The 250,760-nt window shown below is 43.0% G+C and overlaps 2 protein-coding genes and 1 pseudogene across 3 annotated transcripts; 2 read left to right on the top strand and 1 right to left on the bottom strand.

The window, feature by feature from the left end:
- Positions 1-39,068: 39,068 nt before the first annotated feature.
- SLC49A3 (solute carrier family 49 member 3) lies at positions 39,069-64,058 on the top strand (the record flags this gene model as incomplete). Its single annotated transcript, XM_082337435.1, has 10 exons — positions 39,069-39,197; positions 48,252-48,410; positions 49,341-49,560; positions 55,295-55,371; positions 55,489-55,626; positions 56,720-56,836; positions 58,446-58,598; positions 61,070-61,227; positions 62,296-62,408; positions 63,861-64,058. 10 exons carry the CDS (start codon positions 39,069-39,071, stop codon positions 64,013-64,015), a joined length of 1,419 nt encoding a protein of 472 aa, XP_082193561.1. The 3' UTR covers positions 64,016-64,058.
- A 14,196-nt stretch (positions 64,059-78,254) lies between these two features.
- Positions 78,255-147,967, top strand: LOC309602238 (neuronal acetylcholine receptor subunit alpha-7-like; the record flags this gene model as incomplete). The annotated part of the gene is made up of 10 exons (XM_082335630.1): positions 78,255-78,333; positions 96,718-96,857; positions 113,597-113,641; positions 115,371-115,480; positions 117,888-117,967; positions 121,113-121,280; positions 123,298-123,492; positions 124,790-124,876; positions 142,226-142,335; positions 147,446-147,967. 10 exons carry the CDS (start codon positions 78,255-78,257, stop codon positions 147,965-147,967), a joined length of 1,536 nt encoding a protein of 511 aa, XP_082191756.1.
- Positions 147,968-149,348: 1,381 nt separating this feature from the next.
- On the bottom strand, positions 149,349-241,244 carry LOC309602553 (dynein axonemal heavy chain 6-like; annotated as a pseudogene). Its single transcript has 40 exons — positions 241,061-241,244; positions 238,693-238,860; positions 238,187-238,272; positions 227,833-227,929; positions 225,855-225,970; positions 225,719-225,756; positions 223,386-223,501; positions 222,404-222,527; positions 219,682-219,767; positions 218,946-219,274; positions 216,908-217,000; positions 214,572-214,720; positions 213,898-214,008; positions 213,059-213,084; positions 205,729-205,810; positions 203,637-203,761; positions 202,701-202,796; positions 201,809-201,980; positions 199,738-199,844; positions 192,144-192,360; positions 191,923-191,932; positions 191,296-191,531; positions 189,495-189,652; positions 188,730-188,773; positions 187,857-187,946; positions 181,734-181,926; positions 181,211-181,251; positions 180,159-180,338; positions 178,863-179,015; positions 177,204-177,398; positions 174,634-174,780; positions 173,125-173,331; positions 170,269-170,331; positions 169,109-169,245; positions 166,115-166,206; positions 162,223-162,353; positions 159,841-160,022; positions 157,425-157,603; positions 150,674-150,724; positions 149,349-149,395 (listed from the first exon to the last, which is right to left on the bottom strand). The product of its transcript is annotated as a dynein axonemal heavy chain 6-like (transcript).
- Positions 241,245-250,760: the final 9,516 nt, after the last annotated feature.

Genomic DNA, 250,760 nt, shown 5'->3' with positions numbered 1-250,760 from the left:
CAATGCCATTAAAGAGTGTGTTAGTCTATAAGTGATATTTCTGAAATATAAGCTTAGCCAGTAACTAGAGCATCTGAGATCGTAACTGAGTAGATATGAGTGCCCTGTCTGAACTGCAGCACTTGGTATTAGGAGAGAAGTGAAACTTTTTGTTAGCATTGCAGTCAGTGAGCTGTGATCAAACTACTGAGTTTCAGAGAATGACTTGGAGGGAACTAGAAACAGCATTTAAAGGATTCTTTCTGTTAGCTTTATATGCATTGGTCCTTACAGTTTTCACACAAACAAAAGCATAACGTGAACACAGGTAAATTGAGGCTCTAGCTTCTGGAAGCATGTATTTCCTAGCTAAAACAATTCATGGAAGAAAATCTATGTGAGACCTCTTGACAGGAAAAAAAAAAAACCCAAACATTTCAGGTAAAAGAAGTTCATTGTCTCCTTTAGGACTTCTAACAGTGAAAAGGTATTGGTCAGCAAGAGCACATTAATGGTAATGGTATAAACAGGGAAATGGCTAGAAACCCAACAAAATAGGATATTTTCATGAACGGTAGTAAAGCACAAAGTAGGCAAATACATGACAAAATTATTCTAGTTTAAGACTGACCATAATACAGTGTTTACAAACAGCAAAGTTGAGAACTAATATTTCCAGTGGTTTCTCAGTTCCTTTCCAGAGCAACAAAGCTATATCAATGCTCTAGGTCTGTGGACTAGACTGGTTTCATCTGAGGGTGCTGAGAGAGCCTACTGATACCATTGCAAGGCTACTCCCTCTCTGTTACCTTTACAAGATCATGGTAACCAAGGGAGTCCCCCAGGACTGGAGAATGGTAAATATTTCACCCATTTTTCAAAACAGCAATAAAGATAATTCAGGGAACTACAGCCTCACTTTGGTCCCTCAGAGAATCATGGAGCAAGTCCACCATACCATTTGTGAACACAGGAACGAAAAGAACATGTTTTATTGAAGGTAATCGGGGTGGACCAACCTGATAGTTTTCTATGATGAAATGACTGGTTTCGTAGATGCAAGGAATGTGGTGGTTGTTGTGTACTTTGGCTTTAGCAAGGCTTTTGATACAGTCTTCCACAATATTCTTGCCCCACATTAGGACATTATGGCCTGGATAGGTGAACTACTGGATGGGTGAAATATTGGCTGGATTGTTGGTCTGAAGGAGTACTGGTTAATGGGTCATATTCTTTTCACTGAGCAACCTGGTGTAGTGAAAGGTGTCTCTGGCCATGGCAAGGGGGTTGGAACCAGATCATCTTTAAGGTCCCTTCCAACCCAAACCATTCTGTGATTCTATGGTTCTGTCTGAAGGCTGGTGACAGCATGAAGTTCTTGAGTGGTTTTCCCTGGCACCTGTTTACTATCTTTGTCAATAACTTGGACACACAGAAATAAGTCTGTGGACACCAAACTGGGAGTGCAGTCTGTATGCCTGAGGACAGGGCTGTCATTAGGAGGGACCTAAATAGGCTGTAGGGATAAAATTCAACAAATACAAAGTCCTGCACCTGGAACAGACTTAACTTCCTGCAGTGGTACAGGTTGGGGCGTGACCAAGTAGCTGGAAAGCAGGTCTGTTGAAAACGCTTTGTGAATTCTTGGGGACAATAGACTAAATGTAAGTCACCAGTGTGCCCTGGCACTGATGAGAATTAACAGCATCTTGGGATGTACTAACAGGCCAGTGCATTGGGGGACGTGATTGTTCTTCTCTACCTGGTGCTTGTTAGAATGAGTCTGGCATAGTGCGTCCAGTTTTGGGTGCACCAATATGAGAAACGGACTGATAAACTTGATCAAGTCCAGCAAAGGTCACCAGGATGGTGGAGGGTCTGGAGAACATGTCCTCCAAGGAGAAGCTGAGGGAACTGGAGTAGTTCAGCCTGGAGAAGAGACGGCTTCGGGGAGACCTAATAGCAGCCTTCAACACTTACAAGGGGCTCACTTACAAAAAGTGGAGCCAGACTCATTAGTGAGGCAGATGGCAGGAGAATGAAAGACAGTGGTCATAACATGCATCAGGGGAGATTCTGATGAGACAGAAAGGAAAAAAGAAGATTTCTGTGAGGACGGTTAAACTTTGGAAGAGGTTTCGCAGAGAGGCTGTGCATTGTGCGTCTTTGGAGGTTTTCAAGTCTAGGCTGGACAAAGCCCTGCTTTAAGCAAGAGGTCATACTAGAGACCTCTGGATGTCCCTTCCCATCTAAATGTTCCTGTAATTCTGGGATTAACTGTCAAGCAGAGGAATCAAAATTGTCCAGGAAAATTTAGATTAACAGAAGAAGTATCTAAAATGGCTGAATCATCCTGGGAAGGCAGTGCAACTTTCTCAAACTGCTCAAGAACAATATTGCCTTATTAAATGATGTGTGAATAGGCTGATCTAGGTGACTAAACTTTGTCAGTGAACCGTTGGCTGCTTTTTTCGTGCTTCACCTTTCACCTTGGCTGCTACTAGCTCCCAACAGGCCCTCACCAATTACTGCCACTCTGAGTACAAATATTTACCTGTTAGCTGCAACTGAAAACTTGGAGCATTTCTAATCACCACCTTTCACACTCAGTCTTTCCCAGTCATGAATCTTCAGTAAGCACTGGATTCACTTAGATTTCTTCATTCAGGTTCAAATGGCAGGCAGCAAGCAAAACACTGTAGTAGTAACCAAAGATCTCAGAGCTAGGTTCCAAACATCTTGCAGCCTAAAACCAAAGAACCCAAACATTCACCAGCTTTTGTCTTGTAGATGAATGTACCATGCACTAATTATTTGAGTAACCTATTCTTATGGGAAGTATCTACAAGATTTGGGCATTAGCAGCACAAAATGATCACTTCAGAACACACACATTATACATACATTTATGTAAGTATACATATACATAGATATATATGTAAAATACTATATTTTGACATCTCATTTTTTACACCTTTTATACTATCAGGTTTCTTTTGTGGATATCTGCACACACTTGTACCACATTTCCCTCAAATTCATGTATGTTACAGCCTGCATTGTATTGTATTAGCCTGCACTGAACATTTGCATCAAGAGTATAAAACATTTCTGATCACCAACTTTTGCCAAGTTAGCATGCATTTAATTTAAATTTTCAGTTCCTGGAGATGCAACACACCTGTTCATGCAAGCATATCCAGATATATTTTACAAACTTCTAGATCATGTAGGTTTAGAGAAATGCTTAGACGATGTGACTGCTTCAAGTGTTTTAATAACAACAGAATTATATACAAGTACTGTTCTAGCATTAAGTCAATCATAATATTTTGGGAATGGAATAATGATTTTTAAAATGACCGGAGAAGTCTCTTAACAATAAAGAGATGGTACACAGCATTTTATGATAGTATTGCAGAATGGATGAGGTTGGAAGGGACCTTTGAAGATCACCCAGGACAGCCTCCCTGCTCAAAGAAGGGTCAGGTAGAACAGGCTGTCTTGCTTCCTCTATTTTTCACAAGATCAAACACTGCCATTGTAGGTTCTGCATGAACATCCTAATGACTGAATGATAACTTCATTCTTGCTAAGGAACCACTAGGAACCAATCTTCTGAATGTCACTTTTACCACAAGTAAATTCTGGCTTCAGAGATGTAGTCTATTAATCCTCTTATTTAAAAACAAAGACCTAGAGGACCTTTACAGGAGGAGATATGATTTAGCATTCCCTACGGACACAGCTGCATAGGCCACAGGCCAATCAACTGGAGAAACTGACTAAAGAACATCTGTTGCTTCTGCAATGAAACAGCTGAAGCAGATGAAAGTATGTTTTGTGTAGCCAGTGCACACCATGTCATGCAGCTCCAGATGGCTCAGTATGAAGAACTGTTTGCCTTTTTGATACTACCATTAAGTTCCCTTCATATGCTTTGCCAGCAATGCTAGCCTTAGAAGCTCACTTCCTCCCCCTTTCACCAGCCATTTCCTAGGAGAAGGAGGTAGGACCATGAAACCTCATTTGATCTACCAAGGAATATGATTAATGGTATCTGTACTGTATAAGCTTCTGACGGGTGAGTTGTGAAGACATGCAATGTCCGTCCTCTGAGGCTTTCAAATAGGTTTGACAACCTAGCCTTGCTTTGTTGGTCTGATTGTTAGAAAGTATTTCCCGGTTTCTAACCTTGCTCTTCCTGCTGTGATTTTAGTAGACAAAGCAGGTCATACCCTTTGTCTTTGCAAATACTTGTGACATATCTGATATAACCTCCAGTCAGTCTTCTCTTGACTAAGTAACACTTTTCCCTTCATTTTGCATCCTAGGATTTAGGCTTGCAGATTTTCCTGTTTCTTTGCCACAACTTTCCAGTTGTTATGTTATCTGCCCCAGTAGACCTTTCCTCCTCTTCAAAAGACCAGCCATTTCTTTCCAAGAGAGGTAAACACCTTGCCTTCCCTCAGGAAAGCGCCTTGAACAAGATCTGCTTTCACTGTTCAGATGCTTTGCTCTAATATGTGCAAACCCAGAGATGCAGTTTATTGACACAAACCTGACTTGGGACCCACACTCTCCCAGAAACACTGTGACAAACAGAAAAGTATAGTCTGTTATACAGGTCTTATGCTGGGGAGCTGTAAATGAGATGCAACTTCGAAGTTCACTGCCCCACAAATTCAGACATGTTCTGAAGTATTAATCAATGTTTTGTTATAAATTTACTTTAGTTTAAATGTAATCCATAACAATTTTTAACTCCGTAGCTGTTATGCAACCTCCTTCATCTGTAAGATACTTCTGTTTCTTTCAATAATCTTTAATCTTTGGGTTTTGAGGAGTTGATATCTTTCTCCCTGTTGTCCCTGCTATAGAATTGACAAGGCATGCTGTCTCAGCCTCTAGCTGAACAGTTTTATCCCTATTCTGATCTGCAGCATTTTTTTATGATTGAAGGATGCCATAAAGCGCAGAGAGATTTAAACTCAAGAGACTGGTGTTTAACAGTCATTCCTCAGTCATTCCAACCCACTCGAGCTCTTCAATCCTTACTGTTACTTGGCTTTCAAATTCCTTCATTTCCCATGGCAAAAAATCCCTGGCTTTGTCTCTAGTGTCAAACTCAAATAAATCAGGTTCATTAAGACCTCTAGTCAGATCCACTCAATTGTACAAGACAAACTGATTCAGCAACCATTTGGAAAAGATAAAATGCACTATTTTAGCCACTTAATGTAACTCTAGGCTTACAAATATTCCCACTGGTAACTGAAAGATTAAGAATTTTGGCAGAGCCTGTCAGCAACTGTTAACTAGCAATTAGAAACTTCTGGTTATGTATTCTTCCTCACCAGAAGACCTCTTAGTGCTTCAAAGATGAACATTAGATAGCAAAGTGGAAATAGAGAAGGATTTAGTGACTCAGGAAATCAGTATCTGTTTGTTACCGCTACTTACATAAACACAGCTTAGATCCCTTCAGGGGTTTATTTTTTAAACACAAAAAGCCTCAGCCATATCCCTACTGATAGATGATGAGATTTACACTGAGGGCAGAGAGTGCCATGGAGAAGCAAAACAAAAACCCACGTTCAGTTCCCAGGAGTTCTGCATCTGGGATGCTCCATCCTCAGAACTTGGAGCTTGCTTCAGTAAGAGGAAAGGTGTCAGCCACCTACTGTGTTTTGCAAGTCAGTGTGTTGTCCCTTCGACTGTCAGCTGTAGTTACTGCATTAAAGCTGCGGAAAAAGTTACCTTCCTGACTGCTGCAGTTCTTTTTGACCATCAGTTATCATTTGGCCGCTGACATACTAGACTACACACATACAGAACACTGGTGAGATTTTTGATTGCCTACACTTGTATAACCTTCGGCTGGGGCTGCACGGCTAGAAGGCGCGTCCCCTGGGTGGTGGATAGGGGATCCCTCTCTGGAGGGTGCACCGGATAAAATTGAAGAAGGTGCTGTGAACCAACGCAGCCTAAGGGAAGGCCACCCTGACAGAAAAACCACTGGCCCTCCAAGTCATGGGGGTTGGGCAGGAGGCCAACTACCTCCTCCTGGAAAAAAAAATAAAAAAAAGTTGCAGAAACGACGAGCATCAACTCGGAGATGGAGAAAATCAGGAATGAAGTGAGGAGGAGGAGATGGAACTGGATCGGTCATGTCTTGAGGAAAAAAACAACAGAAGACTGCACTGTGGCCCTTGGGACTCCAGAGCACGCAGCCGCAGACCGATCAAAGTGGAAGAACGATGTTCACGCCTTGTGTGCCTCCTGGCACTGATAGAATTCAGACCAGAGACACTTGTATAAACCACTAACATAACCACTTAAATTCCAGCAATTCAGTTTCAGATACACTCCCAGACAACCTGTACAAAATCAAAAGCAGAGATGGAAAATCAGAAGTAAATACTGGGAAGAGGGGCAGGCTACAGGAGGAAGTGTCGGACATTTGGAAAAAGGGCTCAAAAAATTTCCTCTTGAATTACCAGTATGTGCTGCTACTAAATTGCAGGGGTAAGGGTTTTTTAAACAGATAGGCTCCAGGCTATTAGAATGCAGTACATGATGTCCTTTCCCTTGGGGATTTTTTTCTTTTAATCGGAGTTGCATCTTTGATATGAAACTGAGGTGCAAGATGCAGTGATACCACAATGAAACTTGGCAGAATGCTACCTATTCATTGTGATGAGCCAAGGCACACTTTGCACAAGGCGTGCTTGGCTCACATCTCTTCAGGTTCCTGACTTCTTTTTCCAACAGGTTGCTGCGAGACCAGTGCATAAACCTGACAGGCTTAGAAACCATGTTAACCAAGTAGATTGTATGTATCCACTCTGCTCACATTTATCTGCTGCTGTGTTGTCCTATGTTTTGCAAGTCACAATGCTGGTTATAGGACAGTGGTCCACCTGCTACTCCAAGTAGTTTTCTGTGTATGATCAGTTCTGGCTCTGGTTCCCCCAAACGGAGAAAGTAGCCAGTCTCACTTGGATATTGGCCATCCACTGCTGACCAAAAACAGCCTATGGTAGAGCTTCGCTGATTTCCAGTATTTGCATTTTTTTTTCTGGGGTAAAAATCTGTCTTTCAGATTTTATTTGTTAAAGATTATCCAGGAAAAGAAAGAGGTTCATTTGTCTTCCAACTCAAGCATATCACCTTCATATATAGTTAAGATTTGGATTTTTTTCCACCATATGCATATTGTGATAGACAATATTGTGATAGACAATATTCCTCTACACAAAGTGTGCCATGTGCACTATATATTTATACAGTCAGGTACAGTTACCAGTCACTTCTTGTTCACTGTTCACTAACATTTCTATGGATCCTGATTGAAATTTCAGGTGTCGGTTCTTAAAAGAGTTGCATTATCTAAGAAGGGTATGAGTTAAGAGGTAAGAGGCATACTCAGATATCTAGTTCTCCCCTTTAAAATACTTGTTTCACAGAACGGAACACCATGAATTCTGATCAGGTCTCTCTTGAGAGAGCAGGTGGAGTGCAAACAGTCATGCAGTGTGTAATGTTTCACCAGGGTCACGTAGACGAGAGGACACCTCAGACAGTGCTCTTGAGCTGGAGTGAACAGTTACAAATGAAGGAGCAGGCAGTACTATCAGCCATAATGTCACCTGGGAATCTCCGGAGTGACTGAATACATGTCTTTTTTCGTTCAACAAAGTTCCTTCAATTCCATAAAACAACAAGAGAGGGAGGGAAGGAGAACAGGTCCACACAAGTGACTAACATGGGAGTGTTGATCCTGTCTGTTTGCATTTTGGGCTGGGCCACCCCTCAGGAGGCCTGATGAGCCTCTGGAACTGTCTGTAAAGCAAATGAGTGTCTTGGCTACATACAGTGAAGGAGGCAAGTACTAGTCAAGTACCTCAGTCAGTGAGAAGAGCCCATAGTCCTGAGATTGGAACTGATGCAGTGGGGTCAATGGCGGGGTATTATGGCACCCAGGAAAGGGACACTCAAAGACTACAGCTACAGATAAGCGTTTTATCTTGGGGTGAGATACCATGTTATGCTGATGCAAAAAAAAAAGTTAACCTATGACCTGTAAGTTAGCTATACAGTTTTTCTATATTTTTGGTACTAATGGTCAAGTATCATACTCAAAGAAAGAAATGAAAGAAAGTGCATGAGGATAAAGGTGTAGAAAATATGACCTAAGAGGAAAGACTAGTGGAGCATGGGTTTAGTCTAAATGCATTTGAGGGAGACACATCAAAGATAGCTGAATGTTTTGAGGTATTTGGGGGGATATTTTTCCAGCATCCAACTGTGAAGATGCAGAGAAGGTGTGTAGTCTCTATCCTAGAAGACTAAACAAGCATCTGCCAGGCTGACAACAAACATGCCTGTAAATCCAGTTGATCTTATGTTGGGGTGGGGGGCCTATTTTTTACTTCTAGGATTCTAGCTTCCAGTGCATCCTCCAGGAAACTGTCCTGTTTCAAAAGGGTCTTCATCAGGACTTCAACGTAAGTGAACCTAGTGTAATCACCAGTTGCTTCTATGTAGATTTCCGAGACAGGAACAGTTTAGCAATCTTATGGAACTATATTTTGTAGGGTGACAATAGCCCTCACTTCTGGGATTAAAGTAATTTCAGTGAACAATTCAAACCTGTTAGCCCACAGAGGTCATCTCTGACAGCTCCCAATCAAGTTCTCCCATCTTTTCCTGCATATACAGCAGCTATGTTTGATTCTTGCATCCTGATTTGCTTTTGCAAGCATCTAATTTTAGCTTCACATTTACTGTGATCAGGTCTCACTGGAATTTCCCTTGCTCTAGGGTGAATCACTGAACTGTAGAGGGATTAATGTGTACAGTGCCCATCTACTTTTCTTCTACAGTTTTTGTTTCTCTCTTTCTGAAGTCCCTCAGATTATATAATTCCAGTTATATCTTCTCACTACATTTTTGATCTGTTAGGTGGTTCTCCATTTCTAAAGACAAACTTGCTTCAGGTTTCTTTTAAAACACAACTTTAAAATCAAACCAGCCAATTTTCTTTTGTTACATTGGCTCAATCAGCACAAACCATTTGTGCTGCTTACTGTAAGAGTCTCACTAATAGAGGAGCTTTATCCCCAAGTTTCAATTAATATTCTCTACAATAACTAGAGATCTGTATCACCTATTGTCTTGTTGGCTGAAGTGGCCCATCCTTTCTTCCATAGGAAGAAACATATAGCCCATGCTGTGATCTCCAGGATGGCTGAGGATTCCTGTGGCCTTTGACAGACTCCTTTTTAGGCTTTTCCTGAGTTTCCTTACACCTTTACCCCTAAGCTTTCCATTTCTCTGCAAGGTTCCCTTATAGCATTTTGCACAATGGTATTACAAGAGACTTATAAATTGTCTTGGAAGTATCTGGATGATGTCCAGTATGCTATCAGAAAGCATTCTCCCTGGTAAGTGTACTCACCTGGTAACTCATCCACATGGAGTTGGACTTCTAGTCAGGAAAGACCACCACAAGATTTATAAATTTAGGATCAGCTTTCTTATGGCAGAAAAAAATATGGGGGCATCGTGATGATATGCTAAAGCTTGTCAGATCAATGTCAATAGTAGAAAAGTTTCTGCTGATGTACTAGAAAGCAGATGTTTCAAGATGCTGCTGCAGCCTTTGACGTGAAGCATGCTGTTGATCCAGGAATCGGGAGAGAGACAAGAGGGAGGAAAGAAAGCTCAGGAAGACCCATTTACTACCATGAAGACCTCAGGAATTCATATGTTCAACTTGTAATCATACCTATTTGTGAGACTGGCATATTCCTACTGCACCAGGCACAACAAACAGCCACCTCACTATGGAGAAATACTCATAGTCCATTATGAAAAGAGGTATGTTATGATTAGCTGCAACAGGTGGCTGGACTTGAGTGTGGCAAGAATAGGCTGCACCTGCAGGCATGGTGTCATGAAATGGAGCAGCTCTAGGTGGAGTGGACTGTAACTTCCTATTGTGACTCTGTCCACCAGGGTACAGGGATTCAGTGTGAGACCTTCCGTGCTAAATGACACAGAGGATACAGTCTGAGCCATCCCACACAATAGCTGGTTCTGCATCACATAGGTGATTCTTACAGCCTTTCTCAAAGCAGGAACTACTTACACCACCACCTAATTATCACAAAGCTCCCCAGGAGCATGTAAGACACTCAACTTTAGGCAGAGGCTCTCAGGACTGGAAAGGATTCAGATGTTTATATGTGAAGGGGAAACAGAATGTCTTAAACCAGTTTCATAGCAACCTGGACTTATCAAGAGCTGTACCCACACCTAGGAAGCACTTTCTATAATTTAATATCCAGTTAACTAATGTGGTCCAGTGAAAAATAACTCCACGTTCCCCCAGTGAAGACAAGGCACTTCAGTTTATTGTGAGTCAATTTCTTTCTGGTTGATGTTCGTGATCCTGTCTCAGAGGGGAACCAACGTGCCCTGCTTTTATGGTGTTTACTTGGAATAATTCATACTTAATACTTTACCCAGGAAGGAGGAAGACATGTAGCTTGGAGACAAAGAGAAATGTTTAACAGTGAGTATAAGTCCCCAAAGTAGCTATTTCTTTGGGATGGGATACTGATGTCTTGAAGCCAATATTTTTGTGGGATAGTTGTCGAAAGGTAGTCTTAGACATCTCAAGTCAAGGCAAATCTCTTGTAGATATTAACACTGGAAGTGTTTGGACTGTACCACTCTTTATTATCACAGAACATAGTCATAAATCTTTACCCGTTTCCTCCGCCTCCCCATCATCTGCTACTGTGTAGTATTTCTCCTTTTTCTTTAAGAAAAATATTACCTGAAAACACAGGGACAAGTGAGAGGTAATTAAGGATAAGGTCCAGCCATCCCATGAACATATTTGCAACATAAGGTCCTGCAGTTTGAGCCTTCCCTGAACGCTTGTGGACTCCAGGGACTTGGCAAGAAAGGCAGGAAGTAAGAGGAAATCTTCACCCCCAGCACAAGCAGGGAGAAATCTACACCATTTTTTTGCAGAGATGACATATCTGTCATGCTTGGGAGCATGGGTTAAGGTTCTCTGGTTGCCATGTCAAGTAGAGCCCTGCTGCCATGTACCCAACAGGGAAAGGACAATCTCTCCCAAGGAAACAGTAGATCAGCAATTGGGGCACACCCAAATCGAAATCTCAGTGTTTCCACAGATCTCTTATCATTCTGGCTGTACTACTACTTTTGTGCCTCCGCCTCTCAGCTAGATGAGGAGGAGGAAGAATGACTGATCTTTCATTCAGCCTGTCTGAAGAGACCACATTGGTCTCATCAAAGGTTTTCAAGCTTTTCTAAGGTACTACTAAGCCAGCATGAGGGAGAAGGCTGCAGTCTGTTGGGGCAGGATACTACTCTGAAATGGTTTGCATACCACTACTAGGACATGTAATTTGGGAACCCCTGAATTACAGAAAGGAGAGAGGGGGATTCTGGCTTCTAATATCTAACAATTAAATGGACAAATATGTTGCGTTCACCTTGAACCCTACCAGTCAAATCATCATCACTCTCTAGCATGCCATTTTTGTCCTATGCGACATTTTGAAAGTACTTCAATTTTTAGGACTCAGCAAGATTAAAAAAATACGGGCCACAGAGTCAGACCGTCCTTGGAATTGTGCAGGGTTGGTGGGCAGGTAAGCAGGAGTCGAGATTCCAGTGATACCTTCAAAACATTGCAAGGAATAATTGCGCCTTCTAAGAGGAAGAGTGGTTGGCCAGAGCATCAGAATTTTTTTTTTTTTCTGAGCTCAGGCAAGAGGTAGAAATCACACCAGCCTAACATTTCACAGACAAGAAAGTGGCTCCCAATTTTCTTGTAAGTCAGAATATGCTTCATTCTATAAAGAATGAGGGGAAAACAGCTGACTACCACAAGGGAAAACTATATATTGACCATCCCATCTACCACCTAATCCACCCATAAAACTAAACAAAAGTGAAGGATGAAAAGAGAATAAAAGTTGCTTTTGAAAGTATTCAATACAGTTACAGTAGTCTGATTTTCAAGCTGATACCATTTTACCTCCTTTTTATATCTGCCCAACTCTCTATTTAACAATATTAAATATAAATAGACATTTAAATACATAACAAAAAATAACACTTCTGTCTGTATCTAGGAGACAAAGCTGGCTCAAGGTTATGCATAATCATACAAAAGTTTTAAAAAACTGTTTTTTCTCCTAAGAAAGGGCTTTAATTGTACTAAACCTTTGTACCTACTCACAACCTATGGGAACAGTGCACATTGCCCACTTTCTGTACAGCTTCCTAGTTTAGGTCAGCACACTTAGTAACTGGAGACCAGATTCAAATGGGCATGTCAATTAGCCATCCCTGGTAAGGGGGAAATCACCTCTGGTGCAGAAGCAGGGTTGACAGCTGGAAGACAGGAGTGGCCACCTTTTCATCTCCATACATCCACAGCCAGACATCTCCATATTTGCCACCCCTTGCAAAATCTTGCCCTAGGCAGAACCATCTATGCTGTGTTCTTGCTCATGTCATCCCTGCAGGGAGATGTATTACTCGAGGCAACAAAAATCATTGTGGGTTTTATATTTAAATTATTAAGTAGTTGTACGTTTTCTGTCTGCACCACTGGAAAAATAAGGTCCCACACCCAAGTCACAGACAGGTTTCCTACAATCCACTCCCTGAACTCAAATAGGCAATATTATAAACCAGGCCAAGCACCTTGTTAAGTAATACACACCTTAAAACCAATGCCACACCTACTCTTCCTCAAGAAGCTTATTTCAAACATTCCTCTTGTCCTTTTTTCCTGGCTCTTCCCTGTTTTCCTCATGCTTAAATTCTGCTTTGGAGGAGGTTCGCACACCACTCTATGTTCTCATCAGGACATGTACAATGACTTGAAACCAAGGAAAATTTAGGTTTATTTAATACGTTGGTTGCAACCAGAGCTTCGGTAAGTTCTGCTTGCCACTGCACCAACATGCAGTATATCCAACAGTTCCTCAAGGATGCTTCAGCTTCATCCTCAAAAGCAGTTTTGCAGAGTCAGCACTTGCTGGTCTTTTTGAATGGGAGCACAATTGTCAGTGGACATGTTAGGTCACAGTTATCTGCCTCAACATAAAATGCTTTTGAAATATTCTTGGCCAGAGTACAAGCTGAAGTTTTTCAGCCTGTTGTCTTTTAAGGACAGCTGTGTTTCAATGAATACATTTCAGGTTGAAAGAACAGGTCTGCTTTTGTAAGTTTATGTGCTCCAAGACTCCAGACCAGGCCTCGTAGTTCTGCAAATAGAAAAGGGTTTGAGGAGAAAAGGATTATCTTTGGAGGCTGTAGGTGGGCCTCCCTCAGTTTCCTAGGGTTTATTACAAGGAATAGGAGGACAAGGAGACGAAGTAATTTGTAAGGCCTCAACTCTGAGTGAGATTTTAGATAATGTAAGAGAACAAAAAATGCTTCCCCAAATGGTACAGAGACCTAGGGCTGATCAGCAAGAAGCGTACCTGCTAATGCATGTCTCCCCAAACCTTCCAGCTACTGAAGAAATTCAGCCAGAAACATCCACTGCACACCACAGGCACCTTGGACAAGTTGCCATAACCACAAGACTTCCTGATAATTTATTACTGACTGTGGAGACAAGCATCAGTGTTTCCATTGACAGCTGTGAGGACTTCTCTGGGAAAATAACAAATTAGTAAGACCACAAAGGGACAGACCTAGCTAGAAGCCATGGGGGAAGGTTGAAGTCTAACAGAACCAGCTGCTAAACCAAGCAGAAGGTTGGGAGGGAATAGAAACCTTGTCCTAAATGAGTTCTGAGCCACTGGCAGGCTCCACTGACAAGCCCATGTTTCCAATGACAGATCTGAAAACTGGAGTTCTGGAAGCTTACATGGAAACTACAGCCTAAGAACAGACATTCAGTCTACTTAATAAGGTGGAAGATGGTCATATGGCCAAGAGATATGGAAAAGGCTCACAGCTTATTACATATCAAGGGCTTGGTAACTGCCAAATAAAATACAGAGGATTGTAGCAGAAACTTTTCTTCTCCTATAGGCAAGGAGAGATCTCCAAGTAATGTCTTTTCCAAACAAGACACAATTTCCCAGTTCTTCTCCACTGCATCAACCTTCCCTGCCTCCTCCAAAGGAGTCTCAGTTGTCACTTTTTCTGGTGTCAACATCATTTTGCCTGGAAAGATGCTATGAGGAGTCCTCCCTCCTCCCAGCAGGGCAAGTTAGTTTATGCACTGTTTCATTCTAGCATAGATCAGTCTTGATGCATTGCCTTATTTATGTCCTGCATTGGCCTGAAAGAACTATCCAAGCTAACATGTTTGTAGTACTCACTAGACGGGAGTTCAAAGCAGCAAGCTCATTTTCACGGATGAGCAAACCAAGTTTCTCTTTGCCTAGGAGAATTACTGCTCTTACTTCTAATGTGGATGTGCTATGATCACTATTTGCCCAGGAGGCTGAAGTAAAGCTAGGTCTGTTGCCTCACTGATGTTAAAGAACTCCTGAATATATATATGGTATGGGAAAGGCAGAAGGTCGTTAGCACTTTCATCCATTTCCCTGAGGTAAACCAGCCCAGTCATAACCAGAATGAGATTGTCTTCACAGAGTAGTGTCAGCTTGCCCATAATTGCTTTCTCCAGACAGAACAGTCAGCATCAAGCAGGATTGCCCATAGATATCACCCCCTGTAGCAGCCAGGAGAAGCTGCTGTGATGTCTTTTCCCTGTGCTTGGCTGCTAAAGGCACAATAGGGCAGCCACTACCCAGGGGAGCAGGAGGAAGCTAAACTATAGGTGTGAGCATGGGATTATAGTGAGTGGGGATAGTGTAGGGGAAGTTTGTTACATCAAAGAAGAGAGTGTGGATGCCAAGGTGAAGTTCAGTCCAGATTTCAGAAAGCAGCTTGTTGCTGGACGTGCTAGGGCAGAGAACTAACAGTGAGAGAGATGCTGATCTCGGACATAACCACAGTGTTAGAGTTGCAGTGCTGTGTCAGAATGGGACAGCGATGGAGTCCCACAAATCATCAGTCAATCAGTGAAGTACCAGAAAGTGCTGGGGACAAAGGAGAGAAGAGTGCTGAGGATAGTGTGGAGAACAGCTGTGCTGAAGAAAAAAAAACAGGATTGCAGAGGGCTGACAGTCCAGTTAAAGGAACTGGGCAAGGGAGGATGCCCAGTGAAGAGTGCTTTGTGGGTTTGACCTTAGCTGGCTGCCAGGCTTCCACACAGCTGCTGTCTTACTCTGCCTCACCATCAGGACAGGGTGAGAAAATAAGATGGAAAAGCTCATGGGTCGAGATAAGGGCAGAGAATTTGCTTGCCAGTTCACAGGCAAAACAGACTCAACTTGGTGAAAATTATATAAATGTATTGCAATTTAGAAATAGAGTAGGATGGTGAGAAAAAAAGACAAGTAAAACACTTTCCCCTCACCCTGCCCCTTCTTCTCAGGCTCAACTTCACTCCTTCACTCCCAACTCCTCTACCTCCTCTCAGCCCAGACAGGCAGGAGAATGGGGAATGGGGGTTGTGGTGAGCCCATAACGGTTCCTCTCTGCCGCTCCTTCCTCCGCACACTGTTCCCCTGCTGTAACCCATGGGATAAAGTCTTTCACAAACTTTTCTAATGTGGGTTCTCTCCATAGGGTACAGTCCTTCAGAAACAGACTGCTCCAGTGTGGGTCCCCCATGGGCCGCAGCTTCGGCCAGAAAACCTGCTCCTGCATGGGGTCCTCTCCACAGGCCACAGCTCCTGCCAGGAGCCTGCTCTGACATGGGCTCTCCACAGGCTCCAGCAGCTTCCTTCAGGGCATCTCCACCTGCTGTGATGTGGGGTCCTCCACAGGCTGCAGGGTGGATATCAGCTCCACCATAGTCCTCCTTGGGGTCACAGGGGACAACTTGCTCCACCACAGTCTTCTCCATGGGCTGCAGGGGAATCTCTGCTCCAGCATCTGGAGCACCTCCTCCCCTTCCTTCACTGACCTAGGTGTCTGCAGGGCTGTTTCTCACACTTTTTTTTTTTTTTCCTTTTCTTTTTTGCCTTTGTGGCATTTTTGCCTTTTCTTAAGTACTTCATCCCCAAGGTGTCACCATCTTGGCTGAGGGACTCAGCTGTGCACTGTGGTGGGTCTGGCACAGATCAGCCCTGGCCTCTCCTCACAAAGGCCCCCCTACAGCCCGTCTGCTGCAGAAACCTTGTCACATAAACCCAGTACAAGTGAAAAACTCTATAGGTTGAGTCTGGGTTTCTCCATGGGGAGATAAGGAGCACTTGCTAGCTAGAAAGAAGGGAGGGGATTATGTGGCAGTGGCACAAGGTTATGTGCCAAGACCTAAAGCCATCTGGCTTGTTGGATTTGGATTGTGTTTCCAAAGTGACAGTAGTGCATTGCTTTGTCTTTTACTTTCCAACCAAGGTACACTGCACTAAGGTACAGTTGAAGCTGTGAATTTACATCCGGTTTTGAAAGGACATTTCAGCATGTGAGCTGTCTTCTAAAAGCCAGCCACTATAAAGCCCAGGGATTTCTGGGTTTAGCTTTTCCAGATATCTTTTAAACAGCTTTAGTTAAGGAATTGCTAGGTTGGGGCAGTCAGCTAGCCTTTGTCCAGCTCTGTGTACAAAGCCCTGCAATACTTACAGGCTTATGACTAAGATAACTTTTTAACAGGAGTTTATACTGGAGAATCCTAAGACTTGGATAAAGTCTACTAACTGCCTCCTCTTAGTCCCCTTCACGCCTGCAGTATCTGTCCTGTTCTGTAACTGCACACTGGGGTGTAGAAGAACTATTATTTACATCAAAACCAGAAATAAATCAACTGTCTGAGTGGAAAAAATGCAAGTAATTCCTCTGGAGGTCTGTAATTGCATATCTAAAAACTCTTCTGTAGTGGCCACGAAGGTATGCAGGAGGAGAACCTGCCTCCTGCTGTCATACACTCACTGGGTGTAACAGGGGAAGTGAAGCCCTGGCTCCCGTACCCCTTCTTCCACCCAGGTTTAGTAAGAACTGCAACTCTTTCTCTCAAGAGGACTACAGTACTCTGGTGTCTCTTGACCCAGCCATCTGCTGTCACAAACCTTGCGACAACTAGACACTGAGGTTACTACTTTATTGACGAATTTTTTGGAGACTGGCAACAGAAAGCAAAGATTTGGGGAAGGCAGAGAAAAGACAGGGACTGTTTACATAAGCCATATTTTTTAGGAAAACGAGGATCAAAATGAGAAGACTACAGCTTACTGTAAGACATTCAGTTTATTTCAATCAGGCATTCCCATAAAGGAGCAAATCTGAATCATGGCTTTGTGGCACACATAGCAGTCACCCACTGATTAACAATCTCCCCCCAAGGTTAATGAGTCAGGCAAATCACCCACACATTATGAAAACTACAGATAAAATTTAGAAGTGCTGTCATTTTCCTTGAGGAAAAGGCAATGCTGATTAATGAATCTTAGTCTGATGAAGTCCTCAGTCATGAACAGGAACGTATTTATCCCTTCTGTGAACTCTGAAGATGAAGTTATTCACCAGTGACTAATGACTTGGGGTGTTTTGAAGAGGTGCAGTACAGGAACTATTGCATACTCACTCTGAAAGCCAGGCATCTGTTTTTTGTTTCTTAAATCCATAGCTTAAGTTCCTTTTGAAATATTTCAATCTTTAATATTTTTTTTATGAGAAGCAAAATTAAGTTAGCAACCTACTTCCATTCTTAAACCCCATTTTAGGTTCCCTAAAGTTTTTGGCTTGAATGAAAGAGTGCCATGTTTCTCTGAGAACAAAGAAGATTGCTTAGGCCACTTGAATAAAACTGCAAGCAGGTCTGAAGTACCAACCGTTGCACTAGCCTGCTTTGAAACCCCGGATTTTTCCCTAACATTTTTCTTCCTTCTTTGTACCTCAAAGGCACCATTTTGATCTTTTTAGTTAGTCCTCACTGTTAACCTGGGGGAAAAACAGGCTGACAGTAAAGGACTTTGGAGAAGGTGAGCAGTTAACGGGGCTAACACCAGTTTTATGGCTCCTTTAGCCAGCATTTTCTGAAATCAGGTTTAGCCACCAATGTCAGCCTAAGCAGGTTTTTGAATACAAAGTTTTGTACTTAAATCTATGCTTGAGACATTTAAATGAAATGTCCATTATATGTAAAGAGAGAGCCAAATCTTCACATTTACTTCCAGTCTACTAAGTGGGCAGTCTGCTCAATGGGCCGTTGCATGGACCGATGACAGTGTTGGGACCATCCAAGCACAGCACTACAGCTATTCTAGCCTCTGCATTTAGAGATGGGCCCCCCAGCAGATTCCTACAGGAGGACGTTTCGCTTTGGTGGGGTGTGGGTGAGGGTGGGAACAGGTCCCACTGTGGAGCCCAAATCTCTAACAAAGAGAATTCTGTTGAGTGCTGCTGGTTAGAATTGAATTGATTACTGAAGATAAATCTCTAATAGTTAATCTATACCCATTTATTTAAAGATTCAGCTTGGCTAATGTAACACTGGGTACGTCAAAGATTTGTTGCATGCTACAATACACAGTTCCCATATGGGTGCTTTTGTCTTTCCAGAGTTCAGTGTCATTATAGCATTCGCATACTGAGCAGCCACCCAGCACTTCATTAAAATAGCCTGTTTGGCCAATAATACCAGCTCAATTACCATATTATCTGAAATACATGTAATGCTCAACCATAGTTAAAAAAACATAGCAATAAAAAAATTCTGCAAGAGCTGAGAGACCTACACTTGTGTAAGTGGCCTCAAAAGTAATTCCTCCTCATTAGCCCCATATCTAACACCAGACAGACATTGAAAACCCTGAAACTCTCCTGAATACAAAACAGTGCATGATTCTCCTTTAAGGAGGAGAAATTATCTCGCTAAGATTTTTGACACATCCTGATTTGGTAGCATGTGTAGCCTTTGAGTGGTGAAACATGCAGGAGTTACTGTGCCCTGAAAATAGAGGAGCTGTGAAGAAACAGCTCTGCAGGGAACAGAGGGAAAGACAAAAGTTACTTCCATTTGACCTGATCTGATCCTTTTGGGTCCCTTGGGTTGTAACTCACACTCTGTGCAGGCAGAAAACATACATGGTTTGACTTCTTTTCCTGACTGTCTTTCCTTCATTAAAAATCTGCTTTTCAGCTCTGCTTATGGCCTTCCTAGAGGTGCTAAGAAATCCATTTCCACTGTAGGTTTCCAGAGTACTCTTCTGTCCATGGTCAGGATACAGCCTCTCAAGTTGTGCTTCCCTGTCTGGGACAGGACCCAGCCCAGAGCTGAGATGTCACAGCTCTTCCCCATGTTCTCTTCCTCCCACTCACCCCATGAGCCTCCAGCGAGTGGGTTTAAACACTGACAGGGTTCTTGTACGTAGCCACTCTCCCCCAGTATGTAATCCCCACTGACAGCACGGCTCCATCTGTGCTGCATTTGCAAGCACATGGGGGAGGATCTGCAGGCTGCAGAATTATTTCAGTGGCATACGACTTCCACAGGCTTTTGCAGCCCTGAGTAAGCACGAGTTTGAGGGCAGGGAAGGTGCTGTCCCACCTTTCTCTCCTCTGTGCTCCAAAGTTAGCCTCAGTATCAAGGAGCAACCTGCAAACACAGGATAAACTGAGATGTCAGGCTCCTACAAAGCAATGACAGTGATTAGTAGTGTGATCATGCCAAGACATTTGTGGGGTAGCTTACCGCAGTTCAGATTTAGAAAAGAAAGTTGAGAAATGCTTTTGAATGATGAGAAATGCATGGAAGACTCACAGTGACAGGGTATTTCTATGGTGACCAGTGCAGCATCATATTTAGTGGTAAGAGATGTTAATGGTGGAGTCCTGGCTCCTGAAGCAGCCAGATCTTTAGGGGAGCTGAGTACACTTTAGAAGGAGCAAGATGTTTCAAATGCGTAACAAAATAAAAATATAGACAGAAGGATTGTCCCAGACATGTAGAAATTTGGACCTTAAGTATGAGGGCTCTTAGATTCCCAAGTACAGGTCTGTGACTACAATACTGGGTTTTTTTCAGTATTTCTAGTGCCACAGGCAGAAAACAAGCAGAAACAATGGGCACATTTGTGAAGCTGGATACCAGAGGAATACAAAGGCTCTATTTTCAGCTTGTCATTAGGAAAACATCACATCTCATTTTTTTCAGCATACACATTGAGATTTTGTTACTAAGGAAGCCAAAGCAAATCATGGGAAACAAGGTTCAGACGCAGGCAATAGAAAATAATTCCAAAGTCCATATCTAGATATAAACCACACAGTATTTCTTAGAAGAGCTGTCTCTAAAGGGAAGCACATTATCCCTTAGCTCTGTGCTGATGTCCTCTGAAGAACCTTCCTGTTCTGAGAAAGCCAGGTTGATAGTATTGCCCTTTTTTGACAAAATTAAAGCATGTGCCCATGTTAGATTTCAGCTCTGTCCCTTTCCTTGCTAAGCTGTTTTGTCTCAAGTAACAGCTTCATAAACATCTTCTTGCACTACTTTTCTCCCTGGAGTAGACCATTAGCCCTTTCTACTTGCTTGTACCTGGTGCTGCTGCTACAGTTTCTGCCATCAACTGTTCTTACCCCTCTCCAGTAGCCAAGGCATCATCTAGATTTACTGACAGAGGCCCCAGACTCCCTTTCCTCCTGTAAGGCTTTCTTAAAGCTTCATACCTGGATGTATCCCACCTTATTTGCCTGGCATGACACATTAAAAGTCTCTTTTTTAAAAAACAAATAACTTCTGAAATCAGGATAAATTCAGGGATCACAGTTTGATGAAGAACAGGCAGTAGAAATATTTTTGGTGGCCTGAGGCCAGGGCACTTGTAACTAATACTACATCTTCAGGGCAGAGAAGCCTCACAGCAAATTATCTCCTCTTGCATATGGACACAGGTCCCCAGATGCAGTCAGGCTCAGTGGTGCTGATGCAAGAGGAAAGATCCCTAGGATCGGGTGGCACAGAAGCAAGTTTAGGCAGCTGAGTCTATTGCGGCAATAGAAAGCAGTGGCCTTGATTCTTCCCTGGGTTTGGGAGGGGAATTCTTGGGTCAAAAGTTGTTGCACACAAGATATTGATTTTTCCAGGAGGAAACAGCAAAGTGTGAATGACACAGAATAAGGTGTGTAGAATAGTTACTTAACACTGCAGTTCCTTAACACTGTGCCAGCCCTGCAGGAGAACGCCATTTAAAACTGTCCTCAAGGAATGCTGGAGTAGATGTGTTCCTTTCAACTGTCTTGTATCTAAAGTTCAGTCTTATTTACTTTGGCTTTATAAGAGGAAAAAAAGTGACAGTTTTAAGCTTGTCATCTATTTTGTGCCATGAGACCCCTTAAATAATTGCACTTATTCATTTTGGTTTTCATTACTGGCAGATGCTGCTGTGTGAAACAGTGATCCCAAGTCTTGCATAATAAAATGAAACCTGTTCCACTGCCTGTCTGGCTGGGACAGAGGGTTTTCTTGCCAAACAGAAAACAACGGAAAGCCTGCCTAACACTGCCACCTTGGGACATCTACACACACCATAGTAATTCTTAAATGTTGCTAGAAGTCTTTTACTTCACTTTTTGTAAGTACCTCTCAGAAACTACCCAGAGACTTGCCTTCATACAATGATCTAAAAGCTATCCATTTCCATTCAAACAAATTATTTTCAGGACTAAAAAATTTATCTAAAACTGACTTTAAAACTTCTCTCTCAAAAACACAGATTAAATTTTAGACATAAAAATGTCTAGAAATTATTTTAGATTCTGTAAATAAGCTATTGGATTTGGAGCTTGACTTCAAAGATGATCAGTTACAATTGCATTCTAAGTAGCTTAAGTAAGATCTAACTTTGAAAAACTAAAATCAACTGGTTTAGCAGACTAAACTCCGTGGTTCAAACTCAGCCCTACTGTAATCATTTTAGATAGGAGGTACTTCCAAACAGCCCTAGAGGAGGAGAAAACAAAACCAGTCCTTTCCTTTGAGTGGCAAGAGCTCATTGTTTCAAACCTGTTTCAGTTCCGATATCATGGGGAAGTGAGAAACCACATATAATTACTGTTTGCAAGATGTTTAACACTGGTCTGGGAGCCACTACCTGCCTTTAATTCAGAGTTTGCAGACCCTGTCTAATATAAACAATTGCAGCAATTACTTCCAGCTCACTCTCACATCTCACCTGGGCAGTGATGGCCCTGCTGGAGCAGGGGGGTTGGACCAGATGGCCTCCAGAGGTCCCTGCCAACCTCAGCCCTTCTGTGGTTCTGTAATTCTGTGATCCCCACCATGGCGATAAGGAGATGCTGTCAGCAGCCACCCTGAGACAGCCCTCCTCCCTGCGCAGGGCAGGGCCCTAGTCAAACCCCAGGTCAGGTCTCAGCTCCTTACTCCTTACTCTACTTACTGTAGAGCCCCTGCTTTATACCAGAGCCCAGCAAGAGCCTTACCAGCCACAATGGCAGGCTGAGGGGAAGAAGATACATTTCCTGCCAGGCTGAAGTCACTTGGTAGGAGCTGGCACTGAGAAGAAAGCTGAAGAGGGTATGAAAATGGCGAGGTGCTCACCTCAGCATGGTGTGCAGCGCTGTAGAGCAGAACTGCGCCAGCAAAGCTGAAGCCCCATGCATTCCCTGGCCTAGCTTGGGGGATCAAGGAGATCTCAAAGCTTAGAAGCCCAGAAAACACAGGCTCCCACCTAAGATGGGGTAGAAGTGTCTTTCAGGTGATGCAGGCTGCTTCTCTGGAGGCCTGTGCTGGTGATGAGGGTAGCTTTACATTGTTACAGAAGAAGAGAAATTATGCTTGGTGCTGAAGAAGCAGTTCTTGAGGAACTTGTTGCTTGCTGTTACTGCATATGGGAGGAAGCCCTTTGTACAGATTAAGTCTTCAGCTGGCCTCAGTGAAATAGCTATGGTCAGTACCTGGGACATGCTGGAGAGGCAAGGAAAATAAAAGTCCGCAGGCTCACAGGCAGCTTGATGCAAGGCCCAGAGCTGCACTGTCCTGGCAGGACAATTGACGGGAAGCACAAGTGCAGCCAGTGTGATAAACATGAGAAACCCTCCCAAACACTACGGGCTTTGGGAGCCCTGACTTTGGGAGCCCTGACTTGCCTTCGTAATAACATTTCCACACTCCGAACATCCTCCTGTACCCACCCACAGCGAACTACCAGCAGGAAAAACAGGCTGCAGATTAGAGGCAGAACATTCAGTTTGGTGCAGAAGGAGCTGACATGAGTCTCAGTTCATTTTCCATACCCCTTAGGACATCATTGTTAATGTAAACAAATACATTCCTGCTCTGAAGTTATTTTAAAGAGCAATTTTACAGGTTATATGCAGAAATGACCTGAACATGGCTGATGTAATTCATCATGTTCTTCAATGTTCTTGCAACAAAAAAGATCTTGTCATTCTGCTCTCTATGCAAACCCTCTTCAAAAGGACGCTTAAAAAAATACTAGCCTAACAAGTCATTCTTGCTGGACATAAATTGAACAAACATAATTCAGCTGCTGAGTCAGATTAAATAGAAGCAAGAGATGAAATTCCTGAACACAGAGTGATTTAAAGATGTGGGTAGGGCAACAATACATTGTCAAGTTTTATGCTAAGCATGAGTCTAGGTAAAAGACCTACAACAGAAAATATATTGGACAACGCAGATTCTGCTGTGAACGGGGATTGTGGTTTCCATACCCTATTGCAGTCCAGGTCTCTCTGCAATGAGATCCAGTTCTTGTGGCATTGAACGACTGTATGTGAATGTCAGATTTTCACTAAAAAGACCTCTTGAAATTGCAGAAGTAAAATTCCAGTCTTCTGGAAAGAATGTGGAAATCAAATGAGGGAACCCTAAAATCTTGGAGACCAGGTGGCAATGATAAAGTTCACATTTTATTTCTCTTAGATGAGTGATTTACCATCTGGGTAGCATTGGGGAAAACGCGGCAGAGTAGGGATTAGCTTTTCTTGATTAGTGAATGTTTAGGTCAGGCAAATGTAGGGCTGACCACTAGGTCAAAAGCCTGTTCATGTTTTACTGCATTGTCTGAAAAAGGATTTTATGAACCATGTTGTCATACCAGATGTGCTATTGTCTGAAAGTTACTCTTTTCCCAGTTTGCTCAGGACAGAGCAGAGTTTTACAATAGGCATTTTTCCACTTATGGTTCTTGCTCACTCGGCTGCCAGGCCTGTAAATTATCTTGTTAGAAGCCTTTTTTAGGAGGATTTGATGGAGGTAGGTACATTGGTGTACAAAAGGATTCATTATTTTGAAATGTGCTTTTGCTCCTCATTTTAAATACAAGCCAAACCTTTCAGCATGCTCTGCACAGAGGATGCAGCAGCAGATTTGGGAAGCTTTTCTCCCCACTTCTGAACCAGTAACCCTGCGGGAGGCTAGAGACCTTAGTTCCCAGTGTCTGCATGTATAGATGGAAAATACTCCAGCAAAGAGGGAGGCAACTTCCCATCAGAACCCTCTATGGCTTAATTAAAACCAATGCACCTGCATCAGATATTTTCATCTTGATAATTGGGCAGATTCCACCAAATATTTTTTCCAGACATTTAGCATCAGCAGCATATGACAAACAATGCTAAAATAGTGTTTCTTTTCACACTGATGCTATGGAAAAACTCCTACAATTTCATGCAAATTAGTTTTAGCCTAGCAGTTGCCCTCCAGTGTGCGAGGTATATATTTCCCTTGTTATTAGTGAGATTAGTTAAACTGTGGTATTTCTGATGTGCCTTAGAGCTACAGGTCAAAAGGGAATTTACTGCCAGTATGTGACTGAGTCTTATTCCACAGCTGTTGAACCACATTTCCAAGGCAAGCCATTAGTGCATTTGACCCTGGGATCCAGAACAATCCACAGCAGGAGGAAGCATCCAGAAGAAAGGCAAAGCATAGCCAACATCACACAGCATGAGAATCTTTGGTTTTAGCAGTGCTTGTTGTTCATGTCACATGCACGTTCTCAGCAAGGGTCAGTCCATGCTGTTGTATTTTATCCGCCTTCCCCTATTGGTGGGCTTTGTCATAATAGGTATCTCCATTCATGGTTTGTTCACTATTAACTTCAAAATAGTTACTCTAGTTTAAACATTGAACATTATCTAGCACATTTGCTCTTCAGTGAGATTATTCTACCTAGTCTTTTATTTCCCTGATTAGTTAATATGCTGTCACTTGAAATGGTGCTGTATCCACCCCTTATTCCATACCATATACGTCATGCCCAGGTCTTACACTTTCCAATACATTCCAATTAATCACCACCACTTTTCCAGTCTTTTGAGATAGATATAGATAGATATAGAGATATATAGATAGATACAGATACAGATACAGATACAGATACAGATACAGATACAGATACAGATATAGATACAGATATATAACAATCTTTCAGAGCAGGAAAGATGGTGTGTGGTGTTGGATTGTTGCTTGCTGAAGTAGTTTTGGTTCCATCACTGCACTTTGCTTGGTTTCCTCAAAGTTCATTCTTCATTAATTTGGGTGATTCTTACTGTATACTGTTGATATGGCACACAGTAGTCATTGAAGTGATGATATCCAGTATTATATAGCAATTAACATCATACAATTCAGTTAATTGGCTATTTTCACCCAAAACCAAATCCCCTTGAGGTACACATCGGACTTCCCCATCTTCCCGCATCACCTACCAAGTGCATCCCGGTCCTTGAGCAAAAGCAATCCCACGAATGGGTTTACCTCTGCCTGAGGCAGGAGTAACCCAGACTGTCTTCCCCATCATATTTTTTAGGTGCACTACAGGGACTTTATCCCCCTCTACAGTACGTAAAAGTCTTGATTGGGCAGGGCCAGTGTGATTGGCAGATCCCGTAGTGTTGACTAACGATGTGGCCTTTGCTAAACGTGTATCCCAGTGTTTGAATGTCCCACCACCCATTGCTCTCAGTGTAGTCTTTTAACAGTCCATTGTATCGTTCAATTTTCCCAGAGGCTGGTGCATGACAAGGGATGTGATATACCCACTCAATGCCATGCTCTTTGGCGCAGGAGTCTATGAGATTGTTTCGGAAATGAGTCCTGTTGTCTGACTCAGTTCTTTCTGGGGTGCCATGTCTCCATAGGACTTATTTTTCAAGGCCCAGGATAGTGTTCCGGGCGGTGGCATGGGGCACGGGGTATGTTTCCAGCCATTCGGTGGTTGCTCCCACCATTGTAAGCACATGGCGCTTGTCTTGGTGGGTTTGTGGGAGTGTGATATAATCAATCTGCCAGGCCTCCCCATATTTATATTTCAGCCACCATCCTCCATACCAGAGAGGCATGAACCACTCGGCTTGCGGATGACCTGCGCAATAGTGTCCATGGTCAAATCCACCCCTCGATCACAAGCCCATCTATATGTTACATCTCTTCCTTGATGGCCTGAGGTGTCATGGGCCCACTGAGCTAGAAATAATTCACCCTTGTGTTGCCAGTCCAGATCCACTTGAGCCACTTCAGTCTTAGCAGCCTGATCCACCTGCTCATTGTTTAGATGTTCTTCAGTGGCTCAACTCTTGGGTACGTGAGCATCTACGTGACTTACTTTTACAACCAGATTCTCTATCTGGGCAGCAATATCTTGCCACAATGCAGCAGCCCAAATGGGTTTACCTCTGCTCTGCCAGTTGCTTTGCTTCCGTTGCTGTAACCACCCCCACAGGGTATTTGTCGCCATCCATGAGTGAGGACAGAGATAGAGCATTGGCCACTTTTGTCATTCAGCAATGTCTAGAGCCAGCTGGATGGCTTTCACCTCTGCAAACTGACTCGATTCACCTTCTCCTTCAACAGTTTCTGCAACTTGTTGTACAGGACTCCATACAGCAGCTTTCCACCTCTGATGCTTCCCCACAAGATGACAGGACTCATCAGTGGACAGGGCATATTGCTTCTCATTTTCTGGTAGTTTTCTGTGTAGAGGGGACCCTCCCTTTGAACATCCAGCCCAGCACTGGCAGTCCGGGTGCCAGGAGGAGCTGTGCTTCAGTACCAACCACTTCTGAAGCGGCTCAAACCCCTTCATATGCTGCCAATATCTCTCTTTCAGTTTGAGTATAGCCAGCCTTGGATCCTCTGTATCCCCGACTCCAAAACTCCAAAACTCCAGGGATTGGAGGAGTTTTGGACTGGATTGCCAGAGGCTCCAGGTAGGGCTATTGTCCCTGGCTGCAGTGTAAAGCACATTTTTTACATCTCGTCCTGCCCGGACTGGCCCAAGAGCTACTGCATGAACTATCTCTTGCTTAGTTTGTTCAAAGGCTTGTTGTTGCTCAGGGCCCCATTCGAAATCGTTCTTCTTCCGGGTCACTTGATAGAGAGGACTTACGATGAGACTGTAATTTGGAATATGCATTCTCCAAAAACCCACAACACCCAAGAAAGCTTGTGTTTCCTTTTTGCTGGTTGGTGCAGACATGGCTGTGATTTTGTTGATTACATCCATTGGGATCTGACGACGTCCATCTTGCCATTTTATTCCTAAAAACTGGATGTCCTGTGCAGGTCCCTTGACCTTACTTTGGTTTATGGCAAAGCCAGCTTCCAGAAGGATTTGGACTATTTTCTTCCCTTTCTCAAAAACTTCTGCTGCTGTGTTGCCCCACACGATGGTGTCATCAATGTATTGCAGGTGTTCCGGAGCCCCACCCTGTTCCAGTGCAGTCTGGATCAGTCCATTGGAAATGGTGGGGCTGTGTTTCCATCCCTGGGGCAGTCAATTCCAGGTGTACTGAACGCCCCTCCAAGTGAAAGCAAACTGTGGCCTGCACTCTGCTGCCAAAGGGACTGAGAAAAACGCATTAGCCATGTCAATGGTGGCATACCACTTGGCTGCCTTTGACTCCAATTCATATTGAATGGGCTGGTGGAGGGGCTGGCACAGCCGCAGCGTCTGTCATTTTGTCATCAGATCCAGAGACCTTCTCTTCCCCTTGTGGGTTCTGGATAGTGTTGAATAGGACTCAGTAGGCATGGGCCAGGCCCCAGCACGTTGCACTGATTTGTGTCTCTCTGGAGTTACCAGGGTGACAACATACTTTTTCCAAATACTTTCCTAGTTTTTCAGGATTCTGCACTTGTGCACCATCTTTAACACGTACTGCAAAAACAAGAGCATGGTGCAAATCAGGTAGACTTAATACCGAGAACAGATGAATCAATATTACGACCAGCAACTGTTAACAGATACAAATTCCTTAATACACTCTGGTGAATGTGTTATTACCTCAAACCCTTCGTGCCCCACGTTGGGCACCAAAAAGGACTGTCGTGGTTTAACCCCAGCCAGCAACTAAGCACCACACAGCCACTCGCTCACTCCCCCCACCCCAGTGGGATGGGGGAGAGAATTGGAAGGGTGAAAGTCAGAAAATTCGTGGGTTGAGATAAGAACAGTTTAATAATTGAAGTAAAATGAAATAGTAGTAATAGTAATAATAATAATAATATAATAATAATAATAATATACAAAGCAAGTTATACATTATACAGTTGGCTCACCTCCTGCCGACCAATGCCCAGCACGTCCCCGAGTAGCAATCGCTGCCCCCCGGCCAACTCTCCCCAGTTTATATACTGAGCATGACGTCATACGGTATGGAATAGCCCCTTGGCCAGTCTGGGTCAGCTGTGCTGGCTGTGCCCCCTCCCAGCTTCTTGTGCACCTGGCAGAGCATGGGAAGCTGAGAAGTCCTTGACTGGTGTAAGCACTACTTAGCAACAACTAAACCATCAGTGTGCTATCAATCAACATTATTCTCATACTAAATCCAAAACACAGCACTATACCAGCTACTAGGAAGAAAAATCAACTCTATCCCAGCTGAAACCAGGACACACTATAATGTATGTCCTGAGCGCGTGTAAAGGCCATAATGACACTTAAATCTGAGTGACGTTTCTGCTGGAATAAAAAATGTGTTCAGGTCTGTCACTTAGAAGTTTTGCAGTCTATGCAGTCTATCAGGTTTTCTAAGTCAAAGGATTATTCCAGCTTCCAGTCTGAAGCCACAGGATGTTAAAAACCCATCATTTATACAGATGCTAATTACTCCCTAAAAGTATTTAAAATTATCTATCTGTAACAATTCTGATTTTAAAAATGTGTGCTATTAAGAACATTTAAATGGTGTAATTGCATTTTCAGCTATATTAGCATGCGTGACAGCATGGAATAGAAAACGAATCAGCCTCTGGGTGGTTAATTTCTGATGTGAGTTTAGCTCTACAGCATCAAGAGAAACTTCAGTGATTCTGCTGGGTCATAAAGGGAATTTTAAATTATAACAATTGGGATCTGTATAAAATAATTCTGCCTTCAGATCTGTTAATTAGGCATTGAAACAAGAACTGGGTATTTGCTCAAGGTGGGAAGCAACTGTGAAGTTCAGCATGAGAATACAAAAAAGGTCCTTTGTGAAATACGATCCTAGTCTAATAGATTTAAAGTACAACCTAACCTATATCCCACACATTTTCTTAGCAACTCTGTGATCCTGTGAACCAAGAATCATTAAGATTGAAAAAGGCACCAAGAAAATAGGCATGTTTTTTAACCAACTGCTTTTTACTGGTGTAATAAAAATCCAAACAAATTGCTCTTTCTACAGACACTGTATTTTCCATGGATTTCTGTCCAATATCCACTCTGCTACATTAATCTCTTCTTTTGGTCTCCCTCTAACATGTAGAGTGCCTCCCATGACTGTGAGCTTTTTTTGGTTCAGTGGACAGGGGGTCAAGAGGCAATGTGTGCTGTGGCTGGCTTGGAACAGCAGTCAGGGTGCTAACTGCCCAGCTACCCTTGCTTCTGAGATTTTGGGGAGTTGGCCAGAAGACAGGATACCTGACCTCCCCCTGCCTTCCCTTACACACAGTGCCGGTGGTCTGTCTTCCTAGATGCCAAGTTTTACACAATTTATAAGACATCAAAGTCATTGGGATTTCCACCCTTCCATCTAGCATGACTGAAGCTGGTCAGCAGGAATGAAATTTGTCAGAGAGGGACTAAGAAAATGGATGCATCCAGACAGCATGACTGCATAACTCCCTTTTCCAAAGCAAACTGTTCTAAAAAGGCTCAGGACAGCCCCTCATGCAAGAACATTAAAATGCTGAAGAAACCACTCCTTTAGCAATGAAAAAAAAAAAAAAAAATAAGCAGAGTGTAATCTGCAGTAAAACCTTACATGATAAAAAAAAATAAACCAAACCAAACCACTTGACAAAGGAACAGCCCATAGTCAGAAAGACAAAGCATGGAGTTTCAAGCTAAACAGAACTGTAGCTCCTTGTGCCTTACAGTAAGCACTGAAAAATACATGTGCCTCATGGGAATTAAGAAGGGGGGGGAGAATGAAGTTGTTGTAGTATTAAAAACAAACGGGGGGGGGGGGGGGGCAGGGAACAACAGGAGGAGACCCTGAATGATTGTTTCCTCTGAATAACTTTTCGTTAAGGAAATACTAAATCCAGAATAGGAAATTTTAATACAGCAAGAGTGTGCAAAGTTTGTAAAATGAAGTGCAGCTTTTCCCCAAAGACCTTCCTGTATTTCCTCTGTAAAATTTTTTCTTATAATTCTGTGGGGAAATAATATTAACTGTGTTCAATTTCATTCTGAAACAGTGCCTTAAGTAGTAGATTTGTGTCCCAAGTGTCCTATTTGGCCCCCTCTCTGCACAGCACTGGTACCAGTGGCGCACTCTGGTAGAGTATCAGTAAATGGCCACTCAAGAGTTACCCATTTAGATCACACATTTTTTAGGGTCTTCTAGTGCGGCATTAGGGAAACGGTGCTTCTTTCCCAAATACTTGCTAGCTCTCATTTTCAGTAGCGTTGAATATATGCACGACAAATATAGTCATTGCACCCTTTCTTATCCTTCTGGGCTGGTTTAGGGCCCAGTTGGTTCCTTTTATGATTACTGGTCATTTCTGGTCAACAGCTATTTCAGAATGAAAAGAAGGACTGAGACTACTCTTAAACAGGATAATTACTTCTGGACTTCTCTGAAGTTTTCACATGCCACTCCTGCAGCCACTATGTAATAAAAATATTGAGTTGCTCTTTTGCAATTACACAAACTGACAGCAGAAGGCCAGGAGTAAAGTAAACATGCATGCCTCCATGTGTTGCAGGGTGTGGGTGTGTGAACATACTGTGTGTCCTGCAGAGGGATTAAGCAGTCCCATGCTGGGTATTTCTGGCATGCAGAGATAGAGGCAAAACAGAAGAGAGGGAAATATGCTTATCGTCTTTTGCACGGAATTGTCTAAAATCCTCTGTCAGCCTATATACTCCTCACCCAGCCTATATATTGTAGCTGCTCTCTACATCTGCAAAGTGGTATAAAGCAGAAGGAATACATCAGTGAATCTGACTACAGAAAGGAAAAGAGAAAAAAAAAAAGGTTTTAAAAGGTTTTGAGAACTTCTCTGTAGCTATTAGCAATCACAAATGGTGACATTCTCTTTGGTGTTTTAAATAATGTTTGGGAAGGGAATTCCATTCCAGGTAAATGTTCAGCTGAAAGAGTATGAAACAGAGTATGCATCCAATCACAAATTGCACTAAAGAGAAATTGCAATCACCACAAAACAAGTCTTCCGAACACCAGAAATTCAACCAAGATGACCAAACAGGAGAGCAGGAGAGGCATGGATAAATCATCCAACCTTTTTTTTGTTTTGCAGAAAGAAGGAAAAGGAAAGAGGAGGTGGGGAGACAAAGAAAGAGAAAGGCACAACAGGGAGCCACTGTCCACAGGCATCACTGCTTTCTGGGAATATGAACAATGATGTGTTGTGATACATAATAATTATAATCATATGGCCCTTGCACAGCATCCCTGCAAAGCACATTTAACAAAGTCCCTTGTGTCCTTTACCTGGATAGCTCACTTCCAGCACCGAACATCTCTTCTCATCTTAATCTTGGCTGCAGTGTACCTGGACTAACAGCAGTTGCTTTCTGGGACCATCGGGCATCCGATATTGTTTACAGTATTTGGATCCTTACTCCATTCTTTAGCTCCCATATAACACATGCCTTTGTGCAGAGAACAAAGGATAAATCTGGGAGTGTTTTTGGGAAAAAGACTGTCTTTACTTGTCTAATTAGCACTGTGCCTGCAATACAGCAGCAGCTACTTGTGTGTTGAGGACATCTCTGATGTCTTTGGAACAGGACACCACCATTGTACTGGGGATCAATCAAAGATGACTCAATGTTGTACTAGTTAGATGTGGCTGTGCACTAGCATAGCAAGGAAGAGTGAGCAAGAATTGTGAAAATACGGTAATGCTAGAGGCCTGCCTGCTAATGTTTAAGAGGAAAATGTTTAAAAAAGCTTACAATAGGAGGAAAAAAAAAAAAAAAAGGAAAAAAATTAGGAGGGAGGAAGCTAGAAGAGCTTTGTGGTTAGAATGACCTAACAACAGTGATCCATGGTACAGAGCAAAATTGACTGTGTGGCAGGGAAGAGGCGTACTGCACCAGCGCCTGTTGCTGTCTATGTCATACCATCTCATGCCTTCTTGCCAGCTAAAGCCTCTCAGTGGGTTGGTGCTGCTCTAGCACGCATGGTGCGGCGCACGCGGCACGGCACAGCTGCTGCGGTGGGGCGGGGGTGGGTGCAGCTCGTCATGGGCAGAGTGGTGCAGGGGGAAACCGGCCTTCCCTGTGCTCAGGGGGACAAGGACCAGCCACCCAATGTGCAGGTGACGCTGCTAAGCCAGTGAGCCATGCTTGTCCTGGAGAAGAAGTATTGAACAAATAAGAACAAAGACACGGCTGCACCAGGAAAACTAATTGTTAAAATTTCCTTTTGCTTCAAAATGTAAATTGGACACCTACTTTGCTTGGATTTTGCACTCACTTACTTTAAATGGAGCATGAAATATGGTCAGATATAATGATTCCAAAATAGCTTCAGCTACTCATCTTTGCAAAGCCATGAAATGGATTATGTTTTCCATGGGGAAAATAAAATTAAATAAAATAAATAAATAAAATATGATTTTGATTTCTCTCCTTGAAAGATTCATCCTACAAAGCACTAGTCGTGCTGTCAGTGCACAAATGATTGATTTTTATGTAGACATGTCGATAGTTCTACTTGCTTGTCTTATGTGAGTGGGTAAGTTTGGTATAGACATGAATGGAAAAAACCTGGCTCAAGGATGACTAAATACCGAAATAAGAAAACACTTTAAAAATCAGGTAATGTTTTAAGTCTTTCATTGAGTTATCTTAGACTTCAGAAAAGATTGGCAGCACAGATAAAGCAATCAGGAGTGTGTTTTACTTCACGTTCATAGAGTCCGCAAGCAGAACTTCCTATGGCACATGTAATTTATTTTAGCCAGAAAAGTCGTATTGTTGGGTTGTGTCCACCCATTTGCAGGAATGGTTACAGATACAGAGACAAACCTGTAGTTTGCTGTGGGAAAAGGAACATCCTCACAAGGAGGAGCAAGCCAAAGTGTATACAAGTCTTTAAAACTGTATTCTGTAGAAAAATATTCAGAGATAAGACTGCATAATGGACTAGTCTTTCACGGGTGTTTAGAGTGGCAGAGGTGACTGTTAGCTCCCTGCACTTCTGTCAGCTGCTTGCAGTTCTCTGAGGGGTCATGTTGGTTTTCAAGGCTCACAACTGCCAGAGGTGGCAACAAGAGGAACCATTCCCAGGAACTGCCTCTCTGTGAAAAGATTCAGCCCCCAGACAACTGGTTTGCTACCCAGAGTGCTGGACATGCATTTTCCTGTCTCCTAAGACATTTTTCTTATTTGACTGGCCTGTTATTCTCTGTTTGGCCAAGCAAGCAACTAATCTTTATGTGTGGAGAAAAGTGTCTTGTTCAGCAGTCTGTAAACATGCCAGTGCAGTGACTTCTGCATTCCTGTTTCTTCTCCATACCTGCCAGTAACACAGAACTTGCATATACCATAGTCTGTTGCAGTCTGGGAGTTCCTTTGCGCTGGTTTGCCCTGTGCACTTAACAGTTGCTCTCTTTTTTTTTTTCTTTTTTTTTTAATGTATGATCTTCTGCTCCGTGAAGTGTTGTAGACTTGCATCATGACAGTCTTGGAAATGAAGATTTTACTGGTTTCTTTGAATTCACCTTTCAGTGTGCAGTGTGGAAATAAACAGCACACTGGCCTCCAGGTATACAGAATGAGTCTTCAGAGCCCTTTCTGCCACAAACCATACAAATACACACTTTAATTAGCATTAAAAGGTCCAGATTAACCAAAATCCAGGATTGCATGGGGAAGTCTCCTCATGCTTCTAATATCAGGCCAAGACACAGAACAGCAGTGGATGGTGGATCCATTTCTGTAACAACAGCACTTTTCACTATATTTCTGTGGAAATAAAATTAATCAAGGCTTGCTAATTTAAACATTAAAACATAAGAAACGCCAGAATAAAAATTGTTTGAGCAATCCTAATTCCACCTCCACCCCCATACACACACTCTGCACCTGATGAGCCTGCATGGTCTTTAATTACACTTTCAGGTACCGTTTTAACCTGGGCTCCTTAGATAGTAAGGAATGCACAAAACTAGTACATCTGCCTATTTTCTTCCTCTTCTTTTTTTTTTTTTTTTAATGTTAGCGAGTTTTAATGGAACTTGACAGAGGGACAGCCTTCTCAAAACCAGCAAAGTTCCTACAGTTCCATGAAAATCTATGGCTGAAGAGAGAGAAGGACCTGTTAGCACCCCAGCATAAAAAACCTGCAGTGTCAGCAGCAAGCAGCTAATCCATGCAGCGGGGGCTATTACTAATGCCCCAACCATGATGAAAGGTTGCAACTTAATCAGTGCTAGTAAATCCAAAGGTGCACCCCTAAGCTATCTGGCTTCTTAGTTCTGCAGCTCAGGACACATTGTTCCCTGCCTCTTTCAGTGCACAGCAGGGGAAGAAGGAGCCTTTCACTCTATCACTGCCTCCAGCAGGATGAGGTCTCTGAAGCTTCAACCAAGTGCAAGAACAGGCCATCCCAGTATTCAGGAAAAAAGGAGACATATCAGCAGACCAGCTTGGGTAAGTGGGGAATCATGGCAGAACTCCAATGCAAAAGAGCACACAGCAGGTGGAAGCAGGGATGGACTGCAAAGGAGGAATTTAGAAACATTGCCCAGGCCTGTAGGGATGGTGTCAGGAAAGCCAAAGCTCAGCTGCAGTTTCAACTTGCATGTCAAGGGTAACAAGAAGAGCTTCAACTGCTAAACTAGTGGTAAAAGGCTGAACAAGGAAAATGGCAGATGGTTACTGAACGGGCTGGGTGATTTAGTGAGAGTGGACACAGACAAACCTGAGGAACTCAATGCCTTCTTTACCTTAATCTTCACCAGCAAGGTCTCCCAGGCCTCAAGGCCTGGGATTCACAGAGGGGAAGGATGACCATTAGTGGGTGAATCAGGGATTGTTGAAGAAAACTTGACTCAAAGAAGTCCATGGAACGAGGATTGTATGCAAGGATGCCGAGAGTGCTGGCTGATACCACAGCAAGGCCACTTTTGATCATCTTTGAGAAGCCATGGATACTCCTGCCAACTGGAGAAATGTTGCACCTATATTCAAAAGGACAGCCCAGGCAACTGCAGGTTTTCCAGTCTCACTTCAATCCCTGGAAAAAACATGAACCAAGTTCTCTTGGATGATATTTCTGGACACATGAAGGAGAACTAGGCAATTGGGAATAATCAGCATGGGTTCACTGAGGATAAATCATACCCGGTGAACCTGCCTGATGATTGCGTTTTTTTGATAAAAGAATGGGATCTGTGGATGGGGGGACAGCAATGAATGTCATTTACCATGAGTTTAGCAACATTTTCAACACTGTCTGCCGCAGTGTTCTTGTATCTAAGTTAGGACATTATGGTCTGGACCAGGAGCCAACTGGATGGGTAAAGTACTGGTTGGGTTGGGTCAGAGGGTTGTGGTTAATGAGTTGTACCCTATCTGAAGGCTGTACTGCAGCATCTGTCCTAGGACCGGTCCAGCAGTAGAATGGGTTGCCCAGAGAGGGTGTGCAGGCTCCATCGCTGGAGGTTTTTGAGACCAGATTGAGCCCTAAGCAAACTGGTCTGACTTCATTGCTGACCCTGCTTTGAACAGGAGGTTGGACTAGAGACCTCCTGAGGTCTCCTCCAACCTGAATGATCCTATAATTCCTGCCATGAGTGCTCAATACTGGAAAGCTGCTTTGGATGCAGAATCCTCTCCCAACACTAAGTTGTTCCACACCCATTTTACAACCAGGGTACAGAGACCTCAACTACCCCATTGCTGAAAACCTTTCACATACCTACTGTCTCAGTGTTTCCCTCCCTGACAGAAAACAAACATGGGTGGTTTTTTGTTTGGTTTTTTTGTTGTTTGTTTGTTTTAATAGCAGGGACTGGTCAGTGTAACAAGTTGTGTAGCTGGGTCTCTTCAGTGTATATCACATATGCTCACACATCAGAGACCACAGGTACCTCAGTACAAGTACCTACAAAACAAGAAACTGCTTAACTGAGAGGCACCTGTGATGTCTGGCTTAAGCTGCCAGTTCCTGAAAACAAAAGCCAGGATGAAAAGAGGGTATAGGATGTGCTGGGGTACGGGGAAGAGAGGGTGACACTGAGGAGAAAGGGACTAATGGAGATGTATCAGGCAGAAGCGGAGCACCAGGAAAGAATGAGGAGGTGCAGGGCAGATGGGGCCATTCTCATTCAACACTAATCTTACCGCTGTCCTTGGTGTGGTGCCAGTAACAAGTGGTGCCCCTGTTCATGGGAGACATGGTACAGAGCAGAGGAATGAAGTTGCACAGAGCTGCTCTGCATGCTCTTAGCTCCATGCAGCCCCAGACTAGTCCTCGCAGGGTATGTACAGAAAGGCAATACACAGAGGAGAAGCATGAAGGGGAAAAAAATTACTTTTCTCTCAGATGTGACTTACACAAACTCCTCTGATTATTCTGGTCCAAACAGCAAAGCAGTTCACTCCTGCTGCAGTTGTCCTTTTCCCTTTCTGTGGCCTTGCTTGACACATACTTTCTGTTGTCTGCACCCAAGGTGACAGAGCTCTCAGAGACAGCATCTCCTTCACTGTCCAGCTACAACTCACTCCTGGACCCTATTTCAAGTAGAAAACAGCACACAACATCAAAAATAATGCAGAAAAGGGCTAAACAGGGCAGTCTTGATTCTGGTGTGTCCTACAAATATGTACAATTTGAGCTTTTCATGTATTTTACTGACAAAACGGACAGCAGGGAGCAGAAGCAGTAAAGGTATTTCACATAGGATCCTGGTTTCTGCCAGCATTATTTAGACTTCTTTGATGATAACACAGATTTTTGAGCTGAAAAATGAATGGACACAGTGGACAGATCACGTAGACGGAGCCTCAGAGAAGTTCATTTTCATACAGGGCTTGCCTGCCAACAGGAGAGACCTGGGAGAGGCAGGAATGTTGGTTCTCCTGGTGAGCACTGACCGCTGGGTGTTTCTGCCATCCTATACACCTGGGCTTCCTTCTAGCATGTTGATGTAAAAGTTTCTCCCCATATGTCAGCACTGATGAGTCAGGAGGGCAGTTAACTCATGCGCACAACCCAGGTCATCGTATGCCTCTTCAGAGCAGGGCGGAAGTTGCTGTGCATCAGCTTACAGCATACGAACAGCAGTGCTCTTTTGTCAGCAGCTCATAATCCAGGCAAACCTGGTCAGGCATTTGTAGACACAGGAACAGGTCAATCGTTAATATTACCTTAATAGTCCCACTTGCTATTACAAAATGTCAACCCCCAATTCCAGCTGAGGGAGACTGGACGGCACAATCTATCAGTCAGTAAAGCTTGCTCACCAGCAGCCCATGCTTCTCTCTACCCTGCAACAACAGGCTTGACTTGGGGTTGAAATGGTTTCTTCGTCCTCCTTTCTCTTTCTCTCTGCCCCTATATATGTCTCCTCCCGCACCTGGCATGGAAAATTTCAGCTAAAATGGTTCATAAGAGAATACTTGCATGCAGGATAACCCTACCTACTCTTCCAAATATGTCCTAAACATTTGAAATAAAGCCCTTCTCACAGTAAATGACCCCAGCCTCTGACTGAGAGGGTGTTGTGCTCTTAGCAGGTTGTTGTGAGGAATGGCAGAAGGGTTTCAAAGGGCTGAGCCAGAGGTGATGCGGTGGATGATAGTGCCTTGGAGCCATTTCTCGGCACTCCTGAGGCTGAGCAGTGGGGGTGTGGTGGGTGTGGGAGGGTGATCAAATCTCAGGGTTGGGATAAAGACATCCAGGCACTATCAATGTCCAACCAACCTGAAGTCACAGGTCTTGTTTGGGAGTGGCAGTGTGTTAGTGTGCTAGTGTGGTGTGTCTCTACATTGGGGAAAAAAGATACGGCTGTCTGCAGCATAATCAGTCACATAAAACCATAACCGAACTCCCACATCTCGTGGCTGATGGACCCCTGCGGATCTTAACATCCTCCCTTTATTCTCCTCTAGTCGTTTTTCCACTCCAGTAAGTGGTCACCCTCGGACAGGGCTGCTCCCGCAAGGCTTCTCCTTCCTACTGCCGCCAGCACCCCCAACGCTGAAGCTGCCGCTCCGGCGCTGCCCCGAGGAAAGAGCTCACTCTCAGGCTAACGCGGAGCTATCAGCCGGCGTTAGTGATGCTGTTGCGGTTGCGGTTGTTGCTTTAACGACACACGGGAAAAGAGAGGAGTTTCCTCCCCCGAGCACCGGGCTTTTCCCCTCTGCCACGCCCGACAGGGCAAACCTGACTTCCCGGGCACCGGCAGCTCCGGGCCGGGCCGGGCCGGGCGGGGCCGGGCGGCAGGCGGTGACTCGGCCGCGGCCGCCTCGGGGAGGCCGGCGAGCGCGGCGGGGCGGGGCCGAGCGGGGCGGGGCAGTGCCGTGCCGTGCCGTGCCGTGATGGAGGGTGGCGAGGGGACGATCCTGCTGGGGGAGCGCGGCCTGGGGCGGCTGGCCCCGTTCAAGACCTACCGGCGGCGGTGGTTTCTGCTGGCCGCCGTGTGCCTGCTGAACTGCTCCAATGCCATGGTGAGTGCGGCACCGGCCCGGCCGAGGCCCGCCGGCTTCCCCGCCGCCCCCGCGCCCCCGCCCCGCCGCAGCAGCGAGTGGAAAGGGCCGAGCGCGGCCCCGCGCCCGGGGTGGAAAGGGGCGGCTGCCGGCAGCCCCGAGGTGCCCGAGCAGCCGTGAGCGGAGGAGAAGGCGCAGAGCTGGCAGGGCAAACAGCCTTCTCTCCTGCCTGCCGCTGCCGGAGCTCTGGGGAGCAACTCTGGCTGCCGCTGCTGCCGAGAGAGGATGGGGTGACAGGGCTCACCTGAGCCAAAACCACCTCCCACCTCTTCCTAGAAGCAGCCAGGCAATCTTCAGGGCTCTGCCCCAGTGCCCTGTCTCAGATCCACCCCTCATCCTTGGAGCACCGGGACTCAGCCTGGCCGTGCCTTAGGGTCCGAATAATCGGCTTTTCCTTTTGAACGAACTTTCTTTGGTTGTGACTTCGGTCTGCACACCTCCCTTTCTGACCGGTGGGATCGGGGCCATAGAGGGGTGGTGATGAGGGAAGGGCAGGAAGGGGCGGGAGGGTGTGTGTGATCTAGAAGAGCACAGCAGGAAGGACCGTAGTGTTGAGCCAGACTGGGAGGGAGCAAAATGTGTTCTGGAGCACAGCTGAAATTGCTGCCGAGTCCACTTCGTAAGCCATGGGGAGGCATAGAAGGTATTCAGTGTCTGTGACGGTCACATTTTCAAACCTAAGAATAGGATAACAGTGTTGAAAGTCCTCAGATAGAGCTTTGCTGGCCTATGACAGCAGATTTGTGTGGTCAGAAAAAGGTGCAAGTAGGTTTGCTTTTGGGATCTGTTGTGCATACAGAACAGTATAGGAGTGATTCTGCACTAAACATACTGGTATGTGAGCTTCTTATTGCCTACAGGTACTTCATTCTGAAAGACCTGAAAAAATGGGATTCCAGATCGCATCCCACCTGTTGAACAGATTAAAACTAAGTTCAGTAATTATCAAGATAAACACGTAAAGTTTCCCCTTACCAAGTCCTACTATGCAAGATGGAAGCCCAAATCTTTGCTCACCAAGTCATTGAGGACATTGTTGATAATTATCAGACTGATGTAGAATTATTCACGTGCTTGAGGATTACCATGCTGTGAATGCAGGCTGCCTGGCAGCCAAGACCAGGCACTGCAACCTGCAAACATTTAAATGCTGGGAAGGAGGAGCAGGTATTCCATGATGCAAGAGTGCTGGAGTAGAGAAATGGAAAAATATAGTGAGAATTTGGCTGAATATGGACAACAAAAAATGAATGTGCCTTCCCAAAGGAAAATCTGTGTATCCTTTAAGAGTGTAAAAAAGTGTCCTGCAGAAAAGCAATGTGAAGCCCCAATGCTTCCTTGCAGTTAAATTGGCACAGCACAAGAACATTGTGTGTCAGTGTCCTAGAAACCAGGACAAGCAGGAAAAAAATCACCCTACTAGAAGTGGACAGTGATGGCATGGGTGAAGGAAGCTGTACAAAAACCCTTCCAGGATGTCTTGTCAGACTGACTTTGCTGCAACCTTAACAGTGAAACTGGAGGTTTACTTAAAAGGTCCTTTCAATGCATCTCCAAGTATAACTGTGTCCTGAGTCCTGTTGCTGAAAACTGTGTAGCCCTGAAAGATTGTACTGTTGTCTGTCTGCTTGGTATCTTGCCAACTTCCTGACTGCCCACAGTATTATTTTCCCACAGTATGAACTTAAGCCAGAACTTCACCACTTCAAAACTGGGTGCTTAATAAATATCCTAGGTGGAAATACTCTTTCTAAGCCACTGCAAAGGTCTGGAATGGCAAGTATGCTGACCTCTACAGTTGTAACCAAACATTTCCTGATGCTAAGGTTTCTCCTAAATATTCCTGATAAAAGTCACATTAAAATGGAGGGAGTGGTTGAAAGGCCATGAAATCAAGGTGGTTGGTTGCTGTTTAAAAGTTCCAGATGGAAAGACTAACTTACCAGTTATGTGGTGTGAAAATTGCCTTGCAAGTTGTGTCCTCAGTTCCTGTGCAGATCTTGCAAGCAGCATTTCTTTCTATATATTGCTGTGTCAGGCTATCTGCAAAAAATGCATATGGTGAGGACACGTGACTTTTGAATTGTCTGACTTGGAAAGAACAGATCACCTCGTGCTGGACCAAGCTTCCAGGACGATGCCTTGTATTCCCCAGTCTTATGCATGCACACGTGCAGCTTTCTGTTAGTGGCCTTCAGTGTCACTAACAGTGGCAGACAGGAGACAATCCTGAGAGGGAGAGACTGTCAGTGTCAGGAAGACAAGGTAGGAGCCACTTAACTGCGGGAAAGCACACTTGGTCATGCAGCAAGGGCAGGCTGAGAAAGAAGTATTACTTAGTTCGGTCTGTTTTAGGATTGAGCAAAGCCAGGCTGGACCATGTGATGATGAAAGGGGCACTCTTCCCTACTTCCTCCTGCTCCACATCAACATGTGAAATACCTTCTTTAACCAGAGCACAGTGAGGTAAATATGATAGAAGGGAGGCTTTTAGACCAACAATAAATGGCCCCTTACTTGAATCTCTATTGCTGACCTGAGTTTAAAAGCCTCTGTCTCTCCCTGCTGTACCAAGTGGGTACTATCTTACCAGCATTGGTTCTCATTTCCTAAATACAGCTATTCTGGCAATTCCTAGCTGACAATGTAGTGTAAGAAATCCTTGCATTATCTTAAGAAGGCTGTAAGTAGGCATCAGTATAATTCACTTGCTGCCTGAAGTCCTGGGCGAAGAGGCTGTTCTGACCACAGCTAAGCTTAGGTGATTGCTCCCCAGCTGTCTCTTGCAGCACTCCTGGTAAGGGGTGTTGTAACTATGGCTGCGGTTGCTCCCCAGATTTGTTTTGTCAAACTGATGCTGTGGTTTGAGTGTGTGAGTTGTCTAATCTGAACACTTAATGTTTAAGAGTATTCATGGTGTGCTGTCAGCTGCTGTGGCAGTAAACTGCTGAGGCAAATACCTCCTTCCTTGCTGCCTCCTTCCTGTCAAGCTGAACAGGTGGGAACTTTGTGTTTCACAGGACGAACTTTTTCTTGCCTTAGTGCTAGGGACAGAGAAATGCACAGAAGAGTGAAACCGAGAGTGTTTTCTGCCCTTGTCTGTGCTTGTCAGAGTGAGTAAGCTGGGGAGGAGGAGGGGCGCAGAGAGTTGGAGCTGACTCACACTTGGCCAGGAGGTTCCTGACTACCAGCCTGGAGGACTACCACCACTGCTTAGTGTACTTGGGAGAGGAAGGAGAGCTGCAGAAGTTGAGACTGGCATGCTCCAGGGCAGGGTGTGCACGCTCCTCACCCACACCTGTCTGCTCCAGCAGTGCCCCTGTAGATATGCATGCACGCACAGCTGCTGCTGCCTGGCTATTGTGTCCTGCTAGTCGTCCTGAGAGCTGTAGAGGCTAAACATGACATCTAGGCAGGGATCTGGCCTTTCTGAAGATCACACCTCTGTCCTTACTTCTTAGGCTGCTGTGTCAGCATGAGTGCCTTCAGTTGAGGCTGTTTGCTTCCAGACTGTGCAGCCCTTTTGACCTTGAAGATGAGAAGTCTGGTGTAAGGGCTTCATAGCCTGGTCCCAGGGATGGAGGAGGCAGCCTGTGTGTCTCAGAAAGACTGCTTACATCACCTTCAAAGCGGTGTTTGGGTGCATGGGAGAGAGCATGCTGAGACTGGGAGAGCTGCTGCAGGCAGTGCCTGACTGGGCATTGGCAAGCTATGCCTGTGCCTGTTACAAAGCAGAACGTCCTATTTCATGTAAGTCATCCCTTTTGGCTGCTCCTTTTTAAGCTGTACGTAAAATGTATTGCAGGGGCATTGCTACACTGTGCACATCTATACAGTATGCCAGACAGTGAAGAGCACTCTGTATGGCAGCCTTTGCTAGCTGATACCGCCATTGACATGGCAAAATGGATTAATTTCCACCCTCCCTGATTGCATTCACTTGCCATTCTGCAAATGATTTTGCTTTTCACTTTTAGAATCTTGATTTGTTGGTGAGGAGGGTAGACGTTGGTTAACAGCTTGCCTTTCATGAAAAACATTTTTGGTACTGCTTCTGGCAGGGCTGCACCTGGTTATACATGAGATGCATCAATATATGCATCACTTATTCAGAGCTCTTTGAGCTCCAAAAATCCTAGGGCTGTTTATTTATGCCGCCTTCTGCAGTTCACACCTATTGCTTACCAAAGTGTATAGTCTGTATAGAGTCCTGCCTTCAGGCATCACCTTGCTAACGTTGCAGACAGAGAATTGGTGACTCACAGCCCACCAGTAACCTCCTGCAGTAGTGGGAGAGAGGGCAAATGTTGGGCTCCCTTGGAATGGGTGGAGAGAAACTGGATCCTGCAGGTGAAATAGGTTCTGGAGAGTCTGTGTGGGAGTGAAAACAGTAAAGGCAATAGGGTAGAGGAACTGAACCTGGAGAAGATGGAGGTGGAAGGGGAATGAGAGCAGAAGGAAAACTAGAAGGTTTGGGCTGACTCTGGGAGGAAGAGAGCTGGATCCATGTCTGAGAATCAGTTAAGGGTTTACAAGGGTATCAGAAGGAGTGACAAAGAAGCTTAGAAATGGGGGCAGGATGAGAACAGCTGTAACCTGTTCTTGGTTACAGGCAGGCCTGTAATTAATGAGGAAGGGAGCAGGCAGTCTCTGGGAGTTGTGGGAGAAGAGAAAACAAAATGTTAGCTAGAAGAAAGTTAAAGTAAAGGGAGGGAGAGCTGAAAGTGGAGCCAGTACCAGTCAGGTGGTTTGAGTGCACTTGCTTTCCCTGGTGGTCCCACATGCTCCATTGTTAAAAGAGGTACGGAGGGGGCTCTCCTGTAATTAAGGATTAGGCTCTGGGTGGAAAACATTTCTGTCCTTTTCTTCTAGTGATGGGGAATGGCTACCCAATCAGCCAGCTGCATGCTGAAAGCAGTGGGAGCTGCAGCTGTACTCCAGTGCAAGCCAGAACAGGCTTATGGGTCTTCAGGGGACCTTCTGTCCTCTTAATTGGTTGCTGTGCCCACTGTGTAGAGCACAAGTTTTTATAGTGAAGAGTGTGTGCTGAGGTATAACTTGCTGCCAAGGCTAGCATGCCCTGGAGCTTTTGCTGTCTCTAAACTCAGAAATCACAGTGAGATGAACATGCTTCTAAGGCTTGTGCTCAGGAGAGGAGTGTGGGAATTACGATTCCTGCATTTGGAGAAGAAATGGTGTCTGTTATTACAGCAGCTATTTCAACATCCTGCTAGATGCATATCTGAAGGGACAGAAAAGTCTGTCCCAAGTGCTGAAGGATCAAATAGTATGGTCTACATGACTGACCATGGCCAATGATATTGGATTATACTACAGCAGGAGCTGTCATTTGAGAAAAAATAATGCAAAATCTGTGAGGTAATGCTGGGAAGTGAGTTTTACCAAGTATTAGGGGGTTGGGCTCACAAACCCACTGTGGTTCTTTGGTGTTCAAAGGCAAGAGTCTCTGTGCTTTAGTGGCTCTGTGTGGGCTTCTGTGTAAATGACCTAACTATGCCATGGCCCAGAGAGTGGACTCCTGCTGACCTCCAACGTCATCCACTCCAACTTATTAAGCAGCCCAGCTGTGTTCTGCTGTGCGGACTGCACCAGGTAGTTGTTGAGCAGTCAGGGTGTGGGACTCTGAGCTGGGTGCATTTGAAACCTCAGAGACAAGGCATTCCTGATCTGTGGGGTGCCAAGCTGGGAATTTTGTCAAAGTTTGCTAAAAGGTTTTGGTTAATTGTAGCCCTGACAGGGCTCAGAAGAGGTAAAAGTCATAGTGGGTGAGTGGAAATTTCTTGTCACCATTGCAAGTCAGGAAGAGATATTGACAAGGGACTGGACTCTGTCAGTTCTGCTGTTGTGACATCCATTGAGCTGCCTTAATTGGAGCGCATATGGACATGGACATAGCAGTGCAGTGTGCAACACAGACTCCCCTTGATGCCTTCTGCACCTCACACTGAGACTCTAGGTCTGTGTGGCTACACAGGCAATCGACCTGAGCGCAGCTTGACCAGACCACAAGGGTGTATTTCCACAAAGCGATGCTTGTGCAGGGACTCAACAAGTGTGTAGACAACCCTGCAAGGACAGAGGTGTCTGTTTCTCCTTCCTTTATCTGTCCCAGGAGCAACCAGCTTTTGGGGGCTGGCATCGTATAACCCTACACGTTATCTCTGTTCCTGCACAGATACTGTTTTTGGTGTGCCAAAGCTGAGTTATGACAATGACCCTTGGGGAGTGGAGGAGACAGGAACCTCTCTCAGTCTCTATTCTGCATCTTTAGAGGTTACAGGGCTTAGACCTCAGCAGGAAAGAACTGCATCATCCTCACCCTGTTCTGCCTGAGGGGATGTGTATCACGGCAGCCCCTGCATAAGTATCGGCCTTGGCAGTGCAGAGTTTCAGAAACAACATGTAGGATAAGCGCTCTAGCTCCCAGCAGAAGAACTTGCCAGCTACTGTGGATGAAGTCACTGTAGCTGGGAAAACCAAAAGCAGAAGGTGGCACACTCACTTGCTTAGCATTGCAATTTCCCTGTGTTGGCAAAACCCCACAGTGCCATCTCTTTGTCACTGCATTTGGCAGCCACTTTGACCACAGCTATGCCATGAGCGCTATTGCCCAGTTCTTAATTTCTCTGTTAGGGCAACACATGGTAAACAACCCCTGCCTGAATGAAGGCAGAAACATACTTTTTCTCTCCAGACCCATAAGGAAACCCACTTCCTATTTTGAAGAACAAAGTCAGGCTTGGACAGGCTGCAACTTCCTACCTTCTGTACTCTCAGACACATACGCTAGAACTGGAGCTCTTGCTCAGGATAGAATACAGGACAACCCAAATGCTTGGTTTTCAGCAAGGAATGGTTTTACTAGGTGTAATGGAAACATGCCAGAGTGCTTAATCCCAGCTTGCCTAGATATATACAGCCACTGAACACAAAATGCTGTGCTCTGGCTTGTGGCATCATTCCCCTAATGATGTAATGCATGGGTGAGTGTCTTGTGTGGAGGAACAGGAGGAAGAGAACATGTACCTGAAGCTGGTTGACAAAATGTATCATCGCTTTAATTACACTATTTCCTGGTACAGTGTTTCATCACCACCACCCCCATCTGGAAGAAAGTGAGGAACTGAGAATTGCTGTTGCTGGAAATACACAGCTGGGTTTTGTTTAGCAGCAGTTTAGCATCCCATAATCAAACTAATGCTCATGCCTTAGAGTGATGCTTGTAACATTTAAACAGTTGCACTAGCATTAAACATTTAACTTCCCACCCCAATCTGATGGAGGTCAGTTCTGGAAAAACAAAGGTGGGTGAAATTTCTTCCTGAGACAAGATGGTAACATCATTCCACTATAATGTATTATTTCAAGGAATTTTTAAAAAGCTCGTTTTATTAGAAGTCTGCTGCAAGTCTCCCAGTGACCTGGAATAGCCTCCTTGTTGTCTAACAAGAGCACAATTTTGTTCAGCACCCAGCATCTTCATCCATCTGATTGTAGAAACTGAGTAAACACCAAATCCACCCCCTGCCAGACCTTTGACTGATCCCACATGGGTGTGTCTGAGCCCAGCATGGTGATTTGAGCTTTGTGTTGAATGCAGGAGATTTGGCATGTCAGCTCCTTTCAGAGAGGAGGAAAGGGCTGATGCTAGGAGTCCTTGCTAGGACATTGATAATACATACAAAATGTCCCTGTTACTGCCATTTACTCATTGCATCCCTCCTAGGAGAAAAGCTTAGCTATACAATGATTTGCATGTGGCTATTCTCTAGCATGTAAGAAGTAAATAAGAACACTGGAAATAACAAGTAGCCAAGCGTAGGGACACACCTTCCTCTGAGGTTACCCAAGCCCTTTTTCAGTTACGCATTAATGCCACAGCTGATGGTGTCTGCAGCTTGCAGACTGTGAAGAGGAAGCTTATGATGGCAGAGAGGTGTACCTGGAAAGAGACAGTGGCTGGAGTTCTTTTGTAGGAAGCTATAGCTGAAGTTTTTGTTCACATTTCTGCAAACTCCATCATCTTGAGTATCCAGCTGCAAGATCATCTTCTCACAGTGGAGTAGCTTACGTCCACATGATTGAAACCTGTTCTCAGGTTAGGCCAGTCTTTTTGAAAAGCATCAGAGAGGGCATCTTCACAAAGAATCCACAGAAATATCCTTAAATTTGGGGAGTACCCTCATTTCTTTCTTGTGGGCATGATCTCAGAACCTGATTGGAGGATCAAAGCAGGCCTTGTCATTCCTGGAAGAAACCAGAAGCAGACAGCAACCTGATGAACCCAGTGCCTGAACCAAGGCTTAGGGAAATACTTTCAGCTATGGCACTTGGAAGGAAAAGGTGGATAGTTATTAAAGTACCTCTTGTGTTTCCCTCTTATGTCCTTTGATATATTGAATTATGCAAATTTCTAGGCCCTTTCTTAACCATAGAGTGTGTGTAGGACAGCATGGAATAATGTCTCTCTTGGCTGACACATAGCAAAGTTGTTTTTACCTCATCCAGGGGTTACCAATGCAACCATAAATACAAGGCTGAGCTTAAGAGGCTCTCAGCTGCAGAGAGGGATGGCAGCCTCTGTTTTGTTTATGCTAACACAGAAGGATTGCTTGTGGTTTACATCAGGTAAGTGCGTGCATCAGGGGCCAACATGTTCAACATGGGGACAAAAAAAGGTACTGACCCAGAGGTCACGTCAGCTGCTTCTGCCAGCTCCCAGCAGCAGGACTAGGGGATTGGGGATGAGGTACTGAAACAGATGGGGTGCTCTGGGCCAAGAGAATGGTGATATCAGTGGTAAAATAGTCCTAGCATGAGTAACTGCAGACACTGGGGGTTTGAATTTTTATTACCAGCCTTAACATCCTAATTTCAAGGAGAGACTAAGACAGTGAGCCCCTTCACAACTCAGCTAGACAGTCTGAGGGGATGCTGAATTTCTGTTCTGGTGGAGATGTTTATGCTTACCCATCTCTGCTCTTTACTCTGCAGCTGTGGTTGACATTTGCTCCTGTGGCTGATAAGACAGCTGCCTATTTCCACATTTCCCTGGAGATGGTCAACTGGCTCTCAATAGTGTACCTCCTCATCTCGATCCCATTTGGTCTGGTGGCAACGTGGGTTCTTGACAGCGTGGGGCTCAGATGTGCTGTGAGTTGAACTGTTCTGTTTCCCTGGGGGTGTTTCACCTATAGATAGCAGTAGCTGTGCAAAGTACTAACCTGCATACTATGAATGGGAGTCTTGCCAAATGCTGCAGAGGATGAGCATGATGAAAGGTCTGTCTTAGTTCAGTAATAGCTATCACATCATCTCTGAGCAGGGGAGCAGTGGGAAAAGTCAGAATAAAGGCATCCCTACTTGCCTTTTCCTGCTTCAGTTCTTGTCTTAGCCAACTGACAGGGACAGATGCTGCGAGCTGACTCTGTGAAAAGCTTGCTGTAATTTGCTAGGATTTGCTATGGAAAAGTGTTAGCACAGCTGTTTTGTTTGCAGGGCCAGTTTAAGGAGCAGCAGGGTAGGGTGCAAGCAAGGGACCCCTGTCAGCTCAGAGCTTGGTCTATGCTAAGCCAGCTTGGGATCTCTACACAGTCTTCCCAGAAGCAAGAGTGTTGTGGAATGTGGCACTGAAACACTAGCATGCTAGTGGTATAGAAGAGCATTTGCATGATCCATATGCTGGATGACTCACTGCCATGATCTTTGGATTGTCACAGCAAAATATGGGTGATGGTGCAAACTTGCAAACAGAGGGTAATTAGTGTACTTTGGATTTCTCATCAATTCCATGACAGCGTCTGCTGTCTTGCATAAGCTACATTGTGGTGTAGTTCTTGTGTGGGGCCAGGACAGCCACCTTCCTCCCTAAGTAGACAGGTAACTCATTCACTGTTGGATCAGAAGCATCTTGCAGTGGCCCAAAGGGGTGGGGGTGGTCTGCAAGCAACTTTCCATGCAGTGGTTACTAACACCCAGTGCCTCTTGTAGTGCATCTGAGACCCTGCTCATGCTACTCTGTTGCATTAAGTTCTGCCCTTCAGGCTTCAGCACACAACCTCTGGCTGTTTCTGCTTGCTGCAGGTGATCCTGAGTGCGTGGCTGAACATGACGGGTAGCATCATCCGGATGTTCAGTGTCCTGAAGTTCCTGAGCTTGGGTTCCCAGAGTTACTGGTACCTGTTTGTTGGGCAATGCCTTTGTGCACTGGCACAGCCCCTTATCATCTTTTCACCAACAAAACTGGCAGCACTGTGGTTTCCAGACCACCAGCGAGCGACAGCAAATATGATTGCATCAATGTGTAAGTGATAGCTGCAAAGTAATATTGCTGCCTCCTAGAACTTGCTGGCATTTGTTTGCCTTTCAGAGGCAGCAGGCGGAGGGAACCCTCTGTCCTACAGCCATTTGGCCCTGCAAATACAGCTCCTCCCAAGGGTGTCATAGCCATGTGCTATAAACCAGTGCCTTCAAGGCTCCACAAGACAGGCATGCATTTCCATGCTGGGGAGCAAGAAGTGGGCCTTAGCCACATCCAGGTGCAAAGTTCAAGGTAAGCCATGCAGGCTCCCAGCCTTCTTCCTCTCTGCCATGACGAGGTGATCATCTTTGCCTAAATATCATAGAGGTTGGGGACAGCCCTCAGTGTTACTAAATCTGAAGTCTGTAATGGCCTTAATTCTACAGCTTGTTAGGAAGGTGCCCAAATTGCATGTGGTGCCAGTGGTCACAATTGCCAAATTCTGTAATCAGATAGAGGTGAGGGGCTGCTGCAGCAATTTTGTCCACCAGTTTGTCCAGTAGCAAGGCTGAGCATGTATTCCCAATTGCTACATATGCACACACAGATAAAATATACTCAGCTGGCCACATAAACATGTTGGGATGCTAAATGCAGCAGGACTACCCACGCAGATACCATGTCTGCCTCGCAAAGTGCCTGGAAGCTGGGAAACTGGAGGGGAGACACCAGATACTCTTGCTCTGATCTCATTCCTCTCTTGGCTCCTTTGGGCCCTGCTAGAGACAGGATACTGCACTTGACAGACCTGTTTCCTCCCTCCACATGACATTTTCCCCAGCAGCCAGAAGAAATCTCTTCCTCCTTCCTCCAAGTACTTGAGAGGTACCCCAGAAACTGAGCTGGCTCACTGACTCTAGCTTGGAAATCTCACAGTACCTACACATCTAGGGGAGCCCCATCTGCCTTTCCCTCAAAATAGCCAACAGCTGCCTTCCCTCCCCACTGCCTTGGAGTCGTGGGGAAGGGATAGGTGTGGGGAAAAGGGCAGTATAGGACCACCCCTATACAGCTTTCCCAATGCTGCTGCAAACACAGAGCACAGGCACTGTTGTTTAGCAAGAATGGATTTATGGCGTCAGAACAAATAAATTCTTTTTGCACTGCCTGCCTTAGAATAGGGTGGACCTGATGGCTCACCTTGTTTCCTAGGGCTGAGATGGACCTTAACCTTCCCTGCTGGAGAAGGAGCTCTGTTGTCAATGTGGTGCAACACAAGTACTACCAGGGACCCCTGGGCATTCGGTCTTTTGCTGCCCTGAAGGCCCCCAGCCTGCAGACAGCTTCCTCTTTTTAAGGGAGAGAGCAGCCAGAGCAGCCAAAGAGCGTTTCTTTCACATAGTGTCCTCAGTCCTTACAGGACCAAATGGATCTAACTATGGGAAAGAATAAAACTGAAGAGCAAGGAACACTGGAAACCCAAGACCTGAAGCTGTTCAATCTGTGGCATGTTGAGATATCAGTGTGAGGACTGAATAGGCTGTGATTATTATCTGCTGCAACACCTGCATATTTCTGTGTATGGGCTTCCATTAATAATGTCTGGTTACACCCATTAATGTCTGCTGTACAAAATCAGGATTTCATTTCAAGAAAATTTAAATATTGCCTAGAAGGAGCATCTGCCACAGCCCCAGTCATTTACTCCAGTGGTTAATTACCTCACTGGCAAATGTCTACATGTTACTTCTCATCTTAATGCTCCTTATCCCCCAGCTATTTGGTCTTGTTGCACCTGTTTGTCAGGTAGTTATGGACAGAGTCACCTCTTCTCTCCTTTGTCTAGAAAGACTGAACAACTCCATCGCAGTCACTTTACAGGCACATTTCCCTTTGCCTCTTTCCACATGTCTCCATGTCTGCTTGTTGCTCACATGAGCTTTTTTGCTCAGCTTGCTCCAATTTATCAATACCCATTTTCTGTGTTAATGCCAGAGTGGCACTCAGCATTGCTGTACTGTCGATACCAGTGCTGCACACAGAAACTGGCTCTACAGCCTCCTGTCAGTATCCCCACAGCTCCTGTTAGTGCCTCTGGGTAGGCTTCCCTGTGCTTGCAGACAAAAACAGACCCTGCATCCAGGATCCTTCTGAGCAGCTGAAATAACTATGACTCAGCTGTGCTCTTGAGTATTTATCATATCTTTGTCCTCCCCATTACTTGTAGAGACTTACTCACAGAGAAGCAGTGCAGGGCCAAGAACTGATCCCCTGTGAAGACCATAAGAAATTCTCCTGTGTCAGGAGAAGAAAGACTTGTCTGAATCCACTGAAGTGGCCTCTGCTTCGTCCATGGCGTTCTTTGTTCACTGTGGTCTGTCAGCACGTCATTTTTTGCACTCTGTGGAGTTTTAGTGCATCAGCATCACTGTCCACAAAACACACAGGCCCAGTGTAGAATACTGCAAGCTAATCCACCAGGACCCCTGGACCATAATGTACAGTGGATTAACTCCAGTGATCTCCTTTCCATTCTTAGTCTAGGTTCATATAATTTCTCTTCCCAGGAAGATAAGGCAGCTGAAACCCTGTTATTAGTCAGATAGTCTCACTTAGTCTTTTCAAATTTAGCCCAATGCTCACATTTCCACCCCTTGCCCATACCTTCTGGAACTGCTTCAGCATGCCGATAGTTCATGGAAACTAGTTTCATGACAGTAGTTTTCAGGCAGTCCCCTACAATGCCCAGAAGCATTTTACCCCAATGGAGAAGCTTTAAACCATCTCCTTGGAGACTGTTGTTTAATTGTGTCCATGTACTTAGAAGCAGGTAACATTTCACCAGGATCATAAGCTAGAACTTTCCCAAGTACAGGACAGAAATGCTACGGTTGTTGTGTGGTATAGCTCTATTAATGATGCCTCAGCAAAATCATAGAACAGACAAGGTTGGAAGGCACCTTTTGGGATCTTCTTGTCCAACCCGCCGCTCAAGCAAGGTTGGCTACAGCAGGTTGGCCAGGGCCATGTCTAGTTAGGTTTTGACTGTCTCCCAGGATGGAGATATTGCAACTTATCTGAGCAACTTGTTTCAGTGTTCAACCACTGTCACAGTAAAAAAAGTTTATATTCAGACAGAGTTTCCTGTGTTACAGTTTGTGCCCATTGCCTCTTTTCCTGCCACTGGGCACCACTGAGAGAAGTCTGGTTCCCTCTTCTTTACAAACTCTGATCAAGGTTCTTTTCTCCAGGCTGAACAGTCCCAGCTCTCCCAGCCTCTTTCCATATGAGAGATGCTCTGGTCCCTTAATCATGTCTTTGGCCCTTGACTGGACTTGCTCCATGAACTGCGTATCTTTCTTCTATTGAGGAGCCCAGCACTGGACTCAGCACTCCAAATGTTTCTCACCAGGGCTGAGTAGAGGGGAAGGATCACCACCTTCCACCTGCTGGCAATGCTCTTCCTAATGCAGCCCAGCATGCTGGTGGCCTTCTTTATCATGAGTTTGTGTTGCTGGCTCATGGTCATGTTGGTGTCCACCAGGACACCTACCCCCCACACCAGGTCCTTCTCTGCAGAGCTGCCTTCCAGGTGGTCAGCCTCACTGTGTACTGGTGGATGGGGTTATTCCTCCCCAGGGGCAGGACTTCTCATTTCCTCTTGTTGAACTTCACAAGGTTCCCCTCTGCCCATTTCTGCAGCCTGTTGATGTTCCTCTGAACGGCAGCATAGTCATCTCTTCTATCAGCCACTCCTCCCAGTGTCAGATCGTCTGCAAACTGGCCGTGGGTGCACTCTGCCCTATCGTCCAAGTTTTTAATTAAGGTTAAACTGTATTGGCTTCAGTATCAGCCCCTGGGGTGCACCACTAGTCACTGACCTCCAGCTGGACTTCATGCCAGTGATGATAATCCTCTGGGCCCAGCTGTTCAGTTGACTTTCAGTTCATCTCGCTGTCCACTTATCTAGCCAGTACGTAGTCAGCTTGTGTGCAAGGGTGTTATGGGAGACAGTGTCAACAGCCTTAGTAAAGTTGAGATAAAATCCATCCACTGCTCTCCCCTCATCCACCCAGCCAGTCATCTCACTGTACAAAGCTATTAGGTTGGTTAAGCATTTCTCCTTTGCTGACTACTCCTGTTCACCTTGTTGACCTTCATGTGCCAGGAAATGGTGTCCAGAATTAGTTGTTCCATGACCTTCCCAGAGATCAATGTGAGACTGAAAGGCCTGGAGTTCCCTGGATTCTCCTTCTTGCCCTTTTTGAAGATGGCAATGACATTTGCTCTCTTCCAGCCCTCAGGAGCCTCTTGGAGTTGCCATGGCCTTTTAAAGATAACCAAGAATGGCCTTGCACTGAAAACAGCCTGCTCCCTCAGCACTCATTGGTGCATCCTATCAGTCCCATGGACTTGTGTATGTCTGGTCTATTTAATGTTCCCTAGCCTAGTTCTTGTCCACTGAGGGTAAATCTTCCTTGCTCCAGACTTTACCTCCGGTCTCAGGGCTGAAGGCCAGTCTTACCAGTAAGACTGAGGTGAAGAAGGCATTGAATATCTTGGCCTTTTCCATGTCCTTTTTCACTAAGTCTCCTGCCCCATCCAGTAGCAGGCCCACATTTTCCCTAACCTTCCTTTTGCTGCTAATGTACTTGTAGAAGCCATTCTTGTTGCCCTTGACATGTCTCACCAGACTCAATTCCAGGTTGGCTTTGGCTTTGGCTTTCCTAACCCTATCCCTGCACACTAGTAGAAAATCAACTTCACTTGTTTGACTGCAGAACATTGCCTTAAAGTTAAAAAATTGTCTCCTGCAATTTTGGACGTTCCCAAGCTGAGTCCCAGGAGTGCTGCTTCACATGGTGCTCAGCTCCAGCCCCATAACAATGCAACCCCCTACGCCAGTATAGACAAGTGTCCAAGATTCTCTTCTGCCATGTGATTTTTGTAGTTGGTAGCAGAGATCAACTTGTATGCCAGCTTGCGCTTTACTGAGGAAATGTATTAACTTGAAAGATGGCAGGAATGACCTAGTGTCACTTTGGAGAGCTGTCACAGGGCTTTCCTGCTTTTCATGCCCTTTTGGCAAAGAAGACCAACAGCATCCTGGTGACCATCAGGAAGAGCATTTGCCAGCTGCTTGAATGAGGTCCCCTGTCCACATCTGAAGAGCTGTGTCCAGTTCTAGGCTTCTCAGTACAAGAAGGACATGGGCAAATTAGTGTAAATCCAGTTAAGAGCCACTAAGACAATTAAGGGAATGGAGCATCTGTCATGCCAGCTGAGGCTGAGAGAGCTGGGACTGTTCACCCTCGAGAAGGCTCAGAGGGATCTTATCCGTATGTATACATGCCTAATGGCGTAGGGGGAGTAAAGAAGGGAAAGCACTTCTATTTGTTACTGCTGCTATGTAACATCAGGACAGATGACATGGATTCATCCATCTTCATTTTGTCCCTTCAGCTTAGCATTTACTGAGGCAGCCTTGTAAGGGTGAGGACACCATAATTCGTAGATGAAAACCAGTTTACAGGAGTTAGGGGTTGTAGGGAAATTGATTTAAAGAATGGACTGCATGGGCGTGAGGGAACAGATGTGACAATAGTAAGACCACACAGTCAACTTCTCCAAATGTTCCCCTCCTGTTTTCTCCCTATGTATGCTCTCCCTATGTATTCTGTCCTAACTCATTGCTCTGCTGCACACTGCAGCTCTGGTGCTGACTGGCAGTAGGGGTGGACACATGATTCTGACTGCTTGCATGAAAAAAGTGTCTCTCTGTTTTATTTCCTTCCAGCCAATCCCTTGGGTATTCTTATAGCAAACGTGCTGTCACCTGTACTAGTTCCTGAAGGAAGGCACATCCCATTGATGGTAAACAAAAACTGCTTTTACCAGCCAGCTCAGCTGATTGGGGTCCAGCGGATTTATTTATTGGGAGGCAGTGGAGCTGGAAAGACTGGTAACATGTCTTTACTTTGTGTTGTGTAGCTGGTTGTTTATGCCGTGCCAGCAGTAACAGCCTGTGCTCTAGCAACTCTGGGGATTCACGAGAAGGTTCCTCCAACGCCTCCTTCAGCCAGTGCCACCAACTCCACCTCTCAGCCATTCCTCACGGGGCTCAAAATGGTAAGTGCTGTAGCACAGAGAGAGACCAGTGCTGGAGTGAGGGATGCAGCCCTGCCAGACGGGGATATGCTGGGGAATCTGCTGACAAAGCGGACTCTAAACTCCACTACACCAAACCCACCATGGAAAGCCCCCTGAAGGAGACCAGGATCCCTTCCTTCCTCAGGGAGTGGAAGCTGCTTACAGCAAAGCAGTGCCTCTCTCGGTGTTGTGGTTTAAGCCCAGCCAGCAACTAAGCACCACACAGCCGCTCGCTCACTCCCCCCACCCCAGTGGGATGGGGGAGAGAATTGGAAGGGTGAAAGTCAGAAAACTCGTGGGTTGAGATAAGAACAGTTTAATAATTGAAGTAAAATGAAATAGAATAGTAGTAATAGTAATAGTAATGTACTACAATAATAATATACAAAGCAAGTGATGCACTATACAATTGCTCACCACCTGCCGACCGATGCCCAGCACGTCCCCGAGCAGTGATCGCTGCCCCCCCGGCGAGCTCTCCCCGGTTTATATACTGAGCATGATGTCACATGGTATGGAATAGCCCTTTGGCCAGTCTGGGTCAGCTGTCCTGGCTGTGACCCCTCCCAGCTTGTTGTGCACCAAGCAGAGCACGGGAAGCTGAGAAGTCCTTGACTAGTGTAAGCACTACTTAGCAGCAACTAAACCATCAGTGTGTTGTCAACATTATTCTCACACTAAATCCAAAACACAGCACTATACCAGCTACTAGGAAGAAAAATCAACGCTATCCCAGCTGAAACCAGGACACTGGACTAGCTCAAACAGGCACATATGGGCTCACACAACCTGAGCCTTCTCAGCAGATGTGGTAACAGGTAGGACAGCACATGGCAAAGTGAAGGAAGGATTTGGGCACTGAAGAGATCCTTCCTCTCTAAATGGTCCCCATTTTAACTTGTCCTTTGGCTGAACTGACAGGAGAGAGCCAAACTCCTCTAATGATCACAGGGCTGCCCTGTCAACATTTCCAACTAAGGGGTCAGAGCCACTGACCCTCAAGTCTACTGTCACAGCCAGGTCTTTTTTCCCCCTCCACTTGTTTAAATGATACGTTAACTTCTTTCTCTAGCTCCTGAGAAACAAGCCGTACATCATCCTGGCAGTGTGCTTTGGAGGAGGAATTGGGATGTTCACCTGCTTTTCAGCTCTGCTAGAACAGATCCTTTGTGAAAAGGGGTATTCAAATGTGAGTCTTCCTCCTTTCCTCCCCATTGTCAACATCATCTATGATACAATCAAAATGATTTTCCCTGATAAGGGACTCAAAGCAAAATGAAGACAGTTGAATACGCTGCACTGTCTCATATCTTATTTGCCCACATTATCTAATATAGATTAAGCAGTACATTAATCCAGAGCATAGTCAATATTTCAGTATAACGTATGATCTGCATTTTCATTACTGCCCATGGCCAGGCTCCCATTTGCAAATGAAAAACCTTTACTCCTCATACACTTTTTACGAAAAAAGAGTATTGTGTTTTTTCTACGCCACTCCAGAGCACTGCTGTCTACACAGCCTTCTGACAGCTTCCCAAGAGTAGGATGGGGCCCAGGCAGGCCCTAGAGTGAAGCTGAAGGCAGACTGATGGAAGCACCTTTTCCTCTTTGCACACTTAAGGGAGCCAGGGCAGCAGAGGAAGTTAAAGGTACTGTGATAGCTGTTTCCCCATCCTTCCCATGACACCGGCCAGGTGCTGCTTTTACAGTTGAGCACAATGTGTACACAGCTGGTTCCTCCTGCTCTCTCCCTGCAATAGCAAGGGGCTGCCCCAGCTCCTGTGTTTCCCCTCAAGCAGGCAGCACTCCAGTCCTGCTGCTTGTATCCTCATGGAGGTCCTCTTAAAACACCTCTCCAGCTATGTGTCTGGTCTCTGTCCACTCCCTGTCAACTCCCAGGTCTGATACCTGGCTCCATGCTCCATAGCCCGGTCACATTTGCACACCCAATGGGCTTTTAACTGGAAACCTTTTAAACTTTGCAGCCTTGCTTTCTGTGCATCATGATGCTTTTGTCTGTGTGTGACTGGCTTGCCCTGGCCCTTTAGCCCACAGAAGCTATTCCAGATATGCTTTCCTTCCAGTCTGCCCCTGAGGCTCCCAAAAATGTTTGCTCAAATTTGTTAAAGCTTCCCTGCTTTCAGGATTGGTGTCTGCATTTGAATTCTTATGGAGCTGAAGGAGCAGGACAAGCAAAGATAGTCACTGCAGGCAAGAGAGCATGTACCTTATCCTAACTACTGCTCACTGCCTCTCTAATTAGATATCCTTGCTACAGCCAGGCAATGCTGTGTCTCATCCAGCACGCTTTGGGGCTGCTAGCCTTGTACAAAGCATTCCGCCAGTGCAGGTTGCTGATAAGAAAAGGGCCAGGAGCATGATTATAAACAGGAGCAGATCCCAAGGCAGTTGGACCTGTTACCACTGGTGTGGACAAGGCACCTGATTGCCCTGGAGGAGCCAAGAACAGTCTCATGCCTGGGCTGGAGCATTTAATGCCAGGGAACTGCTGCTGCTCTGCACCCAGCCTCCATTGTCACGTCTGCAGAGACTTGTCATCCGCTGAGACCTTGGGAGTGCTGTGACCCTGCTGCCCACACACACTTGTAGCAGCGCTTGGGCTCCATTATTTGCTACTCAGAGCCCTGTGGAGGCCTCAGCTATTAAAACAGGCAGGGAAGCTTTTCCTGCCTCTCAGTAAGTGACCCACTAGCAGCAGGCACATGGGTCAGTGGCATTAAAACCTCTTTCCTAACTGCTATAGTTGCTCAGTTACTTGTTCTTCTGCCCTCCAGGAATTTGCTGGACTGAATGGTGCACTGTTTACAGTGTGTGGTTTGTTGGGTGCTTTCCTGCTAGGCCTGTATGTCGACCGGACAAGGAAGTTCATAGAGTCCACCAAGATTTGTTTCTGTCTGAGTGCACTTGCCAGCATCGTGTTCGCAGTGGTGAGTTCTCGCTTGCATTGCACCATACCTGTGGGCTTACCTGGCCTAGTTCTGTTGCCACCTGATAAATCATCAACCCAAACCAAGGTCATTTGATGTCATAGTATTTATTAAGCCATGTGTTATGCCTGGGCTAGGAATGTTTTAAAGAAAACCCCTTAAGTGAGGATTTCACAGTCACTATGGAGCCTGAGACAGACTGCTTCAGGATATAAATCAGTTGGCATAATCTTACTTCCTTACATTGGATCACCATGCTTGTTTACTGGCCTTGAGACCATTCTTTCCAAAAAGAAATTCAATTTCTAAATATCCATCTTACAAAAATGAACAAGAATGCCATAGTTTTCCCAACACTTGCCTTTAACAGCAGTGGCTGCTAGGAGTGTAAGATTAGCAGAAAGGACCTAGTTACGTGCCTAGTTCTGCAGTAGTTCCTCGAGGAGGACAAGACAAGGGAGATGCAGAAAACGGGGACGCTTAAATCCAGCCAGGAGAGGAATGCAGAACCTGGAGACTTTACACCCATGGAGCTGGAGTGCAAGTACTGCACTGAAGCAGAGTCATTGCCAATGGGAGCCATCACCCAGTACGAGGCACAGGACTCCTAGCAGACTGGTGTAGGTCTCTGCTTTCCCAACAGGCTTGGGCTATGCATTTCTTCTGTGTGTTGAAAAATCCAGACTTTTAATACAGTGTGATCACACCTCCTGCTGGGCCAAGATCCAAGTGACGTTAGCTCCACTTTGAAGGGACAGACAAATGCAATGCCTTTCTCAGTGCAGGACAAGGTGCCTAAAGCAGACCTTGCATTTCCCCTTTTAGTACTGTCGTGATTTAACCCCAGCCAGCAACTAAGCACCACACAGCCACTCGCTCACTCCCCCCTTGGTGGGATGGGGGAGAGAATCGGAAGGGTAAAAGGGAGAAAACTCATGGGCTGAGATAAGAACAGTTTAATAATTGAAGTAAAACAAAAATAGAACAGTTAAATAGGTAAAGCAAAAGCTGCGCACACAAACAAAGCAAAACAAGGAATTCATTCGCTGCTTCCCATGGGCAGGCAGGTGTTCTGCCATCCCCAGGAAAGCAGAGCTCCATCAAGTGTAATGGTTACTTGGGAAGACAAACACCATCACGCCCAACGTCCCCCCCTTCCTTCTTCTTCCCCCAGCTTATATACTGAGTATGACGCCATGTGGTATGGCATAGCCCCTTGGCCAGTCTGGGTCAGCCCCCCTGACTGTGCTCCCTCCCAGCTTCTTGTGCACCCCGCAGAGCAGGGAAAGCTGGAAAGTCCTTGACCAGTGTGAGCTCCACTTAGCAACTACTTAGCAACAGCTTAGCACTACTTTGCAAGAACCAAAGCATCAGTGTATCATCGACATTGTTCTCATCCTAAACCCAAAACACGGCCCCATATCGGCTACCAAGAAGAAAATTAACTCTATCCCAGCTGAAACCAGGACAAGTACTCTGTTGGGGGGATGCTCTGAGTACAAGTAAGCATGCCTGAGCTCAGGTAAAGCACAGAGTAGGCAAGAGGCTGTGTCAGGAGCAACAAACAAACCTTTCCCTCCTACCCTTCCCTCCATCCCTTTCATCCCATAGAGATGATCTACTAGTTCAGAGTAGTAAAACGAGAAACACCCATTCAAGTCTGCTTGATGGCTTGATGCTTTAAACTCGGATTCCAGACACACAGAGTTTTCCTCGACTTTACCAGTTTAGCTGGGCCAGGCCTGCTGCAGCCATACCAGGACAGACACCTCGTGTTCCTCTGTGGGAATTTATTACATGGTTAAGGAAGGAGGTACCAGCACCGTGCTGCAGAATTTATGCCCTTGACTTTACTAGCATTGGCTGGATAAGGCCATGCTCTTTCCTCCAGTTAGGGACAAGGCTGTTCTAGGCAGTAAACTAATCTCTAGGGTTTGTGAATGTTTCAGGTGTTTTTTTGTTGTTTGTTGTGGGGGGGGATTTTTTTGTGGTAAAACCCCAATGTTACAAACATGAGTCTGGCATCATAAGGAATATTTTCCTTATCAATGAGCTGCAGCAACCCATATGTATGAATTCTCATACGTAACTCAATGCAGATACCGCACCTGAAATGTTAGCTTGCATTGGGAGGAAGGTGTGTGTTTCACTTGGTGCTGCAGATACGCTGAGGACACTCCTGGTAAGTTACTGACCAGGAAGTCAAGTTAGAGTAATTCAACCACACCAATGCTTTTCAGGTAATTCTGCAGATCCTCTCTCCCCTTGCTTAAATTCAACAGATAGATAAATCTCCATCGTGTAGCCATTTGTTGACACTAGAGGGTTGGAAGTAAAAGATTTCAGGAACAGTTAGGGAAGGTAGTGGTGCAAACAGTGAGCCCTTGGGACTTCCTGCAGGTTATGGGTTCAGAGACTTGCTGCACAGCAGTGCTGATGCTGAGACTTTGGTGTTGCTTTTCTGCCTGCAGACTTCTCGGTTCAGACATCAGGCTGTCACACTGGCCATCACCAGCTCGCTCTTTGGTTTCTTCGGTTTTGCCATCTACCCTATTGCCATGGAGCTGGCTGTGGAGTGCTCCTACCCCGTGGGAGAAGGCACATCTACGGGCCTGATTTTTGTTGCAAGGTAAGCAAGCAGGCAGGTTAAATCCAACTGACAGCTGAGCTAGGGTTCAAACACACACACACACACACAGAGGTGTGAGTGCAGATAGTGAAGACATCAGTGCTAGCCATCCTGCTGAACTTCTCTCTGGTGTCCATGCACATGACCATGGCAAGGGGGGAGCTGGCTGGCTGAGCCAGAGAGCTGAAGAGCTAAAGGTTTTAAAGCAAGGAGGAGTATGTGGAATTGGTGCAAGAAAAGCAAGAAGGAAGATGAAGGTCTCCCTTGCTTGGAACAAAGTGGGATTTAACCATGCTCAGCATCACCTACCTTTGAAGCAGATGGGGGCTGTATACCTGAAGGGCACCCATTCCCACGGCAGTACAGGGACTTGTCAGGTATCAAGTGCTCTGCTGAGGGAGATGAGGCTCATCACTCACAGGGCAGCTAGTCACAACAGATGGGGCAGTGACAGTCCTTCCTGTGATCGATTTACATGCCTAGGGCTGGCACTGGACTGCAGCAGGAATCACTTGCTGGAGCTCTAAGCGGTGATATGCATGGCCTGGTGCCTTGTGTCTGTGTCAGGTGGAGCTGAAGCAGCAAGAAACATCAGTCAAAGAGGGGCAGTAGACACTGCCTTTGAAGGCTGTTGTCTCCCACTGGTTGTGGACTTTGTTGCTGCTGCCAGCCAGCTATGAATGAGGAGGAGGCTGAAGTCCTAGCCTGACTTCTTCCCATCCTCAACCTTGCAGTGAGAGGTATTTCCAAGTCTCTGCCCAGTGACTAAGCCTCAGCTCATTGACAGCTGTAGTTCAACACCTGCCTGCCTCCAGAGGGTGTATATAGTGGTCCTGCCATGCTGGCCCTGTGCCTAGGTGTGTGCTGAAAGGCTGACCTGGACACCCTGTGAGCCAAGGCCAGTTAACGAAGTGCCTGGGCCAGAGGAAGCCGGCAGTAGCTTTCTCTGCTGGAAGGACCCTGCTCCAGAAAGGGGCCTCAGTGTCTTCCTGCTGGGGAAGCTGGGCTTGTCTGCAGCACTGATGAACTGGGTAGGCACTGTGACTGAATGTTGGCTTCTCTCCACAGCCAGGTTGAAGGTGTGATTTTAATGATTCTGCTACAAGCCCTCACCGTGCGTGTTTCTGAGGATCCATACTCCACCTGTGCCCTTGACCAGGATGGAGCCCTGGACTGGACAAGTAAGTACGTCCTTGAGAAATGATGCTGGACACGGTTGCAGCCGGTTGCAGCCCACATACTCCCCACTCTCCTGCAGGTCTCACTGTGAGGGAGCCTGCAAGACTGATTCCTGTTGTAGCCTATCTCTTAGCCACCTTTCCCAACCTGACAGTGCATTCCTTGCTGCTCCTGCCAAACCAGGCCTGCAAGATTGAAATGGGAAGACCTCTAAGGTGCCATGAATGCTGCTGCTGGCTCTGGGTTAAAATTTCTCTTATGGCTACCCTGCAGAGACCTGAGCTTCACCAAGCTAGAAAGCAGTTCTGGGGGGAAGACACTGCTTTACAGTGTGGGAGGCCAAGACTACAAATGCATTGACTGAAAGCTACTTCCCTTGCTTCTGTGCACATAGCTGCCTGGGTTTGTAACATGCCAGTGCAGCTTTGTTCTGACTTATTCCACATTTCCCTTCCTTTCCTAGCTGGTCAGGAGAACAGACAGCAACTGAGATGAACAGGAGCACAAATGTATTTTCACTGCAGGCTAAACCCTAGTCTTGATCTCTCAGCTGGTTCATATTTATGTAATACTGACACCAAGTCCTAGGGACACAGCACTACACAAAGGCTGGCAAACACCTTTTAAATATATCCTGCTTGGCTGAGCAGAAACTCCCCAGAACAAGCCCCACTAGCTGGCAGGGAACAAGGCTTCCCAATAACTCCCCCCAAAACGCAATTTGACTGCTTCATGTCTGAAAGCCTCTAACTCTCCATCTCATCAGATCAGAGCTGGATCTCATAATTAGGTACCCATTCCTACTCATTTTGTGGTCTGATACATGCAGGGACATCTGTGGAGAAAGGCATGGAGGTGTTTATTTGAGACACTGCTGGGATGAGAATGTGACTACTTCCAGGCCTTGTTGCATAGCCTTTTAGCTTTACTTTTTTTTTAATTCAGAAAAGGTTCTTTCAACACAAATTTTGCTTTGGTTAAAGTTTATCCTTAGTGAACCTTTCCTACACGTTGCTCTCAGATGGTATAACAAGGAGCACTACCTGTGTTGACCTGTTCTCTTATGAAGCTCAAGTGTTTTGATTCAGTCTTTCTTGTAACTTTATTCACCACCCCCCAACACACAAATGTGTACACATACACAGCTACACAGACTCCCACAAACACACTATGTGCACCAGTGTAAGACCTCCAACTTGAGGGGTCATGCAGGACAAGAGTCCTGGAAACCTTCCATGTTTCACGCAAATCCTCTTCCTATGCCAGTGTTACGTGATACAAGGTTTGGCTGTTACCAAACTGGCATTGCCCCACTGTGAGCTGCACACTGTCCTCAAGGGTAGCCCATGGGAGGAGATTACCTAGGCTGTGCAGTTGCTGGGGAGCTGACCTCTAGATTTCTGCACCCATGGGAAGTTGTGAATTCACCATCTAAAAGTGTAACTTCCTTGCAGCTCCGGTCCTGGTGCTGGCTGGCCTCTGCAGTGCTATGGCTTGTTTCTACGTCATCTTCTTCCACACTGACTACAAGCGGCTCCATGCTGAGACAAACAGTGGTGATTTGGTCAAGGCAGAAGATACAGCAAGAGCAGATGTTCCTGAAGCCTAATCAGGCCAAAAAGGGGATGCCAAGGGCCCAGTAAGGGAAGGACTCAGGCCTGTGGGCAGGGACCATGACTGCAAATGCTCAGCTGGCCCACTGGGATATCTGGGTCCTGTTGCACAAGCAAGGGCTGGAGGAGAGTCACTGGTGCACCTTTGCTGTGCTTCCCTCAATCTTTTATTTATTTGTGAGTCCAAGCTGTAAGAAAGGCTGTGTTGCCAGAAACGTCAAAGTGGGACTGGACAACTATGTAGGTAACAGGGATTTTTAGCTGACTTGATTGAAGCTAAAGAAATGTTGCAGAGGAGAGGAGCACCATATTTCAGCCATGTACTTGGATGAGGGGTGAAGCTTTCAGAGGGGTGGAAGCAGTGCCTATCACAAACCTAGTGGAAAACTTCTGTTTAAGGACTGCGGTTCTTGTACAGCATAACAACTCTTCCACCCGACGGCTGGAGCTAATCGTGCCTCTTAGCTAAAGGGCAGCAGGAGGTAGAGCATCCTTCCATTGCAGCAGGGAAGTGCACGTATCTGATCTGCAATACAAGTCTGTTACAATGAGCCACTTTGTCCTCTCCTACAAACAGGAAAAGAAAAGCCCTGCCTGCAGTGCTGCCTGTAAAAGAAAATATCAATAAGCAGCAGTAGTTAAATACAGCAGTATTCCTCACCCTTCTGGTCCCCTGCCAGATGCTGAGACATTCAGGATAAGCTTGTTTTACTTGGGCTTCTGTTGTTTCTCTGCCGTTCCTGCAATTCCAGTAGTTTAAGTTTTCCACAAGACGACGAACCTGCTGGTGTAAGAGTAGGGTAGTGTACCCTCCCCAGGCCAAGTGATGCTCTGCCATACAGGAACACTAAGAGCTCACTTTTTGGGGAATGACATGGCAGTGCCTGGTGCGGTGGAAGTTGGCAGAACTGGCAAAGGTGACCACTTAAGAGAATGCAGGGACCTGTCATAAGTTTCTGCAGATGATAAGGGCTTTTTGGGGAAGACCAAGGAAGAAACAACATCAACAAGCACCTTCCAGTTCTGTCTGGAAAAAAAAAAAAAAGAGATAGATGGGACTTGGTGATGCTTCATACCATGCATCTGCAAGGAGATCCGAGTACCTGCTGATTAAGGGAACTTAATGCAAATTGGACCTGTGACTGGCTTTGTTCAGTCCAGCTACAGGATAGTCACAAAGCAAAGGATGCACTTTCCCCAAGGAACACTGTACAAAGGAGCTTATCTCAGTGCCTGAATTCTCTTCCCTATCAGCAACTGGAAATCTCTCCCTTTGTAAAACACCTAGCTGCATCCTTCTAGCGAGCCTGCTAGTTCCTATAGCTCCAGCCTTGCTCTCACCAGTGAGAACTGATGTTTGTCAAGAGGAGCAGGAAGGAAGTCTGAAACTGAGGTGAAACAACATCAGTTTGGACCTGTCAGAGGAATGAGATTAGCTGACTTTTGCAAAATTAGCGGGTCAGTTCTGCAGCCCTGGACCTAATACATCAAACAGATTAACACCAAATTTATGTGCCACTCCTGAGTCCTACTGTACTGGGAAGCAAGAAGCACTTGGTACTTTATAATTTTATATATATACAAATACTTACTTTTTTAATAAAGGGTGATTTAAGAAAAGATTAATCTTTTCTCACTATGTTAAACTTTAAAAAGTATTTTACAGATGCAAGTGTGCATCAGATCTGCCGTGTAGCAAAGGTCACAAATGAAAGGTCTCCATATTTGCCAGATGTGCATTAAGTTGTGCTCAAACTGATGATGTTCACAGTCATTAAAATGACATTGTCATTAAAATGACAGTGTGAAATTAGCTGTAGGTTAAACTACAGTTAGCTCTATTTTGAAGGACAGGTTAAAGTAGTGAGGAAACACTGCTAGCAAATGTCTCCAAAATCTGCCATTGCCCTTGTCAGAGAGTCTGTCTTGCACCAGGTAAGACACTCTTATCTTTATCCAAGCATATAGAGCTTTGAAAGGGGAGATTTTTCTCTCTACTAATGCATCAGACATAGGTGTGTGAAGCTAATTCTGAATTCCTAATATGTAGTGGAGCAGGTTGCTCCGCCACTGTACGGTTTGTTGTACCCTGGCAGCATGCCATAGAGGAATTATGGCACTGCTAACAGTGGGGCCAGGTAGCTCACACAAATACCTGCCTTGCACCATCAGCTGTTTCTGCTGGCTTAGCTAACTTCACGTTTTGTCTTTAGAACAAAAGAGGCTCAAATTTCTGTACTAGTCTGTAATTACCACCACAGCTGAAGTCAGCTTACTGCTGTACACATTTCTCCTCAAGGCTGCATAACCCATCTGTCTCTCACATTTAGATGTGTCTTTCTCTGGAAAGCCTATGGAAAGCATGAAGCTGAAATCTTAGCAGGACAGAGGGATTTTGATGTTAAGGCATGTGCCTGGTATGCTGGGGTGCGGGTCCACGTCCTCTCCCTCCCAAAGGAGTGGTCTGGCTGCCTTAACAAGCCTTCTGTGACCCCAGTAAACCTAGCAGAGGCCTCTACAATAGGTCTGTAGGGGGTCACTGGAAAACTGGTACTGCAGAAAACCTCCTGTAAAGTTGAATGGTCCTGGCTGAAGGTCAGCCAACTGCTCCCATCACAGCTGTGGATCCTCGAGAAGCCCCCTGACACAGGCAGGGATACGCAGAATGCCATCCTGTGCCATCCTGTGCACAGCTGGGGCCAAGACAACACTTCTGTTGCAAGAAAGGTTGTTCCTCTTGCACAGCAGCCAGTCTTAAGGCACCTGGAGCAGCTCAGTCCAAAGGCTTTCTGCAGGACACTATCACTGCCTGTCTCTAGAGCAACTCTGCTTGGTGAGATACCCCTACAGGCTTCCTGCAGCCCCTCAGAATAGCCAACTCCCTCTGCCCTCTTCGTGCAGCCTCCCCTGGGGACTGCATGAGGCTGGCAGAGGAAGATCAAGTTCACAGAGCCTGGGGGTGAGGTATGCTGCAGTCTGAAGACCAAGCAGTTCCTGCCTACTGTGTCCTGTACTGGCCAGACTTGGCTGTAAGTGCCAGGAAGGCAAAAGGGGCAGGGGCTTTACTGGAGAAAAGCAGCCCCAAGGATGCTCCTGTGAGTACAGCCACCTCATTAGAGACCTGTAGAGAGGCTCAGGTGAGATCCTTTGTGGAATTAGTTGTCAGTGTCCAGTACTCCCATGCTGCACCTCTCACAGGGGGCAGTGGACATATCAGCAAAGTCCGCATTGCTTCCACAGGTATTTGCACACCAGCACAGGAAGGCCTGCCTCTACAGGATTGGGTCACCCTGGCTGGAGTTAGGGTAGAGGTTGTCGACACTGTAACCCCTGCCAAAACCAAACAAAACTAACATTGGCGCTATCTTTGTAAGCAAGTAAAAGCAGACTTGTCATCAAAACGTTAAAAAAAAATCCCAGGAAACTTTAAGGCAGAAGATACCTTTTGTTTCTTCAAAAGAAAGAAAATGCTGTAGAAGAAAACCCAAATCTGTGTATAAACTGTATAGATATAAAAATATTGCAGTAATTGGAGCTGGCAGTGGAAGCAACATATCATGAAAAAAACAAATTATGACAATGGCTGGAGTAGCCATTCTGTCAGCTGTCATTGCCCCTTTTTGGGACCACTGTGTTCAAACACCTTTAGCCCGGAGCAAAGAGACTTGGGAAACAGGACAGATAGATACACGTTGAAAGTTGAAAGCAATTATACTTTGGGGCTACAGAAAACCTTCTTGCACCTCATGCCTTTCTGAGATAGAGATTTATTTACTTTCAAACCCCAGAGCCTCAAGACCCGTTGTCCACTTTTCACCTTCATCTACACCTCTCTTTGGATCAAGTTTGTCACAAGGACTTCATGACCTACTAGTGAAAGAAAATTGTAATGTAGCTTTCCAGAGCTCTGTGAGGCTGCAGCTCTTCAGAAGAGCATAAAGCAGCAGCTAGCATGTCCAAGTTCTGCTTGATACTCTGCAATCTTAAATAAAATAAACACCACAAGCAACTAGTACTTTAAAACTCCCCAGGGAATTTGTATCACATGTTTAAAACAAGTAGCCTTACTTGCAGCTGCAATGTGTTCATGTGTGTGCCTGCTTTGCAGGGAGCTCCCTCAATAATTTTGGCTCAAGTCAGATGGTGGTATAGGATGGAAGAAAATATATCCCAGAACCACATGTGGTACAAAATGGAAACAAAACTAGATTTCTTGGGAGGTTTTGTGGAAAGAGAGTCCAGAAGGATGGTAGGAAAAATATTAACTAGCTGAAACACCTATTATAGTACTTTCTGCCTGGATAAGTTTCCCTTATGTACACTCTCCGTGATCCTACTTCAGGAACTCTGGGCTTTATTAACATATGATGGATAGTACTGGCATTACTTAGTTTGCTGCATCATGTTCCTTTAATAGAAGAGAGTGATTTAATCAAGTGCATCCCCCCGGAGAAAGAGGGAATAACATAGCATGCCTGGAGGAAGAAACTGCAGAAACTTGACTCTGCTGCATCCTGTCCATTCTGCCTTATCTCTTAGTTTTAAAAAGTGACCTGCTCTAGTTTCTGCTCCCCCCAAAAAACCCAGCTCCTCCCTGGTCCCTGCTCAAAAGCTGCTCTTTTGAGCTAAAAGCCCCCTTGGTCTCTTTGGCATACTTCCTTGTAAGGAGAAATCTAGGCAGAACCACTTCCAATCACCAAAGTTCCACTTTAACCTTACTACTACTACCACCACCACCACCACTAATACTCCCCACTGTACCCCTCTTTCAAGATCTTTTCTCTTCCTTTTTGTTTTCTTCTTTCTTCTTTCTTCTTTCTTTTCTTCCTGTAGCCAGGCTGTTTCAATCACAGCCAAGGAACAATTGCTTTCGCATTGGCAAAAGCATGGTGTCCAGACCTATTGTTCCGGATGGCCCTGCTGTGAGAAGCAGGCTGGGCTGAAGATGCCCTGTCAGCAGCACATCTGTGATTCCACTTGCCTTCATGGGACTCAGTTGCAGAAAACAATTGTGTGGCTGACTCACTGTGAGTCTGTACGCCAAGTCCCCTCCAGTAACTCAAGTACCACGGGACCCAGACTTCTAAGATCTCTCTTTGCAGCTTGCAAATGATGCCAAGCAGTTTCAGCGGCTGACATGCCACATGTCCTGCAGAGTGTGTCTGGTTGCACCTGCCCCACCATCAGGTATGAAACTTTCTAGGGCGTCTTTAAATGGGTCAGAGTCTGGGCACTTTTGGGTCCAGCTGCGTCCTGCAAGAGTCCTTGCGTCTCACACCCTCCATGGCATCTCGCCATGCAGGCATCTGTAACACAGGGAGCTGTGTAACCAAAGCAAAGGTTTGAGTTACCCATGCATTATAAATGTGCTCATCAGGATATGATTAATACTAGCTTTTTTTTTTTTTTAAATGCATGTATAAGCATACTCAACTAGTGTAACGCAAACAGTATCCAAGAACCTTGTAACACTCTGAATGCATAGCCAGACACATTTTGTGGCTAAGTATGTGAACCATGTAATCAGCAAAGGGGCAAAGATGGGTGCAGATTCAGAAGGAAGGTTTTCAAGTAGATAAATGTTGCCAGAAGATAAGCACAAGGAACTGCAAATAAGAAACATCCTGAATACACAGTAGCAAAACCAAAATCAAGATAAACAGTGTGAGGAACTGAGGAGCCCTCCACCCCATTTTGGGAGAGAGGCAATAACATAAAAACATCAGGCATAATCGAGGAAAATCAGAAGAGGTAAGACAAGCTCATTTAAGTTCTGACCTCTCTCCTCAAAGAGCTTTTGAGCCTCATCACCTTCCCCTCTGTTACTAGAAGTCAGTCAGGACCGTAGCCACCCATGCTAAAGAGATGGCATCAGCTCCATGGTACTTGCAGTTTATTGAGCACAGAGCAGCAGACCCACAGGGTGGGAAATGAAGAGAGGATGAAGAATATCGTGTAAGAATGAATCATTAGCAAGAACTGTGTTGTTACGGAATAGCTCTTCCACTGCCCAACCGACAGATAAATACACACGTATTCAGGCGTCAGCCCTGGTTTGGGTTGATTGGTTGACTCCAAGCCTTCCTTCACAGGTCTCCACGCCTTCTCCCTTTGGAGGTCGCTGCAGGACACGTTCTCGGCACAGACTGGGAGCCCTGGCACTCGCCCGGCCATCTGCCGGCCTGCAGCACCGCCGGCTGAGGGCAGGGCGGGCAGTGCGCATGCGCTGGGCTGCGCGCGCAGCCCTGCGGCGAGGCAGTGCGCATGCGCGTGGGTATGCCCGCAGTACTGCGGCTGGCTGCGGGGTGGAAGTGCGCATGCGCTTGGGGCTGCACGCGGACCGAGGGCAAGAGGGGTAGTGCGCCTGCGCATAACTCCGCGTGCGCGCTGAGGGCGCTGTAGCCCTGCGCATGCGTGAGGCCGCTGCGGCGACCACGGGGCGGGAGCAGCGGGACGGGGGAAGGCCGGGGGGCGGCACGGAGAGAGGGGGAAACGTTGCCCCGGGGAGGGACTGCCCGGTGGGGAGCCGGCCGGAGTGACAGGGCGAGAGCCGTGGACCGGGGGAGAGGGGGATCGGGGAGGGTCGGAGGAGTGAGAAACACGGGCGGACTGAGGACACTGAGACCGAGAGTGGAAAGGAGGGACCGGGAGAGGAAAAGGGATAGTGAGACAGAAAGTGGGCTAAAGAGAATGAAATAGGGACAAGGAATGGAGGAGGGGATGGGGAGAGCGAAAGGGAGATGCTCTGTCTGCTGCCTGCCACAGTCCACAGGGCTTGGTTGGATGAGTACCTCCATCACCAGGAGGGCCTGCACTGCCACATGCACTGCCCGAGCCCATGCAGCACAGCTGCCTTGGCTACCCGTGGTGGGCAAGGAGTCCCCAGTCCCCACTCAATAGGCATTTTCCAGCTCCTGCACCTCCTCTTGCAGGTGGGGTAGTTCATGATGGAGCTCCTGGGAGAGAGAAGGGTCCCAGTCCATGTGGCCACTGCAGCCTTCCTCGAAAGCGTCCATGCCAGTGTACACCTCCCCATGCCCTTGGCCCCTTGGCATGGCCCTTCTTTGCTCCTCTTGCCCCCACGGATGCTCGTCCAGCTGGGGTGAGCACTATTTCTCCTGCAAAGCAATGGGCACACGGTGCAGGGTGGCTAGGCTGGGACGTGGGGACACCCAACATTCTCCAACCCTGGCACTGCACCCACTCACTACTTACTCCCCTGCTCCAGGGCTCAGGGACACCTGGTGGTGACTGACAAGGCACAGGGAAGTGATGGACCCTGGGACTGATGGCTTCCTCAGCCACACTGCTGGCTGAGGGTGCTGGGGTGCATGGCCCCAGCACTGACACCCTATCCCTGTCACTACCAGGATGCATCCACTTCACCCCTGTACCTCGTCCAGGTCTTTCAGCCTAGTGGCTCTCTCCTCCTTCACTGCCTGCAAGTGCTACTGCAGGAAAGGGAGGCAACTGGAGCACCAAGCAGGGCATGGGGGCAGTGGGGGAGAGAGGGGTGGCACTCCCGTGAGACCTGTGCCTGGGAGGAGGTCCTGGCATTTCACCTCATGCATCCCTTTGGGCACTGTGTCCCCTCTCCCAGCCACCTCTGCAGGCACTGGAGCACAGGCAGAAGGACTCCTGGGCACAACGGGGGTCCTTACCTCCAGCTGTAGCTGTGGCAGCAGCTCCTCCAGCCTCCAGACCTCCTGGTGCCTGCTCTGTTACTGCTGGGCCAGGTCGTGGCTCTGGGAGGAGGAGCCAGAGACAGGGGTGAGCTCCAGTCACTGCCCTGGCCATGGCACATGGGCTGAGGAGGGGACCTCAACCTCCCAGCTGAGGTCTGGTGTGGTGTCCCATGCCTCTTGCTTCTCTTCCTCCTGTGTGGAGAAAAGACAGCATGGGCTGAAATGCCAGAGCCTCAGCCCCTGGGGACAAGGGGCCACTACACACCCGCCTGACACTGCAAGAGCTCCTTACGTTTGTCGTACAGCTCTGCTCCATGTGCTGTTGGAACATGCAGAGCTCAAGCAGCAGCTCCACCACCACCTTGGCCACCCACTGGGGCCTCTGTTGCCTGCAGGAAGGGGGAGCCATGAGATCCCCAGTTCATGCAGACCCTTCTGCCACCATCTGCCTCCCTTTGCACCAGCACTGGGGCCACTCATCGCACGCTTCCCTAGCCTCCCCTGTCCAGGGGGGAGGGAAGCAGCAGCACTAGGATCACACCACCTGGCTCCCTGCTCCACCAGCCAGGTGTTCGCATCCTGCAGTGCTTTCCTGTCCTCCCCCAGCATCCCCAGCCTCACCAGCAAGGCCGCTTGGCTTGTCTGTGCATGCCCTGCTATGTCAGAGAGATTTCAGCACAGCCCTGCCGTCCACCTTCCTTGGAGAGGAGCTGAACCCAATGAGTAGACTGTGCCGCTTGACATGCGTGGGGAAGGGAAGCTTGGCGACATTACTGATGACCAGTGCACTGCAGAGCACATCCACACCAACCCTTGACACCTTTGCCAGACTTCTGAAAACCACTCATAACACACCGAAACCACTCCTGGGGAAAAACAGCCTTATGAAAATCAAAGGCTCTCCTGAAGATTCAAGACAGTTCCATGTCTTTTGCAGGGAATCAAAGCAGAGGGTCTTGTGCCTCTGCCCTTCCCTGGAGCCTGCAGTAGCTGACAAAAGCCAACAGCTGCACTTTGCCGTGCTGCCTTCAGTACAAGTGCTTTTTTCATCCTCCTTTCTCCTTGCTCAGCTGTTAAGTGTGACTGTGGCTGACTGTCCTTTACCTGTGTTAACTCAGCCTCAGGTGCTGGGGTTTGGCTTGGAAGTCAAGCCAATGCTGGAAGGGCTCACTGGGGAAACTCAGGAGCAAGCTTTGGGACAGGTGGTGAAAGAAGCACAGCTGGCCCACCTGCAGGCACACCCATCTGCAGAGGAGGGATGCCTAGTGCCGAGTTTGCTGAGGTGCACTGCTGTGAGCGGCAGCAGAAGTGACCCCCAGGAAAAGGAGGAACAAGTCACATAACTTCATGACGTCAGAGCACAGCCCAAACTTGTAGGTAGAGCTTTGATATGGACCTTCTGTATGAGCCCTAATCTGCAGTGGTCTATCCCAGTTTTTCACAGAGGGAGATGGCCGTGAAAGAAAATGTTTGCCTCACAGCTCTTTGGTGGAAACTCTTGGTTTCTATATTCATTTCATCTGCTTCTATAGGAGAGGAAGGCTGAGAAATGAACCTAGCCAGAGCTGAGGGGCAGGTATTCATCCTTCCTGTAGGATCTCAGCCAGAAGAACCTGGTTTTATCATCTCTTGGAAAGCGTTTTGCAGTGGCAGCACAGTTCAGATGAACAGGAGAGAGAAGGAGCAACACAGACTTGCACAATGAGCTCACTCTCACTGTTTCCGTCCTTGTCAGCAGCCTGTGAGCAGGGAACTGCACTGCCAGGCCCCTGCACTGATGACCAAGCCCATGTGAGGAATGAGCCTAACAAGGAGCCAGGCTCCAGCTTGGGAGTGCAGTCAGTTAAGTGTTCTGCCTTGTAGTGCCAGTGCCTTCTCATGATTTTCAAAGAAGAAAACTTGTTCGTGGTTTATCTTTAGTCCCCACCTGCCTGGCCTGCCAGGATCCCTGTGCTGAAGCTGGCCAACACTGCTCACAGCCCGACTCTGTGGCACCAGAACTGGCCCCCAGCTTCCTTCTCCCCAAGCGTGTGATAGAAAAAGTATCCATAGGTACCTGTCCACCACTGCATCCCAGGACAAGAGTCAGAAAGGATGATTCTTCAGTATGATTTTCTAGGCTCCAGAGTGTATATTTGGTAGTAAGACATGCTCGTTTCTGCCATGTGGCATGGTTAAATGGCTGTGAGACAAGCAACCCAGGGATTCACTTGTAGCCTAATTTTGGAACGCGATTAAGGGCTGAGGAGCGCAGAAAGCAGCTGGACTGCAAAGCCCTAGGATCCCAGCTGACTGTATTTGCAGGCTTAAAGTGGGAAAATGTAGCACCAGGTCTCCCGCCTGCAGGGAGCCGTAATGTAGTTGTATTTGCCATCCTCGTGAGACCAACCACCCCTTCAGCCAGCCCCCCTGTGAGTCAGTTTCAAAATGGGGCGTCCCAGCTCTGGGAAAGGAAAAGTGGTTTTCAGCCCTGTTGTGAGGAGCGGACAATCCTGTGCTGGAGGCACAGTGCAAAGACATATGGGATGAAAGGCTCAAAGCATGGGAACAGAGCTTTAGCAGTGGCTCCTGGTCACAAGATAAAGAAAACTATTAAAAGCTCTTTCTCTAAAAGAGTTTTGCTATACAGTCTTACTCAAAGCAGTATGTATGTGGGGAAGAAATGTATGTGGCCTTCCCAGGATGGAGGCACTGCGAGGCCTCGGGTCTCACATGGGACAATAGCAATGAATGGAACAGAACAGAATATCCCCATCGACTTAGCAACATGCAGCTGATACAACTGGTCCCTTACAATTTCAGTGTCCACAAATGGAAAGTTACAGTTCCCACAGTTGTGGTCCTCCAACTCAGAGGACCGGGCAGCCCAAGGTCTATCAGTAGTATTACTATCAGTGTTCATGCCATCACTCTGCAGACTCCCACCAGGGGATGCTGGACCCCATCCAGCTGGACCCCATCTGAGCTGGGGCCCAAGCACTACATCCACCCTGTCCCAAGGTGACCATCTCCTGTGGTGTCTCCGTGGGGGGTGAGGGGTGCAACCACCTTCGGCAAATGGACACCCAGAGCTTGGGGCTGGAGGCATTGGTTTGGTGGGTCAATAAGTAGGAGAAAATCCCTGAAAGCAAGCCACGTGCTGCCTTTGATCTCCTGTGGGAAGAAGCAGGGGAGCCAAGAGGGCTGGCCAGCAATGCTGGGGTGTGGGGAGAGCCTATGGGACATTGTCCTGCAGCCTCCAAGGGAGGCACAAGGAGTTATTGAAGGAATCCTCTTGCCACGTGTGCCTGGAGATGTGTGCCATGGCCAGAGTGACCTGACGGGGCCCTGGGAAGACCTCAGCCTCGATGACTGGTGTGAAACATCGATGCCAAGCACAAGGCAAGTGATGGGGGGATGGAAGGTGCAGTGGCATTGCAGTAACCCCAGAAGCATGTGCTGGGGCTGGATTGCTGCCAGGAGAAGCACCGCAGGTGAGGATGGCCCATTGTGATGTGCCTGCATGATGGATGGTGACATCACCGAGCGATGGATTGTGACCACGTGTTCCTCGCTGCTTATATCCAGGCACCGAATCTCACCCAGCCGGCTTGTGCCCACACTCCGGCTGAGCAAGTACGTGAGTTTTGGAGTGTTGTGCAAGGCTGTTGTGGGTGCTGAGGTTGTTCCCAGGGAGTTGTTGAGTGCAGCTCTTGGTGCCCAGCCCCAGAGCCATCAGAGGATTTTCCCTGGCCCTGCCAGCTTCAGCAGCTGGGGCACCCAGGCGGCGCGGTTGCAGCAGCAGAGGTGAGTTGTGCAGGGAGATCTCAGCCTGAGGAGCTGGGAGGGTTTCCTTCTTGAGGGACCTAGGCATTTCTTCCACCCCTTGTCAGGCCAGTCAACAACTGTGGCTTCTCTTCCCTTTCTAGCGCAACACCCGCTGCTGCAGTGGCAGTGAGAGGGAGTGGCTCGTCATCCCCAGCTCCCCCCAGCCCACTGCAGCACATGGAGAGCATGGCCACAGAGCTGGAGAACCACTGTCCCATGTGCCTGGACAGCTGAGAGGAGGCCAGCTATATGATGCCATGCCTCCACCAATTCTGTTACACCTGCATCCTGCGGTGGGCTGAGAGCAAGCCTGAGTGCCCCCTCTGCAAAAGCAGAGTGAGCTCCATCTTGCATTCGGTGTGGGGGACGACGACTTTGAGGAGCACGTCATCCCACCATCTGCAGCACCGTCAGTCATGTCCACCTGACAGAGGAGCTCCCAGACACCCAGCTGCCCACAGCCTCCATCACCTCGCAGCACCCTGGCCAGCAGCTGCTGGGCCACTGCCCTGGGCTCCAGTGGGCGGCTTCCATGCCTACATCTGGGCATCCCTCTTCCACGTCCACCCTGCTGTCCTCTATCTCCTGCCCTGGCTGCATCAGGAGCTGGGGCAGCTCTTTGAGGGTGCCCAGGAAGCAGCAGCAGTGCAGAGCCTCATCACATCCAGCCTGCGATACTTTGGCCTGGGTAAGGAGGCTCTGATCCAGCTGCGGCAGGCCTCCCGGGGCAGGCGCACGGGGAGCTTTGTCCACCAGCTGCTTGATGCCAACGTGTGCCAGTGCAGCGGGGAGGCCTGACATCAGATGGGCCTGGGGAACGGCCATGCTGCCAGGGGGTGGGAAGGCAGCTCCGCAGCTGCCCCTGGACCCACTGCCTCCCGAGGGGGGTCTCCTGCCCCCTGCCCAGCCCTTCGTGGGGGTCCCAGCAGCCCCCACTCTGCCCCTGTTCCCACCTGCTGGGAGCAAGAAGAGGCCGAGGTGGACCGAGAGGAGGCTGTGACTGGGCCCTCCACGTGCAGCTGGGGCAGCCAACCCTCCCCTGGGGGGCACCGACAAGCCCTGAAGAGGAGGACTGGCAGCTCTGAGGACCCTTCCCAGCCCCCCAGAAAGCCACCCCATCATCGATGACTCTGGGAGGCTGCCTCAGGGGCTGGCTAAACCAGGGCCAGGCCGCAGCTGGGGCACACACCAGCCCCTTGTGGTCCTGGCTCACCAGATCTAATTACCACCTAATAAAAGAAAATGAAAGCATGAAAACTGCAGAAAAAGTCTCAGTATTACTACCAATCCCATTGGCATTGCTATCCCCACCTGTGCTGCTTTCTCCCCCTTCTCCTGGTGCTATGGCCACCCTTTCTTTACATGTCTGCTGGGCCCCACGTCTGCTGGGGTCAGCCTGGTAGGAGAGGGGGTGCAGCAATGCAGCCCCTGGCTGGGAGGGGTGGGATGTTGATGCTGTTGGGTCCTTCTATGGGTCCTTCTGCATGTTCCAGGTACTATTTTGTTCCCCCAAAAAGCAAGTGCTGCCCAGCTCCAGGTCTGCTTCTCTGGTCCCAAGGCACATTTTTCTAGCCTGCGGGTCTCTAGGGCCAGCCTGTGCCCCACCACTGATCACCCCAGGCCTAGCCTCTTCCTCACTTCACTCTCTGCCCCCACATCCCGAGCTTTGCTCTCCTACCAGCCTGCTCTGCCCTGTGCAGCCTCGCTGTGGCGGCACCCAAATCCCTCCTGTGCAGAGTCCCAGCTTGGTGCTGCTCTCTGTGTCAACCTAGGGCTGTACCCTGCCAAGGCAGGAAAGCCAGGAAGTTCAGGAAGGGGAAGTGCAAAGTCCTGCACTTGTTTTCAGTGAAAGAGGAGTGTGTGAATGTGCAGAACAGACAAAAGAATAAAAAAAGGCCCAAATGATGAATGTCATTAAATGTATTCAAGTCTTTGCCTTGCCTTGCCTTGCCTCTGCCTGGCTGGTGAATAAGATGGAGTGGGGAGGCAGAGGAGCTATCCCAGGAGAGTCAGGGTGTGTGCAGAATTCCACAGTGGGGAGCCAGCAGCAGTGGGCAGTTGGGGAAGAGGACACTCAGAGGAGTTCCCTGCACTAGTGGAAGAGATCGCAGGAAGGGGTGCATCAAAAAGGGCAGGAGACTGGCTCATTTCATCTTCCCCAGCTTCTGCACTATTGAATCTCCCCAGTCACCTCTGCTGGGAGAAAGAGCAGGTGCATGGCAGAGGGACCATGCCACAGGTACTTGCTGCGAGTTGCACTGGCAGCTGAGAGAGAGCAGAGAGGGACACAAGCTCATTTTGCTGGGAAACAGCTCTAGAGGCACTCGAGTGCAAGCACTGGAAGCACTGCAGACATGCTGTCTCGAGTTAGGTACAATCTGTGGGGATGTGGAAAGCATCTCCCAAGCAGCATGCTCCCCCTCCTTGCTGTACAGTCACAGCTGTGTGCAGGGATTGCTAGCATTTGCTTCTGACCAAGAGAAGGCTCAGAGTGCCTGGGAATGTGAGTCCCAAGCAAAGTAACAAGCCCCTTTGTGTTTGGATTTACTGACCCAGCAGTGAGCTGATTTGGCTCCTGGGGACTGGAGAGACACACGAGCAAATACACTTCTCTCTCCTGGTGAGAAGCTGGTTTGATGCCTCATTACTGTAATTGCCAAATCCATCAGTCATTGCAGCCTGTCTCCAAGACTTCATCATCTTTCACCCTCTGCTCAGGAAGGATAGCCGGCCTATTTTGACAATGCTCACGGAAAAGTGCTTGCGATTTGTTTATTCTGGACTATGTCTCTGGGCATCCTTGTTCCTGTCTTTCTTTACAGGTAAGCTCATCTGTGGTTGTCGAGTTTTTTGTTTTGTTTTGTTTTTTTTAAACAGTAGTCACATCCTACCCCAACCCTATTTTCAGAAGGACTTGTATCTGTAGTTTAAACTTTGTTAGAGTCCAGTACTGGTCCTATTGACTTTTGTAATCAGTTTGAATAAGTCTGTGGATCTTAGAGTGCTGGGCACCTTATTTTAAGAAAGGAAAAGGTGTGGAGGTTTTTTAATGAAAAGGGAGCAATTTTCACTTTCAGAAATTAATTGAAATGATTGTGTTTCAAAAGGAATATGTTCTTGCTCTCCTTTAAAAATTTAACATATCCATGTTTTTGGGAATGAGAAATTATAACTCCAGGCTGGACAGGATGGCTGTGAGAACCCTGTAGGTGTGAGGGTGAAATGGTGTTGTTCTACAAAGAAAAATAATCAGAAGAAAATTCTTCACTGTTTACTTTCTATGCATTATTTGGGAAGATTTATAGCTGCATAAATACACATACATAAATTTACACATGCATAAATACACATACATAAATTTACTATTTCTGGTTTTGTTTTCTCTTCTAACTTTTAGTATGTTTAATAAGAGCCCTTCTAGACCGTGAGGGTTATAAGTTGGAAACATCTAATAATAATGGGCTTCTGTAGTCTAAGGTGCCACCTGTGACCAAGGTATCTTCTAAAGTTTCAGCATATTACAAACAAAAGTAGGAACTGTGTGATTCTTCCAAAACATGGAGGACTGCAAGGCTAACAATAAAGAATTTTTAAATGAGAACGGATGTTGAAATAGCCACAGTCCTGAAAGATGTTCACGATTCTACACAAAATGTGATTTTCTTGCTCCCTAACAGCTTGTTATATGACACATGCATGCTTGCAGCAACTCTAAATTCTAAAACTGAGTATTCCAGGTGTGAAGGACCATGCCATGTTACCCATAATTTCTGCATAGAGAAAGGATTCTCTTTTTAAAGCAAAGTGGTCTGCATATTTCAGAAGCACAGGGGCATGGAAAGCTTATGCATATGTGGCACTATTCATGCCACACAGATAATTCTTCGCTAGTTTATCTGAATCTGCAAAACATCCATGCATTTCGTTATTACAACTCCACATTTCAGCTGCCTAATGTAGCAATGGTATTGCAGAAAAATGTTTCCCCACCTTCCTAAATTAAGAACTTTGCTATCTTTGTTTGTAAGACATTTCTGTGCTACTTCAGGAGCTGAACTAACAAGCAGGTGATGGCAGCTAGTTATGATATGACTGACTTTGTGTGCAGTCCCATTTTGAGCAGTTGTGTATCATGTAAATACTGCCTTTTACATACTGAGTAATCACTAATTCATTGAGGGGGGATGCTTAGTTTCTCTGAACAGTACATGAAGACACAAACTGCTTTTATAAATAATTCAGAGGATTTTTTGTCAGGTGTTTTCACCAGCAATTTACAAGTATGTATTTTTGCAGACAATTGCTAAAGCAGAATGAAATGAACCTCTGATTAAGGTGGTCTGTATTTGACCTCGGCTTTGTGGATAGTTTTTCTTCTTTTTAAAGAAAAGAAAGGAAAAAAAGAAAAACCCTGGGAATTGTGCATTTGGGACAGAAGAGAAAAAAGTGATGATCTTAGCATGTTATCCGTAGCAGTCTTTTAAAAGTAAGTGCCAAATGAACTCCCTCAGGATTCCTCAGTGCACCCACATGAAAGTCACAGCAAGTCCATCATAACTAACATCCTTCTCATGTAGTGCTGAGTTGTTTCAACAGAATTCATAACAATTTCTCAACTACTGAAGACTCCTGCAGGGCTGTTTGACAGCAAAGTTGTGAAAAGGACTAGGTAAAAAACAAAGCAAAACATGAAGAACTCAGTCATTTTTTCCAGTCATCTCCACAACTTTTTACTTCGACTTGACTCTGCTTGCACTACTGCTAAGAGCCCTGATAGACATGCCATTCATGTTAGGCCATTGCAGCCCTCCTTCCTGAAAAGCTTGGAGGTAGTGATGCTTTCCTGGGACATGGGCCCTAGGGAAAATCAGGAAACTGGTCCTCAGCCTCCCTGGATCCCAGATGACAAGTCTTAGAGCCAGACATCCCTTCCAGGCCATGTACAATCCTTGAAGGAGCATCCAAAGGATCGAAGGACCCTGTAAGTCCTAGCAGCTACATAAAAACCTCAGGTGGAGGGACTTGAAAACCACTCCTGCTCCTTTCTTTGAGTGTGGCGCAGCCTGGGACCCAGGGTGCAGATGACCCTGCAAGGGAGCTCTCCTCAGGAACATGTCCCAGTGACCACATGGGCACCTAGCCTCTCTGAGGAGTGTTACCTTCAGCTCAGTGCACAGGCACGTGCTGGGTTTAAACGTTCAGGGAAGTTAAACATGTGCTTTGCTGGTCTCCAGTCAACCCATGTGCTCTAAATACTGTGCTTTTATGTCCTTTTTTTTAAGTGAGGCCAGTAAAGTGCCACACATGCCACACAGAACAGAGTCAGACCTCTTAGTTTCTTTGCTCTGTGCAGCCTGACATCAGGATCATATGCTGGCCCTGTGGCTTTGAAAAGCCCAACAAAGGCAAAGGTGAGATGAGGACAGAGCCCCTGCTCTGCAGTTTGGTGGGAATGTAAGTGCTCAGCAGTATGGGACAAACCCCATGGCAGGGGGTGCTGCAAGTGAGCTAAAAGCAGCTAACAGATGCAAATTATGAAGTAACTCAGCCTGACTTGGTGTACCCATCTGGTGCAAAACAGCTTTTCTTTGGCTCACTCACAATACAGAGTTGAATTCCTGCACTACACACATTTCATGCTTTCTCACAGGTTTGCTGATTTAAATGAGCTCTAGTGATCACATCAGAACACAACTGATGATCTTTAGGAGCAAATCCTCACAAAGATATTGTTCTTAGTTCACTTCCATGCAGCAGGTGCTATTTCTGCAGCAGCAGTACCATTGGCAAGACAGTCTCAAAAGACCAGATTCCACTGCCAAACTACAATTGCTTTAAAATGAGCTAGTTAGACTGAGGTGACATGAGTTTAGAGATCTGTGTAGCAGGAAGAGCCAAGGCTGGTACTTAAATGCCTATATATGGAGTGTAAACTTCGAGTCTCAGCTGGATAGCACTGATGGAACTGCAGTGAGCTGTCTCAGTCAAACTGGTTTACTCCAAAGAGACACTGTTGAATAGATGTGAGAAGTCCTGTGCCTTAATAAAGTACAATGTAACGTCATTGGTAATTTAGGTGGTTGGTGAAGGAGCTCTACCTTTAGATCTCATAAATGTTACCAGACTAGAACCAGGTGTTAAAGTCAGATAATTTAGAATTTCGTACTCGTAATTTGAGGTCTGAAGGTCACATTCACCTCAGTTCCCCACATTCTCTGTGTTGATGCTCTTAGTTGTATCACCCCACTGAGTGATACACAGTTTCAAAGATAACAATGCAGCTGACACAAGTTTAAAATAGAAAAGATACGAGAAAGACCTTTGCTTGTACAAGTAGGTCTTTTCTTCCATATTGGCTAAAAAGATGCCACACATGCACCTTGCAGAAATGGGAAATTACTGCCAGATCCCTGCCATTACTATAACATCTGGGAACGCAGACACCAGAGTCTGGTTGCTCTGGATTCTGAGGACATGGTAAGGCATCACATATGCATGGTGTCAGATGGAATTGAATGTACTCGTCACAGCACATGTCTGTTTAGAGGTGTCAGTGTGCTCTGTGGTCAAGAACACTAGTGCAGAAACGTGTCAACACATTTAAGACAGGCAGGCAGAGTCCTAGGCAAAACCCTGAGATGATTTCCTGTTAGTTACTGTCTGCTGCAGTAACTTGCTGTACATGTGTTGTGGTTTAACCCCAGCCAGCAACTAAGCACCACGCAGCCACTCGCTCACTCCCTTCTTGGTAGGATGGGGCAGAGAATCAGAAGGGTAAAAGGGAGAAAACTCATTGGTTGAGATAAGAACAGTTTAATAATTGAAGTAAAACAAAAATAGAACAGTTAAATAGGCAAAGCAAAAACTGTGCACGCAAACAAAGCAAAACAAGGAATTCATTCGCTGCTTCCCATGGGCAGGCAGGTGTTCTGCCATCCCCAGGAAAGCAGAGCTCCATCAAGTGTAATGGTTACTTGGGAAGACAAACACCATCACGCCCAGCGTCCCCCCCTTCCTTCTTCTTCCCCCAGCTTATATACTGAGCATGACGCCATGTGGTATGGCATAGCCCCTTGGCCAGTCTGGGTCAGCCCCCCTGACTGTGCTCCCTCCCAGCTTCTTGTGCACCCCACAGAGCAGGGAAAGCTGGAAAGTCCTTGACCAGTGTGAGCGCCACTTAGCAACAGCTTAGCACTACTTTGCAAGAACCAAAGCATCAGTGTATCATCGACATTGTTCTCATCCTAAACCCAAAACACAGCCCCATACTGGCTACCAAGAAGAAAATTAACTCTATCCCAGCTGAAACCAGGACAACATGCTTGCCTCTTAGAGATTGACTTTTCAGTTCAATGAACCAGCCTTCATGTTCAGTCACTAATCTTCTATGTACGTTCACTGGCACAGCTCTAAGGCTGCTCTCTAATACCATAGGCACAACTGCAACTGTGGAGGTGGCCCAAGCTTCTGAGAAGTTGCCAGGCTCCAGGAAAGTTGGAGGTATTTCCATGCACATTTGCTGATAGTGATCTGGCCTAAATCTTTTTGAGTTAACTCTCCTCAAATCTCACTAGAAAAAGTGGGAAGGTCCAGAAAAAGCACCTGGGCCCTGACATCATCAGCACCTATTGTTATATGCATCTATTGGTACAGCACTCTGCATGTAGGGAGGGGTTCAGAAGCAGATACAGTGCATGAGAAAGTAGCATCCATCTGGTCTTTGGGATGATGCCAGATGGTACCTTGGGAGCCTTCAGCCTTGCTCCAGTGCAGGGGGGCTTATGATGGTCTCAGAGCAGAAGTTCCCATTCCAGGCACAGGATTCATGTCCTAAAGGCAGCTCCAGACCTTTTTTCTCCCTCTGGTTTGTTCTCCTAAGATATGTGGAGGAGAACATGAGTTAGTGATGGTGGTAACGTATTGAATGATTTTGTCAGCAACTGTAAACTTTTCCAAACAGTGAAAGAGGTATTTTATGTATCTGTGGTGCAGTGAGACCAGTGAACAGCAGCATTCCTTCTCACATCTGCATGATGAAGTAACTCTTTCCAGAGTTTAAGAATGGGTTACATCAGTCACAAAACAGGAAATATTTCCATCTGAACATGATGGATGTGATTTTCAAGGGAATGTGTGTACCCAAATACCATTCAATTTCACTGTATGTCCTGAACAAAGGGTTAGTGCAGAATTTCATTTGTATGTTACAAGCAAGGAGGGAGATATAAAGTATCTCCAGCTCTAGGCTGTGATTAAAGTAGATCAAAACCCTTTGCATCACTCCTGACATGGTTATTCAAGGATGCTTACTGCTGAGAGATCCTGCATAATCTAATTAAGGAAGAGAGAAAATCTGCCTGAGACAGGTAGGGCTAGCACTGGCAGTCAGTAGCATCCATGGGAATGAAAAGGGTAGACAGGAGTTTATTGCTGTCTTGGGACGCACTCTGAGCAAATATGGCTTGAAGAAAGAGTTTTGCTTATCAAGTACTTTCTGCATTGAGGAAAGCAGCTGAGACCAGCACTAGATGATGTGTTTGGAAATAACAGTCTTCCCACCTGGGGCTTGCAATTAAGACAGTAAATTGCAATAGAAAGAGAACTTGTAGTCAGCATGACTAGGTACTTATGGATGTCAACAGTGAGGTGTGGGTGACTCTGTGCTGCCCTGCTATCAATTGGCTTTGCTCAGTTAGAGAAGCTGAGGTTATCAAAGCGCTGAAATGCATGTCTGCAATCCTTATCACCTTCCAGAAACGGATGTCTTCAGTACTTATTTCATTCCAGAATGTCGCACAGAAAGCCACAGTGCTCATTTCTGTTCTTAATGCAACATAGATTTGGACAGAAAAAAAGACTTAGAGGGAAGGGGAAGGCTTCATGAAATCTCATTTTTCATTGAGGACTCAAACAGCCTAAAGCCAGTTTGCAGATTGGGCTGACAAGACTATACATTGTGTTCCCTGAAGCTCAGCTGTGGCTATGTGGAAAAGAATCTCTGGTCACTTAGATGTCCACCATGCCAAGAGACAAAATTTAGTTGTAAATTGGAAAAGATATGTTTGTGGCAGCTGAGGTGATAGAGGATCTGATCTATACAGATTCATAGACTGGTAGAATAAATTGGCTGGAAGGGATCTCCAGAGGTTGCCCAGTCCAACCTCTCTTCTCAGAGCAGGGACAGCTCTATTAGGTTGCTTCTTGGGCAGTCAAGCTGGGAAGATCTCCAAGGATGGTGGTATCCCCTAAGCTCCCCTGATACCCTGTCAATGCCCCATGATGCAATTCGTATCTGATTAGTGCTCTCCCTGTGCACCTCCCAGAAGAGTCTGGCTCCTTCATCATAGAGCCCTTCCTCATGGCAGCTGAAGGCAGCTGAAAGAGCTCCCTCTTGCTTTCTCATCCCCAAGCTGATCAAAGGCATGTCTCTCCATCTCTCATCAGACATGCTGTGCTTCAGCAGCCTGTTGTGTCAGTGGACTCCACTTGACTCACTCCACAGGGTCAGTGTATGTCTTGTGCTGCCCTGGGGAGGCTTTATTAGGCACAGAGCTAACTTTGTGTCATGCAGTGAGTCTCACTGGTGTTGAATATAGGCTGGCTGTACAGGAAGATGCTGCTTAGTGTTTTCATCATCTCAGGAGTCAGTAGGTTTGGGAAAAAACAAGAAGTAGGAAATCATATAATGATGCAGAAAATGCCTTCCATAATTCTTACCCATCTTGTGCTCTTTTTGAAGAACTTCCTCATCCTGAGTCTGCAAAGTGACAGAGGAGGTCCTAACAAATAATGGAGTACATTCCCTTGAATATTTTGTCATTTTAGAAAAGTCATCATCAAAATGAAATCTAGCTTGAGCAGCTGTAACAATAGTAAGAGGAGATAAAAAAAGAAATAAGTAGTTGTTAGATGGCTTGCAGTTTCAAGTTTCAAGTGTTTTGTTTCAAGTGGCAAATGGGCAGCAACTCTGAACTGGACCCATTCTTGTTCAGGCTTCACACACAATTCATAAAAGGCAACTGGACAGCTTCACGAGCTCTAAGCAGAAGACTTGTCTTTCTAATATAGCCAAACATCCTGCAGTGTATTCTCTGCAGCAGTGTTTCATTCAAGGTCTAAGCCTTCTAATGTAGTCTCCAAAGACATTAGGGTCCCCAGTTTCCACTTAACTTATAATTCAAATTTGTTGGATTGATATCTCAGCCCAAGCACTTCAGCACTCCTGCCATCATCAGATCTCCTTACGCATTGCCTGACAATGACAACAAGAGGGCGGGATGATAGAGAAAGGATAGATTGAATGGGAACAGGTCTGTGGGTAAGGAGAGAAGACATCCTTCTCCAGAGAAGGCCTCTTCCCAAGTGGGCAAATCATTTCCCCTTTGTGTCAAAATGCTCTAGCAGACTCAGGAAGTCTGTATGCTGGGGAATACAAGAGGGCAGGCCAGACAGCACAGGGTCACTTTCTGCTTTTCAGGCTACTTTTGGTCTCTCTCAGAGACCAAGCATCCTGTATCTGCAGGCATTGCTACTGTATCGCAAGATGACAATCATACTCCACCTGGACATGTGGGGCACCAATTTTGTTTTAATTTTGCTTTGTTTGCAGTGACATAATTCGGGAGCATTAGATTGAAATTACCAAAGCTTTAAATCAATAGAGCAAAGTTAAGGCAAAATCAGGCTCCCCCGATCATCATTGTCTGGAAGTACCTCATTTTCACTGTTGTTCATTTCTGCTCTTAGTCAGGATCAGTGACAGTCAATGCAGGTTTGGCTGGCAGGGTGCAGCAATTTATTTCATATTTATTTCATATGTATTCATTCATATGTATTTCATATCCTCACTGATCCCAACAAAACCAGGACTCAAGGCCTGTACCTGAGGAAAAGACAATAGCATCTAGTATTCTGAAAACAGACAGATCAAGGCTAACCAATGCTCAACTGTCACTGAGACCTTGTGACATTCAGCCTCTGGGAAAAAAAAGAGCTGTAAACTTCATGCTTAGCCACTTTATATGCACATAAGCAAATCTGGGCTGAATCAGTCAAAACAAAGCACTTGCAATTTAAAGTGTCCGAGGTCAGATCTCCACAGACCTTGTTTGATTGGTCGTAAGTCTAATTTGCTCAGAGCCAGTCATTCACCTCATCAAGACAGTCTTAGGGTAGCTTTTGTCTTCAGTGTGAAATAAATTCTGACTCCCCACTGAGAATTTTCATGCCTCTATTTACAGCTCCCTTTGTCTTTGAAGACCTGGACCACCAAAGCCTCAGACTTCTTTCCCTTGGAAAAAATCCCTTGACAGCAGCCACTTCTGTTGCCAAAACCCCCAAACTATGACCAGCCAGCTAGCAGCACAGCATCTTTCGCATAGATCGGCAGCAAGTTTAGCCTGGCCTAGTGAAAGCTCAGCAGTGCTGCTTAAAACAGGGCTGTTTCATCTATAGATGTTTTATGTAAGTTTTGCTTCCCAAATGGGAAACTATTCCAGATTTGGGAAAATGTATCTTCATATTTCCCAGTTCAGGTACTAAGCACTGAAAAAGAGGACAAATAAGCAGCCATTCAAGATGCAGTCAAAATTTCCATCAGGGTAGCCCACATCCCTTTCACAGGGCTCTATCACCATGTTTCACATCATCCAGCATTTGAGTTTCTGATATTGGAAAGACAAGCTTGAAAGTTTCTCTGCATTCCCAGATCCGTGTTCACTTTGGACATTTGTGCCTTGCCTGTGCCCTGCAGCCAGTGCAGCTCTCATTTCGCTCACAGGCAACAGCTGAGGCTTGAGCGATGTGGGAAGAAAGCAGGAGGAGCTATCACTAGCCTTGCCCATTGCATCCTCGGTACCTTTGCTGCTTAGCATTGCTATGCAAGTACAGCTGGCAGGCTGGCAAGGCAAAGGGTCATTGTTCAGGAAACTGTCCATCTCTGGGATCATACCATTGCCACTGACCAGCACTGCAGAAGGAGAAGGGGAAAAAAAACCTGCAACATCTTTGGGCACACTGTGTGGTTCATTTCCACAATATTACTGTCTCTAACATTTCCACACCAACCTGTCCTCTGCATTGCCCAGAGAAGTTAAACAATATCACCACTGCTTCGGTAACAACACATTGAGGCAATAGTTTTGAGGCAAGATCCCTCCCTCACCTCTGAACTATGAAAAAAGGAACAAGCTTTGTCTGCCTAGTAAAGGCATGTCTGTAACTAAGGAATAGTGCTTGGGAGAGCTGTTTGGTTTTTTGTCTTTTCTTACTTCATGTCTTGGGGATAAAATGACTTATCTTTCTCTTCCTGCAAGGTTAACTTATTTTCCTTCTTTTCCAGGGTCCTGGTGACCCTGGTGTGTGCTTCTTTCTAATTATATTGTGACATTTTCAGGGTTGGAAGTGGAGCCTGTGTTGCACAGTAAACTGAAGATTTCATTGCAGCCTCTATCACTGGTATTATCTGCAGTGGGTTTAGGAAAAAAGGTGTTCCTACCTATCATCTTCTCAGCCCTAACCAGACTTGCCTATCTGTTTCCACAGAAATCATTATCACACCTCTCTGTTCACATATGGCTTTCTCAGATCTGAGCTCTCCACATGTGCCTGGCATGGCATTGAGTGGGCTTTTGATGGGGAGGTGCAAATTCCCTGTGACCCTTTGCAGAGCCGTCTATGAATGCTGTGCAGATTGCCATGGTTACCTCATTGACAGGACTTGGTTAGTGAAGTTCATAGTGCTTTCCCAAGAAGGGCTTTCCTTTGGCTTACTGGTTTGGGTGGTGAAACATATAGAGGTGAACGGATGTGACAAGCTGCTCTGCAAGCCAGTGGGAGCAGGGAGTCCAGAAATCCACTCTAGTACACTGATAACCATATCACCGGTATCCCACTTTTGTCATGTGATTTTGTTTCTTTCCATTGGCTTCCATTACTGCTCCTCCCCACAAATCCCAGGATGGCTGGTAAGAGTCACTTTGAGACAGCCACAGCTCTCTGTAACATGTCTAGCAAGGGGAGACCCCTCCTCACTACTGCTCCAACTCCCTCCTCCTGCACTCCCTCCACATCTAGTGTTGTAGTAATTACAGTTATATTGTATGGAGCTAATGTAAACTAGCATTACACTAAAAATGCATTTTTTTCCCTTTCTGCCTGTAGCCAGTTATGTTTCTGACCTGTAGCAATGAGTCAGTTTAGATAACTATTATACATTTGAGAGGTGTTCCACTGTTAATATCTTAATGTGTGTCTCTTCACCTTACACATGTATCTCAGCCTTTAAAAGATCTGCACCAATCCAGCACAGCCAAAAATATAATCCCATCCTTTCATTATGTAATGGCCTATATTCTCTTTTTAGCATGTTGTCATGTGCCTGAAGTCTTTGAGATGAAACCTTTCTTAGCGTACCCTTTAATACTCATCTCTGCTGGGATCTCTTTATCTGCTATGAAAGAACAGAAATGACCAATATCAGGAAGATTAGGTCCTTTTCGCCTCAGAAAACATGGCATTTCTCGCATTCCTCTGGGTATCTAATGAGTTTTGTGTGTAAGATGCAGAAACAATTTGCATAGCGAGAGCCAAAGATTAGAGTCAAAGATTACCCAGAAGGGAAGTAGATTAAAAAAAGATTTTAAAAGAGAGAAGTATTCAAATACACAACACACAAACACACAGACACAGACACAAACACAGACACAGACACACACAGGGTTGAGACAGCTGATGTGATTCCATTATTTCTTGTGCGAATACTCTTCCCTGAAGGTGTGTTGGTATGCATTTTAAATCAAAGGACATTGAAAGAAATAATGCATTTGCAGCCACAGATAAAAGCAACAATGCTGCACATAATAAAAGCAGATGGGACACATCTGTGTCTCTGCAGATTAAGTGACATATGTCAGTGACGTGCTTTACATTCTCAGAAATCTGCAAAATTTACAAAATAAGGTGGATGTTTTTTTATAGCTACCAAAGCATTAGAACATGCCACATTTTTGTAAGTGCTGTTACCATTCCAATTCTTTATCCTGATGAAATTGCCTGTGAAACAACCTGCTTTTTCTCTGATACTACTCCTGTTACTTCCCCCATAATTCATAATTGCATATAGTGTATGTGTGTGTGTGTGTATATGTCTTCCTCTGATCATTCTATTTGCATTCCCAAGGAAATAGCTAAAAATCCCTGTAAGAGTACAGTGATAAACTAAAAAGAAAATAAATAATAGAAGAGGAGCTATGGCAGAAGAGTCTGCAGGTTGTTAGGAAAATACTTGGAAGTTCTAGGATTTAGCTCTGATACCCATAGCTTTTCCTAATGACTTTTTGCTCTGTAAATATTCCAATTATAACAAGATTGTATACAATCATTACAAAACAAAGTATAGTAATAACTTTCAGTATAATGACACTGTTTTTCAAAAAAAGGCCAGAACTCCACTCAGTTTCTTTTAGGAAACAGTAAAACAAACAAACAAATGAAAACAGAGAGAATGCAGCAAGGTAACAATACAGAGAGAAAAAAATGACATAGATGCGGTGAAATACCCGCAGAAAGTACAAGGGGAGTGGATAAATACCACAACCACAATATCGCTGCAGTGTAGGACCTTGCATGAAGTAGCAGGGGACAAAATATTTAAAAGCAACAATGTGATGGACCAGGAATATGCTGTTGATTTTAACTTACTGTGCTCTGCAAAGAGGTTGTATATGCAGATGATTCTGGGAACTGGTTTTCAGAAGGGAAGGCAAAAAAGGCATGTTTTGTAATTGAGAGACATGTTAGCATGCATATGTGTAAATATAAAGTGATATGGGAAGAATATGATATTTGATCTGAAAACCATTTGTTCTTCAGGTACCAATAACTCCCATAATCTTGTATGAATAAAGTAATAACTTGCGTGTAAGGCTCAGGGCTCTGCCAAAAGAAATGAGCAACAGCTAGAAAACATTCAGCTAGCAGCTGGCCCAGCAAAATGTTCAAAGATTATGAAAATAAAACGAGAGAACACTGTGAACCAGAGGTGGAATGGTCAATAAAGAGAGGTACCATGGCTGAAAACCTCTTGGAAATCCACGTCCTTCCACCTACACTCTTGTTAATATTTCATTATTTATTCTTTACTGTGCACAGCAAGCCATTACATGGCCCACACCAGGCATGCTCAGTCAAGAAGCTGACCACTTTTGGAGCAAACCTGGTGAACTGGCAAGGGCTGGAGTCTTGCCTCGTAGCTCAGGGAGCTCTGCATGCAAAGCAGAGCAGGAGGATTGACCAGCGAAGACCAGACATGACAGCACAGCTCCTAGGAAAGGAGAGAGCATCTGCCTTCCTGGGGATGGCATATGGATAGTCTGGCCAGAGCTAGCTGCAATTTTGACAGACTGGGATACCAGACAACACTGAGCAGCCTCCAGCCCCAGCAAACACTTCTGCAGATCTGAACCCAAACCCACAGAAGAAACAAGGAGTATTATGGTGGCACAGTGGGGAGGACAGGATGACACTCAAGCATGGAAGTGGCAATCCATGTCCAGAGGATCCCACCCAGGCAGAGAACGTGAAAGAGGTTTGTTGTTAGGCCGCAGCTGTATGCCTAGAGCCTTATGTCTCCTCAACAGGCCAGGCAAAATTGTAAAGAAACAAACCAATGCAACCAGTGAAATCATATGCAGCACACAAGGAAGGAGGAAGGGCTTTGCCAGTTTTAGGCAGGTTTCTCTTGTTTCTTTTTCTTTTTCTTTTTCTTTTTCTTTTTCTTTTCCTTTTCCTTTTCCTTTTCCTTTTCCTTTTCCTTTTCCTTTTTCTCCCACTTCTTCTCTTGCTTTTTCTCTTTCTTGTTATTTTATGTTATTTATTTATTTATTTATTTATGTTTCTCTTTCTCTTTTCTTTCCCTACCCAGATGTTTGGATTATTTATTTAGTTTTTAGCTTTGCAGCCAGAGCAGATATCTGAGTTAGTTACACCAAGATCAGCATGTCTTAGATCACCATAAAACATGCAGGCCAATTGAGGAAGCTTTCCTTGCCATCACTGGCAATAGGACATAAGGAGTGCAGTCTGAGCTTGAGCTTGGGCATGCACAGCTGCTGACTTGGAGCTGACATCAGCCAGTACCGGCTTGATCTAATTTAATTGCAGTGTCTCAGAGAATTCAAACCCCTTTATAGATACCATGAAGGCTCACAGTCAGTATGAGACACCATCTATGCAAGCCTCATCAGAGGTGCCTCTTTCCCTCTAGCTATGAATCTACTTAGACCAAATACATGCATGCAGTTATTAACTTGCTTCTAGGCTTTCTCTGAGGAGGTGTCTGCATTTTTTTTTTTTTTTAATATACAGTTATCCCATGTTTCAGTCCTAGTCTGTTGGCCTAACCTGTCTGGGACATTGCAACATGTCTGTATTTAATAAAGAGGATGCAATCTCACATGCAGACCAGGAAAGACAGAGCTCAGACTGTAAGCTAACAGCAAGATGACTTGCTTTATTTCCTGCTGAAATAATGCAAGGCAAGCATGTTGTAGGGGAAAAAAAGGAGGCGAAGAACGTCTTTTCAGATACATTTCAGAAATAAGCCCATAAGGAGGCTGCCATCTTCTGTTTTCTTGCTACAGGTTCTTCCTTCACATCACAGTACTCTCTGATCCAGCACAGAGAATACCACCCTACCTGGGGAGTTTCCTGGTCTCAAGAGTAATGCATTTGGAGGGACCCACATTTTCTTGTATCTCCTGTTAGAGCAGGTGGTAGCATTCTGCAACAGAGAAATAGCTCCTAGGCAGGTTACCTTGCTGTGCAATTCCATCCTAGAAAGAAACATGAAATTCAACTATAGCGTGTATTCCCAAGACATTGGTAGCAGTTTATAGGTCATGTTGATCAATCAGTGGGCTTCTTGCAGACTTCTTTGCACAGGCAGAAGCATGGGAGGAGATTCTGAGAGCCATTTAAGGGTTGAATGTAGTCCATGAATACCTCTGTTGTCCATAGAGCTCTTTGCAAAACCACCAGGGAATTGGTTGCCTTGTGCCTCCCAATTGCCTGCAAACTACAGCAGCAGTTTAGGGAACCATTTCAGATTATTCAGAGAGTAAAGCTTGAGGGACAACCTAGTCCTTGATCTAGTAACTCAATGTCTCCTTTGTACTGAGGAGCCCAGAACTGGACCCAGCACTCCAGGTGTGTTTCACCAGTGTTGAGTAGAGAGGAAGGATCATCTCTCTTGACCTACTGGTGTGGCTCTGCCTGATGCAGCTGAGGATCCTTGGTGGCCTTTCCTACAAGGGTACATCATTGCTGATTTATGGTCAACTTGGTATCTGTAAGAACCCCCAGGGCTTTTCTGCCAGCCTGCTCTCCAGCCAGTGGGCCCCCAGCCTATCCTGGTGCCTGGGGTTACTCCTCAGTTGTACTTCCTTTCATGAGGAACTTCATGAGGTTCCTGTCAGCCATTTCTCCAGTTTTTCAAGGACGCTCTGAATGGCAGCAAAACCATGTGCTGTATCAGCCACTCCTCCCAGTTTTGTACCATCTGAAAATTGCTGAGGGTGCACTCTGTCCCATCATTCGTTATGATATTAAAGAGCATTGGCCCCAGTATCCACCCCTGGAGTACTCCCCCACTGGCTGGCCTTCAGCTGGACTTTGTGCTGCTAACTACAACTCTCTGAGCCTGACAGTTCAGCCACCTTACATCCACCTCACTGTTCACTTATCTAGCCTGTAAGGCATAGACAAATGTCTGTGAGGATGTTCTTGGAGATGGTGTCAAAAAGTCTTGCTAAACTTGAGATAAACATCATACACTGCTCTTCCCTCAAATTTTAATGAGATTGTATGTCTTCTTACTTCTTCAAAGATAATTCAGAAACATGGGGGGCACTGTCTCAGGCAGTGGGACATAAGAGGCTCTCTGTTGCTCAGATATCATTTATCTAGAAAGCGTCATGCCCTTTTCCATTTACTTGTACTTTCCTGTAACATGCATAGGCAAGTAAGTAAGTAAGTCTGGCATTGCTTTTGGGAGACTGACCTGGCAACATTAAATATTGACATCCAGCCTCCAGCCTAGTTTAAAAGATGAAAGAGTGCTACTGCTTTTGGTTAGATGTCTGTGACTGAGGGGTAGGCAGTGGTAAAGCTTATTCTACCGCTACTCCTGAGAGATCCAGGCTTTCCCATCACCAGCAAACACTCCAATTAGCAAACAGAGATGTAGTGTCACAATGCATTACCACAAGCATTAGAGAGGAAAAAAGCAGAAATCTCTCTGGAGTATGAAACATTAAGTATTTGAAGATTACAATTTAAAGAAAAAGTCTATGAAAATACAAGTCAGACTTGTCACCCACCTCAGTTCCTTCTCCAAAGCAGCTGTAGCAGAAAGATGGCAGTGTGATTAGACTAGCCACGTCTTTGTGGTACCAACAGCTGCCATGGCTGTTTGCCAGGACATCCCAAAGGCTCCACTGCTTCTGAAACTATGGAATTTTGCAAGCAAAACCATGCAGCGCACAAACATGTGGTTACCAATGCCAACTCAGCAGGCTAAGAATAGATCAGCTACGGCTATGTTAACAATTTCGGATACAAGAGGTCACAAAGTAATAGGATCATATTACAGAGGGGGTGGTTGAAGAAAGGATGGAAAACCAGGTATGAAATTGCAGTACTGGGCTACTTCAGCTCATGAAGTTTAACAGGGAAAGGGGCCTGGCTTCAGCATGGTTGGAGCACACAGTACAAAGACACTTTCCTGAAGCACACAGCTAAGGGTTATGCTCAGATCTCTCCAAGTCAGACCTCCCTTGGTGGGGCTGCTTTAATGCACCATGACAGCAATGGTACCAGGGCACTCTAGCAGCCCAGCCAACTTCCAGAGACTAGTGAAGGGCATTTTTCCCTTGTAAAAGCTGAGGCAGCCAGTTTAAAAAGAAGGTTAAAGGCAAATATTGCATAAGCACTCAAGATAAGAGCAATAACGCAGGCAGTCATTTCTTCCCTAAAGCACAGGAACATGGGGGCAGGTTGTGGCGTGGGCAGGTAAGAGAAAGGACAGCAAATTTGCTCAAATCTTTCCATAGAACAACGTGTAGTGATTTTCACTCGTTTCCTTTCCACAGAAGGATCTTACAAGGGAGTCAGGATCTGCTGAGGCATTGGAAAGCAAGTATTAAGGCCATAACAGAGGACCTACATCACATCACTGTTTGCACAGAAGCTTACTTAAGATGGTGAAGGAGAGATACTGTGGCCAGGGCTTGCCTTTGCTGATGGTGAAAACATAGCATCCAATACTGGCATGTCAGCAAGGGCTATCAGAGCAGCGCTTACAGCATCTGCTCTTCTGGATCCCCATGATCATATAATGTATTACACAAGAGCAGAGAGAGCCCATGAAGATGATGTGTTGGTGTAACTTACCAAAATAAACAAAAATACTCTTCCTCCTTGTTCACCAGGCACTGCCACACTGGAAAGCCACAAAGCTCCCTTTAGTATCAGGAAAACTGAAGAGAACATGAATTAAACTTGTAAACTGTTTATAAACTAAATTTATTATTAGCTTTAAAAGGCATGGCCGCTGTGTTGGAGAGCAGCTTTTTGCAGGCTTGCAAGGTTTGCTGAGCACAGTAAGAGTCTGGGGAAGGCAGAACTGGTTGTTATGATTTGTTTGCATTGTCAAAAATATATTCTTCATAAGCACTGTGAGAGGAGTCCTGATCTCAATGTGCAGAGCTCTGCTCAAGAGTTAAAAAAAGTCACACATAGAGACTGGGAGCTGCAGTGGATAAAAAATGCTTCAGTCCAAAGTAATAATAATTTAGAGTGCAGATTCCCTGCCAGGGATTGGATTTTTACAGTTCAGGGAATACACACTCATGCTGACAGGACTGGTTTGGCCTCAGAGAACATGGAGACCATGACCCTCACACTGTTAGATGCAGCTCTTAGGTAGAGCTCAGGCTGCCACTGGCCGGAGCACCAACACCTACACTGTTTTGGGGGACCCAAGCTCCTGGGCAGTGTGTCCTGGCAGAGTACTCACCTTCCCATGGGAAGAGACCCAAGCCATCACTGCTACCCTGCCCTATCCATGGTTGTTGCAAGGTCACGCAGGTTAGATGGATGCTCTTCACACCCACTCTAAACCTGGGGAACAGGGGCATCTTGCATTTCAAGCATAGACTGAAATTCCACTAGTCTTTAACATGCTCAGGTGTTTGCATGACAGCTTCTGTGTTGAGGCTGTTCCCAGTGGAAGCTGAGTTAAGCATGTAACACCAGAAATTCAATATAATTATACATACCTGTCAAATACTCTAGCCTTCATACCACCACCTCATTAGGTGTTAACAAAGTGTGCTGCCATCAGAAGGAAAAAAGGCGAGGGAAGTAACCCAAAGCCTGGAAAGACTGCCACACAAAACTGAAGAGGGTGTGAAGAAGGCTTGATACTGTTTCCTGACCACAGAAAATGGCCTGATATATCAGCTCCAAAAATAAGAATACCTGAAAATTTCTCACGATGACGGTGGTGAAACACGAATGGGTTGCCCAGAGAGGTGGTAGATGCCCCATCCTTGGAAACATTCAAGGACAGGCTGGATGGGGCTCTGAGCAACCTGATCTAGTTGAAGATGTCCCTGTCCATTGCAGGGGGGTTGGACTAGGTGACCATTAAAGGTCCCTTCCAACCCAAACCGTTCTATGATTCTATGATTCTGTTACTCATTCTGGGTAAACACACAATATGTCCAAGTAATACCAGTGCTGGCTTACAGCAGCCAGTCTCTAGGAAGTAAGAAAAAGCAAATAAAAGTGGTCTGACTGCCTTCCAGAAAGCTGTCTGGTGGTTTTAGAGCCACATCTCCACTGACCATCAGCAGGATGGACACCAAGGGAGGGGGACATTTACTCAGAGTCCCAAAGGCTGTTCAGTAGTTTCTGAGTGTTAGTAATGAGCTAGAGTGTTAGTAGTTAATTTTTTTTAAGAGCTCATCAATCACATACGCAGAAAAGCTGTGTCTGTCACACCCATGTGCAGAATTTTGGGGATTTCTTTGGGGAACTACTTTCAAATTGCAAACATATTAAGAGGGGTTTTTCAACAAAACAGAAAAACAATGGGGACAGTGTGACCAGCCCGAATGACAGATCCCTTCTTTCTTTTCCCCTAGTCTCTCAGCAGGGTGAAAGCCAGAGGCACTTGTACAGAGAACTGCTGAGAAACTACAATCGTCTTGAACGACCGGTAGTGAATGACTCCCAACCCCTTGTAGTCGAGCTCCAGCTTTCTTTGCTGCAGATAATTGATGTGGTAAGTTACTTGCTGTTGTTCTCCACGGCACCTGTTCAGCATAGCAAATCTGATGTCTCATGTAGGGACCATACTTTTCCTCTTAATCAGGCTTTCAGAGGTGAAAGCAGACTGTCTTTAGCTAAGCATCCTCCCTAAATGCTGACACTTTGGAGGAGTGAATATCCTCCTAAAAGCACAGCCATCTCTGATACAACATGAGCTGCAAGGAGATTAATTATATAGTTTTTTCCATTTGTTTTAAACAAAAAAAAAAAAAAAAGAATTCAATAAATTAGAAGCCATGTGTTACTACAAATTATTAATGATATATTCTTCTCAGAGCTATGTGGAATGCAATAACTGAAGACCATGTGCAGCATTCAAAGCTAGCATCACTGCACTTATGCTTTTTTATTAGACATTATAATGGCATTGGCTTCTTCTCCCATCATGTCTTTACCACACACTGCAGCTGAAGGAGCCTGCCCTGAGATGACGTTAGAAATAAACAAAAGCAAAACCTGGATGCACAGCCCTCTAATTATCTTGACTTCAACATGATTTTTCAGAATTGGAGATTTGACACATGGAAGATTTTAACATAATAATCCAAATCCCTTTTTTCATCATGAAGAGGATTCTGTATTATAAATCATGATATACAGAGATAATTTCTTTCATACACATGGAAAAAACAAGCCAGGAGAACAATTTTGACCACCTTCACCCTATCAACACATCAAACAGCTGAACATGTTAACGGTCCTTTCCTAATAGTCAGTATTATGGGCTGGTTTCCAGTACACCATCACTGTCATGGAGAGAACAAGGAAGAGAGAGAGATGTGCAAACCTCTGTGCAGATGCAAACCAATTTGCCAGAGGCCTCAAATATTTAAACTTTTTAAGCTCTCGCAATCTTTCTGAAAATGCGTAGTGCACCAGGTGCTCTTCCTGGAGGGGTAAGCAGGACTCTGAAAGTAAGTCTAGCCCTCCAGCATCATGCTGTACAAGTGGCAGGTCCAGCCAGTTGTGGTGTTACTGGAGGCAGGCAGCAGCCATTCAGGCAGTACCCTGCAGCTTTCTGTTTTGAAATGTTAGCAACTGCATTGAGCTGGAAGAGAGAGGAGATCGTACTCTCAACTAAAGTGACTCATTCACAGGCAGCAGCTCACAGTCCTCTTAATGAACAAAAGAACAGAGAAATCCTCCAGCTAATTTCAGGTAAATTTCAGCAAGCAATTCCAGATTTAGCAGAGAGGTCTTAGCTCCAAAGATCTTGCATCAGCCCTTCTTTTTCTGGTGGTATTTTCTTGCAGTAATATGAGGGTTGGGAGAAGTTAAGGGGACTTTTTAGCCCTAGGGCTGTGACTGTACATTTTCACAGTCAGGAGGAGTTACATAAAATCTTTTTTCAGTGAATGTGAAACCCATCCTTTCAGGAAATCAGTGTTTCTTTAAGCACTTTCTCTACATTATGTCAATTTCCATTACAAGACTTCAGTCTTCCCTTTTGATTGTCCACAATAGGAAAGAGGTAATCTAAATGGTCATACATACCAGAAACAAAGTTTTGCTTCCCTCCATCTCTGCATACACTACAGATGCTAGAAGTTAATCAGCTCAGAACATTAATGACTTGTCCCAGGCTTGTGGTCTTGCAAACTGTCTTCATGGTATTTTTAAAAAACATCCAGAGTCACCTGAAGTGTTTATATTGCATGGTGTAAAAAGGTGCCTGTATCCTCTGAGGAGAGACAGAAAATCCCTTGGAAGTCAAGTCCCTGTAGTAGAAGGGTCGCTGTGGCATCAACAAGTGGCTAAACCAACCAGCCTGAAAATCCGCAAAACACTGCTCCCATGGATCCCTAAATCGGGAAGCAATGCAGGAATATGCCAGCAGCAAGCAGGTCGTGAGCATGGACGCAGCCCCTGAGCCTCCACAGCTGGCTAGATAGTGTCTGGATGCTCCAGCTGCTGAAGAAATAGGTCTGTTTAAAAGGAGGGTTGTGATAGTCACAGTGATGGAAAGAGTAGCAGGCAAGGTACAAAGGAGAGGTAACATCTATTAGCTGACACACCACGAGGCAAACCAATCGGAAAGGCCGGGGGTTAGTAGACTCTGCCTCCTCAGCTGCCCTGCCTGGCACAAGGCAAAGCAACTGGTGCACAGTTGCTTCTTGCTCAGGGAAGGAGACAGACAGCATCTCAGTCTTGGCAATGGTGTATGCACTAACAAAACGCAAAGCTGCTCTTTCTGAGGACTTGTGTGTCCATCATGCTCCATTACCATAACAGACCAGGGTGCTAGGCAAGGTCCCAGCCTGAGGGGACTTTATGCACCATGCTCCCTGGGGAGGAAACAAGGACTCTGTGCTCAGGGGAGTTTGGTGTGCCAAGGCATACATCAGTACTGCTGGACACACTGTGATGCTTTGCAAATAGTCACTGCAACTGACGTGAGACAGTGGACCCTGGACTGGTTTCTCTGTGGGAGAAAACAAGGTAAAGAAGAGGAAAACAAGTCTCCTGTTTTTCTGTTGCATGGAAGGAAGAAGAGGTTTGCCACTGATACAGAAACTCGCTCCTTACCCTTGCCGAGACCTGGCATCACATCGAATGCACTCCTACCTGAGACAGGTTCCATGATGTGCCTCCATAAGTCTGTTTCCTACACATACGGTATTATAATGTAATTAAATCTAAATTTATCTTCTGCGGCCAGCCTGCTGAGAACAGCATTGATGACAATCTAGATTCACTTTGCTATATAGAGAGGAAAGACAGCTCTGAGGTCCCTGTAGTTTGCCAAATAGTAGTGACAAGTGATTTTACTTAAAATCTCACCTCCTCTTCTCACATCCATTCAAAGAAAATTTCAAAGCATGACTACCTTGGATTAGGTTTTCTGCTCCTACCAGCATGGATTTGCCTGCACAGGATCTGTGTGGTTTTTAGCGCCCAAAGCCAGCCATCATACTCAAAGCCGTGAAGAACATGTTCTCTGCTTGTCACAGCTGTGGTAGACAAATGAAAGTGAAGGACTTCTTGTCATTAGGGTTAGGACTTTTTCAAAAATTATATTAATTTACAACTACAGGCAAGACAGGCCTCTTACATACAGGAAACAATGAGCAGAAAGAGGGACAGTTACACCCCCTGTTTAGCAGCAGGGCTCAGTTCAGTTTGCCTTGTCCCCCATGTGTAAGGATAAGATCATGCTGAGCTGTCTCACGTGTATGCAGTTTCTGAGGGTCAGTTTTGCTTGGAGCCTGCCCTCCACCTTTCCCTGGCAGAAGCCAAGCACTCCCTGTGCATCAGCAGAGCATGTGGCTGGTAATCTCTCCCACAGAGCGCTGTCAGGCCTTGCCAAGTCCTGCCAGCCCAAGCAAGCGTAGACCACATCCAAGAGTACCTAGAACAAGAATTCTCTTCTTATTTTGTCTAAGAGCCCAGCCAGTTGGTCAGGCTAGAGCGATTAAGAAATGAGGCATGACATTTTTCACAGCAGAGGAAATGCAAGCATTTTTCCCTTGGCTCAATGTGATAGGAGACTGCTAAGTAGAAACCATTTATCATCATGAATGACGGTTTTCATTGCTCCTGTTGGCATTTGCAAGGGACCTTGTCTCTAGGGGTCTACATCCTTTATGTGGAAGCACTGGTGAGGTATTTAAAAAAAATACAGTCTTTATTTTCCAGCTTTTTTTCTGCTGTTTACCGTTATCTTTGGGTCAGTGCACCATACCACTGCAACAATAGCCTCACTGCACTTGGTGGTCCACAGGAAAAGCTTGTTTTCTTAGCTTTCTAGGCCGCATGTTTCCTCAAACTGCAAGTTTAAATGTAAAAAGACAAAAAGAAACCAAGCACTTAACCAGCAGAAGAGTATGAAGAAAAAAACAATGGCCAGACCAGAAATGTGTCCCACATTTTTAAGAAACCCTCTAAATGAAGAGCCTAATTTTAAGAGTGTTACAATGCTGCAGAGATAATAAATGCCTTAAAATCCCCTTCCAAAAGCAAACACACCTCTGAGGATTCCAGTAACTACTGCATTGTTGCCTTTCAGAGGCTGTACACGGCTAAGCACACTCATTAGCCTCATGCAGGAAGGAGGGCCTAGCCTCCACGTTGTCCCTAACAATGTTGTCTTGTGCAGAGCCACCCCAAGGCTTTCTGTGTATGGTGAAGTCCTGCAGTACTTTTCTCCTCCATGTTCACCCTTACAGCTGCCACTGACCCAGAAAACCACCCCAGCAGCTGACAGGTTGCCCGATTATGTAATGCCACATGGTTGTTCATGTGCTCTTGCGGAAATTTCCTTCTGTTTCAGAGGGCATAACAACCAGATAAAGGGACTGCGAGTGGCTAGTGGGGAGCCACAAAAATACTGAAAAAAATCCCAACCACCCATGAGTCTTTTTGCATTTCCCAAAGCCAAAAAATGCATCATTTTACTGTATTTTGGGCTACAAACACAAAACAAATCCTATATCTGGAATATTTTTAGTATGTACTGTTTTGATTTGATTGAACAGTGTGTAAAATGATTGTACATCCTAGGGACTGCAGGATCATCCCAAACCTGATCACATGCTTGCAAACTTAATACTGCAGATTTTGTTGCTGCAGTGTGTCAAAGCTCTTGACAGGTTTGGAACACAGCAAGATAAGATAACAGAAGAGCTTAGTGGGGCAACAAAGAACAAAGATTCAGTTTTTTCTCCTGAAAATTGAGTCTGTGCCTTGCTCTGCAGGGAAACCAAGGGAAAAGATCTGCACATACTTTCCCTCAGTGCTCAGATGCGGTCATTACCGCTATAAGCAGCATACTACCTTAGCAACACAGCAGTTTTTACCTTCTCTACCAGGAACTTACCAAACTGTTGGGGTCGAGCTTTAGCTTGCACTGGTTTTCCCTTAAATCAAAGACTGCAGCCCTGAAGGGCTTGGGCTTTTTTGATTTTGGGTTGGTTTGGGGTTTTCTTGAGGAAGTGTTTGGTGACAGATCAACTTCCAAATGCAGGCATTTCTTCACATCAGAGATGCCCTCATCAGCCGGCTCAGTTCCCGAGTGATCTGCTCCTCAATTAGCAGGATGCTTGAACTCAGTCCCCAAGAGCTGGTGTGCAACGAGCTCTTTGCTGGAGAGTTCTCCGTTTGAGTGACAATTGCCGAAGCTAGAGCCTGCCTGTCAGTGGACCTTGTGCCAGAAGTTGAAGCTGAAAAGGCAGGAGGAAGGTGATGCCCAGCCTTCTGTCTGACACAGAAGGAAGGTGATGCCCAGCCTTCTGTCTGACACAGCTCTCATACTGTCAGTTTCTTCACATAATCTCTGTCAGATCTGAATGCCTTTAGCAGCTGATTTCCTTGCTTTTAAGTGCTTTTGTTTCACAGGCTGCAAGGGGCCTTGTTAAACTCCACCAACTTGTGAAAACAGCTCTGTTTTCTCATCTGAAAATTATTATGCTTATTCATTCTGGCAAGCCTTAATGTAGCGCAGGCACTGTTTCCCCCTTTGTGAGGTGTGACTGGAGGCAAAAGATGCCACAGGGGTGTGAGGCAGTGGTCCTGCCAGTGGGGCAGAGGACAGTGGCAGCCAGCTGCTCTAGTCCTGGGTGCTGCCCCAGGGGCAAGCCAGGCCATCATCCTCCTAATCATCCAGTCCTCTAGGAAGGAGGCTTTCTAGGGCTGGTTCTGCAGGTGAATTGAATGGTGTCGTGGTTTAACCCCAGCCAGCAACTAAGCACCACGCAGCCACTCGCTCACTTCCCCCCAGTGGGATGGGGGAGAGAATCAGAAGGGCAAAAAGGAGAAAACTCATGGGTTGAGATAAGAACAGTTTAATAACTGAAGTAAAATAAATTAGAACAGTTAAATAGGCAAAGCAAAAACCGTGCACGCAAACAAAACAAAGCAAGGAATTCATTCACTACTTCCCATCGGCAGGCAGGTGTTCTGCCATCCCCAGGAAAGCAGGGCTCCATCAAGCGTAATGGTTACTTGGGAAGACAAACGCCATCATGCCCAATGTCCCCCCCTTCCTTCTTCTTCCCCCAGCTTATATACTGAGCATGATGTCATATGGTATGGAATAGCCCTTTGGCCAGTCTGGGTCAGCCCTCCCCCTGGCTGTGCCCCCTCCCAGCTTCTTGTGCTCCTGGCGGAGCAGGGGAAGCTGAAAAGTCCTTGACCAGTGTGAGCGCCACTTAGCACCTATTTAGAGACAGCTTAGCACTACTTAGCAGGAACCAAAGCATCAGTGTATCATCGACATTGTTCTCATCCTAAACCCAAAACACAGCCCCATACCGGCTACCAAGACGAAAATTAACTCTACCCCAGCTGAAACCAGGACAAATGGCCAGAAATTTCAAGGGTTAAATTTCTAGCTCTAATTCTCCTCTTCCTTCCTAAACTGACTTTACAGCAGCTAGGTCATCCCCTCCCACCTTTTATCCCTGCACCATCACATGTCCAAATCCCTGTGCTGGGTGTTACGTAGCAATCCCAGATCCACAGACCAGTGATTCAAGGAAACAAATATAAATATGCCAGTACACAAAAGCACCTGTTCACATATTATTTCCAATATAGTATGAGTGTTCACTAGATTAAACCATGATCCTGATAGTACATCCTGTACAAATCTTTTATGGATAGATAACTTCAACAATGTAAGCTTGACCACTCAAGACCGAAACACAGAGTATATGAAAGAGAGAAGTAACAAGGAAAGGATTATGAAGCAGGTATTCTGAATTTTATTTAATTACAAAGCATTGGTAAGTCCTAGAGAGAGAAACTGACTTTTTCAGCCCTTCTAGAGTAAAGTATGTTTCTTTTTCCTCTCCTAGTAATGCCTTTGCATTTATTTGTAGGCTTCCTGCATAGCCTTTGCAAGCTCTGTTGCTCCTTGTATAGACCTACTCTAGCAAACCACATATCATTCCAGAAAGTTTTTCTCCATCAGAAATTTCAGTCTCATCTTGCAAGAGCAAATTCAATGAAACCAAAGCAGTGACACTGATGCAAAATGGTGTAACTGAGAAGGAAAACAGACTGGACATCATTATAAAGGCTGAAAATCAGTAATTAGTGATCATGAACAGTAGTCATTACAATTCTAGCAGAAAAATTACAGAAAGGTTGCTAGACCAACAGATTCATTAAAGTTAAATCCCAAACTCTCTCCCTTTAGTCATAAAGCTCACTTACTGTGACCAATTTTGAACTCTGGGAAGAAAAATTAAATAAATGGCCTCTTCATTAGCATGGAAGGAGCTTGAAAAGTGGGAAAGCCAGGGCTAATTGAGCCATGAATTAGTATTTTGGCTGCCTTCTAAGTGCCAGGCATTATCAAAATGTCAGTCTCATGAAACCAATTAAACATGTGACGTGAGTTTGCTAGCACAATGAAGTTAGGCTCCATGGGTATTATGGCTTCCTGTCTAACACTACTTTGTGCACACACTTGCATGAAGCATTATGATGAAGCCTTAATTACCCAAATTTTACCTGCAGCTTTTTTTCATTGGTTTCTGCCTGGCTCAGGGCAAAGAGTGGAGGGGGCTCACTAAGTGAGCAGCAATTCAACAGTTTGTTTTCTATCGGCATGGTTCCCCAAGCTGTACTTGGTGGCTGTGGCTCTAACAAAAGAATGGCTGATTTCCTTCTGTGGTTTTCAGTGGTGGTCATCCAGCTTGGGCATTTCACAATAACTAACCAATTTTCTGTGTGCCTGGTGAAAAGGCTATACTACGCCATGTGAAGATGTGGAAATTTAGGTCTTGAGCCCATGGATATCGCTTAATCTTGGGTAACTAATCTGAAGCCATCAAGGATTTTTAAGACACTTTAGTACTTTTACAGTACTCCTCAAGGAGCAAAATTTATTTAAAGTGAGATTTTCCTGGTTCTTGAGAGCAGCCCTGAGGAGAAGGACTTGGGGGTGTTGGTTGATGAGAAACTCATCATGAACCAGCAATGTGCACCTGCAGCCCAGAAAGCCAACCATATTCTGGGCTGCATCAAAAGAAGCATGATCACCAGGTCGAAGGAGGTGATTCTTCCCCTCTATGCCGCTATGGTGAGACCCTACCTGGAGTACTGGAGTATCCAACTCTTGGGCCGCCAACATAAGAAGGACATGGACCTGTTAGAGTGAGTCCAGAGGAGGGCCATGAAGATGATCAGGGGGCTGGAGCACCTACCCTTTGAAGACAGGCTGAGAGAGTTGGGGTTGTTCAGCCTGGAGAAGGGGAGACCTTATAGCAGCCTTCCAGTACCTGAAGGGGGCCTACAAGAAAGCTGGAGAGGGACTTTTTACAAGGGCACATAGTGATAGGACAGGGGTAATGGATTTAAACTGAAAAAGGGTAGATTTAGATTAGATATAAGGAAGAAATTCTTCACTGTGAGGGTGGTGAGGCACTGGAACAGGTTGCCCAGAGGAGTTGTGGATGCCCAGTCCCTGGAAGTGTTCAAGGCCAGGTTGGATGGGGCTTTGAGCAACCTGATCTAGTGAAAGGTGTCTCTGTCCATGGCAGGAGGGTTGGAACCAGATGATCTTTAAAGTCCGTTCCAACCCAAACCATTCTATGATTCTATGATTATCACTCAGGAACTTACTAGCAGTGGCAGGGAAAGAAAGTCATCCTTTGGAGAAGCACTCAGCTGCTTGAAATGGAAAACGTTTTCCACATCTCCTTCCAGGAAAGGCAGCAGGGTCCCCACAAATCAGAGACTTCTCATGGCCATGCCTCACTGTTGCCAGGGGACTGTGGAAACTGGCATGGGGCAGGGGCACTGCAAACGGTCACATTTCTAAAGCCACCAGTTGCAATAAAGCAGTTAAACCAAAGCTGTTGGGGTGGCCTTGAACCTAGTATTTCTTAGTTTCTCAGTGTTTGGAAGGTTAGTATTTTAACACTGTGTTCTCTGAGTGTAACTCCTGAGAGACAGTGACTTCAGCTCCTCAATAAAAACCTTTCCCCCCATTTTCTGTCCCTGATCACAGACTTTAAAAACTCACTTGAGTTTTGGAACAGGCCTACATCCCCTTACTTTGATTTTTATTCCTGTATTTGCACGCTGCTGTGACAGCACAGCAAAGGCAGCCTTGCAGATAGCCTGAGTGTGAGTCTCTGATAAGTACTCAGGACTGGCCTATTTGGGACCTTTCTCAACCTTCCTCCCACTGCTTTCCCTGTGATTTCAAATGCTGAAAAAGGCAATGAATAATGAATAGCTTGGAATAATGATTCGTGTCTAGTCCTGTTTGTTGAAACACCTGCCGACTATGCACAAAACACACGGAGAGCTATTTCAGGGTGAGGTATCCACCCTGGAGAATATACAAACCACCTACATGCTATGTGTGGATGACTTGGGGTTTTAATGGAGGACTGACTGCTTTTGGATGGTGACATAACATCCTTTTCCCCAGGAACCAAGCATGTATGTCAGTTCGTCCAAGCAGTCAGAGAACAGCACTGGGCTGGAAAGCCATGTGAGGTGCTCTGACCCAGCTCCTGGGGTTTCCATGAGAAGCATCTGTGAAACAGTGGGACAAAGCTAGTGGCTTCACTCTCACCAGGACCGTGTAGCAGTGTGGGGACAGGGAGTCCCTGGAATGTGAAGGTCTTTGTTGAAGTGCTTGAGGACAAACAGTCTCAAAACCAGTGCTGGAGTCTATGATGTGACACACTTCACAGCAGTCCTGATCTTCAGGCACTGCTGAGAAGATGCATCTTGGAAAAATAAAATTAGCTTCCTAAGGCAGGTACCCACAGCTGAGAAGATGCATCTTGGAAAAATAAAATTAATTTCCTAAGGCAGGTACCCACAGCCCCAGGCTGTAGTTGAAGGTCGTGTCACATATGCAGGGCAAGAACAAGTCTGCCTTTTTTAACCGCAGTGGCAGTATGAATTGGAAAATGTGGGCAAAAAGGCAGGTAAGGCACAAATCTGCAAGGCCTGGCAGACTCTCAGTCACCAGTTGTGTGAGTGAGTGGGAGGGCTGCCTCCTCTGACCCCCTGGCTGGCAGAAGAAAATGGCATTTCTTCCCTTGTTCCTTCCTCCCGCTCTCACCTTTGGGGAATGCACAGGTTCAGTACTTCCTGCAGCTGCTTTTGCATCCAGGCCTTTGCGTTTAACATCCATACTAAAGCAACTGTTTGGTCTTTGACATATGGAGAGCCAAGGCCTTCACAAGGAACACCTTTCACAGACTTTGTTGGCCATAGATTATGTTTCCTGAGGAACACGGCTGGCCTCCCTGCATTTGCAGGCTGTTCTCACACAGCCCCTGTTTGAACATCATGCCCCTCCCAGTACAGGGTTCTCTTAAACTCTCCACTCTCACCACCAGTGATTGCACCTGGCTCCAGGGGTTTGCAAGGGGAGGTGTGTGATCTGACAGTGCCCAGACCCTGCAATGTATAAAGCTCCTGATACAAAAGCAAGGGGGCAAAGGGCTGCTGTAAGCAGCAGATAGGAGTGCAATGATACTCCCTCCAGAATGCTCTTCTAGGGAGAACACTGTGGGTAGTTAGAGGCTGTGGGACCAGGAAGCCTCATGCTGCTACCCAATGCAAAGACCAAAGGCAGATTGTGCTGCTTGCCCACAGTGAAGGGACACGTGCCTCTCCAAGACAGGAGAGGGACCAAAAAAGGCATGACCTCAAGGAGCAGCCAGTGGCAACAGAGGGGAATGTGGCTCAACCTTAGGTGAAAAACATTTACGAGACATCACCTCCAACCATTCATAGGAGAAAAGGCCTAAGCAACAAAATGAGAAAAGCAGGAGGGTGTGGGTATTCAGCTATGAGCTCTTAAGCATATCCTCCTTGGCCTGACAATGCTGGCCTGGCTGCATGTCCTTCCTGATGGGCAAAGAAATGCTCAGCAGGCATCGGTGGATGTTTGTTCATCCTTTGTTATTCCAGTGTATTTTTGTATCTCTCCCTAACCTTTCACCTTGACTCTGAGCCATCCCCCTCTGATTCCCATCTTCCTCCTGAGGATGCTTTTTAATGAGACCCCTGAAATATATAGGCTGTCCAGTGATGCTTATTCTGAATGTTGCCAAGGCAACCCGTGTTTTCCTCAAACTGTCTGGTTTTGTGGGACTTCAACCATACAATACATTTAAGCTGAATTTTGGATAATCAGCTGAAGGTTGTGGGCAGATAGGTATTTCAGCAATGGAAAGGACTGCCTGCTGCAGTCATAGACTGACTGTACAAGCATTTGAAAGCCTCATCAATTCCTTTTGATACTCTTGATCAAAATCCCATGCAGAGACCAATGCCTCTGCTACCAAAACTTTCCAAGTCTCCATGTCAGTGTCTGCCTGTCTCTTGACCATATCCCTCCTTGTATTCAGCACAAAAACGGTGTAACAAAAAAAAAAGAAAAAAAGAAAAAAAGAAAGAAATTAACCAAAGTAGCCACATATGACCTTTGGTGACCTCTGAGAGTTACCTGTTCAATTTGGGACTTTTCTGATCAGTGTCTTGCAATAAATCAATGGCTGATTCAACTCCCAGTTCTGTGGCTCTGTGGGAGGGCAAGGATTAATGATACCTGTCAGTCACCTGTTAACAAGTGTCTTGCTACAGACATGACATGTTACCATATGATGTGACTGCCGAACCAGGAAGGGCTTGGGTTTTTTTGTCCATGTGCTATGACCCAGGTAATGATGTGGCTGAGGGCAGTTTCATTTTATCTAGATGTTGGCCTGTCAAGGGAGAATCTACTGACAGGCAGTGGTGCAAAAGGCAGGCAGACTTACACACATTGTAAGCTTTGGTTTGAGAGCAGGGAAAAGAAAACCAAACTAAAACATTCACATGTTGCAGCGTGTGCACTGGAACAAACCAAACTAACTCTGTCACTCTCCATGGGTCAAAGGTGGCTGTAGGAATAAGCAGATATCCAGGGGAGAGGATTAACTGGGGTCAGGCTGGAGATAGAAAGGGGAAAAAGTGACCCAGATAAAGACAGGAAGGATTTAGAGGACAACTGTTGCAATAGCTAGTGACCACAGCATTAGTGTTCCCAGCATTTTTGAATACCAGAAGCAGACTAATTTGTCTGAGCCGAACATTTGCAGCCCAGGGGAACTGCCAGGGGAGTGCTGGAAATGCATCTCTGGGGGCTAGTCATCTCCAGCCTCACCTGGGATCTCAGCAGGGCCGCTTTGGTTGCTTTGCTGCAGGGAAAGCTGGGAGCTGAGAGTCTGCCAGACACAGAGGGAAGGTCATCTCCAAGGCTGACAGTGCCAAGTGAGGCAGCAGTCTTCCACAGGAAAAGCAGCATGATGGATTATTCAAGTTTTCTCCTGGGAGGAAAGGCATCCTCACAAGTAACCTTAAATTCCTCCGCACAAACCAATGACACACAGTGAGGGAAGAGCCTCCAGCACTTCCCAAGCTCAAGAATTAGCAAAGTAGTACTGGCCAGTGACGTCTTGGGACAGAGGAAGGCACACACACTCTCGTGGTTGTCTGTAAGTATCTTTGTAACAGACAAATATGGTTTCTCCTGTGCCCAGGTATCTTAGAGATGCACACAGTCCACAGGTCATGATGAAGACAGCAGGAGCTGTGATTCCTCCGCAGCTCTGGAAAGGTGAGGCAACCAGCCCACTCCAAAGGCCAAACTGTTTCCTTACAGTGTGCAAAGCTACATGGCTCAGTAAATCAACACACCTTCAAAGATGGAAAGTGCCATAAACACCTCTGCCCTTAAAAGCCTCTTGCTCTAACAGGGGATGGATTCAGACTCCAGACTCACACAGCCCTCACCTCCTGGGCAGCATACGCTCTTCCCCTGGCCAGCATCCTCAGGGTCCTTCTCTAGAAGGGGCTTAGCAAGAGAGCTACACCTGGACAAATGCCTGCCCAGTGTAAAATGAGCTTTGCTGCTCCTGCAAACCAGGCACTTCTGGCAAATTCAGATCTTGTTTAGAAAACTTTCTGTTCCATGCTGTGATAAGAAGGACCCATCAGGCTGCATCTGTTGTTCAGTGCTGAATACAGAAATAACATTTGCTGTGTTTTGCTGTCCATAAAGTCAAACAGCCTTTGAAAGCTCAGCAGCCTGAAGGCAAGGATGAGAATAGACTCTGAATGGGCATGAAAACATCCTGAAGTGACATTTTTTTTCCCCCGAAGGCTGAGAGACACATAAGCAGCCCAAAGCCCTGGTTAGATTTTGTGCTCTTACTGACTGGTGTTATCAAAAGGCAAGACAAGAAAGACCATGCAGGGCATGGTTACGCTGTAGATAAACCTATGAGAACGCTAACAGACACGCTTTCCTTTGCAAAACAAATCTGAGAAGCAGGACAAACATGGTGAGCACAGTAGCCCTGTGAAAAGGGGGCAAAGCATACCGAAGATAATAAATTTAATGCTATCTGAAATACATGGCTGATGAATTGCTTGGAATCAAAGCTGATTACTAAGGTCATTAGAATCTGACTTTGAACAAGGTGCTCACAGAGGCGTGACAGGGGAGCAGGTAAGGGCAACAGACTGTTTTGTGACATACAGAAGTCAGCCCTAGGTGTTTTCTTTTGCAGACATGGAATCTGTCAAGTATAAACTAACAATGTTGGGTAAAAGGGAGTTTCTTTGTAAATCCAGAGCCACACATAAAAGGCTCCTGACAGGAGGCACTTCCACATGCAGGAAACCCATAGGCCTTCCAGATCTATACTGAATTTAATGCATCCCTCTGTGGCTCTCAGGCAAACAGAAAGAGTCCTCTCCTCCCCCTCCCTATAGGGTGCAACGTAGGCGGGGAAAATCCTTCATTTTGCACAGGAAAGGAATTGCTTAAAACTGTTGCAGCCCATCTTTTCGGTCATAGTGTTCAGGCTTCTTTAGCAGTACTCAGAAAGACTTTGCAATGAGGACATGTGCAGCTTACAAGTATCATCAAGCAATTATTGATTGGCTAGCAACACAAAATATTGCTAGGATTTAATGAGCATCTCAGACAAGCATCATGCTCACCATCCCTAGAAGACACCTGGCCAGGAAGGCATCAGTCAGATGGGGAAGGGCTGGCCTCTGAGGATCCCTGGGACACAGCCTCTGTATTGCTGGGTTGCTTTCATTTCCCGGGTCAGTTGACACAGATAGCTCTGATGACCCCATCAATTACCAGCTCTTTTTTTTTTCAGCTTAGGATTTTATACCTTTCCAAGTTGATGCTTATCGCTTTGAATCCTTCTGCATCTAAAAAACATGTCTCAACAAGCTTAGTCCTGTGCGTGATTTTTCTTTTCTTATTTTTCTGCAGACTTTTTTACAATTGATTCAGCAATTGCAACCAAGGGGACAAAGGGAGTTGCAGATGGATGGGGCCTTTGGAGGCAGGTTGTGGTTTGCACAGAGAGGCACATATTTGCTGCCACGATTTGGGGAGCAGCAGAGAGTTGAAAGGGAAATGTATGAACAGTAAAATGCCAGCTGATGTAGCTTGAGGTGAGCAGACTGGTAGTTTTCCAAAGTGAGTATGGCAGTTTTGGCTTTGTTAGCCAATGAGTACTGCAAAAAATTAGCATAATTTAGGATCAGAGTGAACCAAAAAGCCCAGGCTACTTCACGACTGTGGTTTACCTTGTGGTTTTAGAGACCAGGCTTTTTGGATGTTGAATGCCAATGCAGAGTAGAAGTGTCATGGACTCAAGTGGAGCAGGAGAGGTGGTAGTGAGATAGAGATTTGTCACGGAGGACAATGGCAAGCAGATGCTAACTCATCTTCTACCTCAAGGACATTACCAGGCCTGCACGCCCAGGGTACTCTGTAGGGTTTAAATGCCTGCCAGCGCAGTCTGCAATTGCAACGTCTGCCACCCCAAACACTGCAGACAACCATATGCGCATGAACACACACAGAGACACATGAATAGGGAGTTCAGCCATCTGGAGGAGCTGGGCACTGGCACCAGTGGTTATCATCATGAGCCTGGGAAATAACTTGATCAGGAGAGAGCCTGGACCCATGGGTAGGCAGTGGAGATTCTCCTTAGAAATTTGCTAGGCCAACACATCATCTTGCATCTTGGTGAAGCTCCCTGTCTGGCTGTTCTTACAGCATACTTGCCATGAGTATTTGCATCTTGTTGGTGCCTCCATGTCCCCACACTTCTGCTTTGTACTGTAAGGTTTGATCACTGCAGTCCAGCAATGATGGGCTGCAGCTCATGCAGTTTGCTGCAGAGTTTCACAGTAGCTTTCTTTGATGCTAAAACATATCTCTGTCAGAGACCTCCTTATCTTCCTTGTAATGTAGCTAATCTCTGGTCTCTGCATGAGTTCTATGTTCTATGTCCTTGGCTATGGAAGAATGGGAAGAAAACAATCAAACAAAAATTTTGCCTCTAATTGAAGAGTAGTGTTTGAGGGGCCCAAATCATAGTTTATTTCAACTTAGCTATAGGAAGAGGAGTCAAGTCAGTGCACCATGGGGTGGCAATCTGGGACAAAACAAGTTGAAGGTATTTCCACTTTGCTGTGGACAAGTGAGTCACCTGGGCCAGGCTATAGCTGTGCCTTCCAACATGTGCCCAAGAGAGCTGAGCTGAATCAGAGGGGGAAACTGTTGCTTTCTGGTATGCTTCTTGGCCAAGAATGTGTTTTTCTTGGAGAGTGGCTGCATTGGTCAGGGCTGTCCCCAGCTACAGGATCAAAAGCAAGCTTCAGGATGCACCTCAGTCAAAGCTGGAGTGCTTTCTGGAGAGGTAAGTGTTGAACACAGATGATGCTCTGAGGGGAAAGAAACACCTCCCCATGGTGTGGAGGCAGCTGGGCATACAGTGAGCCAGCCCCTCTGAGTACCCCAGCCTCAGCTCCTGGGAAGTGCAGGGCATGCCTGCGGTAGTATTTGGAGCTGTGCCAGGCAAGCATGTGGATCTGGGTATCTGCACCACAGTAACTCTGCAGCCCTGCTTCTCTATCCCCACTGTGGCAGTAGCACTGCAGGGTCCTGCACTGCAGGTTAACTGCAGCAAGCTGGGCACCCTGTGACTCCCCAAAACACTTCGAGACCAGCTGGGTGAGGGCTTCTTTGTTTCTGTTGTGAGTAAGAGCTGCTTCCCCGTGGCCTCTGCATGCAGGTGTCTGAACCTACAGACTCCTGCTCTGTGCAGGCGCCACATGAGCTCCCTCTCAGGCAGCATTTGTGTCCTTTTGCTGTGTGCTAGCTTTTGTCCCAGGCCAGCCCTTCCCTCCCTTTCAGCCTGAGCTGCTACATAACATTGACACTCCAAAGGAACAGCACTTCCAGCACTGTTTTAACATTGTTTTGCAGTGGCAGCAAATACAACATAAAATCTCTCCAACTACTACATGCTGTGTGGTACTGGAAATCATCTTATTTTGACCAACTAGCTAGAAGGAAAAACTTGTGCTTTTGGTAAGCAGTCTGATTGTCCCCAGTAAAATAAGAGCGATTATCTATTATTTTCAATTCTGTTGTTGATCACTTATAATAAATGCAGGAGGTCTGTAGGTTTAAAAGATAGAAAAGAGCCATTATTATCTGGGCCATGTAAAGAAGTTCAGTAGTTTTGCACTGAGCTCACAATCTACTCCATAAAGTTTGTGTTTATTTCCCGCAAGAATCTGGGCTTTCTAAAAGAAACAGAAACTCTTCCACCTGTAATCAAACTGTACTTTGAGTCTCGTCCCTTTTTCTGTTCTCTTCCCTTTCCTTCCCCCTTTTGTTCAAAGGATGAGAAGAATCAGGTGTTGATCACAAATGCTTGGCTGCAGATGGTGAGTAACCTCTGTCAATAAAGAAAAAAAACCCCTTTCTAGTAGCAAACTACTGAATGTGATTTCTTAGCTGAAAAGCAAGATTGCTGTCTTTTAACTTGTCTATAATGTGAAACAAGCAGGCATTTTGAGTCCTTTGAAATTTCTCTAGTGCTCCTTTTAGCCTTGAAAATGAAATGCAGGAGACTACATTAATCCTTTGGGCAGACCTGCTGGCCTTTGGAGGGTGAAACCAACTGCGTTGTTAGGCCAGTGGATGTAGGGATCTACTAACAAAGAGCCCAAGGATATGGTCACACCGTAGCAGAAGGAGAGACTCTTCAAGGGGCTCAAGGCCTCATCCAAGGCCAGTGACAGGGACTTGTTGTGAAGGGGCCAGCCGCCCGGGCGCCCTGCACTCATGGCTTCTGGGCAAATCCACACCTCTGTCTGAAACAGGGAGTCAGGGGTGCCCCCGTGGAGGGCAGGGCACACAGATCCCTAGCACTTGCCCACAAACACAGAAGCGATGCAGCCACACTGGACTATGTGGAGACTGCTTGGCCTGGGTGGTGGGGTGGCCAGGGACTGCAAGGAGGCCCAAGCTGCAGTACTGCTGGCAGTGCCCAGACATGACAGTGGGAACATTGCCTTCCCTCATGCTTTACAGACCTCATCCATAAACGTTCCTCCTCCCTCTTCTGCAACCTGCTCCAGCTGAGGAGTAACCTCCACCAGTCATGCAGGATAAGCAAAACTGATCTTCACTGAGGGCATTGTGGGAGGCAGTTTCCTCTCAGGTCTGTTGCTGGCCGTCCATGGTGAGAGATATGGTCTTTTCTTGTGGTGCATAGACCAATCTCCTTAATGGCTTGTGCTCAGTAAAGATGCAGCTCTGGAGGAAAAAGCCTGCAGGAAACTTAAATGATTGAACTAACTCTGCTTTGACTTTAGCAGCCAAACACAATCTCATTTTAATGGGTGCAACTGAACAGGCTGTTTCTTCCTCAGCTACCTGCTGGGATTTGCAGCAGAAATTAGTTGGTTTTTATTGCAAAAACTAACCTGGACCAACCTATAAGACTACAGGATTGTTTGGACAGAGCCTGTGGGTGTCCTATCAGTGGTAGCACTGATAACTGTTTCCCTTGCAGCCCTCCCATAGAGCTTTGCTGTAAGTTTCAAGGTTCACAAAAGCTGTGCCTGCACCTTTCTTGAATTAACTGTTTGTGTTGGGGTGGAGGAGGGGGGATCAGAAACAACCCCTTGGGATATAAAGTTCACTTGCCTACCTCTCATAGCAAGGTGGTTATTAAAAGAATCACCCAACCTTTGTAACAGATTAAATTATTTCCATGAAAGAGGGACTCTCAGACTGTGGTCCACTTACCACTGACAATACCCAAGTCATTCAAACCACCTCAGCTCAGAACCAGCATGCCTCATGGGGGTGCGCCTACTGCCAGTGTTTCTGCCAACCCACCAGAAATGGTTTGAGATGCTTGGCTTCAGGCCACAAGGTAGGAGGGGTTAGACACTAAATTAAAATACAGCTCACACCATTCAGTTGTCACACTGTGGATTCCTCAGTATATATGCCAACATTACTTAATAATTAAAGCCAAGCATTAAGCTATTATCATACTACTGCTATGGCTACTGGCAAAATACATTTTGTTCCCATAATATTCCAAACAACTTAGAAGACTTTTACCAGCTCATATAATTTGATGTATGTATTTGCCAACAGTACTGGGTTGATGTTTACTTGTCTTGGGATCAGTATGAATACCCAGGGGTGCAGAACTTGCGATTTCCAGCTGACCAGATTTGGGTACCAGACATTCTTCTGTATAACAGGTAAGCAAGATGCGCAAAGGCCGGGGGGAACCTAGAACTAGAGTGTTAGATGCTGGAAATAGGCCATGCTTCACTGATATTCTGGGGCTTTTGCCATCTGGGGATTTGGCTCTTACTCTTGAAACAGTAAAAGCAAACAAGCGCCAACTAATAGATTTTTCTAATAGCCAATTTAAGTCTTCCTTGCAGATGTTCCGCAGATGTTTTGTTTACCTTTGCCCAGTGAATGCAGAGAGAAAACAATCCATATTCTCCTTATAATTACCATAGGTTTCCTGGTTATTATCATGTCTCTGCTATAGTGTTCCTGCCTGAAATAAAATAACAGATTTTCTTCTTGCTTTCCTCATCACTCATATTTTATAAATCTCTCCATCATTCCTCTTTCCCTGTGAACACTCTCTAATCTGTTTTTCCTCCTCCAGAGCTGAATCCAGCTTTCTAGCCAGCACTTCTGCATTGTTGAATGGAGTGGAAGCTCTCTATACAGATGTTTCCTTAACACTTTCCAGGAGGAGGAGATTTTGGTTTTACTGTAACATCTTAGTTTTGGACTTATTTTTGATCTGTCACAAACCTCAGATGTTGCACTTTGGCCTTGCTGTCTTACTAGATTTTCACTGATCTGTCTTTCTCTGACAGTTTTAAGCGTAATACTTTCTAATCATCCAGATTGAATTTCATTCTGTTGGTTTCCCCAGTTCACCACAATCCATTTTCCATTGCAAGCCCTCACAAAAAGATATCTGAGGGAGACTTGGAGTGACCTGGATTGTTTTTGTTTACTTTGGCTTTATTCCTCATGGTCTCTTTATTCCTTTTCAGTCTCTAAAAAGGAGGGATATAGCCTGATCCATATTACTGTAGTTTGTTTACAAGAACATGATGTGGCAAAGGCTTTCTGAAGTTCAGATGTATCACCTGCCTCCTCTTAGTTAGTCAGTAAGAAAATTAGATTGATTTGATGCAGTTGGCCCTTGACAAATCTGTGCCAGATGTTTTCACCTCCTTATCTTTGAAGTTAGGTTGATGTGTCTGTAATTTCACCTTTAAAAAAAAATAATCAGAGTTGTCTTTGATCTTCCCTAATTCACTGAGCCCTTCCCAGTTCTCCATGAGTTCTCACAGATAATTGTTAATGCTTCAGAGGGTATATTTCGAACAGTCCCTTCAGTTCTCAAGAGTAAATTTCATCAGCCCTGCCAACTGAAATCTGTCTTATCTACACTTCTTTAACCTGTTCCTCCCCTATTCTGCCCTGGACTCCTGCCACTGTGCAAGAATTAATTGTGGTGATCCACAGTTTGTGAAGAGTGAAGCACAGAGGGTGCAAGATACTGCAGCTCTCTACACCCTGTTGCTTCCTTTCCTTCCACAGCAAGTGGATCTACCTGGTCCTTGGTCTTTTCCCGTCTTTCCTTGCATTTATAAGAACCTTTCTTGATGCCTTTTATGTCTTTTGATAGCTATCACTCGTTCTGCACTTAGCCTTTTCAATTTTAACCCCTTTGTTATATGCTGGGGATGATACTGAGGATTGGTGACTCAGACATGAATAAAGAGCAGGTCACAGGAGGGACAGAGGGTCTGAATTTTCCACCTCTGGTTGTGATGCAGGGTGTCTAAGGTAGTCATGCAACATAGACCTGCACATAGCCATGACAGCCAGGGGAACCCTCCATAGTTAGTCTCTTCCCAAGAGACCCTCTGGAGCAAACCCCCAGGCCTGTTCCCTTGGGGAATTCTTATCCTTGCCTGACTCATTACTACCTTATTTTTCTCAGAATTGCTGGAATCCTAAACAAATTCTCTTTTGTTGGTCCCTTTCTGCTAGTTTCTGCTCTTAGAGTCTCAATGAATCTCCTCCTACAAGCCCCAAATCTAAAATGACTTCTTCCTAGTGCTTTCCTCCATTGCTTGAAGCAAACCTTTGGCCCTTCTGCATCGTAAGAGACTGCAGAACTGTTGCCTCAGGCCACCATTACTCTTTCTTACAAAAGATATCTGGGTAACAGATAACTTGATTTACGCTGTGAGCTGCCTGATTCTGACAGCAGCCCCAGAAAAGCCTCATCCTCCTGACTGGTCTTTCAGTACAACTACTGTGACACTTTTTCTCCGTTCACTTCTGCCTTTGCTCTGAGACATCCAACAGCTGTGCCTCACTTCTTTGAGGACATTGCAGCATGCAAGCAGCATGCCTGGGTGCAAGCCAGCAGTGTCTATGAGAAGCTGAGATACTGATCGAGGGTGGACTCTTCACCCAGGTGTAGGACATGAATTCAGACATTCTGTGCATTAAATTCAGCAAAAAGATTATTTTTATGTTGACAGTTACTACATCTTGACTCAAACATCAGCTTGCTTTTTCTTTGTTTTGTTTTGGTTTTTTTATACTGTGTTATAGTGCGGATGAAAGATTTGATGCGACATTTCACACAAATGTGCTGGTGAATTACTCTGGATCCTGCCAATATATTCCTCCAGGTAGGGTACAGAGAGAATTTGTTTGCTTAAGTCAATGTGTAACTTTGAATAACTACAAGCAGTTTTCCTTCATGAATGAAACCAAGGTGTTTAGAAGCAGTCTGTGGAAATTTTGCAAGCTGTTATGGGACAAACCCACTGAAATAATTTAGGTCTCTTACTAGTGGTGTATTTGCACTTCGAAAATGAATAAATCACTTTCCTGAGCAGTTTGCTTAGAACATTCAGAGGCCCAACTGAGGTGTTGTCTAAAGCAAGGTGGTGTGTACCCTCATATCACATTTCATGTGCAATCCAATTAGCTCTTTCTTGAGAGTGGAGAGGCATGTGACCACAGGAGACCCTGAGAGCAGCACTCCCTCTACAGTGAAGTCCTCCCTGCCAGGCTGAGGCTACAACTCCAGGTGAAAAGACAAACTGAGACTGGTCTCAGCCAGCCAAACCCTAGTCTCAGCCTGCTTTCCATCTGTATTGCCGATTCGGTCCCTGTAGGGCCCAACAGCCAGGACCTACCAGCAAATACACAGGCTATCCCCACAGTAACTCACTGTGGTGGACAACAAATACCCAGACTTTGTGTCACAGCTTCTGGCAGACTGACCCCAAGCATGTCCACAGGGCCCACCAGAGAACAAGTGGTTCTTCCTTGAAGACTGGTCCTCTGTTGGTCCCTACTCCTGAGACCCCTTAAAGCAGCCCTGTGGTTTCACTGGGACAGACCCGTGGGTACGGTTACTCTCCAGGGAGGAACATGAGACAGGAATAAAATTGGCATGTACCAGAGCAGAGCCTTCTCCATCCCTCCAGGTAGGGAGGTGATGCAGAGGGTGCCTATATGGGCAGATCTAGTGTCCTGCTCATCTCTTGGTGAGCTACAAACTCCATGGTGAAGAACTGGTTACTGTTGTGGTTTAACCCCAGCCGGCAACAAGCACCACGCAGCCGCTCACTCACTCCCCCCTGGTGGGATGGGGGAGAGAACTGGAAGAGTAAAAGTGAGAAAACTCATGGGTTGAGATAAAGACAGTTTAATGGGTAAAGCAAAAGCCGTGCACGCAAGCAAAGCAAAGCAAGGAATTCGTTCACTATTTCCCATCGGCAGGCAGGTGTTGAGCCATCCCCAGGAAAGCAGGGCTCCATCATGCATAACGGTTACTTGGGAAGACAAACACCATCATGCCGAACGTCCCCCTGCCTTTCCTTCTTTTTCCCGCAGCTTATATACTGAGCATGATGTCATATGGTATGGAATAGCCCCTTGGCCAGTCTGGGTCAGCTGTCCTGGCTACGCTCCCTCCCATCTTCTTGTGCACCTGGCAGAGTATGGGAAGCTGAAAAGTCCTTGACTAGTATAAACACTACTCAGTAACAACCAAAACATCAGTGTGTTATCAACATTATTCTCATCCTAAATCCAGAACACAGCACTATACCAGCTACTAAGAAGAAAATTAACTCTGTCCCAGCTGAAACCAGGACAGTTACTTAAGAACCCAAGGAAAGAGTAAAGAGAGAAAAAGTAATAATGGAAATCTGTTGTGTAAAGGATAGGAAATCCTTTGTTACAGGGATTTAACTGCTGAAAAACTACTTTGCAAAATTTTAGAAGGAAAAAGTTGATAATCGGCTTACTGATCAGCAACAAGGGCTCACAGAAGCAGCTAGATTAATGAAGACACTGGAAAACATGGAGGAGTGGAAAATACAGTGTTTCCAAAGCTTCATGAAAGTTTTATTTCCCATGACTCTGAGAGCAAGCTGTACTCACTGCTACTCTCCATTAGAGAAACAAGATAGGTGGAGGAGTAGAGAGAAAGGCCAAGAAGGCGACAGCTGTCCGCTGTTAAGGAAAGGAGCAGAGCCAAGATTCAGGAGATATTGGGAAAAAAACCCCCATGTAGCCGATCCAAAAATGACCATGATGGTGGGAGTCAGACCTCCCAGAACGTAAAGGGACAAATTAAGGGAATCCAGCCACCCCAGAGCAGCAGTGTTTGTGCAGGGACATTGTCTTGCACACATGGTTATGCCACAATGCCCTCAGCCTTTGCAGCAGCAGACAAAGACAATAATCAAGGATCTCTGTTTTGGGGATTTTATCTTCAAAAGGCAAGGCTCAAGCACTTACTGCAAAACATCAAACTCTGCTCAGTTAGCTGACTCAGAGCTAGGATTCACGTTATGTGGTGTTTTAGGGAGCACACAGAAACAATTACTGCAAATAAGTAGACTAAGTGCAGCGTTGGAGATAATTTTCCAATGAAGCAGAAGCTGCCTCTCTTTCACACAGTGCCTCTGAGCTGGCCAGCACACAGTGAACTGCTGAGGTAAGGTGAAGGCTGCAAAGCTGCAGGCCCATGGGTGTAAGGGTTTGCAGGGATGACCTCTATTCTTTGCCACCAGCTGCCAGTGATGCAGGCTGCACAGATCATCTTCCCCACTTTCCAGGCCCTCCATGCTGCCAGGCAGCTGGGGAAGTCCCACAGCCACAGCTGTGGCCCCAAGAAGAAAGTTTGGAACATCCATTAGTTGTTTTTTTCTTCTCTCAGCTGAATAACAAAACCAAGAAATAATTAGACTGCAACAATATACAAGTATTAATCTCCTAAACTGCTTAAAATGTCCCATGAAATAGTGATAGTGGACTAGACACATCCAGAGTAAGATTCAAGGCCCAGGTTAACATATAGGAAATAAAGGCCGGAACCGAGCAAGGTTTAGCATAACAATGTATTTTCAAGGGACTGTGGGTCTAATGCAGGGCCTGACAAGGAATGCCTTTCAAAGACCTTGTCACACTACTTCCAGCCACAGCGTATGGACATCTATGTACAGCACTGCCTGTGATTTACCGGGGCCAGCCAACACTAGGAGAAAGGCTGGGCTGCTCCTGGGTGGCCAGAGTGTCCTGGGCAACCTACATCAACGATGCAGGGAAAGAGAGAGGGATCTTCACTGGTGCTCCAGGAAAGGAGGTTATTCCATCATGGCAGCACCTTCCACCTGTGCTACTTCTTCGGTTACCCCATGACTACATCACACAGACTTTTGGAGAAGAAAGTTGCTCACTCATCAATTGGACAGATAAGGGTAGAGATGAATTGCACCCTGCACACACGTGATTCTGATTGATTTCTATCCACAGGCATTTTGAAGAGCACATGTTACATTGATGTCCGCTGGTTCCCCTTTGACATGCAGAAGTGTGATTTGAAGTTTGGCTCCTGGACTCACAGTGGCTGGTTGATTGATCTGCAGATGCTCGAGGCTGATATTTCCAACTACATCTCAAATGGAGAATGGGACTTAGTGGGTAAATTGGCTGGCCTAAAAATTTTCAGTAGTCTAGTTTTCAAAGGCAAACCCCAAATATATAGAAATGATCAATCCCACTGAGACTTGAAATACAGATATTAAAAGTTTCTATGTAAGAGGCAGCAAAAAAAGAAAAAAATCACAGATCAAAGACAACCTTTCAGCTGCATTCATTGAACTGTGTCTGAAAACACTGTGTTCTGAAGCAGTTGCCTGCAACTGAGTAAGTAAATGAAATCTACTGGTTCTGATGTATTTGTCAGTACTGAACTTGGATGTGTCTCATGTAGGTGAGCAGAACACTAATATCACATCTACTCTAACAGGTCAGCCAAAAATTGATTGGTATAAAAAACACTATTTCAGCAAAATTGGAATGAGCTTTTACAGACATGAATCTCTCTCACCCAGAAAACCATTGAAGTGTCTACCAGTTCATAATAACTGTAATTAACTGCAGTTCAGTATGTCTGCAGGTATATTCCATTCTGTGCTTTGGAGTATACCTGCATTTTTAAAAGAATCTATGCCCAGTACTATTTATTCAGAGTGAGCTCCTAGTGAGTTATTTTGAACCCATTTATGTAGGTGTAATTCAGAAGCAATGCTATGGAAATTGATAGAGCTTAGGCCACCCTAAGGAGACCCTGCAGAAGGGACATTTCATCTTCTAGTCTGGATATGTAAACAGGGAAATCACTGTCACTGACCAACTGCGTGCATTAGTTTTACCATTCAGAGCACCTGAGAAGTAATACAATAAGAAACATGATTGGTATTCAGTTTCATGAGAAGCTGAAGGACTCTCTAGGGAAGTCCAGCTAAAATCTGTCCATTTCAGATCACTCCTGACTTTCCAGTGCTCCTTTATAGTGGTTACTTCTGTCCAATAGCTTTGCATATCTGATTAAGAGACTGGCCTGTAGTTTATCTGTCTTCACCCTGACCAGGGGTGGACAAAACTGGCCCTTATCTAGCTCATATGACAAAAGTATTAAGTAACTCCTCAGGTAAGCCATGGCCATATCCTTTATGGAGACTTTGCCACACTCTTGCCAAAAATGTCACATCTTCTGTCATATACACAGAAACAAAAAAGAGGTGAGCTATGGTGGCATGAAAGATACAAGGTACTGAGTTCTTCCAGCTCCCCTAACATTTCCTGTGCTGCTGCAGTCCCTGCCATGCAGCATCTCAGACAGTCTATTGCAGCTGGGTCACGATGGCCAACCCTGCAGTACAGCTATATTGGTCAAATATGTCTGTTAACCCTCAGATATGACAGACTTTAAGCTTAACTTGAAACGTCTCTTGAAAATTAAGCCATATCCTTTTTGTTTTTCCTGACAAAACAAAGCAAATGTGTATAAGAGAATGACAGAAAAATAAGAACTGGTGGCACTTGTCACACAGAAAATCTGCTGCATGGCCTACTGAACATGGCCTCAACTGTTTGTCACCATTTCCTGGATGCAGGAAGGCAGAATGCACGTTTTACTGAGTTAATCTTTGGCAACTGCTTGCAAATCTTTCCTTGTTGAGGCTGGGATGCTCAGAACGGTTTTGATCTGGCCCAGATGAGCTTTCTTGGCTAAGCCAGGTTCTAATGACTCAGAAGGCATGAAAATAAACCCTAGAAAACACAGAAGGCGGACTAAGAACAGCAGACATCTTGCACTATTGCCTCAGACATTGCTGAAGACATTGACACACTAGGAGTTACCTTGGCTTATTTAACCCTGTAGTGATGTATTTCAGCTTTCAGACAACACTGAACAGAGGCACGTTGTCCTTTGTCCCTTTTAATCTATTCATCCATGTGTGCATCATTGGCCACAAGTCTTAGAAAATGTCTTTTGCCTGGTAACCTATTTGGGGGTGTCTTTTCTCCCTTACCAATTGCCACAGGACACTTCAAAGCACTCTTCAAAGCACAATGTGTGGGTAACCCCATTCCAAGGGGTTACCTGGGAGTCGTGCACCTCTCCCCACCGCTCTGATCTCCCTCTCTGTAGGTGTCCCAGTAAAGAGGAATGAGATGTACTATGAATGCTGTAAAGAACCATACCCAGATGTGACATACACCATCACCATGCGCCGACGCACCCTTTACTATGGCTTGAACCTACTCATTCCCTGTGTTCTCATATCTGGCTTGGCACTGCTTGTTTTCCTTTTGCCAGCCGATTCAGGGGAGAAGATTTCTTTAGGTAAGTGCTAAAGAATTCATTTATTTCATAAGCATTTCCTACAAAATGGAAAATAAATACCTCACAGTGCTTGATGAATGAAGATTTCCTTGGAGGAGCAATAGAAGAACTTGTTTGGTTGCAGAAACCAGGGTAACAGCTTTCTGTATAGCATTCACACATCCTATGCTAAACACTTTTAAAATCTTTTGGATTTTACCCTGGGATGAGGTAGAATTTGTCACTGGCACAGGCAGCAGTGATGGTACTCTGTCATCCCTGTTGTTCTGTTCTTTAAGTACATCTCAATGCATTTCACAGCTGATTAACTTTTTCAGGTAGGACATACTAAAACACAGAGTGAAGGATTGTGAGCAGCAGCAGCTGGGCAATGGATTTTTGCCTTCCAAGTTCAGATCCTGAAAAACCAAGCTATGAGTCCTCCATGAATGCAAAGCAGTGACAGCCAAGGAAGGGCTAAATGAGATTTACTGTTGTGTGTGTTGATAAAGACAGGAGGGGTGCTTCTAAGAGAAGACAGGGGAGAGCTGGAAATACACAAGACTGGCCCAGATGAGACCTTAAAAGTTAATTGTGCACAATTCCAATCAGGAAAAAGACCTTTAAATCATATGAAATGCCCTCAGTGTTAGTAGAACAATCAGGGATCTGGCCAGCCTGTCTTACACGAAGTAAAACACAGGCTATGGGGGATACAATTGCTGTCTATGAAAGACGGGATGGAGACAAGGAAAAAGAATTATTTGAGCTGAAGTACAACGTTGACACAGAAATAGGAAATAATGTTCATGCATTGACCTTGTGATTTCTCAGCACCAGGGCAGTTAGGTTTAGCGACAAGTCTTTCCGGACAGAACAAAAAGCTACTTTTAAAAAAGCTGCAGCTCTTTGGAGGGTGTTACATAATATGCAATAACCAAAAAGTAAACTTCATGTCTGTGCAAGTATCTCCTAGCCCTTAATAACCATCTGGGCTTTGTTTGCCCTATGTTTTGGAAAAGCAATGTAGTTTACCAGTTCTGCAAGCTTCAGTTCACTTGGCAGGAAAGATTTCTCCATTACTTTAAGAGGAGCAAGGCTTTGGGTGTAACTGAGAAAAGTGAAAAGACAGCAGAAAAAGTTGCATCCAAAAATGCTCTGACTTTGTGGATATTCTCATCTGCGCTGACAGACACGAAGTCATGGGTTTGGCTTAGCCGTAGGTCAGGACAAGGTTATATTTAACAGCAAAGACATCAGAGGAGCAGCTGCAGAGTTCATGTTCCTCATTCCTGCCCTCCATGTTCACTCCCTGCAGGTATCACTGTCCTGCTTTCCCTGACGGTATTCATGCTGCTTGTGGCTGAGATCATGCCTGCAACTTCTGACTCAGTCCCACTAATAGGTAAGTTGATTTTCTCTGCTCTGTGCACAATGTATGATGCTTCTCAAGAATTGTTCAAAGCCTATTTGAGGACTGACTCTTTCTGTTACTGTAGTTTTGCATTTCAGCAATGTCAGGAGTAAATTTCTGTCTGAGTTTTACTGTTTGCATGTATGAAAAGTGCCTACATGAGGGATACAAAAAGGCTCTGGAAATATCAGATAAGCTGGTAACTGCAAGGATTGAGGGGACACAGATTCAACACACAACGTGGAGGTTTGGGTAGACAAAGCACGAAGCCAACACCACTAGTGCACAGGCACGAGTGGGATACTGGAATAGTACTCAGCCCTTGCTCTGGATTCATAGAGTCTGTCTGTAAAGTCCCTTCAAAAGCTCTTTGGATGAAGCTGCGTGCACAGAGAGCTTTTGAAGGTCTCAGTGCTGCTGGCTAGAGAAAATTCATCTTTCTTCTTCTGCATCACCCACCCTCCCTGCTGCTATGCATCTCTTCCCTGCCTGCATCCTTCTCCTCTTCTTTCTACCGCAAGAGCAACTCAAGGTATGACAGACAAAATACAAATATATTGCTGGAAAATGTTTAACATGTGCTGAAAACTATGGGACAGATTATCATCTTTGGTATGTGGGCCAGACAGACATTGTTACATCCTCTGTTTTCATAAGACCATCCCTTTACCTTGATCTCATGGGGCCTCAGTTTCTCAGCTGTGAACTGGAGAAAGCGTTATTCCCTGATGTCATAGCAGGGTAGAAAAAATAAACCTGTTCTGGTTTACAAAATAAAGTATGAGCACCACAGGAAAACTCAGAACTTGTTTAATTATCATCTCCTGAGCTAAGGTCTATCTTTGTGTACAAATCATAACTAAAGTACACATTCCAGACAATAAAAATAAACAAAGTATTCAACAATATATATATGTGCTGATGGAAGGTGCACCTCACCATTGTATAATTAAAGTTATATCATGAATAGAACAAAAGAGCATTTACTCAGACAACCTCATTATCTCACTTCAAGGATTAAAGCTCAGACCTAACTGTCTGGTGGGGAAGGAGGGTGACTATGCAACAATAAGGGCAACAATGCCCGTAGACAAGAGTTTCTGAAAGCCTCCACATAACTTGGACATCTTATTGAAAGTGAGCAGGATTCTTGCCTCTGAGTCACACAGGAGCTTCCAAAAACTTAACAAAACCTCTCTCTGAACATATACCTAGGACTCCACAGAGGCAGATAAAATTTTAAGAGAAACTTTGTGTGTAGGGAGGAGACACAAGCCATCTTGGACCAGTCTTCACATAATTTTTCTTTGTGTAATACGTAACGAAAGCTGTTTGGAATTAGTAGAGGGATGCATTTGCCTATGCCCAGTCCACTAGCTTTAACCAGACCAGTTTCTACTGATACAGTCCCCTATCACAGAAGGTAAGATTTGTACCAAGAAAAGCTATGAGTAGTTATGTATTATTACAGATTTTGATGCTGTAATAACAAATTAATTTCTACTTATCACATCATAGCTAAGTGAACATCACATATCAGAAGAGGGTGAGGGGCCTCAAGTCCTCTTTCTCCAGGTGAATATTGGCTCAACTATTAGGCCGTCTCACATCTTTTCACCCTTTTTGGATCACAAAGTCAAGGAGATCATAAGGGAGTCTCTTCTCACAAATATGCCTTGTTGACAGCATGTATTGTTGCAAGTTTTTTCCTAAGGCCCAAATAATTCGAGCATATAAAATGTATTAGAAATGCACCTCTCAAAGTTGTCATGTCAGTCAAACACAGTCTGTTTCTTTCATCTGTTCATCAGACAAATTTTATATTGTGAAACACTGTAAAAGAATAATCCTTGCACATAGATGCTTTGCAACACCCTGGAGACTGACCTCAGGTATCCAGATGAGAGATGTCTAAAACAATCCTGTGGCTACTGTCATCTGATGCTTCCCTGTTACAGCCCAAAAGCAAACTGAACCTTGACATACTGGGGTGCACTCAGGCTGCATGCTCTGAAACTCAACCATCCCTGTGCAGTGGAAGCTCTTGTTTTATAGGATCACAAGATAGTTCAGGTTGGAGAGGACCTCAGGAAGTGGAAGACTGTGTTAAAAGCCTTGCTGAAGTTGATGTAAATGACATCTACTGCTCTCCCCTTGTCTGCAAATATTGTCATTTTATTATAAAAGGCAATGATGTTGGTCAGATATGATTTATCCTTGATAAATGCAGGTTAGCTGTTCCCAGTCCCAGCCTTCTCCCTCAAGTGTCCAGAAATGTTCCCCAAGGACTTGCTCCCCAATTTACCAAGGGACCAAAATCAGAATGGCAGGGCTGTAGTTCTCTGGATTGTCCTTTTGGACTTTTTTTAAGATGAGTGCAACATCTGTCATTCTCCAATTGTCAGGGATCTTGCCCCATCTACATGGCCTTGCAATGATACCCTTAGGGCTATTGGTTACACCTATATGGTCCCATGGCCTTGGGCAGGTTCAGATCTCACAATCAATCCCTGACTCCATCATCATCCACTGCTGGTTGTTTTCCTTGTCTTTGAACCACAGAGACATAGGAGACCTTGATGGTGAAAACTGTGGCAAAATACGCACTGTCTTGGCCTTATTTCTGTCCAGTCGCTAAATCATCCTCCCCATTCAGCAGCAAGCCCATGTTTTCCTTGTTCAGCTTTTTACTGTTTGTGTAGTGATAGAAACTCTTTCTGTTGCCCTTGACTCCCTTGGCAGTCTCAACTCCTGAGATTTAACATGCTAACACTGGCCCTAATGCCCAGGCAATGCTTCCAAATTTTCCTTTTGCAGCCTGTCCCTGTTTCCCGCATTCCCCCCTCTTCTGCACTAGAGCTCCACCATGAGTTCCGGCTTAGCTATGCTTATCTCCTGATGTGTTTGCTTATTTCTCTGAGTAATAGAAGGGACTTCTCTTCTACTTGGAGCCTACTGTACTTCAAGCCCATGCAGTTTTATTTCAGAGCTTCCTCCAGTGGGATTCCAGCTACTAGTTCCCTGAAAAATGAGAGGCCTGTTCACCTGAAGTCCAAGGTCTATACTCTTCTGTTCTCATTTCTCACTGCCTTGGCGGTCTTCAACTCCACTATTTCATAATAACTACAGCCTAGGCTGGCATTGATTATCATGTTCCCAACCAGTTCTTCCTTGCTAGTGAAGAGCAGAGCCAGCTGTTCACCACCTCTTGTTGGCCTGTCCTGTACTTGTATCAAGAAGTTATCACTGACATCCTTCAGAAATCCTCTTGACCACTTGCATTACACTGTGTTGCCTTTTCAGCAGACATCACGGAGGTCCAAGCCCCCTGTGACAACCAGGAGGCTTCCCTGAGTTCCTTTAACAAGGCCTCACCCCCATATGTGGATATGGGTGTTTGGGTGGTCTACAATTTACTCCAACCACAGCATCACTCTCATTGGCCTCTTCACTGAATGTGACCCACAAGCTGTCCAGCAGCTCTCATCCATCCCATAGAGGAGCTGCTCACATCCAAGTGGCTCCTTCACATAGAAGGCAACCCATGTTGTCTTTGCTGTCTGTTGCCCCTGAAGACCTTTCTGGTAGTGAGAGATGTCCCTCCACATCTCAGTTGTCCCAGCAATGTTATTGTTTCATGACCACGTGCAGAGTTCCAGTTGCTCCTGCATATTTCCCAGGCTTCATGCATTTGCTCACTCCGCAAGTGAGCCCCTCCACCACATGTGGGAGCAGAGATGCTCTGAAAATGTGACCCCATGCACTTAAAAATCTGCATTATATTCTTAGAGTTTGGGTTTTTAAAAACAACATGCATCCACACATACCTGGACCTGGATGAACACTCCCAGCCTTTACTAGTACAAAAACACTAGCGCCTAACATGCTGTACCTCTTTGTTTTCTCTGCCTTCTGACCTCAGCTTTAACTACTTAACTGTAATAACATGGGAAATTCTCAGAGCTGCTCTTTGGAGTGTCTTTGTTGAGGGAGCAAAGGAAAGCTGGTCTAATATGACACCAAGAAAAGAACTAGCTTCTGAGGTCTGGTATATTTGCAAAGTATGGAAATCATATCCCAGTTCTTCTTAGTTGAGGCCACTCTCCCTTGACCTCAACTTACATTTACAATAAATAAAGAACCTCTCAGCCTAAATAATCACAAGGAAGCAGGTAAGGCAAGACACTTGCTTTTTTTCTACCTCTCTGCTAAGTGGTTTCCTGCTTCCTTGGTATGTCCTCTGCATTCTCTGTTCATAAAGCTGCCCAGAGCAGAGACTCTCTTACTCCACATGTGCAATTCCCACACATGATGGACTTCCATTTCTATGTAGCCAGCTGACTGCTGTGTTAATATACCCTAAAAACAAGCCAAATTCTTTTCTGTAAAGAGCAAATGACAAAGCTTGGGCCTAGAAATCAGCAGCAGGCTGCTCAACAATTTTGAACAGGACCCTGCTTCTCGTCTACACTGCAGGGTGATGGGTAGAGCTTTCCTTTCCACAGTAAGCCAGCCCCCTTCTGTGCCAAGAAATGTTCCAGTTGGACAGACTGTGTCACTACATTTGCCCCCTGCTCTCACTCAGCTTTCTTGGAAGCTTGCATTCACATCAGTAACTAGCTACTCCTTGCCCAGCAGCGTGTCTGCTCCTGTCTTTCTCCAGGAAAGCCTCCCCTTTTGGGGGAATAAGATGTTTCCAAAAACCAGTTTTCAGCAGCATGCATACATGCAAAGCAAGGCACGGCAGTCTTTCAAAAGTTGAATCCTGCCCTTCTGCAAACTCTTCTGCGATGCCAAAGAAAGAAGTAGTCTGGGAACCAGCGCAAAGATGCCTCTGTTTCTGTTTAAAAAATTAACCACCCATAGCAGCAGAAACCAGCTCAGCCATTTGGATCAAAAACATTAAAGTCCCATGACATCTACAAACACAACAGTTTGGCCAGAATCCAACAGAAGGCAACCATATGAACAAGGCTTGTTTCATTACAGCTTCCTGGAGGTTCCTCCTGGCACTTAAAATCTCCAGAGTGTAGCTCCTAAAAGACTTTCAGACCATAACTATAGAGCACCGGCTATGTCCTAAACTTACCATTCCTATGGCTTAATCATTCCTCATAGGAAGTGTGTCTGGCTGCACTTGTGTTTTCACTTACTTTTAATTTCTCTCTTTAAAAATACTTTTATCAAGAGTCTATGTAAGTAGACAGCAGGAGTTGAGGAAAGGCTATACAGAAATGCAGAGAACTCCAGATGTGTTACATGCCTGAAATTACTGGTCTGAGTGCACTAATCACTGGGTAAAATCATAAAGCCTGTGTGATACAGCTCAGGTATATGATAACAATTTTTCTTTCTATGCAATTATGCACAGATTTTTCTCACACTATAAATGCCGGTAGTTCCATGGGGATTTCATGCACCTTCCTGCCCCTACCACGTAACACCATTGCACCTAGTCTAGCATGTTATGTAAGAAGGGATATCCAGGTCCCACTGTGTTGATTTCCTCGTTCAGTGACCAAATCAAAATTAAAGTTTTCAGCAGCATGCTGTTATTTCAATCAGAGCTTTTGTACAAGCTCATGTCCTGCCCATTGAAACTAAAGGCTTAGGTAATTCATCTGAGAACTACATTTGAGGCATTTAGATCTAAACTGGAAGGGCTTTTTTATTTCTGTAAAGACAATGTGATCCATGTAAATAGCACTGGATAATCAGATCTGGTTTTGGTAATGGTTTTGACTATCTCTGAAGAAAGGATGAGTTCCTTTCTTAGGCAATAGACATACGCCTGAATTCCTTTTTTTTAAAGAGCACTGTGCCTCCCTGTTTACAGTCTCCATATCCCTAACCTGTTTCATTAAACTATGTTTTCCATTTGAAAGCAACCTTGTAATTAAGGCTAGGAAATCATGCATTAAGAAGTCACTAAGGAACAAGTTCTCCTAAGTCAAGACAGACTCCTAACTGTAACTCTTCCCCTTCATGACTATCCTTTGACTAGAGCCTTCTTAAGATTACACAGTTGGTGGTCATGCTTACCCATATCCAGCTTACCTGATAAAGCAGTGACCAGAATCTCATTCATCTTACACTGCAGTAGGAATGTCTTCAAAAATCGGTGTCTCAGTATAAGCTGCTAGTGTGGACTCATAGACTTAAAAAAAAGTTCACCTCCTAATATAATGTTTAGTTACTACCAAAACCAGCCAGTTTTTCAGAAAGATAGATCAATCCACAGCCCATCTTAAAGTCAGACAGGACCAAAAGACATTGCTCTGGAAAACTGAGAGCAAACACAGTTATGAGCATAACCAGCACAGCTCCCTGACCCTTCTTTCTCCCTGCCTGCAATATCACCTCCAGGGGGGAAAACATTCAGGGCCACATGGCACTGAAAAATTTGTAGCTGTCCCCACTTCTCTCTCTCCCTCTGTGATCCCAGCTGCTTGCAGCACCAGATGTTTTGTTTTTAAGAAAACACCATTAAGCCCCCACCCCCTGTAAGCAGCAGGTTTACCTCTTCTTCCACCCTGCAGTGAGACACAGGCTGGGGGGTCCCTCCTCCACCCATGCACATCCACCTTGCACTCACCTCAGGTTTACTGTGCTGCAGTCCCACTGCTATGAGAACAGGGTGACACTGTGCAGAGACAGACCCTAAAATGCATACTTTGAAAACCCCACGTAGCTCTTTACTCTCATATTAGTCCAAAGCTACCGGAGTCTTTGAGTTCAGGCCCCAGGTGGCACAGAAAGTACAGTCACACAGAGAAACAGCTAGCAGCACCCACAGCAGGACGCTTTCAGCTTGAGACCGAAGCTGCAATAAGCTCCAAATTTGCTGCTCTTCCTCCACCCTAGCCAGTGCTCTGAGGAAGTATCATTTTCAAAGTACTTTGTCAAAACAGATAAGGCATGCTTCTGCCCAAAACCCAAATCTTGAAATGAAATGTTCAGACCCCTCAGGCCAGTCAGATGATTTGCTTCGCCCATAAACACTTTTTACACCTGGAAATTCAAGGCATCCCCTTGCGCAGGAGAAGTGCTTAATAATTTTGGTTGTTTTTCTGTGCCCAAATAACTCCAAAGTGCTGCAAATCATTATTTCCTTCCAACTCTCTCCAAAATAACACCATTGGTTTTGGATCAAGAATCTGTATTTTGCTCTAAAAGGAGTTTTATAGCAGGAAGTGTGGAACACCTGAAAGCTGGCATGTGCAGAGAGTGTTTGAAAGAGGAACGTGGGGCTCATGAATGTGAGACACTGTCAATTCCTATGATTAACATCCACGTGATGCTTGACACCTTGGCTAGACGTATCATACAGTGCACAATAAAAATTAAGTTATCTTCACCTCCAGATAACAAAACTGCATTTCTTTCTGTCTTCTTTTGCTGAGTTCCTCTGCTTGCTTCTTTAAAAACCACAACACTTACTTGCTGCTTAGGGCTCTACTATCATGACTTATTTTCAGCAGTGTCCCCTTCTTGCCACTCTTTATCATGCCTAATGTTATTTCAGTAAGAACGCACATTTTATGCTGTGAATAAATACGTTTGCAGCAGATACTTGGGGTGATTTCTTGCAGTTAGTCATACAGCAAACAACTCTGCAAATTACTAAGACAAGGAAGCAATGTGGTGCTTTGCCACCTCCTGGAGTTACAGATTGTTTTAAGTTATGAGCATAAGGCATTAGCGGTTCTAACTAGAGAGAGAAAATGAGATTAATCTCCTGTTACATTTTATGTCATCTGCCTGTATGTCCTCAGCTGCTGCCACTTCACTTTACTCTGTCTCTTTTTGATTTTGTGGAGTGCTTTTCCCGTCTCCCTTTCATGGTCCTCCCCAGTGCCTTGCTGGCACCAGGACCCTGCTCAGCCTGTCAGAAATTCTCATTCACAGCAGCTCTTACAGTTCCATGCCCCATGATCAACGGTGTTTTTTTCCAAAGCCAAGAGTCTTGGACACTTTATTAAAAAAAAGAGAACCGTTTTACTTTTCAAATACCCAGTTGTATTCTTCAAAAGGATGTGGGAGCAGAAGAGTTTGAAAACACTGTGAAAACTGCCCCTGTGCCCTCCATGAGTACCATAACCAAAAGGTAGACACAGGGTCCAATCCTGGAGTCTCTCACTCTTTTAAGACATTTCATGTTTATGAAGGACGAGCTGGACTGAGATGATGCTCTTTGCTTTCTGCTGTCAGTGAGAGCTAATGGACGGCACAAGGTGTTCCAGCTACAGCAAATCTTGACAACAGTGGTAGTTGTTTTCCTGCCTACATCCTCTTCTGTGTTTCTTTGCTGTCTCTGTACAACAGTAAATCAGCCAGCAAGGGAATCTCTCCTCTACCTTTTGGTTTCCCCGGTCTCTTGAGAAACTCTGCCATCACCAGTTGTAGACTGCAACAGCATCTGCCCAACTCCAGCCCTGGTCCCTGACATAGGAGAAAAGAATAAGGGTGGTTGGAAGCCCCTCTGGCTGGCGTTTGAGGTTTCCTACATCCTCCACAGGCTTCGGTTCGTTAACCTGGACCATTTCCAGAAGGAATCATAGAATCATACAATCATTAAGGTTGGAAAAGACCCTTAAGATCATTGAGTCCAACTGTTAACCTATCACTGCCAAGTCCACCACTAAACCATGTCCTCGAGCACCATGTCTACCCTTCTTTTAAATACCTCCAGGGACAGAGACTCAACCACTTCCCTGGGCAGCCTGTTCCAGTGCCTGACTACGCTTTCAGTGAAGAAATTTTTTCTAATATCCAATCTAGATTTCCCCTGGTGCAGCTTGAGGCCATTTCCTCTCATCCTATCGCTTGTTACTACAGAAAAGAGACCAACCCCCACCTCACTACAACCTCCTTTCAGGTAGTTGTAGAGAGCAATAAGGTCTCCCCTCAGCCTCCTCTTCTCCAGACTCAACAACCCCAGCTCCCTCAGCTGCTCCTCATAAGAATTGTTCTCTAGACCCTTCACCAACTTCATTGCCCTTCTTTGGACATGCTCTAGCACCTCAATGTCCTTCTTGTAGTGAGGGGCCCAAAACTGAACACAGTACTCGAGGTGCGGCCTCACCAGTGCCGAGTACAGGGGCACTCTCACCTCCCTGGTCCTGCTGGCCACGCTATTCCTGATACAAGCCAGGATGCCATTGGCCCTCTTGGCCACCTGGGTACACTGCTGGCTCATGTTCAGGCGGCTGTCAACCAACACCCCCAGGTCCTTTTCTGCCAGACAGCTCTCCAGCCACTCCTCCCCAAGCCTGTAGCGTTGCATGGGGTTGTTGTGACCCAAGTGCAGGACCCGGCACTGAGCCTTGTTGAATCTCATACAGTTGGCCCTGGCCCAACGATCCAGCCTGTCCAGGTCCCTCTGTAGGGCCTTCCTACCCTCCAGCAGATTGACACTGCCACCCAGCTTGGTGTCATCTGCAAACTTACTGAGGGTGCACTCAATCCCCTCATCCAGATCATCAATGAAGATATTGAACAGGACCGGCCCCAACACTGAGCCCTGGGGAACACCACTCGTGACCGGCCACCAACTGGATTTGACTCCATTCACCACCACTCTCTGGGCTCGGCCATCCAGCCGGTTTTTAACCCAGCGCAGAGTGCAATTATCCAAGCCGTGAGCAGCGAGCTTCTCCAGGAGAATGCTATGGGAGACAGTGTCAAAGGCCTTACTAAAGTCCAGGTAGACAACATCCACAGCCTTCCCCTCATCCTCTAAGCGGGTCACCTTGTCATAGAAGGAGACCAGGTTAGTGAAGCAGGACCTCCCTTTCATAAACCCATGCTGGCTGAGCCTGATCCCCCGGTTGTCCCACACATGCCGCATAATGGCACTCAAGATGATCTGCTCCATGACCTTCCCCGGCACTGAGGTCAGGCTGACAGACCTGTAGTTCTCCGGATCCTCCTTCCGACCATTTTGTAGAGAGGCGTCACATTTGCTGACTTCCAGTCATCTGGGACCTCCCCTGTTGACCAGGACTGCTGATAAATGATGAAGAGTGGCTTGGCAAGCTCCTCTGCCAGCTCCCTCAGCATCCTTGGGTGGATCCCATCTGGCCCCATGGACTTGTGAGCATTCAGGTGGAGAAGCAGGTCGGTGACTGACACCTCTTCGACAACCGCGGCTTCATTCTGCATCCTATCTCCATCTCCCAGCACAGGGGCCTGAAAACCCCGAGGATGACCACTCTGACTATTAAAGACTGAGACAAAGAAGGCATTAAGTACCTCAGCCTTCTCCTCATCCTTCGTGGCAATGTTTCCCTCTGCATCCCACAAAGGAGAGAGATTCTCCCTGGCTCTCCTTTTGTCACTGATATATTTGGAAAAACATTTTTTGTTATCTTTGATGGTGGTGGCCAGTTTAAGTTCTAGCTGGGCCTTCGCCTTTCTAATCTTCCCCCTGCATAACCTCACAAGATCCTTGTAGTCCTCCTGAGTCACCTGCCCCTTCTTCCAAAGGTGGTAAGCTCTCCTTTTTTTCTTGAGTTCCAGCCAAAGCTCTCTGTTCAGCCAGGCCGGTCTTCTCCCCCGCCTGCTCGACTTACGGCACATGGGGCCGGCCTGCTCCTGTGCCTTTGAGACTTCCTTCCTGAATAACATCCAGCCTTCCTGGACTCCTTTGCCCTTCAGGACTGCCTCCCAAGAGACTCTGTTAACCAGACTCCTAAACAATCCAAAGTCTGCCCTTCTAAAGTTCAGGGTAGTGGTTTTGCTGACCCCCTTCCTTACTTCTCCAAGAACTGAAAACTCTATCATTTCATGGTCACTGAGCCCAAGACAGCCTCCGACCACCACGTCACCCACCAGGCCCTCTCTGTTCATAAACAGCAGGTCCAGCGGGGCACCTCCCCTGGTTGGCTCGCTTACCAGCTGCGTCAGGAAGTTATCATCTCCCGCACACTCCAGGAACCTCCGAGACTGCTTTCTCTCTGCCGTGTTGTATTTCCAGCAGATACCTGGTAAGTTGAAGTCTCCCATGAGAACAAGGGCTAGAGATTGTGAGACTTCAGCCACCTGCTTGTAGAATACTTCGTCTGTTTCTTCATCCTGGTTGGGTGGTCTATAACAGACTCCCCCCACGATATCTGCCTTATTTGCCTTCCCCCTGATCTTCACCCATAAGCACTCAACCTTATCATTACTGTCGCTGAGTTCTAGACAGTCAAAACACTTTCTAACGTACAAGGCTACGCCACCACCTCTCTTTCCTTGCCTGTCCCTTCTAAAGAGCTTGTAGCCACCCATTGCAGCACTCCAGTTGTGTGAGTCATCCCACCATGTTTCCGTGATGGTGACCACATCATAGTCTTCCTGCCACACTGGCTTCCAGCTCCTCCTGTTTATTGCCCATGCTGTGTGCATTGGTGTAAATGCACTTCAGTTGGGCTATCGATCTCTTCTCCAACACAGGCATGCCACCACTAGGCTCGTCCCAAGCAAGCCTGGTTTTATCCCCTTCCCCCTGCGCATCTAGTTTAAAGCTCTCTCAATGAGGCCTGCTAGCTCTTGAGGCAAAATCCTTTTCCCCCTTTGTGACAGGTGAACCCCATCTGTCTCCAGCAGGCCTGGTGCCAATGTAAACTGCCCCATGATTGAAAAACCCAAAATTCCACCTCTGGCACCAGCCTCTGAGCCACGTGTTAATGAGATGGGTCTTCCTGTTCCTTGCCATATGCCTCCCGCCTACTGATGGGATGGAGGAAAACACTACCTGCGCTCCTGATCCTTCAAGTAATCACCCCAGTTCTCTAAAGTCCCTTTTGATCGTCTTTGTGCCACTCCTAGTGTGCTCCTAAGAGCAGTGAATATCTCATTCTGTGCGTGCTCTGGGACATTTCTCCCATTTTCTGAGAGTTCAGCAGAAGCACTCAGCACTGAATGACTGAAATGACCTGACTTAGCACAGCTCTAAACCAGTCCATCATTTCATATGCAAAACCTGATATTTCCTGCGAAGAAGGAATACAAACAGGAACACCAGTGGGAGGTATCCAGCTGGATCACGGCGAATACCTGAGCACCACACTCTCCTCCTTCCCCCACTATTTCACAGGAACAGCAAGACTGTAACTGGTCACAATGGAGAAATTCTGCCTATCCTATGATTAATTATGTTAACAAATATGGATAACATACTGCTTTCTCAGCCAGCATTCAGTGATAAAATCAACAAGGCAATCATCCATCATCTTGCTCCTCTTAGGGTTTCTGTTTTACTTACACTGCTCCTAACCAGTCCTTAAAGTTAATCCAGTTCCACTCAAGCAGCAGGTCTTCCAAAACATCTCTAAAATAATCCTAAGGTGCTTCTCTAACTTCATATAATGGCACAGAAGGTCCAAAAATGGTACTGGAAGCCCCGCAAGTTATGAATTGCAAGTCATTGCCAGCTTTTTGATATAGGCGATGTCAGAGGATACCTGCAAGAACAAAGAGCTGTTTTTTTTAAATTTAAAAGCTGATTTTTTAAAAAGACTTTCTGGGTATCTGTGGTTGTATTAGATCCACATTTGCTATGACAACAGCACCTGATCATCTTCTGGCAGTGCTGAGACAGAGGCTGACAACTCCCAGATGTTAAAACAGCTGTCCAGGTAGTGTGTTACATCATACTTCCTTTGGCAAAGAAAGGGAAGAAAATCAATTTTAGAAGTGCACGTCCTTCATACTACTTGAAAGAGATCAACTGAGCATCTGAAACAGCTTTTCCATTCACACACAATTGCTGAAGAAAGCAGCATGCAGGTCTGAAAACACATGAAGACCATCTAGCGGTGATGACTGCAGACCTCTGTATCCCTGTGGAATGTTGCTGTGTAAGTCAGGGGTATTGAGGGGCTCCAAACACAGGTCTTCTGGTCCCTTTTCCTGGCCTGTGGCAGCTGTCCAGGGCAGAGAGTGCAAATGAGCCAGTTCCCCTCCAGAAGGGGTCAGTTGCTTCCCAGCTGTGCCTCAGGGCAGCTGACATACAGCAACCAGGCGCCTGCTCTTTCAAATGCACTCCAGTCTGGGACTGCTGTTCCTGACACTGCCCATGTTGAAGTAATTTGTTAACACCTCCAAGGTGACCTATCCATACCAGGGACAATCTATTAACCAGGAGCTCTTAAGTAGGATACAGAGAGATGCTTAGTGAGAGTTGCTGAGCATTTCCCTTCTGCAGTTTAAATGAAAGGGGCTGAGTTTCTTTGTAAAATCAGATTTGAATTTACCGCTGCTAACAGGCACACATAGGGGTAGGACTTTGTGGGAGCATCATCTTCAAAACCCTAACTGCATAAGTGCTGTAGGCTTTAGGATGGACCCTAAAATACGGGTGAAAAAAGTCTGGTGGCTGGACTGTGGCTGCTGCTTCTTACTCCACTGCTTCTCTCATGTGCCACACCTCACAAAAGAGCATCCTATTTCTGTGTGCAGCAACATCAATGGAGGCCTAGGAATAGAGTTCACTAATTCAGGGCTGTGTGGGGCTAGGGTAGGGTGAGTGAAGACTGCAGTCTCGTGACTCCAAGGAAAGCATTATCTATGCATATTGTAGCTTGATCCTTTCAGCAGCTAGAGGTTCCTCTGCTCACAGGGCTGCTGTAGAAGGTTGAGTCATGGTCATATCAGAGGTGGTGCTAGAGGTGAAAAGGGACAACAGCCCCTGTAGCTTTCAACAAGAGATGGGTTTGATCTGGCTGGTGTGAGGGCTAAAGACTGCCAGCAACAGAGATGCCAAGCCAACAGACTGGAGGAGGTTTAAGCCATGCTGTTAGAGAGGTGCATGGGAGATAGCACGGGATTCTTTCCCACCAGCTCTCCTGACTGCTGCAGAAGGACCATGTTTTTCTGCTGCTGGGAAAAAGAAGATGTAGGATTAAACCCTGGAAGGAAAGACCAGGATATGCTGAGGGGTATGGATACCATTTCAGAGATGGCACCATTTTGCTTTGTGGACATACCAACACAGTTCTGGGGCCTTTCCTTCCCTTACGGATGAACCATCACTGAACCCAGCCCCAGGTCTTGGCCAGCCCTACCTGTGGCTCTTCCCCAATTCAGGGTCTGGATTGTAAGCACAGAGTTATGTTTTCAATCAGAGAGACCCATGGGCAGAAGATCTAGCAATTCCTTTGTGGACAACGGATATTAGGTCTGCCTTGTCTTGCCACAGTGTGGTGGGTTGACCCTGGCTGGAAGCCAGGTGTCCACCAAAGTCATTATATCACTCCCTCTCCTCAGCTGGACAGGGGAGAGAAAATATAATGAGAGGCTCCGTGGGTCGAGATAAGGACACGGAGAGATCATTCACCAGTTACCATCAAGGGCAAACCAGACTCAACTTGGGGAAATTAATTTAATTTATTACCAATCAAATCAGAGTAAGGTAATGAGAAAATAAAACTTAAATCTTAAAACACCTCCCCCCCCCGCCTTTCTTCCTGGGCTTAACTTTACTCCTGATTTCTCTCCCTCCTCCCTCCCAGTAGCGCAGGGGGATGGGGAATGGAGGTTGCAGTCAGTTCATCACATGTTGTTTCTGCTGCTCTTTCCTCCTCAGGGGAAGGACTCCTCACACTCTTCCCCTACTCCAGCATGGCGTCCCTCCCACAGGAGGCAGTCCTCCATGAACTTCTCCATTGTGAGTCCTTCCCACAGGCTGCAGTTCCTCACGAACTGCCCCAGCGTGGGTCCCTTCCACAGGGCGCAGTCCTTCAGGAGCAGACTGCTCCAGCGTGGGTCCCCCACGGGGTCACCAGTCCTGCCAGCAAACTTGCTCCAGCGTGCGCTCCTCTCTCCATGGGTCCACAGGTCCTGCCAGAAGCCTGCTCCAGCATGAGCTTCCCACGGGGTCACAGCCTCCTTCAGGCATCCACCTGCTTTGGTGTGGGGTCCTCCATGGGCTGAAGGTGGAGATCTGCTCCACCATAGACCTCCATGGGCTGAAGGGGATAGCCTGCCTCACCATGGTCTTCACCATGGGCTGCAGGGGAATCTGCTCCTGCGCCTGTAGCATCTCCTCCTCTTCCTCCTTCTTCATTGACCTTGGTGTCTGCAGAGTTGTTCCTCTCACATATTGTCACTCCTCTCTCTGGCTGGAGTTGCAGAGTTTTGGGGTTTTTTTCCCCCTTCTTGAATATCTTATCCCAGAGGCGCTACCACCATCGCTGATGGGCTCGGACTTGGCCAGCAGCGGGTCCATCTTGGAGGTGGTTGGCATTGGCTCTATTGGACATAGGGGAAGCTTCTAGCGGCTTTTCACAGAAGCCACCTCTGTAGCCCCCCACTACCAAAACCTTGCCAGGCAAAGCCAGTACACACAGGAAAGGAGGCAACAGCCTTCATCATATCTCCAGCTACAGATGTGAAAGGCTAACATGACAGGTGTGCCAGCCATTGCTACTTCCTTCCTCCCTTTTCACTGCTCATTCTTCAGGGCTGGCAAAATCCAGCCCTAGAGTAGGTCTGGGCTGCTCCGGGGCTTTGGGGCTTTCTCCCCCTGAAATGAATACAGCACCTGCACCTACCTAGGCTGCATAAGTCTACCTGCCAGTTCTCATTTCATAGATATCTTGTGTCATTTGATTGCCTGACACTGAAGGGTCAGGGCTGAAGTACCATGCCCTATTTCCTCCATCCTTACTTTCCAACTGAAAACTTCACTGTACCTTGAACAGAAGGCCGCTCCCCCCCCCCCCCCCCCCAGATGTAGGTCATGCACACCCAGCCATCTTCCTTGGCTATCACCAGGCAAAAACATAAAACATCTTTATGGGTCCACAGGTCCCTCAGTTCCTAGTCTGTTCCCAAGAGAACTGTTTTCCCTGTTTACTAGCAGTTTCCTGACCTCTGTTCCTGCATTTACAGCACAAAAAACTGAGTGCGAATTCCCCTGCTAATCATTTGCCGGGACTTTGAATCAGATAACACCAAGTTGTTTCCAAGCTCAGCCTGGTGACTAATTTTCCAAGGATCTGTGAAAAATCCTAGCCAAAGCCATTTTAAATGGACCACTTCAGGCCTTTGAAGTGTGGTGGCATCAAAATGCATAGAATTTATGGAAGTTATTTAGTGATTTATGGAAGTAATTAAACCAGGGATATCAACACTGCTGCGTTCCTGCTACATGGGGCATACTGGAATTAGATCAGCCAGCTTCCCTGAAATCCGAGTTCCTGGTTTGCTCTGCTTCTGCCTAGCTGTTGGCTCTGGTCTCTCATGAGTATGTGCAACAAAGACCTTTCAATTCACCTCACCCTCAGGACTAGTCTTCTAATCCAGCTGCATAATTAATTTTGCTACAGAAAGCCATGCCTGCCTCTTGAAGCAATTGCAGTGTTGGTTTCAGGAAGGCCCAAGAACCTCATTATTATAAACAAGCTTTTTGCTGCTGAGGCAGTGGGAAGTGGTATTAAGAAATGGAGCTGGAACAAAACTTGCCTTGGAGCCTGTATTGAATTATTGACTTTTCTTGCAAGCTGCAGGAGAGAGGGCTGGAGATGGGAGGAGGCTGCAGTCTGGGGCAGTTGTGTGCTTTCACACATTGGCCCATCGTATCAGCCAACGGTAATGCTCCCTGGTATTTTGGCACAGCAGCCTTCAAAGGTCATTAGCCCTGTGGGTAATTCATCTTTACGCTCCAGTGCATCAGCCTCACTCCTGGCATGAGGAAGCTGTACTGCCACTTAGGAGATACGGTTTCAAGTCTCAGTTCTGGCATTCAAGACCTTGATTTCTTTCCTGCATGGCAGGCTTAAATTTAGCACACAGCAAGGGTGTAGCATGCTTTCATAAGAACCAAAATAAGCTGTCTTGAGGGCTGAGGGGGGTGCTGAAAAAATACGCCTAGCCCCTTGTAAGCAGTGGCGGGGCAAGGGAGGGGATCTGATGATACTTCCCGAGGGGGTTCTAATGACACCATAAGGACAGCATTTCCCTCCAGCACCTCTGCTGGTACTGCAGGATGGCCCAGGGCTGGGGATGCTGGTGTTCAGGAGGTCTGGTCATCTCAGCTCCTCGCTGTCCTGGCAGCAGGCAGGGAGCAGCAGGTCCTTAGCAGGGGGCCTTGCATTCCTCTCTGGGAACAAAACCTAAGCAGTTTATGCCTTTCACTGGTTCTAGTCCTTCCCTCATTGGAGAGGAGGGAGCTGAGCAGATACACTGAAAACCCCAAAGGCCTCAAATGCTCCAGTGTGGAAGACCAGAGAAGAGTATGTGTGGATGTGACTCAGCGCTTCTCAAATGTAAATCTCGGGGCATGGCCAAGGAATATTATTTGCCTTTTGTTTGTTTTTTCCCCTCCTAAGCAAGTCCTCCTTTTACTTGCAGCTCAGTATTTCGCTAGCATCATGGTCATCGTTGGTCTGTCTGTGGTGGTAACCGTGCTGGTTCTGCAGTTTCACCATCATGACCCACAAGCAGGAAAGATGCCCAAATGGGTAAGCAGCTTTGGTGGTAAATATTCAACAGCTTACTGAAAGAAAAAAATTAATCTAAAAGCTATAGTACACTAGTTATAGATGAGGGGCAGAAGTTGTTCTCTGTTAATCTGGAGAGTCAGTTACAGACAGTATGTGTGACACTTTTGCTATTGGAGGGGAAGAACAAAATACTAAATTTGATTTTTCATTAAAAAACAGTATCTGCTATTTGGGTTTTCTATTTAAACTTACAAAGGGGTGGTTGAGTCATGGCAGAGTAATCTTGCTCAGTACCCGCTTTGGAAGTGCTAACCCAGTGGGCAACACTTTCAGTTTCTTGTCCAGCAGTCACCAGTACTGATAAAATGTGACATTTCAAAACAAACACTTACCCATCTCTGCTGGGCAGTTTGCCTGCTTTGTTCCCTTACAGAGGTTCGTGACAGAGCTGTAATCTCCCAAAACAAAGATAGGAGGTGAAGCCAATTTGCTTCTGTCTTGCAGCTGTTCCAGTTATGAGCTGGCTCCCTTAGTTGCTGGAAGATCAGGAATCCCAATACCTCAGTGTAGTGAGGGTGTTAAACACTGAACCCAACTGTGCTTCTCACAGCTTGGAGCTCACTGCTACTGCACCAACCACAGAAACAGAAAGGCAAAGCTTTTGGGCTCAGTCTGACTGTACGGAGGAGATCTCTGGCTTGGAAATCTCTCTTCTGCTGAAGCGACATCCACTTGTCTGTGTGGAAAAACAATTTTGTCTGCTGTCATCTGATCAATCCTCAGAGCATTACCATGTGGACCCTCTTTACAGCAGCAGACTCTGTTAGCCCAGTGAGGTCTGGCACCACTGCCAGCTGGCTTTCAGGAAGAATCCTTTAGATTTTCAAGTTAAAAGAGAATGATGCTTATTTTTCTCTCTCCTTTTCCTAAGAACAGATTTTAGAATAAGCAAGTTATGCTTTGTATTTACAAAAAGAAAAGGAATGAAAGCAGAAGCAGATACAAATAGTCACAGTTAACTATCTACCCATCCTGGTTTCACAGAAATCTGGTTGTACAGCATCCTCTCTGGTATGTCATTAACCACATTTGTCATGCTAGACAATTATCATGACATGATGTTAAATGTGACATCATTACCAATGTCAGCCTGCATACAGAACAACTTTGTAATTTAGCCTTTCTAAAAATAAACTGCAGCATCAATGCAAATAATAATAATAAAAAGCCCAGTAGCAATTAAGCATACTAACAATTATTTCTTAAAGTGCTTTATCATTTAAAATCTTACTTTCAAGACAGCAGAGCATGTGAATTCTGGATGAACCTGCATGTAAGCAAGACCTGAGGGCACAAATCTGTGTAAACATGCTTCAGATGTCTACATGAACAGGGTATGCAGCAGCATAACAGACCCCATGGACAATTTTATTGTTTCGTCTGCTTTTCAAGGAGCCTAGACACAATGGCTTATGTTAAATCTGCTCACAGGCCTTGTAAGTCACCTCTTGCTCTCTACCAGTCTCTTGCTCTCTTAGCTGGAAACACAGCATGCAATGAATTCTCACTCTTGAGGAACCTTGTTCAATGGTCTGACAGCTGAACTGGCATACATTAAAAAATGACATCAGGAAGCAAAGACTGTGGAAAGCTTTGCTGGGAAGCACAGATGATAGACTGTGAAAGCTGTAGACCAGGCAAGCTGGCAGATCTCAAGAGAAAAAAGGTGAATACCAAGCATTTAGGGAAGAGGCTGACCCCACAAAAGTGGGCATTTATTCTCTGCAAGGCATGGGAAAGGCTCAGTCATTAGGTTTCATGGCAAAGTCTCATTATTATTTTTTTTCCTGTCCACCTATGTCAGGTGTTTCTTACAGAGACACTCTGAAAGGGTTTTGCTCAATAAAAACCAAGAATCTAAGATAGCCATCTGCAGAAAGAAAGAAATTGCTTACCTGAATTTTGTTCTCTGCAATTCCAGTCCAAGCAGATACCCCTACCATCTACTTCCCACACCCTCCTCATCCTGGCAGAGCCAGGCATCAGTTTATTGCAAAGCTCTAACCCTGATTAATCGTTACAGGATTGTTCTCACCGCCTGCTTAAATGGAATTAGTTGCTGGAGTAAGTTGCAGGGGAAGGCATTGGGCTTGTGTGAAAGCAGCTCCAGACGTAGAAGATTTAACTGACTTCATTGCCCAAACACCCACTTTCTAAACTATTTACAGTTGAGGAGCTTCTTTTCCCTGTCTGTTTCTCAAGGGCTCTGTGCTTGGCGTTTGAACCAGAAGAGGGAGATGTGCATGTTACCATTTATCCTCTCTGCAGGTGCTCACTTCTTCCCTTGCTCCACTGCTGAGAATTGTGCCTTCCTTTCCAATTGTGCCTCCTTTTTCCAAGAGAGGAGTTTAAATCTGAGGTGTTCAGTCAGGGCATTTGTTGGCTACTCAATTGAAAAGTGAGAGCTGCTGGCTACTTGACAATTTTGATAATTGTCTGCTGAGCTAGCATGGAAAAGAGCACTAAAGAAGGTCCAGCTAAGGAGCAGTTTGGGAGTGGATAACATCAGGCATGGGTTACAGTTCCATCAACCTACCTCTGCTGACACCCAGGACTGTTTCATAGGCAAGAGATATGAAGAGACCAAGCACAGAGAGAAGAAAGGGTTTTGTGGGAAAAAGTAAGAGCATGCTAGCTCTTTGCTGTGCCTACATCAGGTTTGTCAGGTTTCAGGCTTTTCTTTTGATATGTTTTAAACCTGGACATGCACAGATTTGCTCAGGTGCTGATGCCCCTTATCAGGAGAGCTTTAATTGGAGACTCTCCCTTCTGGACTAGGCCAGGCAGGTGACTGTGATGGGATCTAGCAGTACAGCTGTATTATGGTTAGGAGAGGACCTTGGTGGAGAGGGTCATGGCAGGGTTAGGCTGTTGACTTCTGAGAGCAACTGTACTTGTGTCCTTCCTTCACAGAAACCCAGATATGATAATGCAGGTGAGAACATAGATTCATACCATCATGCCTGGGATGTTTTCCAACAACCCCTATGCTGCAACTGTCTCCTGAATTAATTAGTATGACAAGAACAGATTGGTGCCTGAGTGTCTGTGTTTTCAAGGAAATAGGGCATTTGGAAGTTCAAGCAAATTAAAAGCTGTGTTGCTGTCTACTGTGTATTTATTTTTCTATGGGAAATGGGTTTGGCTGTATTTATAAATGTAATTTCCCTAAGGAGTAAACACTTTGTCTTGAAAGACAAAGTAGCATTCCTGTAGAATAGAGCTTTTTCACCTCATTTCTCCTTCCAGACTTAAGGAAAACATATTAACATTTTCTAATAAGAAAGTTTGCCTGGTTTAGTATTTTGGAATTTCATAGTACTGGAGAATTAATTTCTCTCTCTCCTTTGCTACTGACACTGTTGAAATACTGCTAGCAATTAAGACCTTTATTTTGTTCCGTGATGTTCCATTTTGTGTCCATAAGCAGTCAGAGGACATTGTAATTAAGTAAGTTCAATTAAATCCAGGATTGATTTTTTAGGCTGCTACATTATAGTTTTCTATTTGTCTGTGGTGACCATAGAGGAAATAATGAAATATTTAAAGACCCCAATGAAAGCAGAATAATATGAATCACAGGAAAATAGTCTTTCAGGATGAAGAATAAAAGATCTATTAGTGGGAGAGAAGCAGCAAGGCTCACAGAAAATACCATGGGACTGTGACCCAGAAGAGCTTTCACTGCAGAATTTAAAAATTGTGTAACCATCTTCCACTGATCATTGTTTTTGACTTTTACTATTATTATTCCCACCTGTGGTAATTAATGCCTCCTCCTTTCTGAAATTATGCTTGCCATTACAGCAGCAACTCAAAGTGCTAGCTGTAATTTCCCCATCCTTGCACCTGTACTGTGCAAACACAGGAGACAACTCATCCTGCATCTAAAACAACCCTGGAGGCAAAGTGTGGTCCTGAGTCAAACATGGCCAAAGTCGCTGGAGCAGGATCACACGCAGCGTTGTAGGTCAAGGCTGAGAAGTGGAACCAGAGGTCACTTCTTTTCTCTCCTGGACATCAGATTATTTGGCTTGCAACCAGAACGATAAAGTCATTAAAGAAGCTACCTATCTTCCTGGAGGAACTGTCACAAGCACATTGCAAATGTCCATTTTGTATACATAATACCTGAAGGACTTCAGAATTACAAGATTTTACTGATTTAGTTTGCTGCCCTTCACACAAGATATTACTGATTTCACAGCCTTTTTACTGCCTTTCACAGCAATGTTAACAATAGGAATCGTAGCAGGCTCAGGTTTCAGACAACACATCTGAAGATCAATTAATTGGGAAAAAATGTTGGATGCACTCTCTAGAGTTAGGTCATTTGATGACCTTGACAAGAAACATATGGGGCACAATCTGCCATGTGCAGGTTAGAGCACTCTTGCGATGCACCAGAGCAGTTGTATACCAGAGCACAGGGAAATGACAGCAGTTAATAGTAGCATTCAGATTTTGAACTGCTCAATTTAATTGATTTACTATTATTCTTTGAAAAAAGGCCGGCTGTATTATGTGGCTGAACTCTTCAAAGGATTATTAAAATGTCTTTAAAAACGACAACAACGACAACAACCAAGGCTGTTTATTTAGATTTAAACAATAGAGATGGGGGTGGGGAATGTGCTAAAACCAGCTGTTAGTCTGTTGTATAGGCTGACCCCTCAAATATTTAAGTGTATCTCTTTCCATACTATCTGAGAAATGGTTGAAAACCGTGCAACCAATTTTGTGCTATCTGCCCAGTTACAGAGATCTGGGATTGTCGAAGGTAGGACTTCAAGAATCATTTTGTAACGTAAAATTTTATGTCTCTTTTGGTTTATAAACTAAATGGGCATTGAACACATCTATGTTCAAGACATCCAAAAAAAGGTCATTCTTGGGAAGAAGCCAGACCCAAAAAAACCCGTTAGAAAATGGGTAGCTGGAGAACACAGGAAGCAGTCAGTCTTTCTGAAGTACTGTACAGACTAACTATAATCGCCATGAAATATTTAAAAAACTTTTAAAATGCACAAAAATTCCCTTTATTTCTATTATGATCACTCTCTTTCAGGTCCGTGTCATCCTGCTGAATTGGTGTGCTTGGTTTTTACGAATGAAAAAACACGGGGAAAATACAAAGCCCCTCTCTTGCAAATATAGCTATCCCAAGCACCATCTAAGTGTAAACAGCATGGAGATGAATGTCCTACCTGGGCACCCATCCAGCAATGGCAACACGATCTATAGCTACCGTGCAATGGAAAATCTGTGCTGTCCCCAGAAGAATGATCTGGGTAGCAAGAGCGGAAAGATTACTTGCTCCTTACCAGAAGATATTGAGCTTGTTCAAAAGAAAGCTTTGATGGATACTATTCCAGTGATTGTGAAGATCCTGGAGGAAGTTCAGTTCATAGCAATGCGCTTCAGGAAACAAGATGAGGGTGAAGAGATCTGCAGTGAGTGGAAGTTTGCAGCTGCTGTCATAGACAGATTATGCCTGGTTGCATTTACGCTTTTTGCCATCATTTGCACATTTACAATACTCATGTCTGCTCCAAATTTTATAGAAGCTGTTTCAAAGGATTTTGCATAAGGATTTCAAAGATGAGCACAATAATTTAAAAGTGAATATTGCCAGTAATTTTACTAGATAATTTAACTCAAATAGAGAAGTGTACTTATATGTGCTAACATACACAGAAGGGGATGAAAATAATTTCAGGAGGTAACTATTCCTGATGTTAGTGATTGTAGTTACTGAATAGTAAACATATTAAGCTCTGTTGCTTATTTCATAGACTAGTTCCATGTGTAATTATGTTATGATCTGTGACAAATGATAGACAAGAATTCAAATCTACAATATATATGTTACAAGTTAACACTAGTATCAATGTGTTACTATGAATTTGTGAAGTTTTAGATATTATTAATAATTTAAATGATCATAGATGACTATAAGCTTTACAGCATTTTGTTGTTTTCAATATATTTGTGTTTTATCATTTTTGCTTAGTGTGGCTGTGACATTCACTTCTCAGATTTGACAGACTTATCTCTACAGTCTTATATTATATTTATATTTATTATATTGTATTGACGAAAATAAACTATCATCATGTTAGCTCTTACTAGTGCAGTGACTTCAATGTTTTCTCAGTAAATATGTTAACAGAATGTATTTTTCCCAGAATATTAGTTCTTTTTTTTTTTTTAAAATTAGGAAATGTTGGTTGTGAGGTTGGAAAAAAGAATTTATTCTCTGTGCTGACAATCATAGATATCATTAACGGTGCCTTCTTAGCTCTACCACTGCTTAACTATTGCTGTCATCTTGAAATTCCACTTAACTTGAAATATCTCTTGGGATATGGTTGCCAACCTAATACTGACTAACTCTGTGTAATTAGGGCAAAAATCTTGGCTCTGCATAATCTGTAGGAAATTTGCCACTGATTTCATTGGGCTCAGATTTCGTATTTAGTCCACACCACTGAAGAAGTATTTTTTGAAAATTCTATTAGTATAGTCCCATTTCCAACTTGGTCGGTGTGACTCTGTTAAAAAGAGTGTGTAAAAGACTAATTTTATTTTGCTAAATTTTAATGTAGCAAAGTTTATTATCAATTTTCTGTCCATAAGTGCTCTAATGTCTATATATTAACAAAAAATAATCCCTATATACTAATAAAAAATAATCCAATTATGCCACTTTCCTGGAAGATAAGGACAAAAAGCACTATTCTCAATAGCAGCTTCTTTCCATTCACTACTGTGGGTGGGAATGACACCACTGTTCGTGTGATTTTATTTTCCCTACTGCTCACAGCAGAGCTACAGAAGGACATAGTCTGATGTAAACACCTTCTCTCTTTGGGCTAACACAGCACTTTTCTCAGTGTTCACTAAAAGAAAACAACAACCTATTATCTTCTCTGGCTGACTTCCAACTTCCTGTTCTTCCTGTGTTAGTGTCAAAAATCAACATTTGCCATATCTGCATGACGGGATCCTTCCTTCACTGTTGGAGAGAAAGAAGCGGATCATGGCACGATTACTCAACAGAAAGTATTTATTTCCATCTAAAAGGTGATGGTGAAGCTGGTAGTTCTACAGACTGAAGGAATGTGCAACTATTTCTTTTAGGATAAGGTGCTTGAGCTTTTCTGCTGTTGCTCTTCATCAGGTGGTGATGGCTCCCTTTAAGTGGAGGCTTCACTGTCATGTTACATCTGTAGCTGTAAGCTTAGATCATCACACCAATGGATTCATCACACTGCTTGGAGTTATGTTCAAACAAGCACCTAAAAGCTATTGGAGGTCCTGACTACAGTGACCTGTTCTGTATTTCACTTAGCTTTTGCACTTGTTGTGGTTACTTCAGTTCTGGGGGCAGCTCAAAGGGGTACAATGGCTTATAGTAAAAGCCTCTATGGAAAGTTCAACCCATATTTCAGAGAAATCTTGTTTTCCTTCATAGGAGCATTAGTGCTCTAAGTAGCTCTTTTGGAGCCTGCAGGAGACAACTCCCATGACCTCTGCTTCTTACTCCTGACTGTTTTGTTGCTTCTACTTACAAAATTGGCCTTGCTGAGGTACAGAATGCAATTCAAGAGGGGTTTGCCTAATAGAAACATCTAACCAAACAGCAGAACTGGTCCAGGGTTTGGGGTTAGTGATAGGCTCTGCTCTTGGACACCAGCTGAAATGCTCATTGTAATTTATTGCTTTAGTTATGGGGACAACTGATAAATAAAAAGTCTAAATATCCAATTACTTCTGCAGCTTGTGATGCAGAATGCTAAATGACCTTTAGAACAGTTGCTCAAGGACCACGAATATTTTTGCTTGAAAATCTCCATTTTTGAAAGTAATCTCCAGTGACAGGATAGAAAGATAAAAGCTAATGTTAAAGCACACAGTCACAATAATTTAGCATCCTAATGCAAAGCATGCTTCTTTGTATGAAACACAGAGTTGTTGTATAAGAGTATTTTTAACTGGATCTATACATCTTAGGATCAGAAGGATGGAAACTATCTGAAAACAGCAGCAGAAAATTAATTTCAATCACTTTTTTATTTTATAAAATCCAGTGCAAATAAAGAATTCCATTTATAGATTACTACCTTATACTGTTAGATTGCCAAGGCTGGGTTGTCTCTTATAGAAATGTCCTAGAACTCAAATTGTATTAGTAGTATGCAGTTTACAAATCCTTACACTGGACTGAAACTGCTTGCTGCTTACTTTTTCAGATGAGAAATTAAGGCAGATCCTTTTAATATCCAATTGTTACTTGGCCTTTTGGAAGGTAATAACATTGTTACCACAATATTTGGAGAATGACCTAGTGTAAAATGGCACAGAAAAATGACTGTTGTACATAAAGAGCATTGCAGAATAAAGTGCAAATGCATTTAAGATTTTCCTGAGGATCACAGTACATTTAGAAAGGTTGATACATCATCTGTACATACTGATTCACAGCTCTTCAGGGCATCAGTAGTTAGTGTCACAGAGTATCTGTCAAGGTATTACATAATTCTAAAAGACGGAAAAATTCCCAAATTGACTACAAAGTGTAAATGGCAACAAGAAACTAAACCATAACATCTTCTACAAAATCCAGACACTTAAACATTACATGAAGAGTGGTGGTCTTACCCTCCCCCAGTAACAGGGGAACATGATAGTAAAGGTCCTTGTGCACTTTCTTTTGCTGAGGAGTACTTTATTTCCCAGAAGACATGGTAGATTTCTGGTATGGAGGTATTCAGCATAAGAAGATGAGAATCTGCCCTGATTTATTCATCAAATATAAAGAACTGTAGATATGACCAAACATAATTTTTACTTTTACTCATGGGTTACCAGTTCTTTTGAAGAGTCTTAACTATCTTGACTCAAATACCTAGATATACCTGAAAGAATTTGTTTTCCATTCTTGTTAGAATATTTTAGTTATTTTAGCCATTTAGCTATTTTATCTGCCACCATAAGAAGTATGGCTGTATAAGTTCCAACAGTTAATATCAAGTATCTATTTACTACAGGAAAGATACATAGTTCTTTCAATCAACATTAACTTTTTAGTAGTGACTATAATAAAGAAGTAGAGGATCAGGAGCTAAAACCATTTTCTTATTCTAAATTACCATGTGATAAGAGGATGGTATAAATCTGAAGAATGTTAATGAAGAACAGGACTAATCTGGGATTTTAGACAAGAGTGTCATAGAATCATAGCATATACTGAGTTGGAAGGGACCCAAAAGGATCGTCGAGTCCAACTCCTGTGCCTGCATAGGACAACCCCAAAATTCACACCATTATGTCTGAGGGCGTTGTCCAACTGCTTCTTCAATGTTGTCAGGCTTGGCACCATGACTACCTCCTGGGGGAGCTTGTTCCAATGCTCCACTACCCTTTGGGTGAAGAACCTTTTCCTAACGTCCAACCTAAAATGCCCCTGGCGTATCTTCCTGCCATTCCCTTGGGTCCTATCGGTGGTCATCAGGGAGAAGAGATCAGTACCTGCCCCTCCTCCTTCACTCGTGAGGAAGCTGTAGACTGCAGTGAGGTCTCCCCTCAGTCTCCTCTTCTCCAAGCTGATCAGACCAAGTGACTCCAGCCGCTTCCCCTCTAAACCCTTTACCATCTTTGTGGCTCTCCTCTGGACACAGTAGCTTCGTATCCTTTTTGTACTGTGACGCCCAAAACTGCACACAGTACTCAAGATGAGGCCGCACTAGTGCAGAGTAGAGTGGGACAACCACCTCCCTTGACCAGCTAGCAATACAGTGCTTGATGCACCCCAGGACACAGTTGGCCCTCCTGGCTGCCAGGGCACACTGTTGGCTCATGTTCAACTTGCCATTGATCAGAACCCCCAGATCCCTCTCCACGGGGCTGCTCTCCAGCCTCTCATTCTCCAGTCTGTACGTGCATCGAGGGTTGCCATGTCCCAGGTGCAAAATCTGGCACTTGCCCTTGTTTAACATCATGTGGTTGGTGATTGCCCAGCTCTCTAATTTGTCCAGGTCTCTCTGCAGGGCCTCTCTGCCCTTGAGAGTGTCAATGGCTGCTCCCAGTTTTGTGTCATTGGCAAACTTTGGTAACAAACCATCCAGTCCTGCATCCAAGTCGTTTATGAAGATATTGAAGAGCACTGGCCCCAAGACGGATCCCTGTGGAACCCCACTAGTGAGTGGTTGCCAGCCCGATGTAACCCCGTTTACTATAACCCTTTGAGCCAACCCATCAGCCAATTGCACAGCCATTGCACGATGTGCTTATCCAGCTGTATGCTGGACATTTTGTCCAGGAGGATTCTGTGAGAGACAGTATCAAAGGCTTTACTGAAGTCCAAAAAGATTACATCGACTGGCTTCCCTTGGTCAACTAGGTGGGTAATATTGTCATAGAAGGAAATCAAGTTTGTCAAGCAGGACTTTACCCTCGTGAATCCGTGCTGGCTGGGACCAATGACTGCGTTGTCTTTCAGGTGCTTCTCAATAACTCCCAGAATAATCTTCTGCATGATTTTGCTAGGCACAGAGGTGAGACTGACAGGCGTGTAGTTACCAGGGCCATCCCTGTTGCCCTTCTTGAAGACTGGGACAATGTTTGCCAACTGAGACCTTGCCAGATTCCCAAGAGCATTGAAAAATCATTGAGAGAGGTCTTGCTATGACATCAGCCCACTCTTTCAGTACCCTTGGATGAATCCCGTCGGGCCCCATTGACTTATAAGGATCCAGCTGGAGCAGCAAATCCCACACAAGTTCGGGGTTGGTTGGGAGTTTGTTGTTCTGGCAGTCATGGTTCTCTAGCCCAGTGTTGAAGACCGAGGCGAAGAAAGCATTAAACATCTCTGTTTTGTCTATATCCCTGTTCGTGAGGTGACTGTGCTTGTCAAGTAATGGGCCAATGTTATTTCTCACCTGCCTTTTGCTATTTATATATTTTAAAAAGCCATTTTTATTGTTCTTCACAGTACTGGCCAGCTTCAGCTCCAGTTGTGCTTTGGCCACGCGTATTTTCTCCCTACAGTGGCGAACGGCATCTCTGTAGTCCTCCCATGTCACCTGGCCTTGCTTCCACTGCTCATACATTTTCTTTTTTTTGTCTTAGTTCTAGCATAAGATCCCTTCTCAGCCAGGCTGGCCTTCTACCTCGCCTGGTTGACTTCTGACATTTTGGAATTGCCTGTTCCTGTGCTCTTAGGAGGTGGTACTTAAAAGTGACGAGCACTAATAGGCCTCAGCACCTTCCAAAGCTTTTTCCCATGGGACCTTACTAAGTAGTTGCCTGAGCAGCCTGAAGTCAGCCCTCCTCATACCCAGAGTTGAGGTCCTGCTGGCAGTTTTCCTCCTGTTACCATGGATTTCAAACTTGACTGCTTCATGTTCACTGTGGCCAAGGCAGCCACCAATTGCCACATCACCCACAAGACCCTCTCTGTTAGTAAGCAGCAAGTTGAGGAAGTTGTGTCAAGTACTCTGAAATCCCCATAGAAATAAACAGAAGTGAAACCAGTTGAAATCCCTTTCCTTTTGTGAGGCTCTTCTTGGCAGAATTTGGAAGAAAAATTTGACACTGTAAAAAAATTGGTGAGAGTACATCTGGGTTAAAAGGTTGGGCTGAGTGGAGATAATTCAGCTGGAAGAATACCTTTTCTTGGAATTTTGTATCCAGTTTGGAATTGGAAGGAAAACAAGGGTTTCTCATTCTTTTTTTCTCTTGATGACATGTAGAATAAGAGAGAAAGGACACAAAATCTATGAAACTCCAAATTTCAATATAGTAAGAAAGCATGTGCTCAGAAAGTTGGCTCCCTTTCCTTCTTGTTGAATGAACTGGAAGCTACTAAGGGTCTACTTGCACAGGTTTGCACAGACAAGAGTAGAAGTGTCCCTTGGGCTTATATTTGACACCACAGCTGATAAAGCTAGACTCCATCACAACTGCTTTCCATCACCATTTAAGATGGTCTTCAGATCTCTAACTCCAACTCCTTATCAAGTCTGTTGAAGCACACAAATCTTTCACACAATCTTTCTCCTGTTCCAGTATGGGAGCAAGAGCAGCTGTGTCTCAAGTGCTTTTAACAGGTGCTTAATCTTAAACCTCCAATAACAGAGAATTCAGTTTCCCTAACGGATCTTTGACATATTTTATCACTGCTTGTTAATGTCTAGCATATAAATGAATCTACTAGATTCATTCATTTAAAAAAAACCCTTTCATATGAGAAGGTGAAATTTCAGGATTGTTAGCTGACTCAGTATCAGTAAAAAAAATTCTTTATGGTGATAATCATGATTATTATTAGTAATCAAAGCCCTAACAATCACCCATCGTGACACGATTATTTTAATATTGGCAAGATCTTGATCATGTCACAGTTATGATTATTTTGGAAGAAAGTTTCCTAGTGCTTCAACACATAGCCAATTTCTTTTGTGAACAGAAACCTCTGAGTTGTTATGCAGGCTGTCAGCACCTTGCCCCTCTAGATTTTCATTTAATGTAAGAAAATGGTGAAGACTTTCCCAAGTAAAACATAGTTTTGACACAGTCCAGATGGACTTGTCTGACTAAAGGAAAAAAATTGGCAAGACAAGTTTTTGAACAAAAATAAATGCAAATACAGTTAGAATGTAGAAAACAGACAGAATACTAGGAATAAAATGCGGTCATTCTGATGCTAAACTCTAAAAAGAGCTATTATTGCAGAAAAGAGAACTTTAAAAGATTAGCATCTTCAGGATGCATGCTTATCTCATACAAGCATTATATCTTCCCATCTAGATTTCAGACCAAGGACAGGAATACGGCAGTGTGGTTTTAGGAGTATCTATTTCCTTATATAGAAAATTATTTTTGTTGAAATAATTTGCGTGGTTATACAACATCCAAAAAGTGAATGTATACACAACACAGTACAGTGAGATGTCCACTGGGTTCTAATAAAAATAAACTTTAAGATCATATTTGTGACATTCTTGGCTTTTAGACATTGCATTCCAAAATATTCAAGGCACAACCATTATTTACATTCAATGATAGAACATATTTAACAAGGGGAAGGTATACTTAGGAATCCCAATATCCTTTAAATGTTTGCATCCCTCAAGGTTACAGCTGTATATTCAGCTATTTTTTTCAAGAATTGTATCTTTTAAAAAGCCAACAAATAACACTTTTTTTTCTCAGAAATTTCATGTAAAAAAAAAAAAGCATAAGAAGGGCTTTTTTCATAAAAAAGCATGAAAAGCAAAAGTAAAAAAAAGTAAAAAAAGGTTATCTTGTAATGTTTTGCGAAACCACTGAAAAAAAAAAGTAGGATTGAGGGTATTTCAGGTACTGATTTCTGAAATCTATAAAGTACAGTTATAGAACACACTGATGTAACCTTAATTCTGCCCCCATGCCGCAAGTCCTGAAAGCAACTTTAACATCGCTCCCATCCTTTTGCGTTCTACCTGTCCTAATGTTCAAAACTGAACACTATACTAAAAATATACCGTATTTCTACACGTTCGTCCATACAAATGCACTTCAGTCCAACATGATGCAGTAAATTCTGAATTTCACTTATGGCTCACCTTGTTGCTGACAAGACCCATGTACGTCTCCCGGTACAGCTCACATAGGAGAGGTCTTTAATGGAGAGGATGGGGGTCTCACATATACTTTTGCCTTTTATCACATGCTTGGTACTTGAAAAAATTCATGCGGTCACAGATTACTTTGTATCCCATTAGTTCTGTTAAGCTATTGGGATTAATTTCTTCACTATTTCATGTAGCTATACTACCAGTGAATGCAGTTACTATACTTACAAATAATTCTTGTTAACGATCACCAACACTAAAGCAGCACTGATAAGGTTTACTATATCTTAATTGTGTTCTTCCCTGATTTTATGCATTTGAGTTTCATTAAACCCAGAATTACAGGAAAAGCATACAGCCCCAGTCCCTTCACCAACTTTTGTTCCTGGATTATATGCTTACGTCGTGGTTTAACCCCAGCTAGCAACTAAGCACCACACAGCCGCTCACTCACTCCCCCACCGGTGGGATGGGGGAGAGAATCGGAAGGGCCAAAGGGGAAAACTCGTGGGTTGAGATAAGAACAGTTTAATAACTAAAGTAAAATAAAAATAGAACAGTAGTAATAGTAATAATAACAATAATAATAATAATAAAAACAAGCAATGATAGTACAATAGTAATACAAAGCAAGCGATACATTGTACAATTGCTCACCACCCGCGGACCAATGCTCAGTGCGTCCCCCAAGCAGCGATCGTTGCCCCTCCCCCGGCCAACTCCCCCCCCCCCCCCCCCCCCCGCTCATATACTGAGCATGACGTCATGTGGTATGGAATAGCCCTTGGGCCAGTCTGGGTCAGCCCTCCTGGCTGTGCCCCCTCCCATCTTCTTGTGCACCCGGCAGAGCATGGGAAGCTGAAAAGTCCTTGACCAGTGTGAGCGCCACTTACTTAGCAACTACTTAGCACTACTTCTCAAGAACCAAAGCATCAGTGTATCATCGACATTGTTCTCATCCTAAACCCAAAACACAGCCCCATACCGGCTACCAAGAAGAAAATTAACTCTATCCTAGCTGAAACCAGGACAGCTTAGAATAAATAATTTCAGGGAAAACAGATCTTGAAACGAAACTGTCTGCATCCTTCCCAGTGCTTCTGAAAAGCTTAATGAGTAGTCAGCTGATCTAAACCGGACACTCCCAGTATTTTGGGCTCCTTAGAACAATGCACAGCAGTGACGTCTGTCACAATGCTCAGAGGCATAACACCAGGAAAACAGCTAAGCTGTTTTGAGAGAGAGGTCTAGTACATGCATTTCTCACAAATAAAGAAAATTTCATTTGGAAACGTTTATAACATGGTTTTCATTCAACATCCTAGCAAAGGTTTAGATTTGATCTTTTGTGCATTCAAAATGTTCATTTTACAGCTCAAACAACTGAAGGTTTTGAACAGAAAAATGGTATTTCAAAGAAATGTTTACTTGTCATTGACAGTGTACCTGCTCTGGCCCCAGTTACAGAGTGCTGAATGGTAGTTGTGGACTGGCTTCATAGTTCCTCTGCAGTTCAAAATAGATCACTGGTAACAACTGATTTATTTGCCTAGGCATAGCATCTCCTGTAACCATTTCTTCATCATCCCAAGGATTTGCAGTCAAAACTATCCCATGAACCAATAACCATATTCAGGACATGGCCACTGATGAGAACATGAAAAAGTGAAAACAATGAGTAAAATGTCACAGACCCAAAAAAAAAAACCAAAAAACAACCACCAAACCAAAACTACTCAGCCTAAAATACTGAAGTTCATTAAGGAAGAGAAAAGGTCAAAGCCACAGAAATCCTACAAAATTTACCAAAATTATTCTAAATTTCATTTTAGTTAGAAATAATTCTGATGAAAACCTTTCCCTAGTTTTCATGAGCTCTAAAGAAGACATATGATCTGGAGTTAAGAATTTGTTTTTAATTGATTAGCACCATGAGTTTTATTTTATTAAGAAAAATTACTCCTTGATCACTCTGGTAAAAAATGTCAAAAGTACATCCAAAACCTGCAGATGCCTATTTTTCCTGATAAAAGGCTCTTCTTAATTTCTATGCAAAAAGCCAAGATATTTCATTTTAGAATCAATAGAAGAATGGTGCAGAATGGCCTTTACATCTCTGGAGAGTCTGTCAGGCCATGAGGACTATCCAAAATGGCAGGTGCTGACTCCCTCTTTCCTCTTAGCTAGGGGCAATGAAAAGGAGGTGTCCTGTGAGAAGAATAATAGAGACAACTAGCACCCAAGACCCACAACTCTGTGTCAAACAAATGTGTTTCCATATAGGGAGTTGGGGTTTTTTCTTTTTTTCTTTTTCACCTATCAAATTCCTTATGGAAAAGAAAAACCTGAGAACTAGAAAGACCTTGGGTGACCTTTTTTGATCCAAGACTATAAAACCTGAGTATTTTAATTAGTTCATGTTAGTTGCAAAGTTTAACATTGTGTACTTAAATTGTACTTGCTAAACTTAGAAGTTCATGGCTAAGTTCAACCCATCTGAAGCACTTTTAAAATAGCTATAGTGGGGTGGATAGGGACAGACCCTTCTAGCCCAGTATTTAACTTCTAAGAGGACCAATAATGTCTATGATCTGACTATGCCTTCCTAAATTGAAATTTGTTTCTATAACTTTGCAACTAATAGTCCTTAATGAATTAACAGGACACACAGTATGTGTTGAGAAGTATTGAGGATATAAAACATGTTTATGGCTAATGTGAACAGTTCTGCATATGACCAGAGTATTTTTATAACGCATTTTGTCAGCACTCTGAATCCTAAGATACTTAGACTTCACAAGGAAGTCAGAGATGAGGCAGAAAGTTTTTCACCGGTTCTGAAAGCTTCCAGTTTTATAATTATGTGCAATCAAATGCTGAACTCTCATTGCAAAAGCATGCCAAATCTTACATAACACAGGCACACAATAATAAGCAGAAGGAAGTGGAAGTGACAAAAGGGAAATTTCTACGTTAGTTATAGGGTGGATAAGATCCTGAAGAGGAGAAGTTGAGGTTTTAGGACTGTGTAGCATGCATAATCTCAAGCACTTGCCCAGCTCCAAACCCAACATTTGAAATGCCCTGTTTGTCAAAGTCCTTTGGGTATTCTTTGAAGATGTATCCACTGCATACTACCACTCTAGCAAATCTCTCTGCTAAATTCCTACTGCTGCTGAATTTAAAAAGAATGTGCTCTGGGATTAAGTGACCCAGCATACTCCAGCATAAACAGATGTAACATCACCAGAAAAGACTGCCAGAGTTTCAGGTTCTCAGCAGGGGATATTTGAAAGGCAAGTAGTGTTTGTAGTAATAAGGAGGACAGCTAGAGACTTAGGTCTCTAATTATCTTCAAGTAGCATCAGTGTAAAGTGGAATGCTGCTGCCAGAAACCTGCTAGACCACATGCCTGGGAAAGTGCCATTAAACACATGCTGTTCAAGGAGGAAAGGAAAACAGTAGCCCCAGACAGATCAGACAGATGAAGGGAATGACTGGATCTCACAGATTGGTGCAGTGCAATGACCTGGAAGGCTCAGGCTGTGGAGGTGCTGACCACCACATGTGCCATAAGGGCTTTAGCACGTTCTTCCCACTGCCCAGATGTCTTTGCCTTGAAGAACAGCAGCAGACTGAAACCAAGTGCCCAGAAACAGACTTGACTAATGTAATGGTCATAACAAATAGGAGACTTTTCAGTGGGTGCTCTGTGTGAATTTTACATTTTAATTCCAAATTACCTTTACCACAGCAAATTCGGGCCAGCCTCTTCTTTCACATCTCTGAGAAGCTCCCATAGTTAAAGCTGAGAGAGATCAAGTTCAGCATGAAATTCCTGTACCATCTAGAAAGACTATCCTGAGGACAAGATCTTGTACCCAGCTTCCTAAAGGCTTCAGAGGGTATGCTGCGTTGGCCCACAGAGCAGGAACCTGCTTGTTTAGAAAACTACTGTAGATGTTTTCTGTCTCTTCCGACATAACCACAAAACCAGCAATAGCTTTTTTGATGGTTTTCAAAGAGCTGTAAAAACAAGATTTAAAAATATTGTCACAGACTCAGAAGTGGACCACTTCTCACTTATTTGTAACTATGTTTTTGAAATGGTTGCCTATACAGGGTAAGAATAGCATGCTTTTTATGCAAAAACAGTCTCAACTTTTGATATTTGGGTATTTGTAGGGAGGATGTCCATAGCAAGAAGCAGCCAGATTTACACCGTGGATAACTAAAATTGCCAAGTGAAGATCTGGGCTTTAGGAAAACTAAGGGCTGATGATAAGCATCTGCAAAGCACTGAAGATTCCTGTGAACTTGGCAGAGTTCAGTAGTAAAGAGAGGGGGACACCTATTTGTAAAGCGAAATGTCTTTTACACAGTTCCTGGGGATGCATGTCGGGGCCTGTAGCTCATCTGCACATAAAGAAAGACTAACTGATCTTCCAAAACTGGATGAGAAAAAATCACGCTGTCCATGCTTTTCTTCCATGGCTGTTAAAAGATGGAAGCATTAGGCACTGTGGATGATTAGACAGCAACAACTTTGTCATTTTAGACAGGTTTTGATGTAAAAATACTATATAGTGGCTTTTATCATTACTTTTATTATGGATTTTGAGCTTCCTTCCCATGGACACATCAAAAGACCCTGACTTTTATCTCATTGACCAACCACCACAAAATAGTTCTAGCTTTTTGTAGCTCAGTGATGATGTTTTCTACCACATATTAGTAGTCTTCTTGACAAGATGACAAAGGGTTTTGCTCTCAGACAGACTATGTAGTTCCTCTCAGTTGAGATATGTTTTGCCAGAGGGTGCAACTGATGGAATTCCCAAACAGACAAAGGTGACAAGCGAAACAGGAGATTTGGTCAGTGGCAGAACCAGCTGTTCAGGGTTCAGTGTTCATCACGGGCAGCATCTTGCCATACTATTCACTGCTTTTAAAGGGCAGAGGGCAAATAAGTTATTACATCTTCCCAGAAGTGCAACATATTAACTCCCTTACAGTAAGAACAATGCACGGTAAATTCAGTTTGTTAAGCACATACTTTCCAGATTTCCTCAGTTTCCTTAATCAGAAAAGCCTCCTTGCATTTGAGAAAATGGTTCTTAGAAAAGGGAAGTGCATGAAAAATGTGATTAACTTAGGTACAACCCTTTCTCTAGCTGAGCTCTTCCCACCTCTTCTGTTTTCCAGAAGCTACTCTTCGATGGGCCCACCAGCTGTATGGGAAGAGAGAAGGGGGAACGGACTCCTGGAGCCAGAGCAATCACTGGGCATTTTATGGTATAATAGTAAAAGTCTCAGTGCTGGATTAAGGCAAGCCAGTGGGATAATTCCCACTGAATTCAGTGGGACTGGATGCTGGCAAATGCCAGGCCTCTTCAATACATCAGTGTAAACTGAAGCAGGCAAAACATTTCACCAGCATAGTTCTGGCTGCCAGGTGAGCTGTGAGATTTATGTATTTTAAGGGATGCGAGTGTTAAAATTTTCTTTTAGAAAATAATGCTTTCTAAGTTGTGATCTGTTGCTGACTATGTATTCCCCATTGTGCCTGCAAGAGCAGCAGGTCAGCAGGAACCAGTGCAATGGTTTATACTACCCACCTGTTTTGACGGTTCTGTCTAGCCAGATACACTGCTTACAGCACTGGCCAGCATGGGGCACATTGAAAGAGGCTGTCAACACTATCATGTGTCCCAGCAGTACATTTTTAATCATCATTCTCAACACTGATTAGTGCTTAGAGGTCTTGCTTCTTGAAGCATTTGAATTGCTATTCCCAAATATTTATGCTGTGTAGCACTTGTTTATATTTAGCAAAAGAACACTTTTCTTAAAAAAAAAAATCTGTCTGGATTAATCTTATGTGCTTTATACTCACTAGTCAAAATACCTTTGTGGAGATGTTGAAAAGTGCAAATTCGTTGCTCAATGATGCTTTATGCAACAACTTCCATGGTTTAACCATGAATTACGATCAGGGTTTTTTTCCCTTTTTAGCATTCAAAGTACAGAAAATTTTCATAAGTATTAGAAGCTTTAACCTTTTATATGTTATATGCATATTTACTATTTCATTAAGTAAGACTGGCAACGCCACAAGTACACTTTTGTTAGAACTGAGTTTATTAAAGAGTGAACCAATTTTTACTCTGTTTAACCAACAATCTCTATCATATAGAAAAGCAGCACTAAGAAGAATAAAAGTGACACTGTCATACCAGGAAGTTTGGACAAGATGGTATCAGCAAGCACTTGAACAATTTCATCACTGCTTTTTCCTGATCCTTGTGCTGTTTTTCATGGCTTCAACTCAAGGATTATTGTAATTTAAGTATTTATCTCTTTAGAGGAGAGACAACAGAAAAAAGGAATCCTTCAGACCATTTTCCAGCAGAAGCCTTATCTTGTCTTTTCTTCCTTTTTCTTTGGTCATAAGAAATACTTCCACGGAATATTCAGGATTATGATCTTATTTACATGGCTCACTCCAAAATTTAGTTCTGCTGTTCTGCACCAACTTTCTACCTGCTCTGCTATTTAGTAAAAGAATAGCTACACAGCAAAAACATATTTCCTAAATATAATTCCAGGAATTATATAGAATATATTTTTGAATTCTGCACAGCATCCATTCCATTGAATTGTAGACTATGAATACTATTTAAATTCAAGGTAGATGCTTAAAATTAGATTAAAGTGTTTATTTATACTTTATGCTGATCATTCTAAAGACAATTTTCACTGTTTCCTACGTAAAGAAGCTTATTCTTCTCAGTATGTTTCTAATTTTGCCATTAAACTCCTTATGAATATTCCTGTATGAAACTTTAAACATAAGGAAATGAGTTAAAATTTTAATGGTTTTACTTAATTATCTTAGTACTCGATGTTATTAAATCCTTGTTTCAAGCCCAGAGGAACAAAGTTTATTAAATATTGTGTTCTTTATCTTCCTTATTTTCTAGAGGGAGGCATCTCCTTTATTTTGCTATTATTTTTATTTTTCAGCTTATTGCTATAGAAGTCTAGTTTTTATAATTAATATGATATTACAGACACAAACTGGAGCTTTTTTTCATGAACAGAGAGCTATGATGCAAGTAAATTGATTTGGTTCAAAAAATGCTTCTAAAAGTTGAAGTTGATACCATCATCACAAAAGGACTGAGATGTGTTTTGTTGCCTGATGGATTTAGAATAGAAATCTGAAGAATTAGAAATCTTGTAGAAACTGGCAGATAAATGGTAAAAGTATGATTTACAAATCAGGTTTTTCAGAATGATATAGGGAGTATTAACATACATGTATTTTTAAACTCGTGGGTTGTCATTATTGAAGACACAGAAGCACTCAGAGAAAACAATCAAAATTAGTTTCTTATGTGCTTGGCTGTCTACAATCAATCTGAAGACCTTTTAAATTAAATAGAACAGGTATAGGAAGAAGGTATCATCATCTATTTATAGCAGTTGAATCCAAAATAATATTATATGCTTAAAACCACTCAGAAGGTATCATCATCTATTCTGATGAGCGGAAGCAAAGATAAAAAGAGATCAAATGCCTTACCCAGGGTATCTGTGGCACAACCAAGAATTGTACAAAATCACTGCACTTCTACTGCAAAACCTTAAGCATCAACTAACATTTTTTTTCCTTCTTGTTTATCACAGAATCATAGAATGCTTTGGGATGGAAGGGACCTTTAAAGGTCGTCTAGTCCAACCCCCCTGCAATGGACAGGGACATCTTCAACTAGATCAGGTTGCTCAGAGCCCCAACCAGCCTGTCCTTGAATGTTTCCAAGGATGGGGCATCTACCACCTCTCTGGGCAACCAGTTCCAGTGTTTCACCACCTTCATCATGAAAAATTTTTTCCTTATGTTTAGTCTAAATCTACCCTCCTTTAGTTTAAAAACATTACCCCTTGTCCTGTCACTATTGGGCCTGCTAAAAAGTCTGTCCCCATCTTTCTTGTAGGCCCCCTTTAAGCATTGAAAGGCTGCAATAAGGTCTCCCCACAGCCTTCTCTTCTCCAGGCTGAACAACCCCAACTCTTTCAGCCTTTCCTCATAGCAGAGGTGTTCCATCCTTCTGGTCATTTTTGTGGCCCTTCTCCGGACCCGCTCCAACAGGTCCATGTCCTTCCTGTACTGAGGACCCCAGAGCTGGACACAGTACTCCAGGTGAGGTCTCACCAGAGCAGAGTAGAGGGGCAGAATCACCTCCCTCGACCTGCTGGCCATGCTTTTTTTGATGCAGCCCAGGATACGGTTAGCTTTCTGGGCTGCGAGACCACATTACTGGCTCATGACCAGCTTTTCATGTATCAGTACCCCCAACTCATTCTCTTCAGGGCTGGTCTCAATCCCTTCATCCACCAGCCTGTATTGATACCGGGGATTGCCCCAACTGAGGTTCAGGACCTTGCACATGGCCTTGTTGAACCTCATGAGGTTCACACAGGCCCACTTCTCAAGCTTGTCCAGGTCCCTCCGGATAGCATCCCGTCCCTCAGGCGTGTCAACTGCACCACTCAGCTTGGTGTCATCTGCAAACTTGCTGAGGGTGCACTCAATCCCGCTGTCTATGTCATTGATGAAGACATTAAGTAGCACTGGCCCCAGTACAGACCCCTGAGGGACACCACTTGTCTACTGATCTCCATCTGGACATTGAGCCATTGACCACTACCCTCTGGATGCGACCATCCAGCCAGTTTGCTATCCATCAAACAGTCCGCCCATCAAATCCATATCCTTCCAATTTAGAGAGGAGGATATTGTGGGGGACTATGTCAAAGGCCTTACAGAAGTCCAGATAGATGACATCCATAGCTCTTCCCTTGTCCACTGATGCAGTCACTCTATCATAGAAGGCCACTGGGTTGGTCAGGCAGGACGCACCGTTGGTGAAGCCGTGCTGGTTGTCTCGACTCACCTCCCTGTCCTCCATGTGCCTTAGCATAGCTTCTAGGAGGATCTGTTCTATGATCTTCCCAGGCACAGAGGTGAGGCTGACAGGTTGGTAGTTCCCAGGGTCCTCCTTTTTAGCCTTTTTAAAAATGGGTGCAATGTTTCCCTTTTTCTTGTCCCCAGGGACTTCACTTGACTGCCATGACTTTTCGAATATCACGGAGAGTGTCTTGGCAACTACATCAGCCAGTTCCCTCAGGACTCTGGGCTGCATCTCATCGGGACCCATAGACTTATGTACATTCAGGTTCCTCAGGTGGTCGTGAACCTGATCTTCTCTTACAGTGGGAGGACCTCTGCCCCCCTGATCCCCATCAAATGGCCCATTGACTTGGGAGGTATGAAGGACAGAGGTTGCCAGTGAAGACTGAGGCAAAGAAGTTGTTGAGTACCTCAGCCTTCTCCTTGTCTGTTGTTACCAGCTTGCCGCTTCTGCTCATCAGAGGCGGTACGTTTTCTTCAACCTTCCTTTTCTGGTTGGCGTACCTGTAGAAGCCCTTATTATTATTCTTTGCATCCCTCCCTCTTTGCATGCCTCCCCCTTTGCATGCCTCCCCCTTTGCATCCATTAGTTTGTATTGAAAGTCTCAAACTTCTTTATCCTGAGTGTTTTTAAGCATATAATATTATTTTGGTTCAACTGCTATAAATGTCCTGCTTAAGCAGATTTTAAAGGATTACTGGGGTCCCCCTAGGAAAAATGAATAGGATTTAACAAATATAATATTGAGAACTTGGATCAGAACAGCTTCTTAGTATTCCTTTGAAGTGTTCCTTTGTGAAATCAGAAAGTATAAAACCACTAGCCCATGAAAGTGATTGATTCCTGCAAAACCATGGATAGCATGTATGTTAGTACATAATACACAATGTATAAATAATACAAAGTAATTAATTAAAACATGAGTTAATAGGAAATGTGTGGAAGAGAACATCCAAGAATCCTGTGTTAGATAGATACCTACGTGAGAGAAGCCAGATTTAATGAGCAGCACAGCCATTCCTCCTTATTATTTCTGCTTAACAAACTGTGATTGTTAAATCAAATTTGCCCTTTAAACTACAAAGTATAATTCATTTAACATAATTAGCTTAGAAATGTATTTAAGAAAAACCTTCAAACCTGAAACACTAAATTGGCATTCCCATGCATTCTGAATTCCCATGATTTCTTGATCAACAGTCAGAGGAATGTTTCAATGTATTCTTTAAAATCTTGGAAAGTGCCATCCACATGAGCAAAATACATACCCGTTGAAGAAATGACAAACATATTAAAATATTTTCTTGTGACTTAGGTAAAAATGAAGTATCAGGCTATACATATAACATATTATCAATATAAACCAAGGATTGTCTTTAAAGTGTCTGAAGATTACACATAATTCACCATAAGAAAATATCTGTAGGAAGACACTTGCAACTGCACATGGATGGCAAACTTTTTCCTAGGCAGTGACAGATCTTCAGATATCCTCAAATTAACATAAGCAGTATTTAAAAAAAAAATAAAAGTTGCACATTCGCATGTAATATATTAACATGCATTAGCATTTCAGGAAAAAGATTTTGAGACAGAATATTTTCTCCTTCTTTTTACACTTTGGAACAGAAAACCAAATTGTTGCTTGAGAGAACAATGTAAAAATAATAGCTGGATGCAAGATGTGGCTTGTGATACCATTTACATAAAACAAATCACAGAGAAAATAAAAAGAACAATACAGCTTTCCAAAGCCTGACTGCTGAGCTAAAAGCCTGACAAGAATCAGCTTATATATCTTGATCGTTCATCTGCCTTACCTTCCAGATCAGCTGAATTATTCTGAAGCATGAGTAAGGAAGTTTGGGGCACCTGTCCAAGTACTGTGAAACATGGATCTGAAACTGCTCCATCCCAGACATCCTGGATAACTCCATCTCTCATTGCTCATTTTCCCCCTTTTGCTCTATCCTCCCGTAACTCAAGCTGCTGTCCAGAACACAACCTGTTGTGCCAGAACAACTGAATGTGTTATAATTACAGCCTGTGATATCAAAGAAAAAAATAACCCATACTAGTTCATCAAACAGTAATATCTAGTGGATCAGTAACGGTCACACAAGTACCTGGGCCACCCCTGTAGCAGGCACTCCTCTTACCAGGCATTGTCATGGGATGGGTAGAGATCTGCTGGCAGGAAGCAGTACACCTGCTCCAAAACAAAACTGTCGTGGTTTAACCCCAGCCAGCAACTAGGTACCACACAGCCGCTTGTTCATTCCCCCCCAACTGGTGGGATGGTGGACAGAATCGGAAGGGTAAAAGGGAGAAAACTCGTGGGTTGAGATAAGAACAGTTTAACAACTGATGTAAAATAAAATAGAATAGTAGTAATAGTAGTAATAATAATAACAATAGTAATAAAACCAAATAATAATAATAATACACAAAGCAAGTGATATACTGTACAATTGCTCACTACCCACGACTGATGCCCAGCATGTCCACGAGCAGCGATCGCTCTCCCCCGGCCAACTCCCCCAGTTTATATACTGAGCATGACGTCATATGGTATGGAATAGCCCTTTGGCCAGTTTGGGTTAGCTGTCCTGGCTGTGCCCCCTCACTGCTTCTTGTGCACCTGGCAGAGCATGGGAAGCTGAAAAGTCCTTGACTAGTGTAAGCACTACTTAGCTGCTACTAAACAACTTACCAGCAACTTAGCACTGCTTAGCACCACTACTTTTAGCACTATTTATCAACAACTAAAACATCACTGTATATTATCAACATTATTCTCATCCTAAATCCAAAACACAGCACTATACCAGCTACTAGGAAGAAAATTAACTCTGTCCCAGCTGAAACCAGGACAAGTCATAGCCTTCATGATCCACAAGTCCTGTTCTTGTGTTCTAGGCATGTATTTCACATACAGAAAGTCAATAATGTGCAGTGACTGCAACTCCGTTCTAGGTAGTAGCATCCACCTCAGCCACCTGCTGAATGTGGTGTTATATACCATGTCAGTGCTTTGTGGGGCTCTGATGCTTTAGAGGGTATCATCTCCCTCTGAAGCTGGCCAAGCCAAAGAATGGATGCATTGAATGAATGCACTGGCAGTAGGATTCAGAGAATTCTCAAACTTTGTAGGAATATGTAATCTTTATAGTTGTGCTAAATCCAACAGGATCTCTAAGGATGGAAAAGGATGTGTAATATACAATAATCTCTTTAGTATCCATACAGCCTGAAGATCTGTTAACTTTTTTCCTTATTTTCACATCAGGTTCACTCTGATCTGGAATGTTGCTGTGTAAAACCATCAGTGAAGTATCATACCTGCTGCATACCCTTTCAGGTAGTCTCAGAATGCGGCCTGAAATGGAGGGTTTTGTCCCCATTCCTGACCCCAGCTGTCATTCTGGAATACTCTGCCTTGACTATGGAGGACAATATGAAGTTTGGCACTCTGTCATACATACCAACTGTTCTGCAAACAACATACAGGTACCATAAAAGAACTAGAAATCCCAGGATCTGTAGTGTTTTAATACTAAAAATTAAATCCCACAGCGCAAATGAGGCAGATGATCCACCTGCTGTCACTGAAGGGGGGGGGGGGTGTGTGCTATTTATTCCTCTTCTACTCTCTGACATGAAGAAAGAATTAAGTAAAACAACTAGGTCAGGGGTTTTTTTTAATTTGCAGATTATACTTTATAAAATAATGCTCAAAGAATCTACAAGCAAGATTCATAATAGAAGATTACTAATTAACACCAAGCTTGAGTCAAGAGTGCCTCCTTGCAACTCTGCCTACTGATTAGAAAGCTTTGCATGTGGGAATGGAGGGACACCACCAATATCATTCACCATAGAAAATAACATTTTTTTCCATAGATATGTATAAAGACTCAAACTGAATTTTAGCATGTTGCTTAGATGCACGGAGTGAACTTGATCCTAGTTGAAGACTATTGTCTCTGTATATCACATAAAACAGACATGAAAATACACAATCATTCACAGTCATGGAGCATAAATATAATAATACTCAAGACTGAAGGAATTCTTCTACTCAGATTTTCAGTCAACTGAAAAATTTTCATCCTTTCTTTGAAATTTATTTACCTGATTCTGTACGTTTGTAGTCATCTTTCAACGTGTCAGCAAAAAAATCTCTTTAAGACTGTACGAAGACACCTCTGATCCTAGGTATCAGTACCTTGCCCTCCTGAGGTAATTTCAGCTACAGTATTGACAGATTTCTACTGAACATTAAAATACACAAACAAATAATATTTTATATTTCCAAATCTCCTATTTTCTAGAATCTAGAAGAGATTCTTTTTTTGTTTTGTTTTGTCATGTACATAGAAGTGGAAGGGCTTTCATATCCTAATCAGTTCCTTTCAGTTGTTAAAGTATAAACCAGTACTAGTAGTACTAGAAAATATCTATGTCAAACAGTAAAAGTCATGTAAATATTGAATTTTCAATATCATGCATAAGAAATTGCATACCTGATTTGGCTACGGTCATTGCTGCAGCTGCATATGTGTACTGTTTACCCTTTCTTTGCCTCATTATGCATGTGGATGAACAACTAATTTTGCCCATCTACTTGCACAAGTGCCCAGTTTCTTATGTAAACAGAATCGATGCACGTGCCAAACAAATACATGTTCTCACTTTTTTCACTTGCAACCTCAAACTCTGGTCCTTAGTGTGATCATCAACATTCTTGAACTATTTTTGTCTTAATTTCAGATAATGAATATATAAAAAAAGGTTTTCAAATGCTATGCAGAAATACTAGTTTCCTAGCAAGAGATAAATAAAATTTAGTAGATGTACAAACCTTCTAAAACTGATGTTACATCATCACTGTTTAATTACATACGTGTACATGAACAGACTCTGTCGATGACATCAAAAAGACATCAACATTTAGCTTGCCAAATTAAAAGCAGAAACATTTTCAAGGCAACAGGAAAAATGAAGACAGGTATTATTATGTGCTCTGACTTTTATCTCAAAGGGCAAATATCTGTGACATGGTAAACAAGAAGTAACAGTTAATAAAGAAGTGAATATGAGAAGGTTAAAAGAATATTATAGCTCCTAAATTTGATAGAATTAATCTGTTTTCAAGGCCAATGCTAGAAGCAGAATGAAAACTAAGCCAAGACATACTTATATGGTTTGAAGTGAATGAATATGCAGGTGCTTTGCAGAGTTTGTCTTCAAGGGCTGAATCATCTGCTTCTTAGAATTTAATTCTGTGTTACCTTGTGGTTTAGCTTTTCCACGCATTTTTTTCTGGCACTAGTACCTTTTCCATTTTTCAGAGTCTGGCAATTAACAAAAAAACAGATTAACAGGGTTGATATTCTCATAGATGTATCATCTCTTTGAAATCCTTGGGTAATGCTTAGGAACAAAAGCTATCCTTTTTCTCTAGACTAGTTTAGGAGTTAGGACTACAAAACTCCAAAATAGCATGGTTAGCTAGTCATATTTCAAAAGGGAAAGGAATAGACTAAAAAGAAACAAAAAAAGTGCTAAATTTTAAGATTTGAACTGAGGAGACAATTCACTCTGCACAAAAATTATCATTAGAAGAATCAAATATTCATGCGTATACCCTCTCTAAGATTGTCAAACAGAGATTGTAATGTTGATGTCAAAATAAAATCAGTCATCTGTAAACAAGTGTTTAGTATTTGATGGTGAATGAACAAATCTTTTGCAATCATATTGGGCTACAGTTTGCAAATCAAAAAGGATTTTTCTTAGGAGGGATGTTTGAAAGCACTTGTTTTCATTTCAGCAAATATGAGTCTTAATCTTCAGCTTTGCAAAAACGTTCAGAACAATATGCCCGAGGTTTTTTTTATTTCTTAGTGTATAGAGAAGGTAACATAAAATATGTAAGATGGGACAGAAATAGAACTTTAACTGTCATACTTAGGTATCTATCTTTTAGAGTATTTGCTTTATGAAAAAAAGCAATTTCAGTTCAATGGAAATACAGACAAATTACAGGTCTTTTGGTAAATACAATGTTATATAAAAGGGTATAAAACACAATAAAGTAGATTTGGAGAAAACACTTTCATATGTCAACAGAAATCCAGGAGACATATTTGAATAGAAGAACTGCCTCATCAGATAAGCATGCATTGCCCTAAATCTTTGCAGCTATTTTTGTCTGTTATAGTAAATTCCTTTATATCACATCCCATCCTCCTCTTATCATCACAAGTTGCCAAATTTGTTTCCTGTGTTTCAATCAATGCAAAGTAAAATCTGCCAATCACTTCTAGTCAGGATTGTAAAAAGATTTTTTCACAACTAAAAATTAATTAATTAAAATTATAGTTAATTAAAAATATAATTAATCTAGAATCTGCAAAAATTGAGGGAAGTATCCACAACAGTGATACTTCACTTCTGTGCCATAGTGACTATGAGATCGACATAGTGATTCATGGCAGATTCAGGACTCTATGAATTATAGAAAACTTTTCACAACTAGAAAAAAATGCTGCTGCAGCGAGGATTTAGTACTATATTTGGCATTTTAGAAGTTAACAAATATTTCTTAGTAGTCAATTTCAAAGGACTATTTCTTTCATTGTTAAAGAAGTGCTTGAAAACTTTTATTTCAATATACAAAACTTTATCTCAGTATAAAACAATGTATAAAATTATGTCAAAGGAAATACAGCAGTAGCTAAAAATGTAGTCTGCAGTGAGTTTTATACCTGACAAAGGAGAAAAAGTCCTTTTACACGCTCATCAAAGCAACATAGTGAATAAAAAAGAAAGCACAAAACATTATTTGTATTAAGAAAAATGCCATGTTCTGCAAACTAATGATGAATTGATTAATTACATTTGGAGGAATAATTTTGAAAGTATGTTAAATAATGGCCTGGTCAGCCATGGGGGGAAAAAAACTTCAGGCATGCAAACAAGCATACTGCATTTCATTGCAAATGCAATGAAGGTATGAAGTCAAGCAATTGTGGGTTGTTCCTGTTGCAGAGGGTGAGGGTGTCCTGCTGCTATCTGCTCTGCAAAGACATGAAAATTCTGCTATATGGTGCTCTTTCAGTGAAAGCAAGAAGGAGGTAATCAGCTGGGTGATGGGTGACACACTTGGTGGACAAGATAACATTAGAGTTCAAACAGGACAGTAGTATGGACTGTGACTGAAAACTGTGAGCTATGAAAGCTCCTTATTGTAAGAAAGAAAAGACACTGCATTTCATGTTAGAAGATAAAAACTGGAAATTCGCTTTTCATCTTGGAAAAGCGATGGACAGGGTATATCTGAAGAAATGCTATCTGTTAATGTGAGAAATTTAACTTTTTTATATACTTACTTTTGGATAGGAGACTTCAAGAAGAGTACCTACGAGTTGACAGGCAGCATGTAAGAGGCTTGAACTGTTCTGTGTATGAGGATTCTATGTCTACATTGACTGGAAGTCTTCAGGTTAGAAAGTTCTTTGTCTTCCTGAGGATGGACAGGTTTAAAAAATCAAAAGCTTTGAATGATATTAAGAATATTTCAAAGCCGCACAACCTTTGCTGATTTATCTATGACTCTGAGATCAGTAATGATCACAACCCCTAGACTTCACTCGCTACGTCCTTCATTTCACTGTGTTCTTCAGTTTTAGAGAGTAGGTGGAATTTAGCTCAACTAATTTTAGCCTTCAGAAAGCAAGGTGCCTTCTGTTAGCCAGCTATCTTGAATTGTCACTAGTCAATGGAGTGAGAACGGCACCTCACTGAGGTCATAATCTGATAATAAACCAGGAAAAGTATCTAAAACAGATGGAATAAACACGTAAAACGGATGGAATAATGTTGTGCCTACAGAGTACTTGTCTTTCCCCCTTCCCCTCCCTCTCCCTCCTCTTACAATGGATCCTAGAGGCACAACTCAAAGACTAGACCTCTAACTTCATGCCACAGTTAAGTGAAAAAATCCAGCCTGTCAGTAACTAACACTCACACTATCCTTAGTTTGCCATGACAAGCTGTGTTTGGAAGACAAAAAAGTCTTTGGCTTCTGCCAGTGCTTTACAGCTTCAGCTGGCAGCCAGTTGGCCATGTAGATTCTGGGTCACGTTGCGTAACACATAGCCTGCAGAATCCTTCTTTTCTGAGAAATGCCAGAAGCAGACAGACACGGACACCACTGTGCAAATGCTGTACTTGTTATCTAAGTGAGGGCATCCCATGGCATCTCCCCACCTTGACAATAAATGTAAAGTATCCTTGTCATTGAATTCACACCAGATGTTCCAAACAAGAGCTGCAAACTTCTTCCTCTCCTTCTATATTTAATGTAAAATGTAGTAAGTTATTCTGTGGATTTGTTTTCATGCAATTCTAAAAACATATAATGACCGAGGCATATATCATACCTTGTCCCCTAAGGCAGAAAGAGGTATATCTGGTGATCTCTTTATGTGCTTTGGCTGAAAACACTAATGCTCAGAAAAATTCCTCTGAATTAAAACTACATTTAGTCTTGAAAAAGCTGAAGCTAACAGTTCCGCACTAGCAAAATTGCTTAAATGGGCCGTTGAACTCTGGAACCCCCCAATCTCTACCTGAATATTGGTCACTTGGATTGAATTCTGAGATAAGTTTTCATGATTCTCAATAATGTTTTTTTCTTACAATTTCTAATCATCCTTGTTGGAAATTTTCTGTACACCTATATGATACTTTTTTCAAATAGAGTCTTAAAGATTTTTTTCCTAGGTGAAGTGAATGCAAATGATGATGTAAGCATTTATCAAAACTGACAGCAGCAACTTTCTCAAGAAAACATTAAAAAAAATTTAGAAAGAAAACAGATTTTTGCTTCCAGCTTCTAAAGCCTTCAGTGCACAGTGAGATAAGCAATGGGAAATGTTTTGAAAAAAGGATTTAAGCTGAAACGAAGGGCTTTTTAGTATCTATTTTCTGTCTTAAAACACATATTTTAGTCTGGAAAGCTTTCATTGCATCACTGAAGAAATACAATTTTATAACTATGAGAATTAATAGGAGAGAAATTCCTGCCAGTTTAGGATGAATCTTAGTAAAATCACATTGGTTCTTTTGCAAGTAAACTCCTGCTGGCTTTAGTGGAAATTGGTATAAATAGTGACTTGCTGCAAAATCAGTAAAGGAACATTAATGGTATTCTTATTTAAGTATGCTTCCAACAATCAGGATGAAAATAGACTAATTATGGAAGCATATATAGCCATGTGTCCACTCATGATCTGTGAGCTTGAACTTCAAAACTTTGGTTATTCATTGAACTGCTTGGAAAAACAGAGATGTCTTCTTCATTACATGTTTCCTTCCTTTGTACTGTATATTTAAAAGTTAGCTTTAAGTTGTAACAAGTTTTGCATGGATCTTGCTGCTGAATCATAATTAATCCAGTGAGAAGCTTCACAGTAATAAAATAAATACAGTACTGATTCCTTTAAACTAGTCAGTATACAAACTTTGCAGAAAATGCTATTATGATTGTGAAACACTCCTTAAAGAAATATTTTAAATGTGTAAGACAGGCAGAACAACTGTTTTTTATAACTGCATCTTCCTATGTGCTCCAGTACCATCAGACATACCTGGATAAAAGCATGAAAAAAACAAATGCCAAAAATTATTTCTCTCTATGTTTTGCCAAGGGTATTTTCTTCAAAAAATGTACCTTTCATTTCTGTGAATGCTCATCTGATGTCTGCATGAAGTCCTTTTGTGGGTTCATTGGTTATCTTAATTAAAAGATAAAACACTGGCTATATATTTAAATTTGCTTTCTGTTTTTCACTGCAGTGCTGTGAAGTTAACAGATGGGCTCTAGCAACATGTAAACTATATTTTCTGCAGGGAATAGATTCATCTACAATAGGTTTTAGTGTTTAGTCAGATGAACATGCTGATTATATAACAAGCAAAATTAAAAATTTGTGAAATTTGAATATGAAGAAGAAGAGGTTTGGATCAGGAAACAAGTAAAATAATTAGTCTTGCAGAAATGGGTATAACCATGCAATAAATTAGCTGAAAGTTGACTGAGTATATCCTATTGTAATTTAACTCTTCTGTTAACTATTATAATATCCCATTTTTGGGTGGTGGTTCGACAGATGTTTCTGCTACCTGGCAGAAAGAATGGCCAGCCAGGAGAAGCTAGCATCTTGATTAAAAAGATACAGATTACAAAGATAAGCAAGTGCAGTAAATATGAAGAGAGAGTATAAAATCAGAGAGATCATATAGTATTTGTTCCTCATAATATTCTTTGAGGCACCCATGATGGCTTTTGTTGTCCTAAGCCAGAGGTGGTTTCTTTGCTTTTTAGATTTCATATAGTAGTTGTAAATGGATGTTTTTCCCTGGAAATATGCCCAATTCCTTTTTGAAACCATGTAAACTCTCAACCTTCACAATGTTTTCAGCCAGAACACCACTGAACTTTTTTTTTTTTTTTTTTTTTTTCCCCTAATTTGCTAGCTGCTGGCTTAATTTGATGTCCATACTCCATTTTCTGGGGAAAAGTATTCCTCATTTCAACTGCTCTGCTATTTCTCTTCTAATTCCCCTGATTTTCTCACCATAGAGCTCTGTTACTTCTTTCTCATCCCCCTCTTTTCCAGGACGAAGGTCTGACTCCAGTGTGCAATGCAGAGTAAATTTTATGAGTGTTCATACTAATTACAATTTCATATTCAGTCACTTTTAAAACAGTACAAGCTCTGGGATTTGCCATTTTGAAAAACACAGACCACATTTTTGGGCTTGAGTGTTGAAATCAGTTTCTCAGTCTCATATTTAGACCTAAAATGAAAGTGGCTCAGTTTTCTGAAGAGCTAAGCACCATCAAATCAGTAAGTCCAGTAAGGCTGTAGTGGCCAAAGGCAAGGCATCATTAGGCATTTAATGGTTGTGTATGAATTTAGGCATATTGTTCAAAAATTATTACTGTTCTTAGAAATGTAAAGAAGTACATGGCATACATAAACTGGGGTAGAAGTATACATCCACACTTACACTAGGCAGATGAAACCTCAGCTTCTTCTAAGTCAACAGTAAAGCTCATCAATTGTTACACGACTAAGATTTTGTGCACAGGTAATGTAGAATTAAGTATTTTAACAAAATAAAGGTGTGCTTAGAAGAGATTCGTATTTCAAAGGGGCCGACAGGAATTCTTCTTCAAATAAGCCTAAAGAATTAATTTCCTAAATATCACTAAAATATTTCGATATTTGATATGGTATCTGAAAATACCTGCCCGACAGCATGTGCAATGAAACACTGTAATCGACACCATTCTGAATATCCTTGCTCTTCATCAAACTGCTGAAAAGTTCCTACTGGGTCAGAGCTTGTGCTCAAGACAAGCACTAGCACAGCTGAGGCAGATGTGTCTTCATATAGAGGTCCAAGTCCAGTCTGGGTATTCTCTATGAATTGTTTTCCAAGATTTTCTATGACAAACTCAGGAAGTGTAAAAGCTACCAGAGGAAACAATGATGCAGCAGTATGTAAACATAGAAAAGCTGAGAGAAAAGAATTGTGTCTTAGTAGCAAATCCACTGCTTCTTGTACAATACTTGGCAAAATCAGATGTGTCCCATTCTTTCATCATGAATCAAATAATAAAAATTCAAGAATGAAAAGAAAAATCAGTCATCTAGGGTACTAATCTGAAATATCTAGAAACAACATATATCCACAAACAGAAGAAAGAGCTTTCTGCAAGCTACTAATTCTAATAATATTATCTTTACACTATAAACACTTCAAGAAACTGAGGTCAGCTTCTGGAAGCTGGAACTGTTCCTTAACACAGGGTTGAACTACAAAAGAGCAGTCTTTCCAAGGAGTTTCACTGAAGCCACAATTCCCGCTGCATTCATAAGAAAAGACTAAATGGCACTGGTGGTATTTACATCTGCAAAAAGTCCAATTGTTCCTCTGTGCAGGAAGTACAGGTAGGAACCATCCTGCTGATCTATGTTCCGCCTTAACAGCTATGAAGCTACAACCTAGTCTGGCTCTACCTTACACCCAGCTTGAATTGGCTTGTAGAGGGCCCATGTCCTCACTGTTTCAGAACTGCTATTTCATGATTCCTCTCACAGACATTTATTGGAGTTTTGGAGCAGGTGGAATTCGAGGGGAACCATACCTTTTCTGCCATAAAGAACTTTATCACAATTGATTTCTGAAACTTGGTCAGTCTGAAGTCTTGGGAAGCTTTTATCACATTTTCAGTTTTTTCTTCTTCATGTTGCTCCATATGAAATGGTTCCAGATCATAGGGTCCCCAAGTTTCTGGATTAACATGAATTTCAAGGTACTGTTCATATGAAACTACCATTATCTGTGCCATGAATTTGTAATCCATGCCATATCAATAATCCAGCATATCTAGGTAATATTTATGATGCAAATATAAGAAACACAATTTTTGTGCTTTTTAAGATAAAATCTCTTTGAACTTTCTCACAGTGAGACATATATTTTATTACATTCACTTGGGAACACACTAAGATAGATTAAGGGATAAAACAATAATCAGAAGCCACTTATTTCATAAAAATCAGTATCTAAGTGTTTACCCAGCTCTCAGTAGGGGGTTTGGATGAGGTAATCTCTAGAGGTCTCTTCCAGCCTCAGGCATTTTGTGATAACAAACAGATCCTTCTACTGAGATTATGAAGGAGTGCTTGAAAGAGTGAGCTGACTGTAAATGCTTCAAATAATATTACTGGAACGGATAACCTGCTCCACTGATTTAAGGAAGACATGAATGATACTGTCATCTGATTGACACCCTTACCCAGCTTACTGCTGGAGAAAGTTTTGTGTGTGTGGAGAGAATACTACAGCATGCCTCATCAAACCAGGGCACAAACACTGATATGGCCTGAGTTTGGGAGAAGGAACAGGAAAGTGTGGGAAGAAGGGAGGAAGGGACAAGTGCTCCCCATACTCTTCCATATTGCTTCTGTGGAGGCAGAAGAGGAGTCTCAGACTATCCTATCAAAGCAAGAGTCTTTCACCCAGGTAGGGAAACACAGAGAAATGACCTTTAGGAAACCAGCTAGACAGAGATGGCCACTGCGTATGAAACTGTTAAAAGTAGATTGAATGAAATGAGGCAGTGTCAGTATAAAAAAAATATCTACTTTAAAACAATGGATTGGCGAGCACAAAAGGATCTTTCCAATCTAAAATCTAGTTTCTTTTTTTACCTAATTTAATGAAGATAGGTCTACAAATCCTGTCCTTTTGAATTCCATTGGATGTGCTTCATCTCAGTCATAGAACATAAATCACATGGTGTCTTCAAGCCATGGCACATCTAGTTTAACAAGGCGTTGCTCATGAGTAGAGAGAATAATCAGTAGAAATAAAATTAAGACAAGACAAAGAAAAATTTAGGAAGTGTATGATTTTCAATAGGCAAAATACAAGTGCTGTAAACCAAACAGCATTATAAATAACATCCTATTTCAAAAAGGTATTTAAATATATTCTTAAATTAACTGCTTAGCTGAAGATACCATTTAAATGTATCTTTAAACACATTTAAGTTCCACTCACGTGTTGAAGTGCTAATCTGAGTATACTTTCCTGGACTCAGGCCAGCAAATATCTTAAAATCACACATGCCTTAGAAGATACCATATCTTGGAAAATATTGTGGTTCTACAGATCAATATTTTTAAGTCTAAACTCCAGAAAACTATCTTTCTCCCCTATCTAGAATTACCACTATGAACCTCAAATATGTAATCTCTGACAACTGTCTTTGACCCAAGCCTATTGCAGGGTACCTTACCCAAGCCATCAGGCCCCTTGAGGTAGAACTCCATTCCGCATCTCTAAATTCTTCTCTCTGCCACAGGGTTTCACAGTACAGCATAAAGCTAGACAGGAGTTTGTGTTACTCAGAAAGGCCTCGAGAAACATTGATGTATATCGCAGAGAGAGTCTGAGTATTACCAAATGCTGCTCCAGATTACCATTCTTTTCAAAAGTCTTAGTAGTTTTACTTAATAGCTGAAAGAAGAACAGATTGGTTATAGATGAGCTCATTAACTTAACATTAATTATAGTAGAGTCCTGGACTAATTCACTAGACTCTCTGGAACCATTATTCTTACTTGGTTCCATATGCTGGATTACGGTTTAAACTAAAGATCTCATAGGTCCTCACAACTTCTCACTAGTGACTCCCTTACTTTTTCTCTAGAAGTAGCAGTGTATTAGATGCCAAACTCATGTAACAAGATCACTAGGGAGGCAAGATGACAAGGAAATTAACTTATTTTAATATAGGGACAGATGCAAGGTTACGTATCCTTATTTTTGTTTTGATAGGGAAAAATCACTACCCCACTGGAGAGAAACAAAGTGAAATATTGGGGAAAACAGGAGCAGAAGAACGTGGTCCCTTCTACAGAGTTCTTGTGTGACCTCAGAGAAAGTTGATTTAGTCAAATATTGCTTGATATTTGGCTTAAATTCATCCACCTCACAGTAAAAATGACCTGATTTTAAAAGCTCATGAATATTAATCAGGCATGGCGATAGATGGTGTAAGGAACTTGCAGAATTTCTGTCAGTGAAGACTGCTAATAACAGCTTAAGCAAATGCCTGTTGGGAAAGATCTAGGCATCTCTAGCCCTGCTTTGGAACAGGAGATGTGCACTCAAGGTCCAAGAGCATTTTCTAAGATTTATTTAAGTATCTTGACCTTAAAAAGTAATTCACACACACACACATATACACACATATATATATATGCTTTGGAAATGAGCATTTATCTGTCACCTAAAGCAAGGCTCAATACAGAATCTGCACTTGGAGTAAAGCATGAATATTTTTATAACTTAAATGATTTTTATTAATTTCTTATGATATAATTACAAATAGAACAGTCTACATTTCAGGGTAAATTCAAAAGATCCATACTAATCCCATTTTTTGAGAAACACTTCTAACTTTTTTCCTACAAATATTCTAATTTGTAAGTGTGGAATTTTTAGTGCAATTTAGTAAGATACTATTTTAGGGCATTTTAAGTATGGGTAATGCAAAATGCTATTTTCTTAAAAGATATGTTAAACTAACCTGCTTAAAATACTTCAAAGAAAACTGATACATGGGATCTGTCTCTGGCAGGCTTGCAATTACAAAGTACATGACAGATCCTTGAGTGGTGATAGCCCAGTATTTCTCATGAGCAGCACTTATTTTCTGTTACATTGCTTCTGCCTCTTGCAGCCTTGCAGTAATGGCACCTGATGTAACCTAAAAGTACATTTTTCACAGCATTTTTGCAGTGCAACTAGGAACTGAATACTGGGGACAATGGAGAAAACTTTTTCCTCTCAAGGCTCCGGGTGGTTACAGGGACAGCTCCTCTGGGCATAACTCTCTGGTGGTATGTAAATGTTATCTCATGCTGAAGGAGACCTGACTCTACTTCAAATGCTGTCTAGCTCTTCTGTTTGCCACAGGCTGAAGCTCAAGACCAAGGGATATTTCTGTCTTGGATACTACGCACTTTTAGTACAGAATAACCATATAAACTTAAAAACAAGAGGACTCTGTAGCATTTTGTGACTTCAGAGACACACAAGTTAATCCCAAGAAAAGGGAGTAGTTAGTATTTATTCTACAAGCACTATGCCAGCAGATCATGAAAACTGAGTCTGACTTTCTGATGAAAATTCTGACTAGAAGACAGGAAAATATATAATATGTTCAGAATGTTTTAAAAATACTCAGTTGATGACTGTTACTCAAGCAAAGCAACCTCTCAGCTCTGTTTTCTGAGTGGTGTACAGACCTCAAAGTTCGTTTTAACTGCAGAGGGGCATCATAAATTCTCAAAATGTCAGTTAAATTATGCCAGATTATACCAGCTGAGGAATGCCTTCTATGGAGAAATCTACACAAAACTATCTGCAAATATGAGTGATCTTCTGAGAACGGGAAAGGTACTTAACTCCTTAGGGCTCCCTTAGTTATGTGGAGGCTACACACAAGCTGCTTCCTTTCTCGGTTGGAATGACTTTAGAGTGCAGAGCTCAGTCTATTAGGAGGTCAGCGTAAAAGTTCTATAGCAAACAGCCACCTATATATCATAAATATCACAAAAATGTCATGTTTGCTCTTACTTTGCCAAAAGCCCCATTGGACCAATAAAATAAAGCTAATGCTGAAAAAGCATGGCAAGAATAAAATTTATTGAGCCTAAAAAGGTACAAAATAAACATTGCCATTAATACAAATAAAGAAATAATGTGAAATTACAAGTCAGATAAACTGGCTATACGGAAAGTTTTCATTTTTGAATGGGCTTTAGAAAATTAATAGCTTTTTTCTGTTCTGAGGAGGAGCTGTCTTACTGCATCTCATAAGCTACTGTAGCCACTGACAAATATTGGTTTTAGTAACAAACATATCAGCATAATATTTAAAACCTTAAATGTGAAGATTTGGAAACATCCATAAAATACACTCTAAGGAAGCACTGTGTGCAACTCATGTCAATTTTCAAAGACAGTTTTATTCTAATTAGTGGTATTAACAGGCCACCTTTTGAAAAGCTGGATGATACTTCCTCTGCAGAAATAATTCTATCCAGGAGAAAAATGAAACTAAAAATCAGCACATCAATCATTTATTCTGATTTCTGACCAGGAACTGCGAGCATGTCTCCTGCATTTGATTCCCACAGTGGGTTGGTGAGTTCTTCATTGTCCAGGATGTTTCCCTGAGAAACAGAAAACTTTCAGAGAATTTTGTCTTCAATGGCCTTGATTTTTGTATTTTTTTTGTCAGCATTGGTGCATGCAATGATTTGAGTTCTTTGATCTTCAAGCTCCAGTTCCTATAGATGCACAACATCACTAGGGTAGATTTTAATTTCTGTTTGTTGCTTTGTCACTTGTGTTCGTTGCCTTCCTTTTCTTCAGTTCAGGGCTCCAGCAATTCTCACTCTTTCCCACAAAAACTAAATCAGATTCTTTTCTGTTTATGCACCTCTTAAGTGTCACAGAGGGATCACAGTAGGGAGTCTCTCACCAGCATCACTTGCTACTTCATCCTGGTGCTGTTGCAAGGCTCAAGCTCAGCCTAGTTGAGGCTTCATTTGACAGAGCCGTCAGCCCTTGACAGCTGCAAAAGCATTGCACGTACTCCATATTAGCAAACCTGCAGATGAAGCAGAAGCCACCCTCCTGATGCCAGAATTCATAAACTTCCATCCTTCCACAGACTCTACCTGTGCTGCATTCAGTACACTTTTAGGTTCAGGGTCTTGAAGCTGCAGAGTCTTGGAGAAGACCTGTTCAATCTCTTTCTTATAATCTCTGATGCTGCACAGTCTGTTGACCTCCTCCTGCAGCTTCTTTATTTGGCAACACTATTTCTCAACAAGGGCACACCTCCTGCGGTGTAGGAACTGTTCTCCCACAGCCCCAGCCTCAGCAAGAGGCCCTAGGCTCTCGTGGAATGCAACATCCACCCTCCAGAGCTCTGACTGGGTCAATGGCTCAGGTGCTACAGGGACAGTTACTCCAACAGCTGTTGGGGACTATGCTCTGTGGTGCAGCAACACCATTGCTGAGGATACGTGTGCTTTTCTAAGCCAAGTTGCTGACCCCCCTTTTGTGCAGTCTGCTGTGCAAACTGCTGTGTTTGTTGGCTGCCTTGCAACAGTTCTTCTGTTAGTTGGCCTCTCTCACGCATCATTTGTAAAAAGTACATTGACAATATCCTGGCAAGCGTCAATTCTGTGAACTACAACCTTCATATGCATACAAAATGTGCTAAAAATGACACACATCAACAATAAAATTAAAAACAATTAAAATTTCATTTAAAACATCAGAAATACACAGCATTAAGAATCATCCATAGCAATGGCATAGGAACAACCTATATGCAACATTTCTCAAAGTTAAGAAGTGATTTATGGACAACAGTTAGGCATAAATGTGCTGTAACATCTTCATGTAGAACTGACTTCAAAGAGTAAACCTCATAATGCAAACTGCTTTACAGTAGACTTTTATTTTCTGAGTAAAACAAATTCAATGTAATAAACAGGGAATGAGAAAACACCAAGCTCTGGTACTCATTTGTTAAAACTACCTAATCAAACATTAATAGACTGGTTGACTTAGAACTTTTTGCATGTTTCCCAAAGAGCAGAAATTATTATTTTGAAATTTTATTATATTTCAGCAAATTTATTTTCATTTATTTTGCTGAGCAGACTTTCTCCCCTGGCATTAGATATACAGATAACTTAAAGTAGTTGGCTCATCCCAGGCTAGGACTTAATTCCATTCTCATTTCTGAATTTGAAAACACAGCCTTTGTTACAAATGGCATGTCTTCATTAAAAAGTTAGCAATTACAAAGAGAAATTCCTCTGAGTACACAAATTATTTCTTTCTGATTTAAAGTTGTCAGTTCAGGAGACTGCATCTACATATGGGAACTACCAGAAAAGGACAAAAAAAGGTGTGGCCATTTGTTACAAGTGAAAAGCAGGTGTGGATCCCTCCAGGACAAGGCACAACACTTGGCAAATGCAAGCTTTGGCTTTAATGAAAGCGTAGTGTTACCACAGTGGGAGCCCTGGGACACCAATGCTAATCAAATGGGGACCTGATGCAGTGGAGCCCTGCTCAGGAGTGAAGCTCAAGGGAAAACATGCAGGGGTGAATGATAAAACTTGTGCTGATTAACATGTCATACATATGCAATGTCCTGTTTTGCTCATTAGCAAACTCACTGTTGTAGTGCAGGTGCTGTTGTCTGAATTCCAACATCTGCAGCTGGTTGCCATCATTGACACCTGTGCAAAAGTAGGTGCAGATGGGGAGGGGAGCAAACTATCTCAGGTTACCATAACAACGAGATAAAGCATGCTTGGGACTCTACATACTTGGATGGGATGTGAAGAAGCGAACTGTCCCAGGTTACCGTAACAAGAAGATAATGTGCTCGGCACTCTATGTACTCGGACAGGGGAGGTGAACTATCCTGGGTTACTGTTAACGAAGTCTTCTTGCACCCTACATCATTTATGGTGCTTTAGGAGTCTCTGGAGAATACTTTACATTTTTGATCCCAACAGTGTTTTGGGAGGAAGTGCTTTTCCACTCTACCACTACCACAACACCAGTTGCAAGGTGAGCATTGGGATGCTCATTCATATGTTGTCAATCTTAGTGCAGAGAGGATTTTTTTTTTTTTTTTTTCTTGCTAACTTCTGTGGTACAGGGCGAGGTCACACAGTAGACAGCCAAAAGTTCAGTCACAAAACTGTTTTCATCTCTCCTCAAGGAAGCAGGTGAGAACAAAGTGTTGAAAAAGCAGTTTCTTAGCTGTGGTTTGGAAAAAAGAAACTAGAAATTGGATGTGATTCGTGTCCTCCTGATGCCACCTGCTGGGTAGGCAGTGAAAGAGTGTGAGTTCGCTGCAGCCTGTCCAACAGATAATGCCAGGGTAGGGACCATCACGTACTGTTTCTCTCCAGGTACATCAGTTCACTCACTGCTTCTTCCAAAAGTTTGTCTTTCATTGACTTTCATAACTCTGGCTTCTGTAGTTTCTCTTTCTCTGCCTCTTTGTCCTCCTCAGAAGGTTTCAAGAGGTTTTGTCACCTTTTTCTCTCTTTCTAGTCTTGTCTCTCCGTCAGCAACATAAAATCAAACAGCACTGCTGTGCTGTCTTAAAATTAATCTCCTTCTTCCAAGCCAGTTTCCAGAATCACAGTCTTAAGCTCTGGCATTTTCTCATGGTTGCCTCATCATTTGTTTGACAAAGCAGCAGTCTTTGGGTTTTCTTCCCCAGTCTCTCCTCCCTGCTACTTCCTTTGCTGCTTCCCATTGATCAGGCCCTTAATCTGTATTTTCACTTCAATATCAGACCTTTCTGTAGATGCGTATCTTATAAGGTATGTTTAAGTCTTCCAGATTGTTTATCCTTACCATCTCTAAAAGAAAGCATTTTCTTTCTACCCACACATTGAGTTTCTCGTCCTCTGGTATCTCACTGTTCTTTTCATGAACTTGATGAATATTATCTCTGAAGACAGCAAAGGAAATTAATGTGGCATTCCTGTGCAAAATCAGATAGAATTATGAAGAAAAGGTGACAATAGAACTTTTAAAAGAAATAATATGTTTTCTGAATTTTTCAAAACCACCTTGTCCTACTAACAAAATTTCCCGTGCTTATTTCCCACCCATATCAAATTTCAAATGGAATATAATTTCCTGAAGGGAAAATAGAACAAAACAAAAAGATATTACTGAGTCGTGGTTATGTCTGTTTTTCTTACATAAAATAATTTTTTTACTCTTGCTGTGCTTTTTAAATGTCAAAGGTTTTTGCCTGCTTTTTTGAAACAGCTTCATTTAATTGTGCTTTTTGTTTCAGTCTGGTACATCTGAAAAGAGTAACACAGTTAAGATGAAGAAAATTTTATGGGGTGATTGTGGAATTATATATAAGAGAAACTATCAATTGCAACATATTATTAAAAATTTAAATACAAGAACAGTAATAAAACCCCACTGGACAAAAAAATCTTCTAGGAAAACAGGTAAACCCAAATGAATCAAATTCTCAAGAACACACAGAAAGCTAGAATTACTAAGATTAATTATCTTTAAGACATTTTTAGATTCTTTGGGTTTTATCTAACCATTTGCTTTCATAGAAAACAGAAGAGTCATCACTAAAGTCAGGGAAATGAGCATATTGCCACAATACTAAAAATTACAATTATTAAAATGAGACTTTTTTATCAAAAGAGTACATTAATTGCATCACTTCTCTGTTAAGCGTCCTCAGATGATAATGCCTCTTCCTGCCTCCATAAAATCTACAGTTTTTATCTTATGCTTTGGAATCTTTGACTTTCTTTATATTGTCTACACTTTCCTATTTGCAGACTCAGATCATTCAAATCATCTAACAGATCTAATCTGAAAAGAGAACTGGTTTGAAAGGAGTTCCACTGGACCATGATTGCCAAAGCTAACACGCTATGATAGTGGACACGCTAAATGATGCAGTTCATTCTTCAAATGGACAGAAAAGAAATGGGCATTTGAACACTCCTTTTGGAATTATTTGTGCTTATGAACTTATTAGCCTAAGGCAAATCTTGTGCTCTTCTGCACATCTGCAGAACTCCTAGCTTAATGTATTTTTCCATTAATTTTGAAGACCATTTAGATGGAACCTGGCAGAGAGGGGGAAGATAGTGTTTCAGAGCTCATTGGTTGAATGCACATACCATTCCACTTCTAGGGCGTGCAATTTGATCCTAAGACAATTTATATTAGGTGGGTTTTGGAATTGATAAAATGAAAAACTTACATCATAGAATTTTGTTCAGTGTGAGTAATTTCACCGTGTTTGTTGAGGTACTTTTGTCACTCACCTAATATTTTAAAAGTTCAGACCTGAAAATTCAGCTGATATTAATCTCCACAGTTGAATTCCGATCACTGAACCTCTCCATCAGGTTACAAATCTAAAGATCAGGGCTCACTTGAGTTTTAGAAACTCTCAATACCCAGTGACAGGAGTTCAGCTTTTGACAAAATAAGTCAATTGGGCTTGTTTATACATACAACTCACCTGATTTGGGGATTAATGATCAAGAGAACATCATCCCTGAGTAACAAGGATCCTGTTTCCTGTAGATACATTTTCACAGGGCAATCTCTCTGCTGGAGATCTCTCAATGTGTTTATCAAATTGAAATACAGACTTACTGGAACCTCTACATTTTGGCATTTCTTGATACAGCAGTCTGTCAGCTGAAAAATATTAGCTGTTAAACAAGATGTCCAGGTACTCCTTAGAGAGATTTGTAACAATAAAAAGTTGAGTATGCGTACATAGTGACTGAAAACTATTGCCATTGGAAGACCATGAACTGGATTAGAAAATTACAAGCTTCACCTCATTTCAGAGAAGATACCTGTCTGAGACTGTATTATTAAGAACTAGTAGCAGGCTGAGGAACATTGGGTAGATGGGTAGGACTGCTTAGTGGTGTACTCGGTCTGGCTAGGATGGAGTTAATTTTCTTTATAGCAGCCCATATGATGCTGTTTTGGATTGGTGACTAAACCAGTGTCGATAATACACCAGTGTTTTGGCTATTGCTGAGAAGTGATTGCACAGTGTCCAGGTTGTTGTTGGTTTTGTTTGTTTTTGTTTTTTTTTTCCCCTACGCTGCCCCCACAGCAAGCAGGCTCGGAGAATTGGGAATGGACACAGCCAGGACAGCTGACTCCATCTGACAAAAGGGATATCCCATACCATATGACCTCATGCTCAGCAATAAAAGCTGGGAGAAAGAAGAAGAAAGCGGGGAATGTTTGTGGTTATTGCATTTGTCTTCCCAAGTAACCATTGTGTGTACTGAGATGCTGCTTTCCAGGAAAGTGTCTAAACATCTGCCGGACAATGGGAAGCAGTGAATAAATTCTTTGTTTTGCTTTGCTTGTGTGCACACTTTTGCTTCACCTACTAGACTGCTTTTAGTTTGACCTATGATTTTTCAGCTTTTGCTCTTTCAATTCTCTCCCTTATCCCACTGAAAGTTGGGAAGTGAGTGAGCAGCCATGTGGGGCTTAGCTGCTGGCTGGCATCAGCCCACCACAAGTAGATATAATAATTCATTTTAAATGGGTACAAACTGATCTTGGATACTTCCCACAAGAACATTCTAGAAAGAAAGAAGAGGAAGATTATTTTACTCACAAGCTTCCTCTATAGCACTGTAAAAGCTCCATAATAGGCCACATAAGTGGCTGCTCTGAACACATTGCCTGTGGTATTTGAAATCTCAACTTCGAAATTCTTGATAGTCTCCTCACATCAAACCCATCCACCTCCAGCACAGCTATAAGCTCTCCAGCTCAGGTTAGGTAAGCTTGAGTGAGAGCCATTATTCTTGGCAACCAATTGAAAAATACAAGGTTTGGATTATTTTTGGAGAGAGGTTTTTTTCCCCACTAGCAGTTTTATACATTTACCTCCTGTTGTATTCCCTGTTTGCTCTAATATTTATTCCCAATCTCATTAGTAGGTTAGTGAAGGGCACTGTTGACTGGCAGTTTTTCCTCACTTGTTATGGACAAGCAGAGGCAGACTTGAGCCGATATGTACATTTCTCTCTTCTTCACATTCCTAGCAGTTCCTTTCAGCCCCTAATATACAACGACATTTGCTGAGGGGATCCAGAAAAAGCTGCAAAACCGTTGGCTGTTGGATTTCTCAAATGCAGTAGTGTATATTAAAAAAAGGCTAAGGGCCAGTAAAGCACCCACACCAGTGAAGTCCTGGTGTCATGCATGCAGGTATTTTACTGTTGACTAGATATTCCATGTATCATAAGACTGCCTGACACAAAGCTCTTATAGCCTTATGTGAGCATGGACAGCTAGGTCTATGCTGGCAGTAGGAAAATGAAAGATTCAGTTCTCTGGCTTAAAGAAAAAAAAATCACCAAGGCTTTCGTTCTCTCCAAGACTTTTCTCATACTGGCCATGGAATGCTTTTTTCTGATCCTCCACTTGTCTCAGCTTCATCTGTTTATCTTAAAGGGTAGGCACTATAGCATTAAGTTCAGCCTGAGATGGCAGAGCAAACATTTGGGATGAGATATCCAAGACTGTTGGCTTGGTACTTAGAAGCTGTTAACAGGAGTGAGAGATCACATACGCAAACAGTAGATTAGGAGCCTACTGCTAAGTAAAATAAATCTGCCCTCAGTCAAATGGCTATAATGCTTCTGCCCTGTCTCTAAAACAGTGTTCTCATAATCACAGATGTCTTTTCTCACGCTTGTATTTGTCAAGCTTCTTTTTTCAATAGCTTACTGAAATCTGACATAGAGGTAAGGGAAGAAGTCTCTTCTGGACAACAGATGTTCAGAAATTCATCTTGAGATCATTTGTGTCCATGCAACCTGGAAACACTGGCTCACAGTATCACTGCAGATACATGGGTGGATCACTGTCGTGATTCTGTCTCAATAATAAAGATCCATGGCCCTTCATGCAGGTTCTTACTCTGTACAAATGGGATACATAAGGCTTAGAACCAGAATTAGCTTTTCCAGCTGGAGAAGTCAGCAGCACAGGAATCAAGCCCGGGGTATGGAGGAAAAGTGGAGGTGAGAATGGCTGTATTTGACTGTGACCTGCTTCAGTAAAGAATGACAGATTTGTATTTGCTCATGCAAGCTTGAGTAAATACTATCTTAGCCTCAAATGTGACCATGCCACTAAATTACATAACTAAATGTAATAACTCAGCTTTTCATGACTAAAAAGAAGTCATGGAAGAAATAAATCATGTGTAAGATAAATTGAGTACCTGTGCAGCATTAAATTTTTGTCTCTTCCATTCAACTTCTTTCAGTATCTGTCAGAAAAAAATCCATTGCTCTCCCATGTACACATGGACCTGCATGCTTTTGAAACTCTACTTTTTCAGGTGCAAAATCTGGATTTGCAGCTTTTGACAATATTTGAGGCTTTACATTTTCTTTATCCTATTCCAAAAGCTTTCTAAGAAAATAAGCATATCCAAGAAGTTAGATAAGAGGCTTAAGAGATGAAATTTAAAAAACAGTGATATAGAATTAGAAAACAATGTTTTAACTAACAAAAACTTGCATATTTTGAGTGATTTCATGTATAGTGCTTTGAAGTGATTTACCACAACAAGTGCTTCATAAAGACAACGGGCCTTTTTAAAAAAAAAAAAAAAAAAATTACTGTAGATGATATAATCTAAATATGTTAAAATTGGCTTTCTGCTTTAGGGCACCTGAAAGCTGAGGAACAGCCCTTGTCCTGAGGAGAATGAAGGATACCATATACAGAAAGACAGCAGATGTGCAAGCAGGGAAAGAGTTCAGAGATTACTGCTTCATAAAAGCATGAACCGAAGTACAGTCATCACCTCTCTAGTTTTAATTAATCAATGCAGATGTTTCAAAGGAAACTTCCAAAATTGCTTCTTCACTAGCACAAAGCACCTTATGGGTTTCTGATACTGAAATTTCAGGCAAGTCACAACAGGTCTGAACTCTCAAGACAGTCTGCTAACCAAAGACCTGGACTTTTGTTTTAATTCCCAGAAATTTCATTAATGTATAATCATGCTTGCCACAGAGTAGAAAATAAAAAAACTCCTTTTTTATACTGAAAGTTATGGAGTTAGCCCTTCTTGCAAGTTCATAAAGACATTTTAAAAAATGAATAGGTTTATGTGAAAACAAAAGACCATCCTAGTAACACTGGCCAAATCGTGAGAAATCGCTAACACAATAAACCGTGTGAACAAGTAACTCAGTCTTAAATACCAGAGTTTATGTATCTAAAAATACTTGGAGTATGTAGTTGATGAACAGGTAAACTAAAAAAATATAGGAAGCTTCAAGAAACAAAAACCCCACTGCTACACATATTTTAGAAAGGGTCTTTTATTCTCCATGGTTTCTGTTGTTTTGTAAAATGTGTATTGTTTACCATATCATCAATTAAAAGTTATGCCTGCCCTTTGGTTTTTAATGACAGTTTCCTGACAGAAAAGGTTTTCTTATCTTTCAGATGCTGGTTGTAACTTTTTCATAGGACATTATGTCAGTAGAGCCCCAAATAACTGCAAGAAAGTGGAGCTGAGTGCACACAGATCAAAGTGTAAGACTATTTGAAAATGTTATGTATGGAAATTCATCAAAACATGACAAACCAAAATTTAACAAACAACAATACATGTCATACCCATTTAATTTTTTGGGGTTGCTCTATCTTCTTGTTCTTATTTAGTCCTACAAATTAGAGAGGAAGCTAAGCCACAAAGTTGGCAGCTTGTTCTGAATGTCTGTGAAGTTCAGAAAGCCTGCATATCTGAGTGAGGCCAGTTAGATGTGCTACATATAAATACTGAATTTCTTTTAAGTTCAACGGTATTCGTCACAGGGATTTTGATCCAGGAACATCCACTCACAAATGAATGTAGCATAGTAAAAAAACATCTTTCATTTAAAATGGCTAGTGGGTATTTTGCTTGAGGAAAAATAAATATAGGATGAGTAGTATCTTTGCTAAGAAAGGTGTGGATAGACACAAGCTGCATACTAAATGTAAAGGTGACTGGCCAATAGGAAAGACACGAAAGCAATAAGAAATGTTGAACAGCTTACTTGTCATTTAAAAGAATACAAATAGCTTACATTACCATCATGACAAGAACTGGAGGTTTCATAAAAACTCCAATTTCAGAAATACATGGTTTCTCTAAGGAGTCAAAAGCCTTATTTACAACCTCTAAAGCTGGGAGAACTTCATCCAGGTTTCTCTGAGCATCTTTAGCTATTTCTTGAGTCTCTTCTGCTTTCACTTTAGCAATAGCTTCATCTTCCTGAACAACACAACAAACCTGAAATTAAATGTACAGTCAAGAAATATAAGAAATTTATTAGTGAAAATACTTCAGAAACTTCAGATTTTTTCCAGCTGCTGGTCCCAAATATGTTGAAATTTATTTTTGTAAACTTAGCAGCTACATCAGTTGCATGGTATGTAATAATTTCTGATTTCTGTAATAGCCTGCTATTGTAAAGCTCAGATTAATTTACTGAAGTTTTAATTGGCAAATGGACTTCATAATATATTTATTTTAGTATTCATTCTGTTAAGTGTTTTATCATGACTGATACTAGACATATCTTCATGTGAGGTTCAAAAAGACAAAATTGGATTAATTTGGAATTAGAACTCTCATTTGGAACTAGAACTTCTGCTCTAGCATTGTACTTTGAGTTTTACACCATAACACAACTATAACAGGAAAAAAAGGAATAGTATTTTTTAACATTTATTTGCTGATGGAGAAAAAGATATGTCACATAACTATGAAACTGTTGTTGTCATAATTGTTGATTTATTATTTATGGGTAATCTTTTCAAACTGCAGCAAAGGAATTGAAAAACAGTACAAAAACTGGAGAGAAAGCAAACAGATAATTACATTCAGAAAAATTACACTTACAAAAAAAAACTTGATAAGTAAAGCTTGATTAATTCTAGATATGAAGTGGATGTTGTATAATATTGTAGTCGGAGTTCTGTATAAAATCAAACTGCCATTTCAGTCACACTCATATGGATATCCATATTATAAATAGTTTCTCTTTCATATAATCACTGCCAAGATCAATATTCACCAAAAATGTCCTTGATACAGAAAGAAGTGCTTCTCTTGGTGACTGCAGAGAGGAGAAATTATCTCAAGAGCAGATCTTCTCATGTGCATAAGCTCAAGGAATATTTGGGTATCATGAAAGGTCCTAAAGAGGGCAAAATTCAGAATGCAAAATGCTACTGTTGGAGAAAAACTTTCTGTTTTTTGAGACATTCTTATTAATCAGCTTGCAAGAAATTAACAAGTCAAAAATATGATGTGCTACATAATCCTGGCTGACGTCTTGGGACCAAATATTTATTTATTCTGTTATTTACACAAGCATGTACATATAATTGATGTTGTTTGCTATTTGGACACCACAAACATTGCTGGATCACAGTTACCACAAATCAACAAGAACCAATCCATTGCACAGCGGACCTCAAGGGATGGAAATATTTGACATTGTGCATGAAAAGTTCTCTTCTGTAGGACTCATACACAGAATAAACAAACTGGATTAAGAAAGAATTGAAATATCTGTTCAAAGCAAGCAGAAATAGTCAAAATATGGTGGCAATAATAAGATCATCTACTCAGATGAAATCTTGTCCAGCTGATATTATACTGCAAGGAGTAGTAGAATGTTGGCTCATTGTTTAACAAGCTGTTTTTCATTGTCAGCATTTATAATTAGCCTTAGAAGCCACAGGTAAATGAATAGTTTTTAAAAATCTATATTGCTAAATTCACAAAAAACGTGCAGAGTAAACTCTGAGCAGACAGTATTTGATCATGATTTTTCATGTCCAGAAGATAATTGTCACCACTTGTTGACAGACAAAGACAGGAATGACAAGTAAGGTAGTTCCATAGTTCTATCATATTAAAAAATAATAGATGAAAAGAAAACATCAGCTGCACACTTTGCATCATGACTGAGATAGCCATGGCAAGTTTCTTCTAATCTTGTATGCTTGGTAGAATGTCATAACCATGAAACGTACAGTTGACCACCTCTGAGAGAATACTCATCTCCTTCCAAACTTCAGTGAGCACAGATTTCTTAATAACTCAATTTTCTCTTCTCTGAGTGGTTATTTAGACATAGCAAAACGATTTATATGATTTCAATGCAGGATAAACAAAATCTTTCATCTCCACCACAAATGTGCCATTTCAAAAATGACCTTGGTTCTCAATCTGTATCAATAACTCATTCAATAAAAATAAATTAAATGAAGAATCCTGTCTGTCCCAAGTATTTTTAAAGAAAGCTGTGAAAAGTACTTCTGGAATGAACTATTCTTGTATAATGTTATGCCTTATAATAATAACATGCATTCACATTGAAATACTTGGAGCAGTATCAGGGAGGACCACACATCAGAAGCAGAAACTCATCTTTTTGCACAAACTCAGGAACTGGTTTAACAACTTTCTTATTAAAAAAGACATTCGCACAGACTATATACTTTAATGACCTAACAGAGTTTTAATTAACAGTGACCATAATTCTGACATTTCTATATGTGTTTGTTGGTGTATTCACAATATATATTAAGAGCATAATGTAGTTGATGGTTTATGCTCTAGCTTCACTTGTTAAAATCCCAGTTTAAAACCCAGTTTAAATCCCCAGTTCTCTGGGTCCTGGATTTAAAGATGTTTGATTTCATAGTGTGCCACAACAAAAAAGGAAAGGCATTCTACAACATCCCATCTGGCTTATATCAGCTATTTCTCACAGGACAGGATGAGTCTTCCTCTGGAATGTATTTTTTCCCTTGACTGATTATAAGATGGTAATATAGAGGGGAGGCAGGTATTTCTTATCTGGACACCTAACTTTAGATGAAGTGAATCTCACCAAAATGCCTGATGTGTAGTCTGGCTTACAGCCACAGTCTGCCCACACTCAGAAATTGTTACCAAAAGGAAATAATTAATAATTGGCTCCTATATGGAAAAAAAAAAGATTACAGGTTATATTTCCGAAAGTATTACAATGAAAAACCTCAACTGTAGAAAAAGAACAAGTGTATGGTTCCATTTCCGTTACTCTTGGAACTGTAATGTATTAAATCAAGTAGCAATATGCATTTCATCTTCATCAGCCTGTGCCACTGGTTGCATGACACAGAGTTTATATGCAGAGGTTGTCAGCCTCAGTGCACAAAGTGATCTCATTTAAACATTTTGAAATGTTTAAATGTTTGAATTAGCAGAGGGAATTCATACGTGTCTACTGCATTTCAGTGCGTTGCTGTGGTATTTTTTAATTTGTAGTATAAGCTATAAAGTTCCCACTGTGAACGAAAGCCTCACAAAATAGGAAATGGAAAGTTTATATTGAGGCTTTCGACCAGCCTAGTCCCTTGAACATTAAATGAGAGAACAGTTTGTGACATACTTACACGATGCTTCTGCTCTTAGTCTGAGGGTTTGACTAGTTTTTTGGTTTAAGCATGGGAAGAAAGGTTTTAAACATGAAGACCAACAAACTTGGTAATGAGGTCCTCATTCTTCCTCCAAACATTTTCCTGACATTTACAGCCCCGGAAGAGGAAACAAACAAACATGTTCATAGGAAGATTGCATACCTAATCTGGTTTATCAAAGTAAAAGATATTTCTGTGCTAAATAATGATGTAGGAGCTTAATTCCACACAAAAGGGTGACATGAATCAAGCTTGTCTAATCATTTTGGTCTCCTTCCATGTGACATTTCCTAATATATCTGCTTGTACAGGTCAGTTTCCTTTAAAGAAAAGTACTTCGATTCAGAACTTTTTCCTTTTGGATTTAAGGAGAAACTATATTGAACTTCATTTAATCCAAAGGTTGTTTTCTGTCTTCTCTGCTATTCAAAATACATCATTGTTGTGGAGATTCCAGGAGAAAATTCTTGAGAAGGCTGAAGAAAAAGGAGAAACACATGGAGAAGCAGATTATAGCATATCAGCTTTGCTTTAGTATCCTTGAGATGTGGTCATTTTTGGTTACTTCACTATGTTTCTCAATAATCTTTCTACCGCAAAGCCTGCATTGACAAAATTAGCAATGCCTTAGTAGGTCCAGATTTCTACACTATTTTTCCACACAAAGGTTTCCCCTCACCATCTCTGCATGCCTTTTCTTGGGGATGCTGCATGTCCTTGAATCCACTGGTAAGGTGTTAAGATATCTAGATTTCACTGACTCTATCCAGATTAACTCAGGTGTCTCTGCAACATGTGCTTTTGTGTCCAGAGAATCAAGAAATGTGTTTTAGATTCATAGAGTGACTCTTCACTTCAGAGATAATTATCTTGAGTTCCTTGTTTCATGTTACTTCACCAGCTGAGAGCTCTTCTGTATGAAAAGCAGTTACTAGTTCTTGGTTTTGTTCCCTCCAACTTTTTTAAGTAGCACCTCTGGTCATTCAGTGCCAATCTATGCACATTTAATTTGTCTGTTGCTCGAAGCGTGATTAGTGTAGTTTGTTCCCAGAGGGCCATTGAGCAAAGCTGGAAAGCCTCTGAACTTTACATTTGGTTAAGCTGATATCAGTAGCCAACATTTTTGGAGAATTTACATTTTATGGATGAGACCCTTGAAAGAGCAGGTTCTGGAGAAGGATCATCAGAAAAGTAAAACATTGCCTATAGTACAGCATTTGGGTGTACTAATGACTTTCCAGTTCTGAACTTCTTTCTTAAGTCCTCTGTTTTGAACTACTCACTGCTCACTCAAATGGTAGCTTGTTTTATGTGCACTTTCTTACATTTATCTACATTTATATACACAGACACAGAGATATATAAATTTTCTTCCTTAGTTAAGAACACTAGTTCTCACAAGGTAAAGTGAGTTAATTTGTCTCTGCCATTAAGTTTCAGAAGTTCAGCCTTTCCAAATGATTAGTAATCATTCCTCTGATAATGCCAGAAAATAATTCAATTTTGACAGTAAACCTAGGTGACCTTTCTGAAATATTTATTTGCCTACTGAACTCCTTTCACTAAAACTAGGATATCAATATTCTGTCCAGACCTGACAGAGCACTGCATTCATCAAAAAACCTAGACAGTGGTCTTTTCAGTTATAAAGTAAATGTAATATCCTCCTCTTTTCAAATAAGACAAATAAAAAATGGATATAAGACACTTATTAGAATTTTGCTTTTACTTCTTTCAAAATTAGTATGATGATTTCCATGTGAAATCCCATCTGCTATAATCCAATCCTGGTATTTCTATTTCTCTTTCTTTAGGTCCGATACCTGCCTATCTAATTAATCCTTTTCAAATATATTGGGTAATTCCACAGAACAGAGAATATTTATGTCTTTCAAGAACTCCTCTATAACCAGGCAAGACTGTACAAACATGTGATTACCACTTGCAACAATGGAAACAGAGAAAGCAGTCACAAAAATTATATTAATAGCATAAATAATACACATTATATAATATATGGAAAACAGATGAAGAAAAAATAGCTGTTAAACATTAGAAAAGCATTTCAAACTATTAAAAGGGAGGGAAAAAACCCACAAAAATGCACAAAGCCACAAAACCCCCCAAACACATTCTTCACAGTTTTCTTTTTATGTCCACAAGTGATGAAGTCAGAGAGACTCGTAACGTAGCTTTCATATTAAGACAGTATTGCTCATGGAGTGCCTTCAACATGCAAAAGGACTGATAGGAGCCAAAGACAAAAAGGCAAGGGAGATTTAAAACGTGCATAAAAGGAAATTTAGAGTGGAAATGAGAAGAGATTCTGGAAGACTTGAATAGAAGTATGGTCACTAAAACCTTACTGATAGTACAAAAGATTAGAGAAGCTGAAAGGACTTTTGATATGGATAATCACCATAGATAACCGCTCCCCATAAAAATAATTTTATGGGTAGGTAGCATCCTAGATTTATTTTTTAAACAAGGCAGAGCTCCTGGGAAGAATGCGTACTCTGTATTGCAAGCCATGGGTATACAGCTATGCAGGTTCCACATTTAGACTGCAATTGCATCCAAGTCAAGCTGTCCAGGTGGCTGTCTGTAGAGCTCCTTGAGTGATCCCTGCACTCAGGCTGAGATGCTACTGTTTTCAGTAAATTACAACTATCTATCATCTCCTTCAGTTTTCGGTTACCACAGATTATATTTGATGACAGGTCTAACATCATTTGTTTTCTCCATGTCAGCCAGCTCTTCATATAGTTGATCAGCTTTTTCTGTTCCCAACAGAGTGAAAATTATGAAAAGAAAATAAAACTGTGGAAAAAATACATAAAGCAGGACAGTCCTGAAACATCCTACAATCTACTTGTTCACATTTTCAAAACTGGAAATTTAGCAACAAGCTTATAAGTATATTTATTTTTTATGTGCCAAAAATTCATGCTTAAAATACATGCTTAATTTTTCCAGGGTGTTTAGACCCTTACCTGCATTTTCAGTTTAGTTTTTCAGCTCATTAAAAGCTGAAAGAACTGACTGACTCTAATTACAATTAAGTTGCATTTCATGCCTCATTGTCTGCCGAATCACTCCCACAATGCAGCTCAAGTATTTCAGCTGTTGTACTTCTCAGCCTCTACCTATACATCCTTTCTTACTTAATTTTAACTTGCACACCGAATTAATTTTTACCTAAAATTATTTTTTTACCTAACTGCCTCCATAATGAGGTATCTTCTGGGACTAGGTAGAAAGGAATTCCTAAAAAGCTCAAGGGAGTTTCCACTTACAGAAGTCAGTCAAAGCAAAATAAAACCTTTGCCCGTGCAGAGAAGGGGAGAATGCAGAAACACTTACTTTTGTGAAAGGTGGTTGTCTCTGAAACGTTTTGTGATGGATAGTTAAGTGATCTGATCTAATTAAGTGATAATCGTGTAGCTTAAATTCCTTTTCAGCATAATTGTTTTGCTGAAATCTTTCATTTTAAGAAAAATTCTTTCAGGCTGGAGTTTGTCTCTAGTGTGAAAGAAGCAGTGTCAGTCACTGATCCCTTTGTTGCTTGTTCCCTTGGAGCTGAATGATCAAAATGTTTCTTGCAATCTACACTCCCATGGGACCTGTGAAGGGACAGAGAGGGTAATTAGTTCTCCCTGTTATTGATATCATCCGTGTATATCTGCCAAGTACTTACTGACTTACTTGAATTACCATGGGATCTCACTTCCCTGTCCAAAAAACCTTATTGAAGGGGAAATAAACTCATTTCAGTCATCTGTTCTACAATTAAGATGTAAACTGTGCCTTTTTCAGCATCTCAGTACTTCTCTAGTCACCAGTAAAGCACCATGAGGAAAGGTAATGTCTTTTATTAAATCCATTGACATTACTGAAAAATGAGTAAGCCTTCAGGGACAGGAGCCCAACTTTGGGCTCTCCCTGCATGGCTGAAAGCATACCTGTGGATTTTAATTAAAACACTAATCGGTGTAATAAAAGTTACTACCTTTTCCTATAAAATCTGCCTCATTCATATCCTTAGGCTGTGGGTACACAGGCAGTATTGTCTAGTCAGCATGTTATTTCAGTTTGTGGTGTTCCCCACACTTGCCCTGCTTCCTTCCTACTCTCAATATTGCTTGTGCACCACACTACAAATCAAATCAGGAAACAAGAAGTATGTTAAAAAAAAGTGGAAATATTGTGGATTTTTGTGTTGTTTTGTTACTGTTTTTGTGGGAAAGGGGGGTTGTTGAATGAGCTTACTGTGCAGCTCCACAAACAGGTACCAAGGAACAACTGGTGTGCGCTGGAATCCGTGAGAGCTGACAGGAAGCTGGAATGTTTTAAGACAGCATTGTTACTGGAGAAGATGCACCATCAAACCCTTGCCGTTGCTGCTACAAACACATTATTACTACTAGCAGCCCAAAAGTGTTAGCAGCTTCCTCTACTGTAAAATAGATTAGCTAATTCTCTGACAAACAGACTCTCAAACAGAAGATAAACTTCTGCTTATCTCTTCATTTCCAGAATTTTTAAGAGGTCCTCTTAAGTCTTTAGGTCTCTAGGGCTACAATTACAGTGTTTTATGTAGTTCAGTCTATTTACAAGGGGGAACTTGCTTTTTGACAGACCACAGCTGGGCAAAACTCTAATTTTACTAATACAGACATTTCATAACATGTGCTAAAGAATAATTTCCCTGCTAAATGTAAAGGCCTATGTCCCAATGGCTTGTGAACACATGCAGCTTCACTTGCTTCCATTTTCCATTGTTTCAGTTACATCAGCCATTTTAAAATAATTATTTTTATGATACGCTCACCTTAAGAAAGTCACAAAATATCATTGGCTTACACACAAGATATTCTGGGATTCCAAACCATTTGGCTACAAATCAACATTCAAAGTTAGACAGGTTTGTGTAGGACATATTTGCATACCCAGTGCAATACAAATAAAGTGAGCTGATTCCCTTACTGTCTATTTCAGACGGCATAGGATGGAAATACTGCTGGTCTCTGTCGTTGATGAGGTGGTTGTGGAAAAATCTTTGGCTTTTGTGACAACGAAGCCTGCATTTGGTCACTTCGTACTACAGGATCACAGTGGAGAACACCTATGTAAAAAAGAGATAGAGTATTTTATTGGTTAAAATCAGAAAGTTTCATTCTATGCTAACATAATCTTTAAAAATCTTTAAAAGTGGGAAAAGAATTTGTCAAGTCCATTCATAAAGCCTTATTGGCAGTCAAAGTGTTCAGTAATCCAACAGCATCAGAATACAAATAAAAAAGAAGCAGAATGAAGTAAAAAGTGAGACAAAAAAATCACGCAGTGCCTGCAAATGTCTGTGGCAGAAAACACAGGAAGAATAGTGCCAAAGGAAGAAAAAAAAGATTCTGAAATGCTAAAACATTAAGTCTATGAAAAATTCAAATTCAGAAATGAAACACTTTTAATCCTCCTTTACTATTTCTCTATCACTTTGAATGGAATTAAGAACTGAGATGGAATGGCGCAGAAATTGTAACTGGACAGAGTGGACTGTTAAAAGTGAAAACACGAAAAAAGGAAAGGGAATGTTGATGTGTGTTTGCCTTATTAACATTATTAATTTCAATATTACAGCATGCATATGTTATTGACCAATGTTTTCAACTTACCTCATAAGAAGAGCTATTTAAAATGTTTGTGATGTTTATAAAAACACATTCTGTGCACAAACTTAAGCAGGGAGGAAAAACCTGCAATCTTATATTTAGTCATGCAGAGTGGATGTCTACAAAAATTTTTCTTTTTCTAATCCTGGCAAGGGACAGATGATTCAAAGGAGCAGTAAGTTCCCTTAAGATATGTATCAAGCCCATTTGTATGTTACTTTAAGAAAAATGTCCTACTGAATTTCAGCAACTCCTCTTTTAGTGACATGAAGCACAATGGATTATTTTGATTAGTTTAGTTGGGAGAACTATCCATGTTACGTAAAGTAATAAAACTGGTCTATCGTAATAGTGTCTGATGACTGGATGCACTATGCATCCCACTGGTAGATCATAATTTGAATGAAATATTATTAGTTACAAAATATTATTAGTTACAAAATATTACCCATATTGTTCTTTATGTCCACTGTTCCTCTAGCTATGGGAAAAGTAAAAAATGAAGAACCCATCATTTTTCAGTGTGACTTTCAGAATTATGGGCATCTCAGCTAATTTACACTGACTCTTCTCCTTTATGAACTAAATAATCATTGTTCCTGCAAAGTAATGTACTATATGTAAATTACTTATCACTTGCAGTATCCATTGCCTTTTCTTTTTCTCTTACCAATCTGGACCATATTTCTTTGGAAATAATATTTTACATCTGGTGGGAACAAACTGCAGAGGCAGAATTAACTGAGAAAGCAAACAGAAGGCAGAATCAGAAAAGGAAACTAGAAGCCTATGCCTTCTCTTTAAAGTATTCACTGTGTGTACTCCCATGTCTGTTGTAAAGTAAATGAGGGAAAAATGAATCAAAAGGGGTTGATTAATTTGGTTTTCAGGCAACACATATTAGATACCTGAGGTTTTCAGGCAACACATATTAGATACCTGAGCAGCTGAAGAAGAAAATGAGCTAAAGGGATAGAATATGAATATATATGAATATATATGCCCTATTATCTCTGCAAAACAAATGTATTTACACTAATTTATACATGATCCTTTCAGGTTAAGTGTTTCCTCTGCATTTGCCTTCTTTTTACACCTTTTGGAGAAAAAAAATAAATGTGGAAAGCCATAAGCTTCTTTCATCTAGTCTGCAAGCAGAGAAAGAAAGACTAAAGTACAAGAGTGATTAACTGAAAATCATTTCCCTTGTCCTAGAAAATTCAATTACATCAGAGGGGGATTCAATTACATCAGAGGGGGAAAGAGAAAAAAAAAGGTTCTGAAGATGCAATCTGAAGATGCAATCATGAGAAAGTGGAGCACTGCAAAGGTCAATGCTAGATAGCATAGTGCCCTTAATTCTCCTGACCAACTTAACAGAGTGCTAGAAAGCATCAGGTTAAGAACAACTTTATCTTACCTTGAACACACTTTGACAAATCACATAAATTAAAAACGTAACAGGATTTTTCTGGTGCTGGGAGAAGACCAATACTCACACTTCGATAAATTTCCACAGCAGCATACACAAAGTTTGTTGCAGTCTGCTTTCCCGCTTGAGCAAATTCTGCCAAGAAGCCCTTAAGGATAACCTATGTACAAAGCAGAAGCAAAAGAATGAAACACACTCAAAATGCAATATGCAGGAAATTTACTTTGATCATCAAATAGCTGCATTGTGCTATCATTTAAAGGAATCTCAGCTGAGAAGTTTAACATAGCAGAAGACACACACATTAACCACAAAACTGTAGTGAATAGATTTAAGTGTTAATTTAAGAATTATGTTAGTTGAGTTTAGGAATTTAACTGGAAGGTGCTTGCACTTGGTCTTCTAATGCAAAGTCAGACATCTACATGTGAAAGAGATTGCGTTTGCAGGGAACAAATTAATGTCTGTGTCAAGAGGGAAAGGGCTTTGGGAAAGGGCACTTGAGTACTTTGCACCCCACCTCCTCTGAGCTGAAAAGTTGTCTATCTCCAGATAATCTAGGCAAAGCAAGTAGATGTAAGAGCAGCCCCAGAACAAGGCAAATACATGATGAGGTCTGCACTGATCCACTGGAGAGATACAGATCAATTCCTTAACTTTCTTCCTTACGTCCAAAAGTCTCACACTCTGTTCCCTACCATGGAATCTCCTTGGCTGAGGTAAAAAATAGGCAGAAAAGAAGAAATGTGGAAAGAAGGGTTGAGACAAAAATAAATGTGAAGGATGAAGGGAAACAGAGAATTTAATTATATTGCAATATGACATAGTACTTTCAAGATTATTTTCTCCCCCTTACGGTAAAATATAAGTTCCTACTGACTTGAAAAAATTGCTTCAGGCTATGTTCTGAAGGTGTTAGAAAGCACAGCAGAGCGATTTGTGCTACAGAACCACCACTGACAGGCCATGAACCTGCCTTGGCAGGGGAGAATTTCCCATGCTTTCACAGAGATTCTGGATGGGTCATATCCACCCCAGACAGATCTGTGTTGTACAACATAGAACACCCAGTGGAGACTTCTTCAGTCAATTGCAGGAAAGAGGCAGTTTTAAAACACACTACCCTCTGCCTTCTTCTTCCCTGTAATCAAACAACTGTAAGTTCTTTAGTGGCTTTGTCCCTTAGAAATCATTCCTGCCATCTTCAGTAAACAAGCGATGACAAAAAAAGGACTGGAACTTTAATTCATAAAATTGGTTTGCGGTGCAGACAGAGGAACAGACACTAAATAATAAACTAGGAAAAACTGCTCGATAATAATAGTAGAATCACCATTTGAAGGGAAAGGCTAAATTCAGAAACTGACTCCTCTGTAATGTACGTCATTAAGGACTGCTGAAAAGCAGTCCTGCTGCCTCAGTCCCTGGGATGGTAGAGGTCAGAAGGTTCAAATACATACTTAACAGTGTTCCAATGAGAATGCTTCAAGGAGGAGGGATAGGTGGTATCAGAAAGAAACACATCCTCCTCAAACAGAAGTGATAAACAATACAAATGCCGTTATGAAAAGTGAAAGTTACAGAGTAGCTGAGATCACATCCTTACTAACACTCAGCCAAGGGAAAAAATCTCTGAATTTTGGAAGATAAATGCAAAGAAGAGGAAACCCAAAATTCGTGTTATGTTTAGAAACAGTAAAAAGTAATAACCCTATAACTGTATAGAAGCATGGAATCCAAATAACCTTACCACATTCACTATGTAAAAATAATTTAGAAGCTGAGATGACCTTTATTTCTTTCCAAAAAAGTTTACCCCTGTCATAGACACCTCCAAAATCTGTACAAGCATCTCAGGAGGAGTGTAAGAGGCATAATGACCCAATTTATGCATGTTTAAAACCTCCACATAAATAACAACTCTTTCGTTTCCTGGTGCACCTAGGAAATAAACAAAAAATGAATGAATTAATAGAGAGAGATTCCGTTGCTTATAGTTTCCATTTCTGAAATTAAAATTGTAGATTTGGAATAACACTTTAAATTTTTGTCTAGAAACTGTTTACAACAAAGAACAAAAGCTTTATTATTGTTGTTGTTTAACTTCTTAGGACCTCTGAAGTTTCCATTATGCAACAGGGTGTAGTTTTAGATCAAAGGAATACCAGCCTGCAGATCTTGTCATGATGCAGACATCTAGGTAAAGTTTTATTCACATTCTCATGCTATGAAACTCAAGAATGAAACCTACCAGGTCAGTAGAAAAAACTATTTTCAGTGTGCATCTGAAAGAAAGAGTAAATTAAGGATAGCTAGGAGAAAAAAAATCAGGTTTTCATGGCATTTCATCTAGAAGCTGAAAGAGCTGCTAAGTACTTAAATCAGGCAAGTAATTTATATCCATCACTCTTAATCATAGATAACCTCAAGATGAACAGAAATTTTCTCAGTGTTTGTTACATTCTCTAGTTTAAAGTCTTAGTAAATCATGGCAAGACATTTTACTATCCCAGATATCTTAAGTGTTTTCTATAATCTAGTAATGCCAAAGAAACCACACTTCAAAAAGAGTTTTGGCTTTCAGAAAAGTCCACAATGGTTAATTTCTGGAAGGAAAAATTCAAATAATTCAAATAAATATGTATTGTTTCTTCACTGCTATGGTTCAATATTTTGCCCTCAGGGTTGTCAGAAGAGAAAGAATATATGGGGCAAGAGGATTTGACAGATTTTGAGAAGCACAGCTGACCAATGAAAGATTTTATTAGTTTATTAGTAAAGGAAGTAAACTGCTGTATACTTCTGTTTCTTTCTAGCTGTGTTCCTTGAGTTCCCCAAAATGTCATTCATCTATTGTTTATTTTACACCAACATGTTTTTTATGGGCAAGTATTTGCTGTTTGGATTATGTAGTGAATATACTTTGTGAAGAAAGGGATGTTTGCATTGCAGACAAAAATATAAATATATTTTGAATAATAATAACTTATTTATTTTTAATAATTTTTAAAATTATTTATAATTTAAATAATAAATAATGTATTAAAAGTCAGTTTACAGCTCAGCAGAAGAGTCTGTAGTTCTTCAGTAGTACTGGCAGGGGCTAAGCCTGGATATTAATTAAATACGGATAGTGTTTATTTCTATCACTGTTACTAAGTTGGCTGACAGGCAATATACTACAACAAACACAATCCTAAAATAAGTTTTTAATGTCAGACTATATGAGTATGATTGAGCAATGCATTATAAATCATACTGGTAATAATTTTTAAAATTTTTTCATATCGCAAGCTCTGTGTTAAAATAAATTTGAAATATGAGATATCTCAATTTTGTCTTCAGCTGTAAACCTAAAAGCACTATATCTGTTAAATTGTAGAGCTGAAGTTTCATTTGCTATATTACCATTTAATAGTAACTTGACCGTGAAGCTAATTTTCAAAGTCACTATGCTGCACAATATGTCATGAGAATCAGTGAACCATAGAATCACAAAGTAATTCAGGCCAGAAGGGTCCCCCCTGAGATCTTGTATTCCAACCTCCTGCTCGAAGCAGGACTAATCAAATTAGGTTTCTTGTCCAGTAGTGTTGAGCACCTCCAAGGATGGAGACTCGACAATCTCTGTGAGAAAACTACTCCAGTGTTTGCTCACTCACACAGTAAAAAAAACCAAAACCAAAACCAAAAAAACTTTATATCCCCTGAATCTTCTCTTCTCCAGGCTAAACAAACCCTGTTCTCTCAGCCTTTGCTAATATGTCAAGTGTTCAGCCCCCTGGCTATCTTGGTGGCCTTCCACTGGACCTAACTATAGCATGTGAAAATCTGCAGCAGAAAGTATTTCAAAATATTGCCATTCAAATAAAGAAATAAATAGGAAAATAATTACCTCAAATATGTTTTTTTCTTCTCTATTTTGGATTCAATAATCTTGTGTTCTTGATGATGTCTGAGCAGAGAAATTTAGATAAATTGGCACATAGCCTGTTTATCTTGAATTTGCTGTAGCAGTCTCTAAAGGACCGGTACCAACTACGGTTTTGTCCCAACATTGCCACTGTAGCGCCATCCAGCATCACGCTTTGAGAAAACCCTCTTCTCCACAGTTTTGAGAAAAACAACCTCGTGCGCCTGCGCAGGGACTAAAGGCGCGAAAAGAGCAGAGGTGGGGACAGCACGCCCTCCCTCCCTCCCCCTCCTATTCTTTTCCTCTCTTCCCTTGCCTCCCCCCCTCCCTCCATTCTCTTCTCTCCCCAAATAAAAGTAAAAGATTGTATGACATCTGACCGATTCCAGCGTCTTAATCTCATCCTTGGGATCGTATTGAAACCTCCCCCGACATTGGATCGGGACATTTAATTGGCATCACGGACAGGATCCCTTGAGATGAGAGTGTCATACAACCTTATGGTGTGCTGAGTGATTGTGTGCGAATGAGATGCACAAAGAAGTACGAAGCGAGTGCGGAGTTCCAATCCACGGTTCTGCTCTCCTGCGAGGGAAGCAGCCGAAGACGAACGAAGCACAAGGAAGGAGTGGGTGTTGAGACCTTTGCACTGAAACTTGTGTAGGAGTTTGTGATTTGAGCTCCTGAGGGTGTATAGGGGAGACCTGAATTTTATAGTGTGACCCCCTCAGGATGATATCCCCTTTGTAGGCTCTCCTCTGTCTTGTAGTAGCATACGGTTTGGCCTCCTGGGAGTGTATAGGGGGAACTTGGATACTGAAGCGTGACCCTCTCGGGATGACACCCCCCTTTGTAGGAACCTTTTGGTATTTGTGTTTTGGCATCCTGGGAGTGCATAGGGGAGACTTGGTTTTTCTAAGGTTTGACCCTCCCGAGATGAACTCCCCTTTGTAGGACATGGCCGCCCAAAAGGCAGGCGATTCTTGTGAAGAGACAGAGAAATTATATGAGATTTTAGAAACATATCGCTCTAGCCTCTCACCCCCGGGACGAGATTGGGCACGGGACCACTGGTTCCAACTGCAAAGTGTTATGGACCGAATAGCGGTCTTGCATAAAGAAGCTAGAGTGAAGAAGGGGAAAGGGAAAGCTATCGTTTGTGCTGTGCTAGGAGCATGTCTGGCAGCGGTGGTGGAGGACAAGAAACGAGTGCCCTGCCAGTCGGAGCCTGTGGCCGCTTCGTTGCAAGCGGCGATAACACCGCTGCGAGAGCAATTACTAGAGACCAAACGGGCGCTAGAGGAGGAAAAGCACCAAAATATGATTTTGAAGGAGGAGCTGAGGGTTCAGCTCCTGAGGGAGGCAGACACCCTCGCTGAGGCGGAGGTAATGCTGGAGGAGAACGGGGTACGCCAAATTTATCCCCAGAAAGATTTAAAATGATTAAGAGAGACTGCGGATAACCCCTCCATATGTGCCCGCTGGTAAAGACAGAATACATATATGAAGACAACAGCAACAACCGTCCCCAAGTTGTCACTAAAGAAATCCCCTTTACCGCCACCGAATTGGCCAAACTATGAAAGGATTTTGCTAGGACGGCAAGGGAATCTGAAACAGAATATATGTGGAGGGTATCCTTGTCGGGGTGGACGGGACGGGACGGGATCATGCTATCAGAATAGGAAGCAGAGGGGTATTGGGGCCCCGGCGTCTTCCTCACAACGGGCGATCGCCGAGCCCCGTGGTCTCTGACCCAGAGGGCCGCATATTGGGCAGGGGGGCTGAACCCATTAGGGACGGGGGATCCCCTAGCTATAACTGGTTCCATCGATCAACTATTAGAAAACGTACAGAAGGTGGCATGCCTGCAAATGATGTATGACTGGGAACTTAAACCAAATCTAAGCTCCCTGATGTTACTACCGGTAGACCCTGAGCAACTGACGCCACTAATAAGAGGACTCCCCGACTCGCTAAAACCTATTGGGATCCAATTGCAGGGGAGAATTCAAAATGTGCCTCGCGAGGAGCAAATCGCAGCTGCCCTGGAGGGAACGGTAACCCCTGAACAGCGGCAGTGCGGGAGGAATGTGTGTACCTGGGGGGAGATAGCTCAGGAACTAATAAACTACGGGAGGAAATATGGGCCAGTAGGCAGGACTTACCAAAAGGTAGAAACTAGGGCCATGCAGGCAGCGGAGCGGGCAAATAAATCGCTGGCTTCTTCGGGGGGTGAAGCCCCGACCTAACAAAAAGGGAGAAACCCCCATTCCCACAAGGATTGTGGCAAATGGGACTGCAAAAGGGTGTGCCCCGAGACCTAATGGATGGGCTCCCCACCAGAAAGTTAAAGATCCTGGTGCGGAGGTGGTCTGGGCAAGGACCCCCTCCCAAACCGAGCCCACTTTCTGTGCCGGCATTGGACAGGGAGGAGGGGTTTAAGAAGGATGAAAAGAGTGGCAGGAAACTAAAACCTCTGCCCCCTCAGGGTGAGGAGGGAGGCGGAGGGTGGATGTTTATCAAGACAACTCACCTGCAATAATAAAGGAGATCTACTAAACCCCACCAACCGGGATGGGCCAAGCGGGTGGGGGAGGCAGTGGCCAATGTCAATAATCGCTGGGGTACAAACGGGTGCATGAAAATTGCGGCATTTTGTCCACAAGCCCCAACTATGGTACCTGTCTCTCGAAACCCCAGTTCCCCCAGTGCATCATCATACTCTCCTGGCCAGCCGGTTCTGGTTGAGCTTCCCACCGTGGGAGCTGTGCCTCTCATATTAGATACCCCCCTAAACAAATACACATGGAAAGCGAAGGATACCAGTGGGAGAACCCACAAAATCCACACCAAATGGATTATTCCCTCCTTCTAACCCAAGGAGCGAGTTTTGTTCCTGTTTCTGTTTTTTAAGGGCGGCGGTGGCGCACGCGAACACTCCTTCCATTCCTCCACCCTCAAGACCCCCACCTCGGTCCCCAACGAAGCCTGAGGCCACCAAAGACCCAGCGGAAGATCATCAGACTCGAAGTGGTGGTGATAAATTCCTCCTTCTCTCTCTCTCTCCCCCTCCTATTCTTTTCCTCTCCTCCCTTGCCCTCCCTCCTCCCTCCATTCTCTTCTCCCCCCAAATACAAGTAAAAGGTTGTACAACATCTGTCCGATTCCAGCGTCTTAATCTCATCCTTGGGATCGTATTGAAACCTCCCCCGACATTGGATCGGGACACAGTCCCTTTGCAACTACAGACATAAGAAAGAAATGTAAAATTATTAGCAACAACTATAGCATATTTCCAGCTGTGTATAGTTACATGCATGGACTTTATACTTCATTATGCAATAGTGTATACAGTTAATTAAATAATTCAAAGGAATGGAAGAAGTGAAACAGATGCCAACCCTTTCTTCTGCTTTCCAGTTCACCTTGCAACAGGCTATTATACTACTGCTCTCCACTTCCAGAGAGACATAGTAGCATGAAACAATGTACCTAGGATATTTCACATTGCACCTGCAATGCCTGTTGCTTAGGAACAATGAATTACCATTTATACTCAGCAACCAGTTTACCGGTTTAGACTCAGCAAGCTTTTTTTACCAAAACCACATATTCCAGAGGAAATAAAGCTGATAAAGATCTATAGAATAACTTGATTCCGGTGTATTTTCTTAAAACTAAATTGAGTTTAGTTGCTATCTCTACTTTACTATTTTTTTCTTCTTGATGTTTTCTAAAATCATGTGTGGCCACATGATGCTCAGGCCTGTATCTTGAACGGACAGTCAGACTAACAGAGTAAGATGCATGTACAGAGAAAATCATTGTCCATGAGAGCACTGCTTTGCATGTGCCAACATTGAATTTCCTCTGCCATGATGTTACACTTTCTTAGGAGTTGTAAACTCCTGATTACACCTTTCTGACATACTTTTCTTATTCTGTCCTTCTTAATTCTACTCTCCAGAAATCCAGACAACTATCTTCCCTTCAACTTTTAAGATCACATTATTAATGTACTAAGGATCAATATCAATACCTGATAATTTTGAAAGACTCCACTGTTAAATAAATACTCCTTGCTATACTTTTTTAGTTGCTCAGCCAGTTTCCACCAAACACAGATGTATTCATATATCACTTAACTGGAATGAACATCAAATGGAACTCACTGTGCCAAGAAGAAATCTAGCTACTAGAAACCAGCCTGCTGGACTGCAGGGAGTGAAGAAGGCTCGCTGCTATGCATGTATTCCTGGGAAGTCTCAGACAGCATAAGGAATGCACAGCTGGCACCCAGCTCCCCTGAATATCAAGTCACTTCCCTTCAGCAGAATAAAGATTTCTGTGCAGGACACACTGGTGGCTCTTAAACTGAACTGAATTCTCTCAGTGCCAGGAGGCACACAAGGTGCGAACATCGTTCTTCCACTTCGATCGGTCTGCGGCTGCGTGCCGTGCCGTCAACCTCCACCATCCGATGCCAGGTCGTTTTTGGATGACCCCGCTTTCTTCTTCCCTCTGGAGTCCATCCAAGGGCCACAGTGCAGTCAGGACATGACCGATCCAGTTCCATCTCCTCCTCCTCACTTCGTTACCGATTTTCTCCATCCCCGCCATTTCTGATGCTCATCGTTTCTGCAACTTTTTATTTTTTTTTCCAGGAGGAGGTAGTTGGCCTCCTGCCCAACCCCCATGACTTGGAGGGCCAGTGGTTTTTCTGTCAGGGTGGCCTTCCCTTAGGCTGCGTTGGTTCACGGCACCTTCTTCAATTTTATCCGGTGCACCCTCCAGAGAGGGATCCCCTATCCACCACCCAGGGGATGCGCCTTCTAACCGTGCAGCCCCAGCCGAAGGGGTGGCTCTTAAAGGTATCCCTCAAAATCTGCAGTGCCACCGTGACTTGTTTTTTCACCTATTTCCCTATTACTGTCATTGCTGAGACTAGTACTGTTGGGCTCTGCCAAAAAGATAGATGTGGTGAAGACTAGGCTGGGACTCCTGAGTGTGAGTGCGTGACAGAAGATGAACACTTCTGTACCCTTAAGACTTGGGCAGCAACTGTTTCAGTGCTCAAAAATACCAACACACACCAGCAGACCTTCCTACAGCTATGAGATAATCTGAGCAGGGTTTTGAAACAAGAGAAAGCAATATGTGCTAGGGAAGAGATACATCATAGAGGGGCATAAGGATCCAGAAAAATATCATGTATTTTACTGATGGGTAGAATCACTGCTGTCACATTATAGCAGCTAGCTAGCAATAAAAGGATATACAAGTATAGGATGAATTAAGGATAATTATAAAGTGATTGCATGGCAGGTGAATGTTCTCAAAAAGAAAAAAACCATGATGAGCACAGCAGTATCCTGGTATGCTACTGCTCTGCATTTTGATTAATCACTCAGCACCTGAAATGTGAAGTTACAAATGTTGACATAAACTATGCATTTATAAATTGATAGCTGTATAGGTGAAAGTGAATATACAACATACAGCCAATAAAGAACCAGGCTGTGAGGCTTAAAAACTAACATAGGACCTCTAATGACTATAGGTACCTGAGACATGGTATTTCAGTAAGAAAATAATATTCCTTTTGTTATTTCTTTTGACCTATTACTTTGACCTCTCAGATTTCTGCTCCATTGGGTCACCAGGTTTCTTTACTTTGAGCCTTGGGGTTTTCCTCAGACAGTTGTCTCGCAAATATATCAAAATCATCCCAGTAGTATTCAGTTTAATTTCCACCCACTGACCATGAGAAGCAGAAAAAAAAAGTAAGGCAGATAATGGTATGTAATTTTCAGTACCCCAGTGAGGAATAAATATTGGTTAAAAAGTATTTTTTACAGTATTTTTCTGCAGAGCACCATTTGAAAAAGGTCCAGCTGTCATGGATGAAGTGAACTACTTCCTATCAACTGCAAGGCAAGTATGTTAAGTAAATCATCAAAGGCCAGGGCTAATGAAATCAAAAGCAAAAAATAAACCACTTAAGAGTTCCCCTGAATATTTTCAGTCCAATTCCACAATTTGGCATACAGATTTGCTCAGAAAAGCATGCTTGTTTTCCCTGATGCCTTGGAGAGGATTACACAGGACCAAGAGCCTGCCTGGAATGATGTTTTAAAACCTACACAAATCAACAGTTTGAAATTGACAAATGCCTTTACTTGTGCTATAACCCTCCTTGTGATTGAAGGACAGCAATTAGAGTTATAGTCTACCCTCAAATTATGAAATCAACAGGGAAGGGTTTCTCTGAAATGAAAACATAAACACAGCAGGCAAAGGAAACAGCTTTTGCACTGTAGGTCTCAAAGAAGTGGAAGCTTCTGTTGGGTCCTCCTCCCCAACATACTGAGACCGTTTTGCCTCCGCTGACATCAAAGGACACCAAGAAACCACCACAAGGTGTGCAATCATTTCTGTATCACAACTTCCTTTGCAAGAACATTTAGGGGAGGTGCAAGAACTAAAGTTCCAAGCACCTTTGACTAATTTCTTCTGGCACTAAAAGAGTACATGGAAGATGCTATTTAAGACAGCCGTTTCCAACCTTGAGTGCACTCACTGTGGAGGGAGGCCTGGTGAGTGCAAAATCTGAAATCAGATCTGACCTAAGGAAACACAACTAATACCTCTCCATGTGACAGTTTTTTGAAATTTTTAATCTGTCTGAAACTAAGCTCACAATATATAAAGTTAGGTCTTCAGAAAATGAGAAATTGTTGATATTTCTGTGAAATGTGATTTGGCCACTAGTTTTAGGAAGGAAATCATCAAGCTAGCAACAGAGTCTGAATCTCCTCAGGCACAAACAAGAAGTTTAATCATGTTTCTGCCTCAGTGTTTTTATACTGGCTACATGCCTTTCGGGTACTAAACTGAATTAGGTATAATCCTTCCAATCAACCCTTTTGTTTACAAACTAAACCTGATGGTTTTAGGAACACTGCAGACCTTCAAATCAGATTAAGTCAGTGAAGCTTTTTCTGAAGCAGTGCATAATCATGATTCCATGAAAAACTGATGAAATGTACAAGCAAATGTCAAAATTACGTAGCAAAACTAATTCAGTCATTTGTTATCTTTTCAGAGTTTAAGTTAGTCCTCTCAATCACTTTTACATGTTTTTGCACTGCAAGAGGGTTTTTTTGTGTGTGATTTTAAAATGAAATGGAAAAAATATCAGGTGCAATTGTGACATTTCTGTCACTTTAAACAACATGCTAATGAGCTGCAGACAGCAGTAAAATGCTTAGTCTTGTGAGGCAGCCAACACATGCATGACTACGAAGCTCCAAATTGCTTACACAGGAGTTCATCTTTGTGGACAACACTGTCAAGCACACAGACAGATGCAGAAAATTTATTATGATACTGAGACTCAAAGCAGATAAACATCAGAATGAAAGCTCCTTCCTACCATCTTAGGAAAGACCTAAGCCATCAGTCAGTTCCTAAATGAGGCTAAGAGAGGGAGAAGGTCAGGTATTTCTTCCCTTAATAACACAGGGATGTCACAAACATTAACAATAAGAGCAGTGAATAGCAGTCATTTATTAACATCCGATCAATAGAAGAGATAAAAAGTCATCTTGCCCCCTACTGCACTTTCTTCTAAATAAAAAAGATATTGTGTTAAAAAAAAAAAAGAGTGGGAGCTGTCTTATATGCATAAGCAATTTTTAGAAAATTGCAATGTGAACAATTTGAGCCATACTTTTTTTAATAGTCAGCAAAATGACACTTCCCTGACACAGAACTAAATCTACTCTGAATTTCAAAATTCTGATCGAAACCTGGTGCTAAAGAAATGATGGAAAAGTATCCAACCTTCCTAAAAGTACTTATTTTTGACAAAAATAATTTTCTATTCAAGTTGCTAAAGTAATAAAAAAGATATCAAACTTGAAAAAGTAAAGACCGAAAGGACTGGATAGATTTTCTCAAAGTTACCACAAACAGAAAACAGTGCCAGACAGGGTAGTGTGAGACAGAAATGCAACTCTCTTCCTATCGAACAAGTTAAGCTAAACAGTGATACACGTTAAACTAAACTTAGAGTAACGTGTAGTAGTGTTTTACTATGGTAACATTTATAGCATGTTTATGCAATCAGAAACAAAGTATTATATTTAAAAAAAAATGCCTGAACAATAGTGTATCATCTTCTGCAAGAAACTTTTTAAAGTTAGAGTCTCTTAAAACCCTTAATAAAATCATATCTTCATTCAGATCTGAGTTTTCTCTCTTTCATGATCTAGAGAAATAGAACAAAAAATAACGAACAAAGATGACTTAATTTTACTTAGTTGTTTAGACTTACATGCACTATTATTTATAAGTGTTTAATGGATTACTTACGTACCTAGTGAATGGATTAAATGTCAAAATGTCATGGAATAAATGGATATCAATGGATTAAATGTCAAAGTTGTTATTTATTTGGATTTGATATTTGATTTGATCTGATTCTATTCACATCCTCACATAATAATGCTGTAAACAGCTAGAAAACCACCTTTTTTTTTTCCCCAAATTCCCATTTTTGGCTGGCTGGTGTTTATCTATTATTTATTTCCTAATAGTACTGAACAAAGAAAGAAAGTTACCATGTCACCAAAACAAATCAATGCTACCTAACTGAGTTCTGAGAGATCCCTTAAGGTAAATACTATTCATCTTTCCCTTGGCATCTGAATGTTCTCTTCTTTTGGATTGCAGAAAATCGCAGCTTTTAAAAAAATAATCAGTGGCTGAACTGAAACATTTTCAGAGATTGTCATAAGGTTATTATAACCTGCAGTGTCTAGGGAAACTTACATGGCCATTGTTAATACTGACTTAGCTGCTCTCATTCCAAAGTCATAGTGATCTTGTTGAGGAATCGGTTCACTGCAGAGTCTGTACATTTGAGTCATCTTCCTTGCAAGAGGTTTGCTAGATTCAAATTCTTCAGAATACAGTATCACCTGGGAGGAGGGGAAGGAAGGCATGTATAATTCTGTTTACATTTGAAAGATTTTGTGGATATAGAATTTGTGCTTTTGACAGAATTTACCCTAAAGGGAACAAAATCTCATGAGACAGATGTACATTCAAATAGCAGAGATTTTGCAGTTATTCATTCTGTTGGCACTTTTAACCATTATATAGTCTCACATGTAAAAATACTAAGGTCAAAAAAGAAAATATGCTTAATATTTTCTGCAAAAAAGCTGCAAGTCAGGATAGGAAGTTACATGCGCATTTCAGGTTATCATAACGAAAAAATCTGGGTGTCTGAATTGTCAAAAGTAGAAGTAAATGTTTCAAAGTGCAGCTGTAGAAGACAGCCTAGTAAAAGTACAATTAAAAGTCAATGTAGGAAAAAAATTTAGACTTCTAGGTTTGTATATCTAAATGATATTTAGTACATTTTGTGTCCACAGAAAAATGAATTCTCTGAAGAATTAAACCAGTTTATTTTAATAAGCATTTTCAACTTTCAAGAAAATAGTTTAAAAAATATCTAGGCATATTTGTAAATTCATTGACAGCAATAGTAAATGTATAAAACTATACATGGAGAAGTGGGGACTAGTTTCAAAATTTCTTGTAATTCATTAATACCAAACAGCAATATTAACCAATCTTGTTTCCTTTCTTTTTCCTGTAGGGTGGCACCATAACACTCTGGCATGGAACATGTAGGGTGAAGCTAGATTACAGCAAAGTATCTGGTAATCTTTGAAATGTGAAGCTGCATCCACTAAGCCTGGCCTTTGGCTTAGCCAGAGCAAATGAACAGCTTGTAGTGATGGAACTGCTGGGTAATTGGATGCTTAACCAGATGCAAGCTGTCTGCCAGTCACAAAGACACTTCTCATGCACTGATGGCTACAGTCACACACACTGGGGCATCATCACCCACAGAAGTACACTGTGTGTTCATGTAAACGTGATGTATACGCAAACACTCCTCATGACAATTTGCAGTGCATAAGTTGGTGATACTCAGACAGGCCGTAACTTAATATCACAGGGATGTTTGGGATAAAAGTAAGATTAGGGAATAATTTATCAGAGTCTCTGGAAAATTACTTTAAAAGTAGGAAATTGTAAGGCTGCATAATCTACAAACAAAGCAACATGGACTAAATTAAGGAAACATTAGGTACATTGGTCTTAGTTCTAATATTAAATGAATGCAGAGGTCTCTTGCACAAGCTCACATTTACTGAAAAAAGCATATGTATTAGATGCCTGAACTAAGTAACATGTTCAGAGCTGGTATGGGAATAATCTTTGAACAATGCTGTGCTTTAATAAATACAAAACTTTTCTAGTGCTTAACTAAAATAAAAAAACACCACCCCACCCCACCCCAAAAAAACCATCAGAATTTCAAATAAACACTTAGTTTCCACTGTTGACTAAAACTGATCACAGAAGGCTACTCTCCTTGCCATACATAATGCCTGGTTCGTTTCAATTCAGCACCAAGAAAGATTCCATGACAGGTACAATTCCAGAAACAGCAACCACTCTCTCTATCTTTTTTTCCAGTCCAGACATGCTTGACTGATCACTCTCCTGTTCCTTGAGCGAATGACTGTTCAAAGGACTAAACGCTGCGGAAACAGACAAATATTTGTTTCTTGAACAGCTTGCTTCCTGTCACAGTAAAAATCTCCAGATGAGAAAAGGGCATGAACTTGAACTCATGCCTTTTCCTTACTTGTGTACAACCCACAGGAAACCAGAAGCTTTCTGCTGTGATGATCCCCAATGAAACTAGGCTCAGATACTTCCGGTTCTGTGCATAACCCTAAAGGTTTCTTCAGGCCTGTAAGAAGGGATAAAAGATAGGATCTACAAAGTTCAATGAATATGATCCTTAATTATAAAAAATTAATGCTTAAATTGATACACTCAAATTAAAAGATGAAGATTGAATGAGTACAGAGACTGGAGATTCAGGCCCTCAGGGTTGTGGTTTGGTTATGGATGAGAACATTTCCCTGATGCTCCCCATGTGACATTTACTCCTTGGCTAAATGAAAAAAAAATCAGTTTATAGTGGTATCAGCAATCGTGATGGTCTTTGGAGTAGGAAATATATTTATGATGTGCATGAATACCTATTTGTTTTAACATGAAATAGAAGAAGAATCCACCTTTGTAACTTCAGCTTTCCTGAAGGTGATCAGCTGCTGTGCAATCACAGAAATAGCTTCAATATCAATGCAATTAAATTCATCAAAGCAGCACTGTCTCAGATTGAGCCATGGCACTGAAGAAGCATCCCGTTATCTGACAAGAAGCAGTTTCAGGGCTTATTTAGGGACTTAGTGTTAGATTTTTCGACTGCTCTACAGCAGGAAATCATTCTGTTCAGAAAAAGGAAGAAGAAGAAACCTGGCCGATATGACAGATCTCCTTCCTCTCCCAGCAAGCCCAAAAGAAAAGTCTGGTTTCTATAGACTTCCAACAATCTAGCAGCCATGCATGACCAGGATGATTACCTTGTGGCAAAAGATAGCATATTGCCATGCAATTAAACTCGGAGATTTAAAATTGGAGAGCCAGCCATAGAGATTGCACTTGAGAACTATTACCATACATAGGGTAGCAGGGAGGAAAGTTTTACAAATAGGTACTTTATTGTCAGGGCTAATATATCAAACTGCTTATAGGCAGAACCAGCTTATTCCACTAAGTGAATTCCACTATTTCCAATGTTACAGAATTCTACTATTAAAGAATAGACTAACTTTCCCCCAAAATGGCAAACTTGTGAAACTTATGTGTGTATATTTGCAGTCTACACAGTACTGCCATTTTCTGGGAAAAACTAAAACAAAAAAAATCCACTACACTCAAGTAGGTCCCAATCTGTCAGTTAAGGGATGCCTAACAAGTTGGGTTTGCAAACCTTATTTCATTCTTTCTGTGGTGTTCGGGAAGTTAAGAATGGAAATGATTGTGTCATCATTGAGAATTTCTTCAGTAAAAAGGGAACTGAAGTGCTGAGTTGGTCCAGCAGTTATATATGCTAAGCCACAAGAATGGCATGCACAGGGATTCACACAGAGCATATGTATATCTGAGAATAGTTCTATACTCAAAAACATCTTCAGCTTGAGTTTAAATGCCCATATGTGCAAGCATGACCTTTCTTACTATACATAAGGCTAGTTTTCACAAATGCAGGTGTTGTGGTTTAACCCCAGCTAGCAACTAAGCACCACACAGCTGCTTTCTCACTCCCCCACCGGTGGGATGGGGGGCAGAATCAGAAGGGCCAAAGGGGAAAACTCATGGGTTGAAATAAGAACAGTTTAATAACTAAAGTAAAATAAAAATAGAACAGTAGTAATAGTAATAATAACAATGATAATAATAATAATAAAAACAAGTAATAATAGTACAATAGTAATACAAAGCAAGCGGTGCACTGTACAATTGCTCACCACCCGTGGACCAATGCCCAGCACATCCCCCAAGCAGCGATCATTGCCCCTCCCCCGGCCAACTCCCCCCGCTCATATACTGAGCATGACGCCATGTGGTATGGCATAGCCCCTGGGCCAGTCTGGGTCAGCTGTCCTGGCTGTGCCCCCTCCCATCTTCTTGTGCACCCGGCAGAGCAGGGGAAGCTGAAGAGTCCTTGACCAGTGTGAGCGCCACTTAGCAACAGCTTAGCACTACTTAGCAAGAACCAAAGCACCAGTGTATCATCGACATTGTTCTCATCCTAAACCCAAACCACAGCCCCATACTGGCTACCAAGAAGAAAATTAACTCTATCCCAGCTGAAACCAGGACAGCATGTTTGACTAGTTTAGTCTGAATGAATTTGTAAACTTAAGCTGAAGGTATTGATAAATTGTTAATCTAATATGACAATGACACAGGTATTAAAGACTGGACAGATTACACACTTCTATGTAAGCTTAGAACATTTTAAATTATTATTTAAATGTACAGCTAGCAAAAGTTAACAGCTGCAAACTCACAGTCTCTGATTACCCTACAGAGTTATCCCGGTTTGTTCATGCTGCAAGTCAATGTCATACTAATGTGTGCAAATTATCAAACTAAATGGGTACAAGTGGTTACAAGCTATAAATACAAACTATCTACAGCTGCATCCAATACAAATCCAACAATGCATTAACTGAACAATAACAAAAATTATAACTAAATCCATACAGTATCTGGGGTTATAACCAGACTTGGACATGTCCCCAGGTAATCATAACCATATGTATACTGGGATAAACCCATTCTAGTGGCATGGTCATCCAGACTCAACTCCCAGTAGTAATGTGGCTATTTTTGCCATTCAAAACTGTTGGCAGAATCCACCTACAGAAATGAAACACCCTGTTATCTTGGGCAGGTTTGTACAAGAAGAAAAACTGTGCCTTTTCTGCCCAGTAACAATGCCTCTTGCATGCTTGTCAATAGTTGTCAGTGTTGTTATAATATCTCTGTGTAATTTAGGAAGATTACTAAGACGCAATCCAGCCACTACATCTCTGGAAATGAAGAAAAGTATTATAAGGTCATTTTCTTACAGAGTATATAATGCAGCTTTCTTAAGGTTATCCAGGTTTCAACAGATCCAGTCAGCAAGAAATATTCGCTTAGTTCATGACTAAAAAAATAAAACTGACACATTTCTAATGATATCAGTAAAACTTACAGAGAATAGTAAAATAAAGCTGCTTGCAATTTTTATATATTTGGATTGGTTCTAAGTACAGAAAAGTGAAAGCTACACATTTAAATATAATCCCTATAAAGTATATAATCACTGTAAGAAATAGGAGAAAACCAAATACACTATTACTATGCAGAGGATAATTCTGTAATACCTTCCTTATTAGGAAGCAAATATTATCCAGTGCTATAGAAGAACAATTAACCTGGAACATCTGGGCACTTATGCTGGCGATTAGTGGCATTAACCACAATCTCAGGCTTGGCATTGTCAAAATCCATTCCTTTTAGCTCTTCTTTGAAGACCAGCTAAGGGAAGAAAAAACTGTGTGTTTCAGTGGAGTAAACACAACTAGGGAAAAAGTTTATTTTTAAAGCATTTCCATCATATTTAACACAAAAGATTAGTTAATTCTGATTTTCCTGAAAAAGAAGGTCAAATATTTGCAGGCTTGCTGTAGCCCTGCCTTTCCAAAACGCATTTCAACTCTTGCCATCACCTGGCATCAAAGCAGCTCAACAGCTTTCACATAATGGTGCAACTAAGAATTTCTACAGTGGAGTAAACCCAGAGATATTCAGACATGTGAATATCAGCAGGCTCAAAACAAACCAGATCTATATTGTAATCCACTTAAATGAAAATATGACCACTTTCTTTTTATAAATGAATCCAGAGCACAAACACATTAAACATTTTAGAAGCTAGAAAAAGCTTATGAACATCAGTACATCAAAAATATTTTTTTCAAATTCTTTCAGATCCTGTAAATGACCACGTTCATCTTCTGAACACTGAGTAAAATCATGACACTACAAGCACTATACAGTCAGTATAATCAGTATGAAAGAGGTACAAAAAGAATTACTAACACATCTAAGAAAGGTTTGATACTAGGCTGTTTGTATGGCTCAGTCCAGTTCTGCATTAAACTGCTACAAACCACCTGCTGAAAACATCCATCAAACTATACTCCCCGACTCTACTGTGCAGATCCTCTCAGACAGGCGTATTTTCCTGTTCAAGGAATCCTGCCCTTACCTAATCTCCTAATCTCTCCCTCTTGTTTCCTTGCCCTTTTTTTTTTTTTTTTTTTTTTTTTTTTTGAGCTCTGTGTACCTGGTGCAAGAGCCTGATTCCAGATATGTAAACAGAGCAAGCATTATATGGAGGTTGCCATAAAAAACCATAAGGTTATTATGTTGCAAGCAATGCACATCTTTAAATTCAATTGCTGGTAAGCTTAAAACATTTGTGTAAGTTCTTGAAGGATCAAAGACTAAGTTCACAATTTAAAAGAAAAAGTTGCATAGAAAAAAAGTCAGGTCTTACCTGAGACAGGTATCCATGAACAAACCATTCCCTACTTGTTCTGGTCTGATAATCAGCAACAGCACCATTTGTCAGGCACACAGGAGCATTACGTCTTCCAATTCAATGAGCCAGTCTTCTACATTTCCTTGGGCCCCTAGTCCTTTGCCTAAGCTAACTTAAAATTAATTTCCAAGTTAGTTATAAAGAGATATATTTCTGCCTACTTAAACCTTGCAGATGTTGTGCCTAGTTTATTCAGTAAACATAAAGAGTATTAACAACAAAGCCAAATACAATGGACTTGACTAATAAAAAATGTTATTTCAAGAGGGGCCTATAAGTTTAAAGACAGAATGCTTCAATGATGGTCTGAAAGTCTGTATTTTATGCATTGCTAATAGTTCATCTGTAACTTTCCTTTGTGATAAAATATATGAAGACAGTTTTTACTTTGTTGGTGGTAATAAATTAACATACTAAGAAGGAAACCATTTACTTTTTTATTATTTTTTCTTAACCTCAGGTGACACCATTTCTAAAATATTGTCCGTGAAAACTTTCTCCTGTTTTCCTACAGTTTGTAGGGCAAATACCAGTCTTGCAATTGAATCTGGACTGCTTGCGGATTAGGAGTTTCAGCCAAAATTTCCAGGAGTTCATCATTTGGTTAAAAATGGTAAAACTGATTAATGACAATAATAATAAACTTCAGATAAAAAGTGAAGTAAGAGAGAACATTCTCATACTATTTTAACATACCACATTTTGAGTAAATTTCAAAATATGGTTGTATTAAATGGTATATTTACAAAGTACTTACAAACTGCAAATACTATGTTACACTGAATCACAGTAAGGGGTGCAACGCACTACATTTTCCATCTACTGCTGTCAATCAGCAGGTCACATCTACTCTTTGGTGTAATTTTTCACCAGCCTGGAGATAATGACTCTGTCACATTTCATATGATCTTCCACCAACTGCTACAAAAGCTGATTTGGGAACCCCCCAAGTAATCCAGAAGACGCTGAGAGGAAATCAAGGAAAATGCAAGGGAAACTCAATTTCACATTCCTGATATCATATATCAACTCACTATAACCTGAAGGAGCACTGGAAACACAGGAAGGATGTCAAAAATACACTGCAGAAAGAAAAAGTGATAGGAATGGGTATAAGGCAAGAAAGAGAGGAGACCTGAATATACATGCAGTCATGCAGTAGCAATCAGAAAGAAGAGGGAAAAAATCAAAATACTCTCTGGAAAAGGAACTGTATCATGAGATGGGTGAAGTACAGCAAGTAAAATTTTAAAAACAAAGTAATGCAAAAGATAATTGAAAACATGCAGTAACCAAGTGCAAGTAACAACAAACAGGATATAACCCCTGTTCTCAGTTTCAAGAACTGTCACAAAGAAAATGCCCTATGAGTTTTTAATCTCTGATTGGCTCAGCCTGAAAGCTTGTAGATTTTGAGTAAAGATAAACACAGCCTACAACACCTAATGCATCTACTGGTATGTCATGCTATTATTTTATGCTAGGCCAAATTTCCAACCTTAACGATTCTATGATTCTATGAATAGCAGCATGGAGAGCATTTAGACGAGCATTGTAGATGATTAACTGTTGTCATTATTTTCTTCCAAGACTTATCTGTGTGTAAGAACATTTTTGCCTTGCCAGGAAGATATCTTTGAATATCAGGAGCATTAAAAATACTTTCTAGGTAGAGCCAATTTTTCTGACATCTCTACCACTTTTCCTAAAGAAGGATAAAAAAAGATAAAAAAAAATAGGCAATTATTTCCCCGGTTTCAGTCTTACAAAGAAGATAACTGAAAACAGAACCTGATTTTTGTATTTCTACTGTTAAGCATAAATTCTATGCAATATTTCTGACAGCTAGATAACTAATACTGGTGGGAGAGTTTATAGTTTAAAAATTATTTGCATTTTCCTACATTTTAAAAAAAATATTATCCTTTTGAATATTTATTCTGTTGCTGTTATTTCCAATTGCAGCAAAGGGTGTTGCAAAATTCAGATTCACAAAATTCTTCTATTATTCTGAATACAAAGTCTTTGTATGCTGTCCTGTTTGAGGAATTTTCTTGAAGAGCAGAATATTTTTCTACGTCCAGATGTCTCACTTTACCATGCCCTTATAAATTTCATGCATTCAAACCACTTTCCAAGAATTCTACATTTGAGAAGCACCTATACCATGAAGTACTTAGTTCATAATATGAAGTATTTCATACAATCCAGATCTCAACCATTTGTGCATTAAGACACTGCATACTTGAAATACTTACATACTGTACCTAACTAAGCAGGCAAACCTACCTATCAATTCCAGCATCTGAAAAGACAACTGCACAATATTTCCATGCCTCTACAATCAGTGCATATGACAAGTTTCCAGACCCATCGGTTTGCCAGGTAAGGAACTTTCTTAAGATAAAATTCAACCAAAAATAATGCCATCATTATTTCCTATAAAGCCAATTACATGCTTTAAATAATGATTTACTTTCCCCAGATTAATGAGTTTCTTGTGATGTAGAGCCTAGCTGTAAAACCATATCGGAGAATTTGCTATCCACCAGTGACTGAAAAATAAGAGTTGTTTCTGCCATTTATCTACATGTGCTTTAAGAGGACCCATATATCTTGAGGAAGCTATAGTTGCTATTTTGATAGTGCTGTTATTAAGAGTAACCTTAAGGAAGCAGTAAACAGTTCTCAATTTCATTGCAAGATCCTCAACCTTTATCAGGAATCAACAAGAAGGAGAAACAGCAGATCTGCTTCCAGGCCTTTGAATGACTCTGCCCAGATGGAAGGAACTGCCTACAGGTGGCCAGTGTCAGGGTCAGTCTGCACAGGACCGAATTCAGCTTTCTCAGACAGGGCTCCAAGCCAGCAAACTGCTGCTTCTTTCTCTTCTTAGTGGAAATGTTCCAAATTAGTCACTGTGTTTCTTTTTAACTGAAAAAAATGTCACGTTGTTATAAGCACTACAACTGTTAATGAAACAGTGGGACAACTACGAAAATAAGTTTCACCTTAAGAAAATATTTTGTCACTATACGGTTATGAGGAACTCCATGCATTTAAATTTTGTATGTGACATTTTTCATATAAGAAAATTTTTGCTAACATGTGTTATTGGATTATGCTGATCTCTGAATCTGAATTCTCTCAGTGCCAGGAGGCACACAAGGCGCGAACATCGTTCTTCCACTTCGATCGGTCTGCGGCTGCGTGCTCTGGAGTCCCAAGGGCCACAGCGCAGTCTTCTGTTGGTTTTTTCCTCAAGACATGACCGATCCAGTTCCATCTCCTCCTCCTCACTTCATTACTGATTTTCTCCATCTCAGAGTTGATGCTCATCGTTTCTGCAACTTTTTATTTTTTTTTTTTTCCGGGAGGAGGTAGTTGGCCTCCTGCCCAACCCCCATGACTTGGAGGGCCAGTGGTTTTTCTGTCAGGGTGGCCTTCCCTTAGGCTGCGTTGGTTCACGGCACCTTCTTCAATTTTATCCGGTGCACCCTCCAGAGAGGGATCCCCTATCCACCACCCAGAGGATGCGCCTTCTAGCCGTGCAGCCCCAGCCAAAGCATTGGATTATGCTACCATGTTATAATTACTGCTGTTACCTTCATCTGTTCTACTCTGAATGAAATTTATAAGTAAAAGCATTTACATTCTTGAATATTGTCTGTGGCAGCAAAGATAATTACATCTGCAGAATGATGGTGAGGATAAACAATAAATTCAGTTCCTTTCCAAGAGAATGTTTGTCGTGGTTTAACCCCAGCCAGCAACTAAGCACCACGCAGCTGCTCGCTCTCTCCCCCCCCGGTGGGATGGGGGAGAGAATCGGAAGGGTAAAAGGGAGAAAACTCATGGGTTGAGATAAGAACAGTTTAATAATTGAAGTAAAATAAATTAGAACAGTTAAATAGGCAAAGCAAAAACCGTGCACGCAAGCAAAGCAAAACAAGGAATTCATTCGCTGCTTCCCATGGGCAGGCAGGTGTTCAGCCATCCCCAGGAAAGCAGGGCTCCATCAAGTGTAACGGTTACTTCGGAAGACAAACACCATCACGCCCAACGTCCCCACCTCTCCGTCTTCTTCCCCCCGCTCATATACTGAGCATGACGTCATATGGTATGGAATAGCCCTTGGGCCAGTCTGGGTCAGCCCCCCTGGCTGTGCCCCCTCCCAACTTCTTGTGCACCCGGCAGAGAAGGGGAAGGTGAAAAGTCCTTGACCAGTGTGAGCGCCACTTAGCAACTACTTAGCAACAGCTTAGCACTACTTCGCAAGAACCAAAGCATCAGTGTGTTATCGACATTGTTCTCATCCTAAACCCAAAACACGGCCCCATACAGGCTACCAAGAAGAAAATTAACTCAATCCCAGCTGAAACCAGGACAATGTTCCAACTCATTGAAAAAATTATAGGATCTCTAAATCTTGTTACAGTCTTGAAATGTTTAGATTTTACAAATTATATATAAGTAACAAAATCTTTTGATGACTGAAACACTCCCCTTTTATCTAAACTGACACTAAAAAGACTGCTAATTTTTCCATTTTCTTTTGTCAGAACACTAAGTGAAAAATTACAGCTGCTTTTGTTCTCTTTAACTCAGTAAGCATCACATTTTCTCATTTGCAAAGCAAAGAAATTGCATGTGTCTTGCTTTTGTCCACTTGCAACAATGTCAATCCACACAGGAACTTTCCAGTCCAAAACACAACTGTGACTTAGACTTAAGAGGTATTACAGGTGTTCTGTTGCTCTAGCAACTGCAAAAAATTGCTCCAATTAGTAACTGCTAATTAGAGTAACACTGTGTAACTACAGATTAAATCTGAACTGTAATAGCGCTCTCTGTAAATTTCCCTCGTAACAGCTTCAGTTACAATAACAGAAAGTGGTTTTCTGCTTTCTGTTTGTTCAGCTATAAAAATCACAATATCAATGTAGTATTAGTATATTGTGATCCAGAACTGTGGAAATCACAAAGATCTAAACCAAAGATCTCTCTGCAAAAAGTACTTTTTTTGAGAACTGACTCCAGAGAAGCTTTGCCAGACGCTTCCCCAGAAACATCCTGAATTTACTAAGCAAATTTGAAAACATTGAGCTCAACAAGTCGAGCTAAGGATAGTGAACTTTTTCACATCAGTCAAAGCAGCATGCACTATTTGTCCAAAAACTACACAATGTCTTGGTTTCCAAAAAGGGCTTTCTCATGTCTGTAATATCTGGCACCTGGAAGAGTGAAACAACAGATAAAATACAGCTTTGCTTACAGCCTTGACCACCTAGAAAACCCAGCCCTTTAAAAGGGCATTGAGAACTGAGGGTAGTTCTAATTTTAAAAGATTTGGGGTTTGGGGGAAACTGAGCAAGGTGTTTGTTGTTGGAGGTCTTTTTGTGTTTGGTTTTGGTTTGGTTTTAGTTTTTTTTCTTATGGGTAGCTTTAGGGTGTTTTTTTTCTTTTTTTTTTGACTTTACATTTTGGAGCAAAATTAGAAAAAAACTTGGCTTTCAAAATGTGACACGTTGGCAAGTTCTCTGATCTCCACAATTATTTTCATTTTTACTTTTCTCGCATCTTTTGTATTGTTGCTTTGAGCTGTGCAACTATGTTATTATACAGGCCTGTCAGTCTGACCTCGGTGCTGGGGAAGGCTATGGAGCAGATCATCCTGACTGCCATCACATGTCACATACAGGGCAACCAGGCAATCAGGCCCAGTCAGCATGGGTTTATGAAAGGCAGGTCCTGCTTGACTAACCTGATCTCCTTCTATGACAAGGTGACCCACTGAGTGGGTGAGAGAAATGCTGTGGATGTTGTCTACTTGGACTTTAGTAAAGCTTTTGACACCGTTTCCCACAGCATTCTGCTGGAGAAACTGGCTGCTCATGGCCTGGACAGCTTTGCTGAGTAAAAAACTGGCTGAATGGCTGGGCCCAAACAGTTGTGGTGAATGGGGTTAAATCCTGTTGGTGGCTGGTCACAAGTGGTGCTCCCCAGGGCTCAGTATTGGGGCCAGTTCTGTTTAATATCTTTATCAATGATCTGGACGAGGGGATCAAGTGCACCCTCAGTAAGTTTGCAGACAACACCAAGCTGGGTGGGAGTGTTGATCTGCTGAGGGTAGGGAGGCTCTACAGAGGGATCTGGACAGGATGGATCAATAGGCCGAGGCCAATTCCATGAGATTCAACAAGGCTAAGTGCCGGGTCCTGCACTTTGGTCACAATAACCCCATGCAGTGCTACAGGCTTGGAGAAGAGTGGCTTGAAAGCTGCCTGGCAGAGAAGGACCTGGGGGTGTTGGTCGACAGCCAGCTGAATATGAGCCAGCAGTGTGCCCAGGTGGCCAAGAAGGACAATAGTATCCTGGCTTGTATCAGAAATAATATGGCCAGCAGGACTAGGGAAGTGATTGTCCCCCTGTACTGAGCACTGGTGAAGCCACACCTTGAATACTGTGTACAGTTTTGGGCCGCCCACTACAAGACATTGAGGTGCTGCGGTGTGTCCAAAGAAAGCCAATGAAGCTGGTGAAGGGTCTAGAGAACAATTCTTATGAGGAGCGACTGAGGGAACTGGGTTTGTTTAGCCTGGAGAAAAGGAGGCTGAGGGGCGACCTTATTGCTCTCTACAACTACCTGAAAAGAGGTTGTAGCGAGGTGAATGTTGGTCTCTTCCCAAGTAACAAGTCATAGAACAAGAGGAAGCAGCCTCAAGTTGCACCAGGGGAGGTTTAGATTGGATATTAGGAAAAATTTCTTCACTGAGAGGTTTATCAAGCATTGGACCAGGCTGCCCACGGAAGTGGTTAAGTCACCATCCCTGGAGGTATTTAAAAGATGTGTAGATGTGGCACTTAGGGACATGGTTTAGTGGTGGACTTGGCAGTGTTACTTTTATGGTTGGACTCTGTGATCTTAAGGATCTTTTCCAACCTAAATGATTCCATAATTCTATGATTTTATTAGGTGGCAACCCTATTTGGCACCCTATTGGGTGATGTGAATCTAGCTGATTCACAAATCTGGCATATTTAGAAACTGGGGAATTTGGTTGTTCTGGATCCAAGATTTCAAATTTACACTCTAGAAAATCAAACACATACATAAATATATTCATTAATGATCACAGAATAAGAATTTGCCACCTTAATCCACTTTGAATGGAAACTTCATTCATAAGCAAACTATACAAATAAATGCAATTATTCACAAAAAGTAATGTACGGCTGACCTAAGCAAGAGCACCAAAAATTGAAGTAAAGTGAATACAATATTTATAGTTCTGAGCCAGAGCCTGTGCATTCAAATGTTTTTGTTTGAACAAAAGGAACAAGTCTAGTTAGAAATTAATAACTACAAGTAAACACACAATTACATCAACTATTCCATACAACTGGATGATAAAGATCTTAGATTACACAGATATTTAATACCTCTGAGGTCTTCTGGAAGACAGCTCGTTGTGAGGAAAGCTCACTATACCATTAGAAATCTACTTCACTAACTATGATAGTGCAAAAATGCATCATCTTTCTGAGATTTGATCTCAGAAAGCTGGAGACACTAACAGTAATGTGGAGACTGATGCAATAGCACAGTATTTTAGGAGATGTGTAAGGGACATGAGTAAGAAAAATAATTATCTTCCCTCCTTTTGTATCAGCTGTGTTTCCACAGCCAGAATCAAAGATAACTCATAAACTACTGCAAATTCTGAGGAAAAACTTGTAATAAATATCTTAAAGCAGTTAAAATGCTGGGTATTCCAGGTGGATGCAGCTGCAGCAAGTGAGGGGGAACTTCTCTCACAGTCATTACTGAAAAAGGGGCTGGGAGCTGAAGGACTATGGGCTTCTCCCCGCTGCAGCTAGAAGAGAACATCCCATATGCTGGGAGACAGAGTGCTCTGTCCCAAAACTATAAAGTGAAGGCAGTTCCTATTTTTAAGGAAGAAGGAATATCAACACAAAAATGAAGAATTATTACAACTACTGAGACTTCACAAGCTGTTACATTACAGTAAGAAATTTCTGTGCTGTAGTAGTACTGGAAATCTTACTTGAAAAGAGGGGCCTTATTGTGGTAGAGTCTTGTACATTGTCCTGGTTTCAGCTGGGATTGAGTTAATTTTCTTCTTGGTAGCCTGTATGGGGCCGTGTTTTGGGTTTAGGATGAGAACAATGTCGATAACACACTGATGCTTTGGTTCTTGCGAAGTAGTGCTAAGCTGTTGCTAAGTAGTTGCTAAGTGGCGCTCACACTGGTCAAGGACTTTTCACCTTCCCCTTCTCTGCCGGGTGCACAAGAAGTTGGGAGGGGGCACAGCCAGGGGGGCTGACCCAGACTGGCCCAAGGGCTATTCCATACCATATGACGTCATGCTCAGTATATGAGCGGGGGGAAGAAGACGGAGAGGTGGGGACGTTGGGCGTGATGGCGTTTGTCTTCCGAAGTAACCGTTACACTTGATGGAGCCCTGCTTTCCTGGGGATGGCAGAACACCTGCCTGCCCATGGGAAGCAGCGAATGAATTCCTTGTTTTGCTTTGCTTGCGTGCACGGTTTTTGCTTTGCCTATTTAACTGTTCTAATTTATTTTACTTCAATTATTAAACTGTTCTTATCTCAACCCATGAGTTTTCTCCCTTTTACCCTTCCGATTCTCTCCCCCATCCCACCGGGGGGGAGAGAGCGAGCGGCTGCGTGGTGCTTAGTTGCTGGCTGGGGTTAAACCACGACAACATTCATGTGATTAATACAAGGCACTGATACAAAAATTCACGGATGCTTCTCCTCACAGTCTGAATCTCCCCAAGGGAGAAATGGAGTATTCAGAGAGTCCCTGAAATGAAACTCAATAGCAACGAAGTTACTATTAAGCAGGTATTCTTTATTGCAGTGCTGAGCAGCACTGGGGATTCTCCACCATAAGTGCTCCACCGATCTGGTAGACTTTCAGAGATTATATACTGTGAAGTCCTACATATTCACAGGATTTGCGAGAAATCATTTACATAAACATGAGATTTCCTGGAACTTATTAACATATGCAAATGTCCGATCCGCATGCGCAGTCATCTCCCATGGTGGTCTTCAGGTGGTCTTTGGGGGTCTTCAGATGAAGGCTCAAAGTCTTCTTCACTGTGTTCACTGACTGACCTTTGCTTCTGCACAAACTCAGTCCTAGGATCACGTAAACGGTGTCCTTCAAGGCTGTTGTCATTCTTTTGTGACCTCCTATCTTCCATGCATGTGTTCTCCCAAGGCCCAGTTGTCTGAGATGGGATTATCCCGGAGCCCCCTTATTTTACAACCATTCTAACTACTCCCTAAATCACAAAGGCCTTTCTTTTGTTTAGTTAAGTGACTACGATATTTAAAATATCCTCCTTGCCCCTAGGCTTTAATTCTTTCAGGAGGCATTTTGATGCAGTGGTTTTGTCTATCTTGGCTTTAACCCTTTCAATATGATAATTAGTTCCAGGAAATATAATGAATATGTATAGTAATTCTGGGAAATCCAATGCATATGTATGTAACAAGGGGATATAAGCTTTGACTGATGCAACATACAGCATGCATGTTAGGTGGAACTATTCCTGATTTCGGTGACACCCTTAGGAAAGTGAAGCAAACCCTACAGGTTTTGTGCATTCCCTCCACCATCACCTTCATCCCTGTGAGTATGAAGCACAGAAGTATCAAGACACACTGGACTGACAGACTGAAATTATAATCTAAACAGCTGGAATAAATATTGCTTCTCTATAACACTCAATTTATAGTAATCCATATGTGCATCTCAAAGTTTTATATGGGGATGAATATGGTTTTATGTCTTTATTAATGACTAGGATGATGGGACAGTGCATCCAGTTTGTGGATGGCAGGTAATTGTAAGGGGAGTAGTTGATACACTGGAAGGCACAGCTGCATTTTAGAGGGGTCCTGACAGGCTGGACAGATGGACTGAGAGCAATCTTTGAAGCTCAACAAATGCAAATGATAAATCCTGCATGTGGGACAGAATACCTCATGCAAAAGGACTGGTTGTACACTGAGTTGTTAAAAAGAATATCTGCAGAAAAGAATCTAGGGCTCTTGGTGGGTCTTAGGAAGAGCGTCTGTTAGCTTCTATCTGTAGTTTTGAAGAAGATCATATTGATATTTAGAGGAAAAGAAAAAAAAGTTTATTGTCTCTTTTTTTCCCCTTCACAATGGCATTATTGCAGTGGTCCTTTTTTCCCCAGAAGAAAGAAGCATGGGAAGGTACTGCATGAATCAGCATCAAAAACATCCTTTTGTGATAATGCATTAGGATGGTGGGAATAGGAGAGCAAAGAGTTCAAAAGTAGCTATAAAAGCATGAGGAAAGCTGAGCTCAGTTACACTTTTTGTACTTCTTTTTTATTATTAGAAGTTGCTTATATAATAAATGCTGGTGAAATGTCAGGTTGCAGTTTTATTCTTTGTTATACAACACTGGTATTCAGTTCGGCAAAAGTATTTTTATGCTTCTTGCAGTGCTAATGATTCGTTTAGCCTGGTATTCCCTTGCAGCATGCAGAGAAGCAAGCACACCAGAAAAGATCATCTCAGTTCCCAAGTTCTGAGCAAGGTAAAGCCATATACATAAAAATAATTTTTAAAAAGGAGTTATGGGATGTTCCATTATGTAATTGTTATGCTAGTAATATACTAATTTTGTGAGAAAATGTATCCTATTATGAATAGATCTGCTATGGGCCTTCCATATGTGAGAGACTCTTTGGAAGGTGATTTCCCACTGGGTGACTGAAGAGTAGCTATGTAGTGAATTTTTGTCATGCGATATAAAATGCATGAAGAAAAACGCAACTGTATTATGTAGACACAGCTCTAAGCAATTCTGAAGAGAGCAATTCCGGACACAAATTGGTCTCATATTGGTTGTATCATACTAGCACACACAAGCCTGTTATACCATTTCAGATTAGGGACTTATTTCTAATACCTTTCTTTCTGCAGCACTGATCTTTATCCCATACTTGAAGAGGACAGTAACATTGAAAATGTACTCTGGAGTAACCTACTCCTAAAGTAAGCTTCAGCATTACCTGAGGAAATTACTGATCAGTTGGTATCTCGAAGCATGATAGCAGATCTCTATCTTTTAAGGTTTTTTTAACTGTTATTATGTATTTATAAAATCTAAAAAATGAAAAATTTTACGTAAGAAAACCATACTAAAAATATGGGGACTGAGGGAGTGTATTTGTAAAGAACTACCAGTAATTGTCTACTGACAAGATGAATTTAGATGGACAAGTGAATTTTAGAGTAGGGATGTGTCAATATCATTGCTTACTTAAAGTATCAAATATAAAGAATTTCTAATAGATATACATAAAATCTTTACAGAAAAAAACAAAGCCAGAATTAATCAAAAAATGTTGTTACTCAAAGTATATGCCCCCAAGCCCAACAGATTGTTAACATAAGTGGAAATCTCTCACCAGCTCTCCAGTGATGGAATTATGTGAGTTCTTCTGATGCTCTGCCACTGCCTTCCAGGGGAAAACACCTGAGCTGAGCTCCAGCGAGCATTACTTCTTCTCTTCCTTCAACAGGGTAAAGAGGAGAGCTGCCCCTGTAGGCCTCCACATCCTTCTCAAACCCTGATAACAGCGAAGAAGATCATGGGACCTATTAAGATGACACATCTCAAGGAAGCACATCTACCACCTCATAAATAAGAGCTCTTCAACAGTGCTTAGGTGGATTAATCTGCTGCTGACTAGGAAGCTGTTGTCCACAGCCCCAGAAGTGGGAAGTAAAAGTCACACTTGAAAAATGGCTATAAGGTCCCAAAAGGGAAGATGTTAAATGATAAATATTTAGTTAATCTTCTATGAAAAATCACTTTCTATATATGGTTTTAAGGATATTTTTAAGGTGTAAACAAAGGAATAGAAGCCTACTGCAAACTAAATGCTGATGGTACCATCCCACAGAAGTCAGAACAAAACTTCCACCTGTTTCAAGGTTGTTTCTGTGGACAAACTTTAGGAGATGTGCATCAAATGTCAGTTAAAGAGGAAGAAATAAAAAGCAGCTCCACTGCAGCCAAAAGAATTACATACGTTTACTAATGTGCTAAATCAGCTCAAAATCAGCTTCAGGAGATTCTTCCTATGACACAGCAGCAATTTTGCTATGCTTTGCTGCCGTCTGGAGACTTGTTTCTCACAAGCAAGTACAAGTGAGTCTTTTTGCTCTTTGGTACTATACCAAGCATTGTCCAGAAAAGATTGTGACAGACAGGGCACGAAGCAAAATGTTTAGAAGATAAATTTATTGGAAAAAATTACATTTCAATCCAGAAATGCAGGAAATGTTCCAGTTCTAGGAGCTTTTTTTATATTTTTTATAGCAAATATCTTATTTGGCACATATTTCATTTAGATGTGACAGCAAAACAGGGAGAGAAAATAAGACTTCAAATATGAATTAATTAAGTCTCAAGGCTTGTACACAGGCTAGCCAATTCTGTTAATTTGCTTTGATGTCAGCACTAGAGCAAATACTCATGCAAGTGAACAATAGCTCTTAACAGTAATATTTTAGCAACCACACTAGCAAAAACTTTCTCTACAAGATTATTAATCAATACAGCCTACTTCTTAGCAAGTTTCTGGGAGGTAAATTTTCTTAGCAAAGATTAACCTTCATATTTTTTTTTTAAACTGGCAGTATGAAGAGATGACCATGTCCTACCTTGTCGAGACTAAGTTTGGTGATACGTACACTTGTGCTGAGATTCAGCACTTTTGAAAGTCATGTTCTCTTTAAGATGCCTCATTATAGAACTAGGTGACTACATTTAAATGCCTGTATTTCAAAACTTTGACCTTTAATTGCGCAGAAATTAAATTACCTTTTTTCCCCCTAAACATCTATTTTTTCTTCAGTGTTCCATGCTACAGTGTCAGCAGCTGGTAGAAAGCTATATATTGTGTTTCTAATGGGATGATGTTGAAATATTCATTCACATCTCGCTACAGCAAAGTATTGTCCTATACTAAAGGGATTTTAGTTTCAGTAGGGACACAGTGAGGATCTAGAATCTAAGGATTCTAGAATTAATGGCATCTGTAAATGCCATTAATCATATTCAGTTACCTGTCTTGCAAATTTCTTTCACATACATGCCCATTATTTCCATTCAAAAAGGCTCTATAACCCAAAAAAGTGTCCTTTCAACATCAAACTCTTCATGTCTTTTCATTCAGCTTTGGAACACTCAATTTTCTACATCTTACTATAAAAAGAGACAATTACACTGTTTGGTTGAGGCTAAATGAATGTCTACTATAAATTTTTATTTTAGCCTCTGTAATTAATCACAATAGCAGGAGACTAATTTTTACCCTCTCATGCCTCTGGCCTGGTCTTTTTGGTGCCACAGGTCTGTAAGGCGGGCAATGAGACCGAACAGTTATAAGCAGGACACACACTCATTTAGGCGACAGCCTGGACTTACATTGGCTTAAGCTATTTGTGAAACTGCATTGAAGAGACCTGTCCTATTTAGATCAATAGATTGTCATCCATGCAAGTTCCCACCCTTATAGGAAAATCCTCTAACTATTCAGCTGAGCAGTCACACTCTTGTCTCTTGCCCATTAATGGGTGCTTGAACCCCTCCGAATGAAGAATAAATTGAATCTGTAATGGACCTTCACTGTCATGCAGTGATGTTTTCAAGAGTTCATCAGACACTGGAAGACTTAAATTGACACTAAAAATGGGACAGATATAGTTTCATTCCCTCTACCCCCTTCAATGGAAGAGACAATCTCTCAGGCACCCTCTGAAGCGTTCATCGAAATGGGTACTGCTGACAAAAAACAGACAGAAACATATGTAGCCTCTGAAGCCCAGCAGGGACAACATGAGAGCTAAGTCCTTCAAAGCACTATTTGGGATCATACAGTGCTGAGCATCTCCAAAATTAGATAAATTAATTTTGTTCCCAAAAGTAGATGATGGCAGTTTTAATGTGTAACATGTGCATAAAGGACCTCCAGAACTAGACTGCTACATGTGCTTTTGAAGAAAAAGTGTAGGCAGGCAAAGGTCTTCCAAACTTCCCGGAGCCTGAATTTTCCACTAGGGCATAAAAAGTTCCCTGGTTCTCCTATTAGTCATCATCCAGTTGTAAATGGTAAGCATATAAGCAACCTAATACTTCACTAAGGTGAAAGAGCCCTTTGGATATTATCTCCAGCACTAAACATTCATGGATACAGAATAAAACTGAAGGAAAGTTGTTTTTATTCTCCTGTGATATCCTCCCAGTCCCAGTCCAGAAGACATAGCATCATCATTCTACTAAATAGATGCCAAATGACATATCCCTCCTGAGCTTTAAATGACTTTCAAAATATTTTTTATTAAAAATATTACATTAACCTAGTTACTACTATTTTTAGTGGTAGTGTAAGACTGAGAGCATGTTAGACAACTTGTATAGGCAAGAACAGACATAACACACAATCCTGGCATTGTTAAAAACTGAATGATAGAAAGATTCAGGATTTCAGCAATGCTGGAATATATAGGATATTACAAGATTATTACGCAATTAATTAAATAAATTACAGGATACACAAACCAATGGCAAAACTATGACACTGCCCTCACATAGAGGATTACAAAAGTGTCTAAGAGAGAAATCCCCAGGAAGATTTTGAGGATGATAAATAGCCTGATGTAAAAGAAAACAAAACTAAATTACATGAAAATTAACATAATTTATTTTGCACGCTGGGACTAGAGGTACAAATGAAGAAAGGCGGGAAGCAAGGGAGAAAGTAGAACCCCCAAGATATTCAAGTGCTAGGACTACTTAATTTAGGCACCAGCCTCATGTGCAGTCATTGATTTTCCACTGACTACACTTCATTTAGGTTGGTTCCAGGCTTCAGAAGCACTGGCAATAGAAAATCTCAGGCAGAGAGAAGATACTGGAAAGCTGTATCTGATCAGGAGCCACTTCCACCATGTTCAGCCTCCTTTTATTCCTGTAATCTCTCTTCCACACACATAATCATCAGAAGTGAATCTGAATTCAGCCTGAGCAGCTTCATGAGCACTTCTAACAATTTCTTTTGCAAGCTCTCTGGATTCCAATAGATGGATTGTGACCTGAAAGCAGTAGTGCACTTAAGGAACTGCGATATCAAAACCCTAACAGAAAAAACAGAAACCTTTGAGCCAGTGACAACCAATTACCTCCTCCAGCTGTCTGAGCTGGGAACCTCCAAGTTCCTCCAGGCTCCATGTGTAACCTTTTTCAGTATGACAAAGTCCCATGTCACTGATTTGGTGTCATATATTTTGAACGTTAAGCAGTGCTGGTTACAAGGGCTGCCAGTCAATAAATGCAATTTATGAAGACGAAGCTACACTTTTAGAAATATGTATTTTTTAGAATAGGGTGAAGAAGCTTGTGAGTTGAGACAAAGACAGGTAGATTGCTTACCAGTTACCACCCACGGCAAAACAGACTTGACGTGGTGAAAATTAATTTAATTTATTGACAGTTAAAATAGATTTGAGTATTGAGAAACAAAGACAAAAAATTAAAGCAACCCCCTACCCTTTCCACAGGCTCAACTTCACTCCTTCGTTCCCAGCTCCTCCACCTTCTCCTCTTCACATCTTTGTACCCAACCTCTCTACCTCCTCCCTCCATGAGCGGCACAGGAGGATGGGGAATGGGTGTTGTGGTCAGTCTGTAACAGCTCCTCTCTGTCACTCCTTCCACCTTACACTTTTCTCCTTCTCCAGCACGGGGTCCCTCCCATGGGATACAGTTCTTCAAGAACGGCTCCAGTGTGGGTTCTCTCCATGGGGTACAGTCCTCCAGGAACAGACTGCTCCAGTGCCAGATCCTCTCCACAGGCTGCAATTCTTCAGGATACACCTGCTCTGGCATGGGCTCTCCATGGGCTGCAGCTTCCTTCAGGGCATGTCCACCTGCTGCAGTGTGGGGTCCTCCATGGGCTGCAGTGTGGATATTTGCTCCACCGTGGTCCTCCACGGGCTTCAGGGGAATCTCTTCTTGGGCGCCTTGAGCACCTCCTCCCCCTCCTCCTATCCCGACCTTGCTGTTCACACTGATGTTTCTCACACTTTTTTTTCTTTTCCTCCTCTGCCTTTGTGGCATTTTTTACTTTTCTTAAATACGCTTTCCCCAAGGCATGACCATTTTGGCTGAGGGACTCAGCTGTGCCCTGCAGTGCGTCCATTGGAGCCAGCTGGAACCACTGGTGTCTAGCACAGGGCAGCCATGGCCTCTTCTCACGGAGGTTCCCCTGCATCTTTCCCCTGCTATCAACCCCTGAAGACATGTAAACCCAATACAATACCACTCATTAAAGTGCATGCAATAGAAGTTACATAAGCTGTATACAAAAATTACATACATATTATTAATTTGAAAAAAGCAAAAATATCAAATAAGTCTAATATATTTCAAGATTTCAAGCAGGCTTTCCAATCCACTAGGCCACCACAAAAATTGTAAATCTCCTAGGGACAACATGAGAGAGGAACTTAGGATGTAGTCGCTGTGGATATCACTAGAATAAGCCTAGACCTGCCAGATGTGGCAATCTGGGTGATAGAATAACAATAATATTCTCAGGTGTTTGTAGACACTCTACAGAGTTGAGCCGCTGTCTGGATATTAGTGCAAATGATGATGACTTTAGTGTCTAGAATTTCTCTTTTTTAGCATAGATGCCAGGTTTACCCCTGAACAATGTTTGTTGAGTGAAGCACTGATCTCCCAGATCACAAACCTGAAGACAGATTGTGTGGTTAATTTTCTTTTAGTAGTCATGTAAGGTAGGGAGGAGAGAAAGAAGCATTTTCACCTGACATTGGACAAAAAGGGGAAGCACATACCAAAAAAAAAGCTCTGAAAGCACAATATCACAGAGACCCCACCAACAGCTGAAAGGTAACTCACTAATTGTATTTTTAAAAAAATTAGTCCACCTCTAAAATTTTCTGGAGAGAAGAATCCTCCATATCATACAAAAAGTTCAGTGCTTGAAATGTTTAGCACTACAGCTTAATGGACGAAAGGAAAAAAGACTTTGAATGTATCTGCTGCTATGAGGATAATATAGACAGGCGTTACTTTCTCCTCTCTGTTTTTACCTACTTCCTTTGTTTCCAGGCTTCCCTTAATCTTTATGCCTTTAGACTTACAAATTAACATTTCTCCTCATCTTGCATCAATCAGTTTTTTAGGCAGAAGTTAACTGAATTGAAGGAATATGTATACTTTCCATTTGCTTCTCTGGATTTGCCATACACTGTTCAAACACATCTAGGTCTTCAGCAGGGCTGTAACTTACATGCACCATACATCTGGGGATGTGCAGACCAATAGTTTATCAGTTTGTAGCCAGGTTAATAAAAGTACAATTTTATGAGGTCCTGTGTTGCTTAAGTCTTAAAAGAGGTATGCATTTCCTCAAATAATAACAAGCTTTGTGTTGTGTTATCTATGAAGACTGCAGTTTTGGCTTTCACGTCATATGATACTATTTGTATTAAAAAAAACTAACTTTCCCAGTAAATAGTATTTTCAAATATTACCTAACTTTAAAGAACTAAAATAACATATGAAGGAACTAATTGAGCAGTAAAACGTACATAAAGATTTATGCCTTTTTTAGCAAGGCAGTTAGCTACAGGATGGATAGCAGTGCTTACAATTAAGAACCACAAGAGAGAAACACAAGTTGGGATGTATAAACTGAACATATGTTTTGAAGAATACCTCACTTCAGATTAATGCATTGAATGGACAATTTAGGGACTGGATCAGTCATATAAAGAAAGACAAGTTTTTCGCTTTCACATGTAATTTGGATAATTTTCAGAGGATCAGGAAATACTAGCTTTAATTACATCTTCTGCATCTTCAAATACATGAGCAGAGAAATCGGAAGACTGTTTACAAACATTTGGCTTTAAAGCAGAACGAGGTTGTTCAGGAGGTGCTGGAGGTCTCACCCTATTTGTTCTTAGCGGTTGCGCATTAAAAATAAAGCAAAATACTTAAACTTGCAGAGAAACACATGAAACAGAAAACTGGTTCAATCCACAGGAATGATATATGCATTTTGATTAATTCATATTAGTAACAGAAGATGAATATTTGTTTACTAAAACATATAACCAAGGAAACATTATAAATGGAGGAAACAAAAGTAACTGGAATTGATACTGTTTAACAATTTCATTATAAACTTTTGGTTTCAGTTAACTTGTAACTTTACCATTACTGGTGTTTGACAAAAACTTTCCCTTGGAGATCTCTAAGCTGGGGTAGCAATGTATAAGTCCTGCTGTGAAAGTGATTTAAAAGTCAGACACTAGCAGCAGCACAGATCCAAGTTGAGAATGAAAAATAAGAGTTAGGGCAAACACTTTGACAGTTAACCTTTACTAACCTCTGACCTACTATATTTGAATTTGTAATGCCACTCCATTAGACTGTACTAGCAAGTGCAGTAATGTTTCCAAAGCTAATACTGTATGCTGCTGTCAGAGCACATCCTACATTGTCTCTTTGCCTAAGGTGAATTTTCTTGTAGAAATTTTCATTTGAAAACAGTTCAGCTGTTTCCAAGGACATATGTAGCTAGCAAGAACCTGGTTAAAAATGAATGAGAGGATATGGTTCTTCACAGAAGAAGTAGATCTGTGGAAACGTTTGCCAAAACATATTGCAGATGCTAAGTTTACATGAGTTCCAGGGGAGGTCGAACAAGTTTATGGAAGAGAAATCTATGAGGTTACTAAGTACACAGAAACAACATCTGGTTCAGAAAAAAAGTGCCGAAGCCAAGAACTGTTGGCAGCTGTGTGAGTATAAAAACCCAGGTCTGCCCTATGCTTCTGTGTATTCAATGTCCTTACCGTAATAGCAGCTTTTGAGACTAGTTGCAGAAGTCTTACAGGTTTCTGCACCACATAGGGCTACCAAGAGCAGAACAGTCTGTTCGCTGTCCTTTCTACTTCTTACACAGCCCTGTGATGGTGTTTTCCCTTCATTACCCTATTCGCAGCCAGGTGCTGCAAATTTCTGAGCAGGCTGCTCTAGCCACTTCTCAACATGTCAACACAGGCAAAACAGCTTAATGGGTCAGTAATAAGAAACAGACCATGGTAGAGGTCTATAATATGACAGACTTGAGACATATTTAATTAGTCATAATCACTTTCAGAATAAAAATAACATGCTCAATTATTGTGCAAACCTGATCTCCTAAACCTCCAGAAAGTACTGATTCAGGAATCGAGATTTCCGGTTCTGAACGTTGTACTTATAAACACCTGTATAAGGCACTATGCAAAGAAGAGTGTCACCTCCCCCTCTACTGCCTAGTGTATAAAGGGCAATAGCTTCTTGTTTGCAACTATTTCTTAGTACAGCCAGCAAATATTTATGCTGTGATGTAAAGGTTATTGGTCCACTGTCCCTTTACCAGACACAATGGTGTTTTTGCCTATATGAAACAGAAATGTAGAGTTTCCAATTCATATAAACTATTATGAATCTTGACATTGGGTGGCAACATTTCAGTCATTAAATATGTTAGTAATACACTGCAATTTAAGTGTAGTATGTGTCATACATTATTGTTGAGCATATGCACATATGAAAAATAAGCTCTTAGTATCCTGCAAAGAATGTTCTTTTGTGGCAGACAAGATGAGAAACCATTTAAATTGAAATACAAACACTTCTTTCACTGAGCATGCTGGGTCCAATTGGAAACTCCTTTAAAATAAAAAATTCCTTAGCTAACACACATTTGTCTTATAAATTCATTAAAGACATTCTGTTAAGAAATACTAAAGAAGACATCAGCATGTTGCTGAATATTATACATACAAAAAATTATTAGTTCTACTGACCTTTGTTAGTGACCAGATAGAAGCTCCCAGTAGGCAGCACAAGGTCATCCTCACTCAAACCTCAGCAGGGAATATTCCTCAGTAGTCCAATGAGTCACCATCCATTTTAAAAGAACCACTCTGGCAACATTTGTCCTAAACTTTTATACTATAAATGCAGCAGGTCCCACTGTAGACCTTTTAAACCATATTAAAGCCTTTAACATACCAAGGGTTTCACACTTACAGTTTGCTGTCTTTTTCTTATTCTATCTTGTAGTTGTGTTATGCACAAACCTCAAAGCACTTGGGTTTGTTGCTGTGTGTTTGGGAGCCATACAAACCAGCCTTTCCCTTGGCTTGCTGGCATTATTGACAGTACTAAGTAGATCCTCATTTGAATATTTGTCACTCCTGCTGTTCTCACTCATGGGTGACGCAAAGGGGAGAAGGAGGGCAGTGAGAGCTTCTTAGAAATCATTACCTACAAATCAAACATACATTATCTGTCAAAGAAAAAATAATGAAGTTTTGGTAACTTCAAATCCAATCTGTACAACTTTAACTGCCTAGAAACTATCTTCCTCCATAGTTGTACTGGTTTTGGCTGGATAGAGTTAATTTTCTTCATGGTAACTTGTATGGTGCTATGTTTTGGATTTGTGCTGAAAATGGTTTTGATAATATAGAGATGTTTTAGGTATTGCTGAACAGTACTTGCACAATGTCAAGGCCTTCTTTGTTTCTCATGCTGCTCCACCAGTAAGCGGGTTGGGAGTGCATAAGAGGCTGGGAGGGGACATAGCCAGGACAGCTGATCGCACCTGACCAAAGGGATATCCCATACCACATAGCATCACACTTGGCAATAAAAGCTGGGGGAAAAAAGGAAAAAGGGGGGGGGGGGGGTATTTGGAGTTATGATGTTTTTCTTCCCAAGTAACCACCATATGTGATGAAGCCCAGGAACAGAAAAGTTCCTGGCTGAATATCTGCCTGCCGATGGGAAGTAGTGAATGAATTACTTATTTCACTTTTCTTGCACACACAGCTTTTGCTTTCCCTATTACACTGTCTTTATCTCAGCTCATGAGTTTTCTCACTTTTACCCTTCCAACTCTCTCCCCCATCCTGCTGCAGGGGACTGAGCAAGTGGCTGTGTGGCTCAGCTGCCTACCAGGGCTAACCCACAACAACAGTTCAAACACTTTTGCTGTTTAATTTTGCAGCAGTTAAATGTCAAAACTTCTTTCTTCTCCCTATGAGCAGATGATGTCTACAATTGTAGATTTTCCAATCCTGTCTCTTCTGACTACAGAGAAGCCCCTCACAGCCCCATCCAGCAGAACAGAATGACCTGGGACAGATGCGTGCAAAGTCACAGAGCCCTGATTAATAGGTCATTGATTTTACCTTGTTAAGGACCTCTTTCTGTGGGCAAGATGAATCAAAATATGGTCAGCAGGTACTGCTTGAAAGTTAGAGAAAACTGGAACATGCAAAAACTGGGGCAGAGGGAGCTGGGGGTGGAGAGCCTAGCTGCCTACGTGTGTCAAGCACAACAGATGAAAGCACCAGGGTAATCACCCTGATCACCTTGACCGTGTCTGTAACCGGGATGTGGGTGTCCCACTTGCTTCTGGGCAGGGGGGTGCTGACCATTCCGGTTATATGCACAGGAGAAGGAGGCCTTGTTTCCGCAAGAGGAGTTTCCGGCAGCACTGCGTTGAGGATATTGGTGTGGGTCTCTCACGACGGGAACACCGGCTATCTCCTTTCCGCAGAGGCCGGGCCCGGAGACCCGAGGTGCGGGTGGGTGGGGTGTCCTGGGAGGGGCTCCCCAGGCCACTTCGCGGCCGTCCTGCGGGGACAGGCGCCCCGGGCCCAACCGACTCCGCCCGTTGCCAGGCAACGGCGCCCAGCGCTTCCCGTCAGCCTTCGCGGAAGATCCGGTATTCTGCAGCAACGGTAAACCACAATCCCGCCCCGTCACACGCACCTGCCGCCTGCAACCAATCAGAGGCGCCCGTCTCAGGCTACCCGGCCACAAGCCCCGCCCCGCAGGCACGGGCCCCGCCCAGTGGCGCAGCGGGTGCTGGCGCCTGAATGGCGCGGGGGTGGCCGACGGCGGCCCGGGATAGCGGCAGCGCCTGGAAACTGCGAGCACGGTGGAGCCGGGCTGAGGCGTCCGCCGCGGACGTCTGAAGTGAGCGGCTGCGTGTGAGGGCTGGTGAAGAAGTAAATGTTGGGTACCGCCGGAGGGAGCAGAGCTGAATCTGCCCATGGCTGTTGAGCACAGAGACTCGGGAGAACAGAGGGGCTCTGGGCAGGACCTGGCTCCTCGCTCCCTCAGTTACAGTCAGGCCGGGCTACTCTTGGCAGATGAGGCACTGCGGAGCTTTGAGGACTTAGGGCTAAACACAGATCTAGGAACCTGCTTGTGGAGACCCCTTGCCTGTGACAGAATACCAGTGTTTACCATGAGAATTAAATTAATTCATTAATCCAACAAAAACCGACTCCATAAAATTACTTGTGGAGGCTCTTTTTCAAGAACAACCATATTTTCAGGTTTCTGAAAACTGAAAAAAGCTTTACCTGCTTTCTTTCCTCTTGAGAGGCTTCACTGTAGCTAATGTGGGCCTGTTAGGAGTCTGCTGAAGATGGCATTTGTGTGACCAAATACTTCAGCCTTGCCTTTTACTTTGAGATGGAGGTAAATGTTTAACCCCACATCTGGAAGGCAGAACCTCTCTGGGCCCCAGAGCTTTGAAATTCAAAGGACATGGAGAAGGCACAGCAATCAAGAAGTTTGGACATTGGACAGGAGGACATGCGCTGTATAGATATGTTTTGCCTGTTAATTGTCAGCTGTTCAGGCCTTGAGCATTTCTGACAGTGTGTAGATTTATCACCCAGACAGGCTGTATTTGAAACACTGCATGACATAGAGAATCAAGATGCAGCATATGATTCCACTGGGTGAATAGCTGATTCAAACCCCAGATATAAAACCCAAGAAGAAGAGCAGTAAAATCAAAGACACACAGCTGACAGTTTTGTCAGCACATCAGGAAGAAAGTTATTTTTCTTCAACAAAGGAAGTAGGGCTGGGAGTGGAAGTGGCTTGCTCTTACAGGGGGAGAAGAGGGAATAGCCTAGGGTCTCCTAGGATGGATAAGACTTCACTTCAAGGTATCCCTCACAAGTGGAAGAGCAGTGGTCTGGCCAGGATTCAGGGGAGTTGGCTGCCAAGACTGTACACTGGCCATTAATTCCCCCAAATACATGATAGGAGAGCTGAATATTCTGAGATGATAGGCTTCTCGTCCTTAATGCAGATGATGCCTCTAATAGTTTTAGTCTCTAAGTGTACTTTTCTCCCACATGATTTTATCACTCCTATTTAAGCAATTATATAGATATTTAAGAAAGTAACACCCCCATGTGGGAAGGAAGCACCCCTCTTAAGAAAAGGGACAGCAAGGCACAAATAGAGCAAAACTACTCATCTAAACCAGTTAAAGACCTGTGCCTGAGCAAGGATCTGAACAAAGTACTCCAACTTCCCATTTCAGTGCTTTAGCCATATACATTTTCTTGTCCCACAGACAACAACAGGACAAACACAACAACCGACATAGCACGAAGATGCTCTGTATGGTACAGAAAATGGTGAGGATAGTTTGGAGGCTTAGTAAGAACTTTGGCATATTAATCTGAAGTGCGCATATTTCCACGCTGGGTAGCAGTGCTTCCCACAGAGGTAACAAAAAACAGAGTGAATATTTTAAGAAGGCAGTGAAGAATTTCCTTCCAAATCACCATTCAGATGGGACTAGCCAGGCCTGAAAAGCAGTGAGAAGAATAAGGGAAAATAACTGCTAGATAAGGTAAGGCAGATATATTTGTACTGCTGACTGAAATAATTCTGGAATAAGATGCCCATAGCTTTTACCCAGGTTAGCTGCTAAAGCCCTCAAGCAAGCTCTGCTGCCTTTTGCATGACAAATATCAGCCTCTAAAGCACATGGGCAACATCTAGTGTTAGCTGAGGGACACTGCATAGTCCGGCATCTTCGTGAATGGCTAAACGTCAGAATCGCTCATAATCAAAGACTATAAAAGAGTTTCTATGAAAACTAGGTTTTCTTACCTTAGGTCAAGATGAAGTATCCCAAAGATCAGGCATTACCACAAAAGGCACACATTACGTATTTGCTGACTTTTTCTCAATGCCTGAATGCTGTTAGTGGTCAGTTCTATTGGTATCCTGTTTAGACTTATTAATAAACAATCAGGAGCCTTGGGAAAGCAGGTTAAAGGAACAGTCTCATCTCAAAAGTGATGTGTTTTAGACGAACAGGTTTCTTAATCCACATGAGTAGTGCTATGTTGGACTAGCTGAAATGAATACCAAAGGTCCCACCATCATTTAATCTGCAAATCCTAGTCTATGTGGAGGCATGCAGAGTGTCTTTCTCCAGTATCAGTCTATGGCGATGGCCACAGCCCAGGAAGCCAGAAATATGCTGGGCCTGCCAGAGAGGAGGAGAATTACTGCCCTGCAGAACAAGGCTACTACTGAATAGGAATGGATGGATGGCTTGATTAAGGAGGAGCAATATAAGAAGTGAGAGCCTGCATAGAGTGTGCTCAGAGCTTCAAGCAGGGAATGAAGAGATCATAGGGGATGATGTACATGCTCCAGACATGCTCTTTAGGATGACGGGGAACGGGAGTAGGCTGTGTTGCAGAGGAGGTCATTCCAAAGTCAGCTGACGCTGGCATGCAGAGGTCAGCACAGCTCAGACCCTCCTGCTACCACAGGAGCCTTTACCCCATATGGTGACATACCAGTCAGCCCATTCTCTCCCCCTTTCCTCCCTCATCATCTGTGACCCAGCTTCTCTAATGATTATCTTTCTTCCACAGTGTGACAGCAAGGCCCTAGGACCTTCTGAAGAGGATTAGCACTGGCCAGATCACAATCAAGATGTGGCTGAAAGGGCTGGTTATTTCTCTTACTGTGTGGGTCCAGCTTTCCCCTGGTGCTCCAGAGTGATCAGTTGTCTAAGCTGGTGAGAATCTTTCCCTTGCCCTGTCAGGGGACCAAGTACTAAGACTTGCAGAGTTTGGGACCCCAAAACTTTTATCCAGGCCTCAATACTAGATTAGAATCTGTTCTCTCAGCAGCACATTATACTGACAGCGCTTGTCTGCTGAACCCCAACAATCTGGTCAGGCCAAACACTATATTCACTAGTTTTACATCACAGCTCTGTACACAATTAGGAGAATAACATGGTCTTTACCTTGCCGTTTGTTTCCAAGAGAAAATTGCTGGGGAGGGAGAAGGCAGGATGTGCTCAGCTGGTATTTTCCCAGACAACATAATGTGTTGGTATGGCCTGAGACTAACAGGTCCCGAAGTCCAAGATACATAGATACCTGCCTCCAGCAGGCATATCTGATACACTGCTCATGTGGTGCCTGCAGACCGGAACAGCAATTGCTTGTGTGGCAAGCCATAGCTGTTGGAGGTGCTGGGGAGAATCCCTCAGCTTTTTTGACAGGATCAGAACTCACTCCCTGTCCCTGGAGAGACATCCCTCTATCTCTTCTGGGAGCCAGCTAGCAGCCACACTCCCAGCAAGCCATAGATGGTTCACAAGCTACGAGTGAGCTACAAATAGACAACCTGAGATGCTGTCATAGAATCATAGAATCATAGAATCATCAAGGTTGGAAAAGACCCTTAAGATCATCAAGTCCAACCGTTAACCTAACGCTGCCAAGTCCATCTATACCATGTCCTCGAGCACCACATCTATCCGTTCTTTAAATACCCCCAGGGATGGAGACTCAACCACTTCCCTGGGCAGCCTGTTCCAATGCTTGACCACCCTTTCGGTGAAGAAGTTTTTCCTAATATCTAACCTAAACCTCCCCTGGCGCAGCTTGAGGCCGTTTCCTCTCGTCCTATCACTCGTTACTAGGGAGAAGAGACCGACCCCCACCTCGCTACAACCTCCTTTCAGGTAGTTGTAGAGAGCAATAAGGTCTCCCCTCAGCCTCCTCCAGACTAAACAACCCCAGTTCTCTCAGCTGCTCCTCGTAAGACTTGTGCTCCAGACCCTTCACCAACTTCGTTGCCCTTTTTTGGACACGCTGTCATCAGCTTCCTGTTTCACACCACCTTGATGCAGCCCATTTGGCTCGGTGCAAGGTGCTGGTGGCTACAGCTGCATCAGGCCAGACAAGCTAATAGCTTCAAGTGTCGTGCTAGCTATCTTTACAGCATCACCTGCAGTTTGTCCTTCCATGCTGCATTTCCAAAGACAGAGATATAGTTTTGTTTCTTGGTTTTGGCATCATGGACTTGGTTTCAGCAAAGGAAGCTTTAAAATGTGAGTTTGATAAATTTTGTGCCCTGGACTGTGCTCTTGCTGTGACACAAATACAAGTTGCCAACAAAAGAAATCACTTGTCTTTCTGTCATTCTGTTTAGAGAATGTCCTGTGCACTAGGTATTTTAAAGGTATGTGTGTGGAAGGTAAGAGCCTCTGCTTCATTAAGGTTATCTATCTGATCAAGGACCTTTTCAGTGCAAAGGGGATAATAAGTAAAAGGGGAAGTGTTACACAAGAACACATAAAGACACAAAGCTGGTAGGCAACAGGTAAAAGAGATGATGCCAAGGATTAAAAGTCTCTAGTTACTAACTGATGGACTTTTGAGAGAAACTCCCAGGCGCAGCTTTGGAGATGGCCACCTGGACTTTGTAACTGGTAAGAAAGGGGAAAGAAGAGGAATGTGAGGACTTGAGATATTGAAGCGGGGTCTGAGGGACTATGCAAAATTTACAAAGGAATGTTTAGTGGAAGTGGATTGGGGAGGAAGAAAGCAGGGGAATAGACAGTGGTATAAAAGGGGCCAGCCTCATGTAAAACATTGCTGGTCAGTACGCTTGTCTGACCGCACCCTGTGCCTGATCACTGCAGTTGGTCCTAACTTCTTATTAAATTCTTTCTTAGCAGGTGGGGGTCTTGGCCACCAGCCACTGGGATGGGAACAGTGTGTGTCTGGAAAACCAGTAACTGAGAGGGACTGGGGAGAATGAAGCAGGTGAGGAGCTCAGCTCCAGCGCCTGGAGTAGGACCTCACGTCACAGGCACATGTGCCAGGCACCAGCTGCTGTGAGGCGGAAGAGGGTCTGTACCTTCTGCAAACCTGCCATGTCCAGGCTGGGGTACACTTCACCGGCAAACCTCAAGCTGTACCAGCCAGCAAGTAGGAGGTGTTGGGTGTGGGCAGAGGTACCAAGTAGGCAGAGGGTCTGTGCTGGTAACTGGTGGAACCTGTGAGTGGGGGGTACCTGTGAGATGAGTGTGTGAGTTCTGGATCTGTTAGCTGGATGAGATGGTGAGTAGGAGACCTGTGAAGTGCGTAAAAGGGTTCAGGATCTGGATGGGGGTGTTGGATGGACAGAGGGGTGGGCCATGCCACTATAAGCCACAACTTGGGGGGAGAGTGCACCGGCTTTCAGTAGTGAACTTCCATCTTTACCAGCTAAAGAGGAGGAGGGGACTTGACTGGTTGTGCTTATGTGTTATGTAAGTCCTGTATGCAGGTGCTGTTGAAGGCAGCACCTTGTCTGTAGCAGTGCGTGTGATGCGCTGTGTCAGTGTCCTCTGTCTCTAGGATATGTGCTCAGTTTCACTACTGGTTGAACCTGCAAATGAGAAAGCAGCAGCTGCATCCCTCAGCCTGGGACAGAGACCCCTGGGTCCCTGGACCAGGCTCCAGCTGCCAGGCAGGAGAAATCCTCAGGCTCTGGAGCTGCTAGACGTGGTGTCCACTTATAATACCTCTTAACATGTGTTCGTGCATTTCCAGCCTAAACTCTAACTCACCTCTTGATCTCCCAATTTGAAGGCTGGCCTCATCATATCAGAGGATATAAAATTCACTGAAACTTCCTTCATTCTTAATTTGCTAGTCCACCAGTCAGTCTGGATTGAACCCTAATTCTTTTGGATACAAGAGGTCATGAAGTAACAGATTCCCCAGAGAGGTCTGGCAGGATATGTGCATCAAGACCGAGGTGCTATAGAGACCTCTAATGCATTATGTTTTTCTACATAAAGAGCAGACTGGCTTTAAACACCTCTGGTTCTACAGCACACTCACAATTAAAAAAAAAAACAGAACTAACGCATCAAGAATTGCAGTCCACTAATTGCAAGCATAAAGAAATTTCAAAAAAAATTTGAGTTTTAATGGAATTCAGGTGTAGGAAATTCCAAGTCAGATCTTGAACACATCACCAGAGGAAGTCACTGAGACTAAACAGATAACAAACTCAGTGAAGAATTGGGTATTTGAAGAATATTCAGCTTGTTATTAGGAGCCACCACTGAAATTTTGGACAGGGTATTTTTGTAATTTTTCAGGCTGTAAACCAATCTCTGTACTGTAGCTTATCATTGACACCTAGCTTCCTGGGCAAATTATTATATGCTTGTTCATGGCGGTACACCTAAATGTTTCCTGGATTATCAGTTTCCATTCCTGCTGTCTAAGTGCTAAACTGTTACGACAGAGGTTGTCAGCTCTTCTGTAAACTGCTTTATTTGCCTAATTTCCTTTCTAGCTATTGAGTTCTTGGGCTAACCGCAAGTGACGTTTTCAGAATTCTCAACACAACTGATTGAGGAAAATCTGAGTCTCAACACACAAAACAACTCCAGCATTACAGCTTTACCTCCCAAGCAGATAATGAGCAACTGCATCCAATAAATAAACAATGCTGTGAATTCAGGTGAGTGGAGTACTTTTATTCTGTTTAAACAGACAACTCCACAAAGGGAGCACGAGCTCTCAGTCCTCAAAGACTCTGGCTCCACCAGCAATTAATCAGACCAGCCTCAAGCTGGCCCACTGTGCCGTACTGAGAAGACATAGAGTACACAAAACCATCTTGGACAGGGTTGATATTCGCAGTATACATTGTCATACGCACTAACCCTGAATGATAAGTACTGCGAGTATACAAGGTTTGAATCATTCAGAGGGCTGATCATCAGTGTTGTGTGCATCTTTTGAGATACTCTGCCACCACTTGATAACCTCAAACATGTCCCAGGAATGTTTACATGTTGAATCCAATGACTACCAAATACATGGTACAGAAATGGCTGCAGGAAGGCAGCCTTCCAGTGGCTAAGCACAGCTACCCCCAGCAGATGCTGGTAATCAGCTCTTAAGCTCTTAAATCATGCTCCCCCATTGTGTAAGAAACATTTATATATTCCATCCACCCGAAACAGGGAGGAACTATCTCCCCCCAGTTAACTTCTCAGTGGGTGCTAGACTGCACCTGAAGGAGCTTTGGCTTCAAATCCCCTCCAGCAAATAGAGAGCTGAAAACAAGTCTTTCTTACCCAATATTTTAAACCCAGAGCTACCTGACAGCAAAAAGGCATTAGCTCTACTCCTTTTTCTGTGCGGACCCCAGAGGCAGTTCCCACACTGGGTGTCTACGTATAGAAAGGAGGTCCCCTGACCTTCTGCTGGTACTGCCTAAAATTGCACAAACTAATTCAGAGCCAGGGTGGGGGAGCAGAGAGGAAGAGTAAGGACAACTGAGACAACACACAAAGAGTAACATGTCAGAGAGCAAAGGCAAAATACTGTTTCTTGTCTTCAGCTGCAGAAACTTACAGTGACTTGAAGGGAGGGTGTTAAAATAAACAAAAGAGATAATGCACAAAACACCTGTCGTCATTTGTCACAAGCATCAGAGAGAGCTGTGACAGCAAAGTGTTTGTCATCCTGGCTATTCAATTATTTATGCATCTACAGACAAATGATACCAAGACACATAGAAATGACATTTTAAAATCCAAAGCTTTCACTTTTTGCAGTGTAGGAGGGAATAAACT

Source organism: Platalea leucorodia (genome assembly GCF_965183815.1).
Source record: "Platalea leucorodia genome assembly, chromosome: Z".
In the NCBI taxonomy this organism is placed as follows: domain Eukaryota; kingdom Metazoa; phylum Chordata; class Aves; order Pelecaniformes; family Threskiornithidae; genus Platalea; species Platalea leucorodia.
Note: the sequence above shows the minus strand (reverse complement) of the source record. Positions and strands in the feature narration are given on the sequence as shown.